The following is a 280,208-nucleotide window of genomic DNA, read 5'->3' as shown; positions in this document are numbered from 1 at the left end:
CAGAGCAAAGGCTAGGGGTGAATGCAAAAGCTCTCACAAATAATCCCCTAGAAGCAGGTCTGGGGCAGGAAGGAAGAGAGAGAAAGTGAACAAAAAGAGAGGAAGAAGAAGAGGAAATCTAGGGAAGAAAAAAGGTTGAAGAAATGTTAGGGAACCATAAGGTCTGCCCAGGGTAAACAGATATTACATCCTGAAAAATGATGGTAGAGCACTCAGCAAAGCATCTGTCAGGGCAGGGAAAATGTAGACAGAGGTGAGAAAACAGTGACATAGCTACAGCAGTTCCAAGTTATGTTGGAGGTAAAGAGCAGAGGACAAGGTGAAGAAGTGATAAAAACTGTAGAAAGGCTGTTATTCTTCTTCCCTCTTTGTTCCAGCCATTCTTTTACCACTTGAAAAGGTATGAAACTGAGGGAGTTAAAATATTTTATTTATTTTGCTCAGTAAGTTCAAGGAGCTCTCTTACCCTGAGCTACAGCCCAACATGTAAAATACCCAACAAAACTTGCATTAAATAAAAATATTGAGGCAGAGAAAGATACTTCTCATCACAAACACTAGAATGGCACTTAATCCATCTAGGAGACAAAAAGTCTTTGCTTTTTTTCTGAGGTATTTTTGGTAAAACACATCAACAAAGGACCTAGGCAGTTGAAATGTGATGCAACTGTTTTGAAAATAGCCATGGAAAAAGGCATGTCAGAAAACAGAAAGCATCAGGCACTGCCTCCAGAGAGCATCACAGCTACAGAAAGGAATTGCTTCTATTTCACAGATAATTACAAGGCTCATCTTAGATTAGCAGCAAAAATAAACACCTTTTGAAAGTATCAGCTAAAACAATAACACCGCTGACCAAGAAGAAAACACGTAAATGAGAGCACTAATCCACCAAAACCAAATCCTGGCAGATACATGGTACATGGCATCACACTAACCAGACCTGACTTATTTTTTCGGGGGTTAGGTTTGAATTCCATTTTGTTATAAGAGATTAGAGCTGAAGAATGTGAAATCTTCCATGGCATCCCAGCTATCAAACACTATCGACCTCTGCAGATCATATGTGCTCCTTTTCAGTCTGGGCTCCTTTGAAAGGCCTGGAACACTGCTCTAAATTCATGGACAGCAAGATAAACACCCCTTCTACCCAGTCTTTGTAAGAGTCAAAATGAAGGCACTGTGCTTCTGAGGTTTACAAGGTTATCCACCTAAATTGCTTCTTTGATGAGCATCCCATGCCAGTGTCCTGTTCTAGAAGCCCTGGGTGTAGAGGAGAAGTCACTGACCCAGAAATCACTTTTTAACAACAGGCATTTCCCACATGTATGTAGAAGAAACTGAGTAGGTGGGAAACTAGATCTGATGATACAAACTGAACTAAAATTTGAGCACTTGTTCTTTTATTTGCAGAGTTACATTGCAGTGGCAGCCTGCAGGAAGATAGTCCTGGGAAGCATTCCTTCTTTTTCACAAGCCAAAGGTATCCTTTGACTAAAAGAAGCTGTGGGAGCCCTGTTCTAGCACGCAAGCTGTTGGCAAAGGAAGTGCAATGCTCAAGAGTGCAGTGTGTGCGTGCCATGGAAACAGCCTGTAAATGGCCAGACTCTGACACCATCAACCCTTTTAGGATTATGGTGGATCCCCAGCAAGGTGTTGGGGTTTATTTTGCAAACTCTGTGCCAAATACTGCAGAGACTAGACACAGAGGGGCAAGAGAAAACCTTAGTGAAAAATCTTCTCTTGCTTGAGCACGAGAAAACCTTAGTGAAAAATCCATGGTAACTGAAAATTTACAAATAAAGGGTGGTGTATTTTGTTTGTTTTTAATTATATATCATTAACTGACAGGCCTTTATTTTGTAGTATAGAATACTGCTCATAGAAGAAAATAGCTTCTTGCAATAGTTTGCAAATGTTAGGAAAAATGTTCCAGTGACTAAGGCATCAAGCCACACCTGTGGCTTATGTAAAGTCTTAAGAATTTATTTGTTCTGATGGCAGTATCAAGTTAATAAAATAGACACCTTTAAAAGTGAAAAAATATTGGAGATTTATAGAAGCTATGTTTCACACTATAGAATATTAGAATATGCAGCAATAGTTTCCTAACTTGCTCCCAGTGCAGATTTCTTCAAGGAGTGTTGCACACTGTTCATCCTAGCTGCTAAACCAAAATTTTTACATTATGACTCCATGCACAGCAAGTTGCAGACAGCTCAGGTATCTGGTCCGTGTAGATGGAGCCTCCCACAGATTTGCCATCCCACCTGCAGAGCAGGAAACATTATCTCATGGGCTGTGCAGCTGTTTTGCAGCTATGGCCTGACACAGCTCCAGGCAGCTCAGGTAGCTGTAGCTACACCTGTGAGAAAGCTGCCCCTTCATAGCTCACTGCAGAATTCCTTCAGCGTGCTCCCATGCCTGGAGCTATGCAGGGGAGTTGAGGAAGGCCTGTGACACAGGGGGAAGCAAAGCAGCCCTCATGCTGCTCTGCTCATGGCAATCCTTGGAGCCTGTGCCAAAGCAAATGCAGCCTGGAGACTCTGTGCACGTGTCCCTGCTGTGGCATCTCCTCCCAGATGTGTTTTCTTTGGCTCAGGCTCCTGTGGAGCCCTGGGCACTCTCCAGTGGTAGATGGATTAACTGGATAAAAATCCCAAAGTTTTTGAGTGCTCTTGGGGAGCAAAAGTTCCTTGTTCATATGGCTATGGAATCATAGTTCTTGTAGCTATGGGCAAAGCGAGGTGCAGGGAGGCTTGAGATGATTGGTATGACACAGATTGGAATCTGCCTCTCCTGGGGTGCTGACTGCACCTGCCCTCCTTGGAAAAGCTGGGTCACGCACTCATGCAAGCACAACTCCTGGACCCTTACCTTTAAATCTAGTAAAGAAGGAATGTTTTCACTTCCATGTAATTTATAAGTGGGCAAATTAATTTTAAACAAATATAACCCCCCACATTCAGAGACTTGGCCGGATTATTTAAACTGAAAATCAAACTGACATGAAGTGGAAGCAACAGTTTTGCACTAACATTGCAGTTTTCCCTGACATGGAAATGCTTGTATATTTCACGCTGTACATCTCCTGCATAATGGTTTTGTTGCCTTATTAGTTCTGATACATTTTTTTCCATCTGATTTCCTTCTAAATAAGGCAGCTTGGACTGGGGAGTTTCATTCTGCCCTACAGAGCAACACATGTAACTCATCACAGAAATGGGCTCGATTCAGACCAGTCACCCATCTCATTGAAGTTAATCTGGCAAAACACAAGCAAAGAAAAAAAAAGAAGAAGAAGAAGAATATGACCTTCACTCCACAGCTTGTGACAGCTCACTCACTGCTTATTTATTCTGCACTCCTTGCAAAAACACTCCACACATTCAATCACATCTCAAAGAAAGGGGTCAAAAGGCAAGTGTTTTTAAACTGTCTCAGTTAAAGAGTCCCTTCCCATTAAAGCTGTGCTGGTTGTGTCAGAGATAAAAGACTGTTTTCTGTGAGGACTGACCACTCTGACAAATCAACAATAAATTACTCAGAAATAGGCTCTGGCACATTCATTGCAGGAAAATGAATCTCCAGGCACCCTCCATGATTACCAGAGAATGCTTCTTAATTCTATGGATGGCTGTGTGAAATGTACACGAAATTATCTAAATCTTTCAGTGTTTATTTCATGATTAATGGTACTGCTTCTGGCCCGATCCCTGCAGTGGATGGCCAGAGACTAAGAAGTTTAAGGCAGTGGTGTGGGACAGTTGCAGGGGAGAAAATCTATGATGAAAAAGAATTGTAAAAATCTCTTATTTTGAGCTTGTAAAGTGCTGAATTTCTGTTTTCAGTGATGAATGTGGGAGATTTCAGAGTCTGTCATGAACAGGCAGGAAGCAAACTGAGCATGTTGGGAAAGATAATTTTCCTGCCAGAAAAGGGGAAAATCCACATTCAGATGTCCATTTATTGAGGTGTTAATTGTTAGGATAAATACAGAATTTTGTCTTGAGACGGACCTTTCTCTCCAAAACAAGCAATTTACATCTGGTTTGACTTCAGGCTAAAAGAGTCCTAATCCTTGCCTGTCACTGCGTGGCTGATTTGCCACAAGGAAAAATTGTGCGTGCTTTACACCAATGAATCTGAGATACATTCTTTCCACATTTACCCTTTTGCAGGTCCTTTAGTACTACAAGCAGGCAGGGCTTGATCTCCTGCATCTTGCAAGAAGGTCACACAAAATGTCTGGCAGTGCCCAGTGATTCATGATGTGCATGTTCCAGGTGTCCTCAAGGAAATACACAGTGAGGTCTCTAAGGGCTTGGGGCACTGTGATAGCAGCGATCCAAGTTCTTGTGAAAGAAAAAATAAATCAATCAGGTCTATGAAAGTGCTTTACAATGTTCAGTGTCTCTCAGCAGCGGTCTGAAAGGACCAAAACACTGGAGAATTAAGTTACACTTTTCTTGTAACTCCACATGCTCTTTTGCAGTCAGAATACTGTATTTCAAAATTTTGTTTCTCTTTTTTTAACACATATCAAGCAATAGCTTTTTTCAGGTCTGTATTTCGGTCAAAAAAACCCAAAAACAAAAACAAAAAACCAAGACAAACAACAAAACCCAAAAAGCAAAAAAGGCATACATACAGAGAAAAAAAAGTGTCTGCGGAGTGGTATTTGTTTAGTTTGATTTCTTAAAGAGGTGAGGGAGATCTCAATACTCCATAAAATTATGTTTCTGTATTATACCTCTGGCAGCCATTACTTACCAAAGTTAGAAAATCTATTTTTCTGTCTAAAAAATAATGGCCAGAAAAAAAGAGCAAGCAAAGGAACAATAATAATAGTAACTCATTTCCACTGAACAACTGGGGAAATTAGCAATGCATACCTTGGCACTTAGCTGAACCAAGCTGCTTTTCCTAACTGACTCTTCTTTCAGGCGTCCTGTCAAAATATTTCCTTGAAATACGTTCCTAGTGTGTGCAGGAGCTATTTATAATCTACAACACTTATTTTTGGATTAAATACATGTAGGTGGCTAGTTGCCATGAGAGCAAAGGGGGGTTCAATGAATTACAAGAATGTGTACGAAATATTACCCCTGGGACAACGCCTTTCCAAGCTGAGGAGCCCGTACAAGCAATCAGACTGTCAGACATGGTGTCAGAGCAGGCACAGCTCAGAAACTGGCCGAGGGATGCATCAGCATGGCCTCACCCCACTGCTGCTTTCTGCCTCTCTTCCTGAGGCAACCCTCCAGATCCTGTCCCGGGTTTCAGGCCAGCACTAAGGAGCAGCCAAGGAGCAGCTCAGGAGGGTTCCTGTTTGTTCAGTACCTGCCCTGATTTTAGTCAGTGTGTCCATCAGCTGAGGTCAGGCCCATCACCAGCCAAGTGCCTCTGCAGAGGAGAAGAAATGTTTGAGGAGTGTCTGTCTGAAGACTCCCATGTGGCCTGGACAGGACAACCCTGGCCTCTATGCCATTCATTGCTGGCTTGCTGCCTTCTCCTCCAAGCATTTTTCCTCTCTGTCTTTCAACACACCCATCCATCCTAGAATTCCCACTCCCTCCCTGAGTTGGCGTGGGTGACTCTTTGTCCCCAGCAGCACTGGTTTGGAGCTGGGGTGACATTCCCCTGAGGTGTCAAGCTCCCACTCCAGGGACTGTGGCATCAGCCCCTCCACAGTGGGTATGATTAATGTGTAACCCTAACAGCACCTTCCCCCCTCAGTAGTTTAGTCAGAACAGAAGGGAAAACATCCGTTGGCTAATGGTTAGATACACCAGCTGTGCTGCTTGTGCTGTTCTCTAATGAAGAGTGGGTAATCATTAATAGCATAATGCACTGGCAAACTAGTTCATATGTGGTTACTCTTCAGTCACCCCTGATTTACTGCAGCCTTTACCAATTTCAGTAAAATAATTTGGCATTCAGCATGTATTGGGCAATCCAAGCTTGTGCTGAGAGAGCCCTTGGTGTATTTGACACTCAGATGCTGCCAAAGCCCTGGTGAGCCCTTCACAACTGAAATACAGAGCAGCAAATATGCTTTTCTGGATATGAAAGAAGCATGACACTGGTGATGAATTATCCTTCTGTCTGTCTGTCTATCTATATCTATCTATCTATCTATCTATCTATCTATCACTATCTACTGTCTTGGCCCAGTCACAATCACTGCTCTTAATGTCCAGATTGTCTCATACTAGGGTTTTCATGAGAATTGGGTCTCTCTTTGCTCTGTGGACAAATTTACCTGCAAATTGGCATTTAGTAAAAGGTTTGAGCTAACCTTTGGACCCAAAGGTTGTGTGGGTGTCAGAAAAATACATCATATTCTCATACAAAACAGCCATCATTAGTGCAGCAAAGCAGCAAATATTCCTAAGGATCAATAAACTAGACTTGATTCAAGCCCATTTTTTCTCCCTCTGTATTTCTGTCATCAAAGAAAATCATTGAGGGTGAATAAGGTCAAAATAAGGCAAAAAGAGCCATAAATAGGAAATGTCCAGGTGAATTTAAGGATTTTGTTGCTTTGAAAAATTAGTTCTAAGGCTGTAAGTGAGTAGGCGAAGGGAAAAGTACAAAAAGACAGCTTTTAGTATCAGCTGTCTGCTAGAGGCTCTGGGAAGCTGCCTGCTCCCATGGATGTGTGTCAGGGGCTCAGCATAACAGTGAGAGCCTAAACCCCTGGCTAGTCACAGCCAAGCCAAGAAGGCTGAAGGGAGGGCTACGACCAAAGGAGGACTTCCAAGATACCTGTTCAACTATGTAATATGGTGGAGTGTAAAAACCTGCCCTTGTGTGAGGACTGCTTTGCAAGAACAACCAGACTGACATTGCAGCAGAGTTTTCTAAGTGTTAATTTTTGAGCAAATCACAAGAATGTGTAACCCAAAGCTTTCTTATTCAAAATATTTTGGATCCATGCAAGTGTCTGGGATGTACATATTGGTTTGAGCTGCAGAGAGCAAAGCTGGAGCAGAGGAGAGAAAGGGAAATACCAGAAACCTGTGCATGATAAAATTACTGCATGAGGATGAAACATGCAGACTTAACTGGGCACAATGGCAGTGGAAAACTGCTCATTGTATTCCAGTGTTTCTGAGGACAAAAAGCCACGTAAATTAAGGGAAATATGTCTCCAAAGTGTCTTCTGTAACCCCAGCAAACAAAAATGGGAATAAACGACAAAAGCAATAAATTAGGACTGAATACAAGAAGGATATTTTCCCCCTCCACAACTCTATAAAAATATCAGTTTAACAACTGTGAATTCTTAAGCTACATTCTCTCAGCATCCTGCCCACTTCTGTGGGCTCTAAGTCTGAAAATCTCTATGGTAATACTATCCCTTCTTTTGCCCCTTCAGCCACTGGGGGTTGCAAATGAGCTGCTGGTGGTATCTGGCCTCCTCTACAGGTGGTGGCCCAAGGGAAGTGAGCATCTGCAGCTCCATGGTGAGGAAAACACCACATGGAAAACTATCTCCTCTAGAGGACCTTCAAAGCAGTTGCTTGTAACTAGGGAGGAGACACGGCCTCCTATCCCTACAGCTCATCCCACACCAGTGTATCCCAGTAGCTCAACTTTCCACCCAAACCCCTTTTCACTCCCACGCCCGTCACTATAAACACTTCAATCCTCCAAGTGCAGCGGTGGGAAGGAGAGCTCTGCTTTCAGAGTTCACAGCCCATCAGCTTCGGACAACGACCAAAACAGAACCAAAAGCTCTGCCAACTTTCTGACCCAGCTTGCTTTCTGGCTGTGAGATGTGGCTGGCCTGATTTCAGAAAGGTTCCAATGACAAAAACCACAGGGTCTTTCTCACAGGGCCTTTCTTATCCCCAGAAGCATCCCAGGTTTTGCAGAAGCTCTCCTCATCTTTTCCTCACACTCATAACTTTTTACTGACCTGCCCCATTGGTGCATTGCTAAGGAGGGCCAGTTGCCAGAAACAAACAGCTGAGAGGAAGATGATGACCTAATTTCATCGCACGTGGATTTTAACAGCATTCCAGTCTCTAAATGCAATGGGAAGGGAGAGAATGGAAAAGAGAGATGAAGACCCCATTACAGGCACTCAAGCCCCAAAGGCAGGAGTAGCTCAGATAATGTGAAAAACATGATCAAGGTAAGATGAGCCCAAATAGATGAACAAATTTTTTTCCAAAAGGGACACAGAGGTTAAACTGAGGTGAGCTTAGCTTTAGCCTAGCTGCCTGAGCAAGGACACCCTTCCTTCTTCTCCCTCTGCTGGTTCTCTGCCAAGAACAGCCAAGGGCTATGCTTGGGCCACCAACCTACTAAAACCATTACTAATAATTTGTTAATCAACTCAGGACATCACTACTGTAAGATTTAGCAAGTGCCCACAGCTTTGCTGACACTTTTGTAGTGTGTGGGCGAGAACCAAGCACACAGGATGTGGTAAGAGCCAGCAGCTGTGTGTGAATCCAGAAGAGGCTGTTGAGAACTGAGCCTTTTGAGTTGTAAGCACAAGTTTTGATGATTTTTGCTGAATGGAGATTTTGCTGCTGTCTGCAGTGACTCTCACACATCACACATCTGTTGAGTGAGGAAATGGTTTTATGCAGATGGGAGCACTAAGCCTGATTGCAGGAGAGGTTTATGTATCACCTCAGGAAAGACAGAAAATTACACCAAGGGAGTAACAACATTCACCAGTAGGAAAATGTAGAGTTCCCAACTCCATTGCATTAAATTACACTTGGGTTCAAATCCATCAATCTAAATGAGCTGCTAAATTGTGAAAAGGGCAGGCAGGTAGGTAACATCACTTTTTGTTTAGTTGAGATGAAGACTTTTAAAATAATTCCTGCTGACTCACATCTGCAATGTATACAGAAAAGCTATTTGTCCCATCTTTTGCTGTCCCTTTTGTACTGGAAAAATCCCCTTGCTCTTCCTCCTGAACTGACTGCTGTTGTACTGTACAAGTACTTTAGGATATAACAAAAAACCTAATTACCAAAACAGTTACTGCATTTGAACAGCAACACTGTTCTTGCTGGAATTGGCTCAGAGGAAGACCAACCCAAAAGCAATTTAAGATCCTGCTTTAAAGTTCATCTTAGGCCAAATGCATTAAACCCTAACTGATAGCTTCCTTTACAAACACTCAGTTTAAACTACTTCCTCTGATCTCCTGTTGGCAACTGACATTTCATACAAAATGATCAAAGTTATGTGAGATTTAACTGAACTTCCTCCCTAGTGGAATTTCGATGCTCAAGTGAAAAATTGAATTTCCCACTTGTGTGCGCGCCATCCAACACAGGGACAGAGAGCTCATTTGGGTGTAGGAGGATAAATCATTCCTAAAACAACATTGTGACCATTGGGCATGCAGGGCCTAAGCCAAAGTGACCTTGGGTGCAAATTAATTAGGACCAGGGGTGATCCTCCGTCAGGATTACCCAACTGCAAGCTTGAGGAAGCTGGAAAGAAACATGTAGGTGTAATATTGCCAGAGGCCTCCTGTCCTAGGATTTAGCCTAGGGCTCAGGCAAGCAGGCTGGTAAGAAGAGGTCATGCCTAAGAAGTTGTTTCAGCTCACTCTTTACTGGAACCCTTGCACACACTAACAAACTTCAGTCTGCGCTTCTTGTTCACTGGTCCTCTTACTGAGAAGAAAACTCTCCCTTTGACCCATAACCCTTTTTTACATGCTTTCCCCAGAGCAGAGAAGAGTTTTCTTTACTATATATAACTTCCCTGTGCATATTTCCAAAGTGACTTTTTTACTGCCAGCAGTTATTTCTTTGAAGGGTGGGCAGGGTTTTGTTTCCCTAGAGGAACAAGTCCATAGCACTGATCAGTCCTGAGTCTGTAGCATTAATCAGGGATGCAGTCTATTGAACACTGACAGTGAACTTCAAATACTTTGAGAGTTTCCCTTGTTTCATTAAAATCATTTGTACTCACAGAGGCCGTCCTGTGCACAGTTAACCTTAGCACAATGTTATCTGTTTTCTTTAAAGAAAAGGCTTTGAATAAATATGTGAACTGTTTATATCAGAGAGTTTGAATGTGAATTTAAGTTTTCAAATCTTGAGGGAATTAAGCAAGTTAATCTCATAGCTAGACCATTTACCCAGTTGGGCCATTTCAAACATGCCTATTTCTGTAACTATTGCATTTTTAGGCAGTCATACCCTTCCCATACCCTTTTACTTAAGCCTGAGATGTGAACCATAGTAGAAGAGATACACATAGTTTTTTAAGATCATCTTTAATATATGCTTTCTGGATATCAGACATGTACACAGGTCTGCCACTGACTAGATGCAGCAGGAAAGAGAAGTTATTATTCTCTTCTTCTCCTGAAGTCATCAAGGGGAAGACAAGAAGATTATAAAGCTGCAAAGTGACTGCACAGTAGGACAGTGTGCTAGACGCTTCATAGTCCACAGGGCTGCTGAGGGATTTCCAAGGAGAGGGGTTAGCATATAATCATCACTTTAAATTGATCAAGGAACAAGTCAAAAAGTGGGACCATTTCCTGGGTGGTGCAAATCTGACCAAAAAACCCCACTGCAGTAATGTTTCTGTTGCAGGGCTTCTTCTACCAAGATCTCCCTTTGTGCACGGCCAGCCACACACACACACACACACACAACAGCCCGTGTGCTCTGAGTGTGCTCCTGGGATGGCGGGGTACCAACAAGGTGCATTCAGAGCATGGCTTGAGCCAGGGACACACAGACAGGGAGAAAGAGGTCAGGGGAACTGAACACACATCCAGTGAGAGAAACAGGGTGTGTAAGTGTGTTCAAAGCATCTCCACAAAGTTCTGGATGGTGCAGAAACAGAGCCAGAGCTCTGCAGAGGCCAGGGAAGACTTCTCACTGTTAACCATTTACCATTTTCCTGATCAGCTACAGAAGTAACAATCATCTTCTTGTACATAACTCAGGCAGAACTGTGCCTCCCTTTCTGTGGGATTTCCCAGGCAGGATTGCCAGAAGACTACCTTGAACAGCAGCTGTTTTGCTGACTCTGGCCTGCAGCTCATGGCTCTTGAGGCTTTACACATGGCTAAATAACTTTTGCTGCTAATGGCAGCAAAAAGAAATCTCTTTGCTTGGTAGAAATATTTGAAGACTTGCTGGGAGCACGTATTTTTTCTGCACTTAGAAGAAATCATGGCAAAATGCTTCAGGAAGGCGGTTCTCAGCAGAGGAGGTGAGAGACATGCTGACAAACTCCCTTTTTTTCAGAATGCCACAGGCTGCATTTATTTATTCTCTTTTACCACTAAGAGAGGTCAAGCTACTGCCAAAGGAAGACTTCTCTGAAACTGGAATGCAAAATTGTTGAACTTCTCTTTTAAGAAGCACCATTAAGTTTAATGACACAGAGTCAAGAATGTTTCAAGTTATATGCCAGTAAAATACAAATATGGCCCTCTACTTACTTACTGATTCCTGTGACAGAACAGAGCAGGGATATGAAACACTGCAGCACCTCAAACAGTCAAAAATAGCCAAGTCTGCACACATTCTCTTCAGCATTGTAATTTAAATACACTTTTCCACATGGTAACTGAAAACCTTTTACCTTCTCTCTGAATCTAATAGGAGCCAAGCTTACTCTTGATTTTCTTTACTGTCAGCAAAGCCATTAGGTGGCAGTACATCCCAAATTATTCTTAGCCATGCCACGGTATTTTGGTGGTGCTACAATACATTTACCATCTGTTGATGGTGTCATTTGAACATCACAAACAGTTAGTATGATTCATAGAAACCATTTGTCCAGATAACAGCAAATAGAATGTGAATGTCAAACAACCAACAAACAAAAGCAACCAACAAAACACATGAAAAAAGAAAGAGAAAAAAGAAGAATTTGATCAGAAGCAGGTTTATGATAGGAACTGTGCCCTTCAGTCTGAAAATGGAATGTAGAAAACATCCAAGCTTAAAAAAAACCCAACAAACAAAAAACCCACAGTAAAGCCAAACTAATATAGAATAGACCACTTGTCACAGATATTTACTAGTGTTGCCAGAGTCTTTGAGAAGCAATCTTGTATCAGGACACCTATTGCATGAAGGAATTTTCTAGCACAGGATGAAGGAGCCAGAAAGCAGGAGCAGGTCCTGCCCCACAGCTAGAGCCAGTGTCTGTGCAGACAGCATCCCAGCACCGCTCCCACGGGAACCCCCAGGACCACTGCCTCGCACACATCTGTGCTTCAGGCACATTTCATCACCAGCTACACCAATGTAAATTACCAGGATGTTTATTGCATTGCAGGGAGGAAACATTTGACCGGCAGATTTATACCACAGTGTTATCATAATTCTGTGGGAGATCACCGCAAGTTAAGCAGTCTGCCTTCTTAACCTATCCTTACAAAATGTACAGTGGTGTTCATCACATTTTATGTCCATAAAAATCCCCTAAGGAGTTACTAATCATGACAAAAATGTTCCCATCCTGCCAGGCTATGAAAAGTCACTGCTAAATGTAGATTTGGTTTAGGATGTCCAGAATCCAGGAAAAAGAGACCCTTGGTCTGTTCCTGGTGCCACTGACTCTGGGGTCACTTGCAAAACTACTAATGTCAGAGAGGGAAAGGACATGGGAGACAGGACAGGGTCTTTCTCCAACTTTTCAACAGGATACACACAGACATTTCCTTGATAAGCTATTTTGTCCCTGAAAACTGTAGTTTTAATTCATCTGAAATGATTCCTAAGTTTAAGCTGTATTTTATACTTCACAGTTGAGCCAGTAAATTCATCTTTACAGAAAGAAAGAAAGAAAGAAAGAAAGAAAGAAAGAAAGAAAGAAAGAAAGAAAGAAAAAGAAAGAAAAAAAATAATACTTTAGGTATCAATATTGAAAACACAAGCTACTGAATTCTCTAAGCTGGAGAAAGAATACTTCTCAGTGGGAGATTGGAGTCCTAGTTCTTGAAAACCTCATCCCATCTTTTATTAAAAATGCCTTCCTTCTCCCATATCCTAGATTCAGACTGAGCAGCTATTCACTTTTAAATCTTCTTATAGACTACCAATTGTTTATGATATCTCTACTTATATTAATCTGAAGGGAAACTGAAAAACCTCCTTATGGAAACTGACAAAGTGGTGTCTTATCAGCACAACCAGCCACTAGCAACAGGACTTGACCCAAGTCACTGCTACTGTGTGAAGGCAAAATTTTTGGTACAAGCTGTCCCTTTTGGTTTTTCCCCAGGTGCACAGTAGACAGGTGTGCTTTCACACACATTTAGAAAAATATCAGTGTGAATACTTCATTGATATGCTAAATCACAAGGTCCATGTAGTTTATTATTGCATTACTTGGTATAAGAATGTAGGGAGTGTTTGCATTTGAGACTATATCTAAAAATGCATTAGCAAACAATGTATCACATGAATTAGGATCTCTATTACTGTAAAGATATCATACCTTTAAAATGCAGGAGGCATTTAATAATGTACTATTGTACATTAAGGAATATGCTATTACTTTGGCAAGGCTTTGGAAAGCCCATCTACTTGGTGTCATTCCAAAAATATGACATACAGACCCACATTCATCCATGTAAGTTGGGACTTTATTGCCATGCCCTTTAATTCAACATTTCCTTGCCATTTTAAAATCACGAATCTCTGAGCAAAAGCTATGTGACAAGCATCTTGAAATGCAATGCAAAGGCCAGGAAAGTCTCTATCTTGAGTTGGCTTCTAGGGGTAGATGCACTGAAAGTCAGATTTCATAGAGACAAGGCATCTGCTTATACTTTGATCTTTTCATACTTGGAACTGTGCCCCATTTTAAACTTAACCTCATTAATTAACCTTGGAAGGGGTGAAAATTCTCAGGGGCTAAGCAAGACAGCAGGGATTTGAGCAGAGACTGTGCCAGAGATGCCGGACAAGATCTAGGCATGAAACAGAATTTATAAAAAGATAAATAGATGTAAAAAACATTTTAAAGGGTGAGGTTTGGAAAGAACAGCTGATGAAAGGGGTTTTCTGAATTCTGTGAAACCCTTGAAATTCAATGCTATTTTTGTGACAATGTTTCTGGGCTGTAGAGAGCTGAGAGTTCTCCTTTGAGCTCATGCAAGGAGAGCTGCAGTGCCTAGTGCCAGACAAGGAGGGGAACAGAACCCACTGCAAGAGGCCTCCAAGGGATGCTGACAGTATCCCATCCTGCAGTTCAATGCTGAGCTTCTTCCAGCAGAAGAATTAGCTCCAGAGGAAGTTGAGAAGAATCACCCCATCCTTGACCTTATGTTACCCACCCAGCATGGCCAGTACAGAGGAGGGTTTTATGTTGCATGCCCTGCAGCTGCTGAATCACAGGGGTGATCTGCTGCCCCACGGGTGCTGTGTGCCAGGCAGGATACACAGGAGCTGCACAGTACCAGACCAGCCTGTAAAAAATTCGGTAAAGCAAACACTGACAGATCAGACTTATTTTTACATCTTAAGCCATCTCCAAACAAACAGCAATAGCAGGAAGCTAGGGGGATTTGCATTTCCCATGCTAGGTTCTCTCCTCTCCTTCTAGCACAGTATTTAACATGTAGGGATGACAGACTTTAACCCCTGTGCCAGCCCTGGGTGGAACAGCAACACGAGCACACATTTCCATAGCAGAGTCATGAAACATCCAAATCAGCTGAAATGTTACTGGCCAGAAAGCTGGGAGCCCTGTGCACAGAAATGAAAAACCACTTTTTCTTTTTCACCCAAACAGGAAAACATTTAATTCTGAGATTGCCCAGTTTGGCTGAGCAGTTTGTCACTCTGCCTGCAGCCCATGTAACTTTAAACCATTATTGTATCAATGATGAACTCACCCTACCATCACAGTCTCCTGGTAAGACCACCACCAAGAGCCATATTCATGTTTGGGCTGGTGACAACAGCTGATGAAACAGGAAAAGTGGCAAAACTGCTTATGGGAGAAATAACTGTTTTTCCTAACTGGGCACCATAGTAGGTAGATCCTGCTTGCCTACTTCTGCTTGCTACCCTACACCAATGCAGAGAGCGTGTGTAACTAACAGGAACTGGAGACCACTGAGCAGCAGGAAAGCTATGACATAGTCATGGAAATGCGATGGGATGACTCTCATGGCTGGAGAGCTGCAGTAGGTGGCAACAAGGTCTTCAGAAGGGACAGGGGAGCAAGGACAGGCAGTGGGGTTACTCTGTATTTCAGGGAGTGTTTTGGCTGTAGAGCACTCAGGGACAGTGATGATGGGTAGGAATTAAGGGAAAGACTAGCAAGGCAGATATGCTGGCGGGGGGTGCTAATGGACCATCCACCCAGTGTGAAGAGGAAGATGAACTATTCTGTAAGTGCCTGATTGATGTTTCACATTGATAGCCCTCCTTCTTGTGGGAGGCTAGGACTTGCCAGATATCTGCTGGAAACTTACAGGAGACAGGAGGGGGTCTAGGAAATTCCTGGAGAGTGTGAAAGAACTCCCTGACACAGCTGGTAAGTGAGCCTACCTGGGATGGTGACCCACTAGACCTTGAAGTTGAACATCAGGAAGAATTTCTTCACAGCAAGGGTTGTTAAATGTTGGAATGGGCTGCCCAGGGAGGTGGTGGAGTCACCATTCCTGGGGGTATTCAAGAAACCACCGGATGTGGCAGTCAGTGCCATAGTCTACTTTACAGTGTGGTGTTCAGTCAAGGGTTGGACTCAGTGATTTCAGAGGTCTGTTCTAAATGATTCTGTGATTCTGAAAACTGCCTCTTGTCACTCTTGCTCTCCAGGAACTGCACATGCCCAATAAAATCCCAGGATGTCATTCCCATTTCCCAGCCCTGTGCAAGAGATGTAGCCAGTTGGCTCATTTTCTGAGCTCCTGATGGCAGCTGCAGAGAGAAGGGAAGGCAGAGCCTATGCTGCAAAAGCAAAGACATATTTCATACACTGCTCAGCCACAGCTTTGCCCTATGGCTCATGTCCAGCCACTCACCAAGGTCCAGCTCTCTTCCAGAGAAAAGGCAGTGCTGAGACCCTCCACAGAGCCTTGACATCTTGAAAATGTTGGTACGGATAGGGAGGCCAAGGGATGCTTGAATTTGGCACATCCCCTGATCAAGTACTGCCAAGAATTCTTCTAAGGTCCTCCTGCTGGCAATTAAAGCTGTTAATTCACACAAAGGAGCTACCTGTGAAAACATGGCATAAAGCCCATCTTTTCTTGAAAGCAAATCTCCTGCCTAGCAAGGGTCTCCTTGGCAAAAGCAGATATTGTTGACACATAGGAAATTAAGCCAGGCTTGGATTTAAATGCTTTTTTTCCCCCTCCTTTTTTTATAAGTAATAGTAATAATATTGTAAGTATATGCATTCATTTGGAAAGTTTTAAGCTTAACAAGCACTACCCAGCATTCTGAGATATCTGTTTCTGGGTATTCAGGACTGAGTCAGGCCTTATTCACAGTGTTGATATGGATCCCTGCAATATAATGTACCAGGTGACTGCTTAGAGCACTGAGAAGGCAAAGGGAATGATTTGTTTTAGTTCCTGGTGGGCTTGTTCGTGAGCTTGCCTAGCGCTTTTGAAACAAGATGAATCTTGCAGACCCACTTGCATTGAAGGCAACAGTGATTATGTGTTCCCTCATTTATTGCCAGGAAGCATCTGAATAACAAACACGTAGAAAGTATGCATGAAAAAGCAAATACAGCATTAAAAGCTATCAGCTTATTACTTGAGAATGGACAATAGGATATCCAGTCGCAATAATGTCCAATAATAACATAAAGCTGAGGTCAAGATTTTTGGATGTCAGCTATGTTGGCATTTGTTCCTGCAAGGAAGAAGGGGGAAAAAAATGTTAAGTGAGGTTCCCACAGACCTTAAAAAGCAGAAACATCTGTTGCTGTTATGAGCGGCTCAGATGCTGAGTTCAGCAGGAGAAAGTCCAGCAGCTAGGCCAGGTCTCTACTTACCACCACATGCCTCTGTGCTCAATGGGAAATGATCAGAGACAGTTTCAAGGGACATATCAATAATTCAAAACAGCCCAAACTAGCATAAACAAATAAGAATTAGTGCTCTCTTCTTTCTCCTGCCAGCACGACTGGAAGATGTTACTGATGCCTTAAATGTGCGGTCTCAAGCACTGTTGTCAGAGCTGTCCCCAAGTGATGAGTCGCTCCACATTGTGCATTTATTTCATTTTTTTAACAAACAAGTTTGAGCTGAAACACTGAGTAGAAATTCCAAAGAAGTGAGTCTTGTTCTCAGGAATACAATCTTCTGTAGGGCTGATGGAAATGGCAAGTTCTTATGGACTCAGCTTTTCTGTTGGAGAAACTAACCCCCATTCCAATGATCCATTATTTGCTCTTTCTAAACAGATCTTCATATCTTGGGTTTATTATTTTCAGTTTACACAATAAACATATCTTCTAACATAAGGTGACATGCAAATGTCAGAGATGCTGTTTTGATAGTGTGCCGATGCAAACTGTGCTCTATGAAACTCCTTAATCAGAACCTCTTTTCTAAGCAAAACCTTTTGGCAAACTACTCTCAGCATTTGCCCAGCAAGTAGCATGGGTAAATATTCACAAAAACAACATTGCTTCTACTCGGAAAACATCAAACTGCATCAAGGCTGTAGAGACCATGAGTACTGAAGGAAAATGCTGATGACTTGGCATTTTGTACTGCCTAATCTCTTAAATATTGCATGTGGAAGCCTCACAGAAGTAAAGTCCTGTCAAAGGAAAGAACTTCTGTATGCTAGATTTCTATGTAAAAACAGATTTCCAAACACAGTGCCATATTTTGCTTTATGGTCTTACATAAAAAAAACTTCCAGTGCTGTGCACAGCTCAAAAGCAAAGGGAAACAAAGTCAAGACCTCTGGACTTGAAGGAGTGAATCTTGGCCCTGCTTTCTCTTCACTCATGTGCTGGCATTGACCTGGAGATCTGCCTCCTTTCAACTGCCAGCACAAAGAAACCCTTGCCCAATTTCCAGGGAGAAGGGACTTAAGAGACTGCAAGATGGGGGGTTTAAAGGAGCACAGTCTTTGGAGCATGGATTTATTCCTTAATTTAGTTATTGATGTTATGGAAATACACTAGGCTGTAAGCAGACAGATTTTTTGTTTTATTAACACATTGAAGGAATGAACTTAAAGATAAGAATACGATGACCTGCAGTTTAGATTTGTGCCATAACATTTGTCAGGACATAGGGTTAAAGACAAATATGCCAAGAAATAGAGCTAACCAGATATATAGTTTGACAGTGAGACATGTATTTCTTTTGGCAACAATGACACTGTAAAAAAAAACCAACCTTTTTCCTCCTTTGCTCCCAAACCACCACCCCTTTTTGTTGTTGTTGTTGTTTAAGAGCTCCTTGCATGAACACCAGGTCAAACACATCACCACATGCAGCACCTGGTGTGGTAAAACACAGCATATCTGAGGACATCAGATGCCAGAACTGAGGAGCCAACAGAAGGCAAAGGCTGGTTCAGCCATTGCTGCAGAAAACCCAAGTTTATAAAAATTGGTTGGGGCTTCATTTTTAAGTCTTTTCCAGAAAGTGACTTCCACATTATACCGAATCTGAGATAATTCAAAGAAAACATGTCCTATGCCTGCCTACAGACCTGGCCTCCTGACAGCATCATCTCTTGCAGTACCTTCCATCTCCACCTGGTCCAAGGATGAAGAAGACAGTATATTTTAATTTTTGCAGAGCAGCTGCAAAAAGAGCAACTCCAAGAGAGCAGCCCACATACACTCCTGTGCTCAGCACTGTTTGACAACTCTGTCTTTGCACAGCTTTGAAAGCAAGTGAAGAATCACAGGCTCTGCCAAGTGGTCTGGAGGCACTTATGTTCACACGTCTTGGGACTAGCCCTCTCAGAAGCAGATTGACATGTTGATTTCTGAGCAGTTGCTTTCCTTTGGGAAACATTTGATATTCCACTTGCTCTAAACCAACTGGCTGGGGTAGTTTGGAGTGGGAAGAGAAAGACGGATAAAAAGGAGGGTCACTTAAGCATCTGAATTTAAGCATCTGAACGCAGACTAACAAGGCTGTGTTATAGCCCACCAGTGTGCTGTTTTTACTGTAAGTTATGGTTAGATGTTGCATGCATGGCTAACAGTACTGAGCCAGCAGTGTCCTGGGGGCATCAGGCACAGCATCACCAGCTGGGCAAGGGAGGGGATTGTCCTGCTCTGCTCTGCACTGGAGCGACCTCACCTCGAGTGCTGGGGGCAGTTTTGGGTGCCACAAAAGAAAAAAGGTATTACCTTGTTAGACAGTGTCCAAAGGAAGGCCATAAGGATAGTGAAGAGCCTGGAGGGGAAGCCATGTGAGGAGTGGCTGAGGAAATTTGGTCTGTTCAGCCAGGAGGAGACTGAGGGAGACATCACTGTGGCCTTCAACACCCTCACAAGTGCAAGCAAAGGGCCAGGCACTGATCTCTGCTCTGTGGGGACAGTGACAGGACCTGAGGGAATGGTCTAAAGTTGTGTCAGGGGAGGTTTAGGTTTGATATCAGCAAAAGGTTTTTCCCCCAGAGGGTGGCTGGGCACTGGAACTGCTCCCCAGGGAAGTGGTGACAGTACCAGCCTGGCAGAGCTCAAGAAGTGTTTGGGCAATGCTCTCAGGCCCATGATGAGACTCTTGGGGTGTCCTGTGTAGGGCCAGGACAGCCCCAAAATGAACAACCTAAACATGTTCTGACACAACTTCATGTTGTAAATGTAACATTTTCTTTACACATATTTGCCAATCCCGGAATAGAATTGACTAAGAAATGGGAAGTCACTGCCTAGAGATCTCAGCTCAATATCAATGCAAGGTTCTCAGAAAACAACTCTATTCTAGGTAAAAAACTTCAATTAGAGACCAAAGGGGAAGACAAAATTCTCGCACCCTTTCCCCAGATCCCACTGCAGCAGGGAGCCTTGCCTTGTCCAAAATTAGCAACACACAGAGTCAGAAGTCCTGGGTAAGTTTAGACTCTTTACTTGATGTGATGCAGATACACTAGCCTCCTCTGAGAGGGTCTCTCAATCTGATCAATATAGTATCTTCTGTCCATTCCCTTTCCAAGGGGAATAGAGACATGAAGGAGTAGGGTACATCCACTTTGTTCTTCACTACAAGGACAGCAGAGGCACTCACCAGCTACTGTAGCCTCCTTTACAGATGCAAGTGAATTTTGCCAAACAAGAAGAAAAAACTCCATAAAACCCAAACGAAAAATAAAATAAAAACAAAACAAAACAAAACAAAACCAAAAAATCCAAAAGAAAAACAAAACACCCAAACAACTAAGAAGAAACAAACAAGGAAGAACAGCAAAAGTGACAACTGTTTATGAGTTGATCACATGAGGAACCATTGCAGTGAGACTGCTAAACTGAAGACTGCAGATTAATCAATTATAGATCTAAGGGATGAAACTTAAGGAACTTCCCAGAATGGTCTCCCTCAGTGCTTCCAACTTTCACAGTTTCTTATTCAACTTATCAGATTTAGTGTTTCTCAAGGACCCACCTCCTGAAGGCAAATGATCTGAAATGAGAAGAGCAGGATGAAATGCTCTAAGATAGTCCATCTGTTTTAATTTCAGAGAGACACAAGATATTGTGATCTGAGCACTACCAGATGGGAACTCTCTCAAATAAGTTTTTTTTTTCCTGTTAGGAAATGCTGACTTGCTAAAATTTAAACCCATCACAAAACTCTAACAGTTTTGACAAAAGTTCTCAGATCCAGATTAGAATCATTGGTCATCAGATAAAAGGGATTCCAGAAGCAAGTAATTTGGAAAAGTTGCTTTGAGGCATGCATCTGTGGGTACAAGTTTAGACAGCCTGTAAGGCCAAGATCCACCAGCACATGTCAGTTACTTGAGTTCATCAAAAAGCAAAGGAAGAACTGTAGCCCATTCATCCTTCTGGACTGGGGCTATTTTTCCATGTCAGGCTTTAGCCTGAGGCTAGCAGATAATGTTTATTTTTGAGAAAAACCTAACACACTGGGGCTGTGACTGAAAACAGAAAAATAAAGTGATCATGGGGACTTTTGCATAACTAGTTTCACTTTAAAATACTTCACTTCTCTCATTTCCCTCCTTAACTTCCTCTAAAGTTCACCCACTGCCAACATTTCTTATTTCTGGCAAGTGTCAAAGTGTTTTCCAGGAGAACTTGTTGACATACTAGTTGTGCTCCATTTTAAATTCCTCTGGTTGTTTCAATATACATGACTCCCACTTGATCTAGGCCTCTTTCTTTAGCTAATTTTTGCCCCTATGAAAATGCATATCCTGGCTTTCTCTGTTAGAACAAAGGTCACTGAAAGAGAGGGGGAAAGATTCAAAAGAAAAAAGGGGGGGAAAAAAAGCACTTCTAAGAAATCAAGCACTAAGAAATTAGCACTAAGAAATTAGTCACCTTCCAACATTTAACACATACAGCCTTGCCAAGCCAGAAAATGAACAAAATACTAGAGTAAAGGTCAGAAGACAGAAAAGGGGTATTCCTTTCTCTCTTGGTGCTATATTTTCTAAAACCATTATGATTAAGTGGTGTAATATTTGCTGGTTAACAGAATCACTCAGACTAATAGACTTGCAGGAATGTGTTGAGAAATCATTCTTAGAAGTTTTATAATTTGCCAGATACAGGGAAGAGACACGTTTCTGCAGTAGAAAGTAGTGTCGAGCATCCCATTCTTGATCGGACCGTAATAATTATTTGTGTGATGGTTGGTATCTCAGAGGTGGAAGTAGTCATTTCGGTGAAAAAAATTCCCTTTTAAGCCTCAATTTGCCAAAGAAGTACTCAACCAAAACCAACACTACATGTGAACACCACTGGAAGCACATAGACTCCCACTATGATGCCATCAGCATCAGTCAGCATTTTTATAACTCTGGTGTCCAGACCATTTGCAGACACACAAAGTCTAGCATCAATTTAAATGGCACCAGTATTATTCTCCTGTCAAGTATTGCTTAAAAAGCCCATGTAAAAAGCATGATGTATTGACTGAGACATAGACTGAAATTTGAAATTTCGGCAGGTTGTCAAAGTGGCATCAAGAAAACAAGAATTACCTTTTTGTGTGTGTGAAAGGATCAGGACAAATAAAAGGTGACTCTCAGGAGTTCATCGTCTCCTAGAGTTATGCCTTTTTGGCCAGCTGAAATAAGTAATAATGTCATATTTGGGCTGAACAGCCATGAGGAAGCCTCAGAGAATAGAAAGAGCTGGTACAAAGGAATTGGTCAGATATGATCAGGAATACTTGGGTGTAGAAAGTCTTAGGAATCTTTGTGGAAGTGGAAAGGAGGGGGCTAAAAGTAAAGTAGACATGCAGTCACAGTTTTATGAAATCAGTACAAAAAATGCTCTTCTCCCAGTGCCCCAAAAAAGGAATATTTTCTGCATACTGGCATACAGATCTCCAGAAGATCTTTATTCACTGAACAGACTTCAAGCACACAACACACATACAGCTGCAATCCCACAGTCATACTAGTATTTTAAATCCACAGCACCTAGTATAAACCAGGTTATTTAAAAATAAGCCATTACACCCCCGAGACAGTCAAAGGCACACAGCTGCCATGGGAGTGCTCTTGCAAGCAAGCAAGAGTGATCTCATTTCATTCCCATGAATTTGATTTTTACATGAAAATAGCTTTTGCACATACACATTCAGAACTCTGAAGAGTTTCATATTGATTTCTTGTTTTAAACAAATTTATTCTGTACTCATATAGTAGAACGGCTACTGTGCTTTTTAAAGTTATTGTGAAATCTTTCAGCATCAGCTATGTTAATCTGTAACATACACTATGCAGCTTGTCACTGATAAATCAGACATGAGAATCAAACATTTTGCTCACATAAATGTGGCAATTACTGCCATGGAGATGGCAGATATTGTGAAGGAGACAGATGTCACTCATTACGTCATTACATGCACTTCTTTTCATAGAACTGCATTATTGCTTTGTGTGCTGCAGACAAGTTTGGCAACATTTCTCAGTCAATGTGGTTTGCCCATGCATAAAAACTGGGGAAAGTTTCTTATTGCAGATTATCTCATTATGTGGATTTTTAACATCAGACCAAAAATAACTCCTAGGCTAGAACTGCTATTCCATATGTGAAAGATTTCTCAATACAAGTCCAGCACAATTTTCCCTTCTCACTGCCCTGGCTTTGTACTTATTTGAGGCACTAAGCTTGATCCATGCCAAGCTATGGAGCAGTCCCAAATGAAGGAATCAAAACTAATTCTGTCCCCCTGAATTTAAGAAAGGTGCAGAGATCATTTAAGATGAGCATCTACCCTAACCTTGATCTTGCTGCACCAAATCACTCCAAGAACTCTCCATCTGCAGCTGGTTGTGCTTGTAATGACCATCAAATCAACATCAAAGTGCTCATCAGTGACTGCAAATCAATCTTTGACTCTTATATCCTAACAGAAATTAACAGCAATGATATTTTAAAGAGCCCAACAATTATTAGAGGAGAGAGTAGCAAAATCTGGCTTTTGGCAGAGTAGAAATTAATCCCTCCTACAGCTGCAGGTATATAATTTATCACCATGAAAACATGATGAGGAAATGATTTTTGGTACTCTTCTTCAGAGGTGCAAATTAGAAAAAAAGGATGAAATGACCCAATCAGTGCCACACAAAGACTCTTTAGCAGATCCATGTATTGAATATCTTTTCAGCCCTTATGCAGGACTATAAAATTATTTCAGGATAAGAAGCAACATTGTAAAGACTCAAAACATCTCACTGAGTTTTTGAGAACCTTTTCATATCAGAAAAATTCTTAAGAATCCAGATTATTCTGTGTAGAGTTGGTGTGCATTTGATACTCCTGAGATCTAAGATACTACTTGTAGAACAGGTGTTGAAGAGCAGAGATATTTAACACAAAGGGAATTATCTATAGGTATGGAACAGAAAAAAGTTTTACCTTTTCACTGAAAAACCATATTGCAGAGGGCTGAAAATGTTACATCACATAACAAAAACTCCCCCCTCACTCCCCCCATTGGTTGTTTTTTGGCTCCCTTTCCTTTCCTTTCCTTTCCTTTCCTTTCCTTTCCTTTCCTTTCCTTTCCTTTCCTTTCCTTTCCTTTCCTTTCCTTTCCTTTCCTTTCCTCTTTTATTTTATTTTTTCTTTTTTTCTTTTCTTTTTTCTTTCCTTTCCTTTTCTTTTCTCTTTCCTTTCCTTTTCTTTTTCTTTTCCTGTATGATTTTCATGGTAGTTCAGGTTTAAATCAGACACCAGCCTTTTTGTTTATTTCTTAATTGGAAAACAAAAACATTACATCACAATTATACAGTCATGCTTTTTTAATTACAAAATGGTGAAAGGCCTTGTGAAAGACAAAGTGGGAACTTTGTGTCTCTGGCAGCTCCAGTTCTCCACTCAGGGGACTTATATCTTAAGTTCAGATTCCCTACTGTGAGCAAGAGTACAGGACAGGGCATGCTCAAGGAGCACCCACGATATCTTCAAGGCAAAGGTTCACTTTCAGTCACTCCTATCTACAAAAAAGCAAAAATCTGTTTGCATGTTATGCAAAATAAGCCATGGGCATCAGTGTCTGGAGATGTGAGTCTGCACACATAGTGTTGTCCCACTAAGACAGCATGCATTAAAGTTATTCAGATGAATATTTAGAATATCTGTCAGGTGGATGAGAAAACTACCAGTGTCTGTCTCTCAGTGAGAAAGTTCAAAATTTTGCAATGAAACCCTCCCTGTCTTTCTGAAGCCTGGATGATTTGTCACCAGGTCCTGACACACAGGAAGCAGCTTACATGACAGCTTCCACAGCTCTCTCTTTCACTGATGAGCAGACACATCTGTAAGCTGCTGGTTAGCTAAGAGATCAGTGCCTCTGTGTTCCAGATGTGCATTTAGAAACACAGCCCGACCTGCCAGCCCAGGCTCTGTAAGTGTCTGATACAGAGGCTTTTGGAAGCTGTTCACTGTGCTTGTGAAAGTATGAGAAGACAGTGTGGGAACTACTCAGAAACTCAGATTTATTACAACTTGATATCCCCCAGTCAGAGAGTATCCTCCAGAAAACACACATGTTCATCTCTTGCATTCACCAATGTCTCCTACATAAGTAGAAATTAAGGCAGGGCATCCCAATCTGCTTTCTAATGAAGCCACAATCTTTTTGTGTTACCACAAATGTATCCTATAATTGAATTCCCTGTCATGATTTCTTGAAAAGATTACTGTAACACCAAGAAAAAAGCATGGGTCATTAAATTCCACACATTTATTCACAAACCACAAGAACATCTTTCTCTCTTTCTGGGACACAAGCTCTGATGTAGGCTAAGTCTACCCTCTAGTAACCATATTCTTTTTTGTCCTCCCCAACAACCCTCTACAGAAGCAGAAAAAGGAATATAAGACACAAATGAAGAACACATGTTAAAAAAATAAAAATAAAGAAAGGGAGACCATAACAGTCACTCCTATCATCCATCTACTAGTTCAATGAATGACCCAAGATCAACCTCCTGAAATAGCCACACAACAGCACACAAAATGTTCCCCCCACAAAAATGTGCTTGAAATGAAAACATGCGGTGGAAGAGTCATTAAACCTGAATAAACTGACCCAGAGTTCAATAAACAAGCTTTAAGACATTGGTGATAAGAAGTGAAAACATCCAGTACAAACACGAATATCACTGCACAGCAAAACCCCTGAGCTACATGTACACAGCTCCTCAGCACACAGAAACACAGCAACTATTCTTCAAAAATATTTGCTGTTTATTCCCACTTATCTCATGTTCAGGTACAATACACTTATGTCATAGGGATAGTCTGACACATACATTGAGTATTTGACATGTTCCTGATTATACAAAGATTTTGATTACAGATCTACACTGCTGCACTCTAGTCAAGGCCTCTCATTAACTCCTCTTGGCATTAAGCAGTGCTGAACATCCTCAAGTAGAAACCAAATACAGTGCATTTCCAATTTTCATCTCCTAGGGGATATAAAAGTTTTCACAGCAGATGCTTTCTAGTAGGTCTAACAGTTGAGATCGTACAGCAGTGTGCAGAGTTCAGGCTCTGAATGGACACAGCCCCAGAGAGGCATCAAAGCACAGGAACACAAACCAGAGATTAGTAGCAGAATTAGGACAGAGCATTTCCAGGGAGACGTGGGTTCTGGAGGTCCCCATTGAGGCTTCTGGTTCTACATTTTTAACCCCTTTCTGTTTTTCCCTTGTCATCCAGTGCTCCTTACAGAGTTCTTTTCCTTTATTTTCAGATGGGAAAGAAGTCCTGAAGGATGAGCCATGCAAGGCTGCAAGAGTAAGGGATCTTTCTGCTCCAAAGCACATGCATGAGCTGAACAACACAGCAGGCACTTACACCTGCTGCTATTAATCTGCAACCACAAAAATTAGGTGTGGGTGGTGTCGTGCAGAGCTCAGCCCATTCCCAAGCAATGCTTCCCATTTATTTAACAAATTGAATTCATTCAGTAAGGCTGATAGTCACAGGGAGAGAGGAGGAACATCAGTTCAGACTCTTCCTTGCAGGTTTTTGCAGTGGGGCTGTACCTGTGGCCTAGAAGAGCAAGGGGGAAGAGGGTGGAGAATACCATGCCCTGTACCTCAGACGGTCACTGCTGCATGTTATGGCCTGAGAACAGTGGTTGTACAGTTTGGCTGTCTTGATGCTTCCTCAAATGACTTGATACAGCAACTTCCCATCAGCCAAGGCTGTGCAATTGAACTTCATCCTGCTGTACAAAGTGAACCCTGAGGGACCCCTTCAGGGCTGAATTTGAAATCTCTCATTTTTGTAAATCTCAATATCCCCACAGTTACTGGGGACAATTTCTGTCCCAAAGGACAGAATCCAGTACATATCAAGTGTCTCTTAGGCTGCACCACAACATCAAGACATTTTGAGAAGCAGACCTCTTCACTGACATGATGGTGATTGTCATGGGAGGAAAGAGTCTCACAGGGACATGACAGGGGACAACACCTTTTTCTACAGGACCACCAGTTTCCTAATCCACCTGCACAGCTCCTAGATATTGCTCCCGTGTTAGTCTAAATGTGATTTGACTGGGTTTGAGTAGCTCAATATCCCATTCAACATATGCCTTTCCAGAGACCAAGACAGAGGCAAACACCATCTTAGGAGGGTTCCTGTTACATCTGTTATAGAGCTTCCACACTAAGGGTCTCCACACTCTCCCACTGCTTTTCCCTTTACTTCTGAGGATCTTTAATGCTTCCATTTCCTGATAAATAAATCATTTCCTGATTTATGTCTAACTGGAGCAGTTGCTCTGTGGCTGCCCCCTGGCAGAGCACATGATGGGCTGTGTGCCCTGCGGAGCCCAGCCCAGGATCAGCTGCCACCCCTCTCCAGTCTTGCTGCCTATCTGATACCTCACAACGTGAAGTCTTGTGACTTCAGGCTTTTTTCTTCCTTCTCCTCCCTCCAGGTGCCTATTTTTGCGTTGTGTTTTATTGCTTTCCTGAGCTCTACCTACCAGCACCAGTTGTCCTATACATTAAGAAGGCCAGGAGTACGGTGTTTCCTGCAAAAAAAAAGGAGAGCCCTTAGCTCTCCCCCTGCTCCCTAGCTGATCAGCAACAACCTTGAAGAGATCGGGATGCACTTTTTTTCTCCTCTTTCTTGCAGTAACAGCACCACCTTTTGGTTCCCGGCGCAAAGCTGTGATTTCACGTCAGCAGCACAGCAATGCCTCTGCAGAACGCTGACGTATCCCCCCAAAAACCTTGTGTGCCTTAACTGTGCTCATATTTCATCTGTAGTAACCGTTGCCTCGGGAAGAGAAGATCCCGCAAACCACTGGAGTGAGGAGTCATCCCCTCATCCAAACACACACCACCTGAGTACTACTTCTCCTAGCTCAATGCCTTTCAGATAAGATAACTGGGTAGCAAGGAAATCAATCTCCACCCAGCTCTGATCTCAACAAAGCAGGTAGTGGCACGGCTCACAGCACACAGACCTTTTCAGCTCTGAACGTGGATTAACATACCAATCCTTAACCCTTCCAAAACTGGCCTCCAAACATGAAGTAATCAAATGGAGAGTGCTTATAAACCCAGCTCTTGGAAACAATCAAGATGTAGTTGCCTGTCTGGGGCTGGTGGTGCATTTTGGAGAGGAAAAAATACTGGGAAGTTTTGGGGGGGGCAAGGCAGTAAGAATCTGACACGATAGGAGGGAAATGACAACACATATGCATTTAAAGTAAAGGCTCAAATTCAATGTTCAATGTTCATCCTGAAACCCTGGGTGTTCACCTCCTTTAGTGGTGATATCAGTCCTACAGTTACAACACAAAAACTGCCATGGATTGAAATAACTGCTCTAACACAGTTTTCAGTCACCCACAAAATTCCCCTTTCCCTTCCAGCTCTGATAAATCAATCTGACTTTATTGAGTCCCTCCAGCTGGGCTCTGATTCTCCTGTTTGCCTTCAGGGCTAGCAACAGCAGCAGAGGTGAGGCTCTCCTAATCAGGGGTAAAGCAGAACAGATGCACCTCTTTAACGGTGTAAATTCAAACCAGTTCCAGAAAGGAAAGTGTTTTGTTCAGAATTCAGCAGAATCTGCTTTATTTCAGGGATTAACCTTTCCTCTACACTCTCTTGTAAATCCCATCCCACAGCCCCATTGCCTGTGACACCAGAACTAAACCACTTAAAGATCAATCAATAAATGCACCTGCAGCTGTCTGATGATGCAGAGCAGGTTACTGCTGTCCCTGAACTCTGAGATGAAAAACAATTATAGGTTGACTTATGTTTTCTTGGACTATGACTGTGCGCCTTGAGCTCTGCAGTGGTAAGGTAAGTAGTAGTCATATTCAAAGATAAGTAGTCAGTCATATTCAAAGATATACTCACAACTATCTACATTCTGATTTATGATGTGCTCCAGTATCTTTGAATTACATTTAGTATTTTTAAATCAAATTAATATTCATTTGCAAGACTTTTCAAAATCAAAGCATAACTATCCAGTAATTTTCCTTAGCTACTTCTCATTAGAATTCTCATCTGAATTAGAATTAATGATTCCAATATGCATTATTTTGTGTTACTTTTCTCTGATTAAGCTGAGGATCCTGATTCCACAGGAGTAACATTAAAGATAAAGCACCAGGGAATGCAGACACCATCATAAACTTGATGTGTCTATTGCCTGGGCTCAAATGCTATCAGTCTCGACAAAACTGGTAAAAATGTAGATAAAAAGTCTTGTACACTTTTATCTTTCCCAATTCATCTGTTCCAATGCATCTCTCAGTGGTTTTGCAGGGTCATGATTTGGCTAATCAACAGCCATCTCTGGAATGAAAACTTGGCTGAAATGAGTATATTAGCCTTCCTATGAGTGTACCTAATCTGAATCCAAATGAAAAATAAATATTAAAAGACCAGAACGATGTTTGTCTGTTAAACCAATCTAGATGGCCACAACATAGGAAGGAAATAGCAAAGAGTTCTGGTATACACAATAAAGTTGGCACAGCTTTTTTCATGGTCTCTCCCACCTACAAAGCTGTACCTGGACAGGAAATTTCTAAATATCCTGCACTGCTAAAACAGCAGCTCCTGAAGAAAAAAGAGAACTTTTGCAAAGGCCATTGCTAATTGTTGTCAAAAGTTTTCCTTTTGCTTCACTTACATCCTGATCCCAAACTCCTTGAGCTTATAGAAAGAGTCACATTACCTACTTTAGTCTTTCATATGGATGCAAGTCCTACTTTTCTAATGGGGCTGCTATTAAAAAAAAGGGGGAGCAAATCAATGTGTCCTTTGTTTAGCACCTAATGAAGGATTTGAGTCTTGATCATAGAATCACAGAATGGTTGAAAGGGACCTCAAAGATCATCTGGTTCCAACCACACTGCTATGAGCAGGGACAACTTTCAGCAGACCAGGTTGCTCAGAGGCCCATCCAACTTGGCTCCAGGGATGGGGCATCCACAGCTTCTCTGACAAACATAATCTATGCTGGACTTCAAACCAGCTGGTCTTGTTCTGGGGCAGGGGAAGTTCTTAGTAAGTTTTGATCTTATTACAATACAACGAAAAAGTAACCGAGAGTGTATTTTGCACACAAACCCAACAGCATTTCAAGATTTCTCTGCTGATAGCTCGTTTTTGCCAGCAACCAGCAGCCTGAAAACTTGTGCTGACTGAACTCTTGGTTGTTCCAGCTGGAGCTGGCAGAGACCATTCAGCTCCAAAGCAGTTTAATGTATTTTATTATCTTAACTTAGTGAACAGAGTTCACTTAAAGCAGCTCTGGAATACTGATTGTTCCAATTCATCCACAGCAGAAGTGAGGCTAATAAACCAACTCACTTCAAATGCCCTGGAGGTACCTTTGATAAGATACCTAGTGGCACAGAGTCATCAGTAGTTTGTTTTCAGCCTGCAGTGGGAAGTACAACGTGATCATGAGAAGGGAAAGCCATCCCTGAATGAAAACAGAAAACCAGCAAGGCTGATAAGGAAACCAGCAAGAAAATGTTAATAGGTAGGCTAACTATCCATTAGGAGCAAACAACTCTCCTAGCAATAAGAAGTGCAAATTTACATTGTTCTTTAATTTTATATCCCGCTGCTGTTTAAGCAGTGGGAAGAAAATTAAGATCTTCCCATAAGGAACTGGAAATGTCAATCTCCCGTGAAGAAACTGAGTTACTGTGAATGTTGGCAGGGGTCTCTCTGACCCCTGCCTTGCATGACTTGTGCTGGTGAAGCTGCTGGGGGCTTGGACACCACCAGCAGAAATACAGCAAATAAATAAAAGCCAGGCACATTCTGACACAATATCTCCTGTAATTTTTATTAACTGAGAGCCCCCTTTGATTTCCCTGAAAAGCCCATCCAAATCCTCCTGTCTCAGACCAGCTCACACACACAGCAGAGGGAGCCAAGCTACTAGAAAATATCTCATGGGTGAGAAATGGGGTATATACCATGGTCAGTTCACAGGCCTAAATCTCCAATTATTCACTATAGAAGTTCCAGTGTGGTGAGGTCCTCACTTCCAACCCAAACACCCCCTGGACACACAGCTGGCAGTCAGCAGTGCATACGCAGTGCTTCTGACTGCATCTCTCTGATTCTTCCCTTTTTCCAGGCATTATTTTATTTTTAGGATTTTTTATTTTTCAGATTTTCTTTTTTAAGGATTTTTTCCTTTCATCAACATGTTTTGTTCTATGGGTTGTATATAAATTCCAGTACTTTAAGGCATTGCAGCAACATTAAAAACTTTTCCTTTCTGCAGTCACTCTAACCCAGCTCCAGATTCCCTTTATCTGGCAGCAAGCCATGGAACTCTCCTGTGAATCTGTCCTCATGTGGTGCTGATCTTGACCCTATCCTAGCCCTGGTCACACCTCTCAGACACGGGAATATCATGTCATAAACCCACAATCACTGGTACTCTTGGGGCAGGATGATTTGTGGAACAGCCTTATTACCACTACACTGTGTTGCAAAAAACTTCTGGATAATCTTGCAGCACTGAAAAGCAATGACACAGCAGATTTAATTAAAAGACAGGCAACTATAAAGGAGTAGACTGGGGGAGTGGGGGGAAAGAGTCCCCTGAAAAACAATTCAGCATCTGTCTCAGATGGCCAAGCCAGTTCCCCAGACAATTATCCTCTCTTTGACCCTACACAGTACATTCTAAAAAAGCCAAGTTCCCCTAGATAGTGAATATGCTTTCAGTTTCCATCTAAGAGCCCCATGAGAACTATGAAAACACAGAAGGTATAACCCTCTTCTGTCAGCACCCCCTCTAACACCAGCAAATCCACTGCTCCTCAGTAGGTGAGCAGTTATTCCTATCTGAGCCTGTCTGAATGTCCCCACCAGGAGTCAGTTGTGAAGACCAAAAGGAGGCCTTAAACCCAACAACTTAACCTGAAGAGCCACATGTTGTATTAAAGGCAGTGGCATCTTGCACACCCTGCATAGCCCAAGTGGTGTTGGCCTTGACATAGTCACCTGTATAAGGACCTTCAGCCCAAAGGCCACCTACAGCAGGACAGCACCTTTGTTCCTTGTTAGTTTGGGCCCCAGAACCAACATCTGTCAGGGTAAAAAATTACCATTTATGTACCCTGTGTCAGATCAAGTTGCTTTTGTATCAGAATAGTTTGGGATGATGAACTTTTGCCTGTATGAAAATAGATATCTTGCCTTTTCCACCTCCACCTCTTAAATGTTAATCCACAGAATCACAGAATATTAGAAAAGTTTGTATTGAAAGGAAACTTTAAAGGTTATGAGCAGAGCCATCTCCAACTCCATCAGGTGGGACAAAACCCCATGAGCCTGACCTTGAGTGTTTCCAGGGATGGAGCATTTACCAACTCTCTCAGCAACTTGTTCTATCTAATGTTTCACCACCCTCATTATAAAACTTTTTTTCCTTTTAACTATCTGAATCTACTCGCTTTTACTTTAAAACCATTACCCCTTGTCCTATTACAACAGGTCCTGATAAAAAAATCTGTTCCTGTCTTTTTTATTAAATATTAATAATTGAAAGGCCACAATAAGTTCTACCCAGAGCCTTCTCTTTCCCAGGCTGAAAAATCCCAGCTCTCTCAGTCACAGCAGAGCTGCTCCATCCCTCTGATCACCTTGGTGCCTCCTCTGGGCTCTCTCCAGCAGGTCCCTGTCCCTCCTGTGCTGGGAGCCCAGGGCTGGATGCAGTGCTCCAGGTGGGTCTCAGCAGAGCAGAGCAGAGGGGCAGAATCCCCTCCCTGCCCTGCTGCCCACGGGGCTCTGGATGCAGCCCAGGACACGTTTGGCTCTCTGGGCTGTGAGTGCCATGGCTGGGCCATGTGCAGCCTCTCACCCACAGCACCCCCAAGCCCTTCTGGGCAGGGCTGCTCTGGGGCTGTTCATGCCCAGCCTGTGCTGGCACCAGAGCTTGTCCCAGCCCAGGGGCAGCACCAGCACTTGGCCTTCAAACTCATGATTTTTCTCATGGACCTCTCCACAAGCTTGTCTGAATCCCTCTGGATGACATCCTGTCCTTCAGGTGTGTCAAACCACCTCAGCTTGGTGTCATCTGCAAACTTGGTGAGGGTGCACTTGATCTCACTGACTTTTCATTGATGAATAGTCCTGGTCTCTGTACAGACCACTGAGGGTGACAAGTGATGAGGGACCACCTGTCACTGACCTCCATCTGGACATTAAGCCATTGACCAAAACATTCTAGATGCACTCATCCAGCCAGTTTCTTGTCCAGCAAATAATCCATCCATCAAATTCATGTCTTTCCAATTTAAAGACAAGGATGTTGTTGGGGACCATGTCAAAGGCTTCACAGAGATCCAGACAAATGAAATCTGCAACCCTTGTCCACTGATGTGGTCACTCTGTCATAGAAGGCCACTGGATTTGTCAAGCCAGACTTGCCCTTGGTGAAACCTTGCTGGTTGTTTCAAATCACCTCTTTGTCCTTCATGTGCCTTAGCAAAGCTTCTAGGAGGATGTGTTCCATGATATTCCCAGGCAGAGGGGTGAGGCTGACAGGTTGGTAGTTACCAAGTTACTCCTTTCTACCCTTTTTAAAATGCTTGCCATAAAGGTGTAATTAGAAGTTTTAAACAATAAGGAGTTTTAATAATTCTTCAGCTTTAGAACATAATTCAAGTACTAAACAATATGGTCTTGATGCAGCAGGGAAGAAACCACAGGACTTCCACTATTTATGGTCAAGGGAACTGAATCACAGAAACAGTGCAATATTTTCCTGAGAAATGTTAGCCTTGCCCTTAGATGTCCTGAGTTTGAACTCACTTTGCTATAAATACAACAATGCTCCACAACCCTATTAGAGAACAGAAGTACTTGGGCTCTCAAGTCCCCAAAATAGCACAGTCATTGCAGTAATTTGTTTTAAAAGACCTGTTTTCAGATTTGTACATCTGCTGTAGATGGTACCCAGGTGTGTCCAGTAGGTGTCATTCCTGTCTACCCTTGCTTGCTTTACTAAAGGTTAATGGCAGTCAGAGGTATCATTGCTTTCCTGTTTTGGAGAGAAAACTATGGCATGTGCAGAAATGATATGTTTGACCTCCAGGCTGAACAAGAGTGCTCAGAATCTGTTTGATGCCAAATTATTTCTGGATTGAAATAAAACCTGGACAGGCAGGTCCAGATTTTGCTTAAAGTCCAGTTCTGCAACATTTGGCATTTTGAAATAACTATGACCCTGTCCTTTCCATTTCTACAGATCCTCAGCCATGGTAAGCCACAGCAAACCCTCTTGGTACCTTTTCCTGCACTGCTGGGATATGAGATACACAGACCATCTACAAGGAATTTCTGGTGAAAAATGTCTTACCTCTTTCCCTGGCTACAAAGAAAACCATAAAGCACTGAAAGATAAACTTGTGCACAAGGAAGTTAGGCCATGGCTGCCAGGAATTGGAGTGAACCAGCCAGAAATGGTTTCCTGTCTGTCAGATATGCCATTTCTGTATTGCACAAACACCTGGAACAGGACATCAAGCACCAATCTCTATCATCACCCAGCATCAGGTCAACAGCCTTGACATGCAAAATCTGGCATGGCTCACTGAGGGAAAGCATAAGACATTTTATTAATTTCATAATTTTTTTGGTAACTTCTATTAATTGTTCCCTTTGTCTGCATTCAGGAAACTTCCATCCCACAGGACAGCAAGTTAAGGAAACACATGCTTCCCAGGGACACTTTACAGCCAAGTCTGGCACTGACTGCCATTGAAACCTAGACTGGGGGTCTCAGCACTGGCTGGAGATGCTGGAGCTCCAGGCAGAAATGAGTCTACCTTTGCCCTTTTGGCTGACCCGATGGTAACCTCTGCCAGAGGGACATAGCAGCTGTTGCTGCTCCCTGATCCCAAGGGAGAGCACACACGGACATGTGGGAATCAACACCCACGTGCAGAAGAACTCCTTGCTGCCTCCCACGAGGCTCGCAGATGGCGTGAAGCCCAGACACGAGATTAAATCTGCAGCAGCCACAGAGCTGCAGCTGTGTGGGGCCAGGAGAGCCGAACCCATCTGCTTCTCGTGGGCAGCTGGGGCCAGAGCTGGGGCTTGGCTGCCATGGGGACTGTGCCAACACACAGGTGCCAGGCATGTTCCTCCTCTCAGTCCCTGGCCTGCTTGGAACACCACAGCTGTGAAAACTTCACCCTGATGCTGTGAATTACTCAAGTGAGGGCAAATGACCCCCCAAATAGTCCATTTTGCATCCACTGTCATTTCTGGTGAAGTCAGAAAATTCGTCCCTGAGTAAGCTGCAAACTACAACCATACATCTGAAATTTCCACTCAGGCACATTCATGATGTTGAAGGAGAACTTGCAGCAGTGTTGCTTTCATGCAAAATGAAACCAGTTGTCTCCAGCTCCCCACGGCTGTCCCCAGCTTCTCTACAATGCATTGCATTAAAAGCAAGAATTTAATTTGTTATTCTCCAATAATTGAAATTATTTCTCTTACTAAAGAATATCTGACTAAAATTAATGCCCTCTTCCATGAGCCCACACTAGCCATAAGCCATCATTTTATGCTAGGCAACAGGGAAGCAGCCAGAAAATGTAATTTTGATAGACTTAACCAGTTTCTCTGGTCAAGAAGTATCCCTAAATACAAAATCCTACTCTAAAATCAGTTTTTGAAATTCAAACATTAAAAGGCCGCTGTTGCTCCTCTCTTCTCTTGCCGAGATAAAATGCAGCTGTTTGCAAACTGCTGACCGGAATTTTTCTTTGCCTGTCTAATAGGGTGTTGCGCCTTCCTCCAAACTGAAGGAATTTTTGCTACAGTGTGAATTTCGAAAATGTAATATTAAATTATTCATCAGGAAATACTTCTGTGAAGGGGTAAGCTGAATCTGAAGACCTCACACTGCAACTCAGTTTTCCAAGGTGGGATCCAGCCCCTCAAGTTATGTTGCTCAGACTCCAAGAAATGTGCTAAGCTTCTGAAGGAACCTGCTGCTTTCTCATAACTGGCTTGGAGCCCCTTCTTTCAGAGCACTTTTTTTCTCAGTAGCTGCCATTAAGTAAAAGCCTGGGTCCTGAGGCAGGCAAAACTCACCTACTCCTTGCTTTTTCAACCTGCCAGCAATGAAAAAGCAAGATAAAAGACATCTGGAGAGGTCCAGACAAAGGACAGTGTTTCTTTTCAGCAGCTCGTTCAGTCACATACACTCCTGACAGCAAAGGCCTTCGTAATCAGACTGCAGTGATCTTTGATTACAGCACACAATAACTATGGAAAGGAACTGCTCAGCCCACTGTACCCAGAGGAATCTGTTAGTGTAGCTGGTCAGAGAAAACAGATTTATCACCAGTCAGACAGGGCTGAACTACAAGGTGAAGAAAACCTCAGACATCAGCAATCACATTTAATTCAAGAAGATACCTACTATGGGAAGGCTTCAAGGTGAGGGCTGAGGTTTTTCACAAAGTTATAAATAGAAGGGATTTATGTACTAGGCTTTGGGGACCTTTCAAGATATGTATTTACAGAAGCATGATATAACCTGCCAGAGGGACACAGCAGGGTGACCCATTTCACTGTGCTTTAAAGCAGGGACTTCTCAGGATTAAGCCTTTCAACCCGCAAGTAATATCTGAAAACTCATCACATAGTCCAAGAATTTCAATATTAATTTTCACCCAGACTTGAAAGATTCTGTGCTTTTTTTTTGTTGTTGGTTTTGAGTCAGTAACTTAGGATTTGCTTTGTAAAATGAGGACAACCGGATACACAACTCAAGCAAAGCTGGAAAAAAGGTCATGAATTTTACCGGGCTGAGGGCTGCTTCAGGGGATGACTCACAGCTCTGCTGGGTGACTTCTGGCAGGCAGTGATGTGCCCACTCATGCGGAATAATAAATTAACCCCCTGCTGAAATGATGCAATACCTGTTTTCTAGGTTTTACAGATTCCCTCTAAATTGTCTACTGCAAAGCTTTCATTTTCACAGGATTTTTGTAATGCTTGGTGCAGTCTCGTCCTGCAGCCACTGGAGCTGACGGGGCCGGCTCTGGCTGACCCATATAAAATACACAATGCTATAGCTTGTGTTTTTGTTTCCATTATTTTTCCTTTCTGCAGAACAGGTCTGTGTCTCCATTCCGAGAACACAGAACAGCCCTTTCCTGGGAACTAGCCCGGGAAAATCTTTGGTAACAGCTTCCTGCTGTTGCACTGAGCTCTCTGCATCTCCTACAGATTTTGCTTTCCTAGCTGTAAGAGAGTAAGAGACCATTCAGGTTTTCATATTTCTGTTACTGCTTCCATAGGCATTGACCCCAACACATGTAAACACTTTTATCCATTACCATTTTAGCCCACACTTCTATCCTTTACCATCTCTTATACTTTTCCCTTTCACTCATTGTTTTTTCCTCCTTCACCTCGAAGCAGCTTGAAAGGCTCTGGTAACCTCAAAACTTTCAAAACTTCAAAACCACCACCCTACCCTACCTGAATCCTTCTTCATGGCGTCTTTCACTCCTAAGTGCCCAGGAAACCTACGCAGGCAGCATAACAATGGAGGTGCTACATGGCATATTCACGGGTTTCTCGGAAGAGAACTGAAAAACAACCTCAGTAAGCACCCATTCTCCATCGGTTTTGAATGGTGGAAAGGGGTTTTGAGGGACTATGCTCAAGTTAAATAGAGACCACTTGTCTCCCTTCCTTCATCTGGAACCTCTATAAAGGTGTCTAAACAAAGGCTATTCGGAAACTTGTTGCACCAACATCACTGCATCAGCATTTGTCTATGCAAAGTCTGCTCACGTTCCTCTGAAAATCAAGCTATTTTCTGCCTCTTGTTAATTTCCCTTTTTTAAAATAAATGCTTTTATGTAAGCATGACTGATAATTATTATGGTCTAGCTAGTACAAGGAAGGAAACTGATCAAATTAGTTTTACCATGCAGAGGCCAAAACACAGAATTTTAAAGCCTTTTTCAAGGCACTCCTTACTTACAGTGCTTTTGCTGCCCTGTTGAACAGGTTGTTCACAGTCATGAGGGTATCTTCCTCAAAAATGGGGTCAAATACGGACCATGAGTCATTTCAGGTCCTCTTTGAGTGAACCTGAATATCAGGCTTTTCAGGCCACCTCAGTGAGCAAATTATTGAAATTTTGCCAAAAGCTGTCATCTGCAGCTCCCCCATCCTGGGTCACACTGCAAACATTTTTTTGCAGATATCTAAGCAGTCCTACAATGCAAAATTATGAGGTTTTAAAAGGTAGTATACAAATATGTCATCTCCCAAAAGAAGAAAACAAAGAGAAAGGGGGGGGAAAAAAAAGTAAGGAAGGGAGAAAGAAGGAGGAAAAAAAATGAAGAACAGAAGAAATCAAACTGGCTGTGTAGCGAAGCCTATCGCTCATGAAACTGCAACACAGAGAGTTGCAACACCACTGAGAGTTCCTGTGATTATTTCACTTTCCTGCGGCTGGAGGCAGAAGCCACCGCAGAGGGTAATCCACTTCTCTGAGCAAGCAGCAATGTTTATCACCCCACCCCTCCGGGCATGCACACACACACACACAGGCACACACACGCAGGGTGGGATCTCTCAGTGCAGCTTCACTCCAGTGCCTGTTATCCCAGAAATTCGGATGAGGATTCGAGGGATCTGCGAGCCAGCAGCAGAGGAGGAGGAGATGTTGCAACAGGGCCAAATTACTGTGGTCATGCAGGTGGCCCACTGGAGCAGCTCTTTGAGGATATGCAGCAGTATTTTAAGTCCAGGGGAGAGCACTGGGGGAAAGGATGGTAATCAAATGATGCAAGTGTTAAACTGGGTAATTGGGTTTGTTATACTGAGGCAACAAAGGAGAAGATGATTTATCCCATTCCCTGCTCATGCATTCTTGTCACAGTGCCATGAGCCTGACTCAGTTACCAGTTCTGTGGGACAAAGATAAGAACTTAGGGAAAGGGTACAATTATTTATCTGATGATTATGTCCTTCCCTGGGGTGGCCTCTCCTTCAATTTTTGTCTTCTGCACTAATAGCTTGAAAAAAAACCCAAAACTCCCATATATATTTTGTAAAATAAATGCCAAAGGAATAAAAGAATGAGAAAATATTACCTGTTGGGGATTTCCACTGAATGGCTGTGGTTAGGCTAAAGCTCCATGACACAATGGAGAGTAGAAAGTATCAACATTAAACAAAGACTAACCTTCCAGCATGCTATCTACCAATTTAGTAATGAGGAGAGCTTCTGACCCCACACAACAAGAAGTGGCTACTCCCCTGGTGTCTGTAGGAGGAGAGAGGTAAATATAATGATTCCCATAAGGATTCCTTGGAGGCCTTTTCCTCTTTCCCTTTTTCCCCCCAGGTTTTACATTTTAAGACTCTCTGAGAACATAATTTAATGGTCTTAATTGAGTGCAGCTTTCCCCACGGTCTTGTTCATATATATGCTTCATCAACTGTAAATATGTAAAGATTGTCCTCCCTCTAAAACTTTAAATTTATTCTTTTAAAATTGTCCCTTTTCCCGGTTACTAACATTGTCTTCAGCTAGTCTACACACAGAAGTAAAAATTCCTGATAATTCAGTGCTAAACAATCAGAGAAACACTATAAAAGGGGATTGTGGAGAGGCCCTTTTCTCTCTAACAGAGATTACTGAAGTGTGGAAACATAAATTAAGGCTAAAGCAAAGAGAAATGAATATAGATTTTAATTGTGTTGGGTACTGGCTGAAACATGTTTTAAACATGTAGTTTAAAGTTGTTCCATTTCCTCTGTTTCAGTAAATATAAGATCTGTATAGTCCATAATTACATGGACAAGTTTCGATGATTGCTTTCCTCCTTTGCAAAACAGTTTTTCTCAGTTTTGTTCTTAAAGAGGCCCTCCCATCAGCTGATTTTTCATGCCAATGGGCATAAATGAAACGGACTAACCAAACATCCTCAGAGACAGAGCAGGCTTGGCCTAGGTTTATTTTTGTGAACATGTCTCATCATTCCTGGATTTCTGAAAGTTTACTATAGTTATCCAGCTCATGTGTCTTGCAAATGATGTAAATCACAAATGAGTAATACTGGCAGAGCTAGAGAAAAACAATTAGGTGATAAATCAGAGTGAGAGTAACCAGGTTGCAGGTTGCTAACTCCTGTGCAGAATTTAGCCAGACAGCCAAACAGCAGAGTCCAAGTCAAAAGTGCAAACAGATTCAGAAGAAAATTTCCTCTTCTAGGATTCAATATCATTATATTTATTTAAAAGGTAGTTCTTAAATGTATTATCTGAATAAAGGAGTCCCTACTTTTCTAAATTACAAGAAACTGGTAGAATAAAATAAAAGAAATATTTCTTCATGCCCATTTTGCTTTCAGTGGTCCAAACATCTTCTTTCTAAGATGTCCCATAGCCACCACTACCAGAATGTTTGAGCTGCACCTGCCTGGCAATGCTTAATGTGCTGTGCTGATTCTCTCTCAAGCCTACAGCATGTGCTTAAATACTTTGCAACCACAGGAAAATGTACTGACCCAACTATCCCAGAGAACACAGTGACTCTGATCCTCCACACCAGTAACATTATTGTCAAATACTCCTCGACTTACATTGAGAATTTTCTTCCATCACATTTCACAGAATGGGTCAGGTTGGAAAGGACCACACAGGCCCATGGGGTCCAACTTCACTGCTCAAGCAGGGCCATTCTAGGACACACTGCCAAGGATTGCATCCAGAGGGTTTTTCAATATCTCCAGTGAGGGAAACTCCACAGCCTCTCTGGGCATATGTTCCAAAGTGCTGTAACCTCCACAGTGGTTCTTCCTCATGTTCAGGTGGAACTTTCCATGCCTCAGTTCCTGCTCATTGTCCCTTGTCCTGTTGCTCAGCACCACTGAGCAGGGCCTGGTCCCTGCTCTGATCCCTCCCTGCAGACACTGACAGACATTATGAGGTCCCCTCAGTCACCTCTTTAGAGGCTGAACATGCCCAACCCTCTCAGCCTTTCCTCATCAGAGAGATGCTCCAGGCCCTTGATCACCTTTGTAGCTCTCTGCTGGACCCACTCCAGGAGCTCCATGGTTTTTTTACTGAGGAGCCCGGAACTGGGCACAGCTCTCCAGACGCGGCCTCACCTGGGCTGAGCACAGGGGCAGGATCTCCTCCCTTGGCCTGCTGCCAGCGCTCTTCCCAGTGCATCCCAGGACACCTTTGGCCCTCCTGGCCACAAGGGCGCTGCTGGCTCATGGACAGCTTGTTGTCCACCAGGAGCCCCAGGTCCTTGTCCTTCTGCTTTCCAGCAGGTTGGGCCCAGCCTGTACCAGTGCCAGGGGTTGTTCCTCCCCAGGTGCAGGACACTGCACTTGCCTTTGTTGAACTTCAGACAATTCCTCTCTGCCCATCTCTCCAGCCTGTCCAGGTCCCTCTGAAGGGCTGCAGAGCCTCTGTGGTGTCGGCCACTCCTCAGCTTTGTGTCATCAGTGAACATCCTGAGGGGGCCTCTGCCCCGTCCTCCAAGTCGCTGAGCAGTAAAGTAAACAGTACTAGGCCCAGTAGTGAGCCTTGGGTGACACCACTAGCGACAGGCCTCCAACTAGACCCTGTGCCACTGATCCTTTGGGATCTCCCACTCAGCCAGTTCTCAATCTGTGTCACTGCCCACTCATCCAGTCCACACTGCCTGCGTTTGCCTAGAGGATGTTGTGAGACACAGTGCTGAAGGCCTTGCCACTGGGTGTGACCATACACTGGTGGGATGGAAGAGCAGCCAGATGCATCCAGCTGGAATGACCTTAACTATTAAGGGCACCAGAAAGTCTCTCTCCATGGCTGAGAGCATAGTGTTTCAGCAGGAGGCTGCCTTGAGCACTCCCTCAAAAAAACTCTGTTCTGAAACATGCCTTAGCACCAAATCCCTGAGACTGTGGATGAGAGCTAAGTAGACAAAAATAATATGGCAGGTAGAAAATACCTTTTTGTATGATGACTGCAATGCCTAGAGGTTTTGCTTTTATGAAACTTGCCCATTTTCTTACTCTATAGACAGCACACCATGTTCTGCTCCTGGGAGAAGTCTGTAACCATCAAGGTCTTGGTATCTTGGTACATGGGAGGTCACTGAACAGACTCCATTTCCTGGCTACCAATGGCTCCATTTCTCAGTTTGCATTTTTCCCGTGCCCGAGGTTTACAATCTGTTGAATTTATAGGGTCTTATGCTGTTGGTAAAATATAAAAAATAATTGAAAAATTAAATCATAGAATGGTTTGGGTTGGAAGAGACTTTAAAGTCGTTAAAGACTTTTTTGTCTTATTCCAAATCCCCTGCCATTGGCAGGGACACCTTCTATCAGGTTGCTCAGAGCCCCATCCAGACTTGCCTTGAACACCGTCAGGGATGGGGCACCCACAGCTTCTCTGGGCAGCCTCTGCCAGTGCCTCACCACCCTCACAGAAAGAATTTCTTTCTAATGTCTACTCTAACCTATTTTCTTTCAGTTTAAAGGCATCATCCCCTGTCTTATTACTACCTGCCCTTGTAAAAAGTCCCTCTCCAGCTCTCTTGTGGCCCATTTAGGTACTAGAAGGTGCTAGAAGATCTCCCCAGAGACCTCTTTTCTCCAGGGTGAAGAACCCCAACTCTCTCAAGCTGTTTTCACAGAGTCATCTTCCTGACCTCCTGTGGACTGTTCCAACAGGTCCATGTCCTTATTGTGGTGGGGGTCCCAAAATTGGATACAGTACTCCAGGTGGGATCAGATTAGAATGAATGCAGGAAATCACAGTTGAGGATGTTTGCAATCTATCTCTAGGTATGAACCCTGTACTGATGAAAGAGAAGTAATACTGTTGCTCTGGTTTTAGGGGGAAGCTGGCCCTTAGAGGTTTTCAGCTTTCAGGTCACTTTGCCTATGCATCTATGAAAAAGTGCAATCTTCCTTTAAGCCCTTGTAAGTGTCAGGTGAAATGCATCAATTGGGTGATGTGTACCTCACATGTATACCTACATGTATACCTCACATTTCCAAACATTATGTTATAAATTATCTGTAAATTAGTAGTGCAATTTTTCACACATTAATGAACATAATAATAATAATAATAATAATAATAATAATAATAATAATAATAATAATAATAATAATAATAATGTCAATTTGGTGTTATGAACCAATAACCCTCACCTCAAATATCTTACAACCTAGGATAGCTAGACCAAAAATAACAACAAAAAAATTAGAAGATCAGTATGGTTACTGTTTACCAGAAGTGCTTAAATGCAATTTTTTGCTTTAAGTTTTGGATGCAGTTGATTTTTAGGATATCATTCAGAAGAAAGAGACAAACTACTGTTCAAAACCCAGAACTACTGCTCAAAACACATTACAAATAAAAAAAAAAAAATAGTTAAAAAAAGAAAAGAAGAACTTCTTCTGAAGTAAGAAAATCAGAAACAGACACTGTGAAGAATACCATGGATAGATGCAATGATTTTTAGAGATGCCAATTCAGTGTGTTGCTTATTGTACATGCGTCATCATTTGGGGGATAAATTCACAAAGAGGGCTTCTAGAGATTCTCTGTGCTACCCAGAACTGAAATGGGTCATTGACTGATGGCTCTTGTGGGTCTGTTTTCACGTATACATTGTGAAGACATTTTTAACTGAGGCTTTTAAAAGCCTGACAAGATATTTCACTTGTTGTTTTGAGGGATGATGTCATTTTCCAATTTTTGACAATCACTGAGTTACCACAAAAAAGGTGGTTTTCGCAGTGAGTCAGCCCTTAGCCAAAACTGAAAGTTTACCCTATTTAATTCGACTGAGCATCCAGACTTCTGTGGGTATTTCTCATCTGAGCCTCCTGGGTTTTTAGACTTGATACTATCACTGCAAATTTTTTTTGGCCAGATCTGCAGTTCTGTGAACTCCTGGGTGGAGACCCAGGTACCACAATTGCTACATATCTTGTGATTTCTGTTTCATGTGGCCTCTGCTGGGCAGCAGAAATATGCAACTCAGGGTGCAATGATACATTGCTAGTCCTGAAGCCAATTGGTCCCACACCGTGGGACTTCAGGTAGGCTTCTCCACCTCTCACCCCTTCTCCAAGGTCCTTTGTCTCCTCCTCAGCACAGAATTTCCCTCACCTCTTCCTTTCCATCACCATGCTCTGCCATAACCACAGCAGCTTCTCCCCTGCTGGACACCTGAAAACACCTGACAAGAAAATTGCCCTGTGTTAAAACCAAAACAACACACAGAATAAAGAAGGAAACAAAAAAAAAATTAAAAAAAAAAAAAAAAACAAAAAACCCACCAAAAAACAAAACAAGACAAAACAAAAAACCAAAAAGCAAAAAACACCCCCACAAAAACAAACAAAAACCCAAAACAAAAAACAAACAACCCCCCCAAAAACCCAAAAAAGCAAAAAAAAAAAACCAACCAGAAAACCTTAAAACAACCAAACAAAAAAGAAATAACAAAAGAAACTCTGACTTCCTGTGTCTTTGCAGATTGAGAGCTCCTTCCAGATTCACAGCCTGTGTGCACTTTTCTGCAGTTGCACACACCATAGCCCACCACAAGATGATGAAATAGGCAGGGTGGATGGCATCATGACCACAAAACAGGATGCAGCCCAAGATGCTGTCATGTGAGGTCAGCTCCTACACCTGTGCCTGTGGGACACAACCCCCACTCTTGGTAAGACTGTCCCCCTTCTGTTTTCTCCTTCTGGGCACCCACACTCCTCCACTCCTCACCGGCACATGTGGAAAAGTTGGGAATGGTGACAGCCCTGACAGGGCACAGGGCACACACACAACACCCAAACCCATAAGGGAGGCATGGACCAGCTGGCAAAAGTCTTTCCCATAGCACATAGGGTTCAGAGAATATAAACAGGTTGTAAAGTACAAAAAATAGTTTGTTGTTAAGTGCAACCCTCTTTTTTCTGTTTCCCCTATTTACTTCTCCTTTATTCTCTTTGGAGTCAGCCGGTGCATCTGCAGAGAGGTCTCTGGTGAGGAAGAACACGGTGTCCTTACCCTTGAAGGGAGACTTGTTATTTCTCACTTTTTTGTTTGCACTCTTAATGCCAAAGGTCATCCTCCTAGCTTTGCCTCTCACACCAGAACCAACATCCCTCAGCAGCACAACCCCAGCCAAAGTGGTCACGCTGTGAGGAGACACATTTCTCACAACACAAAGTTATGGATGCATGGCAGAAGTTGGTCCCCATGTTCAGAGCCATCATGGACATGAAAAATCAGCTCTGGGCTGGTTTTGCATTCCATGATGCCACCTGGAAAAAAACACGAAGCAGGATCTCAAATGCAGGGTTCACTTAGCAAAGAGGGGATTATGATCTGCAGCTGATGGTGCTACATGGAGCTGCTCCCCCATAGCAGGGCTCTCCCGAAACAAGATGCAGATGGATCCAATGGCTAGGTCAGCATGGTAACAGGAGCTCAGGGAGGACAGCACTCCTCTCTGCATCTGACCACCCTGTCCAACCACATCCACCATCTCCCCCTCTTCTCTGGGGGCTGCTCCCACTCACAGAGAAAGCACTGGGAGCCCAAAGGGACTCCTTTCTGACAGGAAGGGACAAGATTCCTTCCATTTCTGTGCAAGGTCATTGCCATCGACACATTTTTTCTTGCAACCCTTCATGCCCAAGGCTCCTGGAGCTTGTCTGCAGAGCAGCTGCAGGGGACTTCCCATCTCCTGAGAGGCTTTTGTCTCCCGTTCAGAAAAGGTAGCAAAAGTCAGCCTCTTCTCCTCTGTGTGTGTCTGTAAAAGTAGAAACGGAAATGAGCTCATTTCAGTGCTATCAGTCATGAAGTTTAAAAGTGAAACTACCTCACAACATGGGATGTTGTCAGCACTCTCATAACTGAATTTGTTGTTAGACTAGTGATGATTCAAGTGGTCCCTCTGCCTTCACAGTTGGTTGCCACCCTGTCAGCTTTCAGCAAGACACAGTTTCAGCCTGTGCCACTTCTCTACCAGCACAAGCCACAAAAGGACCTTTCATGTAGAGGTTTCACACTGGCACAATGCAGCATGCCGACCCTGAAATGGAAATGGTCCAGGCTCCCCCAGCAATGTTCTGGTGGCAGAGGCTTCTAGAATTCCCTGCAACCCCCTAAAATGTATCCTAAAATAGATACATAACAACAGCAGGTGTGTGTGTGTGTGTGTGTGTGTGCATGTTTGGAGTAGGGGAACAACCTGCTCCTATGGTTCTGCCAGATCATGAGGTCTGGACTGTGATGATCTACTCATAATAAAGTCTCATACTTTTCATTGTGCCTTTTTTTTTTTCCTAAGTAGACATTTTGAAGGGAAACCTAAATCGTAGTCTCTTTTTTTTTACTTTACTATAGCAAGGACATGGCCTCAGGATGCATCAAACACACCTAATTCACATAAATCACAGACAATTCAAATGGTAGAGGAGATCCTATACTTATTATATTGAACATACCACCTACCTTATTCAAATGTATAGTTCTAATCTTCAGAGTGAATGAAATACCAAAACAGTTTTTAAAGCCCTAAAAATTTCAAGGGAATTTTGCTTCACAAATAATAATATATTCCACCTTGGTTCAGTCCCTGCATTCTCTTTTTAAATCTTTTTCTCTTTTGCTCTAAGTTCACAGAATCATAGAAAGGCTTGGGTTGGAAGGGACCTTAAAGATCTTTTTCCAATCCCTCTGCCATGGACAGGAACACCTCCCACCAGAGCAGATTGCTCAGAATCCCATTCAAGTTGGTCTTGAACATTTCCTGGGACGGGGCATCCACAGCTTCTCTGGGCAGCCTGTTCCAGTTCCTCACCACCCTCACAGTAAAGAATTTCTTCCTAATATCTCATCCAAACCCACTCTCTTTCAGTCTGAAGCCATTCCCCCTTGTCCTGTTGCTACATGCCCTTATAAAAAGTCCCTTTCTGTTGTTCTTGTCAGCTCCCTTCAGCTACTGGAAGGTCAAAGTTAGGTCACTCCTAAGCCTTCTCTGCTCCACACTGAACAATGCCATCTCTCTCAGCCTTTCCTCATAGGAGAGGCGCTCCATTTAAAACCTTTTCCACTTCATGTCTGTTTTGTAGGATTTAGGCACACTAAGGAGTTCTTTATCCAAACAGAGATTGTTCAAAAGACTTCCAAAACCCAGCTCACCCAGTTCAAAGAAATCATTGCTCACAACAGTCTGAAAATCTGCCCATGCAAAATAGCACCTGTCCCATCTGGAGAGCATTGGAAAGGTACAGGGGAGACATTGCAGCACTGGGGCACTGGCGCTGTGTTACACTGGGAATCCCAGATCACCATGCTGATGTCCAGAAAAGCTTGCTTGGATTCTCTAATTCTCCTGTTAGACTTCACTTTAGATTCACAGCAAGTCAGCAAAAATGAGCCCTGTGGGGGTTACCAGGTTGCTGCCTCAGCTGCAAGGCAGTGGCATGCCAGCAAAGCAGCAACTGTCTCACAAATGAGATTTCCCTTTTTTTTCAACCCCACGCCTGCTGCATTGACTATATACAAAAATTATGACAAAATGCGGGGGAGGTGCAGGAAACAAGGGAACCAGAAGAACAAGGGAGCCAGAACCCGAAAAAGATCTGGTAGAGCAGGAAGCAATAAAGAATTTCAGAAATGGAGCACATTCACATTCTCAGCAAAGATAGCAAGACAGAAAACAGCCGCAGTCACGGTCCAAGGGAGGACCTCTGCAAAAACCCAGCAGTAATGGCACAGCTGTGCTAACACTATGCCTGGCGTTTGCACAGACACCTACACACATGGAGGAGAGCTCTTCAGCAAATACCAGCCTCATAAACAGTGATCAACGCCAATATTTACTTTACTAACTCCTACCTCTGGATAGCAGTCGAAAAGACTGGCTTTGAGGGTGTTAGCTCCACAGGTGCTAAAACCCACTTAACAAAGTACCTTGTGAATCTTTCCATCTCTTACAACCTTTTTAGAAAGCTAGAAACCTTTTTGGTGACTACTAAGAGGATGAATTGGGAATGACTTTACAAGGAGCCACCTGCAGGAGCTCTGCTTTCTGCTTTTACAGAACATTCAGTTCACCAGATAATCTGCTCCACCTAATTTAAAACTGATCTTAGCCTAAGACCAGGAAAATTATGGCAACAAAAGTTCCTTAAAAATACTTCTTGACTAAAGAGCATAAAATATAAACTTTCTTACACTCCAGCTATATCAAGGAGTCTCTCTGCTATTCAACCCCATCCTCAACCAAAAGTTACTGCTCTCAGCAGGAGTACTGGCTGGCCCATTCTGGCTTGGATGGGCACCAGATCAGACACATGTGAGTAATTCTTCAGTAGCATTTTGCAAGTAATGAATTAGTGCTGCCTGCTTTGCACAGAAGTGGTCACAGAGGACAAGGTGTGTATTTAACCCTCTGTCAGTGACAGAGCACTGTAATATATATGCAGTTCACTTTTTACTAAAAAAATTATGCATTTAAGCTTTCAAGGGAAGCAGGCAAGAGAGAACAGCATAGGAGGGAGAGTCTAAGATTAAATCGTGGGGCATTAGGTAAGATTTAAACAGCACATGAGACTTGTGCAAGTAGGGTTATATCCCAGCAGTGGATGTGCTGTTCTTCTTAGTTTCTTTTCCTGGGTGGTACGGAATCACATTGTCAAATCAAAGTCAAATTAGCTGGAGTACTTCACTTAACTACTGAAAGCTGCATTCACCTTTTCCCTCACCACAGCTGAGGTGTCAGCAGCAGTAGCTGCTGGAGGCAAAACTTAGCTGCAGTTGCCACCAGAATATTATTAACACAGAGCAAGGCCATTTCTTTGAAAAGAGAAGTTGGGATTAATGCCTAAGGCTGGAGGATTTAGGAAGCTTTACTTGTAACAGTGAGAGATCCCTGGAGGAAAGGTGCCTGAGAAGAGCAAACCAGAGAATTAGAATGATTTATGAAAAAAAACTGTGGCAAAAAAACCCCCAAAAACTAAACAACCAGCAACAACAAAAACACAACAAAAGCAAAAAAAAAAAAACAAAACAACAAAAAAAACCCAAAACAAAACAAAAAAACCCAAAAAACAAAAAATAACCAAAAAAACCCACAAAAAACCAAAAAACCAAAAAAACAACAAAAAAAAAAACCAACCCAAAAAAACCCAAAACCCAAAGCCAACCAAAACCACCACAAAAACAAACAAACAAAAACTTATCCATGGCTCTCATCACCCTCTCAGCATGGCCCATGGCCACATGCCACTGCACTTTCCTGAAATGACCTTGGTTTGTACTCCTGACAATAGAGCCAAGTTTCCTTGATCGGGTGCAGAGACACACACGGATCAACAGGAACTGTCGACTCTGCAGTCTGCAGAAACGGGAAAAGGGAGACAGAAAAACAAACAGCTTCTCAGTTAACACAAGAGCTGTCAACACCAGTCTTGAGAAGATGAGAAGATAAACTCCAATGATGAAGCAGTATCAGAGATTTATTTAAGATCTTAGAGGAAGGCGCAGAAACAGCTTGAAAATGATTCAGCACAAATAACTGAGTTCAGAGAAAAAAACACCTAGTTTCCTTTCTCCCTCACTCTTGATTTCGTTTCTGCAACATTCGATTTCCTTCCAGCAAGCCTGCCCACTGTTGTCATGTGTGGTGAGAATATGTCACATGCTGTCTTTTATGGACACGTTCCCGATAAAACCACATCACCCACACCAGTGAAGCTTGGGGCACATTATCTAAATATGACTTTCTTTTCTCAGCTGTGTAATTGCAATAATGGGACTAAGCAGAAATAAACTGAACAGCAGCTCCAGCCGGGCAGTGCTCCTTGGGCTGCTGCTTTGCTCCCTGCCATGGCTGTGCCCAGCTGGTGACCTGTGGTCCTGCTCAGTGTGGCTCCAGCAAGAAACAACTTTTGTGGCTGCTGGTAGAGCAGATTCCCAAGGGTCTGTGCTTTCCACATTTACACTTCTTTATTCAGGGGAATCAAAACAAGAAAACGTCAGAACTTGCCAGTGGCTTTTGAAACCACAATCTACTTCTTTTCTCTGAGCCCTATTGCACAATCCTATAATTAGCAGCAGCCCTAATGTGTTCTGTTCCTGCCAAAATAGACTGTGATTTACACATCAGTAACTCCCTCATACACCAGGAAAACCCTGCAAGGATGTGGGTGAGATCTGGAAATTGAGGCAATTCCCCTCTAAACAGCAGTGGGTCTCCCTGCATTACACCACTGCACTCAGATACATGGCTCTGACTGCAGCAAGAGGGAGACAAGCAAACTTGAGGGACTTGGGCTCACAGGTTGGTCCATTAACCCATTTTGCACACTGAAGTGTGCCCTTTTTTATTACCTTTTATCCTTCTGTATTACGTTGTAGCCTATATTACCTATTATCCCATTTTTATTTAACACTACTTTAAAATAAAACAAAGAAAATAAATTAATGCTCTCAACTCAACTATCCCACTGGTTTGTGCCCAGCTGCCCTGCTAGGAAAGAATCTCTCCCACATACACCCAAAAGAAGGGCCCATCTCTTTGTGTGGCTGCAGGAGTATAGAGGCCAGCTGCCCTTTAAGCTTATCTGCCTTCAGGGTGAGGAAGTGTTGCTGAGCAGGACAGGATTGAGGTTAATTTGGTTTTGGCTTCACTAGGAGAAGAGTAATTTAAATAATTTGCCCAAGGATTTCATCTGTCTCCAGATTCACAAAGGAGAACAAGCCTCAGGTCATACCTGGCTCTGTCTAAACATGCAAAATAAATGTGCAAAGTCACACACACGTGCCAGCAGCACAAGAGACCAGTATGATCTCATGGCTTGAGTCTGTGGGTGCTTTGCCTGCGCTGGTCACTGCTGAGCACTGAGTAGGGCAGGAGGGGCACGTGGGGTGCCCCTTAGTAAGGGGGCAGTCCCAATAAGGCCCCAGCCCCTTGTGCTCACATTCTGGAGAGGCTTCCATGATTTGTGGAGCAGCTGTTGGACTGTGGCTATGAGATGTAGCCCCAGGCATCGCATGCTGCAGACCACCACACCTCCTCCATGACGGATGACGCATCATGCAAACATCCTCCTGACCTGTTTACCTGCCTTGCCAGCTCCTAAAACCCAACAAACTTGTTTTGAAGACACAGTTTCTTATATAACAGAAATGATTGTCAAAGGGCAGCTCTGCCTGAACATGGCTGAGTTACTAACAGCAGTGTTCATACAGCTGAAGGGACCCCGAGCACATCGGATTAAGGAAATTAGCCCACATGCCATATAGGTTTTATACCAGCTGAGAGACAAAGGCAATACATCCTCAAAAACATTAGAAACTTCTCTGTGGCCAACCTGAGCTGCTCTGACACCAGGTCACAATCTGGCAGGGTGCACTGTGTGGTGCTGACAGAGCCAGTTTACTGTTTTGGCCTTGCAAAAGCCTCATCCAGCTATAGCTTTCATGTAGACATCTCACCCTGAGAAATGCCCTCTCCGTGAGCTCGCACCGCTGCCCCTCGCACATGCCACCCCTGCAGCAACACTGTGCCAGCTGCCTCCTGTCGGGCACCAAGGGGGCTAAGGTTTCCTACAAAGGGAGAGAAATCAGCTGTGTTTCAAGTGTGCCATCATTCTGGGAAATAGCAGGGAAAAGGCTGTCTGCACTGAGCTGATGACGATTCCCCTTTTAATGGAACTTCAAAGTCACAAGCATTTCTAGACACTTGACACAGGCTCCTATCCCAGAGAATGGAGCCTCTCAACATCCTGTTGTGGGTCTGTATAACACTGTGACATTTTAAGTTGTGTTTTGATGGGAAAGGTAGTAATTCACTGACTTTCAGCCACAAATCAGTCCTTTGTTATGTCTGACCCATCTGTGCTTTCTTTACATCAAGCAGTTTTAATTTTCCCCTAAAAGCAGAAGTCCATGGCATGTGTCACAACATGAAATATCACCTCTCTGAGAGAAGGGAGGCAGATGAGAGATCCACGTATCACTGGCAGCTCTCCCAACATTCTGCAACAATCACAAAGACTTGAGGGTGACATTTTTCCAGCTCTTGCTTCTTGCAAAAAGCAAGAGCATCTAAAATTAGCCAGCACAGGTAAGTGTGCCTGGGCATGTGTCAGCCAGAGCCATGCCATGCAGACCCTGCCCTTCCACAGGGAAGATCCAGCAGTGGCTGGGGGGGGTGGCCCCAAGCTGTTTCAAATGGTACATGAGTATGGGCTAGCTTGTTTCCCCGTGCTTGGTTTGAGGGCAAGGTCACCATCACTTTGGATTGAAAGAAGGTTTAGAGATTGGGGTTGCTCAGCCTGGTCAAAAGGAGGCTCTGGGGATTCTTTATTTCAGCCTTCCAGTACCTGGAGGAGGCCTATAAGAAAATCTGGGACAGGTATTTTAGAAGGGCCTTTTGCAATAGGACAAAGGGTAATGGTTTAAACTAGTAGTGCATTGATTAGATTAACTATAAGGAAGAAGTTTTGCATTTGTATGGTGAAGTACCAGCACAGGTTGCCCAGAGAGGTGGTGGAGGTTCCATCCTGGGAAACATCGAGGATTAGGTTGAATGGGGCTTAGAGCAACCTGATCTAGTTGAAGATCTTTCTGTCTTTGTGGCTACAAGCAGCAAAATACAATGGGGCTGATCTAGACAACCTTTAAGAAATTCCTTCCAAATCAAACTATTCTAAACTTCTGTGATAATAACACACCCTATCTGTTTCTTCTGCTTGTCCCAGCACTCTTCATCCTTCCACCTCTTCTTCCTCAGCATCATCATTGCAACCCTGTCCATCTTTCCAGAACCACCACAAGCACAGCCCACCCTCGCATCTCTCTTTGCCTAGAGCAAGGCCACCTCGCTCCTCTGCCTCTTCTTACCCAGATGATGCAAACCCCACCGTTCATCTCCCCTGACCCACCTCAAGCCCACCCCACACCTCCATCCCCTTTTCCCTTAGCACTCCCCATCCCTCCACCTCGCCAGCCCCGAGCACAGCCCATCCTCCCATCTCCTCCTGCCCCGCACGCCGCATCCCTCCAGCCCTTTCCGGGCCGGCAGCGTGGGCGGTGTCCCGGCCGTGGCCCCGCGCCGCCCGGGCACGCCACCGCCTGCCCGCCGGGCGCGGGGGGAGGGATCCCCGCGCCTTTTCGCTACGTCAGGGCCGAGGGAAATCCCCGCTGGACTCGCAGCCGCCCTTTTAGGGCCGCGCTCCGCCCCCGTGCCGGCAGAACGCTGCTGCCACCGGACCGAGAGCAGCTCGAGCGCTCCGTGCCCCGCCGAACCGGGCCGGAGCCCTCCGCGTCCCGCCGAGCCTGGGCGCTCCGTGCCCCGCCGAACCGAGCCTGGGCGCCCCGTGCCGAACCTCGCCGAGCCCCGGAGCCTCCGTGCCCCGCCGAGCCCCGTCCCGCCGCCGCGATGATGCCTGGCCGGACCCCGCGCAAAGCCGCGCCGCCTGCCGCTCCTGCAGGTACCGCAGGGTGAAGGGAAGGAGGGGGGATGGGACGGCATGGCATGGGACAGGGACGCGACAGAGCGACAGGGACAGAGCAGGGACAGGGACGCGACAGAGCAGGGACAGGGACGGGAACAGAGCAGGGACAGGGACGGAACAGAGCAGGGACAGCGGCAGGGACAGGGACGGGACAGAGCAGGGACAGAGCAGGGACAGGGACGGGACAGAGCAGGGACAGGGACGGGACAGAGCAGGGACAGGGACGGGACAGGGACGGGACAGAGCAGGGACAGGGACGGGACAGAGCAGGGACAGGGACGGGACAGGGACGGGACAGAGCAGGGACAGGGACGGGACAGAGCAGGGACAGGGACGGGACAGGGACGGGACAGAGCAGGGACGCACCGTCCTGCGCCCGGGCGCTGCTGCCCGGCTCCAGCACCGGGTGGGCGGCCAGCGCCCGGCGCGGCTGCGGGAGCCCGTGTGGAGGCGAGAGGGATCCAGCTGCTGCTCCCAGCTAGTGGGGGGCAGAAAGGGTGCGGGGTGGGGTGTGCTTCGTGATAAGGAAAGAGTAAAACATTGGGCAAAAAGGTACCGCGCTGTGGGGATCTCATGAAAGCGCTAAGCAGGCGCGTTTCCGCAGGGCGAGAGGCGGCGGCGGAGTGCGCCCTGGAGCTGACCCGCATCGGCGACAGGTGGGACCTGCGGCAGAGGCTCCTGAACCTGCTGGCCAAGCTCTTCTGCCCCGGAACGTGGGCTGCCCGCGGACACAGCGAGCGGAACGGAGGAGGACCTTGGCTTTGTGGGTTCGGAAGAAGAGGCTCCACAGACATTGGGAGATGAAGAAACCTCAAATCTCGCTGCGCTGTATTTGGGTGACTGCAGCTGCTCGAGGATGGCTATCACATGTTTTCTCTGAAGAATGTTACAGCAATTCTGGCGTATGAATGCCAGGTGGGGAAAAAAGATAATCATGGGCTGAGCCCCTAAACTGTGCAGTGTTGACTTGGGGCGAGCTGGTGACGTGGGGAGATTTGGGACAAGACTGAACTTGCCCTTCACCATGGTCTGAGAACGCTTTCAGGAACCCGGTTTCCCCAGTCACCCTCTGGTCCTCATGTCCCATAGCCATGTTTCACCAAGGAGCTCAGCCCACCTACAGGATGACGCAAAAAAAAAAAGTGTCAGTCTGTTGGAACTTGGGATGAAATACCACACAGAAGAAGAAGAAGCCAGTTGCTGACCTTTGACTGCTCCTCTTCTCTGAAGTGATCTCCAGATCCTGCTGGACAGGGATCTAGTGGTGTTTATTAAAATCCGTTAAAGACAACCGCTATCTTTATTGTTACAGGATGTTGTTTTGCAGACTAAAAGTCGTAATTCCTTTAATTAATACAGCGTTGCATAGTTCTAGTCTATAGTATAAATATATAGTATAAGTTTATATATATATATAGTATGTATACATAAAATATAAATGTGTGCACTGCTAGTGCATGTCATGAATATTTAATAGAACTATTCACCAAAAACTGTTTGTTTAATCTCAAAACACAGTATGAAAAAATGTTCAAAACATGACAAAACTAAATATAAAACGGTATTATATAAACAAAAAAAAGGATAATATTTTCTGATGATAAAGGAAATAAGTCATGCTTCAGAGAGGGAAGCATACTTTGGCATTATATAAGATATGTATCTGAATATATATTACACATACACAGATACATAGGTAATTGTGGAAGGATTCTTTCAATATTACAAAGAATTTCTTGATAACAGTACAATTCTGCTGTGTCTTTATAAGTAACAAAATAACTTCAATAGAAGTAGATCCTAAAGTTGAATCTCAAGTTTTGCTGAGAATGTTATTTATTCAAAGAAAGCAACTACCTCTCTTTGAAGAAATAATATCAATAGAATTGAGCATTTCCATTATACAAGAAAGTAGCCTTAGATTTTTGAATGTTTAATTATACTTATGGACAAAGGTTCTTACCTTGTACTTTCTTTCCATTTCATTTCATGGCCTCCTCATCTCAGTTCCAGAATGGTGGAGCTGAGGCAGCACATCCAGTGGATGGTGATGCATCATCACCACTGAGGGCTTTCATGGGAATGACCCATCTCACTGAGGGGATATTACCTTTGGCTGGCTTCAGAGGAGCTGAATTAAACATGTTCCTTGCTGTGAAGGCAAACAGTAACTTTGCTACTCCATTCATGTCAGGCTCCATCCTAAACAGTACTTTTCATGGGTCCAAGATAGCAAGAAAAAGGCTGAAGCTGTTTCATAACTACCTCTAAGGTCACTGGTGAGAGTTCCTTCTCTTAACTACCCTTGTATATAAGCACATTTGAATTTTTAAGGCTTTATAGTTACACTTTGTTATTTGTGTCTATTCAAATTACGTCTTCTCCTGTCTTGTGGTGAATTCTTGTTTGTATTTATAATTTATTTTTCTATTATATCTTCTTAATCTGCCTTTGCAAAGTTGTCATTTTGTAACTCTGGTCACTCTCACAACCAGCTGTGCAGGGGCTGTTATATTGACACTGACTTCTGTCACTGAGCAGAAGCTGACTGACTTTGCCTTCTTTCCACGTGGAAGACTTAACCCCATCCATCCCAGTGGCATTACAGGGAGATTTGCTCTTGGCTTGAGCCACATGCATGGTTCCCTTCTCCTCTAAGCTAGCCAGTACCTTTTCAGGGAGAATACAATATTTCAAAAATAGTTGTTATTTATCTCATACTGCAAAGCAGTGCATTTTACTGACATGTATATAGGTCAGTTTTTCAGGTACTAAAAAATAAAGGCAAAGAGTTTCAGACCAGCAGAACACCACCTCCCAGACTAGCACTGCATCCAGCTGGGCAAAACTTCATCAAAGACAGCTTCAGCTTCATAAGAAGGGTTGCTGTTGTGTATCCTGCGCTTGGTGGAGTCTTGGAATCTTCATCAAGGACACTGAACAATGACCATGCCTGTCTGGAACTCAGGAGAATTCAGCATTAGCATTCACATTAGTAGCTGAAAAGTATGTGAATAAAACTGTTCTGTTCAATGCATGCTACTTGCAAAGTCAACAGGAAATAAGGTGTGGAGTTGTAGAACCTACCCCGTTCTTCAGGCTGTAGCACATATAAATATTACCAAAAAAATATGCTCATAAATGCATTGTCATGGGGATATCCAAGTTTACTGTTAGCACAGTATTTGTCTGCCTGGTTATGCAAAGACTATTTGTTTTTTTTGAAATGTTTTAGGTTTTTCTATGCATTGTTAAGAATGGCAGTGTTCAACAGGAACTCAGGAAAAAGGCACAGATGCAAGAGGTCAGTGCCAGTATATGACCAAGTGCTTGCTGATGTCCACCCTAGATTTCTTTTGTTACTTCTGCAAAGGATCTGCTTTTGACTTTATCAACATGAGTTTGTTTTCCTTAAGGCCTGTTTTGGATGCGTGCCAGATGTGCTGCTGTATGCCTCACACATGTATGTCTTGAGTTCTTGCTAAGATAATAAATACAAAGTGTTTACAAGAAAAATGAGTCACAAAGGTTGCTGTCACTCGGGTTTTCTTTTGTGGATTGTGAAAGCATGGGTTTATTATGCAAATTCCTTCCATGCTTCCATGTCAGCAGGCAAAAGCAGGAGGGCAAGAGCAGAGTGCCAGCAGGTATGCTTTGGTAGATTAGGCTTTGCCTTCTGCCTTTAAGAGGGAAAAAAGAAAACCATACCCATGACCTTGAACTTCAAAATGAGACACCTATTCTAGTATTTTTTGTTAACTACTGGCTGCAGAATATTTGGGTGGCACTGGGGGCCCATTACTTCTACCAGAGTAGCTGCAGCTTTGTGAAGGAGTGTTCCTTGTAAAGGATAGACATCCAAGTTAGGGGTTTTGTCCAAGATGCAGGCAGAAAGGAATACAGCATTTTGTCAGGCAAAGCTTTACTTTCTCCACAGTTCGAAGCTGGAGTTTGGGAAGAGTGGGAAATGATGCTGCTTATCACAAGAGAATAACAGGGGGATATTGCAGAGCACATTCTTCTTCCCCAGTGCTGGGACCCAAAGATGTGTCTCTGCAGAGGAGAGCCTGAGGTCCTCTCCTGCTATGCCAAGCACATCAGCAGGCTCCCTGCTCACTCACTGTGCTGCTTTTTCCCAGCTTCACAGGCAGGGAGCACATCCCTGTAGCTCATGTTCAAGGAGGATTAAGAACTTCTGGGCCAAACGGACTTGTTTCTAAAAACCAGAAAAAAATCCCAAAGAGATGCAACTCCCTGTTCTTTCCCACTTAGTCACCAGCAGAAGCCAGGAAGGTTTTTATTTTGGAGGGCATCAGTCCGGTGAAAAGTGCTAGCGTAGGGGCTGCACAGAGGTCTGGTTTTGCAAAGTTTCACCAATCATACTTGCATGACTGATCAGACTTGTGAAAACATTCAGACACTCTCACCTGCTTCCCAATGGAATCTGGCCCCTCTCCGGCCCTCCAGAGCAGTGTCCAGTCACCCACATAGTATGATGCTTGTGACCTGCTCCTCCCTAAAGGGCAGGGGGAAAAAAAATCCTATCACTGGGGCATGGCATTGCAATCTAAATGCACTTGACTCACCCACAAGCATCTGATATCAAAAAAGCAAAACAAACCCACCTGGCGAGCAAACGGACAGAATTGCCACCCTATAACACTCTCCATTTACCAAAGCACCTGACTGGAGTGCAGCCCTGGGTGGTGTTTGCACTGTGGTTCCCCAAGTGAAAACCAGCTTGGCCCCCTCAGCCCACTCATGCCTTCACACATGAGACTGGATGCACAAGTGGTATTTACCAAACAAAGTGCCAGACAAGGAGATACTTCCTCTTCCCCTCATGAAATGTTTTTGCAAATCAGCTGAAAAACAATGTCTCATATGCTGCTCATTATTTTTAGTAGACACTGCTGGATTGGACTAAGTTGAATCACTTTCCTCCCATTAACACAAGAGGGTGTGAGGTCATGATGTGCATCCACAGAGGCGTAAGGAGGCCGGGCAGGAAGAGCTGGGGATATAATGCATTGCCTTTCAGTCTGGCAGGGTTTCCCTTGAAGCAGGTGACCGTCTGATGGTGGGGCTGTCAGTGAGCAATAGTCCCAAAATCTGTTACAGCTGTAAACAAGGGTCCTCACCCAAGTGCGTCAGGACATTGTCTGGCCCATGTAACAAACAGGCCACACCAAGGCTGCCCTGCCTTCTCACGCATGGGCTCTTTGCAATGCAATTCTCACCAGCCCACTGAAAGCGTGGAGGTTGGTGTAACTCCTTCAGCAACAGGAGATATCCCATGAAATAAATAAATAAATAAATAAATAAATCCGTTTCAGCTATTTCATCTTCAGCCATTTCATTTTTGGTGGCTTTGGTGTCATTCCCTCATCCCCATGGAAGGACGGTGGGAGCACCATGAGGTTCAGAAGCTCAGCTCCTTCATGACATGGTCATCACTTGAAGGGGCAAGGAACACTTTGAAGTGGACAGGTCAGCTTGCAAATCTGAGAAAAAAAATTACTTTCAGCAGCACCCCTGAATAAGGCCAATAATAGGATACTGGCACTACCTCTCTCAGCTCCTGGGTCCAAGCTGGGATTCCAGACCCCTACTGCATGGCAGAAATTAAGGGGAGCATTCTGCTTCCCACCTTTCCCTTTGTGCTCCTGACAGGGATGTGACAAAGCTGCAACAAAGGCAGGAGGCCACAGTCATGTCTGCCCTGCTTAGGATCAGGAATTAGGGGGAAATTCTTGACAAGAGCAGCCGGACACTGGACATTATCCAGCACCACCATAGCACATCAAGGAAATGACTTTGGTATGTAGGGAAAAATCCAAGAAACTTCAGAACCAGGTAACTTGTTTGCTCAGTGCAACGGTATCAGACTGATTCAGCTGCACAGAGGGGTGAGGCCAGCACATATGCAACTATCAGTGGAAATGCAGGAAATTCTGCATTTAATATTGACTAACTTCACAAAATACCCTGACTGACACAAAATATCCACTTAGTCACAGCTTTACACTCTGTGGGATGGAAGGGCAACTCCTTGTTTTAGGGAATGATATTCATTTGGATGAAATGTTCTTTCATATCATCATTAAAAGTGGGGGGTTTGTAAAGGAAAGGAACTTAATCATTGCAATCATTATTAATTTGTGAAGTCTTTTAGCTGGGTCAAGTGCTTTAATAAACACAGCTACGTGAAAGAGGAAGTCATGACTGGCTTTCCCTATAAACAGAGTCCAAAACGGGCTTTTACTAAAGGCTGATCGAGACAGTCTAGTATCAGCCATGCTCCTGGGAAGAAGAAACAACTCATTTAACAGAAGTGGTGGGGAATCAGTCCTAGATAATGCAGATGATTCGCTCCCCAGGCATCTATTGGTAAGAGGCTGCTTGACACAGGAAGAAGGGACTGCAAAAGCAGTTACACAACCCAGAATTGCATAGAAAGGAAAAAATCAAGCACCCAAACGCTGGACCAAAAATCTCCCAGCACCAGGCAAGAAGGCATGGGCCAGGCACTGGCAGCACAGAGGCAGCAGCGTAGACGTGTCACCTGTGCAGCTATGGCTGGCTCTGTGCTGACCCTGCATGGCCATGGGCACCACAAAATGAGGCCGGGGCCATGGTCTGGGAAGATTTTACTTCTTTTTGTCATTTTGTCAGTGACGTGCTGCCCTGTGGCATCACTTCTCTGTGTGTGTTCATGGGCGTCATACCAGCCAGCACCTGCCCTGGTCCTGGCCAGCCACAGACTCCAGGGTGGCCTGTGGGAACCTTCTCCCCAAGGGCTCTCCATTATAGCATCCCAGCCTGGGGACAGTGACCATTAGCATCTGGCCAAATGTGGTAAAGTGGCATTTTTGATACATTCCTGGAAATAGAGATGAAGGAACAGATACACCCGAATCACAGACCCTATTCAGATTGCATTCAGTGATGCCAACAGGGAGCAGGAGAGCAGCAAAGCTGTAAAAAAAAGAGAAATGAAATGCAACTTTTTAGGTAGAATCATGTTTCAAGTTCCTCATTTTCCTGTGCCCTAAGGCTTTCACATCTGAGAGAAGTAAAAATTTTCTAGTACTTCACAAGTCTTGGTGGATAAATGAAGTCACATGTACTAATCCATTTACAGGTAAGTTCATTGCGTCTTCTTGCTTTTTCATTGCGTCTTCTTGCGTATTCCTCTTTACTTAGCTACTGACTTTTGCAATTAAGATTTCAATTAAAGATAATAAAGACTAATCTGACAAGATTATTAATATTAAAGAGGCAGGATGCTTGGAGGTTTGAGCCCTGCTGACCCCATCTCATGCCATGTGTTGGAGAAGTCAGGACAGACAGGAAGATGGATAAGGGGGAATCAGTGAAAGAGAGGAGAGGAGCTGGGCTGGCCCAGCACTGGTGACAGCAGGGGGAGCGGAAAGGCAGAGGAAATCATGACTGAAAATATCTTCTTCCTTTTCACCGTGCAGCACTGGGGGAAGAAGCCAGGCTCCAGCTGGGGACAGATGTGCTGAACCAAGCTTGAGGGGACTGCACACACCATCCCACAGCTTCCCATCCATCTCCTTCCCAACCTGCTGGTTTTATGCCTTGCACACTTTCACTACACAACAGCACATCCTTCATCATCATGGCTGTGTGCAAGGGAGAGGGAGAGGGAAAAAAGGGTCCCAAGGCAAATGGAAAACTGGTATACCACAGGGCTCCTCCTCTTCCCCTCCAGCCCAGGAAAGAGTCCACGTGCCCAGAGGGCAGGCTGGGAGCCAGCCACACTGGCCTTTCCCACAGGATGAGTCAGCAGAAGCTACGGGCTTATCCCTCCTCACGAGGTTCTTGCTCGCTTGCACCCTCGCAGCGTGGCACCCAGAGAAGGAAACCGAAAGCAAACCCAGCGGCTTCTGGGGCACAAACCTGGGCACGAGGGAAATGCCCTCTGCACCACTGGCATAGGAGGGCAAATGCCTTCCTTCCCCTCGCACAAAACCGCACCTGGCCCTTCCAGGCAGCACCGTGCACATTTCCTGGTGAGGCTTGCCAGGCCTGGCACAAGGTGCAGGCGAGTGCCATGGGTACAGCAGGGAAAGGTCAGGACTGCCCTGTGCCATGTGGGAGTGCTGCTGCAAGCACCCAACCCAGCAGGCAAACACAGAGCAATGCACACAGGCCTGCAGTGCAGATAGAAACACTCCAACTCACCAGGCCCTTCCTCCAGCCCAGCCTTCCCCGCAGCAACCAGCTGACGTGTCTGTGTGCTGCCAGGCAGCCGTAACCATTTGGGGCACCTCCGGCATTCCACACATCAGGGCGGCTGAGAGGAGAACTTTCTGGGCTGGCTCATCTTTCCGTGAGGAAGGCTTGCTTCTGCCTGCCTGTGCAGTGACTGTGAAGGGACTTGTGTCCAAGAGTGGCCCACTTGATGCAAACGTCCCCAGTCTGAGGCTGTGATCTCCACCTCCCACTATGAGCTCCACTTCAGCTCCACTCCATCCAGAGAGTGTCTCCAGCCCAGCCTGTTCCACCACCAGCTCACTGTGGCTTTGAAGGGAACTTTATCCCCAGAGTAGGTGGGAAACTAGAACAAATTCCAGGTTACGCCTAGCTTTATAAAATCATTCCCTACACATAGAATCCATTCTCTTACAGCCCAGGGTCTGGGCAGGAGGTACAGTTTATAGGCAGCATGCTCCAGGGACTGCTGCTTTGATGGAAACTCCACATTTTCCTGGAACAGGGGCAGGAAAAAACAAGATACCGAAGCAGGTTTTATAAAACATCTCATACCACTTCTTAAATGCTTCAATCCTCTTCACACTGGCAGTTTTTAAGAGGGTACTATTTTCGTTCTAGCTTAGATGCACACCTGGATAGCATTTACATAGTCTTTCACTGCTCTCCCTGACATGCTTGTCCCTGTGATGCCAGTTCCAACTGTGGACCAGAAAGAGTCTGGCATAACAAATTAAATATCTAGAGGAGTACTAAGGATACAATTTATTTTCAAAATCACTAAAAAACCCAAGCAAAACAGCTAATGGCAATACAGATAGACATAGAAGGGACAGAAATCAAAAAATGTACAATCTATTTCATGTTATTGCACTGACTTTTTTGTAATATACAAGACATATTAAACAGTTTTAATTAAAAGAAGTTTTATTTATATAAATAAAAGTGTAAATATACAATATTATACAATAAGTGTATCAGACTAACACACAAAATCTACCTACAGTGGGATCCCCATTTCTCTCATGAGCTAGTCTACTCTTCATCAATATTTTCACTTGTACATTTACATAACCTAAACATAGAAACAGGTAAACATTCCCATCTGGGAATACTTCCTTCAGAATTTGACAAGAGCCACTGCAGAACATTTATCAGGGTTAATTTTAAGTGAGGGTCATTAGGAAATATGAATCACTTAACAATTTCTTAATATTTATCCGTCCTTCTATTGTTTTTTTTTTTTAGCGAGAAAATGATCAAATGTTTTTCCCTCCCTGATCTCAGAGCTTTCAGTACAGATGCAGTCCCTAGAGAAGCTGGAAAGAGCTTCCAGGTACAAAAGGTTGCAGAATATGCAATGGCAGTATCTCACTGCTCTCATATCCATGATGTGCCCCTTCAGCTGCCCCAGGCCTGGATGCACCAAAGCCCTAAACCTTCTCCATCTAGGAGCAAACTCCCCTTGTCTGGAATGCCTTCAGCTCCCTGGTGAAGAAGTGCATAATTTCATCTCGATTTTTTGGTCTTCTAGGATGTAGCTGCCAAGTCACTGCTCTCCTAGAGTTTGCCCAACACTCCAGCAGGGTGAAGGATCACCATGGGAACTGATATGCAAACAGCAAGGCCAAAAATGGTTGTGATCCTACTGAATACTGATGAACTAATGCAATGTCCTCCATCATTTTAGTGCAACCAGGCTCTCAGAAAAAGAACATTTACTTTGCTAGGTGTGTAACCAAAACTTTACTACATCTGCTTGGTCTAAACATCTTGTCTGCAATAAAGCAGACACCCACACTGCATAAATCCTGGAGCTTTTTCAGGGCATGTCACCCCAAGAGAGATGTCAGGAAATGCTACTGTAATCATACCAACATCAGTGAAGATGTTGTTCTTCCACAAGGAAAAAAAAAAGGTATTTTCAGGAACAGAAACAATCAGGGTTAAATACAATTCTTCTGCTTGCTCTAATGTTAGTAGAGAAGTGTTATCTTTCTACCCATAGTAACTATTATCAGATTTAAAACATTAAACTATCTTTTAAATTATAGCTACTACTGAATCACACACAAAAATCCCCATTTCTGTTTGCTGTTACTCAGCCAACACTTATCTACGTGCATGTAAAGTAAAATACTGAACAGTATCTGATTACTGAAAAAAAAGCCTTCTAAATCACTCACAATGAACAGTACCTGCAAATAAGCATCTGAAAATACCACCACGTATCATCTTAAGACACCTCAAAGTAACTTTAATTTACAAAATGAAGACTACCTTTGAGCTCACACTGGTTTAGGAGTGAGGGAGATATATGTCTCCCTGCGATGGAACCTTCGGAATTCTAGACTGTGGACTGAAAAAAATGCCATTGCCTAAAACACAACTGTGATTTACCACATTAAAGTAGCAAAAAGTCAGTACTGCACTGCACGTATTATACGTATACAGGTATGCATTCACTACGCTGCATTAAATTCCACATGCATTTTATGTATCTATTATACACTCTATTACAGTCGGATTTTGGTCATTCCTGAACAAGGCCTCACCATTCAGCTGTCCCTGCTGAATTATCTTCTCCCTGTTTTTCAGCAAATATGCAGGGGTAACCTCTTCTATCCCATCACAGGCCTGGAATCTGTGTGGTCCTCCAGCCCTAAGAGCTGCATCCTCCTGAAGCCTCTCCCACCACAGAGGTGACTGGAGGCATGGACCAGTCCCGACAGAGTGGCTGAGCTTTGGGTTCACAGGGGACCCAACTCCACAGTCATCTCACAGCACTGAACCTGAATTAGTTTCAGCAGAAATCCTGCAGGCAAAGTAGCTGTAGGAGTACATACAGTATTGCCTTTCCTGTAACCAAAAGCTGCATCTCTCCCTGGATTCACATGCTAATACGTCACTGAAAAAGAATTAAACCTATTTGTTCATTTTTAGGCAAACATTGCACAGCTTTTCTATTCATCTGGTCTCAGGTTGACTTGCAGAAAACTGAATTTTCTTCTGCTCATCATGAGCTGAAGTCTAATGAAGCTGTCACAGAGATGAACCCAAGCGAGTGCTCTACTAACCTGGAAGCAATTGCTTCAAGCACTGCTGAATAAATGTAAATAAACTGAACTACAGTATGATCTTGGGGAAGGGCCAAGTGACAAGCCCAGACCTTTTTCTAACAGCTATGCAGTGTCTTGGCTCACTGAAAACAGAGGCAGCACTTCAGACTTGGACTGGTTCCAGGCCGAGGACTCTTCACCTTGGGGATGTTGGCTGCAAGCAGTCTCCAGCCTAATGTGATGTACAACCTGAGCACTGTGGAACAAACAACTTGTTCTCAGCTGATAAGGACACTGGCCCATTTCCTCCTGTATGCATTTTATGTTGTTTAGCTATCCCAGATGTAGGAAGAGAAATAACAGAGTCTAATCTCTTGCACCCATACACTCTCCTCCCAGCACAGCAGACTAAGCAGCATGGCCCACTACTGATACCTCTTCTGTGAGTAGAGGTGAGAAAATCCTAACTAAGCTCCTGTGGCATTGCAACCCTTTCTCTTTTGCTGTGCCCAACACCATGGTTTCTCCCATCTACACAAACAGTTTTCAGTTTCACCACCAGAACCCTCAGTATCAGCCCAGTCCTGACGCAGTTGGGTGTACTTGCATCATCCACACACATATCCTCAACCCACTCTCACACAAGCAAAAATAAATACTGGACAGGAGAAACAAAAAAGACCAATTAAAAGCCACCACAAATATGGCCAGCTCAGATTTAATCTGTTATAATCCCCATTTTTAGATCACCACTTTTCAGCTTGGGTCTTTCAAGTTGGGCAGCCTTATACCTCTTGAAGATAAATAAAAGCAGCCCAACTTGAAGACATTCTTGGCGGTCACTGAAGTGATCTGTTAGTGGGATCTGTAAGTGCTCAGCACCTGAAATTATCCCCCTTTTAAAAATATATATATTTTAAAGGTGCCTAACATTAGAAGCCTAAATTTGAAAATTCAGACCCCAGTTTTTTATCGCCCCCATTTTAATCATAACTATCAACTCAGTATACACCTTGGTGGACAATCACCTATTATATGGACATGATTTTCTTACAGACTTCTAATGCATTAACACCAAATGCCTTCAGATACAAGTTGCACCTAGAAGTAGATTCAGTTGTGGTGGATGCTGAGTTAGTTCATTAATTTTAAGAGGATTTTTCAGCTTTGCAATAAAATGCTTGTATTTTAGGCATACAAGTTGTGCAAAATTATACTCTTTTGTCATGCACTTTTAGCAAAACTGCACTTAGAAGAATAAAGTGAGATTGTTCCAGACATTCTCTTATTACAACAAAAAAAAGGACCAGACCCTAAGGAAGTGTCCTTAAGTCTTATTACAGCTAAGTGATATAGTACAATCTAAAATCCACCCTTGTCAACAGGATGGCAACCAACAAGTTCTACTACCAACACTCTGCAAGATACTAAAAATATCAGGGACAGGCACAGTGTTATTTATCTCAGTCAAAATACTTTAAATCAAACCCAGGAGAGGTCTCGAGGTTCCAATAAAACTGCCACATAATACAAAATTGTCTCTAACTTTTGGCTTCCTTCATCCCCAATCATTAGGTGAGATCTTTGAAGCTCATCACACGCTTGCTCAGTGGTTCTCCAAGGCTCTTAGCACCTCTCTGTAAAGCATTAAGACACTTCTGTGTGGCTTTATAAACAAAGACAGCTTTTAGACAGTTATAAATGGTTTGTCTTAGCAAGTGTGATTAGACGTAGTGCTTCCATCATACTGCAGTTCTGTGTTTTCTGATTAGCAATTGAACAGGCCCCTCTGGCACAGATTTAATGATGTTCCAGGCATCGTAATGCATGAGCCCAATTAATGACTTCCCACTAACAGCAAGAATTTCATCTCCAGTTTCTATGTTTCCAGATTGCTCCGCAGCACCACCTAGAAGCAAAAGTGGGGAAAACTCAGTGTTAAAAGAAGAAGTGAGCCCACAAAAATCTGCTTTCTACTGGGATGCAATAAACCATTTTTTCCAACTTCATCCAATTTCAATACAAGTCACTAATGTTCACACCAGCTCTAGCAAGCTACTCCATGCTGCATCTCACAGAAAATGTTGTTTTAACCAAGATAAAGTCTTGTTCTCAGAACAGATGTCTGGTTTTGAAAGAAACAACATAAGTGTATGAAATATGTTGAATGTTATCTCTGTAGTTGTAAGAAAACCTGTTTGATAAAATAACCATGAAGGTTATATGTGGCATGGATGCACTTTCTCAGCTTTAACAGGGTAATAGGCAAATAATGCAGCGGACTGTAAAACTTGAGATGAACAAACCAAACCCTGATAGCAAACTTTGGCCAAACACCACTCACAGAAAGCTTCTAGAGAGAGGCATACCCTTTACCGCTGATGAAAGTATCTTCTCTTTAATGATAATTAAACTAGCATGAGCCATCACAGGGAGGGGAAAAGGACTGTTTGTAAGGATGTAAAAGAATAAGCTCAAAAACTCAACATGCCCTTTACCCTAAGAAGCACTTTCTAGAGAGGGGCAAAACACACATACACACACACACACACACACACACACACACACACACACACAAACTGATAAGTAATTTAGTAAATATGTTTGATTTTTTTATCTTGATGAGGGAGCTAATCACTGAAAAGTAATTCTGTAAAAATGCTGTGCACATGTAGTTTCATCCAGAGTTTTCAGCCACCTTCAGAAAGGGTCTTACTTTTCACTAAACTGACACGTGACATATGAAAGTCACAGCATAGTTCTGGGATTTGTTTTCTTTCTATGTGTGGTTCATGTAAGTTTAACTACCTGCTGACAAACAAAGCACTCACGACTGGCAATTTCTGACTACAGATATCCCATACTCTTAGCAAAGCCCAATAATAACACTTTAAAAGAAAACAAAAAGACAGAAATATGGTAAAATTCATAACTGGGCATAATGCAGGGTGGTGCTTCAGTACCACGTTGATTATATGCACTATGCATTTCTTAGAAAAGAGAACTGGATAATGCATGAATGTCTCAGACCACTCTATAGATGATTGCTGCTGTAGTCTAATGTCTAGAATAGTGGACAGACCCATACTTAGCAAAGCAGATTGCTCCACATTTACTAGCAGATGCAATTCCCAGCCATTCCCGGGAGTGTTTTTCTTTTAATGACCACTTTGGCCTAGTAAGTGGCAATAAATGAGAGCCACAAAGCCCACCCTTGCTTCAAAAAATGCTGAGCACAGTAATTGAAATGTCTGTACAATGCACAGACAAAAGGAAAACTGGGATAACATCCACTGCATGCATGTAGTACCTTTAAATATCCTTTTTACAAGCAAGGGCTTATCTCCAGCAATGGAAGCTTTTCCACCATCGAGACTGAATCCCAAACCAGCAGAGGTTTTCAATAATTCAACGCAGATGACATCATTCATGTCCAGGTTTGGATCTGCAATTGAACATGCACAGCATCTTGTTATGCAGATAACAGTAAATAGCAAGTTGTGTTTGGTTGGTTTTTGCTTTTGGTGCAGTGTCAAGACAATTGAGAGTTCAGTTATTCAGACTAGGAGATGACACCAAGTTTCTCAGAAGGGAAGGTATTCTATTGTAGCTGTGAATGGGAGACAGTACAAAATGCATTTACACACAGGGACATTTTCATTTTACATGTTCAACAAAAACCTGCCAAGGCATCTTTTTTTTGGCAAAATTATAGCTAGCAAATTTATCAAATACTCTAAATATCAAGGAAATAACTGAAAAATTACAAAAATTGGGAGTGGAGAGCATTTCTTTTTCTTTCATTTGCTCCCTTTGCTTATTTAATGAACTATATCTTTTTAAGTAACAGGAATAAATGAAATGTTTATTTAAGCAAACATGTTCCATTCTCTTAAGCAAAAATCTGTAATCACTTACTAGGGGGAAAAATTGTTTCTTGTCTCCTGTCTGTGTATTTAATTATAATTAACTGTAGTTGTACCATGCCTCCTACATAGCAGATATTTCTTAAGTGAAATATTGCTGTAGCTGACTTAAAACATGATTTTGCTTAGGAGGAAATAAATCTGCAGTTTTGGAAAACAGGATCCTCTTTGCCCTGAGTGAACATAATCATTATGTAGTCTGTGTTATCACAAATTACTGCTACTGTTATCTTGGACAACTTTAAACGTTATCTAAAACATCTGGTGATGTCCTTCACCTGGAAGGGTGGAAAGACTTTCTGAATAACCCAACACTATTTTGTTTATGAGATAATGTTGCCCCCTAGTGCCTGGACTCAGTAGATATTCTGAATTTGTCAGGGTGCAGGATGTAGGGAGCTTAGGGCAGAGAGGGATTCTGAAGTAATTACACAGATTATATCCATGGGAGCAATTCCAGAAAGGCTGATCCATTAATTAACAGAGTGCTTTTTTCTTTTATTTTTTTTAATAAGCTGTGTTACAAAGTCGCACCATAAAACCCAGTGTAAGCACAAAACAAAAGAAACTGCTACAGAAAAAAAATCGCCGTGAGAACAGTAATGATTACATCCAACAGATTAAAAAGAATTGAGTGGCAGCTCTGTGTCCTTGTTTTGGGGTGGACAGAGCTGAGTGCCTTGTGTTGCCCTGGAGGGGGAGGCCCCTGGTCATCCCCTGCTCTCAAGCAGCACCATCCAGAGAGGTGCTCAAGGGGTTTGGGTCTTAAAAAAAAATTTCAGAGGTCTCTTCCTAACACCCCAGGTGCAGCCTTGACACCAAATGCTGTCTTGTTCCCAAACAGGAACCTAATATTCCACTAATATATTTCCACTTAAACCATTTGTCCCTACTTTCCTATGGGATGGCTGACTTCAATAGGCTTACTTCCCTTTACTGCAACATAAAAATATTTTTTCTGTGTTTCTAGTAGAAACAGTATGAAATCTGCTTTTACAAAGAACAAGCTCAGTCCCTACACTTAATCAATGGCACGGCATGGGACTTTCTTTTTAACATTTTTAAAAATTATTTCTGGTTGTTTTCTGTCTTGCATTGACTACTGTTATTACTTAAAAGGAGTTTATCCTGGATTGGAAGAATATGTGGAACCACTTACCTAAGTAGAAATTAGATTCAGCCCTAAATTAGGTCTTCTAAGTTTGTGCCTTGTTACAATAATTAAAAAAAAGACCAACACAAACAACCAAACCCCAAACTGTATTTAGGTTCCAAAGAGAACAAATAAAATTTAAAGGTAATTTCATTTTTTCCCTTCAATCACATAAGGCACAGACGCTCTTAATCTAAAACACATTGACATTTTTCCCTTCAGTCTGCTCTGCAAAGGAATCCTTCCAACTATTCTTGGACAAAGATCATACCTGTTCCTATTTCCATGGAAACATCCTTTCCAGACCCCACACATTTTCTGCCAGTAGCTGATATCTCAAGTCTGGAGGAATTGTTTGTTTTGTCTTTTTCCTTCTGGATGACAATGACTGCATATTTGTACAGCCTTGCCTGATGAAGAGTATTCAGGACATCCCCATGGACTGAGCTTGCCAGAGATTTGCCATTGATTGACAGAACAAGATCTCCTCGATGGATAGTCCCTTCTTGAGATGCCACTCCCTTTGAAAACACTCTGTGGACCTACAAGAAAGGTAATTTTTACAAGGACGTTTTAACCTCATGACCACACACAGCGTTCTACAGGCCACACTGAACAGAGACACTCTACCAAAATTTGCAGCCAGTGTCCACTACCTGGTTACCAAGCACACAGCATTTGCACACCCTCAAAGTGACTAGACAGATCTCCATTTGGGGATGGGGGAATTCGGAGATGCTATTATTGAATGGTCATTTCTAAGACAAAGATGACCAAAACCAGCTAGGGAATGTAATACCACAAATCACTTATGATCTCACTAAACTCCTCACAGGCCTTCAGTTAACATATTTCAAGTGACACAGAGGTTAAATCCACATCCATGCCACAGCAACCACCAAGAACACTGTGGTGTGCAACACCCACTCCCCTAGCTCCCACTGGCTGGGACATGCATCCTGTGCTGTTTTCAAATGCACATTTCTAAACATCTGTGCACAGAAAGGCTCTGACTTACTGCAGCTGTACAAGTATTTAATTGTTTGCCTCAATATGGCTGATCAAATATCATGCAAATAGATGGAAAGGGATGATTTAGCAGCTTGAAATGCATTTTTCTTGAGAAAAAAATACTCTATTCAGGGTGGATTAAACTTTGAGAAAACTTCCATCAAGTTTAGATGTGTATCATTTACAAAAAGGAACAGACTAAAAGACTCAAGACCCGGTATTTAAGGACTTGCCTATTAGGCACTCTAATTTTAGCAGCCAGAATATGGTTTCCCATGGAGACAGTACTAGGTCTGCCAAGCAAATGTTCAAGGCAGCAAATCTGTGGACACATTTCTGCATTATCTTTAGGAATTTATCCTAATACCCAGACGAGCAGCAAGGCATCAGAAGCCTTTTGGCTCCTATTCCATCTCATTGCAGGGCCATGCTGAGATGGGCACCTGCTACAACCCCACAGATCCAATGAGATAAATTTCCAGCCAGTCTAAGCCAGCATTCAAAGCTGGAATAACAGCCTCAATAACAGATGAAGGCATGCAAATGCAAGTGGAATACAGGGGTCATGCCCAAAAATCTGCTGCCTTCCCTTAGTTGCTCACCTCCTCAGTACCTTGAAGCTCATTAGGCATTTCCATTTCTTCACCCAAGTGTGGATATAACAGCCCATCTAAGCAGCTCAGCACCCTTAAATCTAGCTAGGACCAAGAATCCCAGTAGGTCAAGAACATGATTAAGATCCCTTTACACCCTCTGAACAAAAAGCATCAGGAAAGAGCAGGAACTGAGACTCATTTGGTCCCATACCTAGCAGAATTCAGGAAAAGGACGTCATCAATCCCTCGGTCTGAGAGAGCTCAAGATCTTATTTTTTAGGTAAAGTCACAGTCTCTAGGTAAGGAATTCTCTAAGGAACGCTCTTGGGGGGACACTGTTGAGCCGTCCTCTTGCTCAGAGCTGCCACTGTTTGGAAACAGGGACAGGGAACAACTTCTATACTGAGAGAAGTAGAAGCCTGCACTCTAGACTTTGACCATATTCTAACTTAATGACACTTTAATATAAAATACATTTATTTATATGGGTCTTGTCTAAATGCAAAACCCAGAAGATTCCTGCAAGGGCTTCTGTAGGCCCCAAAACGGAGGACATACCCTTCTTTTAACCTTAGCATTTAATGGATCTCTCAGGGCAGAATTTAAATATTTTGTGTTAAAAAAAACATCACACAGGACATGAAGTTTTCTTGGATTTTTCTGTCTCACTGATCTGTTTTTGAACAGTCACTTTTTACATACCAGTATCTTAATAGGATGCTATCTTTGGTTCAGAATGCTCCTTAAGACTTAAAAAACCCTAACCAGACAACAACCCTCATTTACTGACCACCCACACATCTTACTAACTCAAAACAAACTTGTGACATGAAATCCATAATGTTTGCTGAGGTCTGCAACAATTAGTCTTGTGATCTGAAAAATCCTTCAAAAACTTTGCTGCACAGAGTTTCCTTTCAAGGGCTGGAAATTAAGTCTCCCCTAAAATGCTGTGTGCACTGCAGCTGCATGCAGAATTTTATTTACATGCATAGATAGGATTTAGATCTAGCCCACCCCATCCAGTAACAGATTTTTAAAGCCTGAAAGCATAATTGTTATCCATCTCCAATAATAAAAATTATACTTCCCAGACACTCTGATTTCAGTAGCAGATGGTAAACTGCTGCTTCTGAGAGACACTGTGAATGACTTGCAGTGAGTCTTGATAAATGAGCACTTGATCTAATCACCAGCCTGCTTTAAAGTGAGCTTTGTAGAAAAATGACTTGCAGCCATCACTTACTGTGACTGATTTCTGTTCCAAGTCTATTCCTCCAGCAACACTAAATCCCAGGCCAGCTCCTTCTTCTTTGTGCAAGACTACAAAGTATGTGTCCTCTTTGCTCTAGCAGAAAAATGGAGGAAGGGGAAGAAAAAAACACAAAACCAAATATTAAGACCAAGTACCCACATAAATGACAAATTCCCAGTACCCACAAATTATGGCAGGTGAAGAGAGACAACTCAAGGAATCAAAACCGAGACATTAAATGCATTTCCCTTCATGTTACAGATGAAGCAGCCATCTAGGAGAACTCAGGTGACAAGGAAGGTTTCTTCAGTCAGTCCAAGGCTAGCAAACAAAGTCAAAATTAGGTAGTGAAATGGCATTAAACCTTGGGCAACCTAATTTTTACAGGTTGTAGTCAGTTTTGCATTGTTCAACATTTTGCAGTCAAAATTCAGTATTTCCTACACCTTTCTGGACCAAGCACTGTACTCTTCAGCGTATTACTAATACTTTTGTTATCCAATTTCATCTTCTTTGAAGGAGTAACATAGATGTAGTGCAGGGCAGTTGCATCACCCTCTTCTCAGCAAGGCTGGACAATCCTGCAAGGGGGAGTGGCTACACTACTGAAGCTTGGGAAGGTCAGATAGGACAGCAGAAAAACCTGTTTCTCTTGGGAGATGAAAGTAAGGAGCCTGTTTGTGACCTAATCACAACTGAGCTGAGCTGTTGCAGAAATGGGAGCATCCTGCACAGGAAAAAGATTGGTGCAGGTTTGCATCCAACAAGTCTGACACTGTCACAGAGATTGCATTTTGTAGTGTAACGGGACCTATAGAAAGGAATTTGGTGGAGCAGGCACATAGTACTTATTTGTGGGGCAGAGCATCAGATGTGGGAAGTAGAAAGCAGGTTTCTTAGCTTTTCCCTAGGATCCAATCTAACACCAGTTATTTCCAGAAATTGTCAATACTCAAAGTAACAGCAAATCATTAGAATCCAATTTCTTAATCTATTTAGCATTAAATTATATATTTAGTTCACTAAACTCAACATATTAATTCAGCATTTGCCTTTTGTTTCAGACAGCACAGGGAGCCACAGATTATTAGATTTTATGGTGAAACAACAGTCAAATTCTTGGTCTCACGGCATGTTTCTCTGCCACATAGTGTCTGTGGAAGATTTCCTACACTAGAGGCATTCCTGCAATGTCAGAAACTGATGTCATCCTGCTCCACATCACTGATCCATCAGCACTCAAGGAGAGAGGAGCAGTGAGGGCAGAATATTTTGTCCACAGTGTTCTGTAAGACCTGGCTCACCTGTACTCAAGTGAGAACAGCTTTATGTCTGTCTAGAAATAATAAAATCAGTTAAGTAACTAGACTAGCCCCTTTCCAAGCAATGGAAACACACATATCTTTGACTGTTAAGTACTGCAGAAGCCCTTTTTCTTCAAGAGATCGGGCTCTTCCCAACCCATGATATCTCAATTTAATTTGTTTATACTGGTGAAGGAAGGAAAGTCAGAAGTTCAGATGTTAAAAGAGTTATCCAAGGATCAGATGTGTTGGGCCAGTCAACAACACAGTCTGGATACTGGCTTCCCATTCCCAAGGTGCATTCCCTTCCTCCCCAGCCCTCAAAGCTGCTCCTTGCCAGCAGACATAATATTGGGCAGAGACCTGGCTGTAGATGCTTACTGCTTTACTTGGACACACGAAGGACCCACCAGGCCTCCAGTAATCACCTCTGTTTAGACTCTTAGCCAAAGATACCAGTCATAGAGACCTAAATAAAATTACCGTTTTTAAATTAATACTAGTAGCATTTATTAAATGCTAGTAACAGTAAATTCAGCACTGTTTAATGCAAAGGATGGTGACAAACTCTTCCCAGAGAACCTCTCAGTCCAAATCAGGCAGTCCGTCTCATTTTTCAGCAACTGGATAACTATGAAGAACTGTTCTATTGTACATTCAAAATCCATCATTTGAATAGCATAAAATTTTCCAGAGAATGTGCCACACTGGGCTTAAATATGGATAAGAAACTATGCAGACAAGGAGTGCATTCCAAAAAGCATTCAGCTTTATAAATATTTGAGCTCTCAGGCTTTGAAAAGTGTCATAAATAAATAATCTCTCCAAAAACACATGCAAAATACTTTAGAGAACACTTAATTACCTCTGTCCAGTTGTGCAATCCAATCCTAATTTTATCAGTAAACCTAACTAGTCCTCTTGGCTCACCAAACTTTTGAGACTTGCATTCTTTAGCTATGCTGTCCCCTGGAAGGAGATAAAGCTGGATATTTTGGGGAGGTCCTTTTCCCCCCAGCCTGTTCTATGTTTGAAATTGCAATCTTTGTGAACAAAACTCAAGAACACTCTAGATGCAGCTCAGCCAGCAGTTATGCAGACCAGATGGCAGTTTCCCTTCCAGCACCGTCATTATTTTATCAACTTCTGTTCTGATTTAAAAAGGATGTGGATGTATCCCACAAACAGAAACACCAAAAGCAGGGAAGTAATGCTCTGGCAGGCACTTCACTTTGGAAGCCTTCTTCAAACACCTACATAATGAAGCAGGTTATCTTGATACAAAAACCAGTTTCCACAAAAGAGAACAAGAAAGGTCACAGAAGTCTCTTATAAACACTTCAGCAGCCGCATTCTGGTGTTCAAGTTCAGCACTGAACAATATAAATTCAATTTCTTGATTGCAGCTTCTAGCAAAAGGCACCAGCACAAAGAGGAGCAGATTCAGTTTCCCCTGCACATTGGGGAAACTGAGTCTGACCCAGATGGCTGGTGGAAAGCTAAATTCTGATATGCAGTTACTGGGGAGCCCAGATGGAGGAATCCTTTTCCACTTAAAATAGGTCTATTTATTGTGACTCACAAATGCTTTTGAACTTCCTTATACAAAAAGCCATTCAAAATTATCATAGATTTATAGCAGGCATTTAAAAACAGCATTGGTAAAATTAACATCAACTGCAGTTGATAGTAAAAGCCTGTCATGTGCCTACTGGAGGAGCCCTGAAACAGTTTGGAAAAGATTTTATCTGCCTTTAAGAAAACCCTCATAAATCCACCAATAACCCAGTTTTATCTTGTGGTTTTTACCTTTACTTGTGCTTTGACTTCTTGGAGCATAGCAGCAACATCACATTTTGGTACTACCACTGACAAAACAGATTGCAGTTTTTGCTGGTCCAGGCTTGAGATGAGCAGCTGATCCAAGCTAAAATAAACATAAAAAGACAGAAGAGCTCTATATTTCCCAATTTTGTAGAGATACATTTCATATATACAGTATAGGCTTTATTACGATAAATGACAAAGAAGGAGTCTCAAAAACTGGTAAGAAACGGTGTATGCTGGGAAAATAGGAAGGGGCAGAGAAGATTATTTAAGAATAACTCTGAATGTCAGTCCCTGTTCTGTTCCCCTCATCTTTCCCTAATGGTTTTAACAACAGACATTAACAGGAGACAGCTACATCTGAAGACTACTTCTGGCAGGACAACAAGCTCGCTTGTCACCACAGGCTGTGCTGGCAGGCAGTGCTGTGCAGCCTCCTCACCACCACTACTGCTGTGCTGTAACATGGCCAAAAACTGACCAAAACCAGCTAGAGGGGCCACAGAAAAGGAGCCCTGCCATTCCAGGATAAAATGTTTAATTCTGTACTGAAGCCAAGACACAGCAGCATGGCAGCTCCAAGGCATCAAGGTCATGAATGGCAGCCCCAGACTGTGAGGGGACAGCAGGCTGAAACGTGCTTTGGGACAGACCTGCAGCACAGTGGAAGCTTTGCCTTGGGCAGGGATGAAACAATAACACCAAAGCTGACACCAACCTGATAGACCAGCTGTTTCCCCCATCCAGAGATCTGCCATGGGGCACGTCATCATCTGAGGCAGAACCCGGCGTCCCTGAGCCGCTGTCCCAGGGGCTGCAGGCTCTCATTCCCATCCCACCCAGCTCCGCTGGGCTGCAGCGGGCTGCTGGAGCTGCCCCGCTCTGGGCAGGTGTGCCAAGGACTCGGCGGGGCGTGATTTCCAGCTCTGTCTTGAAGCAGGCAGGCTGTGGGGGCTCTGAGAAGCCCTCTCCACACAGCTTGTCCAGGTCGGGCATACTGAGGGCTCTCAGCTCCCGCAGCCTGGAGCGGGACAGCGGCGGCCGCCCCAGGCCCCGGCTGCGGCGCACCTGTGAGGCCGAGGTGGGGAAGGCGGCCATGTCTGCCCCAGCGCTGTCCTCCTCGCTCCTCTGGGGCTTTCCATCCCCTTTGCCACCCTCGGTCACACACACAGGCTCTGTGCCAAGGGGAGACTTGGCCATGGTGCTGGCTGGGCTGGGACTGCCACCGTAGGAGCTCAAGCTGCGCCGCAGTGCCCACGGAGACTCAGCGGAGCTGGATGTGGTGGCCAAGCCACCACACGACCTCCTGGCAAGGGGCAACCTTGCAGCCGAGCATATATCAATGGCCTTCACAAAGGGCCGGTCAAAATTTGCCAGGTTTTCAAAGGATTTGATCCTCTGTTTCACAGAGAAGGATGAAATCGGCTCATGGGGCCAGTTCAGCTCATAGTAATAGTAATTCCGCCTGAAGCTTCTCAGTTTATCAGCAGTGGGGTAGCTAACGTCACTGGCTGAGGAGGACACATCATGGACCTTCTGGGTACTTTTGGAGGTGTAAGCCTGCTCCTTTCCACTCTGGCTATTAGGCAGATTCAGGTGAACCATCTTTAACACCCCCATTGCTGCCTGTGGGTATTTCTCCTCTGCAGTTTGGCCCTGAGGGCCTTGCACAGGGTGAACCTCTGTAACATTGCAGTCCTCCCTCAAGTGACCTGCTAGCTGGGATGGCATCGAGTAGGTCCTCGTCACAGGTTTTGATAAGCCACAGAGACGTCTGTCTCCAGCAGTATGTCCTCTTGAGAAATACTGCATGGTCCCCATCTCCTCAGTCAGCCGAGGCACTTCTGCATTCACCTCTTCTGCTTTCTCCAGCAATGGCAGCCGCAAAAATGATGCTGGTGAGGACGAGGCAGAGGAGGAGGAGGAAGGGGATGATGAGGAGGAAAGCTTCACCTCAATGAAAGTGCGTTGGATCTCCTGCCCTTCCAGCTGCTCCTGCTGAACTGAGGGGGACCCTAATGAAGAAGAGCAGACTCCAGCAGCCATTCCTACGTTTTGCAGATCTAATTGCCTAAGGTCATCTGCACTATGGATGCTTTTGATTGTGTTCAGGTCTCCTCCGGGGTTATCAGTCCTCCCTTTCACATATTCAGGTTTTGGCATCCCCTGAGGAGGTGAGGTGACTATGGACTGACTATCTCTGGCTCGGAAATCATCCACCTTAGCATCCTTACCCTGACACACCACAGCCTGCATGGAAACTTGCTTCTCTTTTGGCTTTCCCCATGATAGCTCCCCACAGCCACATTTCACTTCACCACTCATGGTTGGACTGCTGCTGCCATTCAGGAGAGGCAGAAGTGAATCTTCAGAAATCACCAGAGATGATTTATTTTCTAGCTCTGATTTCAGAGTCTTTGAGGCTGCTGAAATGCTTTTTCCAGGATCTGAGTTTGTAGGTGAGTTACGGGACAATGGTGTTTTCTTTCCCAGGAGTTTGGGGGATAGTTGTGGAGAAACAGAAGCCCTTTTCTGATCAGCTCCATTGACTTTGGTAGGAGTAATGCCAGAAGAATCTGAATTTGTCTTTGCTTTGCTTTTGATGGTGAACCCTTTTAGCTTTGGTCCCGCTTTAGATTTCTGATTATTTAAAAGGGTGTCCATTATACTTTTTTGTGCCATTGCCTTAGACTCCTGACAGGATTTTTTCTGTGAGGATGGGCTGTGCGGTACTGCAGCTCCTTTGCAGTGATTTGTGCCTGAGCTTTGGACTTTTCCATTTGAAGTCCTTCCTGAAGTCACAGAGTTAATTTTCTCATTTTTTCCTGGCAATTCATGAATTGCATTAGCCTTTGGATCTTTAGATCTAGTAGGAAAGGGTGACCTGAGTGATATTCCTCTTGTTGATGATGCATTCACATGATTGCTGTCTGTTTTAGACAAGGTGGACAAACTGTTGGTTTCTTTCTTCACTGAGCAATAATCAACAGCATGATTACAGTCATCAACTGCCATTTCACTTTCAGATTTGGATCTCTGCTCATCATGACATCCTTCTTTCTCAAACAAGCTGTTCTCCAAGACATTGACATTTCTAGCAGAGCAAAAGCTTGTCTTTTTGCAGTGCAGAGATCCTTTCTCTTCAGTGGATTCACAGCATTTCTTATGTTCATTACTGTTCCCCAAATCTATCTGTTCTTCTGTACGTAAGGCACCATTGTTACAGAAAGAGTAAACTTCAGGGATACTGACTGAATTCTTTAGGATGTCTTCTTCTGGCAGGAGAACTGAGGAAGGAGAACACAAGGATGCAGAGGACACATCTGGACACTGTGAAGGACATGGAGCGGGACCACCATGATCTTCCAAATCTAGTTTGTTGATGCTTGTCTCCAGTGACCCACACATTGCACAGCCGTCACTCTGCAAAGCTTTGCCACTGTATGGGTGCAGCAGGGACAGTGAGGATGAGCTTGTTCCAGAGATGCAATGCTGCTCCTGTGCGGGCTTCTGCGGCTCGTCGTTCATGCAACAAATCTCAATTTGCTCCTCATCTGACTCTGATACAGTAGAGCCTGTGGGGGCATTAGCAGCAGCACATTGCCCAAGCAACACCTCATTAGCACTGTCAAAGGCTTCTGTGACAGACTCTGCATCCGAGTGAGAATCCTCCGCAGCCCCATACATCGACTTTGGAAATGGGTCACTTCTCTTCCTTTCCAGAGAGTTTGCTGCAGGTAACTCATCCTCATTTAAACTGCTAAAATTCCTAGAATAGTTATTTAGAGAGTTTTTATTCACAGTAAAAAGTTTGCCTGTGTTGATGGAGTCCAACACAGACAGCCCCAAAACCCCTTGTGCATTAGCTCCACAATTCACAGTTTTTTCCAGCAGCTCCTCCTTGGGTGCTCGTGGCTCAGAGCCGGGGCAGCCTTCGTCAGTGCCACAGCAGCACATGGTGGTGTACTCGTCCCGGAGGGGACTTTCTGCGCGCGATGGGGTGCGCGAGGCCCTGCCCTCGGGGGCACCCATCTGGCTGAGCAGGTCATCGATGTCAGTGACAGGGATGGCAGCGCAGTCCTCCTCATGGCTGGCCCTCGGGCTGCCTCTGTGCACGTCCTTGCTCGGGGCATCGGGCGGCAGTGTTGCTCTCTCCGCCGCGCAGCTGCCGACAGCAGTCTGCAGACCTGCTCTTTCTCGCTTCCCAGAGCTCTGTTCTTCCTCTGCTGTGAGGATGCTGTTGACATTGGCCTGATTTTGAGTGTCTATCCCTGGAGACAGGATGAGGTTTGTAAATCTGCTGACAGCTGCATCATGATTTAAAAAAAAAAAAAAGAAAAAAGAAAAAAAAGGCAAAATCCTGTCAAATATAAGAAGTGATATAGAAAACACCAGGTTTTATTACAAAAATAGACACCCACATAGACTACATGTTTTCATTTTGATCTGCACTCCTCCTCCTCTGTAATGATGTTTACAACAACTCAAATTAATCATAACCATGTGTATTTGAGTAGTGCACAGAAGGGAGCAATCCACTTATCCAAGGTGAGCAGTCATGATCTGTTTAACTCTCATCTTTGAAATTACAGCAGTCAAGCAGCCAACTACCAAAGCGTCAGCATGCAGTAAGTCACGCTGAGCAGCACTGCTTCTCATCACTTGTTTCATCTCTGAAGTCTCCCACAGAGACCCCAGGGAGCACAGAAAGCCCTGACATAGCAAAGGTGACCAGATAACACAGTGACAGTCTGTGCATAAATAACTTGGCTCTGACCCCTCAGCACTTTTGCAGGTGTTCAATGTGACATGCATGGGTGACGTTATGCACACATTAAGCACATGGGCTTTACTGCATTTCTGGCACAGACCTCTCCTGGCTTCCAGAACATGTTTAACCCACTCCTGGGCAGCACACCAAGCTCTCTGTCACTGCTGCACTCTGACATATTCCTGCTGACCCATTTCTCCACATCTTCAGCTTCCAGAACTTCACTCTATGCACCAGATTCCACCTCTCTACACTGCTTCTGAGACATGCATCCCCATTCAAGCTGCCTTCCAGAGGCCAGTTACTATGACATGGAGCCCAGAAAGTGTATGAAGAAGGAGAGGCTATTCAGTATCAATGTCCTGTCCTGCTCATTTAAAGGTGCCTGCAGATCTCTGTACTTCTCACACAAACCTGCAGGATCATCCACATCACTTAACTTAGGTATCCATGTTAAGAAGTACTGATTTCTCCTGGAGTCAACAAGGGAAAAACACCTCAGGAGGGCAATCTCAAGCAGCCAGATTAGAATTTGAAGTACTCCCCTGCTTCAGCATGGTGGATTACCACCTTTTTTGACAGTGAGATAGGACAAGGGGAAGGGTAAAGTGCCTTACAAAGTGCTACCAATGTGTCCTTGCCCCAGTGCTATTGGTTTGAAAAGCCACAGCAATCTAAGGAAACAAGAACAAGATCCTGGAATTCATTGAAGAACAACTGGAAGTCAAGCATCTGGAAGCACTTTAGGTTCCCAGGTACACAAAAGTACACAGAGAGGATCATAAGCTAGAACAAAGCAAAATATTATGTTCTTCCTGAATTTGAAAAGTATGCTTTTCTTTTTCAAACACCCATTTCCACACCACATAATTTGTACAGTCTGTGGGGATTCATATCTTGCTGTAGAAGCATAAATCAGCCCTGAGCAGAAAGCAAGAAGGTATCAAGTATTTCAACTCACACTAGATAACTTTCTGTAATGAAACATAAAAATAAACGTTTTTGTAAGATTTTAGTTTTCTGTTTAATCTTCCTGCACTTTAGAGAATTCTGACATAATAAAAGGGAAGGAAAGAAAAAAAGAAAGGAAAGAGGTTGTTAGTGTCAAAAAAAACATTACTAGAACTTCAGATTTAAGAGAGACAGATTTGATTATAAGGGGCCTATATATTTAATGAACAGGCACAGCAATAAAATGAGTTGTCAGGATAAGAGTCACTGCCATTTTAGTTCCAGGACTGCATCAAATGACTCAGGCCTCTGCAAACACTGGCAGGAGGGACCTACTCTATGTGGGAACTTTGAATACTTCACACAGGAGTAGGTTTTCTCCCCTTATCATGGTGCCAGACAGGACCTTGAAGCTTGACTTGGCGATGAAGTGCTTTGCTTGGTTCACCAATGCAGATACAATGTCCCACCGTCCTCTTCTCTGAATCCATGTGGAAAGCTAGGACAGCAGGTCAGGCCCAGCAGATCCAAGGACGTTTTGTTCACTTGTACCCAGAATAAATGGTACAAAAGCAAAACTGCTTTCTCACCTGACGCTGTCTTCTGGATCTCCAGGGTTACGGATGTGGGAAGACACTGCATAAGCAAACAGATTTCCTCGTACATCATCTTGCTGACAGGGATGCTGTTGATAGTGGTAATCTCATCTCCTACAGCCATCTTGCCCATTGATCCCTGATGCAAAGAGAGATTCAAGGAAATTATAAATACACATCAGAAGCCCTGCAGAGATTGTAGGGAAGCATTTAATAGCTTATGAGCAACATCCTCTGTTTCACGTCACTGCAGAGCACAGGTACCACTGCTGCCAGTTTGCCAGCACATAAATAAAGAACAGACTGTGTTTCTGCCAGAACGAGAATTAGAGATCAATCTAAAACAGGAAGGTCAAAAGATCTGCTGTTTTTTCCAGGAGATGAGTATCATAATGGAGGACATAGTCCTCTTAGTTAAATGAAATGGCATGGATCAGCCCTAGCTTCTTCAGGACTGGAACACTGTGTGTCATTTTTTAATTCCATGCACTTCTCAGGTGAACAGACATGATCTGAGCTCTTTAGGTAAAGGTTTGTTTCTAAATACTGCAAAAGAAATCTGAGAAAAAGGCAGGAAAAAAACCCAAATCCCCAGATCTCACAGCCCTATTCAAACTGCTATGCCATATCCCCTCTTATCCTAGTGGCCGCTAATGAGATTAAAAATGCTACAAGCCAGGTTTGTACACCAGAGTATTATTCTTCTTTCTGGACTTCTGCATCTAGCAATTCCACAACCAGCGTGAAGCACATATCCATACTGGTATGGGCATGTATGAGATGCAGAAGAGCAATGTGTTACTGGTTCTACTCCAGCTCTTGGCAAACCTGGCCAGCACCTAAAGCCTCTTGGTTCCAGATTCCTGTCATAGGGGGACATGCACATATAAAATAGTAAAGCATAATATACATTTGTTACCACCATCCTCTGCCACCAGGATTTACTTATTTTGTCTTTACCCATAGTTAGAACATAAATACAAAAATCGCATTCCCTCAAAATTGCAATTGCAAGAAGGGATGAGGCCATCTCAGTGGATCCATGTCCTGCCTCTCTTAGTTTCAAATTAGCCTGGGTGCCTCTCTGAATCAGAAACAAATTATTTAGCAGCAGCTCCAGAACAACATGGGGTGGGACATTTTGCCCAGCAAGGAAAAACACCTCAGTTGTGCTTACTCTCAACAGACCACTTGCTTAATAATAACCATGAAAATAATAACAATCAGCCCCACACTGGGAAAGCACATCACTATAAGGCACTCAAATTACAAATTACCATTTCTGCTGGTCCGCCTGGCCGCATCCCTGTGACGACAACCTTTAAGGGCATGGCTTGGATTTCCAGATCCAGGCCGAATGACTCATGCTCATTGCGAACCAGAGTGACGACTTCAACCTGGCCCTGCCCGACCACATCAGGGGCTTCACACTTCCTGCTGTGAGGGAGCATCCTGGCAACAGGCTTGTTGTAAGAGCCATGCTCCTCTGTCCTATGTCTCTGAAGGCTTCGGCACTCAGTGCTCATCATGCTTTTCACTCTGGTGACTGCTCTGTGCTCAAGTTTTGGCGATCTCTTGGATTCAAGCTGTGCTTCCCGGAGCTCCCTCAAACTCAGGCTGCCAAGACGAACTTCAGGCACGCTTGAGTAATCAAATGCTATGATGGGGAAAAAAGAAGACTCAACTTGCTCCAGCGTGCTGTCTGCAGACTCTACAGAGTTGCTGAAGACAGGGGAAGATGTCTCCATGCCACTGTATCTCGATGACTCACTGTCCTGGCTCTCATCATCGATTTCTACAGACGAGGTTGTAATGACAATGCCAGCATCCTCCTGGCTCTTGGCCCTCTGGCTTCTGTGCAAGTGGGAACTTTCATCGTCATCACTGGCGTCACCATCATAGAAAACAACCCGCCTCTGTCGGTGAAAGGGGCTGCGGGCAGATTTGGGGCTGTCGCTGAGGATGCCAGGTCGGACAGACTCCACATGCTTGTTGTGATGGCCAGATGACCTCCCACTAGCTGGAGAAGCCAAACCATTTGCTTTTGTCACTCCTGCATCTCTAGCAGCTAGGGAAAAAAAGAGTTATACTTTAACTGTACTTACAGATGATCTTTAACACCGGGCATCTCACTGCAGCAGAATACATGTGGTCTGTTTACAGAGAAAGCTTAACTCTTCCTCACAAAGCAAAAAGCAGGCTTTTCATGTCCTCCCTCTAACTAAAGTAAACATCAAGAAGACTGCAGATAACACTACAATTTATGGGTAATTCCCAAAATCAGTTCATTAACATGTCTAGTTCTGTTTTCAGTTTACTTCTAAATTATGACTATGACTCAAAGAAGAAAGGGATGCAAATTCAAATGTGTATTTTAGTTTAAACAACGGATTTTCTATCACATTTTCCCTGAATCTAAGCTCAGGACTCCTGCATTAACTCACAGAGAGTAAAAATTGCTTTCTTGAACCAAGACTGAAATGCAACAATCAAGTTCAAATTAGCAAGTAACAAACCCAAGAACCCTTCCCATGTTCTCCTTAGAAAAAACTGCATCTCACTTTGTGGGAAGTTAATTTGTTTTGCTTTTTTTGGTGGCTAGTTAGAAATGTAAAAATACATTTAAACATTAAATAATTTCCACAGAAAATAAGATGAGACAAAGAAATTACTTGAGAAACACAGGAAAGGGAGAACAAATTAATCCTTTGAATTTGTGATCAGGTGCACATCAGTAAGGACACACAAGCTTCTTTCAGTCAGTTATCATGGGGAGAAATATACACAAGCAAAATATCTGATGTAAAATTGCACATTTGTTTGTTTTTATATGTATATTGACCTTCTCAAAGTTTCTGAGAGAGCTATGAACAGTCTCCACAAATGTAATAAATAAGATGATTTGAAAAAAAACCCCAAGCTCTGCAATGCTATCAATCTAGTTTCATCCAAAACAATCAAAGTCATTTTCACACTATCAGAACAGTGTCTTGAACAAAATATCATGGAAACAGGAATTTCTGTGGATTGTTGTAAATTCCTTAATTTTTCCAGAACTTCATGCGATCAACAATGGCTTATAATACACTGCCTGGCATTTCTTCCCAGCACAGGGACCACCACAGCTCTCCTGGACAGGAACCCAGCCCTCAGTGACTCTGCCTACCAGCCCAACGACCAGACACATTTGCATCACTTACTCAGGCTGCCAGGGAGAAGAGAGCCATCGTCCAGCCAACTGTGCCTGTTCTTCTGACGGAGCTGCTCCTCATCACACGAGCCAGGGACAGCATCAGAGAAGGGGAGATGGCTCGAACCATCATGGGAGAAGTACTGGGAAAGCTCTGCCTCGGAGCTGACGGATCCCTGCTGAAGAGAAGTGACCCTGGTGACCTGCTGTCCTCGATGTATAAAGCCCCTGCCTGCATGTGAGCTCCACACAGACCAACTGCATTGCTGTATCAATAAAGTTTAAATCCTATTTTTAAAATAGAGGACTTGTCAGTATACTGAGAGCCAAACTGTTGAAATTGGATGTCTGAAACACTGCACACCAACACATTTTTAGCCAATACAATAAATAAAAAAGAATTCCAAATCCCACTGCTTTACAGGGGTGGTTCAGTGCAGAAACAAGGGATGAAACTATTCAATTTTGCAGTTCCCTTTGTTCTACACTGAGAGAAGGGAAGGCTTTGTACCTCCAGACACAGTGTCAATGGCTTCCATGGCTTTACCAGGAAAAACAGATTCTTCCCTGCAATGGCTATATAAAGGGACTTAGTCTCAGCCTTCTGCCCACAGGCTCAGATCCCTCCTGCTAACTTTGTGTCCCACAGAGCAGGGGTACCTTGGAGGTGGCAGGAGGTGGGACCCCATGTCCTTCTCTGCCATGCTCTGCACATCACTCCCAAAGGCTACAGTCACACAGAAAAAGAGAAGCTTGCTGCTGTCACAATTTAAATGTGTGTGACACAAGAAACAAACCCTTTTATGGAGCTCATGTGACGGGGAAGGAGCATGCAGGTTTGGTTTTGAACCCCTTGACCAAGTAAGAGCTTCAGTAAAAGCTGAATTTGAAGCAGGCTCTATTTTTATTGCATCTAATCCTTTTACCCGGCTTGCTGGCTCCAAGAAGCGTTTCATAGTCCAGCTGAGGGGAGATGAGGTCTCTCCTTGTTTGGCCTTCACACTAGGAGATGGACTTTTTTGCACAGCTCCTGCTAAACACAGATTAGTTAGATGCCAAAAATTAAAGTTGTAGTCCATATAATCAAACAGGCTTTTCATTCATCTTCCGAGGTGGTGGCTGCATTTAATCCCACTTATTTAGTATCTAAATTGCTTTCCTAAACTGAGATTTATTCAGCATTTCACGAACTCCCCCTCAGATCAGATGGAATGTTACCACCAGCCAGGCCCAGGGCAGTGCTATGAACAAGAGAGGAGCAGGAGATGGTCTTCCCATCTGTTGGAGCACGCTGCTGACTAGGGGCAACCTCAGAAGACAAATCAGCAGCCACTGGCAAGGTCAACTTCAAAGAAGATCTTAGCTGACACACAAAAAAGGGGATCATAACAAATCTAACATTTCTGTCTGAACATCACCTTACTGGTCACTGCCATTGCCAAAAGTTTGCTTTCATCTGCCAGACTTTGAGAAATGCTGGAGTTCAAACACATCACAGATGCCAGAGTACACATCTTGACATGACTTTAAAGATCAAAATGGTGTTAAAACATATAGTCCAGTATGCAACACCTGGACTTTTTCAAATGGTCAAAATACTTTTTGGGGTTTTTTTGCCATTAAGGTCAAGCATACATGGATGGAGTAGACCCCTCCTGCTCTTTCCCTACTGGAACATTGTGCTTCCCCTCATCTTGAAAAAAGTTCAGAACCACCACCTCTTGATAACCCTACATTCGGGTCATGGCAGGCCAGTGAACAAAAGCAAGTTACATAAGCTGCAGAGCACAAACTGGATGTTTGTGCTAAAATTTCTGCAGTGGACAGAATGATGATACTCCCTACACTGTTCTGCTGTCTTGAGGGCTCTCAAAATATTAATGCTGGGGAACTTCAGAGCATGCCCTTAAATACTCCTGCATCTGTGAGAGAACAGGCTCTAGAGAAGAGAACATGTTGCTACCTGTGACGTGAGAGGAGCTGGAGTCCTTGCTCTCTCGGTGGGTAGTACGTGCAATTGCTTCATCCATTTCCTGCTCTGAAACCTGAAGTGGGGTGGAAGACAAAGCTCAAACAGGGTACAAGAAATTACAAGAGTCTTACCACTTATCACAAGTACATGATCCATCAGATAAGCCACTATTTTTAAAGATGCAATAAAGAAGACCTAGTTGAGTGCTCCGAAGCCCTTGTCCCCCCCGACTCAGACTCTCTCGGTGCCACTTTCCTGCAAAAGCCAGGAAGCAGAAGCTTGCCAGCTGCAAGAAGACTGCATCCAAGTGACACAAAATATAAACAAGTAAAACAGTCCCAGACTTAAAGAAATCAAATGAAGCTATTAGAGCCCAGTTTAAACTCAATTAAAAGCTGTGTACTGATTTGTTGAGAAAATGTGACTTTAAAATAGACAAAGACTGCTTTATGCAAGCACACATCAGAAACTTAAGCTATTCTACACTTAACCCACCGGAAGAATACCAGACTTCCCATAATATTAGCTGTCTTTTTAATTTTCTTGTCTCCTTGCTTTTCAAAAGAAAACCTAAATCAGTAATTGGAAATTAATGTTTCTCTGGTTTAAGAATAAATACTGGTTTACCATATTTGCTAATTTAGCCCATAATTACTGCCATACGTTTAATTCTTATTACTGGAAAACATATGATTTTATACAAGAACAACTAGTCTGCAGGAATATATATTTAAGAACAGAAAGCAAATTAATTCTGTCAAAAATACTTTCTATGCACATTGATTTACATGAATTAAAATTCAGCATAAATAGAGACTACAAACTTGAGTCTTCCTGAACCATGAAGATTTGAGAGATTCTGAAGCAAACTCAGCAGTTTAAACACAGCATAAATGCCATATTCAGTCAGAATAACAAGCAGAAAGAAAATTTTGTGGTATTTCTTTTGGAAGTACATGAAAACACCAAAGCAAACATACTCAGCAGCAAAATGTACTGTGGATCTTTTGTGTTATAAAATAAGAAATTAAGTATAAAAATGTTCGAAACAACATGAACCTTTGTAAAAACACATCTCTATTTCCAGCCGGTGTCATGAACTTATATCAAACCAAAAGTCCCTCGGCTCCTGGGGCACAGGGAGTTCCTGCAGAACATGGACCAGATCCTTAGACTATGATCCATCGCCTTAACACAAACCTTTGGGTAAAACATATCCCAAGAATTAAAACAGGTCCCAGGCACACTGCAGTACATTTTTTAAGTTAACCAAAAATCCATGCTTCTGCAAACTCTGCCAGCTTTGATGTTTAGCATCCTTTATGCTCAGGCAGTTCAAAATGGAAAGGGACAAGTTAATTCTTAACTCTAATCTGCATGCTGGGGTACTATTATAAGCAAATGAAAAATAAAATAAAATAAAATACCCACACTTATTTATCAATCCCCCAGTGCTTTCAGAAAATGGGTAACAGTAACATAACAATAAATATGGGTTCCTATAGGGACACTCCTCCAGAGATCCAGCCATGAGAGATTATGGATTCAATACTGTCAGGATTATGGATTCAGTACTGGAAAAATGCTTTAGGGTCTCTCCAGCTCAACTTTTAGCTTTTCGTACATTTCTTGGCAAAGGATTTGTTGTCATCTTAAATATCACTTATGGAAAACTGTAATAGGAGCCACTTAATAGTTTCCCTCTGTTACTGAGTAATACCAAGCAATTAGCTTAACTCAGTTCATCCTTTCAGCAGACACCAGGTTAGGTCACTCATCAGCTTTCAAGACCCCACCACAGCAAGAAGAAGGACAGATGAGAAAGGGCAGGCCCTACAGCACGGCATTTTTATTTCATGCTTCTTACAGACAATCCAAAAAGTCTGTAAGCCTTAATAATGCAATCACATTGAACCATTGTTTTGGATCAGCACAGCACACAGACTCACCAGAAATACTGTTATCTTAGGCTATAACCCCAATTCTTACCCTCGCCATGCTCACCTTTAATAGAACCACAGCCTCTTTCTTTCCAGCAGCACAAGGCCTTCCAACAAAGATAATAAACTCTGGAAAGCAGGCCCCTGTTTGTTGACTGTATATTTGATTTAGCAGAAAATACACTATTAATTACAAAATAAGAAACCTGAGTTCTCCTAGATATGGCTTTCTTAAGGCCATTTGTAGTTATGAGTTCAAAAGTCAGAGCTTTCTGGACCCACTAATGCAAATATTTTTACAGCTTCATTCCTGTTTAAACAGGAAGGTTTTGTACACTCATGAAATTCTTTGAAATACTGAAATAAAAGAAGCTGTTATTCCCTATAGCTTGGCTAATAGGCTTTCATCTTCTATCATCAATTTTTAAAAAATGCTTGAGAACACTTACTTTGTAAATACAGCCTTATTTCCAAACTGACCTTGCACGGATTCAGTATCAGTGTGCTCCATATTCTCACGTTTTAATTCCTGAAGGAAAACTTTGATCTTTGGATAGATTTTACTTTATTACAGTTGATCAATTCAAGTTGTTGATACATATATTCCTAGCCCTAAATTATATTCTACTCAAAGACAAAGTAACTGCAAAATAGCTTTTAGGAGGAAGAGGTCTTGTGCTGTATTTGCGTTGCTACTTCATCCAAGTACCAAGATAGATGGGAACACTTCATTCAAGCAGTTCCAGGAAAATGCAATTGATCAGTGGGTGACTAAGTGAAAAGCACCAGGAACAGTCCAACATTGCTATGACTTACAAAACTGGGAAGCATCATTACAATCCTGACATGTTGCACAATACATGCCATAGCAAGAAAAAGCCATTTTCTTCATTTTCTGCTTTTCCGACAGCAAGACTCAAATTACAGTGCCAGATGAAAACAATCCAGATACACTTACTCATTTTCTCCTCACCTTTGGGTTAGGATGACGACTAATGATTAGGCTGACTGGTCCTGGTCCACACTCACTGAGGATTGCGTAGGCTTCGCTTAGTGCTGCATGACGCAGGCTCACAGAATCCGCCTCCAGAATCTGGTCACCCCGGCTGCACAGAGACACAGAGTCACCTAATCACAACCACCTTCCATGCAAAAAAAATTGTGCTTTCAACTGATGGCCCAGCTTTTTCAAAGACCTAAGTGTTCTGGAAAATACGTGACTTTCAAAGAAGGTGCTGCTAACAGTGATGTGAATGGTTTAAGTCCTCTTGAGTTCACAATGGAGGCTCAGAGATCCCTTCTGCACTTACTGTCAGTGCAAAAAAATCTCTATTGAATCAACCAAGAAAACTGCATTCAGATCAGGGTGAAAGCAAGCTTCAGTTCCAGTTCTGCATTCAGATATTTATTGAGCACAGAAGAGGAAAAATGGGATTCAGATGGGCTGTTCTCTTCACACCATACTGAATTACTTAGCAGAAACACTGATAAGAAATTCATTATTTAGATATGAGTTTATGAAATTACCCCAGGAAAAAATTGAGCCTGGTAAGCTTGTATTTGTTAAAAATTATCATAGAGAATGCATTAAAAAGGAAAAAGAAAAAACAAAACAAAACTCTCCTGAAAGGAAAACACACTGTGTGATTTAAAAGGGCATGTAGTGATACTACAAGGGAGTACGGCTTCAAACTGAAAGAGGGCAGGATTAGATCAGGTGTTAGGAAGAAATTCTTTACTGTCAGGGTGGAGAGGCACTGGAACAGGTTGCCAAGAGAAGCTCTGGAAGTGTTTGAGACCAGGACGGATGGAGCTTTGAGTAACCTGACCTAGTGGAAGATTCCCTGCCCATGGCAGGGGATTTGAAACAAGATGATCTTTAACATCTCTTCCAACCCAAACCATTTCATGATTCTATGATTGTTTAGCTCTGTTTTCTCAGTTTTGTAACTCTTGCTTATGGTGCTCAGGCATCTGGAACTATTCAAAAGAAAATATCATCAACTAGGAATATCATTAAAGCATTCTCCATAATTCCTGAAACATTTGCTTTGAACAGACCCTCTCAAGGAATCTACTACTGCCAGCTTGTGTTGGGCTACTTGTGACAATGACACTGTCGTGTGTGACACTATGAGCACACATACCGAAGGCAAAATAACAATTGCAGTTCAGTAACCTGCACTTCTGGTACAGGCTCAGGAAAGTAAAGAGTGACTTATCAGTTCTGCAATCATCTCACTGCTCTGCCTATTCCTTTAGACTTGCACAAATGGAGTCACTTACACAGCCACATGACTAAGAGAGGAAGCTCAGATACAGAAGAGCTGGATTTAAACCTCCCCTGGCATTGCAAAGCCAACATTTGATTAACAATGTTTTCCAAAAATCAAAACCACCCTCTAAGTCTTGGCCTATGAAGCCATAAATCGCTGATGGGACAACAGAAGCAACGTCTCAAAGAAGCAAGCTAAAAATCTGGGAAGCATGCCTGGATATAATCAATCACATAAACCTAATAAACAATGCAGCTGTTACATACAGACATAACCAGCACTGCAATGTTTTCCAAAGGGGCCTGCAAGAAAGCAAGTTACTATTAAATGCTGTCTCCTGTAGACATTTCTGTATTATAGGAACTTTCAAGGGTTTTGGCAGCAATGCCACCATAAAATTATCTTCTTCCCTTATTCCAAGAAATCAAATTTCTATTGCAGTTTTCCTGGTGAGCCAGGAAACAGAAGGCACTCTCTACCAAGGCATTTGCTCAGCCTCTCTGCACCAGTGCTCACATCACACACTCAAAGAGGATCACACAGTCCCAGCACCTCTTCAGCACAGTCTCCCCTCTGGAGCCATGCTCCCAGCACCCACCAACATTTATGGAGGAATGCAGAAAGTGGCAAGGTTTCCTCCAATGGTTTTCAAAAATGAAGCCTCCACAAGAGGAAAAGCAAGTTTCTGTCACTTAATCCAATGTAGGCACAAGGAAATCCTGGGAATGACTGCTTCCTAAACACATCCCTGCTCCATGACAGCGTGCTGCTGGTCAGCCTGCAGCAATCCCACAAGACTGAGAGTAAGGCCTAACCCATGGGCACAGGCAGCAGCAGGAACATTTATCCCAGCTCTTTTGAGGAGAGTTTCAGGTGACTGAGCTTTTAGCAGAGCTCTGCAAATTTCCTCTCAGTCTGGGGTCTCTGGCTGCAGCTCTCACAAAAAAGCATGAGGCTGCACTTCTTGCTGCTCCCCTTTTTCAAAGGGTGCTATTAAGCTCAGCTTTCTGTATAGAGAATTAAAAAAAAAAAAAAACAACCAAACAACCCAGACCTTAATGATCGTGCTGTTTCCAGAACAAAGAATAATGTTTCCAGGGCATTTAATACTACTTTGGAATGTCTTAACATAAATGTTTTCTTTTTGGTGAACTCTTAAGTATAAATTTCCTCCCTGCTACATCAACCAATTGGTGAAAACAAAATCTCAATCGATTTTATTGTAAAACCACTCCCGCATGTTTCTGCTTTAACCAACCTTAATCTGCCATCCATTTTAGCCACTGATCCTGGGGCCAGGCTGTGAATGTATATCCCGGGTGAACTGTTTTCCAGCGTGAGACAACAGGCACCAATGCCAAGCCCGACCCCTGGCTCTGTGAAAAACAAGAAGTACAAAGAAATGTGGCAGATTGTAATCGCAAAGGACACACAAGTGTTTGTGTTCCCACATCCCATCTGAGTTCAGGACTCGTGTCATTGTTTCAGGGTTGGCCTTAGGTGCAGTCAGTCAGGAAGCTAAGACCAACAAGTGGAAATCAGGACTGAAAATAGCTGATCCTGGCTGTTTTCTGAGATTGATGTATCTCAGAAAATACTCTGGGCACCGTGGGAACCTCTTGGAAAGGTCTGATCTGGTCCAAGGCACAAAGGAGGAGAGGCAGCAATCCAATCAAGATTTCATCTAAAATTACTGCAGAAAACATGAGCACAGAAGATGCTGCCAGTTGTATTGCTCTCTTTTGTTAGATATCTGTATGGCATTCCTCAGCAAAGAAGCACTAAGGAAGGTGAGGCATTATCTCTGGTTCAATGGTCACCTCTGTCCACTTTCACCTCCACTTTCCTTCAGGTAACAACATCCCTGTTTTAGGGATCTGGACATCTTACATTCTCTCTCAAAATTTTGAATCCAACATTTAAAATCACTGTATTATGAGTCTTAAAAATAGGCATATTTGTCTACCACATATAACATATGCTTTAAGTTTATAATGAGCAATTATTAATGAGAGCAACCCTCATGGAGGAGTTCAAACAGATTATCGGGGAGCTTTTCAACACTGTGCAGCTTTGCCTTCCCTGGAGACACTCTTTAAGAGAAAGGCACAGCCTCCTGGGCTGCCAGGAAGTTGCCTGCTATCTCACAGCCTCCTTCTTTCAGCAGCATGGACACTGCTACCCATAAGAGGCTTCTGATTCTGGACTCTTATGACTGCTACCCATAAGAGGCTTCTGATTCTGGAAAAGCAAAATGGAGGAAGGGGAACTGTTCAGAAGTTTTTGCATTAGAGGGTACTTTTCCCCCTTGTCCTGTGGTTCCATGTCAAATGGGCATACTTGGGTATACCAGGCATAAGAATCTCTAACCTATTCCCAAAAACTCCCTGAAGAAGCAGAGATTTGCTCTCCCGGACCGTTACGATGGACGCTCACCTTTATTGAGTGTCACATCCATGACGATCCTGTCCTTGGGGCCAGGTCCCTTGCGGCTGGAGGAGGAGCCCTCGGGCTCCTCGAGGCCGGGGACGGGCGTGGTGCCGCTGGTGCTGGGGGAGCTGGAGCGGCTCAGCAGGGTGGGGGTGACGCAGGGCGTGAGGCTGGGGCTGCGCAGCCGCGTGCGCACCGTCAGCGTCACCACGCCCTTCTTGAGTTGCTGCAGAGACAGCACAGAACCACCACCGTGAGGTGACCAACATTTGCCACTGAACCTGCACACGGCAACTCGTGGCAGTGCAGGAGTATCAAGCTGAGGGTAGCAGGTGGCAATGAGTGAAGAGGAGCACGAAGCTCTTCAGTGCTATATCCATGTTACCTTAAACCTCTGGATGGCCTCCTGATGGGTCAGTCCTTGCAGAGACTCTCCATTAACTTCCAGGATTTCATCCCCTGGTAAATAGATACAAAAAATGAGGTCAGCAATATAAAGACTAAAAAGATTTAAAACATCCTTCCTGAACATGAGGTGATCTACTACTATAAGGATTTCAGTTAACTATCCAATAAAAAGCCTTTTATTGTTCTCAATTTATTTCCACTTGTACTAATGTCTCTACAAGTTACTAGTGATGGATTACCAAAGTAAAAACTGTTCTCCAGCAGAGATTCTGAACTTGGCATTCCCATTCCCACAAACAAGCTGCAAATGCTGTGGATTTTAACTGAAGTCTGAAAATTATTATGACATGAAGTCCAAAGGTACTATAAAACTGCCTTTCTTTTGTAAGCTTTAACAGGAGAAATGAGGAACTAAGTGAAACACTACAGCACATCACTTCAAAGCCTGTCTGAGAAAAACGAACCTTGCATCCACGTGCAGAAAGCAAATGCCTTCCCTTACTAAATGCCTGCAGACAGAGAAGCATGTAGTAGCCCACACGCTGTGACAACAAATGCCTTTTTCACCTCAAGGAACATGTCCTGTCAGATTTCTACCAGCTTCCAGGCTCTAGGTCTTACTACTTACATCCAGCTGAGCTATCCACCTTCATTTTATTAAAAAGAGGGTCAGCATGATTCAGATCCACTTCCTGTAATTTTACTTGCATCTATGCAAAATGACATGGGGCAATACTGTCAGCTAAGTCTACCCCTCCTCTCCTTTCCTAGCTTCAGTCAAGAAAAAAAAAAGAAGAATTTTCAAGCTATGAATAGCCTGAAAATGATTCCTGGGTTTACGGGACAGCTGCTACTTATTGGCTTCCCACGGCAAGTGCACAACCTATGATGCAGGGATGCGAGCTTCCCTCTGGCAGCAAGTGTGAGAGTTGGCACCAAAAGCAGCCTCAAATACAACAAGTGTGATAAGACAGAAAGAGGGGAATGATGATATGAGGAGAGAAGTAACACAGGAGCAGCTTGAGAGAAGTAACACAGGAGCAGCTTTCCATAGAAGCAAAGTAACACAACCCCTGTAGAAGGGTTGTAAACCACCACTCTGAACTCATGGTCACTTTGTACTTTCAACACTAAAGAGTCTGTCTGTCAGAATGCTGTGTCACAGCACTCAGACCATGGTGCAGCACACACAGAGCAGGCTATGCATTCAGCTCAGATACTAAGATTGGAAAAGCAGTAATAAAATCTGGCTATATCTCCTTCTCTAACTAGAGCGATCTTACTGCCAATCCCATCTTTTCTTTTTTTTTTTTTTTTTTTTGTGGTTATGATTCTTGCCCTGTCAAAATCATACCAGGAAGTTTAGAGAGTACAAGGGCTCAAAAGAGCCTCTCCCAGACTCCACGTCCCTATATATAATGCCTTCTCAGTCCAGCATCTTTAAGCCAGGTGTTGTTGGCTATCTACATTTCCCTGCTGTCACTGACCCTCTCCAACTGGAGAATTACAGCTTGCTGTTTGGGCAAATAAAGTTCAAGAAAGAGAAAGGGGAAAAACAAAGCAGCCACGACTATTCTGTAGTTCTCCCTTCTCAATATGAAATACAGTCAAGTTAATTGCCATGAATGATCTTCCACAGGATGAACAAACAGGGCATTTTACATTTTCCATAGCCTATTGGTGCTGGCCAGGTGCCTAAACATAGCTGTACTTGAATTTTCCTCCTGGACTGAAATAATATCCCACTGTGGTTGTTTATGTGAGGTTGGATTCTCTCTACCATACCTTCTTTAAGCCTTCCATCAGCAGCCGCTGCTCCATTTGGGAATATAGTCTTCACAAAAATCCCCATGCGTCCACGAGCAGAATCCTGACCTCCCACAATGCTGAATCCAAGACCCTATAAAAAGAAGATATTTGAAGAGATTTTCTCTTTTCCTACAGAAAAGAGAGGAGAAGACACACAGCTGGCCCCTTACTCTGTTATCATCTGTGTGAGAAAGACTGCCAGTAATGTACAAGACAACGGAAAGATGAAAACCTAAAATCTTCTGATGAATTGCTTGGCCAACTTACTCTCTCATCCCATTTCTCATTTACTTTCACTCTATTATCAACACACTCATCAGCCCAAAATATAGCAGCAGGCACCCTAAGCTGATATAGCAAAAACTCCGAGAATATTTTGTGTTTTGTCAAAACATGGGGTCAATAGATTTCCCAGTTTAAAAACAGTAACACATTCATTCTGAATTAACAGACAGTCAATTCCTACCCCTGAGATCTATAACCAGGATTAACTATAGGTTTCTCTTATGTCACAGATCCTACATTTCCTCAGGAAGAAGAAAAGCTTCAGAACATGACATAAGGTCAGTGCTGCAATGTAAGGAATGTAGCTGAAAGGAGAATGGCATGTGGGGGCTACCACTCACATGTACATTTTTAATTATTCTGAAGACATATATCACGTTGTATTTAAATAAATCTAGATCAATAGATTCCCCAGGGCTCCATCCATTAGCTGTTACCCCTGCACTACCCCAGCAGGCTATGGGACCATCTTGCAAAGCTGACCTGAGAACTGATGAACACAGCAGAATGAACCTCTCCCCCTTCTGCTGAGTTATTTCCCAGACAAATTGATTCCTTGGTCCACAACCCTTTCCCATATTTCCCCTCTTGTCACTGCTGTTCATGAATGTTACAGAATAAAGGGAAAAGTCACTGACCAGGTGGACGAAGGATGTGGGGAACTGTTGTGCTTTAGTGATCTGAAGCCATGGACATTATTACTGCCTTGGGCAGCACTCTCCAGCTGAGGGATGCTGCCAGGGCAAGCACGGAGTTTACAATCCAACACAACAATCAGATCTTTTGTTTCACTACATGAACACAGAGCAGGCCACCACAAGTCTAGTAACTTACCAAGTTCAGTAACTTGGTACGACATTACTGATTTCTGGACAGGCAGCAACTTAGCTCCCTTGTGCAGAACAAAGTAACTCCGGTAAGTGTTCAACCCTGTGCAATTATCAACTGCAAATCAACCTACAGAAGGCAGGAGGCTCCTGGCACTCCCATGCCTGGACACAGCAGGTCTCCCTACAGCTCCATGGGAGGGTTGGGAGAAATATGTCTGCAAAGTACAGCAGTTCCTACACTAGCCCACGTTCCCAGACAAGCGTTGCCACTCCACAGCAGGAAACCACCCCTTGCAGATCTGGATGTAAACCTAAAGGCAAACCCTTGGCTCCCTGCCACCAATACTGCAACTCTGCAGAGAAATATTTCAAGTCCCAGGTCTGCACAGGGATAATAAACTGAGCACTATTGCACAAACTGTACAAGGTGCAATCCCTAACAGAGGAGATCATGAGGTGGGTGGAAGGCACATAGAATGGCAGCTGCCTTAGGTGGTTCATGATCTCTAGGGTCTGCATTCTCCCAGCTGCTTCCTAAAACCTTGGAGCTAAATGCAAAAAGGCAGGAGAGGGTGGCTTATCCCAGGGGGAGAAATAATCTAATTTAATGAGAAAAACAGAGTAAAAAAATAAGAGAAATGAAGAAATATTTGCTCATCATAAAAGACCCACAGCTCCTAAACCAAGGGAAGTTAAAGCAACTGTGAGCCAGTCTATCCATAGAAGTAACTATTTCTAACTCTTTTTCTAACATAAAGCATAACAAGGAATTAGTTTTGTATTTGAGCTTGAAAGTCAAAACAAATCTTCTTAGTCCAAAACAAATCCATCTGATGACTTTGAAGACTATTTCACAAAAGGACATGCATATTTTTAGCATATTTAAATGACAGCTCCAATACTAGTGTGGATTTGATTAGGGAAAACAATGTATACCTGGGTTAATGCTTATCTATTTGTTCTTAGCATTCAGCCAACTGGTATCTAGCAAGTGTGTAAACACATTATTGAGGGAGAGAAGATGACTCTTTGACCCATGGAATTCAGTGCTCTCTGAGAAGCAATCAGCCAGTAACCTGTCTTCAGGTTTAATGCTTAATTTGCAGTAATTTATTTTTTTTAAAAATGCATCCAGATTCCACAGAGGGAAAATATGCTTGTCCATAAATATACATGTGAACAGGTACTGTTTTGTAGCTGCACTGACTTTGCATAAACATACATATTTAGAGATCCATTATAAATATTTGATATCTCAGTAATGGCAAGATGCACCAAACCAGAATGAAAGCCACCCGGTGTCAAGTGGACAACATGAACATCACATCCCCTGAATTTTGCAGGTGTTACTTTGACATTTATGTTTGGAAATGGGATTTGTTTATCATTAGCACAATTACCAGCTACTTTGGGAGCAGCTGGAAGTGCAGGAGACACCTCTTAAATGCCAGCTCTCACTACATGTGAGAAACATGCAGAAATCCTCACCTTGCCTTGCCCTTTCATCAGGACGATGTTGGAAATAATGGATGGCTGGGTCAGTCTCCATGGAGATTCCACCTGGGCAGCACTGAAGGAACGGGTGGATTTCTTCACAATATGGTAGTCCTAACATCAACAAACAAGGATAATCGCTCTGATTGCTTGGCAAAGATACTGCAGATGTCATACCGGGAAAATTGCATGTGTCGAGGAAGAGGGATACAGTATCTTAGAGATATATTCAGAGAAATGTTCAAGGGATGAAACCCCAGCTCACTACAATCAAAGTGAATCTTGCCACAGTAATTTTCCCACATTTTGCACAGTAGAATCATTTTGAAATGTATCAGTCATGATTTAGATTAAAAGGATTAAAGATATCCTCATGATATAATCAAGTCTTTATTTGCTAAAAAAAAAAAAATGGAGAAAGGAAAGGAGAAGGAAAATGCCTACATTTTAAAGTAATTGAAATAAAAAGCATTAGGGAGTTTATAAAATTATTTCTTTTAAGTCTTCAGATCTCTAGAACCGCAACTCCTAAGACGAATAGCCTTAGGACCTTGTAGCCACAAGCAAGCAGTACTCTCCTTTGCAACACTCAAAGAAGCTCTTCACAGGTGGCAACACATCCCAGTTTGGTGTCCATGCCTGGCTTCAGTCCCATGATGTACCTGTGTGATCCTGTTTCATGACCCTTGCCCATTTCTATAAGCTTCAGGCAGATGCCACAGGACTGAGCACCATGAGGTGCTCACAGCCAGCTCTGCCCTCCTGCTCACCTGTCTGGCTCCTGCTGACTCCAGCTGCTGGGGCAGAGAGTGCTTTCTTCCACCCCGGGAATATTTCACTGCTATTTCGTAATTTGATTCACCATTTTCCACTGTCAGCTCATCGTCTTCTCCCACAGACTCCAAGCGGGATCCAGCACCTAAGAAAAACCACAGAAACACATCCTTCAACATCTGAGAGCTGCTTTAGCCTCTCCCACCAGCAGGCAATAACTACCCCCTGCAAATCCCAAATTAAAGTGCCTTAAAACAATACTACCCAGTTTCCAGACAGGCAGTTGGAAACCAGTTTTGATCACACTCAACCAAGAACTTTTCCTGCTGTCATAGGTTTTCTGCAATCTTTCATTGATACTGAACTCATGGTATTAAGGAAAAGCAGAAGATAATTGAGTCGGTAGCTCAGGGACAGGAAAGAAATTCATCTGTTCACACCCAATGGCACTTGCCAGTGCACTAAGCTCTCAGGCTTCATGTATTTAAAATTAAAAGACCCGACACTGCAGCAGTATTCATTTCTGGAGGTGTCATGTCACTTTGAAGGAATTTTTTTCTGGAATGGAAAAAGTAAAAATGTGCCAAAAAATGCTATTTTCTTTCCTTTTGGCAACAATTCTCAGTTTCTTCTGTAGATCTGTCTTAAAGAGAGGAGTGCAGAGTTCATGTAAGAAACAGAATTATTTGTCTTGAAGGACATCCTGTAATTAGCCACAGAGTACCCTACTCCTCGCAACAGGGCTCCTCCAATTCTCATTTTCTCCAAGGTCCCTGCAGAATCCCCAGTCACAGCAGTTCCCGGACATTTATCCTTGTCATTTCCACACCACACAGGGAAGGGACATTAACCCCTATTTTACAGATGAAAACCCAAGACACAAGCCAAATTTGCACAAGCTGGATTTCATGATGAGGATTTCAGATTACTTTAAACCAGACTTCTGTTGGAGCTGCCACAGAGAGCAACTGATTTCCTTTCATCCTCACTGTACCCCAGGAACAGGGAGTCATGGTCTGAGGGAGATGCACTGAAAATTTGCCCAGGAGAGCCCCAAACAAATTTTCTGCCACCTCCTTCCTGCCTGGAGGCTGTGTGAGCACTGCTGCCAGTGCTAGGGAGGGATGGAGCACAGAGCTGGGGCAGCTGCTTTTTTTCACTCAGCATGAAAGCAATTCTGCTGATGCATCCATAGGCAGAATTTGTACCCACTGCCCAGAGTGCAATTTAAACCTGCTCCCTGCTTTGGGATCTGAAATTGGAATCTCTGCTTTTCAACTCCCCTTCCCCCGGCACACAGGCTGCTGCTGCTGCTGCACACAGACAGGATAGCAATCTTGGCAGGACCAGCATCCTGGCATTCTTTCATTCCCTGGCACCTACAACTAACCCTTTCCCATCAGTTCTCCCTCTCTTCTGGAGAACAGTTGTAATTCTGTATTTTCTGCCCATCTCCCAATGCATCTTCCTTTCTCATGCTGCAGTCCAGGCTGGCAGATGCTCCAGGCTCACCCACAGCCCAAGGGCATCAGCACTCACAGCAAGAGGGTCTGGATCCCCAGTGACCACCAACTCACAGCCTCAGGAACCACAGGCAGAGGACCCCCCTGAGGTATCCTAAAAATACCTTAGTAATTGGAAATTAGGGTGAACACAGGAGGGAGGGAGCCTCAGAAAGCATTAGGGTTGAGAACATGATCAAGATCTGCACACAGGTTACTGTTAAGACTTGGGGACACAGCAACAGAAAATCTGGGGATAAGTCACTGTAATTGGCATTTTGATCAGAGCACACTGAAATATACAGACAATGCAAACAGTAAAAAAAAACAAAAAAAGGAAAGAAATGCACAAACAAACAAGACACTTCTAAAATTTGCATAATATTTCTGTTCCTACAATAGCTCAGCTCAGGAGGCTGAATGCAACTATCCTACGGATGGGATTTTTCTTCCAAAATCAACTAATATGATTTCAAAGAAATCCTATCTCACTTTTAGACAGTTAAAATAAATACACTACAATGAAAAAATCTACAGTTGCTATCTTCTATCAGTCCAGCTTTACCTTGAGATCGACTTCTGTATTTCAGTATGCCACTTGCCAGAGTTGAACTCTGATTGTTTCCTTTGGACACTTCTGCACAAGCGGGATCTTGAGACTTCTCGGTTTCCATCACCTAAAAGAAATTTAAAAAAAAAAAAAAAAAGTTCTTGTAAACCAGAGATATTGATGACATTTTTTCCATTGTCTTATGGGACAGAAAATTCCATTGCATGTCATCTTTGCTTCCAAAACATGTCATTGTATTAAGTATTTTCTGTAAGTAATTTTTTGCAACACCTTCAGACATTATGGTCACGCATCCTCTGCAAGACACCACACTTATGCCTCCAGAATGCATCCAGCACTCTGTGGCACCTCACTTACTTGCTTCCTCATGTATTTGAACAAAATTCTAGCTTTTATTTCCATTTGTGCTGCTCTGCAGGCTTCCAGAGACATCACATCTTTACAGAGAAAACTACTTTTAAAAAGCATTATTTTACTGTTAGTGTCTGCTCTGAGCACCAATGCAAAGCTTGAGGATGAAAAGCTTATTTAACAGAAAGTTATTACAGCTAAGCACTTTAAAAGCCTGGAAATGAGCAATTAAAGTTTACAGGTGGAATCGCAACCCCACAACCCTGAGAAATGCATCAGGACAGGAGGAGTCTCTTTACCGACTGTGTTTGCCCGGATGCCAAGTAACAAGGTAAGCAGCACGGCCACATGTCCTCTGCCTCCTGCTCTCCTGTGCTCAGGGACAAGCAGAGCTGCCCATGGGCAGGCTCTGCCCAGCCCCTGCATTTTGGAAGGTGCTGGTGAACTGCTGGAAGTCAGTTGTAAAAAAACCCCACCCAAGTAGCCAAACGCTTTCCTGTAAAAATAATTTCTGCTTCTGCTATTCAATCTTAAAAACGTCAGTCTTTCCCACAACCTGCCTCCCATCCCCCAGTCCCTCTTCCACCCAAGCCAACAAAGCCAAAGTTTATCTTTTGTGCAAAGTCTAGACTTCGTGATTTTAGTTTGAACAGTAGAAACTTCAGGAAAACATGAAACTGGCAGAAACAGGAAGCTGGAATGGGAACTGCTTTTTATTCCTTCCCCTTCAACAGGAACAGCTACACTTAATTTACACAGGGTTTGTACATCCTAGCTAGTAGTTGTTGATCTTTCAGGGCACTGCAGCAACTACTTTAGAGTCCACTTCCAGCACCAAATGCTTTGCAGCTCACAGCTCCGTGTAAATTTAGAACCATCCGATTCATTCATCAGTTTGAAAAAAAACCAGCACTCATGATTTGGTCAACCTGAAAAGGGCCTGATTCCAGAAGATATGTAAGACATCAGATTCAAAACCCCACCTAAAAAACCCAAACCTATTCAGCACATCTTATGCCTCTACTACACGGGGTTTGAGTTTGTTTGTTGCTGATATATTGGGGTTTTTGCTGACTTTTATTTTGACTGTGCCACAGGAGAAAAGCACCAGTGCATTCTGCAACCACATACATTTTCATCTAGCGTGGTGGGAAGAAAAACAGGACACAATTTCCACTTGTATTAAAACTATGCACCCCAAGCTACCTTCCCCTCATGGCAATCCTGGAGCCTGTGAGCCTACAGACAGCAAACCCCCAAACCCCATGTATGATCCACAGAAGGTCACATGTGTGCAAACACCAATGCTAGCGAAAGCCTCAAGACATTCTAAACAGCTTCCTGAAATTAGAGTTTATCCAAATAGGCTTCAGACTACAATTAGGAAGCAAAACCATGTAAATTATCTGTGTCATTAAAAACATTTAAATTATATGTGTTTTTTATTTTAGCAGAAGTATTTTTCTGACACTAATTATAAACACATAGGGGAAGATACTAACATTTGCAATGAAGCAGATATTGTTTAAGTTGTTGAGCTTGCCTAATAAATCATCAGGAGTTTTATCCTACTCAGAAAATACTTAGAAATCTGATCTACAAAGCTTGCAAGAACTCCCCAAAGGCATGTATCTGTAATTTTTGGCTCTCTCATAACCTAGACAAGAAGAAAAACCCAGCTCCACCTTATCCTTCTGGCCATGAACATATCACTTTACCGTCTCAAGGTGGCTGCCCAGATTTAACCATGCCATTTTAATTTTCCTCACTTTCAAGGAAATGAAGCTTATTATTTCAGTCCTGTAGGTCTCTTATTAAACTAAACCAATAAATCCCTCCCAATGCTGTCCCAGTGTTAAGGACAAGGGGAGCTTTAACACGCACAGTAGTTTAAAGGGAGATCTAAAAATAGAGCCCATTTTGCCAGTTCATTAAGTAGCTCTGGGATCAAGTGACGGTGACATCTCAATTGATTTCGAAGGAAACGGCACTATCAGGGACACTCGGTCCTGGCACTGCACCAGAGCGAACAACTGCCCTCCGAGTCCTCGCCTCGGCAAAGCTCCAGCGTGACCAGGCTCTTAATTAGGCAAGATGAGGAGCAGGATTATGACAGTCTGCACTGTTTAACCGCAAACAGCTTGGCAATCCCTTGCCGATCTACAAAAACAAGGCGGCACACAGAGGTTGATACAATTTAATAAGCAAACTGCTTTTCTGCTGCCCTTGCAGAGCTCCTCAGCTGCTGCCTTTCCCCACCCAATTCCCCACGGCACAGCCTGGCTGGCTCTGATGAGGAGCGCTAGCTAGCAGCATGCAGACCAGTTTACCCTGGTGGCTTGGGAATGAAGCAGTGAGAACCAGGCTGAGAAGTCTGCAGCATGACAAATTCTGTCCTACCTGCACTGGCGAAGCGAGTCCACCAACAAGACTAGTGCCCTTCTTCAGAACAGCCACGTGAAAGAGGAACGGCTGTGCACCTGTGCAAGCTCAATGGGAAAATTCCACATCTTCTCTGGTCCCATTCACTCTGTCCTGGTCTTTGGCCATGACAACTTTTCCTCAAGCAGCACAACCCCAAACATTCAATCATTAATTGCCTCAACACCACTGTCTGTGAGGCAGCCTTCAGGAGGAAGCCAAGAGGCCTCCACAAGGAGCCAGCACAGACTCTTGAGAGCAATGCCCCAAACACCCAATGCAAACCTTCACCTGTTCCCTGCACAAAGACTTTCTTCCTAGTCCCTCGAGACAAGCTGATGCCTTAAAGCCTTTAACCTTTCAAAAAATTTTCAAGATTTTTTTTCCACAATCTGGTATAATTCTAGCTGTTTCAGTTATTTGTGCAATTACTTATTGCTTTATGGGGCACAGCATGCTTTAAGCCTTAAATGTATCTGCTAGGCAGGGAACTCCACATGCCCCTTCGCCTTGCACAGAAAATAAAATACCTTCACTTTTAAATTAGCTCTTTTTCACTTTAATTGAATCCATCTCACAGACAAATTACAAACTGCAGCACTATAATTTACGAGAATTAACATTGCAAGTGATGCAGAGGACATGGATTTTCTAATCTTGGACAGCACTGAGTTTCCCATGCCTTACTGCTTTGTTTGAGAGCATGTACAAATCTGCACACATCCTAGAAGGAGGCTGATGAGCAGGGACACACTGCATCAGGGGCTGCAGAACCCAGGGACATTTTTCCAAAACACAGTATATCCCAAAGCCCAGGGAGCTCCCTAAACTGAGCCACGGGACTCACAAGAAGTCCAAACTAAATCCAGATGTAGCAATTTTTGGTGCAAGCTAGAGGACTAGCTTGCTCCCCTCTTCCAAAGAAAGAAGCTCCCCTCTTCCAAAGGGTGCTTGCATTGCTGCTCCTCTCTTTCATGACACAGAAGCAGAGAACCACTTGGAGACAGGGATGGAGGAAAAGAGAGGGAACATCACCTTCAGGTCAGCACTAATTCAGGGTCTTGAACTGGCACCTCTATAAAAAACAGTGCCCTGGTTGCTCCCCTGGTGCAAAGCTGACAAGGCAGACAATAGTTCTGTACTTTTACCAGAGAGGCCTCGGGAGGGCTCAGATTTGGGCTGTGTTTGGCAGCACTGGTGAAACAAAGCTTCCACAACCTTCCCCAAAAGCTCACCTGGGAAATACACATGCTGGTAACACCAGGAGCAACTCATACTTCCTCCTGCCCAGCCAAAGGGAACGAGAACCCAAGCCCTCCTTAACTTAATTTTAAAGAAAGTGTTGGAAAACTCTTGGTTCATGTGCAGCAAGAGATCAGGAAATCTGATAAACAGTCAAGAACTGGAGCTGCCCAGCTCTCTGAATAGGTGGAAATGCCAAATAAACAAAACAAAAGCTTTTAAAGTGGTGTCTAGTCTGCCACTTTACTAAATGCCTGCACTCAAAAGCAACCCTAAGCCTTCAGTACAATGCAGTAGTTGCTAGACAGGGAATTGCTATTCACTTCAGTAGGCACAAATTCCCAGCAGTTATTTTTGTGTCTTTTCTCAAAATCTACAGAGTAGATACACAAGAGTAGAGACAGAAGATATACAAGAGTAGATTCAGAGTCATACACAAACCCGCACAAGAAACAAAACCTGTCATTAACCAGCACAAAGACAGCAGCAATATCTGCCTATGCCCACTCTATAAACAGACTGGAAATGCACTGTGGCAGAGCTGAGCTACTCTCATCTTCAGTAATGTTATATTTATTTTTTACAAGACTCTCCAAAACCCTCTTGAATGTGTTTGACACCAGGAGCCACCATGTGTTGGCCACTGTTCAGAGGATGCTGGCAGGTTCTTTCTTGATGAAGCAGGGTCCCAGCTGTGCTGGCTCCAATGACTCACTGGTCAGAGCTGCAGCTAAGCAAAGCACACTCCATTTTCAGATATCCAAAGAGTCACTAAAATTATTCATAATGTTTCAAAGAGAAAAAAATTCTAAAAAATATCCTTTTAAATATGAAGAAAAGCAGGAAACGGCTAACGCAGCTACGTTTTCCAAGAAACACATATCGCAGACAACACATGCCTTGGAAACAGTAAGATGCTCCCAGCAAAACAGTTCCCAATCCTTTTTGGACAAGATTACTCTTCTTCTGCAGTATATTATGATTTTCCATTAGAAACAGCTTTTGAGCTAAAGGAAATCAAATGCACACAAACAGATCCCTGCTGTTCTCTTTTTTATGCTTTATCCTTTTCCCCCCCCAAAACATAAAAAGAAAGCAGGACACATGCTTTCCATGCAGTTTAGTCACTGCCCACGAGATGTCTCTATGTGCTGCAGAGAGATCCCAGAAGACCAGTCTCAGTAAACAGCAGAGACCTAAGGGATTCCATGAGTGTATGACAAACATGGAACTCAAGCAGTGTGAAAGCTGGTTCAGCTACTCCATTATTTTGTTTAATACATGCTCAGTTCATGGCTTACCACAAATCTGGAGCCTTTACATCATAACAAACAATAAATAGCTTATCTTTTTTTCTTTCCTTTTCTTTTTTTTTTTTTTAATGACAATCTTTTAATTCCCAGTGAAGGACAAAATATGCAATAATCACTCCTCAAAATAAATAGCTCTCCTGAGAACGAAACAAGACCTTAATATACTGATGTCAACCAACAGCTGCAGAGAGTGTTCCCATGACACCACTGGTGGGAGCTTTGGGTTTCAGCTGCAAACTGGCATTTTATACCATTCTAAGTATACAAAAAGATATGGAATATGTAAGAATTGTCTTTCATACCTGGATGACGTGTCTTTCTTACCTGCATCTTCAAGGATCTGAAATCTCATACATTATGGATGCTGCACAGCACATCTCAAATTATTTTTACGTGATTCCAACCAAGACTGGACAGTGCACACAGTCAAAAATTTGCAGATGTGGTTCTGAGACATTCACACTAACTCAAAAATTCTCGAGTGTGTATCATCCTTCTGCTAATGTATGTGAACTGCATGGCTGTGACAGCATTTCTCTTGTTCCAGTGCCATGAGGGTGTTATTTTTAGCTTGTTAAAGGCAGTTCATCTCCTTCAAAACCGGGCAGTTATCCAAACAGCCAAACGAGAGACAGGCTGTACTGTATTTGATGCTTTATGGGAAAAGCCCTCATTCACAAAAACAAAGACCATGCAGAACCTGTACCGTAGATAAACTTGTGTTTCTATTACTCTGCTGACTCGGCTTTCAAATATATCACATGGGAAGAGCAAAAATTGTAACTCTGGGCATTGTCCACACTGTTATTTATGGTCAAGTAAGAAAGGTTATGTTCCACCAGCCCAAGCAACAGGAGGTATTCATGATTTGGAGACAGCATCACATCTACAGAGAACCCTTCAAGTACTGGACCCTGGGTGAAAGAGTTTTTTCTGGTCTTTGCCTTTAAGATGGAAGCAGTAGGAAAAGGCCCAGAAAGGTTGGGAGCCAGGCAATGGGAACGATAGGAGTGCTCTGAGGAGCTCCCTCCTGACATGAAGAATGCACTCATGTTCATGTCTCCTTGACAGGTGAATTTTACAATGTGTGAAAAACAGTAATCCAGTGATGCTGCACCCCTGGAGGCCTTTCAGCACTCTTCCTGCTCCCCCAGCTCAAGTGACAGCTTCCCCCAGCCCTGACCAGTGTCACACCACCACAGCCAGCCCACTGCTGAGCAACCCCCTCTACAGCAAGTCCAACTGCAATTGCTTATTTTAATGTGATAGGGCTTCTAGAAACACTAGAAGCCCTAACACTGCGTGAACAAGATTTGGTCTCCAAACATTTTGTCATTTTCTCTTGCCCAAATTCCTAATTACATTTACTCTGAAAACTTGCTTCTGGTGTCACTGTAGGACCCAGTGTGTCTCATCAGCCACAGCATGAAGGAAGGGCACTGCATGGGAACAGAGCCCATCGATATGCTGGACACATACTGTACCTCAGAAAGGTACAGTACAGCCAGACTTTCAACAAATTCAGCATTTACAGCTGAGCAGCAGCTGTGAGCCATGCCAAGGTACAGCTGGACCCTGCCCTTGCCTGCCCCTTCCAAGAGAGATGGGGCACAGGGCAGGATCTGCAAACATTGCCAGTCATCACCACAAAGAGGAAAAGAGTTGTTGAACCCTTCCCAGTACATAAAAAAACCCCACACCAGGCTCTTCAATTTCTTCCCCTTCCCCTCACCCCTAAGTAAAGCCTCTCATTGCTAAGCAAATTTCTGCCAGGAAAATATTTTTCTTGCTTTTCTCTCAGCCATGCAGCGCGGTTTGAGGAGTGAGCTGTGTTTCTGCAGTCTGTGTTGAGACTGCAGTGCCCTAATGGGAACAAACACTCCAGTACTCCAAGTAACAAGGGCCCCTCTCCACGCCCTGAACACATTTAATTGTTGAGTTATGCTTCCTGTTCCTTCTCAATGCTAATGCTTTCTCTGAAATTCTCTCTCAGTGTTTCCAGAAGAACTTTTGACCCCAAGACTGTTTTTTAAAGTTATGGCATTGTTATCCTGTTCTTCATTATGCTTGCATGGCTACAGGTAATTATGTGTGGATTCCCTGGTAAGACAGAAAGGCTCATGGCAGAAAACAACTAGTCAGTCCTACAGCACAGAAAAAAAAAATATGAACTGAGAGGGAGCAGAGTTAAACAAACGCAATTCTTCACACTCACCAAACAGGTTTATTTGTCCCCTTTCAGCTACATGTCTTGCATGAAAACCACAAGTGGGCTTTGGCAGGGATCAGGTAACCTGGATCACAGAGGGAACCTCTAGCAGCAGCCATCCTGTTTCTGTTGCTGGTAGGAGGGTGAAGACCTTGCAGGGTCATGGACGTCTCCACGTGCAACATGCCTGGCACTGACGTGAAGGCACACATCCCACACTTGAGGTCATCTCAAAATGATTAAATATGAGTAGAAAGGCCTTGATACCCCACAGCAGAGGGTCAGGCAGCTGGGGGTACTGCCAGAGGTGGTGTCCCCAGGGGTTGCCTGCATGGTAAGCCTGGGCTCAGGGAGGCAAATTCCTTTCCCAGCACCCCCTCAAAAGGAAGAGATGAGGGTGAGCTCCTTTTCTCTTTTTACAGTTCTATTCTGCATGGAACAGACTCAGCTCAGGGTCCTGCCTCCAGCATCAGGAATAGCAGATTTAAGAATCTGGGAAGAACACAAGATTTAAGTACAGAGGAGCAGTCCTCAGTCTTCCATCCCTGCCTCCAGCAACTACGGATCCAAACCTTCTGAGGCAGACACCCTCTTGCTGTGTTTTACAAACCTCTAGAAATTTCAAGCCATTAATATAAAGCTGGTCACTGAAGCTGAACATTTAAAAAATATTCAGACCATCAGATATTGAACCACACAAAGGCAAGTAACTTTTGAAGGAACTACAAATGGCACATGCTTCTGTCTAGGGACCAAAAATCCCCAAATTCATTGGACACTTTGTAAATGCTTGGCAGATGAGCCTTCTCTTTAGAGTTCACTTCCCAGGTTCATCCACCAGCCAGCAATGCAATGTCAGGTTCAATTTCAAGCAACAGAAACATTAGTAAAAGTGAACTAAAATTAAAAATAAATCATGCAACGAAAATACTATCATATTATCCTATTTTGCACTTGGACATAAATAGTGGCATTTTAGAATAGCAGTGTCAACTGCACATGGCAAAATATGGATTGGGGTGGAAGAGTTAAAAAGCCCCAAAATGTCTCGGGACTGTTCAGGATAACACAGCTCTCTGGCCAGTGCTTCATATCTGAATTTAAGGAACATTTTGGACAAACTACTCCTGAAAGAATTGCACTTTAAGGACATTAATGTAATCCTTTTTCTGCCTGGCAGCACAAGTCTTAATGAAGTTAAAACTTAAAGGCATGTTTCATGTTAAACAGGGCTTTACATAAGACTGTAAAAGCAGGACTCCATTTAAATTGTATTATGTGATTTTTATTAATGAAACTTAACAAGTGGACTTTCAAGTAAGACTTAAAGTGATACTTCTCTTAAATGACAGTTTTCAAGTGTCACTAAACTCTTCTTCTGTGTTCTGCAGAAGCTGACTAGCTCAGACTCTATTTTCCTGTCCAAAAATGCTGGAGCAGAACTTAAAAGACTTGAAAACAAATGTTCATGGGGAATTTTTTTCACGACCAGCATCTAGAAAAGATAACTATAATTTTAACTATTTTTTTCCACAGATTTTTAAAATAAGCCAGGTTGGAAGGCATCCTGGGGGGTGTCCCATTTCGAAACAGTGACAACTTATGTCACTTTCCTTAAGAGCCTGGTCCAGCTGAGTTCTAAGTAGCTAAAAGGATGAATATTTGAATACAAACCTTCATTCCAAGTGACTGCTTTTTCTGCCTGGTTCAGCCTTTAGGTAATCAGGTGCTAAAACACAAGTCCATCAGGTCTATTAATTATGGCTCTGAACACTCAGCAGTGAATTACATTCACAGAGAAGTTAATGACATAATACCTCTGACAAACCTAGAAGCTCCTGCAAGTTTTTAGTATCTTCTAGACTTTTTTAAGAATTAGATAGACATTGTTCTAGGTCAGAAAAGGGACAGTGAAGCCTCAGCTGACAATAAAACACTCTGAATTACTCATTATGACATAAGCACCTGACAGCACCCCTTTAAGTCCCTCCAGAGCCCTACAGAGTGAATAAGAAAATCCATTAACCACTAGTCAGAGGTGAGAAAGGTTAACTCCTGGACAGGGCTGAGTTGAGAGTCAGCTTCAAATCTAAGACTGACTCTTAGACTGAGATCACAGTCTCACTTACCTGGTGCAGACCTTGAGTACCACCCATCCTGAAAGTCTAATACAATTACATGTGCACTGATTAAAAATAGCCCAGCTTAATTCCTGCTTTAATCCTCAGCCACACTGTCATCCCTTATCTACAGTACAGATATAATGGAATATATGTGAGAGAAAGAGAAGACACATGAATATCATCAAAAGCGTGAGAGCAGCACAGAGCAGTGATTTCCAGAGCAATTGTGCAATAATAAATTGGACTATACATTCATATAAATTTAAAAATAAAATCTTGCGATGCTTTGATTTCATACTGGCCTTGAAATCGTCTTCTAAGCTTTGCTATGAAAAATCCCCCCCAGTCTTGCCAGTAGGAAAAAAGCCACATGAATTTTATCTTTTCCATACATTTACCTTCCTCTATGGTATGCACTATTTGCACAGCCCAGCCCAGCTCAGGCTGCCCAGACCTGAGTGGGATGGATGAGGATAAAGGTAAAAATGAGAAGTTTACACAGTACAGACTCTGCCCACCCCAAGCTGCAGAGAGGCCTGTCTGCACTCTGAGGCTGACACAGCAATTGCAAGGGGAACACAAACATATTCTGTGCTTTGGATCAGAAAAGCAATGATTTCATCTGCAGATCAAGCAAAAACAGAAGAGGTCCTGAAAGTCACTAATAACTTATTACATTTCTTTAAATTACATCCTTTCCACAAAAGAAATTACTAGACGCAGAAAAGACAATGAAAAGAAAAAAACCCCTGCTACTACTCTTCTAAAGTATTTATTGTACCCATATTTCTGTGATTTCCCCTCAACCTTCCAGTGATGTATTCTGAAAGCCAAGAGCTATTGCCATCAGGGGTGAGAGCGCCTGACAGGCAGGCAAATCCAGCTGGCTCTGAGTTAGTGGCCACCACCACTGCCAGCTGCAGTGGCACACGATGGACATCAGGGCAGGCTCTAAACTCAAGTCCAAGCAGAAGGGCTCTGGGAGGCTCATGCAGCTGTGTCCTCATGGTCACAAGCACCTCAACCATCTTGAGCTTCCCTGAGCACTACATTAATCCGGAAAGGAAACACTTGATGAAAAAGCCATCACTGGCAACCAGGCAGAGCCTTGCTGGAATAGACATGAGCAAACCAAGTGACAGATAACTCCCAGTATGTGCTGAAAGAGTCAGTGGAATGCCAGGGAGCTCAATCCTGAAGCCACACATAATTAAATTTTGTCAAAATTGATTTTTATATTTAAGTGCTGCCAAGCCATAGCCTTTTTAGAAATTACCAGAATAGAAAGCATGGTATATAGAAGAATTCAAAGTATTTTGATAGTCGAAAGAATGCTTAGATGCCCACTCAAGTTCACACACAAACACTACACCAACATCAGCATGCTAAGCGTCCCACATTTATTTGTTTTTCCCTTCATCCCCAAAAAAGGCACCCTCGCACATAGAAGAGAAGACAGTGAAGAAATAACAAAATTTGTCAGAGTATTAAGATGTGTGAGAGTGTTATAAACATTAACTCAAAGTAAGTCAGAGATGACAGGCATGTAGGAAGTAAACACCAGCATCATGAGACTCATTCTGGGGAACAGCCTTTTTGCTCAGGTGTAAGTGTAAAAATATAAAATCAAAACAAATCACCAAACCAATATCATATCAAAAGGTTTAACTGATTTATTTTAACAGAAAAGAGTGTGAGGGGAAGACAAGAAGGGAAAATAAGAAGTAGATAAAACCTTCAAGTGAATCCACCTGCCTTCCCTTGTTGGGAAACCAGTCCACAAGCTCTTTAGATTTAGAAACATAATTTTATTTTTTGTCTGCACCATACAAAAAAGGCCCAGAAGACCTATGAAGTTTCATAGAGCTGCTGCATTACAAATAAATAACAATAACCCACTTAATCTCTTCTTAATGCAGCCCTGAAGGGAATGCAAGTGAGATTATCAACCACACCATTTATTCAGAACTTCAACTATGGTTCACCGCCAGAAATTCCTATCCCTCCTCCAAAATGTCTGTTGGCTTTGACAGAGCACATACAAACTTCAAGACTTGGATCATAAACTGTAAAAGAAGTTTTGTTACAAAAGGAGGGGAAAGAAGAGCATGTAACTGCGTAAGCATGGCAATAGACTTTGCATCAGATCCAACAAAAGCAGTAGAAGTGGGTGGAAAACAATCGAAGAGAAAAACAAAGCCATGATTGCAACATAGGCTGGAGGCCCCGAGAGCTCCTGTTCCCTGTGCTGCTGTCTTGCTGCAGCTCAGAAACACCCTGCCTGGTGTTTCTGCTCAGGCAGGGGCTGTGGTAAATGCCATCCCCTTTCCAGCTTCTCCCCCACATCCCGTGCAGAGAAGGGCTGGGTGGGATGGGATTGTCCGGTCCCAAGGATGTGCTCCTTGTCAGGCTGTAGAAGAATGTGACAGATGCAAATGGGCTTTGAGAGAGAGAGTAAAAATGTCACACCAAAACCACACTTACAGCAACCAGTTTTTCAGGAGACACATTCACTGCTTTCACATCTTCTTCTTCCGGCTCTTCATTTTCCTTATTGTCAGTGCAAGAGACAGAGTCTTGGACTGAGCAAGTGCTAAGCAAGTCTGGCAAACTGGTAGATGGATACTTCAGAAGATCCCCTTCAGAAGATTCCTACCCGAGAGACAACACAATATATTACATCACGTGCAGGAAAACACCAGTGCCACAGTAAAACTGCACCATCTCACCTGCCCAGTGTGAGCTCCCTGGTAATCCTCCCTGTGTTACACACTTCCACATACTCAAACTTTTAATGGTCTGGTTATAAAAAGCAGGCTTGGTTTTAAAGTGTATATATAATAAACATAGGCCAATACATGCTTAAAATATTTAGATTTCATAAAAAAAGAATTTAAAATAAATGCTTCTTCGGCAGCCTGTTCCTCCCCACTTTGGATTTAGTAAATGTGAACTGAGAGTTGACAGACCTCATTACTCATTCCATTGAAACCCAAATCACACCCTGTGCTCCTGTTCCCTCCCTAAGGATGTTCCCTTTACATGTTTATCTACCTAGAGACATAAGAATAATACACTGACAATGCTACTTAGGACAATACAATGAAAACTGACCCACCAATCCTCTACCAACTCATTCCCGATGCTCAAGCATCTGCTTCCAGTCTTTGCCATGTTTTCTGGCAGGCAAACATGTGCCTCTGCCAAAAGCAGTGGCCAGACAGACTCACTGCTTTCAGAACAAATTCTGTGTTACTGATCACCAGACCAAAAGACAAAGCTACATTCCTGTACTAACAAATAATGAATGCCCAGAGGGAGCTACTAGGGAACACTTCACCTATCTACACCTTTTCTGGGGCTGCCAGAAATACTGGACAGGCTGTATTCCCTACTGCTTGCCTTTCCAAGTCCCCCTTGCAGGGACATGAAAACTGTCCAAGTGCACAGAGCCCAGGACAAGCAGATTCACAGCCTGATCAGGAAAGTGAAGTTTTATGCCCTAAGTTTATGCATGATGATTATTTTGATGAGGTCACCATAGGAACAAGCACTTAATTTTAAGGAGAAATAATGCAGTCTACTGCAGTGTGCTTTGGCAGAATCCAGCTGTCTAAAGGAAACACAAAATGTACCTACTTCAGGATAAAGTGTGGTGTTTCCAGAATAAACACTTGTGGGGTTAATGCCAGACTGTGACTCTGAAGAAGGTCTGCAATGAACTTCAATGTCTAACAGAAATGTTAGAGAAGTCACAGGCTCTTCACTTTGGATATGGTGGAATAGAGACTCTTCTTGAAAAACATGTGCATGCAGCATCCAGGGAAGCCTTAAGAGCATCCAGACATTAAAGTCACAGAAACCTGCTTTGGGGTGGCTGGGGAAATCTGAAGGTGAAGCTAAGAAAAAGATTTAAAATTCTGACACAGTGGCTTGCTGACACCCTGGAAATGCAGGTATATGAGTGCTCTGTTTGGGCCAAGATGCTCCTGTCACCACCTCAAAGGCCCTGGTGACCCCCACATTGCAGTCAGGTCCTAATTTGAGATACCTGGGTGCTTTTGGGAGTTGGTTGGCCATGCACCAAACACCTGCAGCAACCCAGGTCCAGGGGCAGCAGGATATGCTCCATGGAGAAGAGCAAATGGAGGTGAGCAGGATTTTCTTAAACAAAGAAGCAAAATATTATGTAATATCCCCTCAACCTCTTCTGTGATCAAGGCAGAACGAAGAGTCCAACTGATAAATGATTTCCACTCTCATTTCCCTGAATTTTCATGTTCCTTTATCTGTAAGAGCTCCATTCCATGCTATTAACAAGGACAAAATAAGGAACTCAAACAAAGAGATAATTTTCAAGAAATCTCAGGCACACAGGACAGAGATGAGAGGTACACAGGCTGTGCAGGCAGGAAGCAGAAGAGGCTCGGAACAGCCTGCTTTTTTCAGCATGTAATTTTAAGAAAATGGTTTTGGCCAAAACTTAGGTAACGTGTGCATGAATAAATACTCATCTGCACAATGAGTGACAGTGACAGTACAAGCAAATCATTAATTTGGTCTATACTGTGCTGATTTGCCACAGATTTATGGCAGCTACTGATATATTTCCCCTCGCTGTGCATTAAATTTAGAGCAGCAAAAGTGCACACGTGATTCCCTATGGAAAATATGCCCCTTTCACACAGCACTTGCTTAAACACTCGTGGATGTACGTTAGTGAGACCACCCAGATGTCTGTACCTTGCTAGAGACCACCAGCTGCACCAGGCCAGCGGCCGAGCGGAGGAGGGCCACGGCGTCCTGGTGGGAGAGCCCCACCAGCGACTGCCCGTTGATCATGAGGAGCTCATCGCCGGCCATCAGCCTGCCATCCCTGCAGAAACACAGTGGGAACACGGAGCTGCAGGTGGTCCTACCACAGTGCCCAGCTCCGCTGGAACGTGGTGGGATGCGGAGGCACGGACAACGTATGATCTCACTGTGCTGAGCTTGCACCGGTCAGTGCAGTATTACTTTCTAGGAAAAGGGGCTCAAGAAAGGTGCCCACCTGAAATCATTGTTATAACCAGGGGAATTTCACCCTCTTTGCAGGGCTGAGACTCCACAAGTCCTCTCTTGCCCCACTGGATTAGGTAAGGGAACAGTAGCAAGCCCCATCTCCATCCCATCAGGAACACCAGGGCAGTCAGCAAGCACCCTGGGGTTGCACAACTGATCCCATGGGAAAGGCACATCTTCCAAAAATGGACTTGGGGGAAAAGCCAAACAAGCCATCAGGCTCCTAGGTTTTCCCTCCACCACCAAGGAAGTGTTTGATCTGTCTACAGTTTGGACAAAACCTTCTAGAAGAAGCTTCAGTGATCAAACACAAAAATAAATTTTTAGTCTGACAATGCCATATTCTCACCCTCACACCATGGAAGGGCAAAACCCCAAACTCCTCTCATGAACCCAGATAATAGTGATGGCTGTGGTTACCCCATCACATCCATCACCATGAAGACACCACTGTCACCTCACCTGTGTGCAGAGCCGCCTTCCTCCACGTGGGTGACGATGATGCTGTGAGGGGATCGCTTTGACCCTCTGCCTCCTGTTATCTGGATTCCCAGCCCGTCCGTCCCCTTCAGGATGTGCATCTTCCATACGCGGCAACCTTCTCGCTGAGAGAAAACGTGCAGAAAGTCCTTCAATTTGGATTTGGAACACCAGGAGAGGGCTGGGAGGGTATGGGAGGGAGCTCTTTAGCACCTTGCTGCCCATCACCACACACATGTATAGCCCAAGCTATACTGGTGTTTCTGCTGAGCTTTGCTATGTTAGCTGTGGTCCAAGCGAAGGAGGTAGAAAGGAGGAAGCAGCACAGAGCAGGGTCAGCACGTAGAAGTTTCCTTGCAGGGGTGTTTGCAGCTTTTCTGAGCCACGCAGAGGCACTGCTGTCAATGCCCTGGTCCTTCCCGGAGCAACCAGTGGCCTCAAACCCCTTTGCCAAAACTCAAGGATGAGCCATGCAGGGCTGCAGAGGACCAAGATGTGGTTCAAGGGGGACCTTGAACATCAGGTGGTGCAGCTGCTGTTGCAGAAGGGACCAGACTTGCATCACACAGCAGTGCTTCCCTCTCCAGAGGGGTTTGCAGGATTTGATACACAGGAAAAAACCACCAACTTCAAATTATCAGCTGCCAATCAAGTATTTCTTACTGGGCAGCTGTGGCACAGATTGTAAATAATAAATTTACCCACTGTGGAGAATAATTTTCAGTATAAGCAAGGTAATAAGCAATGTTCAGGACACCTTTATTGGTTTTGGTTATTTTTAATTGCTGTAAAGATTTACCCAAAAAGCAGTTTACAAACTTCAGAGCAATATGAAATGCAAACCAGAAACTAGCTCCCATGAGTCCTACTGGCAGGACTGGGCACAAGGAAACACAAGTGTGACAGTATCAGCAGAGCAAAAAAGGAAAGAGAAAAACAAGAAAGCAAGATAAGTAAGGCAGTTGCCAGGATGCTGTCAGAGAGGGGAAGAACCAGGACTACAGGATTATGAAAAACCCTTGGAAGTTTTCAAGCTTGTAAGACAGCAAAATGCACAATTCGGAGGCAATTTTTAAGCCATGTGTTGTAGTCACCAGGCACCAGGTCAGCTATTTCTGACTGGGTGTGTTATGCACACAAGTAACATTCTCGCACTACCCAAACACCCAAGTAGCAAAGATGATTAAAATTTCATAGCAAACTGTGAAGAGCATGCACAAATTGCTGCTTGTTTCTGAGAAGGAGAACTGCTAAATATATCGGCAAACCCAAGGGCTGTGGCAGCAACCTGCAGATTTTAGGCCAGTGTTGTTTGTCAGAGTATTAAGTGAAAAAAATGTGGTTTTTTTTTTCACTTGATCCCTGAAATTTTTAAAATATTACTTTTTCAGAAAAAGGAACAAAGAGGTCAGTAGCTACAACAATATCTTAAGAATAAAGTGAAAAATAACAAGAATAATTAATTATTACCAATACTAACATTACTAATGTTAACATGAGTATTAATAATAACAACATCTATGATATTAATGAATCCTAGCCCTTAGACCACAGGTAGGAGAAGCAGAAAAACCAAACCAGGTTCTCTAAGAGGTGACCCAAAAGTTTGAGCCTGAAAACATACACCTGTGGGTAATTTGTTAACTTGAAAGCCTTGCAGATGGGCAATATCCCAGCAGGCTTAACTGGGATCTTCAATGCCTTTATAAAGGGCCAGTCTCCTGCTGAATAACAGGACGTGTCAGGACAGAGGATGCTTTAAAATAAATTAAAGTGACACATGAGACACTGTGTTAAATGCAGGGGCAAGAGTCAACTATATTTATCTAGCTAAAAACCAGAACTGAACTACAGCATGAAAATGCTCCAGAGAAGTTTTATTGCTGTGAAGTACCTTGCACACATAATGAAGACAGTACAGCAGAGAAATACAATCTCTCTACCTCCCCCAGCCAAGCCCAGGCTGAAAGGATGATCATCCATTCTCCTCATAAGATGCCACTTTGAATGTGCCTTTGTTAAACCCAGTTTGGAAGCAATAAAATTTAACAATGCAGTCATAAAATTGCCTTTAATGACTTGGAAAAGCTTTTTGGAACATAAGTTACACCAAGGCCCACAATATGCCTGGATTGCACTCCTTAGCGCTCTTCTCTATCACATATTTTATTGCAAAAATTCCCAAATTTATTCTTAACTGACCAACTGTGAAATATTCATATACATAGCACTTAATAATAGCAAATGGCAAGACTACTGCTCTTGATGCAAGTACCAATCTCATTCCTTTTGAATGCCCACTAAAATCGAAAGCCATTGCAAAGTAATCAAAAGCACTTGAGAAGTAAAGCAGTGCTCAGTGCAAACATGGGCAGAAAAACACATCCACAAAGACAACAAAACCACCTGGCACATGCCCAAACATGTATTTCTTTCACTCATTTTCAAATGCCACTGCCACCAAGTCCTGTGTAAGAAAACACTGTCCCTTCAGTCCTCGGTCAGCTGCAGGGATTTCACTGGGAATAAACAACTCAGCGTCGTCAGCTGGAAATCAGAACCCCTCACTGTTCTTTCCCTTTCCTTCATAAAACATTCATAGCTCTTCACTTAACCATGCACTGAAAGCAAACGCCCCCCACCAACACACACCTACCTCTGAGGGATGTCACTCCCAGATTTTGAAAGCTATGTATGAAGAGCAGACTGCCAGCCTTTCCTTGAGGCCTCTGGAGAAAGGGGGTGCCCAGAAGAACCCCCCTTCCCTCCCCATGAAGCTGCTGTGTTCTCTGTACAGAGCAGCATGGGATACTTCTCAGCTGGCTAAAAATGGTGCTGCTTTGAACATGCATCTTAAGTGAGTCCATCACAGGAAAGCCTTAAAAGTAAAGCTCTGTGCCAATTCTAGGAATTTATAAATGCATTTAAATTTTACTTAAAGCTGGTTTTGTTGAGTTATTGGGGACTCCCAGGTTAAACTACACAAAGCTTAAATGCTTTAAAAAATAAGAAAAGAAAAAAAAAAGTAGTAATGAATGTGTTTATTTTTGAAAATTATGAAGTATCCTATTTTCAAGCTTTCCTTCATGAACAAAAAGGCTTCAAGCTCACTTAGTGTTTAAATGAAAGCTAGGATTCTGGTGCGTTCACTCCACTCCAGAGACTTGCAATACCCAAAGGAAACTTCAAGGGCAGTTAGTTTTGGCATTTTGCAGGTCTGATGTCACTGCCCTTGGAGCCTGTTTAATCCCTGCCCAGAGGATGAGTTCAAATGCTGACCGTTCTTCTTTGATCGTCTGCACGATGCCGGTTGCTGCTCAGCTGCTGTCAGTTCCAAATTTCTATTAACATCTGAATTTTCCCATCCTCTCAGAATAATTCTCACAGCTTCACTTTTAAATAACTCAGAATAACATCCCCCCAGCTTTGTTCACCAGAGACACAGGAAATCTGTACATGTGACCTCACAGCTCTTGGTGCAAAAGCACTTGAAAGCACAAAGCACAGATGCGCTGATGCCAGCTCAGTCTCAAACTCCAGAAATCCTCATCAAGGACAGAGTGCAAGGTGCTACCAGCCCCTACCACAGCCAGGGACCAGGTGATATCCACCCTTGCTTACTCCTTAGGAGACTGAACTACATTCCTTAGCCTAAGGGAGGTCACAAGCACCCTGTGCAGCACATGAGGACAGGCTCATGACATAACAGGATGCTACCATCTGCTATGCAACAGTTGGCTTTTGCTACTATGTATATGCTTTTGCAAATTATTATAAATTGTAACTACTTCTGTAGATAAAGTGCAATCGTAATGGCTTTTGTGAACAGTGTAAGTGAAACTGTGCCTAAAGCAAGGCTATCACAAGATGTAAGCGTGCTTGCAAAGGATGTATCACAAGATACAACCGCTCTTGAAAACCGTATAACCAAGACAGCACAGGCAGAGAACAAAATACCATAAAAGGAGTCTAAAGTGGCATCAGAAGACCACCCTGGACTGTCCCCCGATGGACCCTTGGAGACTGTAGCTGTTGACTTATGCAATGCTGTGGCAACCGAAGGCGGAGCTGCAGTAAACTGGCTCCGAAAACATGCAAAGTCACTTGAGAAAGTAATGCAACTGCAACAGTATAAAGGATTGCTGGCTAAAAAAATTGAGTGAGCCTCTGGCTGCTGCCATGCACTCAGAGCTGCTACTTTTGCTTTATTGATCTATCCCTTATTATCCCTTATTAAACTCTTCAAATTTTGTGGAGTGGGCTTTGTTTCTCACCATGACATAAATACTTGTATAAGACAATCCCAAGAATGCCATGCAATTCACCTGAGATTTGGCGAAGATGGACATTCAGAAAGACACACTTGCTTTGAGAGTTTCAAAGCAATAAGAAGCAAAAAATTGTCAGGGACTTGAACAAACCTTAACTCTGCCCAGATGCACCCCACGGACTTTGCCTGTAATCCCAGGCAGCAGCAGCCCTGCCTACATGGATTCCTCCCAGCAAAGGATTTCATGGACATGATGAACCAACATTTGTCAAAGTCAGTCTCAGAGGATGAGATGAGATTGGGTCATCTCTTGAAATCCCTTCCAGACTTGCATTTTTTTACTTCCCTCACACAGCAAGCAGAAACACAAATGGCCAAGTCAGGCTGCAGCTGGACTAATGGCTAATTTCTGTTCTCCACAGTTACATCACTCTTAGTGACTCAACTTTCCTCCCAACTTGGCTCTTTCAAGCAGGCAGTCCTTTGGACCACAACATCATGCCTCCTCCCGCTTGAATCTGATCAACTTCAAAGTGCCTAGGTTACAAATAATTAAAATGTTTTAAAAGACAGTATGAATATTCTACTTGGATTAACTGCGAAGTGGGGGGCCCACAGGGGAAGGGTCATCTTATGTAACAGACCACAAGTGAGAATAGAGAATACAATTGGCAGCTTCCAGTGGGTCCCCCACAGGCCGTTTTTTTCTCCACCATGAAGCCATTGTACATCAGGCAGCCTCTGCTGAGAGCGAGCCTACATCTGGAATAAACTAAGAGAGCTGCAGATCAGAAAGGGAGCGTGCTGCCAGCGCGACGTGGGGAAGCTCGCCTTCCGCCTGCTCCGAGTGCACACCATCAAACACTCCATTTCATAAGCACATCATTAATAAAACAAAAAGGAACGTTTTTCCTCCGAGTGTTGAGGAAAATAAATAAATAAATGAGCAAAAGACACTGGAGCCATTCTTTCCCCTGCTTCCCCTTCACTAGCTAATTGCAGGGGATTTAAAAGGGGTTTGACTTATTTTGACTGTGCTGTGTTCAAGAAGCTGCAAATCTGTATATACAAAAGAAAAAAAATTGCTTTGAAATCTTTCATAAAAGACAAACTTGGCAGGAGCAAGGTGTAAACAAATGGAAAACAGAAACACCGTAAGTAGTTAAAAAGCCAGACAGTAAAATGGAAAATGTAAAATAGTTGTCTATGAAAAAACACTTTCTGTCACAGCAGCAATTCAGACGAAGCTGATGCAAATACGTAACAATTTTAAAACAAAAACAGAGATAAGCCCTGATAAGAATATCAATAACCATGCAAAGTCTGTATGCACACACCGACTGACTGATATGGACCTGAATGCAGCCCATGGGATGACTCCCACCCTCAATTCAACGTGGATTTTTACTGTATGTCTGCAGGGACCAGTTCCCAGGGTCTCCCATTAGGAGCAGCAGAAGCAAGCAGTGAGATCTTCCTCACCAGCCACGAAGCTGCTCTGGAAACATGACACTGAACAGAAAGTTCCAAGTTCCATGCATTACAAAAATTTACTTCGATAAGCTTCACAGCAGCTGGCAACCAGCATGGTGATCACAAGAGCTGAAAACCAGCACAAAATGTCCCAAACAGAAACACAGTACATTAGACCTGTAGTGCAACAAACCCTCTCTACATGAACAGGGAGAACATTGGGATGGCCCCAGCCCACGCCACTGCCCAGCATCCTTCACTGATGTGAGACCAATTAAAAGCACTACTCCCAGCTCACCGCCCCACCTTGGATCACATCATGCCTCCTCCTCCCACTATTCCTCATTCCCCAGCAGGCAGGTGGGACAGACAGATGGGTAGCTGGGGAATTAACTTGCACCATCACATACCAGGTGAGCAGCTTGAACGCATCAGTCTTAAGATACAGTCAAAAGCCATCACTCTTCACATCTCAGATATTAATGTGAATGACTCAGCACCAGAAAATCATGCCAAAATCTGATTTTTGCAGATTCATAACAAAACAATTATTTCATTAATGGATAATGAGTGTATTTTTCATCTGATCTTAGCCATGTTATTTTTAAGGCTGATCTGAAAGCAGGACCCCTGTTTTCATCTACTACCCTGAGTTTTGTTTTCTTTGTTGCACAAGCAAGCTAAACAACTCCAAGATAAATCAAAAGCAGGGGAGGGAAATAATCTTAAATTTCTTTATCAATAAATTATTCCAAGACTGGAGTTCTTTGTCCATCCTTACTGCCTATGAAAGTTTCTTAACGCTGAACCACTGAAGCCTTTGGCTTCTGCCTCTGGGTGATGCAAGCCATACAGTGTGTCTCCTACACTACTTAAAAGAGGGGGGGTAATCCCCAAACCCAACATGAATCACACAGTATTGACAATATTAATTCTCCATGTCCTCAAAGCCAGAAGCACAGACACAGCTGTGATTTCATTCAAGTGTTCATTTCTGATCTCACAAGTCCCCTTGTTTGGACAAACAGCCGCCGGACATTTGGCATCTTTTTACAAAAATGTGAGTACTTTCCCCATGAAAAGAGAAGTGTCCTAGGGGATGAAGTCTGGGGAACAGTAAAAAGCAAAAACATACCCCCTCTCCCCCCCCCAAACAAAAACACATAATTAAAATACACAAAACAGGCAGCACAGCAGAGTGGATGAAAATTTCACTACTTTAAGCAAGACTGTCACCCAGGGATCCATCTCCCGAGACAGACTGCTTGTTGACATCATTTCCTTGGCAAGGGCTTTAAACATTTTATCAGCCAGTGCAAGCACCTGAACTATACCATCACCCCTCACAAAAACCTGCTGGAATCATTTGTCATCCTGAACCACCACCATCTGGATAGCACCCCTCTGAACTGTTCTGCTCTTGCCATCAGCTGAATCATTGAGAGATCAGACAAAGCATTTTCTCCTCTGTCTCTGACCCTAGGGGGTTTCTGCCTGGCAATTGCCCCTGAGGAGGCTCAGGTTTTTAAGGGCTACAGGTGTTTGCACTCAACTGGGTACTGAGCACCCAGTCTCATGCTCTTGGTGGGCTTTTGGGAATGGCTGGTTGCTTAGTCTGAAGTTTCTCAGAAAACACCCTTGCAGCCTGCAGCAGATTAAAGCCCAGCCTAGGGTAGGTCACCACACACTGATATCAGCTAAAGAGGGGTGTCTCACGGGGACTGGTATTACATCTGCCCACAGCAGGAATCTTTAGGATTTGCTCAGTGCTTTCAGCACTCTGCCTCAAAAATTAAGTGTATGTGGCTTAATAATTCCAACAAATGCCTGAAACATTGCAGCACCTAAGCAGACAACAAACCCTATTTTTAGGCATATCCACTTGGTTTCAACTACTCGCACTTAATGATTAAAACATAAAATGGTGTGAACTTGAATTTCAGCTAAAGCTAGTCATTTGCATTTCAGTTCTGGGTTTGCTGTCTTTCTAATATGGCACACAAAATATTAAGAGAAAAGGCCCAAACAGCCACTTTCTCTGTGGGTGGGAAATGCTTTCATAGGAGGGTTTTCACCTATGGTTTATGATAGCTGAGTATGGCTGAGCCCTCCTGCAACAGAATCTCAAACATTCCCGGGCTGCCTTTGGGGATAGCTCAATTCCAAGAGTGAAGACCTCGTTTCAAGGTGACAGAGTAAAACCAACACATTGTAACTTATCCATTACCAGACTATCTCTACATCCAAGCACCCTTGGAAAATTCAGTACAAAAACAAGATAAAAGGACAGGTCGCTATTCAAAATTAAAGTCTACAGCACAACAGCTGCAGCTATCACTTAAATCACAGAAAAGGCAGGCAGAATCTTAAGTCAGTTGAAAAAATTTGGCAGCAAGTGACTTAACCCCAGAAAATCGGGATGCTTGTTGTTTTATGGCAAGGTGGAACATAACTGGCAGCAAAAAATATTAACTGTAATTTCACTGCTAGTTACATCAAAGCACTTCTTAAAACCCCAAGCAAAAACAAGGCCAAGTTTTGTCAGTGCTGTACAGCTGCAATTAAAAGACAGCCCTTGTCCCTAAGAGAGTTTACAACCCAAAACAGACAACAAAGAGGAAAGACATGCTTCTCACAGTGCACATTAAAACTTCAAGACAGTAGATAGCCCCAGGATCCATGTTAATGAAAGTTGGAAGAAAACACAACAGATAAAAAGATGTTAAGAACTGAATCAGATTCTGAGGAAGGCCTTTACATGACTAAAAGTATCTACATTAACACCTAAACCCAGTTTTATTTATGTCTAAACTGTGCATCACAAGAATCCCATAAAAGCCTTGATGAAACAGTAATTACTGCTTAGGCTGCCAAAAAAAATTGATGTAAAGCAACTTAGCTTCAGTAGGTTCACTGGACTACCTTGCTCACAGCAAGCTACAAACTTTGGTACAGCAAAAGGGTGAGATTTTTTTTTTTCCCATCAAGTTTAACAAAATAGTAAAATGCTTAAAGCCATTACATTATCTCAAGCCTCATGTTTTGATTCCTGTAATGTGCTATTAGCCTTCCTCTTCTGCTTGGCAAGATAAGGAACATTTTCCACTAACCAAAAGTCAAGGTAATGCTGGCATTTACCAACACTAATTGGCAAGTACTGCTGTAGAATGGCTGTCAGCCTTCCCTAACTGCAAAGTAAAATGCAATTCAAAAGCATTCATTCCTACCCAAGATGAGCCACGTCAGTAAGAAAGCAATAATGGGCCCGAAGAATGAAAAGAGCTGCTGATAAAATGTACCGTGCAGTACAAAAGCAAGTCCTGGCTGGTTCTCTACATACAGACACGTCTGTGTGCACCTGGATATGGGCTGACACGTCTGGAGAGGGTTGTGGTCCATGCAAGCTGGGCTCAGCTGGGCTGTAAGGGCAAGGCTGGCCAGGCAGGCACACTGCTCTGGGGACTGAGACCAGAGCAATGGGGTAAACAGCATGGAGCCAAGATCCTCAACTACTGCTACAACCCAGACCTGCCCAAAAATCTCTAGGAGGCAAAGCATTAACATTTCCTTGCCTTCGCCTTTCTCTCCTTTTGTTAATAGATGGCACGCTGACTTCAGAAAAGCATCATGCACAGTTTGCAGAACCACCAGATGCTAATCTGTTTCCATTCTGGAAAGGCATCCCACCACAGCCCCACCCCACAGTGCCACCACCACCCAGGACACCCTGAACTCCTCCTGTGCCATGTATCTTTGGCACTGAAGAAATACTGAAATGCACAGCCCCAGCTCCTCTCACCTGCCTCCCTTAACTATTAGAGCATTTTCACGCTGCCTCATGTCCTTCACACAGTTTCCACTAGTCACTGATAAATTTGGATCTGGATTTCAAGACCTTAATAATTTGGATGCTTATAAAGAAGAGAATTCAAGGCCGTTCTGGGGGTGTCTTGTCTTTGCTCTTAACAGCTGGGTTTTTCAGGGCTTTCAGAGCATCCAGCTGAGGATGGAGGAAGCCAAGGTGGCTAGTCTGTTCTGGTATAACTCATCTTTGTCCAAGCTTCCTCTGGCTTCATCAGTGAAAGCCAAACCTGGCCAAACCTGAAAGCCAAACTTCTCATCATGCCAGCAAAACCTGGATCAGTTTAAGTCCCCTCTGACAACCAGATTCCAGCCCCTCACACTCCTAATCTGGTTTTTGCAAACCCCAGTCCTACTTCTAATCCCTGCCCATGTCAGCTGTATCTGGCCATCTCTGGGCACTCCTTAGGGGGCTGAAAAACAACAGAAAGCAGTCCACAGATCTTCTAAAAAGACCAGGACAGAGAAACTGAGAACAAAACTGAGGGATTCTGTCCTACCAGTCAAGACAGTGAAACCACAGGACTGGTATATTGAGTGGAAAGTTCACAGTTTCCTTTTCTTTATAATTTTTAGTGGGCCCCAGCAGCCCCTTCCCATACTTCTCTTCCATCTGTGCCTGTATAATCACCCTGCAAAACTACACCCTGTCTCAGGCCACTGAATAGAAGAGGTAAACTTTGATATCTGTGTTTAAGCTCCCAATCTTCACAGGATATGATGGGTCATTACTCCAGCGTAGAGGCTGCCTATTCTTAAATCACTGCCCTTGACTCCCACTGCTGCTAGCCTGGGTCCTCTCCAAGGTCAGGTCTGCTTTCCAGATCTTAGAGATCTTGCTGTCAGGCAGATACACAGCTTTGCTGCTTTGAATCCCCACATTTTTAAAAGTCATTTAGGTTCATCCTAAAAACATTGCAGCATAACTTAACCACCTGTAAACATTAAATGCTGCCTACTAATTGACAGGTACAATATTTACTGAGGGTTACGTACCAGCAGACAGCCTAGCAGATTTGTTTATACACAGTGATAGCAATGCCAAGTGCAAGGAGAGACAGATCAAGATCTGAGAGATGAAAGCAAGCCTGAAGAAGGGGACTGGCACATGCACACAAACCAGTAACACAGGAATCTCCTGGCAGGTTCACTCGACAAACAGTATTCATCTCGCCTGTCGCCTCATGATCCAGCATTGCTGTTATGAGCAGCATGCACAGAGAAAATGGGAGACAAAATGGCAGAACAACCCCATGCTTGTGGGAGAAGCACCCTGAAAGCAAAAGGCATTGAAATGGAGCGTAGATGCCTCAAAGGCTCTCCCAGCACAACATCCCCAACATCCCCTAGGCACTGGCCATGAGCTAGCCACTGGGATCAGCACAGCAGTGGCTGAAGACATGCAGATCAACCCAACCTCTTCTCCCCTATTTCGGTTACAACTTCATTACAACTTCATTACAACTTCCTCATTTCCTAGGGAGAGGAAAAAAAAGGAATTTTCCTGGATTCCACATTTCAGTTTCAGTAAAGCTCCAATCTGCCTCCTGGCGTGGGAAAAGAGCAGTGGAGAGGAGGACCAGGGAGGTCCTCCCACATTCATGCTGGTCCCTGAATGGCTTTTGAAAGCCTTTCCTCCCACCTGCAGCCATCTAGTCTGCCGCAGGCTGGGTCTCCTCCGACCCAAATAGCTCCCCAGGGGCACAGGGCTGACAGCTGTGGATATTCAATTAACCAACATGTGGAGGAGATGGTGAGCATGGGGCAGGCAGCAGGGATGGAGCTGCTTTCCCCACGGAAAGGGTGCCCTGCCAATGCACCCTGTCCCTGCTCGGGAGGAGATAACTCATCCTGAGGCTACGGGAGGTTTGGTTTGTGCTTTGAAGCCTGGAAGGAGGCTGCAACTTGTGACAGGACATCCTGGATGTTGTTTTCAAAAGGGTCCTGACACAACTGGATCTCACATGCCTGAGTACCAGGTCATGCTTTGAAAATGGAGCTGGAAGTGAGATCTGAGGCTCCCAAGTGTATTCCTCACCTTTTTTCTTTATTTTAACAGGAAACAAATAATTTTAAAAATTTTATTCACTGCCCCTATTCAATACTTAAGAAACTTAATTAGGCCACTCATTACTCTGATAGCAGCTACCCCACAGATGTTGTAAGTGATGGGCCTCTATAAGCCCCCCTTGTCATTAAAAAGCAAAGGATGAGCTCGGCTTGCTATTCAGACTCCAGATATTCACATTTCTCCTCATTCAAATGTCAGGAAAATGTAATTAGTACTGACACAGACGGAGGTCATATATCCAAGCAAAATATTAGGGGGGAAGGAAATAAAAAAAAAAAAAAAAAGAGAAGCAATTTTACTAAATGACACTAGACCACAACTGAACAGATTACAGCTCTTGAATTTTTCCAGTGCCTCAGCTATGTTTTTACATTTCACAAAGCCATCCTGTATGTGCTTTAAATTAAAAAATTATTTATTGCTCACATTGATTCATATATGTTCTGAATTTAACAATTTACTCCTCAGACCAAAATGATTCAAAATATCAAGGTAGCACTAGCACGAGATGGCTCTGGATCAAGAGTTTCTCTTTTTTTACACATATATTTTTGGCTTTCCACTTCAAAAAAAAGTCTGATCAATTTCATTTACAACATGTGTTTAGACATCTTCAGAACAGATCCAAGAAGCCTTTATATGGACCAGAACTTTCAAAATGCCAAATGATTCATTTATTTATTTTTAAGCTTTTAATGTTTTCTTTCAGAATGACTACAGTTATGAGGCTTGCAAGAAGACACATACAAACACCCTACCCTTTCTGTGGCACCATAGAATCCAGCATGTCTCACTGATGCAAAGAGCAAGCTTTTGCAATTACACTTCTTTTAAAACCAGAGGTTTTTTAAATTGCTTTTAGCTCCTACAAAGTACTTTAAATTAAATTACTGTAACTTTACAACCACAATCACCACTACCCTGGAGTAGTGCTGAGGAGCACTAATTCAGAGGGTACGTTTAATTCCCTGCTTTTCTCAACAGAATTTAGTGATGAGATGTCCACTCGCAGTGCTTTGTTACCAGCTTTGAAGTCTTAAAACCAAAACCAGCTGCTGCAGCCAGCCCCAAGCCCAGCAAAAGCAGCCTTCATCTGTTTATACTATCAGTGCCTCTGGAAAGATTGGCAGACAGCGCTTCTGGTGATAGATGCATACTGAAACCTGATCAAGGCTTGGGTTATTTTACTCCATCCAGCAATGCTGCAATTCCAGACAGGCAACCCAAGATCTCCATTAGGACAAAGAGAGAAGCAACGAAAGCCCCGATCCCACTGTCGTCCCAAACATTAACAAATTGTCTATCTCATCAACTCTGAGCAAAATCCACAATTACTTTCATGTGGTTCCCAGACACTGGCCAAACAAGTTTCGTATCACAAATACATGCAATGTGGTCTGGTGCATCAAAAAGGGAAGCTTCAATGCCAATGTTAACATGAATTGTAAGGTGACATTAAGTCCAGGCAGAGCTAAACATGAAGCTCCAAAGGACAAAAATTACCATCTTCTACTGACATCTCCTGCTCCAGTGTTATAGGGTCATCAGTTGTCTCAACAAAAAATCCTGAGGCCAACCCTGACAGGTCAAGAGATTAAAGGACCTACCCACCATCAGAGATGGAGTATGACAGAGGTTTCCAACAATTACTATTTAACTCTCCAATCCTCCTGCTCCCCTGTTTTAGATGCCATCCCACAGCTGGGTGCCCTGACAGCTTGTCTTGTCACCTACAGGCTCAGCCCAAGGTCAGAGCATTGAAACCAGAGAATTGCTTGAGAAATCAACCCAATTTGCTTGCACACCTGCTGCTTTCTCCTCTAGAAGAATCAAATCAAACATACCTGGGCAGCCTGGTCCCCAATGTCTGGCATGCCATCATCTGACAGCCGGCCCCGGCACGGCGCCCCGGTGCCCTGGTGCTGCTCCTCCCCATTGCTCTCTGCTTCGGAGGTCTCTGGCTGAGCAACCTCCACCTCCATCGGGGTGCAGTGCCCGTTCCCGTGCTCCGAGCCCAGCTTCTCCTTGCTGTCCTTGCTGCCCGGTGTCCTGGTGATGACCCCGAACTTCCTGGTCCTTTTCCCATTTTGAGCAGCTCTGTCTCCAGGCTCAGGGCTGGGCTTGGCTTTGGGGTCGCAGCTGTTGCTGTTGTTGCCGTTGGAGGGAGGCAGAGGCGCTTTGCGCTTGATGCGGCGCAACATGATCAGGTAGACAAAGCCGCCATTCCAGCACTGCTCGGCCAGGTAACTGCAAGGAAAGGGATGTGTGAGAACCACAGACCACTCACCCTGCAGTGCCCACATCCCACCCCAACATCCCAACTTGCTGCCCTGTGATGTTCATGCGCTGTCTCACCCAGCTGATTACCTGGTGTATGGACAGGTTAGGATAACGCAAGGAATTGGCAAATACTCTTTCCTCAGTATCAGAAGAAAATACCGGGAATAATTAACAGTCCTACCAGCCACCCAGACTGATCCCACCACAGCATAACATGACAGCTGATAAATGCCACTAGTTCACACGCCCTGACCTCCATATCTGCAACGCAGCAACATGTAAAGGTGAAGTAAGGAAAGGAGAGCAGAGAATGTTCCCAACAGAGTATTAAAATAAATATTTTCTAAAAAAAAATTGAAAATCAGGCAGAATTCATTTGTGCAGAAGCCCATAGAGCATCTGCATCTGAAATGAGCTTCCTTAATGAAACTAATCTTCTGCTTCAGCATATGTACATGCTTTGAAGGCCATTGGGAAAATAAAAAAATCAGCCACTAGGGTAAGCAGGCACAGCACCAATGGCCCCAGTACAGCAAGGCACAGCACTACAAGGCATCCCAGATGCTTTATAGAGACGTGGAAATCAGGTGGCTTTCCTTCATAAAAGCATATTCTAATCAAAACAGGGGGCAAGTCATCTCAGTTGTGCAAGGAGCAGCCCCCAGGTTCTCCTACCAGAGCAAAGCATCACTTCCCCTCCCAAAGTCTTGGGACATGCCTTGGAGGAATTAACATTTCTGCTTCAAACAAACCCTCTGTGACCTTACAGAAACTGCACCCACTGATGCAAAAGGGAATCCAACTTCATGCTTCTTTCAGAAAAGGATATACCTCAACCCAAATTCTTCAAATATTTGGGTTCTGAGCCAAGGGTGTGACCAACTGAGAGTACAAACAAGCTGGAATTTGTATGTAGCAGGTTTGTATGTGCCCTTTCACACTAATTTATGCCCCAAAACTATATTGCCTTTCTCACTAGTGAGGGTAGCATGAATTTCCCACAGCATTAAATAAGCCTGTGCTGCAGCTGCAATGAAATGAACTCTTTACTAATACAGACTAGTTGCTGAACCTACAGCTTTTAGAGGAGATGAGAAACTAGGTGTGGAGTTGAACCGCAGATCATAAGAGAAAATAAATAGCACAGCAGACAGAGGAGGAACCACTAAGGAGTCTGCCACCAGTTTTTTCCCTCCCTGCTGCTTGTAGGCTAATTTTCCGTTTCCCTTTCTTAAAAGTTGTTTGGCCATAAAATAAATCCTTCAAACTTAATCCTGCACAGAGGTGACTTAATGGCAAAACAGGAAAAGCAGCTATGATAATCCCTGAAGCAAAGGAGTGAGGAAAGCACCCTCAACTACTTCAAGTAAGCCAGACCAGCCTGGCAGTGGCTGGAAGTAATATGATGGGTGTGTATTTCTGTCAAGGGACAAGGACTGGTATTTTCACTCTACTTCTTTGCAAAGCTTCAATGTCCCCCACAGACAACATCGGCATTCAAATCACTTATATTTAATTAGGAAGACTGATGTTTAAATGAATACCACAACTAAATAACCTTAAAAGCAGCCCTGGAGCCACAGATGGAAGGACAAGTATGCTTGCTGTGCCAAAGTTCCCAATGAATACAAATTGAACTTCAACTCCCTGGACAGTCCTTTCAGTTTTCACCAGGCAATCCTTTTTTTCCTCCCTTTCCCCAGACATAAAGAATATTTAAATAAAGCCCTAAACCCATATTTTTCCAAATGGCTGAAAGCAGACAGCCAACAAGCCCTGCCAGTTGGGAAGTCTCTGCAGCAAAGGTCAGCTGTCTGGGTGGCCACAAGGTGACACTTGGCTCTGGGAGACACGTGAAGCAGGCAGGACCTGAAGGGTTAGCATAGAAAAAAAATCCTTAGCTAACATGGAATTATTTCTGATTATCAAGTTAAAAGAAGAATTCTTTTAATCAACTGAAAAGGGGCAATTCTGTTCCAGAAACAATATGGGCTGCCTGTTTTTCACATTTATCTTTCAACTCAAATTTCAAGGCAGCCAGTGAAGTTGATTAAAATTCATGACTTTTGCTTGCAGCAATACCAGTGCACTCTGATCCATCACACATAAGCCTGATAGCACTGCTTCTCTTGGCACATGGAAACAGGAAAGCAGCTCCTCTTCCCATAGTCGTGTGCCTTATGTGGGTGCTGCCCACTCTGTCTTTATGCAGTGTCAACTCTGCCTGATTTGTTTCTGTGCAGGTGCATGTATATGGGGCTTTTTGAAACACCAATCTCTGAACTAATTACTGATGTATTTTTTAATGCCAGCAACCAAGTACATGCATATCAACTACTTGATTTAGGAAGTACGACAAACAAGAGGGAACTTCACATATGTCCAAATAAAGTAATTCTAAAGAGGCAAAAATAATTTACTATTTCACCTCCACTCATGGCCCATTTATTCTGTTCATAAAGTGTAAAGATGTAAGAAAAAAGGGAGGGTTTTTTTCCTATCCACTCTTCATACACAATCATCCCTCCAGTCTGGAGCAGGGTTACAGCAAGTGGTTATAGATGCAGCTGCACTGAAGTCAGCAGAGCTGTGTTGATTTACTCCACATGTTGAGATGGCCTGCATGTTCCATGCATGCAGCCTGTAGTAACTCATGGGCTTATGTCTTGAGTACTTCTCAGCAGTTCAAAGAATACAGTAAGTCTCCACACACACACAAAAAAGTGTTCTCTGGGTCAGTGAGCAGTTACCTTTGCATGGCAGCAAGTCACTGCATACACTGGATCATGTCAGGTATTTCTGGACAGGCTAAGTCCTGCTGGGAGCAGGGACGCAGTAAGTGGCACCATTATCTCAAGAGTTTCTTTCAAACCAAACACCAGGAAAACTAGCACTGATAGAACACTAAACTCATAACACAAGATAGGAGACAGGTCGAAAATAATATCGTAAGAAATTGTGGTCATTTTATTGTATTGCCCTTCCAAGGTGGGGATGATAACCAAGGAGCCTGATCCACCTGCAATTTCTGCTAAGTACATGCCAGCTGCTTGGCTGGCTTCCTTTTCCTTCACCATTTCTTTCCTGTTTAAGTAAAAAGCAAAAAAATAAACCACAAGGGAAGCACAGCAAGCACTCAACACTGTGCAAAGAATAGGTAAGGTTGTATTAAATGAGCGAGAACCTTCATATTTTAAATTGTTTTCCATCAAACCAGGAGCATCCCATGCCAGAAGGGAGTAGTGGGACAGACTCAATAAAATGTAATTATACAGTTTCTGGACAGCAGAAAACTGCAAAAATATGGAAAGTACCTCAAATCCCCCTTCTCAAGGGGTTTGAAGTGTGCAATGCACAATGCAGAAAAGCTTTCTTTTTTTTAGATTTGGTCCCTGTAGAGCACTTGCAGAGATTTTTGCAATCAATACACCAACAGTGTCTCAGGCAGGGCAGGATCAGAGCTGATGAGCATACACAACAGCTCTCAACACAGATGTGGGGAATCAACAGCAACTTCCCAGTTGTCGCTGAGTTTGAACATAGACCTCAGCTTGGATGGAGAAGGTGCGTGGACAAAAAGCATCCCTAATTCAGCTTTGATTTATATAAATTTATTGGAAAATGAGATTCTCTGTTCTCACGTTGGTTTGCAGAGGCTTTGGTGAAAGCTTTGGATCTCAAATACCAGCTAAGAAACCTTGAGCTGCCACCAAATCACAACATATAACAAATCCTATTATCACTGATTTTAAGAAGAGATTTTACTAGCTGACCATACATCTGTCAGTATCAGTTACCAAACCAGAAGAGGAGATGCAAGAGATTTTACTAGCTGACCATACATCTGTCAGAATCAGTTACCAAACCAAAACATTTTACCAGCAGAACACCCATCCACACTTTCTGTATTTTCCACTCTTTGCAAGGTAGTGTCAAATCTCCCCGGCAGAGCTGGGAGTCCCCTCAGACACTGCAGCATCATCTCCACAAACAGGATCTAAAAAAAATCACTGAAATATTGGCTTGGAAACATTTCCCACTGGCATGCTCAGAAGGAAGGACCACCCAGCTGCTCCGGCTGCTTTGATCTCACCCCGGCACCAGCGCTGGTAAAACCCCAACCCATATAAGATGTAACCCTTAAGCAGTGGGGAAGACTAGTTCTTCTCTCTAGTAGAGAAACCATGAAAATGTTAATAATCCTTAAAACCAGAAAAAAATTGTTTTAGACTTGAAACAGAGCTGGAAAGTTACCTCTTGCAAAGCTTAACCACAGGCTGGAAAATGCAACCTGTAGCTGGTATCAAGGGACATTTAATACCCTTTTTGTATCAGAGCTATAAAGACAGAGACACACATTCACTTCCTTGGGAGACTATTTTGAGTTATTCAGGCAAATCCCATTTCTCCCCTACACAGCTGAACTGACTGCTGTGATCATAAAAACTGATAAACTCACTGAGTTTATTCCAACCTCCCTGGCACACATGTGAAGTGTCAGACTCGGAAATAGTGTCTTCGACTAAGACAGTAATTTTGTCCTTTTTTTTAATATATATATATATATTAAAATATATATATATATATATATATATATATATATATATATATTTTATAAATATATATATATTTAATATATATATATATATTAAAAAAAAAATATATATATATATTCGAGTGTATGCATGTATAAATATAAAGGTTTTCTGACTTGACAAGAGCATGCTGTGACAAGCTCTCTGTCACATCCTATCTCACTTTAACAAATACAGACAACCACACTGAGCCATGGAAAAATCAAAGCAGATCCAGCATCTGGAAAGAAAGCATCTGGATCCACTTTAGGGTCAGAAATATTGAAGTATGTTTATTTTACACTAATAATACCATTTAGCATTTCTCCAGAAACCTTCATCCTGACAGATCAGAAAGTGCTTTGGAAATGATACACACAGAGTATCACTGACATCTTGCCAGCCACCCCATCATGCAGCTCACCAAGACAGAAACTGAGGCAGAAACTGAGCAGAAACCTCAGTCAAGACGACCACTTTCAGAGCCCCTGCCTAGCCCTCCTGGGACCTATAATGTCCTTTGCAGGACAGACAGACCATTTTTATGCTCTTCTCTAAAGGACTTTGGCATGGTAAAATGTCTTGAAACTCAATCTTCTTCAGGCTGGAAAGATGAAGGGCAGTGCAGATCCTCGCAGAACTGAAACCTCCAGACCCAAGGGGGATTTTAAAAGCTAAACTTAACATTTCTCCATGATGTCTACAAAGGAGCAAACTTGCTTTTCAGGTAAGGCAAATTAATGACTAACAGATAGTGACTGATGATCCTGATGAAACCCTCACCTCCCTACTGTCACTGTGCAAGAACATCCGTCCCACTAAGGACTGATTTTGGCAAGCACCAATGGGAATTTTCCACAGATTGCCACGTCTTCAGCCAGGAGTCAGGCTTGTCTTAATGTCTGCAGGCAAAAGGGAACACCAACCTACAAAGACCAGGGCAAACCTTGCTACATATCCAAGCTTGCAAGAGGTTCCACTTCCGGAGAGCTGCAAGGATGCCTGATGACCAGCCCTCTCATGGACCTCCTTGGAGGATTAAGCTCTCCAGCCATAATTTATTTTAGCAGAAAGCAACAGTGTTGGCAAACCTGGCTGTTACTTCAACATAGTCTTGGGCACAGAACTGAAGCACACCAGGAATGAGCTTGATCCAATATCTCATCACCAGCAAGCCCTTTCCTGCCCCAGGCTCTGCAGGCAATGGCACAAACAAGGGACACAATGTTCTCTGCCTCCCTTAATAAACTTGAGGAAAGGCAGAAAGGGCAAAGGAGAAGTCAGCCATGGAGCTCAGCTACTAATCACACCCAGGGGGAGCATTCAAACAGCACAGAGAACACAGAAGGTGCTCCCATCTCCCTTTTCAGGATGAGCAACCCTCAACCCTCAGCTTGTGGCTAAGGTTAAGCAGCAACAGCCCTAAGTCTCACAGCAGCCATGGCTCTCTGTGGCACACTGTGTTTTTCTCAGGATAGCCTAATTGGCAGCTTTCTGAAAAACAAAACTGAATCCAGCGTGTCTATGGCGTGTTTTTCACAATTAAAATTATAGCACAGAATGCAACTAGATTTAGCACAATTTTGAAGAAAAAACAACTTTGGAATATAAATTTCAAGGTATATTTAATAAGGCTGGCAGAAGGCCTTAGGCACAACCTCCTTGCTCACTCTGAAATCCCGAACTCTGAGGAATGGTGGAAAGGGAGTGGAGGGAGGATTGCTGCTGTACTTCCATGGACTCCGTGTCTGTCTACAGCTTTTCCTGGAAGATGGAATTGTGACACAGAACCAAGATAAATTCTGGTGAGACACCTCACTCCACCTGGTATCAATGCAATGATGTGGCTTTGAATTTGGGAAGACTGAATTCCTTTCCTCTTCCTGTACTCTACATCCCTGACAGCAGCCCAGGCAAGTCTTTCCATGGAAAGATAGGGCCAACAACATGGCATTCCACAGAGTTACTGTAAGGTCTGAGGTGGTGAAGCCACGGGATTTAAATACTGCAGTTTCACAATCAACTTATATCTGGGATCAGCCTACACCAAATAGTACTACAGCTTTCCTCCTACCCCATATCCTGCCTGCTCAGGTGCTGGCACAGTCATGTGGGCAACAGTACAAATGAACCCAAGGAAGGAAACAATCCAGCTTGAAAATAACCCAACCACAGCAAACTTTTAAAAACTCAGTCCTCAAGATGAGGATTTTAAACACAGACGACACCCTCATCTGATCACACACCCTCATCTGGTGCCAGGGACACAGAGGCAGGGAAAGGAGAAGAATGGCAGTGGCAGAGGACCACACTTCCACTCCCACCAACAGTCCTCACCTACACAGGGCTGAGACGTGTGTGGCCGCAGCCCAGGGCAAGGGAGTTGCACACACCTTGCAGACAGGAGCAGTGTCTGGCTTTGGCTGCATGGCATTCACACCTCCCATTTCTAAAACCCAAAGGACAGCCACTCTCTCCACACACAAGGAAGCCCAGCTGAATCACATCCCCACCACAGGTGAGGGAGAGAAGACCATTTCAATTATGCTGGCACCGCACAAAACTCGCATACTTCTGGCCTGAACATTGATGAGAAGCTTCAAAAGCATATGCAGGGCTTCATGAGACCAACAAGCAGAGCAGAGACCCCCAGATTACACTGCATGTAGAAAAATTATGTGAATGGCCACACTGATCCCTCTCCCCTCCCAGAACAAACAACTGAACAGGATGACTTGAGGAGCTTTATAAATTCTCCACACCTGAGGATCCCCCAAAGCTCTGACAGACACCTCAAATCTAGCAGATTTTGCAGCTGCAGGCATCATAAAGTCCTTTGGGATTTGCTGATGTATGGCTGTGCTAGCAGAGCAGAGCAGTGATGCTGCATTCCAACTGCTGAGATTTTGGACTCAAGCGTTACAGAGATCCTGATCTTAGTGAACATGCAACTTCCACATCTGCATTTTCAAGTCACAGTAGACAGAAACACATGGTGCTTTTTGGGTTTGGGTCCTAGAGACAGACTAATGGGTGTTAAGGAGCCAAATTCTTTTTGTTTCTTGGTTAGTGGCAGAGTGTACAAACAGAAGTGGGCTAATCCAAAAACCATCCTGGCTCCAATTTGTTAGCTCATAGCTCTGCTGCCAACAGACATTCTGCTGGATATGCAGCCACATTCACAAATATAACTTCCAGTTACAATATACTAAGCAATTTAAAGCGGCTAGTTATCAATTTAAAAATTACAAAAACCTTGGCTATAACAGGCCAAAATGATACCAAGTTTCACGTGGGCATTATCTATCTCCTGTGTTTACTGAGTGACCTATGATGTGTTACTGCTGATCAGGTACAGTCTCTCCCACCACAATGACTTCCTTTAGAAAACAAGATCCTGGAAGCTCCAAACATTGTCCTGTGCAACTCCTCCCAGTTTCCAATGGCCCCCTGTACAACTGATGTTTCACTGAGCACTTAAGAGGCAGGCTGAGTTGTACACCTCTTCTACGCTTTTACCGAAGAAGGCATCAAATTCCCTTTCTCTGGAAGCCCAGAGGTGGATCTGCTCTTTCCTGCATGACATATTGTTCCTACCAAGGTATAAGACTCACTCCATACTGGAAAGCCCAAACAAGCCCATTTGCAAAACATGGAGCAGAATCATAGAACACTCTGAGCTGGAAATTTCCAACTTTTTGAGTTGGAAAGGATCCAACATGGATCCTTGAGCGCAATTCCTGGTCCCGCACAGGACACAATTCCAAGAATCACACCATGTGCCTGAGTTAAGTGCCCAAAATAAACCACCCAGCTGGAAAGCATACATGCCTCACATGAAGGAAGAAGGAAGAGGGTCAAAAGCCATCCATGTGTGACCCATGTACAAAGTACCTCCAGTGTGTGATGTTGCTGCCACTTCACCCTGAATTCTCAAATCTTGTCACTGTGTTTACACCTCGCCACCCTGTTTCCAGGGCTTCCTGCCTTTCCTCCATGCTATTTTAGGATCATCCCTCTAAAACAACCGCTTTCTAAGCATCCAGCTCACATCCTTCCCTCTTCCTCCCTGCAAATCTTTTATCTAATTCTGCCCCCAGTTTCAAATCACACCAGGAAGCAGTGACAGCCAGGAATAGATTTAACCGGAGAGAAATGGTTTGTACTCAAAACTGAATGAGTTCAGCACAGACGATATTCTTTACCATAATCCAGGAATTTTGCACAGACAGAGCTGCCAGGGAGGATGCCACAAAAATTTCCATGTGTGATTTTGACAACTCCCTGATGCCAAGCTTGCTGGTGGGAGGGCTGCAAGACCATGGGGTCTGAATCTGCCCCCAGCCAGTGCTGCTACAGCAGCACAGGGAAGTGCTAGTGGCAGGTACAGGCTGTTTATGGGAGGTGAGATCACCCCTTTGCCTACTTTTCCTCATGCAGAAATTATCACAGATGCCCAAAAGGTAAGAGAACAAACACATCTCACTGAAATACCATTGTAAAATTTTGCTGCTGGAATAAAAGGTATCTCAAATGGGAGGAGAAATAAAAAAAACATGAAATAAAACAAAATAACAATCTCTGCAACACTGTTTTGGCAAATCACATTATTTAGGTTTTAACATTAGTTGTAATTCCCAGTGTACCTCTTTCCACTAAGAAGTGAAGGTTTGGATGTCTGCAAGCAATGAAAATGAGAGCCAGAAAATTTAATCAAGTCTACTTTACAGCAGGAAGCAGTATGCTGGGTTAGAAGAGACTTATTTCCAACGCTATTGCAGGCTCACTTGAACTCCTGAGAGGAGCCCTATTAACAGAGAGAAGCCAGGCTTCAAATAACCCTGCAACTGCTGGGGGGCAGATAGGGAAGGAACAAATTCACAGCTCTCAGATTTATTTGAGGGGGCCAATTCTAGCAGCAAGGGCTACTCGCCTTCAGAAGACTACTTGGCTTTGAGCATTTTCCAGGATTCTTCCCAATACTGAAAATGGTAGCTACTTAAATCAACTGCTTCCTTTTTCCCGTTATTCAGCATCCCCAGATCTTGCAATTTGACCACAAAGCTAAGAAATATGTATTTGAGATGAGAAATACAGCTCTTCACTAACAGCAAAATGGAAAACTGAACACTCCATCAGAGCAGGGGAAAAGTTGGAAAGTATGATCTGACAATACTGCAAGAAACCTTAAGAGGTGGGAAAGAGCCTGAACTCATACAAATGTACCCATACATACATTACTTTTTGTGATTTCAAGACAGCTAGGCCCAAGGAAGAAAAGGAGTGAATTTTCCACAAGTGGAGAGACTCTCAACACGCCCAGCAATGCCGTCACCCACGGCCACAATGCTTACAGGCTGCCCAGACTCAGCCCTCCCTACCAGCCTGTCAGCATCTCCTTTCACTTGCGCCCACTCTTGCAAACAATAATTTTGCCTTTTGAGAGCCATTGCCTGCAGGGACAGGAGGTTTATTTAGCTATTTAACTTCACTGTTTTGCTCTCTGCAGTGGGGACCGGCTGTGCACACAGTAAATTCTGGGGATGAACTGCTTTCGGCTCTGACTATGGGCTTGCTGAACCGTGCTTCCCCTGCGTGCTGGGACAGGTTTCCAACCATAATAAACCCTGCACAAAGCACCATCTCTTGCTCAACAGTTTCCGTCAGTCACACCAAACCCTTTCCCTCTCCCACTGCCTAAACACATCTTTGATATTCCTGCTGTTTGGTCAGAATAAAGGACTTGCCCTCTCTAAAACAAGCAAACCATGCTGACACTCATTCAGTTTTACAATTCCCCGTGAGAACAAATATTTCCCAGCGAGCTGCCCAGTGATGGGGCTGAGGTTACTTATGCCCAGGCAAGTGCACTGCTTGCATTCAGGCACTTCACCAATGGACGCTCGGGATTCCCATCCGGAAGCAGATCACCAACAAAAGAGCAGCATCTACCAAGTTGCTGAGGTTGTCACTGACCCAGAGGTCACACCTGCTCAGGTGACAATTGCCCCCAGGATGAAACCTCCACCAACACTGCACATCCCCAAAATCAAATGCTCAAGTAAATTTTGGGAACTACAGCAGATCTCTGCAAAACAGTCTGCAAGGCAGGAATTGAACAATGCCAGATATACATGTGCCTATCTGGCTGTAGGGAGTTTGCCTCTTTCCATGGATCCTCACATAAACAAGCTTCTAATTACATCCTCACTTTCTGTTTTTACCACAGTGAGTTTGAACGAAGCCAAAAGGGACAAAAATTAAGGAACACACATGGCAGTAGCCATAAACATTTCCCAACTTTCACTTGGTTTTGCAACATGAACAAGCCAGACATGCCCTCCTCGGAGGGCCCATGGATTAGAGCCTGCAGATGACTTCAACCTCCCAACAAATGCTTTGCACACAGTGGAGTTTCTGGATTTAATACAGATCTTGCAGGCTGTTGTAACCACACTTCCAGCTACAAAACACACAAGCATCCCTCTGGCAGGCCACGATGCAAACTAAAATCACAGAAACTGCCTTGAGACAGTCCTCACCAACACCCCTGGAAGTGAAGATTATTTCAACAGTCAGGAGGGTGGATAGGACGCTGCTTTCTGCAGCTATTCACATAACTGGCTTTTCCCAGCATCAAATCAATCTTCCCCAGCTGCTTCTGCAGCCAAAACTCATCAGGATTTGCCCTAAGTTGTAGCTTCATTAGATGCTGCCAAATACAACACAGGTGCAATTCAACTTGGAACATGACAGCAGAGTTAAATGTATTTTTTAATTAAAACAAATGGGAGATAGAAAGCTCTCACACTTCATCCCATGTCAGGATACCACCCCATAGTTTTTCTGCCCAACTTTTTTCTGCCTCACACCTCTATCAAACCATGACAACAGAGAGAGTTGTTCATTGATTTGTGCTCCTCATGGACTCAAGAGGAGCTGCCTGCAGCCCCAACCTGAGCTCTGAGCAGGGGCTGATCCAAAAGGTGTCTGCAGGTGCACCAGCCCAGTGACTAAGGACAAAATCTATGACCACAGAAGCAGGTAAGGGCAGGCATCGCTGCACACCACCCCAGCTGAGCAAAGTCCCTGTCACAAGCACTGGGACACCCTCCTGCCTAAGCAGGGGGGACAGTCCCATAGGAGAGGCATCACCCAGAGCTGCAGACCCCACTGTGGTGGGGTCTGAGCACCTCCTGGCTTGTAGGAAATGCTTGGTGCTGTGGTACCAGAGGCATTAGAGTAAGAAATACTCCCGGGAGCCCAGTGAAGAGCTCTGCCAGATGGTGAGGAGGTGCAGCACCAGCCCTGCTCACCTTGCACAGTGCAGAAGGGAAGATGGCCAGGGGCATCCCTTCCCCTCCAGCTGCCAGACCCTGGGGCTATGAAGGGTCTGTTTTGCTGTTGGGGCATTGCTGGCCCATGGAAAAGTCAGAGCCAAGGGAATTAAGCATACAACATTCTGCACTGTGGCTGTACTTCCCAATGCATCACGCCATCAACTTGATCATCCAAAGTGACACAAAACAAGAATGACTGCCCTCCTTTTTTTCTTTTCCCTTTCTTTCCCTTTTTTTTTTTTTTTTTCTTTTTTTAGATTTTACAATCCACCCAGAAATCTGCAGCTCTGGCATGAGACAGACCAGCACCACGTCACAAGAAATCCCCTGTAAGCCTTTTGATGACTTTCATCTATTATTCACTTACTGCAAATCCTTGCCATTAACAAACTGCACTAAGGGAATCCGAACTTTCAAAGCCACAAATCTCCTAATAACTACGGCCGCTTTATACATGCCTAGGATTAGCCATGTCATCTGGTTAGAAACTCAAAGCTGCTCTTCATTATTGGATTCAACCTGCCTGCAAACAGGGAACAGACTGGTAATACTGCCCCTGATTTCAATGATGCAGAGGCAGTCATTACCTGACATCCCCCTCCTGGGCACATCCAGCCCAGTGGCACACATTCATGCTGTGCTACTGTGCCAAAGACCCAGAAACCTCCCTGGAGCACAGTGACACCAACCCTGGCAGACAGCGCAGGAGTAAGCCTGACTCCGAGCACACTCAGCTTCAACTGGCTCCTGGTATGCAAACTGAAGGCAGTTTTACAACTATCTGCTCTGTAAATTAAGAATGCCTTTAGTTGCTTTGAAAAATAAGAGCTTATTTAGTCAATACATCGGCTTCTTCAAAGAGCCTTCAAACTAATTAGCCATACTGAGTTACTATGAAAATACAGAGCTTGCACTCAATACTCTTGATGATAACAGAGCTGGCGCTTTGGTACTGAAGCTATAGAATTAGCACAAACTTCATCAGATGCATTTTCCTATAGGCTCCAAATTATATTTCAAACTGAATATTTTCCTTTCCTGCGGTGGATGTGGGAATTCACTTAATTCATTTGTAAGTTCAAAGCAATAATGATTTTTAGCCCATGTGCAGATCAAGAGTTTGAATATTCAACAGTGACAGCACGAGGGGATGGAAGACAGACACACAAGAGAAGACAAAGCTGCAGTAAAAAAAGTAAAGAGGGAGGGTAAAAAAAAATAGCTGCTGTGCTACAGATGAGCTGTACAGCTGTTCCAGTTCAACTTTCACAGGACAGAGAAGTGGGGATTGCTTAATTTAATGCAAAGGGCACACTAGCCAGAGGCAAACCCTCCCTCATCGATGCAGACATGCTGTCAAGCAAAACAAAGTTTACAAATCCCCACAAGATATGCAAAGGCCAGAGAAGTAGACTGCAAGGCTCACAAATTTTAATTCCAAGAGTTCTTGCCCATCCCTGCTTCTTAAAGAGCGGGTTTACTTGGCAGATAAGCCTTTGCTTCTTAAAAAAAAAAAATCAAAAAAGTAAAGCAAGTCAAAGGCAACAGCATCATAGGAAAAGAAATTTCCCTTTTTTCTGACTTCCATTTATCTGCTTTACATGCAGGTTTACTTACAGCAGAGACCAGCAGGGATGCATCCGAGGGCTCAGCACCACCGGCACTCCCTACAACCCCAATCCCCCCTCCTCTCCTGCTCCTCCTCCACTCGCGGCGCCACCCAAAGCACCCAGCGCTTCCAGCTCACTTCCCCTCCCCAAGGGAATCGACACTGCTTGCTCCAAAGGTGTGACAAATCGTAATTCTGAATTTCGGGGCAGAACCTGGCAGCAACTATGGGGAGGGGAAAAAAAGCAGCAAGTTCTGACAGGGGAAGCAAAAATTACCATTACAAATCATCACAACAACTTCATTATTAGTTTATAACATGTCATATAGCTGATTTCCTTGCCCTCCTCTTCCTACACTTTCACTGACTGTATTGATTGGACTTGTCAGCATGTTCTCACATAAGACTGAATTCAATTAAACAAAATACAACCAACAAGCCAGCAGGTATTGGATGTTTGCTTAAAAAAAACATCAAGTAGCAACACATGCAGACAGCCAGTGTCACCTGAAAAGAAGATGCTCCAAAAATGTATTTAGTAACTGCTATCTGCACAGAAAAAGCCAGAAGTGGACTTTAACCAGCAATTCTCTGCAAGTGTCCAGACAGTACCAGAGCACAACAACTACTGAATCTTATTTCACACACCAGATCAGAGTTTAATCTGAGCAGCAGCCACATAAATCCAGAGGGGCTCTATTAAAAACCAGTGCAATGACTCATCCCACAGAGAAAAGCATAAATTCAAACTCTGGGCATCTATATATTTCTTAAGAAAGCCTTTTGTTTAGCAACAAGAATTTCTTTGTTGGACAAGAAGGGGACTGGATCACATCCTTGTAGCAGGACATTTCTGCTGCTTTAGCAACACAGAAGGGCATTAAGACAGCCCAATTGCAAAGCAGAGACTGTACATGTCTATGCCAAGTAACTCTGCCATGGGCACTTCAATACAGTGGTATTTTCACTGCAACCCTACAGCAGCCCTAAGGCTGCCCTCTGTCCTCACCCACGCCCATCTCTAGCAGTAAAACCCTGGCAAACCCTTACCCTCCCCAAAAGTCAGCTGGCATTTTGCCACCTGCCCCGCACGACCAGGATTTCCTTCCGGGAGCACAGTAATGGCTCAGAGCCACGGCTGCTCCTTCACAGCCTTTCAAAAAGCTTTGGCAATACGACCACAGTGTCTTGTTTTAGAGACCCATCCCCATTCCTCAGGAGGCACAAGACTCTCCTTCCTGCCAGCCAGGACAGGAGCCCTTAGCGCCCTGACACCCAGCACAGCAACAACTGCCCCAGGGACTTCCAGCTTCCACGTTCTTCTCACTTAATACCAACTTTCTGCAGCAAGGAGGTTTTGGGTCCACCTCCTCCCTACCAGCAATTCAGTGTAACACCAGCTTCTTTGAAGATAGAAATATCCAACACTACCACCACTTCCCCAAGGCCTCTGTGATCAATGATAAAGGCGATTTGTGGGTCCCATTTGTTGGTGTTTACTCAGATGAGAAGCAACAAAACACATGATCTCCATCGGCTGTGTTCCTGGAAGTCACACACATCAGATAATTTCAGCAAATTGCCACAGAGTACAAGAGACACTTCAGCAACCACATGGTCCTAGAAACAAAAGATCCACATCCATTTTAATCGCCATTGTGCCCTGTTTCCATGACAATTATGGCACCACCCCCATTATACATAAGGAACGAGGTATTAAAAACAAAAACAGGAAAATACCAAAACCAAAGGATGGGCACCTGTTGATTATCTCCTTTTTCTTTGGTGCTGTCTTGATGCCAAGATGCTATTAACTTCATCTGTTATATGTAAAATCTTAAAATAAGGCTGCTTCAGCCTTTACTCTGAAATATTGTGGCAGTTGTTCTCCCATGAACAATTTTTCTTTGTCTGGGATATGTGCTCTCACACTGATCAAATACAGAAATACATACCCAGACAAAAATTCTGCAGTGTGCTGGGCAATCGATTTGGTTACCAGCAGCTCAAGTGCCAGCTCAAAGTCTGGGGTCTGGATGATTAACACAATACATGTTAAATCTAAAATACTACAGGACGTAAAGCTTGACATTAAATGCAGGACAATGATATAGATATTATTAAAGTTATAGGATATTTTAAAATAGAACAAAATGTTTATCCTAACCATTACAGTTATCAAAATGATTAGCAAACTCCAAAAGTTTGATTAAATCTGATGTATTCTACTGGATTTTTCACTTTTCTTGTACATACATAAAACACACATATTCCATGCAGGTAAACAGAAAGCTCTTGACTACCTTGAAGGCACTGAGCCAGAACTAGCTCTGTCTTCTCATCATGCTGTTTGCAAACTCCTGTTTCATTTGACCAGGCAGAATCACCCTGCTACAGCCAATACTGCATTTTTCATATAAGACACTACATGTTCCCAAAACCAGAGCTGGCCTAAGCTGCCTGTGACACAGAAAGCAAGAGGGGACAAGGGCCAGTACTGTACTCACAAAGCCCTTCTTGTAGTGGCTATGACTAAAGTCCCTCACTTTGGGGAAGTTTTTGGCAAGGACTCTATGGAAATGTGCTGGCTAACAGCAGAAGAAGATGCTGTCAGCTCTCCACATGCCCCTGGCCCTGAAAATCCCAGCCTACCTCCCAGTTTAGAGGTTATCCCCCCTCTCCAAATGTTTTTCTCCTCAATCTCCCCAGCATTTTCACTTTTTTCTGCAAGGGAAAAGAGGCACAAATTCTCCTTTTCCTTCCTAGCTCTAAATACATCAGTGGATGTCAGGGTTTCGAGGCAGCTCCTTGCTCAAGCAAGGAGAAGGCAAAGCCAAAGCATGAGGCCAACTATTTGATCAATACTCTTTGATTTAATTAGCTTTGGACCAGGCTTGAAGTTGATGCCTTAGAGGAGTTGCCATAGGCAAAATTCAGTTTGCAAGAGGGATTGCTTTCATAAAAGAAGATCTAAACCTTGGAGGGACTGAGGACAATTTACCACCTAGAGAGACTTGCCTTCAGCAAAGCAACAGACTTACTTAATAGTTGAAGTCCTATAAAGAAAAGAGCTATCACACTGAACTCACTTACATATTTTGTGCCATTTAACTTTCATTTTTCAACTTACTTAGTACATTCCACTTATCTTCCTTCTGTACCTTCCTAAGTCAGTTCTTTGGATAGGAGGCCAGTATTGCCCAGCAGCCGCCAGTGTAAAACTTCCAGCTCTCTCCAAAATGGGTCACAAAAGCCATTTGCTGTACATAAAAGCCTGTCACCTCCTCCAGTTTATTCAGTTTTATCTGAAAATCAAGACCTTGATGCATATATGTGAAACAGAGCTGTGAACAGAGCACACCAATAGCTGCCATATTTTAAGGTCTACTTGCACTTGCCAATATACATATATTAATCCTAATGTATTGGATCTGGACCAGAAGCTAAAAGCCAGGACATAAGGCTTGAAGTAGTAGTCTGGATTCAAGTCCAAACTTGGCAGTTTAAACTTATATATATAATCATCATTACTCAAATTCACTGAAGGGAGGGCAGACCTTAAATCCCTATTAGATTTACTGACCTATTGATTTACTCAGTTTATTAATTTCTTCTGTACCTTTACAGATCCTGTCACAAAGAATTCAAAATGGAGCTTCTTAACCTAAGGAAATTATGACTGCAGCTGAACACTTGCTTTATGTCATGACACCTCCAAGATGGGTCAAGCACCCCCGCAGACTCGAGTGCCAGATCCTGCATTTCATCCCCAGATGAGCAGTGAAGCCTGCAGTGGAAACTTAGTGGAAGTCAGGAGCTGGCAAGTGTCTCCCCACCCACCCCATCATAGCCCTTTACACACTATTCAATGTCTGCTAACACATCCTTGGCACCCACATCACAGTTTGCTCACTGCTGGTCAAAAATATGCATGACAGAGAGCAGTTAATGAGTTCAATGTGAAATAAATTAAATCAAATCACGACCTCACAGCATTGACAGTGCATTAATCTCTAACACCAAAGCTGTGCAAGGATACAGCTGCAAGACCAGAGCTCTACAGGCACTTGCTGTGAATCTCCCCCCTACAGACACTGAGGGCAAGCCCATCTTTTGGATGTGCTCCACCCTGTAGCAGCCAGGACCACACACACCCTGCATCCCTGAAACTCAGCTCCGTCTTCTGTCCATGAGAGGAGCACCAGCAGCAGACCCGCAGCTCCCAGCACCCAGGGCTGACCTTTAATCTTCTCACAGGAGGGCAGGCAAGGTGTGAGTACAGCCCTGTGAACAGCTCTGGTCTCGAACACATGCAGAGATGCACAGATGCAAAGATGGACAGAAAAAACATAGGGACATCTGCAGCTCTGCCAGAGTCCTGACTGCCAGCCCTCCTTCCAAGTGATCACGGGGAAAACTCCCAGATCCCACATGCTATGTGAAGTGTGTTACTGGAGTAGCTGCCAGTTTAAGTCCGACCAAAGTCTTCAGTGTTTGGAAAATGAGAAGCTCTTAAGCACCTGCAGCTCATCTGACCAGGGCTAGTGTAGATAGGCTGTGGGTCAGCTGGGCTATGCCCTCACCAAATCCAACAGCAGGAGAGCTCTGCCAGGCAGCCAACAAGGACCCACCATGGCCACTGCTGCCTCAACGTGCCTGTGGTACAAGAGCAGACCAGGAAAGAATGATTCACCTTCCATTTTCAGGGTCACCACATCATCTTTACTGCCAAGCAGGTGGTAAGGTCAAACTACAACTAGGGAAAAGGCAATGAAAGGAAAGCAAAAAAAGGAGACAGACCCCCCCCAGTAACTAAATAAAGGTAATAAAAACAGTAACTGATACATAAAGTGAGAAATGGGGCTACTGGAGGAGGAGTGGAAGGCCACTAATCACAGCCAAACTCAAGTCCAGAGAACGTGGGAAAACCTGACAATTTCAAACTTGCCTAGCACATAAGAATTGCTTTTGTCTGCATTAAATGCTGCACTGCTTTCACCACCAATGTGACCAGCAGTTACAAAGGAGAAATCTCAACAATAAAATGCTGAACTATGCCATGTCAAAAGGCCGCCGTCCCACGCCAGCAATATTCAGAGCTGGACCATGTTGCCCGCTCACAGCCACCGTCCGCAGGACAGAACAAAAGCTGTGTCACTACCCTGTATGCAGAAGAACTGACAATAGCTCCCATAGAAAGCTATGCAAAGCTTTTTAGTGAGATTTCTGGTCTGGGATATAATCTGATCCACCTCGTAAAGCTTTAATCAGCTGTGCAGTCAGTTGGCACACCACCCTTTTAATATTAACCCTTTTTATTATCTATTTGAGCACTCTTCCCTAACCCCAGGAAGAAGGGCACTAACCCCACACTCTGTCCTGTATTTCTACAACACATGAAGACATTTTGGTACAAGGTATCATGTCTGTATGGGAAATCAGCAGAAACTGCCTTCATCTCATGTCTTCAGGCTTTTCTGTATGCCTATTTTACCACAGATCTCTTCAGAGCCTTGCTAGCAGCCAAGAAAGCTGCTTGACCACAGCAGCTGGGCAGGATGAGTCAGGGCACATGCATGCCTTTTAACCCCCCTGCACCTGTGCACTGAGAGTATTGGCTGCTCAGCTGAACACAGCTGGGATTAGCTCTCTCCCATGGAGGAAAACTCATGTGCTCCCAGCAAGGTCAAACCTTCCTAATTCTCAATACCCTTCAGCAAGGTTTAAGAGAAAAAATTTTAAAAAAGACAGAGAGGGAGAGAGTCAGACAGACAACCCCAAACACAAGGTACACCCTCCAAATGACTGACAAGTCAAAGAAATGCAGCCATCAGAGCACAAAACATGTTGTGATAGCACAGCACATAATACGATATAAATCGAGCACACATCAGAGCCTCAGCCTGCTTTATGCTTTGCAGAGCCCACAACTTTTGAATTCAATAAAATAATAAGCACCCTGACCTTAATGCAGTCATCAATGCTAAATAAAGCCAAGCACAGTTGCGCTCCTTTGATCAGTCTTTTCATAAAGGCAGTATAAATAGTGTTGCTGCTTTTCCATATCCTAAGAGGCTTTTACATTTGGAAAGTGTTACATGGGCACACCAGGAAAATAAGTAGTGTTTTGTTTCTTTTTCCTTTTGGGCCTTTTTTTTTGTTGTTGTTACTTTTCAAACTGTAGAGAGAAAAGTTAAACAATCAACTCCCAGTGATCCAAACAATGTGTTTACATAAGGGTTTACAAAATGAAAAAGCAAGTTACTCCACATCCAGATATTCTGTGGTCCTGCCAAGTGTCTCTACAGACTAATGTCCTCTGAGACACAGACTTGTGCTATAACATTTCTGGCCAAAGCATTTGAATTTTAAAAGCCAAATACAAAGACAGAGAACCACAGCCAGCTGTACAGCAGTGATCCCTGGTGTGAAGCAAACTGAGTTTGCTTCGGTCAATGTTTCTGTTTCCTTGCCATCACTAGGAAGGCAGGGATGGACCTGACCATTTCTGTAGCCTCAAGGATTTTAGCAGCCTTCTCCATCACCTGGCCCACATTAGCTCAAGGAGCATCCTGCATATCCCTGTGGCTGTCAGCCAAGCAGGACTCCCATGCTAACCTGGCCCCTTAGCCATGTTTAGCATAGTGTCTGCATACTTTTGGCAACTCCAGCCTCTCCAGAAACACCAACCCACAGCAATGCCAGTCAGCTTAGGTCCTTGAGCCAAGCTGCTTTCTTTCCATGTAGTCTTTCCACAGGTTTTCACAATGCCCCAGTAATTCAATTAGCATTGGCAATTAGAAAGGCATTCAACTTCTAGTTTTGCATTTTAAAACCAAATGTGGATATGTGTGTTTTAGCCAAGGGTTATAGCATGGCCTTAACATGCTGTGCAGTAGTGTGACCCAGCTTTACCTCATTTAACTCATTTCTGCTAATAAGTGAAAAAAAATTATTTCTGTAACAATTAATATTACAGCCATTACCCTTCTAGTTGATGCAGACATCCTCTGGAAAGAAGCTGTTATCATGAAGGTGGTATTTTAATATACTACCATGAACAGAAAAGAAATTTAATCACAAAATGGAGATGTTTTACACTTGCCATGACTAAATACACTGGCCCTTACCAGGGAGTACTGAAGCCTGTGACACTGCTTCACGCTTTGATCCAAGTCAAACACAGGCAACTCAGAGACCCAATAGAGCATTACAGTGAAAAATCTTCAGATGCTGCAATACCACTGATCTTTAGAAAGTTAAGTAAATAATACAAGTAATCCTTGGTAAATCACACAAAAAGAGCATGGAAACAAATCTGGGTTTACACATCTTACGTACCTGAGTGGCCTGTCTACTTGGGCTAACTTGACAGCACATCAAGAGTCTGAAATGAATATTTGAATCCTTTCCTGACCTAATGGCTTAAGGCAGCACCAAGGGAATATGGAAAGAAGGAAGGTATTTCCCCTCATTCATCAAACAGATCTGTGTTTCCATATTCTCCATCTCATTTTCTCCACCCCAGGCATGACTCCCCCATGCCCAGCAACCTCCCGGAGGCAGCCCGACCTCTCCTCTATCTGCAAAAAATACCTTCAAGCCTCAACAAAGATAGAAGGAGAGATCTTTTTACAGAAAATGTGAGGGTCCAAAATGCAGTGACAGGAAAGATAACCAACAAAATATTTGAAGTCCCCAGTCACAGACTCAGATTAGAGCAGCTACATCGCTGAGAGTAACCCTGTACAACAGCAACTCAGACACCAGTTTGGTGAGAAAAATTCTCTCAGGAGCAGAATTTTGGAGATGCACAACCCTGAGAGCTGCCTGTCATACCTTTTGGGAGCTCACTTCACCCTCTACTTGTGGGGAATAATGCTTTCAAAATGCAAGTCACAAGAGGTTTTTTTCCCCTAAGAGCGATTTTTCCATTGTGAGTCCTTTAACAATGCTATTTTTTAACTTTTTTTATTTTTTTACAAAAGCTTTATAATCCTCTTCTTTTTCATCTGAGTGGAAACCACTATATGACAGCTTTAAACTTTTCTTTCTTTAAACCCAGCACTCCCTCCTCAGCTATAATCCTCCTATTGGAAAGATCAGTTTGTAAGTCCTTGCCTCCAGGCAGCCACATCACAGCAGCGATTACAGACCCAAAAATCCAATCAAAACCCCTCATCTTTTAGCTCAATGGCCATGACATTAATTGCATGACAATAACAACAAGAAAATTAAGTGACAATTTGAAGTTATAAACTGCTCGCAACCCACGCCATTCATTTTGGCTCCAGGATCCTTGAACTCCGAGCATGGCACATCTTAAAGCACCAAAATGGCTTTGACATCAGTGTCCCATTTTTATACTCTCCCAGGCACACTGGCTTCTGAGACCTTTTGGACTTTTGATCACCCTCTGGCTCAGCCTGGCTTTTCCTCCTCCTTCCAATTTTATCCCCAATGGCAAACATTTAATAACTACAGAGACACACTCAAGTTCTTACATTTTCTTTGCAGCTTGATATGAACAGTGCCTGTATAACTAAAATGGTAGAATTTAAGCTCTAAAATTAGAACTAAATTTTACCTCCAATTCTGTGAAATCAGAACTGAATTATTTTTTTGTGGGGAATAAAAAGATAGCAAGTTAGCAGTGCCTGAACTAAAGCTGGATTGGTTTTTCCTCAACAAAAATCAGGGGCATTTATTATTTGCATTTCAGGGACAATGCAGTCAACACAATTTTGCTGTGGATTTGCTTTGTTTTGGATGAAAAACACAAACCTCTCCTTTTTTAAAAACTGCAGTGAAGTCAGAGGAATTGCCACCATCCAGAACCAATCAATGACACACCCTGAAATCAGCCAGTTCCGAGAGCAGAGCTTCGGTCAGTCTGCTGCGATCACAGGGGAAAGCTGCAAAGTTCAGCTCAGGATCCCATTAGTCGCAGCTACGCTTCAGGTCTGCTTTTCTCTTGTAGAAAATACAGGGCAGAAAAAAGCCCCTGTGGAGTTCCCTGTCTACTCCCTCCTTCACGGTACATTCCAGGCCCAGAAATTTTCACTTCTGTAGCACAAATAATCCCCCATCAGTGCAGTGTCATTTCTAGAAGCACCTGGCACAGTTGTGCTGCACAACTGCAGCAGCACAAACACAGGCAAGGCTCTCCCAGGTGTGTTCTTCCCTGCATCCTTGAATATCCAGGTATCAGGGCTTCCCCTGACTGGAGGTCCATGGTAGCCCCAAGCTGTACACCCAGCCTGCAAAAGCCCTAAAATCACTTTAGGTTGGAAGCAAAAGTTAATCCCTACCATCCAAACCCTTAAAATTACAGTTTTTCAAATACTTTTTTTTTTTTAATTGAGCTACTGATTCTCACTGAGGTTTTCCTCACAGAAAACAGTAATTAAGCAAAGAGGGAAAAGAAAACATTCCTGTGAAAAAAAGGTAAAATTCTGGAAAGGAAGAGCATGAGATACCGAGGCAGTTTTTTGAAAGCTCTCTCCCAATACACATAACACAGAAGCCAACTCTTACTTTCACAGTAGTGACCATTTGGAACAACGTCCCCAAAAATGGGGAATTCTTTTGCTTTCTTATTTTTACTTCTCTCCTTGTTCTAAACTCTTATTTTTTTCCTCTCCTAGACAATAAAGTCTAAATCTGCACCGCTGACCCGACTCATTCTAACTATATGGCAGACAGCTGCCTGCCTTGTTGGATCTCTTCCAGACATCACAACACACAGCACCAGCACCACTCCCCGAACACACCCCCGCCCCGGCAATTTGTTTTGCAAATTATTAATCTGTCTTCAGAACAGACAGTAATCAATGATATGTAATCAACATACACAAACCCCATACATCACAGCCTTTTGTCAAAAAGGCACCCTGACGACACAAACAGGGGCTGGGAACATCATGATACAGACATCTTGGATGCACTTGTGTTCAGGCTGGCTTTGTACACTCCAGCCACAAGTGTATGGCCTTGCCCACAGCATCACTAATTCTGCTGCCTCAGGCCACAGCTTAGCAAGAAGTCCTATGAAATAAGTCCTATAAAATAAGCATAAAATTATGCCAACCACTCTATGCAAAGGGCCAGGTTACTGCAGCTACAGAGCCCAAGTCTTCATTTTCAAGTGTCATAAAGCAATCCAAATACTGCACTGGGTTTTCTTGCACATCATCATTTAAGTAATCTCTTGCGTACATTTTCATGTCTTTTACACAGCAAATTCAAATTTAATTGAAAATGAAGCTAGTAAATAACTATTTGAATCTAGTTCCAAAAGCAGCTTCCATGAGGAGAAGGTATGGAAGAAGGAAACAGTTCAGAAATCCTGAACAAGAACAGCATCCAAGTGGGAAGAGAGGTCTGTATTTCTTTATCCATGAAATGAAGCATTATTTGTAGTGCCTTCAAATTTTGTTTAGTACATCGAAGTCATCAAGCATCATGCATAAAGCCCCACAAGACTTCAAGTTCTTCAATTCAGCTCCTTGTCACATCATCATCCCCTACACCTACACTTAGCAACTGCAAAGCACCCTTCAGGTAAGATGCAGTGGTTGATTTAAAAGCTTTCACCATCAAACAAAGGACATGAAATGAATACAGAAGTGGGGAAGCAATTAGTATTGCTGAAGACATGTTGAAACTTCCAGCTTTTTATTTGATTGTCAAATGGGGTCTAGGCAGCTTTAGTCAAAACATCTTGGTGCTTGTACTCTAAATATCAAGTACATGTAACTAAGTCTAACACTTAAAAAAACCCTCCCTATACTTAGAGGTAAAAGTATAATCACAGTGCATCTGGCATTTAAATAAAATAACCATTAGCACAGGAAACACACAGCATAAAAGCACAGGTCAAGAAAAGACAGACGAACAGAGAGAAGCAGCATGGGATTGGATTTAATGCCATGTTTACTAGGGATCTGCTGCATTGAGAAATGTAGAGGACTTACTCTGGCAGGCAGGATTAAAAATGCTGGCTATGACTAAAAAAGGGAGATTTAATTATCTGACTTAATTGGAGAAGGAGGAAAACCAGCTCCAACTTCAAGAAAGCAGCCAACTAAGAGCAGCTAGGACACCTACAGAGCTCTCAAGGTTTGAAGGGTTTTTTTGTATTTCCCATTAAAACATGCAGGTTATCTATTTGTTAACTAAAGCAATAGAAAGGAGCACCAGGATTTAAAAGGAGAAACATGTTACTCAAGATGAATTGGATTAAACCATACCAAGACTACAGATTAGCATGAATTAGCCTCTACTGTCAGCAAGTCCTGGCAATGCTCCGACCCACCATCAACAAACAACTCCATAAAATTTCAAGTCACATTCACAATTATTAATCAAATCACATCGGCAGACACAAACCAATCACAGGAAAACTATCCTCCTCAAAGAAGACATCATGCCCAACCCCACTGACTCATGAAATGCCCTGCCCTGCAGCAGGTCGTTTGAGGGTTTTGTGCCTCAATAAAGTAAGAACAATATTTTTGTGCCTTCATACTAATTGCCACTTTAGATCTATAGATGACAACCACTATGGAAGTGACTACTAATAAATCACATCATGATATTCACAGCCCAAAATTCACTTTGCTCATCACTCAGCAGTGAATAAGAGCACTTTCCTCTCAAGTGTAATCCAATTTGTTGTGTCTATTTTCACAGCAGCTACACTTACTTTCACAGTCAGGTAGGGTTTCCATGATGTCTTCTCATCACTGCACACCATTCACACAATCCCATGTCCTGGGTCCCCTATAAGAACATAACTGATAGCCCAAGCTGTTTCAGCTTTCATCAGTCCCTGCACTGGGATGTAATGTGAATCTATGTCCCACACAGATGTGGGCTTACCCATGGCCCCAGAGCCATGAGGAGATAAGAAACAAACAAGTATTTCACCAACAAACTGGGCTCAGCTCTCTGCCCTTATTAGTCCACATGCTAAACTGGATTAACTAAAGCTGGATACATCCCTCTGCTCCACACAGGTCACTAGCATTAGACTTGTCATGGAGAAACCTGTGATGGATTACAGTCACTGCCTGAGGCCACTCAGCAAACCCAGAGCAGAAGCAAGATTATGACAAGCAGAATCAGTGCCACCATGGTGGTGTGCCTTTTGCATTCCCATCCATGTGCCACAGCCATGCAGTTGCTCCATCAGCAAGCCAGGGATATGATGCAATTTAAAAAAGCAGCCTCCCAGGGATGTGGGAGAGTCCATATTGCTGGAGGTTTCTAGGATGTGAGCATGCAGAGTGCTAGATAGAAAAGCCCATCCAGTCTCCTATTCCCGCAAAACGTTTGACCAGATGATGTCTCAAGTTCACTTCCAGACTGGGCTGATGTATGAAAAACCAACCTGGGAGTGTAAGCACAAAGAATTTGTTTTCAACAGCACTAGTCCCTTGACCTGTTTGACCATCCACCCATGCCAAGAGTGGCATCAGCACAAGGGCAGGGTGAGAAAGCATGGCAGTGATCAAGGGAAAGGGAGGAAAAACACGATATTCCTGTTTCCCTCTGAAAGAGTTCTCAGGAGGCTCCAGGAAGAACATCATGTGCTAATCCGTCCCCAAGTTTCTACAGGAAAATAGTAAGTGTGCTAAGAGGCCTGAACATTGCTTTCACCAAACAACTGCTCTCCCACTTGTTGTGCTGCTTGCAGAGATGAATCACCACCTCCCGACAGCTGTAATTTACTGGGACATCAGCCGGCTCTTTGTGGTAGGCAGGGGAAACTGATGCCTCCCCACTTAATTGCCTGTTTTTCTTCAAACTCAAACCTGGTTGACTAGTAGCATCTCACAAAGATTTCCAAACTCAAGAGACAGATTTAGTAACACCTTGCCTTGCTAAAACACTGCCCAATTAAGAACAAGGCACCACTGGAGGAGTTCCTTAAATTCAAAAGCCTTGTTTTGCTTCATTTCCTAGCTGATCTCAATGACCCGATTCCCAAGAAGTAAGATCTTCTCTTTACCAAAGGTCTGAAATTTGCGTTGAGGAAGCATGAGTCAGATCAGATGCAATGAAACATCCACAGCTAATTAATAGGATGCATCTAGCTTTCCTCTCATTAAAAAAAAATAAAATCCAACAAAAAAGCAAAATCTACACCATGAAAGAGAAAACATTTGGATTAAGGCTTTAACAAGGTCCTTCTATGCAATTGCCCATGAGCAACTGCCCCAGTCCCAGAGACCCAACCCCAACAAAGCCAGGCGTGGCCTCCTCTAACCACTTTTAAACTATTTTTTTATAATTAAAGAGCGGCCGCAAGAGCTCATCTGCACACTGTGCCTATTGTGCATACGCACATGACTGGCTGGCACACCCAGAGATCACCTCACTGATCAGACCTGAGGGGAATTAGGTCTAACTAAGAACACACAGTTCACAAGTCACTGCAGCATGTCCAGGCATGAGGATCAGCACTGAGCTTCCTGACCCAGCCACGAGGGCAGTGGCATCGAGCACGTGGTGCTGCAAAGATGCCCTGGAAAACACAGCCCGAATCCAGGCCATGTAGGTAAGTCACTGTGGAGCAGACCCAGTGCCAGGGCAGGACAGAGGTCTGTGCTGGCAGAGCACACAAGCCCTTGTTGGTGCTTACAGACATTTTAAATGTGACTCTCACTCAAACTGAGCAGTTCCCAGGGGAACGGGAGTAGGGGACACTGCGCCTTATTTCCTAGATTGTAAAGGAGATCAAAAGCACTTCCTTGGTTTAATTTCTGCATCTCATTAATCCACCGTGAATAATCGGGTGCTGCGATGTTGAGAGCCATGCAGATGGATATCTGAGCTGCTTATGGAATTGGAACTGAGAGCAAAATCCCATCCCAAAGCTTGGACTAAGTGATTATATGTTTCAAACGTCACTCAAGAAGGTCTACAGCTACTTTTTATACACAAGGTCAGACTAAATGGAAACAACTGCCCTTCAGACCTGACAATCTCTCTTTTTGCATACCCTATAATTTCTATCCCTTTCTCCTTACAATTTTCCTCTGTTTCCACTATTGGTTCAGACAGTAAAAATAATCAGGATATTTAGGACAATTCAGCTTAGATCAGCTAATTCATTGTATCCTCCAGGCTAGAGGAATCACTAAAGACTAGAAAATTCAGAGATGTCATTTGTCAAAGGCACTTCAAGCCAATTTATTGTATAGATACAATGAGCTTATCGGGTGTTTCCCAATGGAGAGGCTATGATTGGAGATTGATTTTCCCATCACAATACAATGCCATTTAATGTAAGTGTATGAAGTGTCTGTGTCACATCATCACACATTTAGCAAAAGAAATTAAGGACACAAAGGAGAGAAGAGGCATGAATTCTCCAAATGCAGTGCTGTCCAGACAGTAGGAAACACTGAAAATACTGTCTCGTGCATTTGGAGTTGAGCCTTTCTGAATAAATTAGCATTCAGCCAGTGAGGACACATGGAAAGAAACTTTGCAAAGTGCCAAAAACGACTTGTCTGAAAAGAATTCAGTAAATAAATTCCAGTGTCTGACAAGTGTAAGCTGCACGGAGTATTATCAGAGAGCAGTACCTCTTAACCACGTGGACTGATTTGCTAAATGGCAGCTCCTACCAGATGAAGTCCAGGAAAGATAATCTGAAGGGTCCCAACAAGGTGAGACAGGAATGATCACAATGACAGATGCTGCCCAAGCAGGGTACTCAGAAGTCAATGCATGAACCATACCAATGTGTTATTTATTTTCATAGACTTGTTCCAGATTGTATTTCTGGCACAAGGGGTAAGATCAAGAGCATTTCTCTCAAGAAACTAAGCTAATGAGGATAATTAACGCAACTCCTAAATATATAAACTGTGCAGATAACGAGTCTCATTTGAATTTTGCTTTTCTAGCAAAAAAGCAGATGGATTGATCTGACCTGTTTCATGAGACTTTTGCCTTGCCAAAAAAAGACACTCTCCCTTTAGCTAAAAAGCCATAACCAGGCCAAAAGTCCTCTCCAGCGCTTTGAGGACATTTCAGGCTCCACTTTAGCTTACTCCTTGACTTCTCCTTCTTCTGCCAAGCAGCTGGCAGCTGAGGGAGAAGGAGACCCCTCCACCCTGCTCTCGCTGGCAGCAGCATCCACACTGTGTGCCCAGCCCAGGTCCCACAGAAACACAGGTTTCATCCCTTGAACAAAGAAGCAATGTAATGGGACTTTGATTCAAAATTCTGGATTAAGGCCAAGTTAGCACTTCAGCTGTGAGGTCTTCAGAGTGCAGGACTTCAAAAAATCAGGAGATACTAGACAACCATGTAATGCAGGGGAAAAAATGAATAATGCAGTATTTCATTTTTCTGCATGGATGAGAAAAAGATCCAGGAAAATAATGTAGTACTTATGATCAATAATGCTTCAATTTTAACCAATTTTTCTATAGGCCCGGAACCAAATAAATGCTACATGAATAGGGGTCCTCTCACAGGGCCAATAAAGAATCATAGAATTAATTAGGTTGAAAAAGCCCTCTGAGTCCAACCATTAATGCAGGACTGCCAAGCCCAACACTCAATCATAGCCCTGAATGCTGCATCTAAATTTCTTTCAAACACCTCCATCCAGGATGGTGACTCCACCACTTCCCTGGGGAGCCAGTGCTTGACAACTCTTTTGGCAAAGAACTTTTTTCCTAATATCCAATCTAAACCTCTTCTGGAACAACTTGAGGCTGTTTCCTCTTGTCCTGTCACATGTTACTTGAGATAAGAGACCGAACCCCACCTGGCTACACCCTCCTCTCAGGTAGTTACAGAGAGGGATCAGGTTCCTCCCTGATGCCTCCCTTTCTCCAGGTTAAACAACCCCAGCTCCCTCAGTCACTTCTTATCGGGCCTTCACCAGCTCCACTGCACTTCTTCAGAAATGCTGAAGCAAGAGGGCAGAGGAGCAGCCAAACTGTCACAGCACAGATCTAATCCTTTTTGATCGCAATGATCAAAACCTCAACCAGCAACTGTTAAGCAGATCTCAGAGTCCACCCTCAGGAGATAGGCACCCAAAACTTGCCTGTCTACACAGACAAACACACACATTTTTGGACTCCTTTCTCATATGTATTTGCTAAGTGGCCCAGAATCTTCACTATTGTCATGTCTGAAAATTTTGTTCCACCCATCACCCATCAAGCTGTCCCCAGCCTCCAGTAATGGTCACCAAGCTCACACACACCAAATGCTGGCCATCCCTGCAAGTCACCCTTGCATGCAGGTCTTCCAACACCCAAAAGGAAGAAAGTGGTGATGGGGGAGACATGCCTGTGTTACTGCTCATCTCTTCCAGTCAGAGCAATCTATCGTGCTGCAAACATAAAGGATTTACAGCACCCACAGGAATATCACATCCTGCACCGAAACTGCTCTGAACCCCCTGACCGCCAAGAAAACATCCAAAAGCCTCATCTGCTAACAAATTTTGGCATCTGATGGGAGGCAGCACATGGAATAGCTCCCAAAGTCTCCTCTCTCTCTTCTCAGTGCTTTTTAAAAAGGCATCCGTACAATCAAATTAATATGGATTATATTTAAACGGTTTTTAAAATGCTTTCAGTGCACACAGAAAAAAGAATCTATCATGTGGAATCCCTGCCATTTAAAAGATATATTAAACAGAACAATATAGACTGCAACTGTCTTTATAATACAAAGAGTAATTCTATCCAGTGGTTCCAGCAAGGCAAGTGATCCCTGCCAAGTTCACACCTGGCACGCACATGGGTCTGATCTTCGCACACAAACCTGTGACTGTATTTACAAAGCAGGTACATATCCATGCATACCTGGAGCAGCACATGCTGGCAAGAAACAGAAGCCATGCCACACTAAATGCACTGCTTGTACTTCCCTGCTGCCATAGTAGATCTTTAAACACTTAGAAGAGGTCACATCTTTTTCTCAGTTTAATATTAAAATGGACAAAGATGTAACTATTTTGAATGGGGATTCCTAGAGTTGGTTGCCACAGCCTAGGTTTGGGGACACAATCTAAGATGCTCAGGCCCAAAGAGGTAAAACCCAGTCCCTCACCCACTTCTATTATCAGGGCACACAGTCACCACTTTCATCTTTTCCCCTTGCTAACAGATAAGAGGCCTGCTGTACCTGCCTAGTCTGAACTCAGTCCTGCCAGCAGAATCTGGGTTGAATGAAGGAGCAGACCGAAGCTCAGTATCGTCACCAGTCTGGGTACCAGACACCACAGGATCACAGACACTTTCTGGTGCAAAAAGCTCTCACTCAGCAGCCTTGCCTTGGAAGTCCAGACTGAGTCAGGCCTATTTAAAGTCCAAGCAGCCTTTGTTCATTTTTCTCCCATATGTCAGCCAAAGATTGCAACTGGCCTATCCTTGTGGGTTTTTTTCCATTCCCCTTTTCTCTCAAAGTATAAAATGCTTTTCGTCATTCTTCCTCCTATGCATCATTCCACCCATTTCAAGTCCTCCTCTCTGCTCATTTCTTACATGATGCCCCAAAGTTATAAATCTACAGTGCTTTCTCACAGATGACACTTTCACAAACAATGACATCCCAGTTATTTCCTCTCTGGAGTTCTCTGGTGCATCCTGTTTATTCCATATCTCTCTTGTTTGCATTGCAAACTCTTTAGAATAAGGACTTTCCATATTTTGTGTCCTATTCTGCTAGAAACATGACTAGAGCTACATAATTCAAGGCTTTCAAGGCCAGGAGAGATCATTGCAATTATTGAGACTGGCCTTTGGCCTACCACACAACAAAACTCCATCAAGTGACTTCTGCATTAAGCCCCTGATAGCCCTCATAGAGGCATGCTACTAATGGATGATGATCACCGCACCATTTTTTATTTTACATTTTCCCCAATTTTGTTACATAGTCACTGTTACTCTCCTTCATACTCAAATCTTTCCAATACTTTCAGCAATTAGCCCATGGTCAAATTTTAGGAAACATTCTAAAATACACATGTATGTTATTTCTATGATGTCTCCACTAAAACAATTGTCATTAATTACTTATCATATTTTTAATTTCCCCAGTTTATCTTTAGCGTGCTTTTGCCAAGATGAGATATATAAAGAAAATAGAACTTTATTACAAATTATAGACTTAAAATCCTCCTTGTAAGGAGGTACATCTGTAAAAGATTAAAGAACTGAAATGGTCTGAGAACAAGGTAAAGAGAGAGAATAAGCTGATGGCATTGCTGGCATGCAAGGTATTTTTATGTTAAAAATGTATGTACAAAAAACCTTTCATACACTCTGAATACCTGTATTAACTTTAATGTTCAACATGCTATAAAATGATCATCTTCTGAAGAAAAAAAAGATTAAATTCCTTTGAGCCAAGTATTAAAAGCATTCTTAAAGCAAACAGACACAAGAAGAATGCTCACAAAAATCTGGTTTTCATCTGTCTAAAATACATACTGGCTTCAGCTAAAAGTCAATCAATCAATATGCAAAGAATAAAAAAAAAGTTCTAGCCACTTACAATTTTTTTTTTCACTACAATCATCTGGCAGTGGAGCACCACTGACCTAACTTCATGCACATCTGTCAGCTGGTGATGGCCATGGTGCTGTCAGGAGAAGAAAATGGAGACATTTTGCTCATTTAACTGAGCAGACTAGAAGTGACCCACCACAAATCACAGCAAGTGGCACAGTCTGGAGGGGAAATTACCCAAAACAAATGTTCAAGGAAACCAAAGAAACCTGCCCTGCCCAGTGCACCCAGAGCTCTGGGAGATTGTGAGGCACCAAAAGGCTGCAAATACGAAGTGCAACAGCTCCATCACCACAAGGTGGTTATCCATCAGATTCTAATTTCATTATTTCTCCTAAAATTATATTATCCTACTCAGAGCTGAAGTTTCTATGAACATGGCATCACACAAGGCATTATACAAGAACGACAAAAGTTCTTCTACAGTTTTCTTTTAATTGCCATGGCAACTCTGTTTATTTGGATTTAAGCATCACCCTGGGATGTTCATAACGCCAACAGCACAACACAGTGAGGCAGAACGGGAAAGGGAGAGTCAGTGAGACACTCATGTGGCCAGCTCTTGTCCAAACCAAGTAATTCAAAACCCCACAGGCAACAGCTGTAGTGAAAAATACAAGGGGATTATGAATCAAACAGAGGCAAGCACTTTTTTGTAGAGGTGGCAGTCCTCTTGCAACTCCAGCAGCTTAGAAAACAGAGAGCTCTACCAACCTGCCCAGGTGCCTTCCTGCATTTTCACCTGCCTGCAAAAGTGGGGTTTTAGGTTGTGGAACTGTACTGCCTGCTCTGCACATGGCATCATACAGCCTGCTCTGCACATGGGCTTTTAGGCTCATAGAAGGCCCACCGGTTACCTGAAGATCCACTGCACCCACCGTAACAAATTCCACTTGGACTTTGTCCTGGGCTCATAAACAGGACAGCCTAACAGGACACCAGCACTACCTGCAGCATGCTTAAACCCCATCCCCCCACAAAATTAGGCCAAAATGATATAAGCAACACCCAAGATCCCAGTGAAACTCATGTAGCAGCACTTAACTTTAACTACCTGAACTGATTTGAGCTCAGGATGCCCTATTTGTGGGTTATGCTGAATAGACAGGAAGTTCACAGAAGTACCAGCCTGTAATATCACAAGATATCTACAAGTACGTGCAAATCCTAGCAAGCATAAGTTGAAGTAAACAAAGAATCACAGAACATTTCAATGTGGAAGGGGCCCATACAGATCACCAAGCTCCTCACAGAACTGCCTTAGTTTTAACTAAATGTAGTGGCTCCTTGGACTCTGAGAGACATGGTGCCATGACCACTTCCCTGGGGTGCCTGTTCCAGAGATCAACCACAGGGGAGGCAGAATTACCAACTTCCACCAGATTTATGACTCAACAAGGCAGGAAAAAAGAAAAGAAAAGGGGAAAAAAAAAAAAAGAAGAAGAAAAAAGCCAAACAAAACAAACAAACAAACAAAAAAAAAATCACCAACCAACCAAAAGACCCCCAACAAACCAACCCAAACAAAAAGAAAAGAAGCATGCAACCTAATTTACAGTCTTGCCATGGTTAAAATGAAGAACTGAGCAATTGTTTTCAGACACAATAGGGAATTGATGAACGAAATCAAGAGAAGATCCTGCAATCCACCTTGGAGACTGCCCAATAGCTTGGAAAATGGACTGTCACTTCATCCATCAGGAATTTCTACCACCCAACTGGCTACAACATGACCCTGGCTGGCAGGGAGCTGGACTGATGTCTCTAGGATTCTGGGAATCAAATAGTTTTACCCTTCTAAACACATACCAATTTTCCAGAATTACCAGCACAAGGAAACTCCTTTCAGTCAAATACTCTGCAAGCAAAGAAAGTTCATCCAAAGCAGTGCAGAGAATTGGCAGAGATTAGCTGATTGCCCCAAGCACAATTTTTTCTCCTGCACCAGGGGCTGGCTACTATCCTACCTTCAACCTCTCCAAGCTTTTGATGAAGGAAGGATGTTTGTTCCACCCACACTGATGACTTTTATTACCTTGGAAGAGCTGCAGAAATGTTTTGTATGCACCAGTGAGCTCACGCACCAGATGGGGAGTACGGCAGAGGTATGGTAGGGTCCAGCCCGCAATGAGCACGCTCTGAAACAGCCTCTGCACCAGGATTCATACATACAGAGTTTAGACGCCTCTGCATAAACCACACAGGTGCTATCCCCACCCACACACGAAAGAAAGTTTATTCAAGTGACCCTTATTCCCTCAGTGCAGCAGAAAGGAGTCTGGATAGTCTCCAAGCACAGCAACAAACATGGGAAGTACTGAACCTGCAATTACAGCAGCCCATGGGGACAAGAGAAGCACCACTACTCCAGGAAGATGAGAAACCACAGAGGAGTTCCAGCTCAGCCTCCCAGTGTACCCAGGGGCACAAAATCCATCATCACAACTGTAATGTCTTGCTTGCTTAACTACCCACACAGAACCAGTTCTGTTAGGAATGCATGGAGGGACGAGTCATACAGGCCAAACACAAATGTCTAAAAACAGCAGCAGGGTGGGGATTATATTTTTAATTATTTTGGAACTGAAGTACTGCAGCAGCCTTTCTGACACTAAAAAAAAAAGTTTTACTCAGCAAGCAGTATTCTTAAAAGAAGTATGCAGAAGTAACATACAACAGGTACAGGTGCATTAAAAAATACCATTAGCTTCCAAAGTGACTTTTTTGTGACTGGTCAGGCTTGGACTTAGCAGTAAATTGCAGCACTCCTTTCTAAAGAAGAAATCACCTCTGACTGCATCTGTGAAACAAACATACAGAGATTAGAAGTGCATGGAAAACCTCTCCTCTGACGAACCATCCCAAATATTTTAAACGGTGTATTCCATTTTAGCCCCATCTCTGCAGAACATGGTTAGTTATTCTCACATTTAACCCTTTGTGCCAACATTTGCACAGTTTCTGTTGCTGTGCTGGAATCTGCACATAATGTCATCTGGCTCAGTGCTCATGGTGCTCCAGGGATCAATTACCATTTTATACATCAGTGTTTCATTACTGAGCCGTGAATGTCCTCCAGCCAATCAGACCCTCAGCTCCGCGTTCCAGGACTCTAATCTTTGAAAATTAGGTATTTGGCAAGATACACTGTAAGAAAGAAAAATTGCTGCACTCATGCTGTTTTGAATACATCCAGCCTCCATTCACAAATACTGCCATTGCAGTGGCCACTCAATGTTTCCAGTGATGTGATTAAAAAGGAAGCGATGATAATTGTGGAGTGGAAATGCACTCTCATCTGTCACTTCTCTTGGAAAATAATGAGCTCTCTTCCTTGTTATGTTCACTGCAATATATCTTTGGAAAAGTCTTATAGAGATTAATGCTCAATTGCTCTAAATGAGCTTAGCTTTATTTATTCTAGGAGAGGATCTGGTCCCAAAGTCCCAATAAGCAATTACTTCACTATCCTCATTAAAGGAAAATCCTATATGGTAGCTAAGACAGGACTTTGGCCCTGTGTCTCCCCTGTAAATTCAGCAAGGGAGATTTGGCATGCTTTACATCAACAAGCCATGCCTAAGTGCGTACTTTAAATGAGGCTAAGATACACAACAGCAAACACTGTAAATCTTTGCACAATAAGGCAAACTCAATATTTCTGCTGCTCATCTTCAGCTTTGCTGCCTCCTCCCCATGTGCTGCCACAGGACCAGGAGCCTCACTGAGCTGGCAGCAGAGGAAACTCATGTGCAGCACTATAAATACTTGAAACAGTTAATTTTTGAGCAGCAGCTCTATAGTGGAGACTTTAGGGAACAGAAGCACTGCATGCCCAGACACATTGCCTGGGCCCCTGCTGGACTGGAGGTAGCAAGAAGGGAGCTTTGCCACTAGGAGGAAAACCCTGGGGAAAAAGCAAGTGTGCTCTTAAAAACCACTGCAATTCCAGTCATCTGTTTTGAAACTGCAAGTGCTGTAAAGTGACAACACACAAGCCACAACCACATGTTGGAGAGTTTGTTTTAAATCACGAGGTGAAAATAAGAATCTATTATAACTCTGTTTAACATTCCCGGGCTGGTATGCAGCTATGCAGCCCACGCAACGCCACAGCTGTGGTAGTGAGGTCTCAAAAATCTGTTCCAATAGGAGAAAGCACCAGAACCAAAAATTAGGACAATGCCAAAAGTTTCAGACAGACAGCTGCAGTCATCCCCATGCAGCCTTTCCTCTTCCATTACCTCTAACAAACCAGGTGTATCCGGGTGGTAGGACAAAAACTGGCTCATGTTTGGAAAGTACTTTTTGCACAAGTTTCACAGTTCAGCAGATCTAAGGATCAAAGCCTCTTATACTGGCCACCCAAAGTACAAACATTCCCTCAAATAACCCCTGTAGAGAACTGGGGCTTTCCACACCTTGTGGAAAGTAATTGAACTTCAAGCAGAAAATTTTTGAACTAAGTGATAAAAACCCTCTGTCATGCAACTTAAAGGGATCAGTCCCCATAAAGGCTTCAAGAACCATTAAAAAGAAAAAAAAAGGAAACCGAACACTGTACAACTGACACACAACTGACTAAACAGTAACAACCAATCATATGACATTTCTATTACTTTAACAGAGATTCTGTGAACCCAACGCTGGCATTCTGATGAGCAAATATGTGCAGAACAGCAGCAGGGAACATACTGGAACAGGAACTGAAAAAATATAAATTTTTTAACCCTACCTTTAGATAATTCTTTAAAAGAAAAAGATCTGTTTGGGATGTGATCTGTCCTCCTCCAGATACTAATACAAGGACAAAACTCTAAATTATCTCTTCAAATACACCCACAGAGAGCAAGTTGTCACATATGGATTTTTGTGGCTGGATGGCAAATGCTGTTCATTTTCAACTAGTGTAGTCCAGACTCTCACTGCATCAGCTGAACATCTCACAGATGCCACAGAGCTCCTAATCCCACTCTGGGCCCAGGAATGGCCTGCTTGCTCCTTTTATGTGCTAGAATTCTCCAGGTGTGCTTTAAAGCCACTGAACAAAGAAAACATAGCAGTTAAGAGTTGGTTTGTAGTACTTCACCTTCCTCAAACACTGATTTTAGTGAATATCATGCAAGTACAGACTTCTCTCTCTGACACATGTACTCACAAAATGTATAAAGCTAATGCCCTAGATTGTGTCCTCCATTAATAATTTAGATTGTTGGCCAATTTAGGCATATATAACATATGCTTCAAAATATAGCTTTGCTTTCCCCCCCCCCCCCCCCCCCATTCTATAATGACCCACTTGGTGCATTTGATGTTTTTAGAAACGGCTGTGCTGCTTGCTCAAAGCTCTGGGAGACCACAGTAATCCTCTCCCAACTTGAACTGGGCTTCTATGAGGCTCACAGAGATGATCTATTCTGGTCTTTTGGCACTAACCATAAAGAAAGACATAGATCAAGATTTTCAAGACCGTTTCTGCCAGAGACACACTCAAATAAGCAAGTGAGACAGTGACAATTCTATTTCAGTTACGCCTTCAATGCTTAGAGATGACACAATTGGTATTTTCAGCTCTGGTCATTCCTACAGTTAATAAGAGTATAAATTCCAAATGCCATTCCTACTATATATTAAAATCATTGCTTACATGTATCTATTATTTTTCTGAGTTTGTGTGGGGTTTTTCTGGGGTGGGTTTTTTTGTTGTTTTTTTTTTCTAAGATGAAAATAAACCTTCTCCAGGAACTGCTAAGTGTTGATAATAACAGACTAGAACACAAAGCCATTTTTCTCTGCCCAAGAGGAAATATTTACCATCACGGCCCTGACACATGTACTCTTGCTGCCAACACTCCACACGCCTGTCTGCGTGTGGATCACCCACCAGCCCAGCTCCAGAATGCATCCTGTTTACTATTTAGGACCAGAGTTAAAGCCAAACCAAGCTCCACCTCCCAAAAGGCAGAAGAAGGGCAGCTTGTGCAGATGTTGAAATTCTGGTGAGAAAGACAAACTATAAACAGATTTCCTAAAAGATCCGCCTTGGGACAGTCTTATCTAGCAATTCCACTAATTCCCTTGATAGGAAAAGTAGGGGACTGTGAATGAAATCTGCAGACAACATATAGCTGAGAAAGTCTGTCAACTCAGAGGATGGGCAGAAGTGTATTCAGAGCATTTGAGGACTAAAACAACTGACAGGAGGTACAGCTTGTAATAAAGCCAAGTGCAGTCATGCACTTCAGGATTAAAGAAATATGTTCTGCAGCTTGAAAGCTCAACAGTTGGAAGTGATATAGAAAGGAGAAGATTTGGATGGTTTAGTGGTACATGGCAAGAGTATAAAAAAGACAGATGTTGTTCGAGGTCTCACTGAGGAATGGGAAAATATGCAAAACACTAGTAAGGTCTCAGCTGGAACAATATTGCAATTTCAGGTTACAGAGTTCAAGAAAGGTTATGTGACACTGGAATAGTGCAAGGAAAGGTCAGCAGGATGACCTCTCCCATGAGACACAAAGGCAATGGCTTTGCTACTAGAGTGAACAAAGGTTCTTTTTGAGGTGGCGAAAAAGGAAAGATACAGCAGTACAAACCACCTAAGAAGAGGCTTAGGCCGGAACCTGAAAAGAGGCTTGCAAAAAAAGAAAAAAAAACTATTAGGCAGGTAGGATACTGACTGTTCAGTACCTGAAACTCTACAGGATGGTTGTTGAAGACAGCCAAAAACATGGCCAACCATGCAAGAAATGCAACGTTGGTCCTGATAATATACATCCTCACCACAGCCCAGTGTGCTCACCAAACAAGGTTCAGGAGCTGCTTTGCTACCCTAGAACCTCCCAGACCTTCCCCCACCTGCCACCAGGTCTTGTGCTGTCATCCCAGAGACACGGTGTGTAAGTGTATGGAGAGTCCACACTCATGACACAGACATGGTAGAAGCTACTTTGGCTTCCCAAATCTCTACAGAGTTGAAAAGGGGATGATTTCTTTCCAGAAAACTTGAGGTTATGCCCAAATCAAGTAAAAAAAAAAAAGTCAACAAAGGGATGCTGGTGAAAAGCACAGCAGGTCTCTCAAAAGTAGTTAGAAGAGACACACTTCTAAAGGAAAGGAGGTGGTTGGTGGCTGAGGGCTTTAGAAACCATCACTGTGATGGCAAATGATTCACCCTCATGGCTGAACTCCCTCACTATACCCCAACACTGCCCAACAAAATTAAGAGTGCAGGCAGGTTCAAATAAGGGCAGTTGACTATCTTGCTACTCCAAACTAATCTCTGTTTCAAATGAAAAACATGAAGTTAAAAAGGGGACAAGGGTGAGAGGAGGAAAACATAGAGGCTAATTAATGTCAATCAGTATAAAGACCCATGACTGATGCTTTTGACATTACCCTTCCAGACAGTGTTCCTGCAGACACTCGAGTGAGCGTGAGGCGAGTGCACGAGCACTGCATCAGAAGTGGGATTAGGGAGGAGGTGCCTGGAAAATCCACACAACACAAAAACTTCTTTCTCAAATATTTATATAAAAATACCTTCTCCATATGTTGCAGTATAGAGACCTGTGGATGTTCTCTGCAGCATCTCAAAGGCTCAAAATGCCTCTGTAGCAGGATAGAAATTAGACTCCACACCACTTCCATTACCTACTGCCTCTGCCACAGGAGATGTGCATGGAAGGAGAACTACCCCTACAAGCTAGCTTTTCTTCTGTGAATTTACCATCCCACCACCACCTTAGATTTAGAAAAGACACAAACAGAACAACTAGCTCATTTCAGACTTTTTTCCTATAGCCATATACTCTGCCCACAGAGGGGCTTCATGTATATACATATATTTGCAGTTACTGTACTCTACTCAAGCTTCAAACCTTACAATAAAACATAGGTTATTTTTAGGTCACCTAAACTCCCTATCTATGAGAATAAAATGAGTCATTAGTCAATTACACAGTTTGTACAAACAGAAATTACCAATTTCCCTCTATTATTCAGATCACAATCTGGTACTTTCACTGTCCTGCATCTTTGGGACTGGCAGATCCAACATTCTCTTCATTAGACAGAATTCTGAAAGTCATCATTGCAACACCAAAGACAACAACTTCCTACTCTTAACCGAGCACTAGCAGGAGGCTTTGCTAAGCAATGGGAACACAGAGTGGAAACTATTTGTATATCGTAGCTTTTGAGTTCCAAATTAAATGATAATCAATTATTTGAAGTGTCCTTAAAACTATTAGTATGTGTTCCCATGTTCTCTGAGCACTCTCTTGCAATTCACCTGAAACACAAATAACTGCCTTTGGCCAATTCTGCACTGTTTTCACATGGCAGCTGAGCTCCTGCAAGACAATATAAAATTATTTTCCCCTGTTCCTCCAGAAGGGCCCTGGCTGCTCAAGCCAGCTGCTGCACTTTGCAGGCACCTGCACTCTCTTAAATTTTAGTTTTAACAGCAAAACTAATTTTTCAGCCATGAAAAGTTCAGCTTTCTACATCCCCAGCAGCTGTTTCTGGAAGGCTGCTTAGGTATCATGGCTGAGTGGCAGATTCTTTAGAAGTTTCTTTGCTGGAGGATAACCTCAAAGACCATCTTGGCTGGTCTAAACTTCTGATTCATGGAAGGCACATCATGGTTTTTAAGTGAAAGCAACACTTTTAAAGGATTGCAGCAGCTGGACATGAGAAGAGATGAGACACTATCCAAAGCTTAAAACAGAGCCTACAGCTAGGAAAGAGCAGACACATTCTTACGGATTGGTGTAAATCACAAATAATTTAAGTCCAGCTGGAGAGTGAGTGCCCTATAAAGAGCTTTCCCTTTGAAGCCCCATAACTTCTGAGCTCCCTTGGAAGAGCCCAGCAATATCTCAAGCAGACAGAAAATGCTGCTGCAAGGACATACACCTGCTCTGTCAACAAGACACATCCTACCTGTCTCAGTTTCCTTGCACTGCTAGCAGGCACTTTTCAGAGCTTCTCCTTTGCTTTCTCTCACAGATGTGTCCACCACCCTAGAGGCATGTTCCATTCCCAAGCCCTTTTCCACTCTTTACTCCCTACTCTGCTATTCAGACATCAGCACTGGGAATTCAGCAGGGCAGCACAGTTTTAGGTCTTGCATCATTGTTGGGTCTTGTTAAGCAGGTGGCACCTACCAAAAGCATTTTACTTTTTACACCTACATTTCATGAACAACATGAAAAAGCTGAAGTGATTTCATGCACAAAGCATTTCTACATCCTTCACAGCCTTCTTCCCAGAAGAGATACAGGAAATAACTTCCTTTTGCTTAAGAAAGCAACTTTCCCCAATTTCTTACCAGTTGGCTCGTCATCAACCAAGCAATGGGGAATTTACACCGGAGATGTCACTCAGTCAATAAACAAATCTGTTTTGTACTCAACCACAAAAAGCCTGAGCATCAGCTCAGCATGTCACACTTCTCCCTAGGTCACTGGTCAAGACCTACAGAATCAAGACATCAATTTCAATAAATATTTTCACATTAAAGAATCTGGGAAAAAGCCAGGAACTTCAGCCAATAGGATGAATATACAGTACAAGCCAAGCAGTCCCCTATGGTTATCCTGTCTCTGGAAACTGGCATCTTAGCAAGTCGTTTACATCTCACGCTCATTCATATTTTAAAAAGGTCTTTTAAAAGCTGTTTCCTACATGTCAGTGTGTTTAAGGATCTCAATAACTTTTTGCTTTCATTGCTGTATTCCCCCCCGCTTTCAGCTTTGACCTAGAAGAGCACCAGAGCTATAACTGGATCAACCCACATCGCAAAATATCCTGTCCCAAAAGAGGAAGGTCAGTGTTCAAAGACAAAGGACAAAGGTCTTTTGCCTGGTATCATTAGTTGACTGCAAGATAATCTGTGAACAAACAGCACATAAGTCTGACCCCACCAAAGCATTCTTGACCATCCTTATGGACAAGAACTTGAAAATAAGCTTCCTTCCTGTTCAGTAGGACAAGATTCCTGTTCCTCTCTACAATTCCTGTGTCAGCAACATCAACACTGCCCTTGCTGCTTTCCCAGTTCACCAGCAGCTGCAAGGATTTGCAGATACATTCCCTGTCTATTTTGTATATACTCACAGTAGTACTTGGAAGCCACAACACGGTTTCTTGAGACAAAAGGTCAAATTCTGCAAATTACTGCAAATTTCAGCTCTTTGCAGAATTCATCTGCAGCCAAGAGCTTCTTCATGCTCTTGGGACATGTGGGACAAACCAAGATGTTGTGGGACAAGTGAACTACACCAGTGTGGATCTAAATTTTCAGAAAGCAAAGCTGGCAGCCACACTAACAGCCTTCCCTTTGCAATGCTCAACTTATGTTTCAGATTTACACTGGATTTACATAACATTAGTTTCAGTCAATCACTAATTGTCAGGAGAAGATTTGTATATGAAAAAATAAAACATGACATAGGTATGACATGCCCCAAAGCCAGCACACCTGGGCCAGCTCACTCCAGTGCAGGGCTAAGCAAACACAGCCACACTGCATCCCATGCAGGTCTAGGGGTAGCAGAGCCACCTTCTCCTAAGGCTTTAGGGATCTACTGGACCTGAGCTGAGACAACACAGAGTGCTGTGATCACCTTCCCACAACCACTAGTCCTGCAGATCTGCCTCTGAGACATTAGATGGACTGAGGTTTTGTCCTCAAGTGTTTCTATACATCCCAATTCTCTACAATTCTGAAAAACAGACCAGGATCTGTGCCAGGTTGTGGCTCATGTGACTTCAACCACTGATCACTATCAACATTCACAAAGCACTCTGCAGAAAAGACAACATTTTCCCTGAATCCTGGACTAAGCTCTTCATAATTTACTACATTTTGGCCTATAATAATAGAATTCCACTGTGTATTTTAACTGAATATATTATTCCTCATTAGCAGTCTCAGGCTGTTACAAGTCTTTAGCCTAGCAAAACACTGAGTGCAACTACTCCATGAGTGATAACATTCCCATGATGAGCAAAATGTTTCTTGCTCATCAGGTAGAGCAGAAGTACCAAATCCAGCTCCACAAGTTGTGAACCATTTCACAGGCGGTGCAGGCTCTACTGCAAACCCAGCCTCTACACTAGAGATACCACAGGGCAAGGTTGTGGGGAGGAGAAAGAGGAAGAGGGAAGAAGAAAAATTACAAGACTCTGAAGAAATCTTGGCCTACACTGAATGAAAGTGCATGTGTCTGAGTCTGTGTGTGAAGTCAGGGCATATTCAGGTAACTCAAACCTAACTAGGATGCTTGCAGCCAGTATTTTCAGCCAGCATTCCTCAGGGGCTGCTGCCTTTCTGCAGTCCCTAGCAAACACGCAGTACTCACAGCAACATCCATTTCTACCCACACATGTCAAACAGGCTACCACCTCAAGTTCCCCACAATCACAGTTCTACCAAGACTGTGGACCTTAAATTACCTTACAGAACCAGCCAGAGAGAAGAAAACTTGACTGCTGTATCCCAAGGCTAGGAGAGTGTAGAAAAAACCTAACACCCAAACCAGCCAACAACCCTGCACACCAAATGAGCAATTTTATTAAGGAAATAACATCTGAACAAGGCTTGCGGCACACACACACATTCTGCAGCTGGAATCTCTTGAGCTGATGCATCTCTTTGTGATACATAAGTCAGAAAATAATTCAGCTCAGCCTTGGAGGGCTGGTGTTAGTGGCTCTGTGATCCTATCAAGCACAAAGGTTGGTAAAAAGCTAAGCACAGACATTAAAAGATAGAGCTAATCGGCTGAGAATCATCTTTCCCCCCCCACCCAGTGCATTCTACAGACAAAAGATTATTTTAGAGAGTCACCAATGTTCAGCCTCCAGGGAAGGGTTCTGGATGACCAGAGAGAAGCTGTGAGCCACCAGAGCTCATGGGAGCTATCTATCCCCTTCCTCGAGCCCCCCTGCTGCCAGAGTGCATGTGTTAGAAGGAATGTCTCTGCATGCAGAGAGGGGACACTGCCCCACGGCAGAGAGAACTGCTGTCCATTGGTACAATTAGAAACACCTCTACTGAGAGTGCCCCACAAACAAAATAACACAGGCAGCACCCAGACCACACCATGCTGTCTTTGTAAATTCTTACTGTAAACCCACATGACTTATCATGCTTTAGGCAATAATAGCGAAGCACTACATGGCACCGACACCCTGTTTGGCACCTGCTGGAACACAGAGCTCATCTAAACAGAAACAAGAGAGATCTTCCCAATTTTCATATGGCTGGCCAGCTCTAGGAAGTTATACCTTATTGCTTTGCTATCCCCACGAGCACCTCAAACACTAAGCATCGATCAGTGACAGAACAGCCCAACACCTTCCCCTTTCAGTTCAGGGTACAGTGGGTGGATACAGAAATCTGGATGTCAAAAGCAGGACAAGCACCCTGGTTCTACAGTCTGGCTAAGGCTCTTTCCCTCCTTTCTCTGGCATTTGAAGGAAGCTGTTCTCCACCAAAGAGAGGGCACACAAAAGATGCTCCACAAAGGAAAGTTCCTGCCATCTCACTGTACTTGCAGAATAGGATTCCTTCTGCTCACACACAAAGTCAATCATAGTCATACATCTGCTAAATCACAGCAAGATCCTTCCCCAGCACCACAGGTTTTCTATTTCAAGTGGATTAATAATTTGCAGGCAAGACACTTTCCTGACCATGCAGAAAAATCATGACATAAAGGATATATCATTAACACATTTCCACTAAAAGATCACACAGAGAGATGTATCAGGAGAGATGACTAACCCTTCTGTTGAGAGCAGATCCATGAGAGGAAAGAAATTCTAAATTATGATTTTCTAAATACCATGATAATATTTAGTCACTAAGTGAAAAATCTTTCCAAGACATAAGAAGTATCATAAGAGACATGCTCTCTTTTCAGGAAATAGAAGTGAGAACCTAATTTCCAGCTTCCAATAGAGTGGAGGGACCTTGCTGTAACAGATCCCAAGGCCACGCAGTTCAAGATGAAGAAAAAGCCTTCATCAGCCTTTTCACTCACTTTTTACCAATATCACCCAGGCTTCCCATCTCTCCATACCTTCTCAATGAAGGGGGATCCTCTTTTTGAGCCAGGAGATGGAGCCAAAGGGACACTCCCTACTGTGAAGAAAGGGTGCGATGCAGGGATAAAGAAATTGGGATAGCGAGCCTCAATTTCTATTGTTGAGGGTGTTACTATCAGTCTATTGCTATCAGTCAGTATGAAACGGCAATTCACAGATGCTGTACAATACAAGGGACAGCTGCATAACTCACAAAACAGCTCTTAAAAAGTTGAGCCACCACCCACCTGAGCTTGCAAACACCAGTCATCCCTCTTAATCACAATTAAATAATATCTCAGAATTCAGAAATTAGGACATAGACAAATTTCTAAGAAACATGCTGACCAGAGGTGTCAGGCACCAAAACTACTGTCAGGAGAGAGATGAATTAACCTTTATCATCAGCACTGCTGCTGTTTCAGACACTAATGCATGATATTTCTGAACAAGCACAGGGTCCAGTTCAGATTGTGGATGCACTCACAAACCCCAGTTCTGGGAGCCAAATGCACACACAGCGCACTGTTGTGCAACACAATACTTAAGAGGCTTCCCATCTGCACTCCATTTCAAAGCATATTTTATTTGTTAGCTTCATTTAGAAGGTCCCCCAGTTCCGCTGCAAGCGAGGACCCTGCCAAAACTCAGCTGAGCAGAAGCACTGGATTTGTATCACCACAAACTATGAAATAAGAATGAAGTACAGCTCTGACCTACATGTACCAAACACACTAAACACCAACAGACTTTTGTTTGCTCGGGGATTAGGAGATATTTAAGGCACATGATGGTTGTGGCACTTGAACGCCACCAAAAGCTCTCCTAACTGAAAGCCAGGAATCATGATAGATTTAGGAAGTAATAATTCAGCTCTATTTTTTGCATCCAGTTGAAAGACTATATTTTCCTTATTAAAAGCCTTCAGTACGCTGGCTTGCCAAGAGAAGCTCCTCTGCAAGGCTTTCAGCAGCGCTTTCATTTTAAAAATCTGGTGCTCGTGTGTCTTACAGGAAAGCAGTTTGTGCCTGGGGTTGTAAAGATTTCCTACAAACGAACTGTTTAGTGGTTTTGAACCGAGTCCTGTCCCCACGGGAACGCGTACCCTCCTGCCAGATCCCAAATGAAGTTTCTGCCCAGCCCCGAGCCCGAGGCCCCTAGCACGGGGTGGGGAGAGTCCCGCAGCCCGCGGGTCACCGCGGCTCCCGCCGCCCGCTCGGACCCTCCGGACCGCGGCAGCCGCAGCCGGGTCCCCCCGGGCCGCCGCACACCCGCCCCGCTCCAGCCGCCGGCACAACTTGCGGCTCCGCGCTGCTGTCCGCCTCGCCTCCCGTCCTTCCGCCGGGCTCAGCCTCGCCGCTACCGCGGGCGACACGGCTGGTGCCCGCACCCGCCCCCCCAGCTCATCCGCTCCATCACCTGCCGGCGCCGAGCCGCGGAGCCGGTGCGCGCCGGCGGCGGTGGCGGTGCCCGTGCTGGTGCCTGTGCCCGTGCTGGTGCCTGTGCCCGTGCTGGTGCCTGCGCTGTGCCGGTGCCGGTGGCTGCTGCTGCTGCTGGCAGTGCTGCTGCCGCTCCCGCTGCCGCTGCTGCCGGCGGGGAGGCACCTTCGTCGGCAGCGCCGCCGCCTCCCGGGCGCGGGGCGCGGCTGCAGGCGGCCACGCACGGCCCGAGCCGCCGCCCCGCCCCGCCCCGCCCGCCGCGCAGGTGGGAGCGGTGACCCCCGGGCGCGGCCACCCCCCTGCCCGGTGCCTGGGGACAGAGCCGGGCCCTCGGCCCAGGCGCCCACCCCTCCCGCAGCTCCAGCCGCGCCCGCCGGGGGGATGCGCCGAGCAGCCTTGCGCTGCCTTCGGGCACCTTCACAGGTCGCTTTCCAGCGGGACCTGCTCTAGACACGGTGCTTTTCACACTTGCTCCACCCAAACCAGACTCCTGTTGAGAGGCGTCCTGGGTATCCACCCCCACCCCCCCCCCCCACCCCACCCCGCGTTGAAAATATTTCTCACTCTCGGCATCCAAATTAAAATCCCCACTGCTGCTTCCACAAACCTGCCAGGAGCTGTTTCCTTCCCCAGAGCCTGGCCTGTTGTGCCAAAGCCAAGTGTCCTTATCACAGGCTGTCATTTAACATCTCACGGCCATTTTCCAGGTGCGTGGCAGCCGATTCCCGGCAGACCTAACAGCAGCCAATATTACATTTTCTACTTCTGCCATCTAAACTATACAGCTGTGGACAAGGCCATCTCCTGATACAGAAGTTTTGGCCATATACAGGTAGAAAACACACTGCTATAACTGGGGGAGGGGAAAAAAGGTATAACTATTTTTGCCCAAGGAGTGAGCAGATCACAACTGTAATCAAGATGGACAGGGATTAAATTCTTCCGCTGAGTCCCATGCTGTACTCAAGCCATCTTTTAACAGCTTAGCTTTGCCCACAGCAGTTCTGGCTCCCTGAAGTACTACCCTGCAGAGAAATAACTGTCCCTCCTGTTTTTCAGGATTTTCAGCGTGATTTTCAGCCTTCTATGAGTTTAGAGGGAGACAGGAGCTCAGAAGGAGACAGAAGAGCCTCTAACCTGTGTTCCTTGGAGCAAAATGCATGGCCTGATGTCAGTGCCTCTGCTCCCCGGGAGCACAGGCAGTTAAATAGGTGCCAAAATGAAACACACCGATAGTTAACATACCCAGAGCTAACCCAAAGGGAAGCTTTCAATCCTTGGATTGTGCAACTTTCTGGGGCTCAACACTGCTAACCAGGAAATGCCTCCCTTCCCACCATGATTCATGGCTGACATCTCCCGAGGAAACAAAAAAAATACCAAAAAACCCCTCATAAGCCCCTTCATTTAAAAAGCAGAGACTAGATTTTGAGCACAGTGAGAGGAGGCTGTGATGGCTGCATGCATCCTCTGAGCAGCAGAGGGGCTGGGAAATTCATCCAGGATATGGACAGCAAATTCCATAGCCTCTGTTCAAGAGGAGAGAAATGCTGACCAGCATTATTTTCCTAGGAAAATAAGTAGCTCCCAGATGACTCCTGCCCAAGGCCTCCCCATCACCTCCTCTTTACATATATTCCTCTGTGCAAAACAGAATCCAAAATTCAGGATATTAATGTGGGAGGAGAGGTTGTTCTGAGTCCCCACCCAAAAACTGTTTGTGTTTTGCCCATGACCTGGTTATTATAATAATACAAAAGAGTTTTGGAGTAGGAATCAAACTCTCCTGTGTGCCTCCTTTGGTCACTACCTATTTATGCTATAGTCATAAACAGAAAAGAGACCACAGCAGTTATTCTGCACAATCTCCTATCGTACTTGGAAGTCCAAAAGGATCCAGTAAACATTTATCCTATGGGCCACAAAATATGACCCAAATTTCCTATTCAAACGCAAAGTAAAACGCAAAGTCCTCCCTGGTAAAACCCTGGCAGAAGCAGCCCAGGGAGTGAGAAGGTGGTTTCTCCTTTTGACTGGCCTGAGGAGGCACAGTGGAGAGGGAAATGGCATACAGGGTCCCCAAGGCACAAGGAGACAGATGAGCTGCTCAGGCTCAGGCAAGACTGAAGCGCCCTGGAAGAGAGCACCTGGAAGAGAAACTGCCTCTTGGGCATCAGGAAAGTCTAGAACTATTAGACATCTCCCAGCTTGGTGACAGCTGTGCAGGGCTTTTCTAGGTCTGTTTAGGAGCCAACATCCCACTAAAATTTGGGGGATTGGACCCTAAATCTTCTCAGCTTTTATTTTAAAGAATATTGATAGCATTTCCATATTTTATGCACATACACGCAGCTGTGCATTTCAAAGTAATCTGTTGTGCTATAAGCCAAAACAGGATTTGAGTCATACGGTTCTATAAAGATAAAGCATTGATTTATCTAAAGAAATCTGTCTAAAGAAAATTGGCTTCATACATATGCAAGAAGAACTACTTAGCACAGATCATTCTCTTCTGCCCCACAGAGTTGGGCATCATATTAATTTCTAGCTTGAATTTCAGGAGTACAAAAATGAAAAATTAAGAAAATTAAGGATGGTGGACTGATGAAACCATTTTCCGAGGCAGTCAAAAGAATGCTACAGAAAATGCCACTTCAGTGCTTAGCTAATAAAGGTGCAGTTGGATCCCACACCACACCACAGGGGCAATACTGCATGGCATTTCTGAGACTGCCATTATTTTTGGCTCTTTCCTTATGATTATCTCTGTACAAATAAAATTCTTGCTTCACATTCAAAAAAACAACAAATAGCACAAATCACCACAGGGCCACATTAGTACAAACTAAATGTCACTAAAATCAGTTTCACTAATGTCTGAGTATGAGAAGTTAACACTTCGAGGAAAAAACTGAGGAAAGTTCTTAAGTATTAGCTCTGTTCCGAAGTACTTTAAATGGCACAATTTTTAAGCCTTGCCTTATCTCAAGCATGATCTGCAGAAGCTGGAAGCACTGGAAACATTTGTTCTTTACAGCAGTCATAGACATTTGCATTCTTTCAATATTGCTGTGTCCTGGGCACTAGATGTCTGCCATCCCTGATACACAACACACAAAGTAAAGTTAATTATACAGCAACTTCCCAGGATCCAAGACTTTTGTGGATCTAATGGGCATCAAAATGAATGTGAATATTTAAAATAAATTCCTTTAAAAACACAATAAGCATCCACCAGGACCACATTTAAGCCAGAACAACAACATGATGTTCCATTTTTTTCCTAAAACAAAACAACAAACTTCAGGACTCAGCCAAAAACCACAAAAATGACACAAAAGAGGGTTAATACTGCATGGACATCCAGCATGCCAGGGCAGAGTCAAGGACTGCAAAAGCCACGATCTGCTCCCAGCTGTGAATACAAAAATCCCTTCCCCGATCTCTGTGTGGCTCTCCTCACAGTTCACTCGGCCAATCTGTGGCATTCAGGCCACTGAGTTTCCCCAGCCTCTGAAACCACCACCTCCAGAAAGCCCCATTTCTGCACCACATGCTCTTACACTGTGAGAGGACTGCCGCAGAGAAAACCTTTCCCTCTCCATTTCTTCTGCACACAAGCAAAACAAAAGTAGTTTGGGTTGGTTTGTGTTTTTTAAAAAATGCAAGTTTAAAAGCTCCAACACACAACTACTATAAACAGCCCTGGAGAGCTGAATACCACAGCCCACAGCCAACATGCCCCTAGAGCCACCCAGAGCTCGGCTGGGAGCTACACCCTCGTCTTTTTGTGCTGGCGGCAAGTTCATGGGGTGTGGAGAACAATTTCAGTGGCCAAAAAATTCCAAGTAGCTCCAGGTTTGGCTGAAAACAACCCAGTCCTTAATCTTTAGTGGGGTTTTATGTGCAAATTGCAGGCGGACAGGCCTTTACAAGACCTAAACTAGAATTATTTGTAAACACTCACTTATTCCTGCCGCCATACAAATAGTAGGAAATTAGATGCTTTTTCACTGATTTTTGAGAGATATTCTGATGCCCTGTCTCTGCGTGTCAGCAAGCTTTTCATCTGTGCTCCTTACTTACATGGGCTACAGTCAGAGATGTTTTCTACAACAGAACGCAGGGATTTTTAGGTAAAATCCTAAAAGGAAAGCAATCCATAGGAAACCGAGAATGGGAATCCATTGAGAGCTGTCAAGAAATTGACCCTCTCAATTTTATTTTTCTATTTACTTGTCCATAATCATTATTTTTATAGCACTCAAAATACAGTCAGTAGTTTTTAATGAAAACACAGACATAGGGTCTTTGCCCCAGAGGGCTGACACTGTGACTTCCTATGTTAAGGCTAATTGTTATTTAAAATGTTATTTAAGATCACTAGTCTCCAGTAGACTCTTTTTCTTTTCTTTTTTTGCTTTCTAGTTTCCTTGCAGTGATGTAAGGTAAGATGACTGTGTTGATAACCCCCTCCCACTGCTCCCCACAAGCCCCTTTCTGGAATATGATCTTCAAAATATGCTCCATTAGCCAGAGGTTGAGCTCTGAGGGTAGAGAGCTGTTTGTGGAAATATTTATATTTAGTAAGCAATCATATTAGAGCTGATTTTATGCATTTGCAGTTTATTTATAAGCTGGTATTTTTAAAAATCAATTATATAAATTAAAAAATACTCACTTTTAGAGAATATTCCATGAAACTCCAAGCCATGATGCAATGTATCTATACTATATAGCTCTGACCTCACTTTTGAATTATTTTCCTTATGTGCTTGTAGAATTTATTTAGAGGCTTCTATAAATTTAGATAAAGCCTTCTCGCTCAGCAGTTCTCTAATTCAGGTAAATTTGTAGTGCCAGAACAATACGATATCACAGAGTTCAAAACAGTGGTGATTTACATGGCTTTAAGTATACTGTATTTAATTTCAAAACACAAAGCAGTAGCTCAGGTTGGAGAGCAGAAAACAGATATAATGAAATGTACTGGTATTGCTGAAGTAAAACAGAGAGCAATAAGCCAGAAATCATACGGCCTTTAAGCAATTTACCTTATCTGCTACATTTAACTCCAGCTACAGTTATTAGAATGAAAAAAATCATCAAGCTGTCTGTCACATTGCAATCCCTATTTACTGTATGCATTTTTCTCAGTAATGTCCTCTGTTTTAATTTAAATTTCTGTTCATTTAATACATTTACTTCTTTACAGTGTATGGCCCAGTTCTGAGAAACATGCATTTGCTCAAAACAATCTGTTATCACTAAGAGTGGTTTTTTTTTTCCAGGGTGGAAACACGCATCTAAGCTTGTTTTAGAAATTATAACTTGCAGGCCAAATTTAGAATTACATTACCCTCTAAAATCAAATAAAAAGTGAAAAGCCAGGCTTTACCGTGCCTTGAATTCAAAGACTCACAGCAAGACGTTCATCCACTACACATAGTCAGACATTTTCTTCCAGATAAACTTTCAAGCACCAAAGGAAAAAATACTTAACAAAGATATAGTATCTTACATTACATACTCACCCTTAGATATCCATTTAAATTCCATTCTTCCCCTCCCCAAGGTGATGCACTTTTCTCTGCTCCTAAACTTTCTCCCATATTGCGCAATTAAGACAAACTCCTTTTTTTCAGCATTAAAGACTATGTTCTGATTTCTCCTTACCCTGTTATGTCCAAAGATTACCACTTCACAAAGTATACTAAGGACATTTTTACCACCAAGAAATATTTTGACAACAAGAACTATTTTTAACTCTACTAAGCTCTGCTGAGTGTAAAATGTTGCACGGGGTGCTCAGGAGCCTAGGGGAATGCAGCTATCAGGGTGGTTTATTTCCTTTGCACAAGAACAGCAATCTGAATATTCTCTGTACACACAGAACATGATGTACATCTCATTATATCCCAAAGGGTCAACAGAGAGGAGAAAAATGTACCTCAGACCTACTAACCCCAATCTGGAGGTAGCAAGGTGCTGCTTCAGACTGGAAGGGTTCTGCACACCTGGGACTGGAAATTCCCATCTCATACTGGGATTTCCAAAACTACCAGAGGAAATTGATTTGGGCAAGAGAGCAACTAGCCCATCAAGGTGTTACTGGCAATCTGGTGTAAGAATGGTGCCAGGATGGTGCCTCCAGGTGCTCACCTTGCTTTCCCCCTCACTTGCTGTGTTGGAAGTGATTTAGCCATGACACAAAATGGAACATGACCACACATCCCAGAAAAAGCATAAGGGAGATTAAGCATAAGATAAAGACAAGAGTGGGAAGGGCCATGGAGAGGAGGGCTGGTGCCAGTCTCCAGCCCCTGTCACTACCTTGACTGCAAGATAATGCTGGGCCAGGGGTAGCAAGGCCAGACCCTCTGCTAAAGAAGGCTGCCAGCAGTGCACCGACTCTCAAGCACATCTCAAGGTGAGTAACACAAGTTCTGCACTGTGTGTTTTCAGAGCAGACCAGGGAGTGTCTTACCCCCTGGGTAAGAACAGAGTGTCTTACCCCCTTCCAAATACCCAGTAGGATGCTTAGGCTCTACTTGCACTGCCAGCACCCCAGCTAGCAGGACTTGTGTAGCAGGTAGGGCTACACAAGCTCCCAGTTCAGGAATTAACTTTCCCTAGTCCCCAATCCATTGGCCATATGTGCTTGCTCACTAGGATTTCCTGTGAGAGCAATACTTTTCCCTTCTCTTTAACTACAAGAGTAATGTAGGTTACAACAGAGGCTGTCCCCTCCAGCAACCTGTGCTCCACCCTGGAGTTATTTTATATTACCCTCCCCAGTGTCCTAGACCAGGGCTGCAGAGATTGTGGCTTTCATTTTATGCTAGAATAGCCTCCATTAATGTAATATGCTGTGATCCTTATGATATTCCAAGTGGAAGCCCAGATTTTGTCTGCTTTTTAAACATTGCAAACCATCCTGCATTTCATCTGTGCATACTTTCCAGCACATATCAGAATATGCCATCCACTCACCACTTATTAATGTTTCAAAGAGTCTTCCTTAAAACACACATAAAATTTAGGGGGGGTCTTGTTCTAGGAGTCTTCTGACCATTCTGTGCAGAGAGAGTAGCTTTATTTCACAGACTGGATTTAATGTACAGAAACATACTGCATCTGTTTCCAAATATTTTCTTTCTAAAACCGTTACGAAAACTGGTGCCAAAATGTGCTCATTCCTCTTTAAGGAGGAAACCTAATTTGGGTTTCTTGATCCAGATCATCTTAACACCCAGGCTCAATTTTGCTTGCAAAAGCAATCTACAGGCTCCAACTAATACAAATTTAATCTGCAAGGCTTCCTGCTTGGGCTGAATGGGTCCAGCGTTTCTTTGTTACAAGATCCACATCACATATCAGTAGCATCTGGTACTGATTGCAGATCTCAGACACTGTGCCTATGGGCTCCATGGGCAGGATCCTTCTTGCATTTCTGATCCCTTTTGGATTTTTCCTAAGCTATCTCTTAATCTTTTTGGATTGAAGATTTATGACTTATCCTTAGCTTTTTTTTTTTTTTGACGTGTGATATTTTCTTTTGAAACAATCTGTGGTAGCTGACCATATTTCAGAATGCATCCTGCAGGTTTAATTCTCCTTTTACATGGTCATAAACCAAGAGTCACCTCTTAAGTTAATCAATCTGCCTTGCCATATTGCTTACACATATGAAAATCAGGAACTGCTCCTCTATCTCCTACACTTGGGATTCACCTCCTTCGCCCTGAATGAATATGTAACCATTTTACAAGGGATGAAAAATAGTTTGCCTTTTGATTGCACTAAGAAAGAAGGGGTATTCCAAACAACAAATGCTCTTCTTTGGCTTCAGGTTTTCATTTGGTAAGGTTCCAAGCCCTCCTCCTAAGTCAGAAGCAGATTTTGCCATCAGTTGAAAGAGAAGAAAAATAAAAATCAAGCTTTAGTAATGACACATGAACATTTTGATCAATTGGCACAATCTAAAGGTTAAAAGTTCCAAATGCAGGCAACCTGGGGAAAAATAAGAGCAATGCTAAGTTTAAAACTTATGTATTCAATCAAGCTACTTCTCCAGGACACAATTTCCAGGCTACTTTGATAAATGCTGCTGAAAGAGTGTGCAGCAAAACGTGACAAAAAAGGAAACTCACATTCAGCCCAACCTCACGTTCACTTTTTTGTCCCATTCCATGCACCAAGTTAGCCCTCAGAGAAGGAGCCTGGGGAACTCCAGACACAGTATTCCATGGACTACATAGAAACTTCCTCCCTGTGTCTGCACCTGAAACTCCCACATCACTCCTCCCCATACCTCATGGGCTCCTTGAGTGGCAAACTGAGGACCACAAAGCAAGGGGGACATGTGAAGTGACCATGAGAGAGAGGGTAAAGTTTGGGAGCTGGGGTAGCAGAATGACCCCTGCATTACCGGGCTGCTCCCAGTATGTGTCTGCCATGAATGAATTAATATGGTTATATTTAATCCTGTTCTTCTCTTTCTCACACACTTACCTTTTGGTACCGGCTCCTCCTCAGCTTCCCAATTAGCCTGCTCATACTTGCAAGGAAGTTCTCACAAAATAAGACTTGTGTTAAACAGGAAACTATTAAAAGACATTTTCCCCAATAAAACCAGAGAGTGGCCCCTTTTTCCTTAATAAAACCCCATCCAAAGTCTTCAGCCTTGTGAAACTTTTTCACTGTTTCAGCTCTAAAAGATAACACAGTAAGGTATAGTATGCAAAGTTTTATAAACTGGAGCAAGCACTCCAACCAGGTAACTGGCAGCTCCAGCAGGATTGGCTTCAGACCTTCTCAGTTCACCACAAATCTCAAATACTGTATATGGAAATCAGACTTCAGCTGTGTGTTGGCTAGATCACCATGACAAAAACAAGGCTATGGGGATTTTTTGGTTTTGTTTTTGGATTTTTTTTTTTTCCCCACATAGCAAGCAGTAGGCACAGGAAAGGACAGGGTTTTGGCTTCAAGGCCTCAGAAAAACAGAATTGAGTTTTTCCATTCTGTCATTACTCGAGGAAACTCTACATGTAAATAAATCTCTCTCTTGTACACAGACACCTCTTGGAGATAGTTGGGAAGACTGGATAATAGCTAAATTCATAACCAGGCAGGTATCTCCTAAGCTAGAGTTTACTGGTATTGCTCAAATGTACTTCTGCAGAAACAGGTATTTCAAAGAATTTTAGCCCTTGTGAAGGTACTCTGACTTTATAACCCTGCACCAGACAAGCAAGTACCTGGAAAGAAACTCTCTGCCATAAAACCCAGCATTTAATAAAGTGCTTTTCCCCCTGAGAGCTCAAGCACCTGCAGAAAGTGAGCTGCTGTCATCACCTCCCTGTCACCGAGGCCATGACTTGTTCACAGTGTGGGGAAAAGGCTTGACCAGGACCCAACACTTCTTAAGTCCACACATGCTATCCATTAGGCTGTAAGACCCTGACAGGAGGTAGATACATAGCTCTAAGTCATATACAGTTTATGAAACCATAACTTACAAGTCAATGATGTAAAATAGAAGCATGTGGAAGAGAAATGGAAGGTGAAGATGGAACCAGCACGGGCCTACTGTAGACAGCAGCATGAGCTCCAAGCAAATAGCAAATGCCAGTAAAATGTGAAGAAGTCAAAACTTTACATGAAATATAAACTAGTTCTTTACAATGGGTTCGTGCTGGATTCTTACACCAGCTTATGACTCCATATATAGCATGGTATATGACATTTTTTAATCTAGAGGAGATCTCCACTTGGCTTCGCAAAGTCACGCATGATTCCCCTGATGTAGGACATGGAGATTGAATCCCAGGTGTGCTGTTCTGCATGTTGGAGATTATATAAAAGGGAGACTATTACTTTTCATATTCTTTAATGCTATTATTGATACTATCATTAAATAAGAGAATGTCCCTGAGGCCGGGAAGACCTCAGGGAGTGTGGGAACTAACACCTGGACTCAGGATTGGTTTCCTTGGTTATTAGAGCTGGCTGAATGGTTTTAACAGATAATGATATCTAATTTAATTACATATCAGACAAAACACTTCTGATTATTATTCATACAGCCAGGATTAATGAATTTCTAAGTGCTCCTTCCATCCTAAATTTTTTCTACCTTCTTGTCATTTACCTCATTTGTTTTGAACCTCATCTGAAATCTACCTGTTTGAAGAGAGATGTTCACTTCTCTAACTTGCATGATTCTTTTCTTAGCAAGGATGCTCCCTAAATTCATTTCCACAGCTTACAATTTGCTTCTCAGGTCATCAGAGAAAACATTTAAGCCACAAAATCATTCTTATAAAGCACTGATATTCACCTTTCTCATCCGCTATATAATATAGAGTCCTTCCAAAGGCACAGCCATGTAGTAAACCCTTGTTGATTTAGAATTCCGTACACCAGCCATTAACTTCTAATCCATTTGGCATCTGTACACCTTTTTTAACTATTATTTCTTTCTCCACAGCATAACTGGTGAACTATTGAAATCCGATTTATTTTAACCACATAGTTCATCATGATAAAACTGGATTACTAAATAATTTTCTGCTCTGCTGTATACACCACTTACTTTCCAAATGCAGGCCACAACAGAATACCAGATCGGGGATTAGACTATTTAGCGTATAGCTGGGACAGATATGCAGTGGCAGGAGGAAATTTGGAAGGCAAATTGGAGTGGGAAGGCATTCCAGCAAAGCCCATGGTGTTATGGAATTGTCAGAGAGGTTGAGCACAGCAGCAAGAGAGCTGCACCGCAGAGCACTCACCAGCAAGGAAGGCAGAGGGGGCGAGGAGAAGACGAAGCTGTGAGCCTTGGTGGTGTGACAGCAGCCATGCAGGTGTGACATTCCCTGGGCTACCCATGAACGGGGATCCCAGCCCAGAGTGAACAACCTCCCCACACACCTACAGCCCCAAACATAGTTCCTTTCAGCCAGGCAAGGAATAATCCCCCTGTGATTAAGCATTAAGCTGCCAGCTAATTTAGAGAGAGTGAGATCTAAACACAAGCCCTAAATGAAGGTGGCGATGAATATAAGGTTCAAACACGAAGCTTCTCATGCAGCAGGAGAAATGAAACTAAGAATATTTACTTTCCTCTAAGGTCTCAAAAAATTTTTCCCAGGAACTTAACATTTGCAAGCTGCTTATCATACTTCTGTTAAGGCAGAGTTTAGGAAAATTCCTGCCTGGCCAGCAGCAATAATTTAAAAGCAATTTTCACCTATTTAAGCTTTTAAAACCTACGAAAGACCTCAGATTTTTCTTAGAGTTGCTATTACTCAGAAGTAGACGGCAAATCTTACTTTGGTACCTAATGCCTGCAGGCTTTGAAGCTAATGCAAATACTGCTTTTTTATTCACAGGCCATTGTTTTCAAAATAAAGCACTTTGGGGAATAAGTGTTTTACTTCAATTAATTGTGTTTCCTGTTTGGGGAAAAACAAACTAACAGGTTTATTCATTTAGAGAACCTGACAACTGCAGATTGCCTTCTTCTACTTTGGAAAAAATATTTTATCAAGAATGTCAACACACAAATTCAGTAAATGTATGGGATTTGCAAGACAATCCAGTAAAGCCATTATGGTGAATCTCCAAAGGACTAGTGGCCATCAGGAGAGGAAAGGAGACAAAACTGTAAAAGGATTTCCCAAAGGCCATTTTCATGTTGCAATTTCAAGAGCAAATTTTCCTTTTCCTAATGTCAGTGTGGGAGAAGGAAGGAAGATAATGATACAAGTGACAGAAAATAAATTTATGCCCATGGAAATATCTTTCAAATCCTACGCCTGAGCATTAAGGAAAAACAGCCTTTATCTACAGTTACCATTTTTATACTACAGTGACTAAAAATGTCCCTTAAATTAAATTACTAAGGTCCAGAGTCACCACCTTTGAGTCATACTAATTTTAGCAGCTGTTTATGTGGACAAACAATTTGGAAATTGTGCTGCTACCAGCATCCATCAAACAAGCAATATAGTTAGTAACCCAGGAATATACACATAAATTTTATGGGAATAAATAACACAATAACTTTCTGTTTCCTAGGTCTTATGAACCTAATCTTAGATTTGGTATTTAGATTTATCCTCTGCTCTGAAGTTCCAGCTACAGACATAAACTACAACAACTGATAACTTCATTCTTAGACAACTGGATTATAATCTTTTTTACAATTGTCACATAAGGGACAGTTCCTAGAAGTCCTTGAAGGTGCACAGGTATAGAAGAGAGTCAAATCTTCATCAGCAGTTCCTTCTTCACATTCCAGAATAGCCAAATCTACCCAAAATGCACAACATATTTATTGCTTCTTAAAGAGATTAGCTACTGCACTCTACAAGCCCGAGAATCAGATTACATTACGTATATACACATCTTAAAAGCATGTAAAGAAACAATTTTCACTGCTGTCTTGCAAATTCCTGGATAAGACAGGCTAAAATTCCCGGTTGACAGAACCAAGAAATTGCTTAAAATATTTATATGACATTGCCCTCTAGAGGAAACCGAGAAAAATCTGTTTTAGTAGAACTCTTCCAGAGATGAAAACACGAAATGTCATTTTCAGCAGAACAATTAGTGTTTGTTAGAAACCATTTTCACTGAGAACATCACACACTGGTTTGGCTCCATTTGTCATCCACAAGTTTTCAAGACAGAATTCCCCAACCTCTAGCCTAGGGCTCTGTATTCAGAGAGATGGTACCACAGAGTTTACTGGCTACCACATGTCTGATTTTTTCTCTTTGCTACCAGAATAAAAATAGCTCAGTCTATGAAAAATTGACAAGCACTTAGTAATTCTTTATTTATGATGGCAAAAAGAGACACTGGTCAAAGTGTAGAAGGATGGGCAGGAAGACTTCCCTGACTTCTGTTTCATCGAATTATTACCTTGCTAGCCTGAACCTATTCCAGTGGTCAAATAATGGCATAGGAAACATAGGTCAAAGTTATTACTACATTAATCAAATATTTATTTTGCAAGTTGTTTGTTTGGGGTTTTTTTTTAAGATCATCTGGTCATCTATAGTACCAACTATGGAGAAGGGTTAAAACCTGACCTTGACACCTTTTTAAACAATAGAAATGAGTCTTAGGCATCAGCATTAACAGTAACCTCTTTCAGTCATGTTTCAACAATACTGTTTTATTTTGAAAAAGCCTGAATCCATTTTCCATCTACCTCTAGTTTCTCACATTCTTGTTAGAGAGGCTTCAGTTGGATGGGATTCCTGAGTCTTGGATGCTCAAGGGTGAATTTTGCTGCTAATAGTCACCATTTGCCTTACTCTTGTCTGTTTTGGAAGGTACAAGTATTCTTGAACTGCCCCAAATCTTGTCACAGTAGCTGCCAACTTATCTTTTTCCTGTTACTGGTCTGTTAAACGTGTTTTCCTTCGGAGGCTCACATGATCTTGCTGAACATCATACATTTTACCCAGAGAAAGAAGCAAGAACAGTGAGCAGTACTGCAGAGTCTGCAGTTGATACATATCCCCTTTGCCTCTTAGCCCACATCTGATAAAAAGGAGACAGAAAAATAAGTTTCAAGGAGCATGTGATACTGCTTGGAGCTGGAGGCAAGTGTCACATGAGCTAAAAAAAGCAATGAGCTTTCCATGTTTAAAAAAATCCTATCCCAAAAGCCATCCACTGCAACAGCTGTCTCTGTGATTATATACCTGTCTCTTTGCTGATCTCACCTCTGTTTATTGTACTTATGCTCTCACTTATGTCCATAGATGGCAGGTTCATGTTGACAAACCATCTCTCTGAGGCTGATGTTGAGCCTCTGACCATAGAACTGTCTCTGAAAAATGTTCACCATTTTTCAACCCTCCCTGCTCCTGTCCTTTCCAGTCCAGGCCAGATTTCCAGTGACAGGGGATAAGTGGGTTTTAAGCTGCCATCGCTTTTAATGCTTTTAGCTCTGGAGGATCACAGTTCAGTTCTAGTCCATCTTTCAGGACAGCAAGAGTCACACCCAGAGGTTGCCATGAGGGTATGATCACATCCTGCTTTGTGGAGCAGCTGCAAAACACATCTAAGAATGAGAATGCTGCTCACTTAGACCATGCTGTAAGAAAAACTATTTGAATGAGGACTGGAGAAGCTGTGCCTTTGCAGGGCTCATGGCACATCAGCCAGTACAGGTGGAAAAGGACAACCTCCCAGGATTCTCACTGCCACTCAGTAGCCTGGCTCCAGCCACCTCCTACTTTTGCAGCAGCTCAGAGCTTCCATCTCAAGAAAATCAATCTTTAGCCCACAGCCTGCTTTGTGAAAAATTCTGGACTCCCAGAATAAGAAGTGAAAGTCACATTTACAGTTTAGCAGATGCTGTGAATGACTGCACATGGCAAACTGGTGTGTTTGGGCACAAGCATTATAGAAAGAATAGGAATAATGGGCACAGAATGTTCCTTGCCTGTGTCTTTGAACATCTGTATTTTTAATTATTGATGGCTGAAGCACTGTTCTGTGCTAGCAAATGCACTGCTGGAGAGGCTGTGAAAGTAACTGATGCTGTGGCTGAAGGCCTCACCTGTTACTTGGCTGAGCAGTGGAAAAAAGCAACTCTTATTTTGCACATTCCAGCAGTTTGCCAATTAGCTACGTTCTGCTGCGCCCTGACTGTACTTCCAGATGACCTGAGAGCATGAGATGCTTGCTGTGTGTCAGGCTGAAAATCCCACTCAGGATGTAAAAGGGATCCTGCTGGCACTTTGGTATCAAGGTAAATGACAAGGCACAAGGCTGACTCACCAAAACAGGCTGTTCCCACAGAGGATGAGCAGGGAGGGAAGAGCAGGGAGGGAAAAGCTCCCTCTCAAATACTGGGCTTGTTCTCTTGTAATTACAGCGTGGTCAGAACAGCAAATTAAATGGAGAGGCACAGCCATACATTGGGCAGCAAAGTACAGATTTCTAATCAGAACTTTCACACCTCATTAAAACAAAAACAAAGCACAGAAAAAGCCGTCTCTATAACCTCTGAAGTTTTTACACCTCCTAAGGCAACTACTGTCCAAGTCTTTTCAAGCCTGATGCAATGCTTCTGAAAAGCAAGCATGCAGAGGAAGGGCTGGGAGCAATTTTGGCAGATGACCTGAGGATGTTGTCTAGTTACACATGCATGCTCCTGGGGAATCACGATTTCTAGAGGGAGGCCAGCTCTGTTGTTCAGTGCTGACACTATGTAGGAGGCAGTGATGGGCATATCGATCCCTAAATTTTTGGAGAAACATGCAAATACATAGAGGAAGTGAGCTATTTAAATCAGTGGAAGTCTTTCCATCATTTTAAATGGGGTTTAGATAAAACTTGTCTGAGCAAGAAGATATGTAAGATGAAAATTTGAGGCAGATGAGGGGTTCAGAAAGTCTGTTAACGAGGCAGTTGTGGTAATGGGATTGTTGCTAATGGCCACTCTTACAAGGGAATGAGTTGTGCCTCCACAGATATCCCTGGCCTGGGGAAATTGAGAGGGATGGCAGGAACTGGAGGGTGAGGAGGGGAAACCGAGTGAACACACACTCAGATTAATAAAGCAAAGAGGACAAACCAGCTAAATGATCTCTGCTGAGTCTGGGGATTAGTGACCTTCTATTTAAGACTTTGGCTCTTAAGAGAGGATTTGGAATAAAGCTCATTTCTTCAGAGCAATTTATTTCTCAACACGTGTGGCTAAGTCTGCTCATACCTTCCAGGAAACATAAAAGAAAGGAAGAAAAACATCTCTTTCTTAGTTTCTTAGTCCTGCTATATTTAAAGGGAGGGGAGAGGGAGGAATTTATATCCACTATCAAGTAGGGGATTTATATCCACTATCAGTGTAAAATACAGCAGCCATGCTTCAGAGGGGACTGCATGCTCCAGACTTCAGGAGCACAGTGAGACTTGGGCTGTGCCTTGCAAATGTTTGACACCCATAGGTTTTCTCTCATTTTGTGCAGGTTCAGCACACACTTACTGTATCCCAGCTCACAGCAGCTCAACAGGATGAGAAAAAACTCAGCCAAAATCCCTTTGTGCTGCTTATTTTCCATCCTCAGGACTCATGCACCAGGCAGCTTGGAAGGCACATCAGCACAGGCTTCTCGTCCTTGCCCATGATAACAAGGCCCAGGTTTCACCTCTGTGCCCTGATCCATCACTTAACAGTATGAAGATTGGTAATATGATATAAAAAAGGAAACTAATTCAATTCCATAACAGGTTGGGGGTATCTTTTAGGTCAGTTATGAGAACTCTATTCCCTGAGAGTGCATTTGGAGGCTGCAGTCTCCAGGAGCACTGTATTTATTTTTCGCTGTGTAGTCAGTGCTGTTAATATTTTAACAAGGAATTCACACAGAAATGTTTGCCCCTTGGCCAAGGGCAAGGGGACAGGATAAATTTTCATTATTTTTCGTATTAAAACAAAAATATTTTCTTGTGGACATAACCAAGAGAAGGCCCTACTAACACCAGGAAAAGCAGCTGCTTATACGGAGCAGCACTTTGTATTGGCAGCACTTTTGCTTTAGGAAGAAGGTGAGGAAACACAGTAAAGCAGAGCAATCAATCCATGCAACCTGATGTGCCTGGGAGATGGGGGTGCTATTAGACAAAGCTTTCTGTGATGACCAGTGATGGTTTTCCTGGGGTGATTTTTCTGTTACAAAAAGGATGTATAAAGGAGATTGCACTGCTAGGAAGATAAATCCCCAAAAACTCCAGTGAAACACAATCCCATCATAGGCAGAGAGACCTGAATTACCCCCTTCCACCATAACACAGGCATTCACACACCCCAACAGCCAACCCAGCTAAGGAATGGATTTGTTACCCAAAACATGTCTTGAGGGCTGCAGCTGTTGGGCTGAGGGGTTCCCACAGTATCCCATCCCCACACATCAGCAGGGGCACATGGATGCATTTTGAACACACTGACGAGTAACAGAGTGCAACAAAATCTTGCAGATGCTCCAGAGACAACTGCAGCTGCCAGGACAGGGACAAAGTAGTCATGGCAAGGACAGCCAGACTCCTGAGGCAGTGACAGTGCCTCAACACGGCATGGCAGGAAGCAGTGCCCATGGAAAATGCAAAACTGGAGCACTTGAATATCAAAGAATGACCACATTTGGAGGGGAAGGATGTTTCTCCCAACAAGAAAATATTTCTATTGCAGGAGCAAAGCAGTTCCTTTTTTAAAAATAATCCCATTCAAACTTCTGAGGAAAGGGGATCTCAATAAAAAAGTGCCTTGAAAAGCATTTGTCTTCAGACAAAACAATTTTCAAATTACATTCAGATTTTTGAGCAGCTCTTCTCAGACACAGCAAATACTTCACTGCTCCAGCCCCACAGCACATGCACTGCTCTGCAGGTACAGGTCTGCTCCTTGTCTGCAGTGCTCACAGCACAGGAACAAAGAAGACTGCCTTCATGAAGACCCCTGTTCAGGGCAGAATCTGTCTCTAATTACAGCCAAAAACTGCATTATTTGTTTCCAGCACCAGCAAGAACCCTTATCTTGACAAAGAACATCAAGATTTCACCCAGCAGAGCCCAGGACTGTTAATGACTGCCACAGCAGGCAGCAAAAAATGCTATGCACATTTTGAGACCTGTAATTTTTTTGGACATTTTGAATTGTCCTCTGTAATCAGCTGCTAGCACTTACAGAAAGGCAGGACTGTGCTTAGAATGTCCATATATCACACACCTACTAATGGTACTGACGTGTGATGAGGAGCAGGACTTTATCTTCATAGTTCCAGCTATCCTGGAGATATGAACATAAGATGTGCAGCAGCAGCAAGCATTCAGGAAAGACCCTGGCTCTGCTGAAAACCCTCAGCTGTTGCAGTGTGATGCCATTTCCTGTTTCACCTATCCCAACCCCTCAGGTGTGCCAACCTTTCCTTTCCCCTTTTGCCCTCCTGCTAAGAGCTGTCCATCAATTTTAACATTCCAGCAAGGGCGTCGTGTGGTTGGCAGAAGTTCAAAAGATGCCCCTCAGGTCTGGGTTCATTGGCCTGTCCAAGCGTCTTTATCCCCTGAGCCTTCCCCTCCTCCCTCACACCTGGTTGGTCCTCACCTGTCCCTCCCCCTCCCCCTGTCCCCGGGGCTTAAAAGGACACGAGACCATGCGGCCGGGAATCTTCTGGGAGCTGTTTCAGAGGTCTACCACCCTGAAATAAAACTCTGGATTAAGACTCCACAATAGAATCCTCTCCTTTCTCTTCACCGTCGCCTGAACCTTTTCCACCGGAGGTAAACTGAGTTCCTACTTTGCCTGGATTTGTTCTGAGTGCCCAGCTGCAGCATCCAGCTGGCCAAAGGTGTCTCTGGGGTGAAACCCCACAGCTGCTGCCTTTGGTCCAGCAGCAAAGGTCAGGCGAGGCCAGGCACGTCCCACCTGGAAATATTGGGATTAATATTCCATACTCAGCTTCAGGTAAAGTTAAAGATTTGCCTTCAGTAGTGGCACTTGAAGCTCCCTCCCCATTGCAGACCTGATTCCTGAAGGTCTTTCTCAGCATCTCCGAAAATAAAATGAATTCCCTGAAATTTGGCATGCCATATCTTTTCTGAGGAGGAGTCTTAGCAACTCCCCCCTGGACACTGACTGAAGAGGAGAGACTAAGAAAGCACTGTGCAAAGGTATGGCTGTCAAAATATTTCTCTCTTCATTTTTTTGGAAGTAATTCCAGTTTGTGGGTTAAAAAGAAGCCAGCCACTTCTCTGACTGTATTCCCACATATGGCAATGTTTGGTAATTTTTGGCAATGAGAAAGATGATATCTTGAAGGAGAGGTTGGGTTTTCTCAGTGACAAAATTATAATAATAACTCATGTTTCTACCACACTGTCAACACTGGTAATGTATCTTACTCTGCTTTTTACAAGCATGCATTTGAAAATCTACTTAACACTGATTTTAAAGATTAAATGTATATGGTAGCTGTGTCCAAGCACTGCAGCTATGCTTGATGAAATTCATAATCAAATATTTCAAACTCCATGAATTATATTCATGGAAAAATATTTTTTTGCAGTGCTCCAAGGACTTGCTCAATGAAGCTCCATTCAGTTATGTTCAAGAAATGAAGGATTCATCTGTCATCTATAGAAATACTAACAGCCTCCCTTCAGTAAGTGAGTAATAGCCCAAAATGAGTAGAGCAGATCCAAAATACATAGGAAGTTGTTGTCTGGGGGAACATAACCCACATATTTTGGAGATAAAGTTGTACAGACAGAAGATAAAATAAAAATAGGCAGAGTTTTGACTAACCTTTGTTCAGTATTCCAATACAGCTCATTTCCCTGCAATTGTGTTTGATAGACACACAATTTGCTAACTCTAAAGAGAGCAATAATTTTCCCTCAATCACTAACATCACCAAAAATGACACCACCTACATTATTCCTCTCTAATGTAATAATACACTGTTAAGCAAAGAGCTTTGATGATTTTATTACTGCATAATGTTTCTCTAAATGAAAAGAAAGAAAAAAAAAAAAAGAAACAAGTTCAGCAATAATCAACCCATCTCTGCTGTTTACATGGAAATCAGGTGGAATTTAAATAAATAACTTTTCTTTAAAGAAGTCATATTCAGCTTTCCTAGCAAGGAGAGACAGATGAGTGGTACTCACAGCTGGCTCCTCCCGGAAGTGTTGTGCTGCTCTTACTGTGTCTGACCCCATCACCACTCTGAGATGGGAGGACCTGTAGGCACACCAGGCAGGTGCCGAAACAGCCCCGTCTGTCCAGGGCTGCCCATTCTGTTCCAGCTTCAATCATCTGCCTCTGCATCCTCTAGAGACTGACCATATCCGTAGGAGAGCCAGCAGAAGGGACTGTGTGCCCTCACCTCTTCTCTCTTGTTTTCTGGTGTATTAGTTTAGCCCCTTGGAAAGGGGAGGGTTTGGATGGCAGGCTGGAGCTAGAGCTGAGGTTACATGAAGCCCAGGGTATGTGAGAACACTTCTGCAAACCCTGCTGCAGACGTGGGAAATGGCAGAGCTGTGAGACCCCCAGGCCGAATCCTCCACTGTTAAGGGAAAAAATGAGAAGATTCCCCATAGCATCAGTGTAAAAAACTCCTTCATCAGGCAAGATGGGGGCTGCCCTGGGATGCTTGGCAGGTGTGGAATAAACACACAAGCATTTTGCTTGCCCAGTCCAACCTGGTGCTGCAGGAGCTCAGGCAGTATTTTACTTTCACTGACCACGTGCAGCCTCCACTGAGTAAATCACACCACAAATCAGAGCACCCACAGCCCCTTGTATCGACCTGGAAGTGCTTCTCACTCAGCCAAGGAATAATTAGACAGTCAGAAACTGAGTCAGAACTACTATTTAGTGCGCTGTCCTGCCCCAACAACACCGTGAAAAAACAAGGGGAAAAGGGCTCTGCTACTTCCACCATAGCAGCAATATGGAATTCCCTAGGAAAGCTTCTTCTTGGAAGCAGTCTTTCCAGAAGGCAAGCTGATGTTGTCTTTCAGCCTATTGTAAAGCTAGACAGAATTATGTCCCTTCTGAGCACCCCAGTGGGGAAAACTACTGAAAGACTATCAAAGCATCCTCAAGTACTCCAGACGCACAGTATGGGAACATGGGGCTGGAGCTGCCAGCCAGCTCCCTGATAGGAGAAAGCCAGCTCTCCAAACTGGGAGCGTCCTCAAGGTCCCAAACTGTCATCCATCAACATCACCCTTGTCAAATAGCAGTCAACAGCAAGTTAGGCAAGGATGCTTCGGATGCTGAAAATAAAACAGGAAATGTCCTAAATTTTGGCCTAAATTGGATGTTGAATATTCTAAAACAGGATTTTAAGAACAACACTAGCTCCACACTACCAAAACTCTGCCTTTGTAATGGCCAAAAAAAGTAAGGAAAATGGAGCACTTAGTTCCCATTAGCTGCAGTCACAGATTGCTGGTTTAATAACAGAGCTTTCCAAAAGGAACAAGCCCTAAATTAAGCCTTCAGAGACAGGCCAAAAAGGACAGATCTCCAAATATTTTCAACTTCATTGGCTATTATCTCTCATTTTGCATTATTAATAAGATAACATTATTGCTGCCCACTGCAAGCAATTCCCTTGCATTTAGAAACAGTGACATCTGACAAAGGGGAAACAGCAAACTAACTGCCTTTTGCCATAAACCCTCTCAAATTTGGAGGTGCCACTGATCAATAATGCTACAGTACCAATATGTACACACATTTTGAATCACAAGCTAGGAATTACAGAGGGTTGTTGTCATACCTGTGAAACCATAGAAGGTTGAGCTGCCCAGCACCCACAGACTGAGGAGTCACTGTTTTTATTCTGCCACGTGTCAGAATTGGGAGTGATGGTCAGCCCAAACTCCTGCCACATTCAAGTGAAGTGATCCTGCCTACTGGGTTTCCAAAAGTGTCCACCCCCAAAATAAATTCCCTTTTGGCAAAAGGGGGAGGATTTCATGCCCTCAGGTACATTGTAACCTCAGGTATGAATGAACATTAACATCCTCATCTACAGCAGAGAAAGGGTTTTGCCATTGCAAAAGGTAATGTGAGAAAGTCTACCAGCCCACAAAGAGCAAAACTGGGACAATAACTGATTTTACAGCATGGAATAGCTGAATTTAAAAAAAAAAAAAAAAAAACACCACAAGAATAATCTGTATCATTGCAAGAATCCTAATTTTTGATTTGAACTCCTAAAGATTTCAAGTTTTCTGGGTCAGGAGGCATCAGAAGAGAGCAAATGTATTAGAATCAAAAGGAATTTATTAAAATGAAGTTGTCCCAAACTGGAAAACACAAAAATGCCTTGCTTTGAGAAAGTCTCAGACAACATTTAGCTGTCAAAAACGCTTCCCTCAACTGAAATAATTCAACAAAAATATGAGCACCTGTAAAAATATCTTCCAGTGCTGCTGCCTCTGTGTTCATTTTTGCTTAAGAAAACAGTTTTATACAAACCCAGGAAGGCTCCTGCTTTAGTGCAGCCCCTCTGGTGATTATGACTTATAATTTTTTGACCCCGTGACCCCTAAACATTTTCCAGCAGAAGTGTGAGTAGCACATGTGGGCTAATTATCAATTTGATTTTGTTATTTATTTTTTAAAAAATCTTAAGAACGAACCCAGGGCTCTCTCAGGGCCTGGAAAGCAAAGGTCAAAACCTCTTCTGGACTTCCATCAGTATCAACTGTGCCTTGCACCATGTGGCAGCTTCTGCTGCTGGTGGCTCTGCCACCCTTACCTTGCTCCGGTGACATCCACACCGACCATCAGCTGCCCGTTCAGAGAAAGGATCTCGTCTTTCAGGCGCACTCTCCCGCACTTCCCAGCCGGGCTGTTCTTCTTCAAGTCTGTCACCCAGATGCACCCGACATCAAGGACAGGCCCCTTATGCGCCTTCCTCTTCTTTCCTCCCCGACGCTTCTCCCCATAGTCCCCCAGAGCAGGGATATTACCAAAGCTCAAGCCCAGGACTTCATTTTTCCGCATCTCTTGGGCCAGGTACATGGTGCAGATCTCCGTATCCAAAGTCCCACAGCTCCCTGGCTGCAGGTTGCTCTCATCCACGGAGAAGTTGAGCTGGATGTACTCGCTCAGCTTCTGGACGGCCGAGCGGCAGAGCTGCTGCTCGGCTCCCTCGGCCCCCTCCCGCCGGCTGTTCTGCAGCCACTGGCACAGGAGGGGGAGGAAGACCCCCGCGTTGTCCTGTGTGATGGGCATCGCTGTCCCTCCCTGGGCATCCCCTCACGGCCTCAGCCCCGGCCCCACTCGGCTCCCTTGTCGTCCGCCGCGGCGCCCCGCAGCCCCTGGGGACATGCCGGAGTGGGGCTGCAGGTCCAAAGCAAGCCCCATCTAGTCTCACGGAGATTTCTGGGGGGTTCCAGCTGACCAAAAACACAGTCAAGGAAGGATGTTTGGTGTCCAGGCACTGCACCGGCCCTGTGAACAGGCTGGTGGGTCAAGTTTGTGAGTGTCTGTGGCTGTCCAGGCCTGCCTGCCGCCGGTGTCCCCGCTCCGTCGGGAACAAAGCGTCCTTCCCACCACGATCACCAAGGCGTGTCGTCCTGCAAGGATAAAACAGCGTGGTTAGAAGTGCCCGAGCAGCTGCAGGCGCCCCGCAGCCCCGGCCCGGGGGCCCAGGGCCGGCTCGCACGGCCTGGCCGTTCTCCTCCTGCGATTTACCACTTGAGGGCACCAGCTGCTCTCCGCAGCAAGGGAATAAAAGGTCACCATTAGCTCCTGACCTTGGCGGTGAAACGCGGGCTGCAGAGCCCAGGGGATGCTCCTGCCGCAGCTCCGGGGCTCTGACCAGAGCGGGGGAGACACTCCGGCCAAGGGCCGCTGGAGGAGCACCGGCCTCACCAGCGACTGAAGCTGACAGCCCTGCCGTCCATGCCAGTGATTCTGGGCTTGGAAAGGCTTAAACCGGTCTCTTCCCGGATTTAGCTCCCCACCAAGCTGGACGAGGGATGGGCAGCAGCAAACACAAACGGTGAGGACGCCAATGGGGTCCCTCCCTTCGGGCAGCAGTGGCTCACAGCCACCTTGTGGGTAAAGCATCTAAGAGAAGTGACTGTCCAGTTTCCTGGGAAAAGAGGTGAATTCAGGTGAATTCCCCCATTTCGTGCAGTTTGGAGAGGGAGGCGCACAGACAGCCACGAGTCAGTGGGAGCCGGGGGTTAGCAGGCAACAGGGTGAGACAGGGGTTTTTTTGCCAGGGTCATTAGGATCTATGAAGCAAGAAAAACCCCTGACATGAGTGAAGTCTGGTTGACCAGATTCTTTCAGGGCTTTATTTTCTAGCAGTGGATGATGCTCAGTGAGCTGTGCACCAGGAAAACTGAAGAAAGTAGCAGCTTTGAGCTTGCAGCCTGCAGGTCTGCTCTTGCAGATCTGCATGAGAGGCTTGTGTTAGGTAGAAAATCTGTGGGAAGAGCTTATTACCCCAAAAGAATGAGTGTAGAGGAAGGCTCTTGCAAAATGCTGCTGCCTAGAAGCTGTATCCAAAGTTCTGCCACCTCCTTGGCTGTGGGGCAATACCAAGATGGACAGGACCCCAAGAAAGCTCAGGCAGGGACAACAACAGCTCAGGACCATGTGATGCTTGTACAGGAGGACACCAGCGTCTTCACCAAGAGGCTGGAGTTACACCAACGGCTCAACAGGGGTAGACATCAGCTTGGGAAAGGAGGAACTGGCCCCCTGCTTAGTGAGAGGGACTTCTGAGTTAGGCTCAGGGCAGGCAAAACAGGGAAGAAAAGGGGAAGAATAAAGACAGAAACTGCTCAGGCACATGTCTAAAACAAGAGATTTTAGACACAGACTGATCAGGAGACAAGGTTAAATCCTCTGAACATTTTAGATACTTAATGCAACACTGGTGAATATGTGGGGGTTTTACCACAGAACTTAAGTCTTATTTAAGATCTCATATTTAAGACAAAAGCAATTATTTAATTGACATAACTGGAACTTACTGTAGTAAGACTTAGATCTGTAATATTGATCTAAAAATGCATAGCTTATATATGGACCAACAAAGAAAAAGTAGAGGCAGAATCTCTTGGCATACTGAGGACGATGTGTATATTTGCTCTGATGTGTATATTTGTCCAGAACAAGGGGGAGTAAGAACTGCTAAATTATCTGGTTAATAATAAAGGCAGAGAGCACAAAACAAACACCGGGGAAGGCACAACAAACCCTAAACCAAGAACCTGATAACAGCTGACTCAATGGTAATGGGAAAGTAGAAACATAAGATATCTACTAGGAATGGAAAATAGAAAGAAATAGAAAGTCCTGGTGCCTTCAGAGCAACATTCTCACATAATGGACGGGGTCAAGGAATTAGCAGGGAATTGCCTCCAAAGAGAGATGTTGGGGGTAAGAAGGTGGAAAGAAACTCATGTAAGAATGCCTGTAAAATCAAGGGATTGAGAACAGCAAAACAGAAATTCCTGGTTTCAGTACATTAAAAAAAAACCTGCTAGGAGAGAATTCATGGAGAAGAGTTGAAAGGAAAAAGAAATCAAGGTGAGCTGTAGTTTCTCGAAGAAACAATATTTTGTGCTTAAAAGGCACAAGCACAATAGCATCTCAATGAAGAAGGATCAGAAGACTTGGCAGCATCACGAGCTTTTTATTTTCCTCAAAGACAAGAAGAAAGAACACTAAAAGGTTACTGAGCACAAGTGAAAAAAAATAGTGTGAACACATAGGCAAAAATAATAGAAATATCAGGGTATCAAAATGAAATGAAACTTGCAGAAGATAAAAAAAAGTTACCCTTTATATGCATATTAATACCAAGAAGGCAATCCTTAAAAATGTTGCTCAGAGAGAAAGTTATTGAAAAATGACACCAAAAGAGGCAACGCTGGTTTGAGGTTTTCCTTTAGTCCTTGTTAAAATTACCAACTATGCACGAGGGATTAGTACACAGTGTGACACAATATCAGTACAGAGGCATACTATCCTCTTCTCTGCCTGTAACAGAGTAAGACATTAGTTCAATTCAGGCATTTCCAGTTCAGCAGAGTGGGAAAAAACACCATTTACATTTCCTACAAAACCAGCTAAAACCATCTCAGATGGCTGGTCACTTGTCAGTACTCAGACAGTGAGGGGGTTAGTCACTTGTGAGAACTCAAACAGGTAAGGGGCCAGAATTAAGGATGACAGCAAATGCAGTGGCTGTCTTCAAGGGTAGAAAGAGAAGCAGCAGAAAAATGTGACATCAGTCAATCTAGCATCAATCATCCTTAAAACTCCCAATCAAACAGAGAAATAGTTTGCATGTATGTGGAAGAGAACAAAAATATAAGCAGTAGCAAACACAGGAGAGGCAAGAATAAAATCATGTGAAATCAAATTAATTTCTTTTCATAATGGAGAAGTTGTTGAATAACATTTATCTGGGCTTTATTATAGCTTTTGTCACTGTCTCAACTTTCTCATAAATATACTAGGGAAATATGATTAAATGAGACTTCTATAAATCCATACCCAGGGAGTAGTTATTAATGACATTCTGTGAAACAGAAGGACACTGAAAGTGGAGCTCTGCTGGATCTATATAGTCTAGTTCTGCTCAGCACATTCATTAGTGACCTGGACAATGAAAGCAAGTACACATATTAAATCTGCAGATTACATGAAGCTGGGTGTGTCTGCAGACACACTGGAGAACAGGATTAGCATCTAAAATATCTCGGCAGAAATCAGAAAAGCATAATCTAAAAATTAGGGTAAGCTTCATCAAGGACAAATGCAGAGTACTACAAAAGGAATATCTCACTTAGAAAGGATTGGCTGTGTGGCAAATCTTTGGCAAGAGATGCAGCATTTTCACAGAATCACAGAATGGATTGGGTTAGGAAGGAATGTGGTCCCAAGCCCCCCTGCCATGCGTAGGCACACCTTCCACTACAGAGCCCCACCCACCTTGGCTTTGAACATTTTCCAGGGTTTATAGGGAATCATTCTTGTCAATCTCCTGCTGTTGGAGGAAAAAAAGGGTCATTGTCCCAGGATGTGTCAATGGGGATAAAGGTAACATGGCATATTAAATATTTCTGTAGCCTCACACAGGGCTGGGAAGGTCTCAGCAGCAAAACTGCCTCTTAGGAACAGAGTTCTGACATGACTTGCCAGTCTTGGAGCTGCGAATTACTAGAAAATACTGAAAAAAATTAGGGCCTGCTAAAAAGCAAAAAGTATTGCAGGTAGGGTGTGAGAGGACAAGTTAAAGGTCTTCATGTATTTCACAATGCCCCACAGTGACCATGAGGAGAAAAGCAGTCTGTTCCTCGTGTCCATGATGGAGTAATGTATGTGAATCATGTCCAGGTAGATTTAGGATAGTGGTTAGGTAACACTCAGAAGGATGAAGAAAATCAAGACCCTGGGGAGCACCATCTCAGATTCTGGAGTCTCCAACACTCATGGTCTCTGCAGAAGGTCAGAGATCTGCTATGAACAATGATTGGAGCCAGTATCTCTTGGGTTGTGGGAGACATTAGATCTCTCCATTTCAATCCCTCTTACTTTTACTTCCTTCAACATCATTTTCTGTCCTAGTGAGAGTATAGTAAGAGGTCATTTAATGGATATCATCCCGTGAGTTATGACAATGACACCTTTGTGACAATGACACCCTTTGCTTTAACAGCAAACTTGGGTACAGCTCTCACTGACCAGACAGGGTTCAAAACCATTCAAGCTCTAGAGAAGATTGGACCAGATCATTCTTTGAGGCCCCTTTTGCCTAATAATTTAAGAAGTTTTGTTCTCAGCTGTTTATCAGTTTTGACATTGGGTAGACATGTTACGGACTGTCTTTTGCCAACTATCCCCAGATCAAAAGCACTGCCAGGGTCCCTGGAGACCTTGGGGCTCCTTGAGAGCAGCTCAGAGTTGTAGCTCAAGTCTCCAAATCTCCTCTGCATTGGCAAAGGGCACTGATGTTGACTTCAGCTTCAATCCTGCAGTTAGCCGTCTGGAGCGTTCAAAGGCATCTGCATTCCACGCAAAACTCATCCATCATTCATTTAGCAGCATTGCTGGAGGGCTCTCCCCCTCCTTGCACACACATCCCTCCAGAGATAGAGGAGGACAGCCCCCTCCACGCCGCCAGAGGCAGGCAGCCTTCAAAACCCCATTTCTTCTCCCCACAGGAAAAGCTGCGGGCATCAATACGCTGCGGGTTGCCTGTCTACGCCCCTGAGCTCACTGCAGAGCCATGGCAGACATTTAAATTAATCATGTAGATAATTATACAGTACTTTCAAGGGATTTGATATTCTCAAACAAAACCTTCTGGCTTTGGAAAAATTACTCCAGACAAGCATAAATAGGAAATACTCCTTCCAGATGTAACAGACAACACAGCACTGAGCTGAACCCCTCTTGCTGGTGAGAAGAGCAGCTCAGGTGTCCATTGCCAATGGAAGCAAAAAATAGAAAGGTGGTAAGCTGTTCATCAAGGGAAAAAATAGACCTGTCTGATAAAAATGGAAACCTCAATGCTAAGAAGAAATTTATTTTTACTCTTGACTTCCACAAAATAGACTCAAGACCCATGTGAGAAAATCTCATGGAGTCACCACCATCTTGCTTACTTCCTGTAGGTGACAGATCTGCCAGACCACCCCACCTGCCTTGCATAGAGAACAGACCTATATACAAAATACTCTAGTTTTATGCCCACATTGGAATTGTCTGGAGTAAAACAAACCAGAACTAGGAACGGGCAGCCCCCTGGGCCCAAAGTCCCCTGTCTTGTGAAAAGGAGTCCCTGTTCCTGGGGACAACTTTCCACCAAAGAGATTTTGTCCTGATTGCTCTGAATCCCTGTGAGGCTACTGATTAACACTCTCTGGTAATTAAATCTCCCATCTTACCTACATCTCAGTAGTGTGGTCTGTTGAGATTTTTCATTAGCAGTTTCAAGGATAAAGGGAACTAAGATTTTGCAGAGAGGATGTTTGCAAGCACAGAACATCTCAACTGGGAAAGTACTGGGGTGGGAAATGTCAATTAATATACTGAGTGTGATATGGAAACAATATTAATCCTGTTCAAATTGAAGGATCATGATGGTGTAGGGACAGCATGACCACTCAGTTTGAGGAAGGCTCACAAAGGGGATCATCCTTTCATGGGATTTTATCTTAAAAAGACTCTCACCATGCTAAATACTGGTTTTAGGGCTCAGGCTTACACTGCACTGCTGTGGCAGCCCATGGACTGAACCCAGAGCCAACCCACAGCACAAGACAGGTGCTCTTCTTTGCAAGAAGAGAAGGTTTTGCGCCAGATGTTCTCAGAGGATCAAAAAGATGCTGCAAAAACCTTGATAGAAGCATGGTCCCCTCTCACTAAGCAGCGCCAACAGCCAAGTCCTACTCCTTTCCATCCAATCACAAAACAACCAGCCACTTTGCATGGCTGCAGCCTGGGCACATGCCTCTTCCTGAAGGTGTGCCACCAGCACCTGGTGAGCAGAGCTGCTTGGTCCCCTTCCTTGTGCCACCGGCCACAAAGATCCTCCTGGGCATCATCAAATCCAGACCCCAGCTATCACAGCAACTTTTTCACACTCTAATCAATAAAACTCATTGAATTTCAAATAGAAGTAAAGAACACTTACATCTCTGATATTTTGCTGGAAAGCTGCCCCAACACTTCGCATAGTTGGAAATGGTCTGTTTTCTGGCTTAAATGTATTCATAATCAGTTTATACCCACAGACATGCAGCTTCTACAGCCCTCTCTGCTCTTCTTAGTGTTTATCAGCTCTTCTCACCTTCATCCCTGGAGTATTTACAGCCAGAAAAATCAGCTCTTACCTGCCCTTGTTCCACCCAGCACGTCCACATAAGATGTGCTTTCAAAGGCTGAAATACCACCCACATAAATAAACTGGCTATCTCCTTCTCCATTCCTCACTGAAAGTTTTTAGTTATGGCTCAGAAAGTAATACACTTTCTTCCTTCATCTCCAGCCTTTTAGTTCAAAATACCAAGCTAAACATACGTTATGTAGGTGAAGAGAGGCTCCTTCTTTGAGGCTTTCTTAAGGCAGCACAAAAGCTGTCTTAAATGACTGCTTATGGAAAAATAAGAATATTTTGTTTAAATAAGTTGAGACTGGAACTGTCAAAAAGCATATGTGGATATTCAGTGCATAAACAATAAGCTTTTTTCTTTTCTGACAAATTGAGCTTTTTCTTCCTATGTTGTCCTCAAAGGAATGATGTAAAGAGCTCCTATAATCACTGTCTCATTGGGGGAAACAGAAATGTAGAGGGTCATTAAAATGTCCCATTACTGATTTTTAAAAGGTGATTTGTGCAAATGGCCAAGACTCAATCCTCCAGGATAACCCCTTTGGCATTTCCAGCCTGGCCAAAACTTCCAGAAAAACATACATACAGTTATTCCAAAAATTGTTTTCATCCCCTGAGTGAGATGACTTTATAATTGCTTTAAAGGTTATGTTTGACATATACCGTAAATCTTTTTATATATATAGATGAAGGCATTGTACTTGTTTTCCTAAAGTCATCTGGGCATTTCAGCACCAGAGAAATAAATCCACTACCAGCAAAAGACATTAATGTACTAATTTCTATTCAAGTGTAACTTCTACTTATTAGTTAGAAACTAATAGGGGAAAAAAAAAGCATCAATAGGAAGAAAACCACTTTGGAACTGAATCAGGGTTTTCACTAAAAGACACACTGTTATTTAAAGATAGTTTTGCTGTGATGGTCTGAGGTCTTAAATCCTTCAGGACACCAGCAAATCTGTTTTATTCTGGATTACCCAGTGGTACAAATCAGATCCAGGCACACGGTTATGTTTCTGCTGAATTAGCCAGAGTGCACATTTACAGGTCAGCTTTATGCTAGCCATAGGAAGACTTCTGATATTTGACCTGGCAATAAAAATTTAAATCTTATGCTGGGAGGCTTTGAGAGATTTTGAACAAATTTGAATTGACAGGAAGTTTTATAGCAGTCAGCATTTTATATTTCATGGCCTCAATGCTTTTAGTACAGCTGTAGGAGCCCTAAAGCTGGATTTTCTGTGCAGTCAAACCACAGCCTCAGGTTTGACCTCCCCACAAGTAAACAACAGGAATACAGGAATATTAAAACTGGGATTTTTGTTCTTTAACATCAGCTGAATCCTCATCTGAGATTGTCACCATGGGCTCCACTTCTGGCCAAAGGAGAAGAACAGGCCCTCTAAGGAGAAAATAGTTATCTGGTCTCTTGTAGGTCTTTATTTTCAGGCTAGATGCTTGACATCTTTCAAGTGCACTTTCTGCTCCATTGCCTAAAAAATGTGTGGCCAAGTAAAATAGAGGTATCTGAATATGATCAGGTGAAACCTGCTTTAAACCAGTTAACCAGGCAAACTGAGCACAGAAAAAAATCTAATATAGCATAGCTAAATAAAAGCAGTGGTGAAACCGTATCAGTTCTTGCAGACAGGTTCCCTGCAATGCTTTCTTAACTGCTTTGATTTTCAAGTATTTATGTCCACTATATTAAAGATCAAAAGGCCCGTGCAAACATCTAGACTTACTAAATCAAACCTAGTAATTGCCCGGGCATTTACAGTATCAGCCCAAGCAAGCCCTGAGAACAAAGAACAGTTCACCAAGAGGGCACAGAAACAGCCAAGCATGGAAATGCAAAATTCTTGCAGGAAACCTTGCCCTCTAAAGGGGGGCACAACAGTTAGGTAAAAACCTAACCATATACTTGGATTTGTTTTGAAAACCTTGCCACCAAATAGCTCTCTAGAGGAGTTATTTATTTCCAGGTGCTCTCACAGTACCCATAACACTGGCAATTAGCAAAATCTTTCCTTAAGGAAATGAGATTGTGCCCATTTTTGCAAAGAGGGAGTGGAGCTACAAGAAAGTAGGCATGCCATACAGCCTCATCTGAAGCTTTCCTGTAGGCACAGGGCCACTGGAAAATTTCATTAAGGACGATATGTGCCCCCACTACTAGGCATCACGGGAAGAGAGCAAGGTTTTCCTCATTCCTTCTACCCTTGCTCCAGATTGTCTGAGTGCACTGCAGGACTGGATCACTCTCAGCCCAGGGACAGTGTGAAGTCCATAGGAGCTTTCACCACCAGTATTACCTCAAAGGCCATAGGGTATGTCCTTGTCAGCAGCGCTGCTCGGGAGGAGCTGCCTCTGTTCCCACAAAACCAACCAGTGCCTCCTGGCTTATTCCTTCTATAGCTCTGAAGCCATCCACTTCCTCCTTCCTCTTTATGTCCATACAATATAAGCAAGCTCATAAAAAGAGACACATTTCCAAAACATATCAAATGAAATTATACCAGAAATCAGGGATCATGATATCCTAGAAAGTATTTCCCACTGGTCCAGGAACATGGTGGGATTTCAATGATATTACTAAAAATAAAATGAACAGGTGAAAGCTGAAGAACACATCTGCTGTATGTCAGCAGTTAACACTGAAACTCTGAACCCTGGTGTTGACCAAAAGCTCCAGTTCCCGCCCCAGGTCAGGCAGCACAAGCTCTTCCATCACTGCATGTCCTTGCAGTCTTGCCTATGCTTAAGAGGCTGGTGTCCTCTGGGGACAGCAAATATGATGCATTTTGGGATGGTGAGTAGTCACGCAGGCAGCCCTGCTCTGAAAGCAGGGATAACCAAAGCCAGTTGGGTTGCAGATGGCAATAAAATGCTGAGCCAGGGCTGCGATGATACAGCTTCACAGTTTTAGGTCTTTTGTGTATGAAATAACTAGGTTGTTTGACCTGCTTGGTTTGGTAAGGAAATCTCCCAAGTGCACTTTTCAACATACCAAAACTGCTGTGTTGCAAGAGGAGATTCAGAGACAGACACAGTGGGCTTTTAAACTGGAGAGACAGCTGGGCTCAAACCACTGGGATGATTTTCCACCATCATTCAGATGAATTAAAAAGAGACAGCAGAGGAGGAAGCATCCATCTGGCCATCCATTATTAACGAGAGGATCAAATCTAAAACTCTTTCTGATACTGATACAGAAGCCCTTTAGCACAATCAAATTATTCTCTTTCGTCCTCACCCTCTTTATACACAAACTGTCTCTAGCAGCCTCTTCTCCAAGTCCAGGTCAGGTGGGAAAATGAAGAAGCTTTGCAATTTCTAAGTGATTTTCTAAATCTTTCCAATATTCTTATTCTCAATGTAATTTTGAGTATTGAAGTAAGACAGGCTTGCCTTTTTGCATTCATTTAAACCAGAATGAAACAACTTACTTCAGACAAGAGTGAAAATCACCTAATTCTCACATGATCTAGTGTCCCAGACTATATCAAAGCAAACTTCTTTAGCTGTCAGATCATTAAAACTACTTATCTACCTCTAAGCCCTTAAAGACTATTCAGTTTGATAGCAGAAAAAAAAGCATGTTTAAGGAACCAAGTTATTGCAAGCTTTTTCAATGATGAAAGAACTGTATTTAAAGAGTTTCTTGAAGAATGGTACCCATCCAGTTCTGCAATTATTCAGCCTCCTCTGTACATCAACATGCCTAATCATCCTTTGGATCTCTTCCACTTGCTGAAGAGTTCAGAGCTGATTCTGGGAAGCACCATTATGAATTTTCAGAGTACTCAGAATTCATTTCTGACATAATTTATAGAAGTAAAAATCTGCAGTAACATAATTAGTCAGAGATGCTTTTCTGGATTTACTCTACAATTGTGTAACCACAGAGGAAATCTAATTTTAAGTATGCAGATTCCAAGAAACATCCCTTTTCCAAGTTTGAAAATAGCACAGTTCTATCTCTCTCTCTATCTCTCTCTCTCTCTCTCTCTCTCACACACACACACACACACACATTTTCACATAGAAAACTAGTCACAACTATAGGCATAAGGATATAAGTAACAGAGTTAGACTTCAAATTTACATTTAGGCGCCTAAATAAGTCACACAGTTTTTAAAGGCCCTTGCTAATGTCACCTAATCCTGTATGACTTTGAAACAAACCCCTATTTACCTATACCTTTATAGCAAAACCCCAAATATCTCAACTGCAAGGCTTCCTGAGGGACTGGCTTTCCATGTTTTGAACACTCTATAGACATTTACAGTACACTCCAGTTCTTTCTGAAAACAATACTTATATTAAAATAGGCACAAAAGTAGATCTGTAATTATTTTTAAATGCTTCCACTCTTAAGATCTTCCTGTGGGAAAGATCTCTGCACTAATTATTCATAAAACAAGAAAATGTAAATAACATGTTAAATTTGGACTGCATTGTCTGCAGGAGTCATGCATCTAGTATTACAAACAAACCACAAACATCTCATGTTCCAATACTGTGATTCTATATTAAACAAACAAATGTACCCAACAAACTGTTTAAATTGAATGCTGATAAGCACCAAGAAAACAAATAGCTTACAACACTGCAAAATGAATGCACTTGGAAGGTGGACTGATGGGATGTCACCGTGTTACTGGAAAGGCTTAAATTTTAGATAAATAAATAAATAAATCGTTTTCCATTTTCCCATAAGTTTGAATTAAGACAAACAATATTATTATTAGTATTAGTACCAGATATAACAAGGCATATTTCCACATCGCTATTCCCAAAATCCATTAATCATCTCTAATCTGATGACCTGAGCACTGGAAATAATTAACAGCCTGCTGTGAGTGCTCCCAAGCAAGTGTGCCAAGCAGAGCTTAGGAAAGGACTTTCAGAGAAGATCCTCTCCATCTTGGCTTTGGCAGTGTCCTGGGGTGACTTCATGATGCTGAATTCACCATATCCCCATTCACCTGTTTAGCCCAGCAATAAGTTCTGCACCTTTACAACAGGTTCTGAGAGCAAAGGGGAGAGAAGAAGTGCTTGGTTTGTCTGCAGAAACTGCACTCACTCTCCTGCATTCCTGCTCACAGACTGCACTGTCTGCAGCACAGACAGACAGGGGGACAGAGCTCTCCTTTGCTTTTAGTCAGTTTTCTGCTGGCTTAGGTAGAGAAGTTCCCTGGATTGTGGCTTTTCCTTTTTTTGGAACTGATCAGCCCTGCTCAGGCCTGAATACCCAGAATGGCACCAGGAGCTCACACCGGGGCCAGGACGCTGCATTCCAGCACCTCAGGGGTGGATGAGAGACTGAGCGAGCCCAGCTACAGCCCATGACAAGCACTCTCTCTGAGTTTGCCATCTCTTCAGACAGGGAGAGGTTCTATTGTTTAATGCTCTTCATTTTTTCATGTTTGTGAGTACTTTGCCTGTTAAATAAACAGTTTTTTCCACTGTCTTGAAGAGGGGCAGGTTGAATTTGCTTTCCAGAGACCACTTCAGAAGTTTCCTCCCAAAACTTACCCTAGACAATGACAGGCAGATCCCGTAACACTCTTCACTTACTCATCATCACCAATGTTCTTTCACTTCCCACTCAGCCAGTAGGTGAAAAACCAAAGGACTTTCAGGTAACAGTTTACATTTTTACCACTAATATCTACCTGGAGGCAATACCTGCATTTCCCTTCAACACTGCATACACTTCACTCCTTCTCCATGAATGGTTGGTTCAGGTGTGAAGACATCAACAGAGCTCAGCTTTCCTTCATATAGCCCTGACAGACTGGAGCACACATGAAGCTGACTGTTCATCACATCCTCTAGGGAATGCATCTCCAGAACCAGGACATGACTTCAACCACAGCCAACAGCAGGATTTCCACAGATGGAGGCTCAGTCTCCGCAGTTTTAATTTAGTTCCCATTCCTGCTCTCAGATCAATGCAGAGGTTCTTGAGGCACGAAGGGTTCATCTGTGACCTCTGAAGGACACAGACCACTGAACCATAACACAGTCATTGCTGATCTGTTCTCTTAACCTCCAGCTGAACTCCCTACAGCAGCCTCCCAAAGCATGCATACCAGACTGAATTTTTCTTTCCCAAATTGAAGGTTAACCCTGCGGGTAGAAACTCACCGGAAACAAGAGCTATCACCTCTCAGAGAATAGATGCTGCAGATGCTGACTACAGCATCCATTTCTTTCATAGAATCATAGAATCATTTAGGTTGGAAAAGACCTCCAAGGTCATTGAGTCCAACTTCACCACGTCAGGGTCTCTCCTGCACTGCAGGACTCAAAACTGAGCAGTGCCCAGCACAGAGGGGCAGTCACTGCCCTGGTCCTGCTGGCCACACCATTGCTGATACATTCAGGATGTCCTTGGCTCTCTTGGCCACCTGGGCACACCCTGGCTCATGTTCAGCCACTGCTGACCAGCACCCCCAGGGCCTTTCCCACTGGGCAGTTTTCCAGCCACTGTCCCAGCCTGGAGCTGCAGGGGGTTGTTGTGACCCTGGGACAGGACCCAGCACTTGGCCTGGTTGAACCTCACACAATTGGCCCTGGCCCATGGATCCAGCCCGTGCAGATCCCTCTGCAGAGCCCCCCTGCCCTCCAGCAGATCAGCACTCACACCCAGCTTGGTGCCATCTGCAAACTGGCTGAGGGTGCTCTTGATTCCCCTTGTCCAGATCATTGATTAAGATATCACACAGGACCTGCCCCAGTACTGACCACAGCAGCAATGTCTTTCTGCACCCATATCTCTTGGAAGATGGATCTAGAAGCCTCCTAAGCCTCTTCTGACCTTTCTCAGGCAATGTGTGATCGTGCTTTTGGAGGTAGCTGAATTTTATGGCTGTTTCTGAAGTTCCACACAAGCAAGCCCAGGATGGTACTCTGGTTCCAGAAATAACTAGATGAGGTAATCACTGCAATCTTTGGTCTAGTGCCTTTCAACAGAGTTTTTTGCCTAAATGAAAATGATCTGTCAAAAAAAAGGAGGGGAGAGTGCAGCTAGAGATAGAGCAAGCTTCTTAGAATGGAAGGGGGATTTTACCTAGCCTTGGTAATTGAGAATTATTTGCTGACGTAAGAGTAGGACCTACCCCCAGCCAGCAGAGCCTGTGCTCTCAGGGGAAATTCAGAAGATGCTTGCCTTCCTGGAAGTCTGCACACACCATTCATCAGAGCCCAGATACTGCAGCCCAGACATGCAGAGTCTTCACGAACACTGTCACCACCATGTATTGCTCAGGACACTCATTCTCTACACATTTACACCACATACCATCTCACTAAATCTGCACAAAGTCCGGGACAAAGGTTTCACACACAGAAGTTGCTGTCGTGGTAGTTCTTTTGTATCTCTTTGCTGCTTTAGAAGACTTCAGTGCTGAATTGAGCCCCAATTAAAAATACATAAATAAATGTTATGCTCTATAAATAATGATTCAATGCTTCATCTAATCATGTGCTTTTATGCAGTCATCATCTCTACAAAGACAAGAAGCGAAGCCTGGAGAGCAAAGTCTTGCCTTCAGGCATCTTAAATATTCAAGTTTCTGAGTCAATGTTCTTACTGGCCTGAAGGAACAAAAGAGAGAGTCCATTCAGAGCAAACACACACAATAATCTTTGCTATCCCAAACAGTATTGGTGTATTAATCACACATTGGACTTAAAGACACATCATATGCACTTTCATATATTATGTTGTTCAGATGGGTGTAACTGCAGATCATATCTGAAAGAAGCTAGGCAGGCTTTCAGAGACATGCCAACAAGATGACTCCCCCACACAAGCTATCATCAGAATCATAGGATAAAACCACTAAAAGAAAAGACACAAAACAGAACTACCACACACCCCCAATTTTCCCCCAAATTTGCCATTAAGCTCAAGCTTCAAAGTGAGCCTTATTTAAACCAAACAGACTTTTTAAAACTAAATATAGTGCTACTACAATATTGTACTCATATATTATAAATTAGATACACATTTAGGGATATTTTTAAGAAAAAAGCAAGTGCAGCATAGGCAAAAGTCCAGTTATCAAAAACTAAAGTATTAATCGTTCAAACACTTAAGGAACTATGTAATATTGCTCATATCAACAGACTTACAATGTATCTGTTTTTTCATGTGCTTAGAAACATGCTTGGGATTGGGAGCTGAAATAGGTATATGTTGTCACCAGAATATTCCCAAAGACCATATTATATATATCAATGTTCAGCATATATTTCAGCATTAGAAAATTCAACCCAACTCTTTGTATTGGAAAATACTTTTCCTAAACACTTTCAGCTTCAAAGTCATCACAGCATCCCAAGCAACATATTAAGATGCTGTCAAAGAAAGTTGTTTCACAGCCATATAACTGCACTATGTATCTATGAAAAAAAAATCAGTTTTACTGGTGACTAATGTTTTACTATGAGCAACCTGCAGGCAGGGGAGATTCAGAGCCAACAAGAAAAACAACCAAGAAAAGGAAATACTCTGAAATTGCAGAAAGAACCACTCTTCCCAAGCAGGAAAGCTCACAAAGAGTTGCCAGCAAGCATTCACAACCCAGCAGCCAGGAAAGCCAGAGCATGACAAAGTGTAATTCTTTCCACCCAGTGCCAGAGAAAGCAGGTACAACCTTCCCTGCTTTGCTAGTCCCACATTCTCCTGTTCTGGCAACAAGCAAGCATGGACCTGATTAAACAGCATCTCTTTTGCAATAGCTGCTAGTGTGGTTCAATTTGGGCAGGGTGGATAAAGAGAGGAGGAGCAGGGTGTCACACCCAACTTTAAAAAGACCCCATAAAACCTGAGCAATCCCCTCCACCAAAATGAAAACGGAGGAGAGGTGACAAACCCAGAAATCACCTTCACACTGATGGCAGTGAGTGGCAGGAGAAGATTTGCTCCACTGAACCTGATCCGCCCATAGAGGTGCCAGTGAAAGGTGTAGCAGCCTCTGTCCCTCACTGGATTATTCAGTCATCTTCGAAGATCTTCCTCAGCTGGCTCCAAGCCCAGTGGAAACTGTGATATGTGGAGGCATTTCCCCAAGGAGAGAGGCAACAGCACAATGGACACCCTGCACTGTCCCTGCTCTCCCAGGCGCCCTCCAGGGCAAACCTGCAGCCCCTGGAGATCAGACTGTCCAGAGCTCCACCCAGGTGCTAAACCAGGACTGAAACACCTCAAACTCAAATGCAAACTAATGACGTGGCAGCACTGAGAAACCTTGTGGCAACAGCAGCTTTATCAGCAGCCTCAAAAGCAGCTGGGCTGACCCCTCCAACGCCAACCTCAGCAGTGCAAGGTCCTCTTCTGTCTGTCTTCACCTACTTTTCTTGCATTATTCTACTAAAACATGCAAGACTCCCTTCAGATTACTGCATTTCTTCATATTTTGGCTGACAGTTTGGATGATACCCAGAGCAGGAGCCTTCCTACAGCTGTGCTGTGTGCAGGGAGGCAGAGACACACCACAATCCAAACTTCACCCCTGAAATTATTTCATAGGAAAATGTGCTGAACTAGACTATGAAAGATAAATCAGAAATTATAATGACAAATTACATTGAGAACAGTGATCGTATTTCCTGGAAAAGAGTATTCTTCTTTAATTCCCTTTTTGATTTTACCAGAGCCATCAGAGCCCTTGTATGAACTCCTGTTTTTACAAAGCATAGAAGCTCATTCAATTATCTACACATCATCTGGAAAACAACAACACAACAGTCTTGTAACTCTGGGCTTTGTCAGGTGAGCCAATTTGGTATCATAGCATTTATTTAGCATATTATAATACAATAGTTTGTAACTTTGGTTTCACTTTCTTTGTTCTGTCCCATGATGAAACACTGAGTAAGTATGTATATGTCAGCACAGCACTTTGTTTCTAAAAGCTGATTAAAAATGCATTCTTTAAAAAGGAAATATATGGAAGTGACTTTGGAGGCCTAGATTTTAAGCTTCTTTCATTTTTTTTGACATCTGTTTGCTGAGCGCATATAATTTCTCCCTTGAATTATTTAAATGTCCCAGTGCTTTTTTCATAAAACAAAAACTGAACCCAGATGCCCAGCCTCAAGATGGAAAACCTTAAAAATACAATAAAGTAGAGTTAGTAAAAAGTTGGAATTCTCATCCACTGGGAAAACCCAGTATTTTAAAGAGACATATTCACTGGAATATCATATTTAAATTCCTGTGAAAGTTCCAGAGAACTATACTAAGAAATCCCCAAATATTTTCTTTTCTCTTGCCTTTTTCTCTACCTTCAGCCTTAAAAATCTGAAGAGTTTGGGTGTCTGATACTGTTCTTGCAGACAAGGCTGATGACCGCACATCCTCATCCTGCCGGTCCTCAGCCCAATGTAAAAAGCCCAACATGCATTGCAGGAGCCAAGCCTGAAAAGGAGATGTTTCCCCTTGAGAGGAACAATGTCCCCCAAGAATTGCCACTGCAGGCTTTCCTATAAGGAACAGCTAATTTATGGATCCTCTATTCCCCACAGACAAAACACACAGACAGAAATTTTGCCCTGCTTCTACAGAAAGCCTAAAATTGTAAACCGTAACAGGAATCCATTAAGGAAAGAAGCAGAATTAAATGGGATTTCTTAAAACCCTAATCTGCCAAGAGATATTTTGGATTATTTTGAATAGACTTGACACACCAGGTAATAGTGTTTTTCAAAGAAAAAATTAAGCCCTTGTTTAACCCATCTCAGCTACTCATCCCTGGGGTTTCCAGCCTTGCAGTTCTCCTGAGGATAGGCAGGTTGCTCACAGCTTCTCTTCTCCCATTAGAACACCATATTCTTACATTTGTATTTTGAAACTGCTAACCTTTAGTTGGAAATTAATTGTACTTAGGGAAAAAATTTTAAAAAGGGGATGAATGCAAGCTTTCTGGACCATCATATAACAGGCATAAATATAAAGCAGAGCTGTTTCCAAAGCAGAAGTACAACACTTAGAGAGGAAAAGGGAAGAAAATGCTGAAAATGCTCAGAGAAATTATGTTGCACTTCATAATTTTAAGATGAACAGAGATGTGGGAGATTTAGTTTCTGCCTCATTATCCATATGCCCACAGCTCATTAGGGCACCAGCTCACCCCACAGGCCTTAAACAGCCCCTTGGGGCAGCAGGGACTTGCAGGAGTGGAATCTCCTTCCATGAGACCTCAACCTGGGAGTGCAGGACAACAAACAAGGGACTACAGCTTGGCCACAACCCAGAACAGCTCCAGTACACTCAGGTAAAACCACTGAAATGCACCTTAACGAAGATCAAGCGAGCGGTCACCAGTCTGCTTCAGACATCTCAGGACTGTGAGCTGTGATGCCAATCTTTACATTTAAGGCAGAAAATGCTTCAGAGAGCAGAGATTTCTTTAAGGCAGAAATCCAGCTGGGCGGCCCTTTTCAACTGGCATGTAGTGATTCAAGAGCAGGACCACACCCTAAAGAGGGGTTTTGATTTCTTCCTCCAGCAAAGAAGACCCAGTCTTCCCTCTCTCTCCCTGTCTCTCTCTCTCTCTCTCTCTCTCTCTCTCTCTCTCTCACACACACGCACACACACACACACACACACACACACACACACACACACACACCAGACACTGTCTTTCCACACATCTTCTCCCTCCTCTGCCCTCTTCCACCCTCCCTTCCTACCATCATTACTTTGAGATGCTGCTATCAAAACCTATTCTGCTCCACTTTACATCACTGAACAGCCTCACCAGTCTGAACCATAGCAGTGGTTTGGGAGGCTGAAGGCAGAATTTTCAACCCCCTCAAAGGGCTTTTAGAAACCAAACTCATCATGCTAAAAGCAATGGTTTCTAAAAACCATAAGCAGCCTCAGCAAACTTCAGACTTACTTTACAAGTCACTAGAGTAGAAGCAAACCTCATCTGGCACCAAGAAGCAATTTTTTTCTGTCTTGGAAGCTACACAAAACATTTATTGTCATGAGAGTGGTGAGAAAGTAGAAATTCAAAATCTGACAATCTTTCTAGAAAAAAAGCTCAGAGCCCAAGCCAGTCATCACGGCTGAGCAAGCTCCTTGCTGCATGTTTGGGAAGGCACAGTGTCCTCATATGCTCTCTCATCCCAAGGATTCAGAGGGTAGCTGGTCTGGGGCAGGACCCCTGCCACTGCCCAGGGAATCAGCCAGGCTGGAGACCTGGCCACAGAGCCATTAGTGCTTGTGAAAGGGAAGGTGCAGCACCATGCCCTGGCAGTGAGCAGGGCAGGAGCCCCACAACAGCCTGGTTCTGACCTCTTGTTGTCTGCCAGAGGCAATCACTGAGCCCCAGTTACCACAGGTCTGCTGACCTGTATGAATTGTTACCCAGCGCAAACTCCACTGTGTGCCTGAGCCTGAGTTTTCCTCCAAACACAATGTAATGGCTCACTTTCAAGTCACCTCTAATTTTTATTGCCTGCTATGAACTAGGTTGCGTGCAGTGCTGTGAACTGTCTCTTGGGGATATTAGGTTTCAAGGTCTCATTAATCAGCTTTCCATTGAATAATGAGTTAAAAAAAAATCTTTGGTTTTACTTACATATATACCACTTGTTGGACAAGAGTGACTCAACAGTGGAAGGAAATATCTCATTTACAGTTCTGTACAAATATGTACAACCAGGTGCTGAAGAGTATGAGACCTCAAAAGTCATCTGTGTTTTGGAGATAAGAGATATCTTGGGCAGTAATAAATAGAAAAATCTTCCTGAAGCACCAAATAGCACTTTTGTTCGCCGTCTACTGAACAAAAAAGTCTTACAAAGCCAAAGAATAAATGCTGTTTTAACATCACAGAAAACAGTTACTTTTTGAAGCTTACGACCTGCTTAGGGTCAGGGCATTCCAGTGCAGCTGTAAATGTGTTATCACGATTACTACATGTCTTCTTGGACTTACATTCAGCAGAAAAATATAAAATTAATCTCAAGACCTGCCAGCTTTAGACTACCCATTTTCTGAAGAGCCCTTAGGCAGAGAACTTGCTGCTAAGAAACCCAAAGGTCTGGAAAAAAATCAAAGCGACTTTTTGCAGCCATGGGGATCTGGATCTTATTCTGCTCTGGTTGTACATAATTTTTTAATGTCAAATATTCTTTGCATTAACACGCTTTTCTGTCTTGCACAAGGACAAAGAAAGGTAAGACTTCTGCTTTCTTGATTTTACCCTGGTATAACCATCGTCAAAGGCTGACTGCCCTTTTTCTGTCACAGAAAGCACACTAACCTAGTTTGCAAAGTACCTCAGTGGGCCTCTGCTCAACCTCCCTGCTTGAAATAGTGTTGGACAGAGATGGCACATCCCTGCAAATTCCTGCACAGCAAAGTGGATTCCCCAGCCTGTCTGGCTAAGTGACCCCAACCCTTAGAGTCAGAATTTTCTTCTCTAATATCTGAATTATCCCTCCTTTTGCTGCAAGCTTATGTCCATGGGCCATTTTCCATCTGGTGTTAGAAAGGGAGGGGGTATGAAAGCTTGTGTCTTTCTCATCTTTAAAATTCTTGGAAAATCACAGGCACAGAGTAAAGGAGAGAGAGGACGAAATGATGCAGACTGAGCAGAATTTCTGTGTTAGTTTTATTCTCACATTAGACAAATTTGTCATTTTTATTTTATTCTAAATGCTAATGTGTGGCAACACCAGCTGCCAATTTAGAGAGACATACTTGGCATGCCAAGATTTATGTCAAAAAGCTTTGCATCCCTTACTTAATTCTCCTGATAGTCACCAACCCTTCCAGAAAGACAGATTTACTTGGCACTCTTTAAAAAGCACTTACTTGATGAATGATGCTACCTCAAATCATGAGACTCCCAAACTCGAAGCTCTTTGTCTAATGAAAACTATTACTGCTTTTTAATAAGTTCTTCAGCATTTAAAAATAGCACTCCTAATTTCCTGCTCCACCGAGCACCACCTTGACTTCAAGTCAAATTATTCACAACCTCTTCTCTGCCAGCCCTGGGGGATACAAGTCTTGCATTTTGGGGCTAAGTACTTCTCTCAACAGCTGTGAGAAGCTCTCTGAAGCAGGAAAGAGCAACTCACTCCTAACAGTATCAGACATCAAAGCTAAGCCACCCTTTTTTCCCTGCTATTTTAACCCAAATGTTGTAGAGTAACACAGCAACACCAGCAGGATTTCTTTGAAGCAACTTATACTCAACTAAATTATATTGTGGGAGAGCAATAGCCCATGAAAGAGATAACATTACCACGCAAGCAAGCTTTAGCAGTTTTGGCTTGCTCTAGTTCTCACCAGGCACATTTCTCTCACGAAGACACTAGAGGCATAATATTCACAACACAAACCCAAACAGAAGTGTGTTACTGTGCCACAGTGTCACAAACCTCAGCACTGATATTTAAAGCAGCTCTTTCATCCACAAAACCACAGAGCCCTCCAGAGAACAAGAGATCTCCTTGCAGGTGTCATCCCAAGATCCAGGCATGCAAGGCTCCAGAAACTCACAGAGTTCCACCCTTCACATGGGTGGAAACTTCACCCTTCACCTTGGCACGAGCAGCATCAGGACCAAGTGCACCCAGAGGGCACAAACATCACCAAAACCAATGATCTCTGCATTCCATTGTCTTGCCCTTCTTCAGAAATTGTCACTAAATACTTCTTCCACTGCTTCCTGAATTGTGTCAGACCTCCAAACCCACTAAATTTCTTTATATGTTTCTGTAAATCACTTTTTGAGTTACTTTGCTTTTTCTTGTTGACAGTTCAAGCATTTCAGATATTCTTAAAAGTCTGGTCCTTTCCCAAACTGCCAGACTTCCTGGAAAACTGACATTCCTCAAATATTTTTACAAATCTTCCTGTTAATCGCTTCATTAGAACATCCTTCTGTGATTACATTTTTGTCTGTAAGACACAAAAAGAAACAGTGCACCCTAGTGTGACCTACTTTTCTATAAAACTAGAAAAGATGTTTTTAGCAAACATGGCAGATAAATTCTGCACAATATCTGCCTTTTTAAGTTCAAACAGATTTTTTCTAAGGACTTGAAGGAAAGCGCCATTTTTCTGGAAAAAATGGAAAACATGCTGTAACTGAGGGCTTAGTCAAATGGTTAATGAGATCTTGCCAGCTTTCTCCTAACGATCACTTTATATTATTTCTGATTCTGCAGCCTGTACAATAGGAGAAAAAACCAGTAAAATACAAGCTGTCTGCATTTTCTGAGTCAGTTATCCAACAGCTCTGATAAGATTTTTTGCCCTGATGCTGTGGATCTGTGAAAAAAATACCAGGAGATTCTTTCTCTGCAATATTTTTATTAGGGCTATTGACCCATTGAGTTCATGTAAACTGCTTTTTCCTGAGTATACAAGTTGCTTATCTTGAGGGGAAAAAAAAATAAAATCCAAAGCAAACTCCTGGATTTCCACGTGGCTAAAACTCTACTGGCTCCAAGAGAACTACTTGTAAAGGTTATAATGCAAAGCTAAAGCAAAATCCAGAAGACACTGCTAGAAGAAGGCACATGAATACAGTGAGAACACGTACTCATAAAACATGAAAATATTCATTTGCAATATATAATGCTTGACCTTCAAAATACATTAAAAAGTCCATTAGAAGCTTTTAATCCAAAAGCTAAAAAACCCCTATTCCATTACATTGAACTGTAGTGTTTGTCCAAATCTCCCAGCAAGCTCAATTGCAGCTTCTTCTTAATTTTTCCCTTTGCAATGGAAACAACCTTTATTACACATGTACATGCAACTTTCATGTGCTAAGAACACAAGTTTTATAGAGACTTATTTCAAGCATGACATGAGTTTCTCTAAAAGAAACAGGGCACAAGGATGCCGTGCCTAACAGCACTTGCCTTCATTCCCTGTGTTACAAATCTTCCTGGAGGACTACTTATGCTATAAACAGTCTTGCTGGACACAGATGGATGGAAAAAACAAAATAAAAATCTGTTGATATTTTCCTTAAGATTTTTTGACACTGTGTTTAAGTGTTTATATACTTTTACATATACACAGAAAAAACCAGACACAGGACAACTTATTCTCCTATATAAAAACTATTAAAAGAGCTAACAGTTCCAAAATAAAGCTAAAATTGTGACTGCAGGGAATTTTTTTTTTTCCACTAGACCTTCTTGGGAAATGACTTGTGATAATAATAACAGGTATATGAATTCCTGAAGTAAACATCATGCTATCGTTTTGTGCTAACACTGCCTTGGCCTTATTATATATGCAGAAGGATCTGGACTTTGGCCATAGAGCATTTTTGTACTGCCTTTAACCAGAGCTTTCTGAAATCAATAGCATCCATACGCTCCAGTGCACCCAGCTCGTTTCTCCAGGGACAGGAAAGAGGCCCAGTTTAATATACACTTAATTCAATTAAGAGCTACACAGCGATAGCCTTTAGTAAATTTTAACCTCCTCTCCATGCATCGTTTACTCACCCACCATTAATTAAACACAGTTATTAAACTAGCATGTTTATAATTACTGCATTTTCAATGAATGAACAAAAGCTATTTATGGGGCCCAACCAAACGGCGCCCCTGCCTTCGCGGCGCGGGACTGAGCGCGGGTGCCCGGAGCCAGCTGGCATTTCGACAGCACAAACAGCAGGCCGCAGACACACAGAGGCAGGTCGGCACAAATGTCTTCTGCCCAGAAGGAAACACTGCACTGGAATGCTTTAAATTCCTGCTTTGAACATTTACTGCTGAAAAACACACCACTGCCAGGTGCCTGGATACCCAGAGGACCCACTAACCCCAGCTCACCAGCACAGCCCTTCTGCAGATCCAACAGGTTGTGATCCATTGTCTTCATGAGTGCCTTTCAAACAGCTTGGCACAAAGTGCCTTTAGATACTAGGAAATATTAAATACTAGTGTTACCACCACCTTCAAGCTCATGTCTCTCATCGAACAAACCTCTGGAAAGAATCTGCTCTGGGTAGAAAGGTGTGCTCATGGATGGTTGACTGACAACTACTCTGTGCAGCTGGTGGCGTGATGCCATGAAATACACAAGCCTGCAGAAGTGGACAGGGATACAGGATGTGCAGCCCACACCTTCCCACTAAATCACGTTCAGCACCTTCAGGTAAAAAGATTAAGGTTCTTCAGATGAGGCAGGGTAGCATTGACATTGTATGGGGTCTAAGGCAGCAGCAACACCCAGATTACCCACAGGCCTTTCATCGTGCATTATCAAATTCAAACAAACTAGACAAGTGACAGCAAAGGTAGAGAAACAAAGGATTTCTAACTTACACCACTAATCCAGAAATTTGTAACAAATGCATGAAAACTCAAGCACAGATTTGAACTTTTAAAAAGGGAAAGGAAAGGAGTTGTGCCTGTCTTTATAAAAATAAAATGCTAAATGTTTGTGCATGTGGCTTTTCATTCATGTGTAAATAAGTGTATGACCCAACCCTCCTACATTGTTCTATCTGGGAATGTTTTCAGCATAAGTGGAGCAATGGGAAACTTAGTTTAAACTTAGCTCACAAAATCAGCAAAAAAACTGACAGTCTTTCTCCTAGAAATATAGTGAATAGGGCATCTCGAGAGGCAATATGACACATTTGTTACACTGTTTTCAAATAGCTCACAGGCAGGGGATTATACCGTGGCCACGTGCCTTTTGGATAGTTTCCATTAACATTTTCTTTTCCATATCAGATACCTGTGATGTTTGGCAGAGATGGCTCTGCAAGGCAGGTGAGGGCAAGACCTGGGCTGCAGCTCCCTGCTGCAACGAACACTGAGCTGCAGTAGGGAAGAGAACCTTCAACACTGAAAGAACCATTACAATTCTGTCCCCTTGGGTGATGGTGTCCTCAAAGTGGGAGAGGCTTTGCATGGAAAGGAGGGAACTGGGTGAACAGTCTCACCATGTGGTCAGTGGCAAGTGCTGATGCTGAATGCAGACCCTGCACCCTGAGTGCAGGAGGGTCATTCAGCAAACTGAGAGGCAGCTCTTCCCACAAAGCCACACCTTGCAATGGATAAACAGCTCACTGTTGAAATGGAGATCAGTGATGAGTGGTGTCCCTCAGGGGGCTGTACTAGGACCAGGACTATTTAATATCATCATTGACAGCATGGACAGTGAGATCAAGTGCACCCTCAGCAAGCTTGTGGGTGACACCAAGCTGACGTGGTTTGATAGGATGCCATCCAGAGAGACCCTGACAAGCTCAAGAAGCAGGCCCATGGGAACATCATGAGGTTTAACAAGGCCAAGTGCAGGTGCTGCCCCTGGGCTGGGACAAGCCCTGGTGCCAGCACAGGCTGGGCATGAACAGCCCCAGAGCAGCCCTGCCCAGAAGGGCTTGGGGGTGCTGTGGGTGAGAGGCTGCACATGGCCCAGCCATGGCATTCACAGCCCAGAGAGCCAAACGTGTCCTGGGCTGCATCCAGAGCCCCGTGGGCAGCAGGGCAGGGAGGGGATTCTGCCCCTCTGCTCTGCTCTGCTCTGCTGAGACCCACCTGGAGCACTGCATCCAGCCCTGGGCTCCCAGCACAGGAGGGACAGGGACCTGCTGGAGAGAGCCCAGGGGAGGCCACCAAGGTGATCAGAGGGATGGAGCAGCTCTGCTGTGAGAAAAGGCTGAGGGAGATGGGACTGTTCAGCCTAGAGAAGAGAAGACTCCAGTGAGACCTCATTGTGGCTTTTCAGTAAAGGGGGGCAGACTTTTTAATTAGTTTAGTTTTTTAGTTTTCTTTTTAGTTAAAAAGATGGGGATAGACTTTATAGGAGGGCCTATTGTGACAGGACAAGTGGTAGAGATTTTAAACTAAATGAGTGTAGATTCAGACCAGATGTAAGAAATCAATTTTTTTTGTTATGACAGTGACACAGGTTGCCCAGAGAGGTGGTAGATGTCACATCCCTGGAGACATTCAAAGTCAGACTTGGGCTGTGAGCAGCCTATCTAGTGAAAGGTGACCCTTGCCCATGGCAAGTGGGTGGGAACCAGATTATCTTCAGAGAACCCAGCCTATCTTACAATTACATAATTTGCCAAAAACCAGCAGCAAGGCTACTACATAGAACAGGACCACAGGACCATGATGTCTGTAGACCTCATCCTTCAGTCTCTGCTTTAACAAATGTGCATGGTTCAGAAAATAAGTTGGATAAGAAGCACAAAAACTTTCCTCTTAGTCATTATTTTAAAATTATTATTAAATCCTTCTCTTATTTTACTTCATGGTCAAAAAGAAGCACCATTTTGCTTTGCCAGCAGCATTAAAAAGCTTTCACACCTGTTCCCAACAGCATTGCTACACAACCTCTGTTCACTGAACACATTTGCAACTCAGGAGCAATTACTCCTGAAGCATATTGCAGTTTAGCCTGCTCATTTGTCTTCTAACAATTATTCTGCTTTTCAAAGAAGAAACTCCTCCCTTCACATGAGCAGATGGGGAAATGTCATTTCTCGTTCTTATAGAAGCTTTGACCAATATTCTGACTTGGGCATTAAATAGAGCAGAAGTCTGCAGAGCTACCTATGCTTTATGGCATACATTTTTTTATGCATGAGCTCTGCTGTCAACAATGTCAGCAGGAATATGCATGATGTTACATGCCGTGTTTGTCAGCTGGTCGCTTACTATGCAGCAAGGGCCCGGGAGCAGCAGAGAGTGGAAAATCAGAGCCCTCTTCATTTAAATTTATAATCTGCAAAATCAGGACAATGAAGGAAAATACCAGAAACTGGCCCAAGCAGTAGGATTCAGACCAGGATTCAAGATGCTGAAAGTGCAGGAGCGCTCAGGAGCTGTAGTGATGACTCAGCCCATGAAAAAATGTGAGAGGCAGAGAGGCACACAACTGCATCAGCTGGAGCACACTGACAGCCAAGAGGCAGCAGGGCCTGCCCCAGACCAGAGCAGGACAAAAGCAGCTGAGTGACAAGGAGCACAGGGAAAGGAGAGGTGTCTCTGCTCAGGTAGCACCCCAGGAATGTGAGTGGCAGTGGTGGGGACTTGTTCTTGGGGACAGCTAAGAGGGGTGTGAGGGATGCACTTGGCACCATTCAGAGCATCACTGGAGACAACAGTGTGAGGAGGGCACACAACAGCACTCTGTTGTGGCCAACAGCTGGCAACGGCCACTACACTGCAAATCAGTTTGCATTATAATCTCGTGGGTGTGCATGCTCGAATCATGTCATATTTGGTTTCCAGAAAAAGATCTGTCATTGTATTTTTCAATTTTTTTTTGTGGAGGAGAAGGAGTAAAAATTAGTTTTCATTAAAAACTACTGACTTTTGTACTGCAGTGAAGATGAGTGGAAAAAGTAAGGTTGCCAAAATAAAGAAGAAATGTAAACGCATTTCACTGAACAAATTTCCTTTGAAACCTGGGATAGGCATTATTCTTCTCAGGGAAGCAAGTCAGTGGGGAAGGAGGAGGCAAGCAGCTGTGGGAGAGGTGAGCTGCACATGGCACAAAAAAATCTCCAAAGCAATATGTAACAGTGAAACATGCTTAAGATTCCTCTGTGCTCACCATCAGGAGGTACCAACACTTCCAATATTTAGCTGCTCTTTACAACTAAGCTACCAACACTGCTTAAGACTGTGTCTAACAGTAGTTGGAAAGAGAATGGAGCAGCCACATTTAGTTCCAATAAACTGCTTATCTGCAGGTTTTCATCCTGCTAACTATTTGCTAAAGATGTATTTTATAAACTCCATGTATTAGAAAGCAAGCTGTGGCATGCAGGTCACTATTGTTACCTATGAACTTTGCCATCCCATTTAGAGGCTGGAGGGGTTTATTTGATTTTTACATCAAGCATCAAGCAGCGAGGGTAAAACAAACAGCACAAAGCAGTTAGTCAGCCAAGTTTCAGTGCTGCTGATGGGACCCAAGCAGACATCTCAGTGATGTGCTTTGGCTCTCAAACCAGACTACTGGGAGCACAAAAGAATTGATAAAACAGTGAGTAATTATGCATAACAATGGCTGAAGGATGCAGTTGCAGATGCAGCTGCTAACACATCTTTAAACTGTTGTTCTGTTGGCAAAACGAGTGCTTACAAAAAGTAAAAATTACTGCAAGTACCAGGAAGATTGTGCTGCATACCCTTTCTTGTCTCCAGAGGGAACAAAGACTTAAGTGTTGGTATGGTTGAGGACCCTTCTTGCGTGTATTTTGTTTCTATTTTGAGTTGTTCTTATAGCATAATTGTTCTCCTTTGCATACCCTAAGGGTCAATGTGAGGTTGTGTTCCACTTTTCTGGAAGAGCTATCAGAATGCTGGTTGCAAACTTGCCCTCTTTCTGACCTGTTCTGAACTGAGTGTTTACATATGCAACTATTTCTCCCCTTGTTTCCAGACCTTCATTCAGGGATCTGCTTAGAGACTTCCCCTTTTAACCACACATTTCAAAAGAGCATTTATGTCCCCAGTGATGCCTGTGCTAGATTTGGACGTCTGAAATCCTGTCTTCTCTTCCAAAGTCAGGAAAGGTTTTTGGCTGTTTTCAGCAGCACACTGAGTACCTCTCCTGGTGCAAAGGAGGGGACAGATCTGTGCAGCCTGGGGACACACGAGTGTGCCACCAGCCCACAGGGCTGGGCTGCACCTGAAATGCCAACAGGATCCAGGGCATGCCACCAAAAGCTTTTGCAGCAGACAGAACAAGAGTCTGCTCACTCTCACCCCCAAAGAGTCTGGAGCATAAAATATCTTGTCTGATATTCCTCTATCAGACAAGAATAGGAGACTGTGGGGAGGTTGGTGAGACAGACACAGACTTAATTTGAGAAGTTAAGCCATTTTATTCATGGAACTGCTCTGCAACACTTACAGTATTGACATGAGCAGACTGTAATTGCCAGGATTGTTTTCTGCTGAGTTCTCACTTTCCAAAAAGTCATTACCCAATCAGTATGGAAAGTCATTAGCTAATCCCCTTAGGATCAGACTGTTAACAGAATTTGGTGGGCTGCCTGGACACTAGCTGAAAATGTTATATATCAACACAGAAACGAAGGAAACATCTTAAGGATTACTCAGCTGCACTGGACAGAGCCCCTGCTCAAAGGCTGAGTGCTTTTCTGTGCCAACTTCAATCCAGCCAATTGCCCAACTCCGTTCTGGGAGAATTCCTGACCTGTCGTAAATTGTGCCAGTCTACAGTCCCCACGGTCACTGCTGCACTTCTGACAGCATGTTTCCTGTGCCAACGAGAGGAGCTGCAGAGGTGGTTCTGCACTGGTGAAGAAGGTGACCATCAGTGGGCAACCCACTGTGTTGCAAGATAAAGCAGGCATGTGCAAAACCCAGATTAACTAACGCAAAACCACGGGCTAAAGAAGAAAAACAACCTAAGGATTAAAGATTAGAGTGTAGGGAATTGGCTGAGGCACAGGGAATATATAGCTGGCAAGGGATATCAAGGATACCTGGATTTAGCAAAATCAGGGAAACTGGGAAAAGAGAAAATTGCAGTTTGAGATGAGGATTTGCAAGGACTACTTCTTAAGAAAAATTCCAGGCAGAGCCCTGTGGTTTGGTGGGAGACTATTGCTGGCCAGGGTGAAGGCAGCTGGGTGCCAGCTTGGCTAAACAACTTTTCTAGAAGTAATGATTTAGCTAAGGCACATCTTGTCTCTAAATGCATGACAGCTCTGCTTTTTTTTTACCAGTTAATTTTCCATTAAAAATGTGTCTTCTGATGAAAGACAGCCATTCGTGCTGAGCAAAAACTGGTGGTTACCATGGGAGAGAAAATAAAATTCAATTCCCAGTCGGTCTGCAAGTTCCAAGTACTTCCCTAAATGAGCTGCATGCATGCAAAACATCCCCCATGGGATCCTGACACAGAGGAAGGTGCCCTGCTGCACAGGCAGGAATATGATGATGATTTGATGACCATCTGCACCTGGTAGCATCCATAATATGATGGTGATGGAAACATGTAGAGGTAGAAAAGAAAAAAAATCCACCCTGATTTATAAAGTAGAATTTCACATTTCTAAAGAGATGGCAATACAAAACTACGTCAAGACACCAAGTGCCCCTTGGAAAATATTGTGGGTTTTTTGGTTTTACTCTCCAGAGTTCAGCCCTTACAGAAAACAGAAGCCTTCACCCAAAACTGTGAGCACCCCAGCTGTTTTGAAGAATTCTCCCAGCATCTGTGGGCAGCAGAAGTCCTAGCATACAAAGCACTTTGTCTTGGATGCAGATATCTTGTTCTCTGCATATAAGTCATTATACCAACTGTGCTGCTGTCACAGGCACTTTTGTCAAGCCCAGGCAGAGCGCATCAACCCTCTTCAACAACATACTTATTGTCTGCAACAAAGCACTTGGAATGTTTTGCAGAAAAGTGGTTGAAAAAGGAAAAAGAAAATCCCCTGCCTTCTGCAGATGCACATCCTTAGGTTAGGCTTTGCTTTGTTATACCCAAAGCACTAAAACCTGTCTTAGCTGGAGGAGCAGCTCCAGCCTGCACACTTGTGTGATGGCCAGACCCAGAGGCTGTTCCTTGCATGGCTGCTCAGTGTTTCCAGCCTGTTGACACAGGCACCCACGAGGGACTGGCACATCCTTCCACACCAGTGCCCAGCTCTCTCCACGGGCAGCAGCAGCAGCAGCCCAGGCAGGCAGATGCTCACACCATATTGTTCATGGTAGCCCAAACTTTGGAGTGTGTAGCATGGGAAACTGCCCAAAAGGCCAGGCCAGGAGCAGGCTGCAGCCTGGCATCACACTGGCAATTAACTTTGGCTGTCTATAATCTGAGGGGAGGACACGCCATGCCACATCACATGGCACAAAAATCCCTCCCACTGATACCAACTGTGCTTTTTATAAACTAAGTACCAGTTTCTGCTGCAACACTTCTTCCAAGAAACTGAAGCAGAGTGCAAAATAATGCTTGGAACACACTGATTTTGTACATGTTGAGAATCAGGACAGCTACATCACAATATTTTGCTGAAGAGAAATATTAATTGCAGGTCTGTGGCACTACCTCCTTTCTTTGTGCAAAATATTAGTGATATAATCTGTATCCATGGTACAGAAACTGTGATCTGTTGAATAAATTTGGAACTATAATTTACTTAGTGTTTTCTTCCCCCCTGTTTTTTCATTGCTTTTAGGAGAAAACCCTCCCACACAGTCAAATATTCAGCTGCAAGAAAATACTCTGAAGTCATTCAAATCCACAAAGCAACTCAAGCTCTGGTTGTCCCCACATTTACAAAATTGCCCTGTGGTATTATGGAAGATGCACAATTTTTGCAGCAGGGTTTTGAGGTAAGAAGGAAGAATAAATGCCCATGATTCCCTAAATCTTTCTATCCTATATTTTGAAAGAAAGTAAGAAGCATTTAAATTGTTGCTGTATAAAAAGGAACTTCAGTAATATTTTGTGTTAAAGAATTTTTTTTTCTTGATTACATGTGCTCATATCTGCTAAAGTCATCTTTATAAAGAGGTTCAAAAAAACCTTAGAAATAAAGATAGCCATGACAGATTATAACCAGCATTTTTCCATGAATCATCTCCACTGCATACAGTAAGAAAAATTCCCAGACAACCTAGTAGGTGACCAAGAGAAATATTCCAGATTTTGGATATTTTACTGCAGAGGTGGTGTCCCTCTGTGGAAAGGCTCAAAGAAAGGAATATATGTATGCTCAGAAAGAGAGGTCTGAACACATTAGGTCTTCAAAGCTGTGCAAGGCTGCAAAAAGGACAGCAGTGAATTGTACTATATGTCCATTGAGAGTAAACCAAAACTTAATCAGCTTAATTGCCAACAAGGGGTTTTCTAGGGTACAAAGTAGAAAAACCTGCAAGGAGAGGGCAGTGGAGCAAACTACTAGAAGATGATTTTGCCTTAGGTTTTTTGAAGAATAGGCTAAATAAGCTAGGACTCACCCATCAGGGATGGCCTAAGCATATTGTTCTTTTCTAAGATGGGCAGCTGGATTCCACAACTCCCATTATCCCTCTGGACCTATATTTTGTTAACTTTCTGGTCCAGAAATCTCCTCAAAACAAAAATAGTCACCCATCAGAAGACAGACAAAAATCCCTAAAGGCTGAGAGCACTCCCACAGAATACTGTGCTCTCTCTAAGAACAAAGACATATTTTTTTTTCCATACTGACCCCAAAGCACATTGCAGAAAAACAGATATTCACAGAGTTGAAGTCAATACTCATCTAACAGCAGCTAGGCACGGGTACAGCAAACATCAGTGGAAGAAAAGTTTCAGCTCTGATTTCAAGATCAAAGCAGACACTTTCAATCACCAAGCAAAACAGAGATCGTGTCATTCAGCCAGAGACAATCATTCCCAAAGTACCATCAGAAAGAAAATCCATGAGTGAAACAGGACAGCCAGCTCCACCAGTGACAACGAGTGCCATTACCTTGGTTACAGACTCACAGGAAATTCAAATAATTTGCAGTAGCAGTGCACTGGAGATGATGAGTCAGAGACATGTCTGGTCACGGAGCTTCAGATCAAGACCAAAGATCACCTGGCTTCCTACTGAGCTCTGGATGTACAAGAGCACCAGTTCAGTGTCCACAGGCAGCGCAAATGTTTGGGATCCCTCTAAGTTTCTGCAGTTTGTGCAGCAGCAGATCTCACCAGAAGGGTGAGTGTTTTCAAAGATATTCCCCTGAGGCAGAGGAGAACATCTGGCACCCCCCTTACGAAGCGTTCCCTGCCACCCACACTTGGGCTGGACACCACATTGTGCTGTCAAAAACCTCAATCTGTTTTTAACAACTAAGGAAAAACATTTCCGGCAAAACGAAACTTAACCTAAATGTTTCTTTGCCAAGTGATGCCGCGTCCTTTCTGGTTACATTTAGAGGGGTGGAAATTCACGAGTTAGAAAAACAAATCAGTAAATCAGTGGACACTGTCCTCCCCCTGCCAAAAAAGAAACCAAAAAAAACCCACCAAAAAAAAAAAAAAAAAAACAAAAAACCAACCAAGCCAACCCAACCCAAACCAAACCAAACAAAAACAAAACAAACAAACCCCGCCCCAAAAAAACCCAAAAAATAACAAACAAACAAACAAACAAAAACAAGAAAAAAAAAAGAAAAAACAAAAAAACACCCAGAGAAAATTAAAAAAAAAAAAAAAAAACAACAAAAAAACACACACACCAAAAAAAAAACCAAACAAACAAAAAAAACCCCTCTCGAATGAATCTAAGTTCTACCTTGTCTTGGTTTCTAGTTGATCTAAAACTCACAAGCCTCCTATGTGAAAATGCCAGAAAGGAAGCAGGACACCGACTGCCTCCCCCTGGGATACACACACGCACAAGGAGGCAGCAGCAGAGGATTTTCAGCCAAACCCCAGGGAAACCAGCTGTGAGAGTGAGCAGCTCTTCCCCAGAGAACCATGGAGCAGAAGCCAACAACTCCCAGTCGCAGACAGATTTCAATTTTCAGGGCTGAGCTCAGTAAGCCAGTGTTTAAATCAGAGACTTACTCTTTTCTTGCATCTAATTAACAAAGAGGAAAGAAAAAGCGAATTGCCTTTGAGAAGGTGATGGTTCTGGTGTGCTGGCCAACTGATGAGGTTTGTCAGGACTCAGCAGTATTTGCTCTCTGCAGTCTTTTATTGCATCCCCATCCTGTAATGTCTAAATGCTGCATCTAATACCATATACCCAAATGCACACTATTTTGTATTCCCGGGGTATAGATGGGGTTATTTGCTGCTTGCTGCAGCTCCTTTGTGTGCCTTCTCCAGGCAGCATATTTCTGGAGTTTGAGGATGTGGAGCTGAACCATTCCAACCATCAAGTCCCACCCCCAACACCATCTCTGGCCTCAGTGCCTCTCCATTAAGCCTCCTCTTTCAGTTTCACAATTGGCTCACACTTTCCATTAATATTTAAGGAAAATTATGATTAAAAATATGCAATCTACCCCTGATATATGCCAAAACAAAGATGCAGGATTCTAGCATTCAAAATCATGCAAGCATCTTAATCCCAGTCCAGGGTTTCCAGGACCTACCCTGGTCATGGGAGATCAGACTGGTTTGAAGAGTTTCTTGACATCCTGCCTTCCTGTCCTACTTTTTCCAGCTACCCGAAAAGAGTTTAATTAAGCCCTTCTAAAGGACATAAGAAGCACTGACTTACTTAAGAAGCTTACAAATGAACAATCAAATTACTGAGTTTTGGGCTTCATACTTAGATGACAATTGAAGATACATGGACAAGCATGAAAGAGAAGGGCAGTGCACAAGCCTGCTGTTCATACAGATGCATGGTAACACCAGGCACAATATTGTCATTACCTCTAAATTCATGATTTCATGTACCTCAGACAGGGATCTCTGCATATCTGACCCCATAGATACAACCTGATATTGCATGTCCTCATTGCATTAATTCCCTTTTATTGAAAGGATCTGATGTTATTCATTTTTACATCCATTCAATTTCACATGCTTTTTCCCTGACAAATACTTCTAAGACAAAATAATTTAAAAATCACTGCAATTAAACCCTTTGTGATGGCTCCCATTTAAAAAAATAATAGCCAAAGCCATGAAAGAGAGGCAGACATTAATTAATAAATGCATTTACAAAGCAAGCTCTAAACATCTGACAAGACTTTGCCAGAAATACTCAATAGCTCCAAGTTTCTGTTCAAACCTCACTAAGTCAGGTGGTAAATCAATTCCAGCTTGTCCTCTGTAACTCAAAAAAGTCTTAGGTACTTCCAGAATGTGAAGAGGGGGACAGGCAGGCCAAGGCCATAAAGCAGAGGAGTCTCACACCAGATTTCCTTAGAGCTATTATGGTGTCTATCATGATTTAGCTTAAAAACCCTACACAACATAGGCCAGCTCAACAATGATCATCATCATGAGTCCTTTTCTAGGAAAGGTGCTTCTCAAAGCAGAAGTAAATGGACAGTAGTTTGTTCATGGCCAAAACAAGCCTTTTAAAGTCTGAAAAGGGTGAACCCAGGACCACTCTGCAAGCTGAGGTTTTCCTGTTTGTTTTTTTGTTCAGCCTGATCAGCTGGTGGTGGCCCCTCCAGACAAGTATTTTGTTTAGATAAATTGAACATTACACTTCAGGACACAACATTTCAGCCATCAAGGCCCCACACAGGAGCTGCAGATGGAGCAGAGGATGGAGCAGAGCCTGGCTGCCTCCAGCAGCCCCTTCCTGAGCATGCAGAAGCCAGGCAAGTTGTAATGACCCAAAGCCCCGCAGTGGTACCTCTCCAGTGCTGGCAAACACTGAGGAGGCACACACAGACTTCAAAGAGGGAAGGGAGTATTTCATAGGAGATATTTTTAAGTTAGAAAAGAAGATTCTCTTTTAGTTATGTTACACACAAATATTCAGTTCCCCTCTATCTTATTTTCCCTTTCTGTGTGTGTTTGCAACATTTCTGTAGATGCTGTCTCTGGTTAAACAAAACATACTTAATTGTACTGTTGCATGCTCAGTTTTTAAAGCCAACAGTTCTTTGTATCAAGGCATAAAATACAGTCCTATAGCCAGAGTTAAATAAATTACTTAAGAAATCATCCAGCTGAAATAGGTTTTCCACGATTACAATAAATTATAGATGTGATTTGTTGGCATATTAGTTACAGATGCATGTGTACCAGTCTGCTGGCCAAAACATTCTAAGATCAAAGGAGAAGCTGAAAGTGGACAAGATTATTTATTATCGTGATGAATACCATGCTCAAGAAGTCATCATCACAGCCGTGGGCTGTGCAAGTCCAGAACAAACAGACACTGTCCTCAAAAACTGCGTGCTGAAGCAGAGATCATGAAACAGATCCAGGGACAAGTCAAGGATGAATTAATGCATCAGCACCTCACTTTTTAATTTCACTGTATTAAAAAAGTGTACTTAAATCGCTTTCTCTGCCTCTGTCATCGTGTAACCATTATGTAAGACAGTATAATTAAAAATAAACTTTTCACTCCCCAGCAGCACTTATGCAATAACTTTTAATTAACTAAGATCCTTCATGTTCAAGAGAACATTTAAGGAGTTTAAGTTATAATTCATTGCCCTTCTTCATAGCTTCACATTCAAATCCTCTAACATAAAGTATCTGCACTTTTCCTCTCATCTCTCCACTACAAAGACGGTTTGTCAGATTTTATTTGGTTTTATCTGCTTGCAAGATGCTGTCTCGGGGTCCTAAAAATGCAGGGACATATTTTGTGCAATCTGTCAGCAACTGTCTTCAGATGCAAGGCTACAGGGAGTTGATGAGCTCTTTTCTTATCAGAATGAGTCACAAAAATGGATTATCCACTCTTAATCCTCCCTACACTGGCAAATTTCTTTATTTGTTTTGTACAATAAAAATAAAATAAAAGTTAAAATTGGCTTGATGAAACCATATAAGAACAGCTTTCCCTTGGAATGCTCTGGCAGAAGAGAACATCACTCTGCCATTTTAGAAAGCCACAGAGTTTCCAGCACCTGTTCCATTCTTCTCCAAAATCAAGCATTCCCCTGCTTCCAGGACCCATTCTGGCACTATGGATGGTGTCCCCCATCACTCTGGGTTTTTGTCATATCTTGTTCCCCCCCACATGATGTTCTATATTTTTGGGGATTCTTTAATGCTTTTTTTGAAAAGTCATCTTCTCTCCACAAACTTAACAAACAAGACATCATTTAACCTGTTTTTTTAACAAAACCATAAAAGTCTTTTTCACCGAAAAAGTCTTACTAATCTGCATTCGCTTGAAATGCAAATATTTTTCACAAAATTGTTCTGCTAATGTTCATGAAAGCCAGCACCTTACAGGATCACAACCCCCTCACTGAAACTCTCTTTCAGTTAAATCTCAAAAGAACAAAACCTGAGCTTGGGTAACCTTCCGTCCATTTTGAAGGGGGATTTAGGAAGAGAAGTGTGAGTTTTGCTGCTGTTTGCTAATCCAAACAGAGAGAAAAAGGAATCCAAGCTGCCTGAGAGCTCATCCCTGAAAATAATGTGATTTTCCTATAGGATTTTAAAAAATGCATCTCTTCATAGATTTGAGCTTAAAGAGGAAAAAAGTAGGAAAAAAAGAGGTCTTCATACTTCTAACATATGGTCCATGGCCAAATTTTAGTGCAAAGCTGCCCCATCAGGCAGCAAGCTGATGGACAGAATGGTTACCAGGGCTTCTTCTTTATGGTTATTTCCTTGCTTATTGGATTTGGATTTTTAGCTTCACTCTGAAATGCTGCCATGCTACACTGAGTACAGAGTAGCTGGCATCACTTTAAAGGCCCCGGCAGATCTCAGTCAGCAAACCAGATTAGTTACACCATGCAGGAAGGAGGGCTTGTGTGTTTTGGGGAGCGATGGGGAAGCAGGAAGACATCCTGTTGTGCTGGTGAAAGGGGCACTGGTGCCGGGAGAGGGAGGGGAGGGAAACAAGCCTGCTCTGAAATTCGACTTTCATCTCAGCCAGCGTGCTCCACTTAACTGCACAAGGCCATTACGCACGGACACGGCTCGCGCGTCCTGGGAGAGCCTGGCAGGCTGCACTGCACGTGAACAGCCTTGCTGCCAGAGCAGAACTCGGTGTCCTGTCATGCCACATCAAATCCAGGTTAGTGAGCGCTGCCAAGGCCGTGGAGCAGCACGGTCAGTGTCAGCACCAGCGCAGGCAGCGTCCCACGGGTGCCTGGGCAGCGCTGGGCAACGTCCCTGTGCTCCAGAAAACATCCCACACCTCAAGGGTTCATCTCCCACCCACATGAAAGAGGCTTCACCCACTGCCACTGTGCCATACCTAGTTTGCCAGTCACTTGGAAGGGGATTTGGGGCCAAGAGCTTCCTGTAAATTACTCTTTTCTCTTCTTTCCTTTCTGGAATTAATTAAATGAAGGATCTGTTTGGCCCATGGAGTAGGTGAAGTGCAGAATTAGATTTTATCTCAGTCCGTTACAGAAAGTTTCAAAATGGAGACAAATTTTCAGTCATAGGTTGATAAAAGTTATTATAAAAAATACAGTGTGAAAGTGTGAAAGGATTTTTTCCTTCTACAAACCATTTTGAAATACATGGTCTATTCAAAGCATGTACATCATTAATGAATTATAAATGACAGCTACAGATGAACTGAATAAGGAGAAAACTTTAATTATTTTAAGATTTTCTTTTCCAGTTTTTCAGATAGACAAAGAAAAATATTAAAGCAGAATCATAAATATTACTCTGCAAGGAGAAACAAAAAAGTCCCTCACATGCTACCTAAGATACCAAACAAAGTTAAACATATTTGACAATCTTCCATTCTTTAAAATATACATTTGGCTAATCCCCTTGGGCTTAAGAATTTCCAAAATTTAGCCTAATGTATCCTGGGCTGCATCCAGAGCCCCATGGGCAGCAGGGCAGGGAGGGGATTCTGCCCCTCTGCTCTGCTCTGCTGAGACCCACCTGGAGCACTGCATCCAGCCCTGGGCTCCCAGCACAGGAGGGACAGGGACCTGCTGGAGAGAGCCCAGGGGAGGCCACCAAGGTGATCAGAGGGATGGAGCAGCTCTGCTGTGAGGAAAGGCTGAGAGAATTGGGGTTTATCCGCATGGAAAGGAGAATATTTCAGGGTGACCTAATTGCAGCCTTCCAGGACCTGAAGGAAGCCAACAAGATGGAGGAGGACTATTTACAAAAGCCTGGAATGACAGGACAAATGGAAATGGTTCAAACTGAAAGACAAGATTTAATTTAAATTAGGTATTAGGAAAAAATAGTACAGTGAGAGTAGTGAGGCACCTAGCACAGGTTGCCCACAGAAGTTCTGGGTGCCCCATCCCTCCAAGTGTCCAAGGTTGGAAGGGGCCTTGAGCAACCTGCTCTTGGGAAAGGTGTCCCTGCCTATGGCAGAGGGGTTGGAATGAGATGATTTTTAAGGTCCATTCCAACTCACCAAACTATGATCTCTAACCTAAAGTTAAGGTACCATCTTTTCCCCTCTATCCTCTCACTTTTTTTAAAATATTTTGGCACTTTTTCCACTATCAAAAGAATCAAAAGAAGAGAAAGTTATTTTATTATTTGGGACCTACCCCTTGGAAATGCTGCATCCTCAGTAGCCAGATTTTGCTTAGGGCACGACTCCCTTCCCAGTCAAAGAATTGTACCCTGCAGCAGAGGAGATAAAGGAATAGCAAAACAATTGCATGAAATGTTATGTATATCTGGGAATTACACAACCTTATCAATACAGAAAAAGCATGTAAAAGGATGAAAACATATTAGGTCATGCCCTGGTCACCAACCACTAGTTCCCTTTCCACTGTGATCCTCCTATCTTTGCCTGCACCACCTCTGACAACGCTCCTGATGCCCTCACTGACCATCACTCAAGGGCTGGGTGACAATCTTTGCTGCATGCCTGTCACCTCTGGCTTGCACCTTACCTCCCCAGGAAGAGACACATGCAGTGCATAAAGATGGTCTTTCAGAACCATAAGATTATTTTAACATGACATGCACACAGAGTGCCATCTTGGGGCAACCTGCTATGAAGTTTTCCAGACATTTTCTCACTGTAGGAACTACAGACTGGATTAATTTCAGCTCAGTTCTGCTGCATGTATTATATATCTGAGTGCATGTCTGAGCTGCTTGGAAAGAAAGGTGGCTTTTTGAAGGGACAATTGATTGGATTTTTCTATTCATCAGTGTGAAGGCTACCTGAGCTGCCCAGAGCACTGCCAGATTCTATGCCCTGAATTCAGGAGCAAAAGCTCTGACAGCATTTATTTTTGGTCAGGCGATTGCACATATATACACACACCTGTATAATGATTAAATTAATAAAATCACAGAAAACACAGCCTGCAAGAAATCAAGTCTTTGCTTTTAAGAAGTCAACCATTGCACAGGGGGAAAAAAATATGAACAGCCGATTCTTGGAGAAATTACTAAAAATTAAAGCACTAGCACACTGGCAGAAGAGCTGAGCTGCTCCTACTATTCTCCTCTGCTGTGGAGGCAGTGCAAAGCAGCTGGTCTCAGGGCTTGGCTCTGCTTGAGTCCATGCAGGATCAGTCCAAAATCAGCACCATGTCTTACCTCTGATGTTCAGCCTTAGCCCCACACGACTCTCAAACCTGTGTGACAAACACACAAACCCCACTGATAATCCCTCGGGTGGAGCAATGTGGTGGCACAGGGGGGTTCCAAGACCTGTGCCTAGACCTCAGGAGAGCAATGATCCAAAAATGGCCATACAACATCAGTATCACACAGAATTGTTACACAGCAGAGAATAAATGCTCTGAGGAGATGAAGAACTGTATTGTAGTAACACTTCTATCCTTCTTACCATAATTTAACACCAACAGGAAAAAATACCAGCCCTTTCTATAAATATACTTAAAGTATTACTACCATGTGTGTGGAGAAGGGTTTTTGCACTCACTTTCATTGCAGAGCTTAAATCCTGGCACGATCTCAAGTGAAAGATGAAGCCAGGGGTCTGCTGAGAGCCTGTGTGTGTACCACAAACCACCAGGCGCCCTGGTGCAGCCCAGCCCTGCCAGCAGCTCAGCTCCTGAGGGCCAGGACCAAAATAACCCTGTGGGAAAACTTCCAGAGCCACTACCTACCCACTTTAACAAATACAACTCACACTAATATTCAGAAGTTCCCTGTTTTATTCACTGAATAACAAATATGCATGAGAAAAACAGCAATGGAATTTAGAAGAAAGAGGTCTAATTTTAAAATTAGCCACTATGAAGATGTATGAGAAGACAATGGAAAGGCAAAAAGAGAGGTTACAAAATAAGAATACATCATCTGTAGAACAGATACAAAAGCACTTTCTGCTTTAATACACAGGGATGCTATCTCCTGCACACAACTGTCCATACAGAGAGCTTGAACAGCAAAGCACTCCTATGGCAAATGCCCTAGGTTGGAACAAGCTGGTTTCTACCTGACAACCATCAGGCAGACCCAGAAGTCCATCTTTCTGTGCCATTTCCTACAGGGCTGAGTGCTTGGACCTGAATAACCATTTAGGAGAAGGAGGGATAGGCTATGAACAGTCTCTGCAGTGTGGCCACAAACCAAGCAACAGTGTGCAGAAGGGTGAGACCATGAGTGCTATCAGAAGGGCAGCTACAAGGAGTCCCCATCTGGGTGACCTCCTGCCCACATGATTGAACCTACCAGCCATGAAAAAGTATGGCAAAGTATGGTAAGTACGGCAAAGGAAACACAAAGTGGTGTCTCCTGTGCTGAAGGCTCAGGGAGGGTCAGCCAAAGGCTGCCACAGCACCAGACCAGATTTGTATTGAAGACACTCTGATACCTCAAAAAATGTCTACACAAGTAGATTCACCCAGGATGAAGTACATCTGGATGCAAGCCAAAATTACTCTTCTTGGAACATGGGATGAAATAAAATCAATTTGCAATAAAAGCTCCAAAAAGTAAACTGTCAGGGAATTCATCACGAACAGCATCTCATGAGGACAGATCCTTATTTTCCTCCTACACACCTGAGATCCTTCAGCCAGGCAGGAAACCACCAAATACCAACAAAAACCATGAAAACAAATGTTCTCATGCTTTTCCTGTAGGCCTTTGCAGTAACAAGTGGGGCCAGTGCCAAGCAGAGAGAATGGATACTGGCAGCCTTGTGGTAAATCACTCCCGACCCAGACTCCAGCTTTTGGGAGAGAAGTTTCTGCAGCCTGCAAAGACAAAGTCAGGCCCCAGGCTTGCGTCACCCCACCCCTGAGTCATCCCACCACACAGATCCTCTCCCGTACCATCACTCCTCAGCCTGGCTCATGTAATTATTACTGCAGAGCTGCAATCATCCCTGTGCAGTCGGAGCAAAGCCGGCATCCCCACCCACACACAGAGAAAAGAGCCACAAATTCAGCACCTGAACATGAAACTGAGACCCCAGGATAAAAAGGGAGGCAGGGAGGGCTCCCCTCAAGCTCCTCAAGGGATTCAGGCAGGGGATGCTCCCTGAGATACAGGATGCTCTACATAAAGGGGACAGGAGAGGGGACAGAGAAGTGGTGGGGGATGGATAATCTGCCTGGCTCATGTCTGTGACCAGGTTATGTCAGGTGCTATTAAGGCACAAAGTGTGAGCACGCGTGTCTGAAACCCCGCTGCAGACTGCACCAGCAGCCTTGAAATGAAACCTCCTTTTAAAAAATAAAAATATTTTAAAAAGAAACAAGAAAACACCAACAACCAAACAGAAAACAGCATGCCATATGCAGCAGCTAAGAGAGAAAAACACGCACCCAGAGGTGCCCAGGGGAGCAGACCAAGGAGACCCACACCTCCAAAAGCACCCTCCTCCCCTGGGCTGAGGGCTGCCGCTCCGTTCCGCCTGCTCAGCTCCGCCGCCCATCCCCGTGCCCCCAAGGCAGAGCCGCAGCCGCCGGGGAGCTCTGCCGTGCCTTCAAAGAGCCTAAACTGGGTCAGCAGAACGGAGAGAAAAAACCTGATTAAAGCATGAAGAAAGCTAGCAGACCTGCTGGCTGAGAGACAGCAGAAAGCAGGGAAAGGCACTCACAGGCTCTGCATCTCCTTGGAGGCACAGAAAGACAAGGGCTGCTGGTCCCCCATTCCACAGCTGCAGGGAGGGAAATGTGTTTCTCAAATCTGTAATGGGATGCAGGCAACAGAAACACATTTGGGGATGGGGGAGTATAAGTGGATAAGTGTGTCCCTCTGTCCTCCATGCAGCATTCTGCCTGGGGCCACCCTCACCCACATTTCCAGTCAATTTATTCTGACTTAAACCAAGTGAAACAATTTAAATCCATGCAAATCTAAAATCTTTCATGAGCCTTATGGCTACAACTTGCACAATCCTTTCTTGTGCCTGAATAAACCCAGAGATGTTGGAGGAAGAGCCCCAACAGCTGCCAAACTCAAGCAGCATCTTTTGGATGCAATTAAAAATGCTAACAGGATAAACAGGAGAGCATAAGGAGGAAGATTTGTTTCTCTGACTGAGTCTTCTGACCTTAAAATAAAACAAGCCAAAACCACTTCTGCATCTGCAGGTGAAGTGCAGCAAAAGGTTTGGGGGCTGCCAAGTTCCAGGAGGGAGGTGGATCCTTAAGAAGCACATGACTGCTGGAACTATAATTCGGGCGACATTTGGACAGAAAGTTTTGCAAACCACGGAACTCAGAGCAGCTGAGAGCTCTTGCAGTGACCAAGGCTTTACTGATGTCCAAACCAGGTGCTGGTGGATAACAGAGATGTTGTTATCCCCTGGTACTACCAAAACCTCCAGAATCACACACCCCATCTCCCTGAAACCTGGCATAAATCGAACCTCACTCTGGAAAACACCTTCCCAAGCCTCATCGCTGAAAAGACAAACAGGTTTTTCTCCACAGATCCTGGGAAACCAGCTCCAGATCCTTCTGTGGAGCTGCACACCCACCACCCCTGTGGTCTGTGGGCCCACACAAAGCCATTGCACCCTCGTCCTGACCGCTGGCTCCAGGGTGGGCTGTGTATTTGCTCAAAGTCGTCCAATGAAAATATCAGCTTAAGAAATCACAGCAGCACGGGATGGGTGGGGAGAACATTCTCTGCTAGAAAGAATCTGAGCTCTGCAATTGCACATGCCATATCTAGATGTTGTTGTAAAGACCTCTGTCTACAGAAGGAATAGGAGATTTGATCTAGTACGCAAATAAAAATCAGAAATCTCTCCTGTCAGCCATGGAAAAGGCTATCAATAATTCATTTTAACAAAAAAGGAGATCAAAGAAAAATGCTGTGTTAGTTTGACATTTTGATATGTTGGTTCAGGATTCTTCTTTAATGTAATATGTAACAAACAGCACAGTTCATCTATAAATGCCAGACACGCTTGCAAATTGTTGAATATAGCAGGTCCTATTAATATTCACTTAGACTTTTCAAATTAATTCATTTTCACTGCCTTTATATCACTTTTACTGCCTCTACCCAGCAGCTGTAGGTCAAGTGGAGCTCTCAAAAATGCTACACAGAGTTTCGAAAGATAAAGTTTCAAATTTGTAACCACATTTCCATTTATTTCTTCATGTTACCCACCACATAGCTTAATGTCCAATCCAACTTATTTGACTATTACGTACTTGCTGTGAATTGCTTCTGAAAATTGTACAGTCAGGAGCCAGAATGAGATGCTTTTGTCCTAAATTGACTGTCTGTGCAAGTTGACTCTCATATATTGTGGTTTAATTTCACTTACAATTTCCTTATGGACATTTGGTGGAGTGGATGAAGTATATTATACTCCAGAAAGCAGAGACTTGCAATCAACAGATTTCAGTGTTATGTTGCAAGAGGTATTTATTGCAGTGGAGAACTGCTGGCAAATTTAACATGTATTGCTCAAGCTCAGTCTGTATTGCCTTTGCTGTGCAGAAGACACAAGGGGACTCACATCTTCTAAATTTAAGTAGGGTAGGGCAAATTTCTTGCAAGATAAAATCCCCTCTAAAATGCAGAGAATGGTTAACTCTCTGTGACTTATCTCTTCCAGGGTCGAGTAGAAAAGTAAATACTCCTGTTGTTACATCACTTTGATTAAGGATTCTCTTTAAAGTACATTTTTAGGCAATATTGAGGCAGTTCTTTTAAAAGCTATTTCCCTAGAGTAAAGTCCTTGATGGTAACAACCTTTGTTAGAGCCTGACACAGTATTGTGCCGTCTTTGGAGGAAAAGCAGTGGTCACTCATGTCCTGAGCATGGCTGGACAGTAGAGACTCTTGGATACAAACTTGTAAATCCATGGCTTTTCTAGGTATTGTAGCTTTTAAATTACTATTTACACTGGCAGCTCTATCTAGAAAAGAGCTGTAGTTTGCTGGAGGGGGCAACAATTACTGAATGTGATGACACTCCAGATGGGAAAGCTGTTACCTGATACAGGTGATAAAGTTGTATCATCCTTGTTACTTCCAGTCCATTGAGAACAGGAAGAGCCAAAATTACAGATTTTTTTTCCCCACCAAGTGTCTGCAGAGTGCCATGATGACATTTGCATCTACTGGAATCCTATGGCACTGCCATATCTCCAGGAACAGCACTCACAAGACTGAACTGCTTTTACCCATTTGGAACCAGGTGGGTCAGCCTCCCTGCCAGGGGAAAAACTGCCAGAGGAATGCCTTTTCCTCACACACTTCAACCCAAGGACTCCCATCCCCAGAAAATCCAATCCCCAAAACTCCACCGCCACGTACAGTGTCTCTTGGATCAGTGCTGTTTGCAAGGAAGCAGAGCCAAGAACAGGATCTTAAAGCCCGGGCCACCCACATCTCTGTGTCTGCCTGACTGTCTCCTGGGCATCTCTGAGACCATGCAGGTGTTGCCCCATTCTGAGGAAAGCAAGTCCTGGCCATGCCTGCAGATGATATACCTGCAGGTGGGACCAGCTAGTCCCAAAGGTGGCCTTGGGTCTTCCCTTAATTACATGTGGAATAGGCACAGGGAGTAGAAGAAAAATGTTCAAGCTAAATACAGCTCTCAAGTCTTCCTTAGTCTTGTTTTCACACATGCCAATAAATTTGTTAAATCACTTAGATGCTTTTGAAAATTTTAGTCGCTGTTGGAATAATCCCCAAAAAAATCTCCAAAGAATCTCAAAAAAGACACTGCCACTCCCTCAGAGGGCTGCAGTGAGAACTACAAACCTCTGAAACCTGTTTAGAAAAGCCACTCTGGAGCAGGAAGTAAGGAATGGCCACAGCCAGCCAGTGACAGACTAACATGCAGCAGGGTCCCATCTGGCAGCATGAATTTTATTTCTGATTACAAAAAACACAGCCCAGAGGCACAGCAGCTGGACAAGGATCTGGCAGCTCAGACTGTGACCCCCACTAACATGACAGCTCCCAGCTCCTGGGATAGAGGTCTGAAGCAGGTACCCTGCCCTGGTCCCAGCAGCACCACAAAATGGAGAACAGAGCACTGAGCTGAATTTAGGGGGGATTAAAGCACAAGACACAACTTTACATGAGCCTGACCATTCTCAGATCTTCACTGGTATCATGAAATCAGGAGCAGGGGGGAATCCTTCCCTGACATGCAGTACGAGCACAAACAAGTTATTATTTGAAAGGCTGTACAAAGGTTAAGTCTTTAATCCCCTTAATCCAGACGACAAACAAACAAAACCCCAAGAATGGGATCCTGGAGCGCAGCTGAGGGCTGCCAGGTCTCTTGTGGGGGCTCTCTATTCACATTGCTGCAGCCAGATGAGCCTCCAGCTAAAAAGTTGCTGCAATGAAAATAGATGCAGGCATGGTTTTATTCCCAGTTCTTTAAAGCTTATCACGGGCAATTTGGCAGCCTGGGCTCATGTTTCAGTGAGCAGGGTTTAATCCTGAGGTCAGTGGTACCAGGGTTACTGGATTTCCAGGTCTGGCTGCCGTTGCCCTCCTACCGACTCTCGAGTGCAGCGACTCCTCCTGCTTGTTACTCCTGCACAGGGAAGATGCAGATTCTGCTGAATGAAATCAAGAGTGGTGAAGGCAGGGGAGGAATCACATAGTGAACAGAGCAGCGTCAGAAGATGAACTGCAGTGTGTTTGGGGGCTGAGGAGAGCTCCTCTTTTGGTGCACCTTACAGAAAAAATTCAGGTCAATGCAATGCATGCCAGCATTTGTACCACTCCCAAACCATGACACTGTGGTAAGCAGACAGCAGAGCAGGCACTCAAAGGGTTAAGCGGATTTAGGACCTGACCTGGGTTTATAGAATACTGGGAAATTCTTCCACTTATTTCAGCAGGAATTGGGTCAGCTGCAACCATGCATCCTAAATGAACCGCAGGAAGAGTGTCGCTAATTTCAGTAGTAGTATTCATGCAATTCAAAGTAGATGTGTGGTTATTTACCTTGCTGAATCAAGTCTACAGGAAAGGTCTAAGCCAGTGAAATAAGCAGCACATTTTAAATGGCACTATCCTCTCTGCCATACAGCCCATCACAAGCTGATGAGCTACCAAAGATGAGGTGCCGGAGACTGTAATTAAAAACCACATTTCCTCTTAAAGTTTTTCTCATGTTTTCTGTATCTGTCTTACCAAGTATGAGCCATTCAGTGCAGAGTCTGTCAATTTAAAGAGAAGAACTGGTGGACATGATCTAAAAGGTCACAACTTCAGCAGTACTTAGATGAGCCAGAAGAAGAGTTAACAGCACTGGTTCAGCGCAACCCTTGACAAGAATTTCTAAGTGTCTTTTTGGAAATAAAAAGTCCCCTTTCTCCTCATTTTGGAGACTCTTCAGGTTGTTGCAACAGCTCCCTAGGCCTCTCCCCACATTGCTAGAAGTTGAATTGGACCCAATCTCTCACTCTGAGGAGAGGTCAGACCAGTCACACTGGCAGAGCAGCAGAGCACGTGGAGGCTGGAGGGCTGCAAGATGTTCTCTGGTTGTTGAGCAGTTGCTCTGGTGAGTATCAAGCACACCAGATCCACATCATCCCTGCAGTCCTGCTCACTGTGTCCCCACCACAGCCACAGCTGCAGGTCACACACAGAAAAGAAAATGCAAAAGGCAATTGCACGATGCAGACAGAAATTATGGGATCCAGACTCCAAATGCCAGCACACAGGGCTAGAAAAAGAACACAAAAGCCCCTACTTGAGCTGATGGGCACTAACCAGATCCAAAGGGATGTGCAATGGCACAGTTGTTCTCCACACAACTCTCTGTCTCCGGTCTCAGCAAATTCTACTACAGCATGTTATCCATTTGAGATTATATGTGCAGTGAGAAGAAAAACTAGATGGGAGGAGGTAAAGAAAAAGATACTCAGCACAGATCCCAATTTGTAACTGGGCCCTGAATTACTGTTGGAACAAGGCTGTCTCTGCCATGAGGATGGCAAGTGTCTGATCTCATTTTGTAAAACTGCAAAGGTCACTGCGAAATTACAGTTCAGTTCTGGTTTCATTTGGAAAGAAAAAAATTCCATGGCTCATTTAGATCATTTGGGAGCAGTCAGTCTTCTCCCAGCACAGAATGCCATCTGCCCAGTCTTTCACCCCACTTTCGCAGAGCCCAACAGTTGTGTTTCAAGATGCATTACAAAATCAAAAGGAAAGGGGCAATGACTGTAGAGCCCAGAAGGGGTGAAAAGGACTATGAAGGGCAAAAAAACCCCTTATTTACATGGAGACTGCTCATGCCATCCACTATCAGGCTGCCAGGCCCCCTGCCTGCCTGAGTGCTGACAGCCTTTCCATCCCTGACAGTTCACAAGGTCGTGGTCCCTGCTGACATTTCATTCCTCTTACCAGCCTGGTTTTCCTTAGCCCCAACAATTCCAGGTCTGATCTCACAGCCAGTAGCTCAAGAATATGATAATTAAAGATTAATGTTGTAAGTGCATGGGAAGTCGAAAAAATCCGGATTCTTTTTAATGTCAGGCCAGACCTATTCGCTTTTAAACCTTACCCTTGTGCTTCAAGACACCAGGCCAGGAGTGTCACTTTTCCCCAGCAGACTGCAAATGCATTCTTCCTTTCAGCTGCCAACTAGTTTTGTGGGCTAATATATTTTTCTTTATTTAATTATTCACTGCAATACATGAAACATTAAGCAGCTTCTTTCCATGAAGAAATGAGTGCTGTTTCCCAATGACAATATGCTAAGTATCCTTAATAACAGGAATAAGGAAATGAGTTTACTAGAACAAAGGGGGAAAGGGCAGGGAAAGCTCAGAGCAACTAGAATTTACTAAAATTTAAAAAACACCAAGACTTAATTTCTAAGAAAATGGTCACAATTAGCTGATCTGGGAAATGAAAGTAAAAAGAAACAGACTTTTAAAGTGAAAAAAAAAATGTTTTCTGATATGACTTCTGGGCTACAATTCTTCTCTTTCTCAACATCGATGGCAACGGGTCAGTGAGAAAGAAGCCACAGATGCGATGTTACAATATGTAACAGTTGTGTTTTCTTAATGGCGCTAAACCCCTGATAGCTGTGAGAAATGTGTGTTCTTCCAAAGAACAGAAAGTTAAAGGCTGAAGTCATCAACAAAAGCCTATCCAAGCCACAGTTTTTCCTGTGAAAGCAGGACCGCAAACACAACTTCCAGTCTATGCCCTACTCATTTAATGTCTTTTGCAGCAGCAAGAGATGGTCTCATCAGGTTACAGAGCATCATGACCTCCTGAGAGCACCCCACACCACAGCACTGCCAGCTCACCATCGATCCAGGCTGGGACAAACCTGGTGACCTTGACACCTCTGCGGCCTCTGACAAAACTCCTCACTCTGCCCTTGAAAGCCTGGGTAGGATTGTTTGGGTGAAAGGATTTTTCCTGATTCTGGTGTTTATTTGTTGGGTCACAGAGGTAAAATTATCTCTGTTTGATTACTTAAAGCTGTTGGCTGTGGAGATAATCTGTGCATTAGCAGCTGTACGGTGGGTGGTTTGCAGTTCTGAATCTGTGGCTGGAAGCAAAGAAGTCATTTTGCACAGCACTTTAAAACCGAAAATTGAGCACACAGGACAAAAAGCCCTCCACGACACCATGCAGAAGTTGCTTTCTGCAAGGAGAAATCCTCTCATTTTCTGGAGATGAGGAGGGTGAGTGTCCAGCGTGTCCTCCTGAACTCCCCCACCTCCCATGGCAGCACCCATGGAGAAAGAACACCTCGAGCAAACACTCAGCGGAGCCTTAACTCCTGCATTGCAACATCTGTCTCTTTATGCTTTCACAAAAGCAGACTGATTACCAGCAGCATAGCTTAAAACAGTCCTTCTCAGCAACTTTGTTTAAGAGCCACAAACTTGCTATCACAAATCTAAATCCCATTACCCTTGGGAGGAAGGGGGGCTCAAACCTCCTACCTGAGCACAACTTCTCTGGAAAGGTGGAACAATGCTCTTGTGCACAGTGGATAAATATTTAGAGCGCAAACACTGCTGGAAACAATGATCTAAACTCTCCATTTGCTAATCCACCAAGCACTTGTAGACACAAGTAGAAGAACCATAGCAAGCTGCCCCTTCCCAAGGCAGCATAACTTTGCTTTGCACATTTTTCTCCGAGGATTTGCAATTTTTCTCCTCTTACCTTCATTTTGTCTGCAGCTGCTGAGCTTTAGTCCTGCCAAGAAGGAGTGGGGGCAGTTCTGGGCAGATTTCAGGCTGGAAGATTTATAAAGAACAGACATCAAAACCAAAGAGCAGAAAACTGATAGAAGATAGCAAGGGACATGAAACTTCCCAGGGACAGGAATGACAAGAAGCAGAGATGCATACTTGTTTTATTAAAAATCTGCATATGAAAGCAGAGAGGAGCATCCTCACACACAACAGCCCTGCTCCTTGCTATCTCTTCACTTTGGCATGGCCTGAGACAAAGCAGAGACACACAGCTCATGTTAAAGTTTAAAGTATCACCTACAGGGAGTTTTTGGTTATTTGGGACTTTTTTGGGTGGGAGGCGGTAGCAGTTTTGCCAGCACTCTATATGCAAGTGCCTTACTGTGGTACACAGACACATGCAACCTCCACACAGCCACAACTGCACCAAAGATCTGTAGACACAACTTATAATATCTGGAACACATTAAAAAATTAGAATATATAGTTCCCTGAGCAGCTGTACTACTTTTCTCACAGTCTACTAATTAACATACATTGAGGAGCTCCCAACAATCACAGGCCCAAGGTCGTGTTTAGCTTTCTTTCTAAACAAGGCACAGAAAAATACCTTCAGCATTGGAAACGCTGCAGTCTCACATGTCACAGAAATAAAACTTCAAAGAGTTTCTTTGCCATAAGCCCCCATTTTTTTGTTTGTTTGTTTTTAATTTTAAATCATATAAATTAATCAAATATGGCATATCCGTGGATTGGTCTACCACCTCTCTTTTTCCAACCTCACCCATTAAATCCTGCCTGACTTTGTGAGCAAAACTGGAGTAAATTCATCCCTGTGTATTTTATAATGCAAATTATCACACTGAAAAATGCACCTCAAGGAAGACAGCCAACAGACAACTCATTTTTGTGAAAAGGGTGGGAATGGAGGACAGGGAGGCAGCCAAGGCAAGAAACTGCTCAGGTTTGCAGATCCCAAAGGCAAGCATTAAAACACATTTTGAGGCACTCCCAAAATTTCCACTGCCATCCTTCCTGCACTTTAAATGCTATCTCCTCTGTGGCACCAATTTTTATATCTTTTAGCAAATAATTTAAGATAGTTTTATCTGCTCATTACCATAAAGAGTTAAAAGTGACATGGTCTGTATTGTCTCAGGATGAGAAAAGGGACAGACAAGGCAAATGTTTTATTTACGCTTTAAAATTGGATGTGAAAAGATTTATAAATGGATTAATTTTAATTAGTGTCCTCATTTTATTAAGAAAAAAAAAAAAGCATGCCTTAAAATTAATGCATTGCTACCCTGAGTAGTAACAAATATGTCAAGTCTTTGCTTCTTTTAAAGCTCCTTTGTTGCTTAGAGTTTTTTTATTATATATCAAAAGCAGCCTCTGATGAGGTTAATTTTCAAAAACCATGATGGAATACAGCATGGCACAAACATTTTCCTTGTTTTTTAACAAGGCAGGCCCAATAACCATCGTTCTTTGGGGTGAGTGTTTGCACTGTGGCTTTCGTGCCCCTCCTCCCAGCCTGGTGGAGGCAGGTCCACCCCCCAAACTCATCCCAAAGAACCTCTTTGCTGTTTGAGAAGTTAAAACTAGCTATCCACCCCAGAGCAGAGGCATTTGAACAGTGGCTTTAACATTTGTGTTTCCTTGAACTGTTTCTCTAGTGGCTGCAGGAACGGGATTCCTCGCAGATAAAGCACAAGTGTGGTACCTGGGAAGATTTTTAGAAGCCCACATGAGATGCCTTGGCATTTGTGCTGTATTTCATTAAGGCACCAAGCAAAATGGAGTCACAGCAAGGCCAGAAGTAAAGATTTCACTTCTCTGGGGTTCAATAACCCAAACCCTGCCTACCTGAGTTTCTTCTGCAGATGCCAGGACCACAGACAGCAGAGATGCCAACCATCAGCCTTCGTCCCCACCTTCTCCACACTGACTTACGACAAGCACAGGGAGGTGTCTACCTTAGGGGGTTTACTTGCAGTACAAACCACAAAAGAAAGTCTCATGCTGTTTGCTATCTCCACGATACCAAAGCTCAACCACCTCATACACAAGTTCACTTGCAATATTCGCTTGTAGTATTTTTCACGTTTTAGGACCATGTCTGAAGGCATCCCCTCTCCTAAACACAGAGTCCCATGAGTAAGCTCTCTCATCTGAGCTGCTTCTTCTTGTGAAAGTTCCATCAGATTCAGCCTTCCTCCCCACCCACACCACTTGCACCCAGCATTGAAGTTCTCTTCAATTTCCACTTGGTCACTGCAGCCTCTTCCCTCCACACAGTTAATCTGACTTGCCTCCTCTACAGCCAGCACCACAAATGACTTAATTCATTTTAAAAATTAACACCACTCTATTCCTGCTTTTTTTTTCCTTCTTCAGCTCCTTGCTCCAAGAATCTTCCAGTGCTGAACTTGAAATGTGCTTTGACTCTGCACACGAGGAGGGCTTGGCCCCCTCAGTCACAGCAGCCCTTTTCTCACTCAAGCACTGAAATTATTTCCTGTGCTGGAAGAGGCTGGAGAGGAGCTCCCATCAAACATTCCTACATCTCCAACGCCTCCATAGCCACCACGTGCTGCCTATGCCCACACCAGGTGGAGGGGACCAGCACATGACACAATGCCCACACCCACACAAACTGGGCCGTCTCTTCATTGTCTTCTTCTCTTCCACATTTCTCCTGTCAGCACCCTGCCCTCTCTGCACTGCCCAAACATGTGGATGTGACTGCTCTCTAGCTCCTGGCAGCCTGTCTTCAGACTCCTGCTCCTATTCTGGCAGTCCAAGATGGCACGAAATAAAACCCCTGGCCATTCTGGAGGGCGTGCTGCTGTTGTAACAGCCCCAACAGAACCCACCTGAGCATTTTAGGGTATCACAGCTGTGAATGACTGGCTTATGAAGGATGAAGTCTGGCACCTTCCAGATTTGTTTTGCCCAGCCAAACAAAAGGGAGGAGGAAGAGAGAGACGTGACACTTTCCACTCAATGAAAGCAAAATCTGATGGAGGCATGAGGGGGGAGAAACAGTCTGGGGCACTAAGCCCCTTATTAATTAATGCATGTTTTGAAAAAAAGAAATGCAACAGTGCACTCATTTCAGCTGGTTTCTAGGAGCTTTTGTGACCTTAATAATTCATGTTTATGCAAGCTGCTTATAATGTTAAGCAGTTGGGTTTTCTAGATTTTGTCCATTGCATTTAACTGAGATGAATATATCTAGCTGTGAAATGAGGTTGGTCATAATACTCACAGGGAAGCTTTAAAAAAAATTAGAGTGTTTTTAGAAGGGCTAACAAAATTCACAGCTTTGTCTGAAATAATTTTGCATCTATTAATAATACACATAATACAAGAAACAGAAAATAACTTTTTACCCAGACTTGTCCTTTCCCTTTGCTTTTCATGTTTTGGCAGCATTTCCAACACCATTTAATTGCTTCTCAAGCACATAATCAGCGTCTCCTGCCTGTTTTGCCTTTCTTCATAGCAACAGGAGCGTAAAAGGGGGATTACAAGTACTAAAGTGGTCAGGAAAACTAAGGGGCAGGTGGAACTCATATTTTGGATATCAGTTTGGGCTCCTGCAATGCAGAGCAATGAGCAGCAAGAGCTTTGCTAGCACAGGGAGAGGGTTTACTATTCCAGGCTTGTCACCTGTGGACACACAGCTCCTCTGGGACACCACTTCAGACAGTGGCCTGGACTGAGCAGCAGCTTACACCTGACACACCAGGGAGACAGAAAAAAGCATGCCAGCACCCAGAGTAAGCAGCTGCTTATTGTCCTGAATATCTTTATAAGCCTTTCCCAACACACCAGATATGATTATTCCTACACACTCTTCACTGAAACAAGCACGTTTCTGAAAAAAATCTGCATTCACTTTTTATCAACACAAGATAGGCCACTTTTCTCCCAATCCCTTCAAAATTTGGTGATATTTAAGGGAAATTGAGAACCTGGTCTTTCCTGAGCACCTTCGACAAGGAGACAGGGACACTGCTGTAAAGGGTCACCTCTCTGAAATGCTGGCAGGCTTGTGCACGTCCCTGCCAGGCCGTGTTTAAACTGGAAGCTCTTCCATAAAGACTCTTAGTAGGTTTTTAACCTGACTTTATTTAAACAAGTTCTTATTTAAGAGAAGCAGTGTTCATTTAAACTGAAATCACAGCTTGCTCCCCAATGCAAACTGCCAAGGGCACCTCCCAGCAAACAGAAAGTTTCCAAGTGCAGCTGAGGAAGAGCAAACTGTCCCTGCAGTGCCAACAGCATCATGAAATAAATGGAAGTGGGAGCTAAAAGAAAAAGATGACTGCAAAAGACATGGGGTTTTACTCCAGGATTCCTCTGGCTTTATTAGAAATGGGCCCCAATGGATCTTCGTTCCCCCCTGCCCCCAAATAAGGGATGTTGACTCTCAACACAACCCACACACACACTGACCCTCAGAGCCCACACAATGGCCTTGAAATACCAACCATTTTCAGCAGTCAGTGCAGGCAGGTGAACTCCAGGCAATTACAGACCAAAATGAAACCTGGTGATTTTAAGGCAAGTATTAGGTCTTCCATAGAAAACCTCAAGTTCAGTTTTAACAGACTAACTACTGTGTTAAAGATAAAAAAATAGTAATGTAATCAGTTTTAGTAGCTTACAGTAGTTCTTGGAAGAGCCACCTCCCTCCCCCCCACAAGAAAAAACAATGGATCCAGAGATCCCTATGAGTATGAGCCCATGGCAGTATCACTGCCAGTAGCTAATGTAATGTCCACTGTCTGGACTATCTAATAGTACATAAAGTTCAAAATATATTTCCTTGCATACTTACATGACTCAGACTAATAGTTTTACTCATTATAGATTAGTTACCTAAATCAGTTGGCATCTAATCCAAGCTCCATCAAATTTAAGGCCATCCCTAACCCCAAGGTAGGATTAGCCCCTATGAACACTGAAGAGAGACACTAAAGATGTCATATCATGCCTTCCAAACAGCAGGACTTCCTGCCTCCCATCAGAGAGATCACTCCTGAGCTATCCTCCCATCTATAGGAGGTATTAAAAGGCCACAGACAAAATCATTAATCTCAAAGCAGGCTCTCTCCAGTCAAGGCTTCCTACTCACAGGCTCCATTTTTCCAGTGTCTGTATGTACTGAAAAGTGATTCCATTAGAGGACCATTCCAAACAAGAAATACCAATTCTAAACAGTTTCCCCATGTTTCTCAAGCTGAGCTACCATTTTTGATGCTTGCCCACACCCACAAGAGTCATGTAGGACAAACTGCTCTTCAGACTGACAAACTTGAAAAAGCAGTTCATTTAAGAAACTTGCAGCTGTGACACGTAAACCTTTCCCTACCTCCCAACCCTAGGTGCACATGAAAAGAGGGCAGCTGCCTCCTCTTTGGCTGTGATTTCACAGTGATCACAACCAGTGATTTCACATCCATCAGACGGAGCACTCAGGCTGCCTCCATGCTGGGAGCACCACAGCCAGCCAGAAGACTCTGACAATGAATGTTCTTTCTGCAACTGTAACTACAGGCCATTACCTTTCACATGGAATGCATTTAAATGTAAATAAATGTACAAAGTACCAAATTATTTACTGGGATGCTCTGCAGAAAAACAATGCTATCTACCCTGAAGAATCAAAATTAATTGAAGGAGGAAGAATCTTTTAATTGATACAGCTCTATATTGTAAAATGGCACTTGAGTGACAGGCAATTACTCTTCAAGCAATTTCTATGATATAGTGTCTAACAGAACAGATACAGCAGGAAGTAAAAAACCAGCAAGCCTAAATACCACAAGAAATAAAATTTGTGTGCACTCTTTGTGTGATCAATGCAAACATAACCACAAACATTTGCATTACAATAGAGCAGTAAATAACAGCCTCACAGCTGAGACATTTACAGGCACATGAGTAAATCCACTTTCACATCTCACAGAGAGGACAGCAATTTATTCAACCACCCAAATAAGACACCTTGCAATCACAAGTCATGCTTTAATTAGGGAGGATCCTCCTGAAAGTAAAGCACAGGTGACCCAGCAGGTCCTTTCCACCCTACACCTCCAGGAGCTGTGAGCTCACCACATTTCAGACTACTCACTGCACAGAGGTTTAAATCCTTTGATGAGCATGTGGATGTGGCCTGAAAGCCGAGGCTGCAGGCCAAGCTGAGCCCATCACAGCCTGCTCCCCAGAGCCCACACCTCTCAGCAGCCGTGGTGCACTAACCTGAATAACTGTGCATTCTGGAATGGTGCCACCCATTTGTTTGCTGCATTCATTTATTTCCAGCTGAGCTATGGGACAGATTTCCCAGGCAGAAATGCTCGTAGCTTTATTCAGAAGATAAATAGGAGGATGTTTTCTACTCCATAATGGATTCCTGCTGGAATAGGATGTGTCACATGTCATCTTGCAGCCCAAACCCCATCATAGCAATGAAGACATTTCTCTGCTCAGCTCCTCACCCCAAGAAGTCGAGGATTGAAATACAACCCATATGGAGGAAGGTTCCTCTATGGTACAGAACAACAAAGGATGAGGAAGATGATTAAGAGAAGGGGAATATAATCTATGCTGCTGAGAGCCTGGGAAGAAAACTGAAAGCTGGCCTGAATTCAGCATATTTGTATTTCCAGATAAACATGGTGAGCATGTTCCCAGCAGAAACACCTGTGAGGAAGGCTTGAAAATTGGAAACTGACACTGCAGATCTGGGATGACCACAAGATAGGCAGTCATCACTTGTGAAACTCCTTCAAACCCAGGCACACTGGGAAAACAGGTAAGAGCATAAAAACAGGATTAATATTTTAAAGATGAATAGCTGGTTAAAGTTTAATACCTGTCCCACTTGTCATCTGAAATCCTTCATGAAGGGAACTGAGTTCAGATGAGACAGGGACTTTAGTCTTTAACACGAGGTCAGTTGCCACTGAAGCTCCTGCCAGCCTTGATTAAAGCTGATGTGCTGACAGCCAGGCACAACAACGAGCAGAGGTGGCTGCCAGGGGTCCCATCCACCCTCCTCCCCAGCACAGGGGACACAAAGGAGCTGCACCATGTGCTTCAGAGCGTTGGGGTGCCAGTAAGTAAGCAGAGCCTTTGGGGTTTGTGTTCTGCTGCAGACTCTGGACAGAAGCTTTCTCAAAATCCATGGATGCCAAGTGTCTCTTTGATCTTTGTATTGAGAAATGCACACCCCAACAGATCTCAGTCATCAGTTTTCATTGGCAACCTATCTTCCCACATCCTTCAAGTGGATGGACAGCAGGATGGAGACTGTGGGGGACCAAACTCCCTCCCACTTTAAGTAGAGATCAGGTCTGGGACCACCTGAATACATAATGTAAATAAGGCACCACCACGTGTGTAAGCCCACAGGACCCAGTGAGGTGCATCCCAGAGCCCTAAGGGAGTTGGCTGGTGTGGTTTGCAAGACACTCTCCATGATATTTGAAAAGTCATGGCAGCCAGGTGAAATCCCAGGCAGGTGGAGAAGAGGAAACATTGTACCCATCTTTTAAAGGGGAAGAAAAGAGAACTCCAGGAATCATCTGCCGCCCTCACCTCTGTGCCTGGGAAGATCATGGAACAGAATCTCCTGGAGACTGTACTGAGGCACTTGCAGAACATGGAGATGATTTGGGACAACCAGCACAGCTTCACCAAGGGTAAATCCTGCCTGACCAGCCCAGGGACCTTCTGTGATGGAATGACCACATCAGCAGACAAAGGAAGGACAAAGAAGATGTCATTTATCTGGACTTCTGTAAAGCCTTTGACATGATCCCCCACAACATCCTTCTCTTTAAATTGGAGGCAGAGGGATGTGATGGGTGGACTGTTAGATGGATAAGAAGCTGGTCAGAGGGTTGCATCCAGAGAGTATTGGTCAGTGGCTCAGAGTCCTGATGAACATCAGTGACAAGTGGAGTCCCTCAGTGGTCTGCACTGGGACCAGTGTGATTTATTATCTTTATTTATGACACAGATGAAGGGATCGGGTGCACCCTCACCAAGTTTGCAGATGACACCAAGCTGAGGTGGTCTGACACACCTGAAGGACAGGATGCCATCCAGAGGGACCAGGACAAGCTCAAGAAGCAGGCCCATGGGAACATAATGAGGTTTAACAAGGCCAAGTGCAGGTCCTGCCCCTGGGCTGGGACAAGCCCTGGTGCCAGCACAGGCTGGGCATGAACAGCCCCAGAGCAGCCCTGCCCAGAAGGGCTTGGGGGTGCTGTGGGTGAGAGGCTGCACATGGCCCAGCCATGGCACTCACAGCCCAGAGAGCCAAACGTGTCCTGGGCTGCATCCAGAGCCCAGGGGCAGCAGGGCAGGGAGGGGATTCTGCCCCTCTGCTCTGCTCTGCTGAGACCCACCTGGAGCACTGCATCCAGCCCTGGGCTCCCAGCACAGGAGGGACAGGGACCTGCTGGGGTGAGCCCAGAGGAGCCACCAAGATGATCAGAGGGATGGAGCAGCTCTGCTGTGAGGAAAGACAGAAAGACTTGGAATTGTTCAGCCTGGGAAAGAGAAGGCTTTGGGGTTCGACCTAATTGTGGCCTTCCAGGACCTGAAGGGAGCCTGCAAGAAAGATTGAAAGAGACTTTAGTGGTATCCTGTAGTAACAGGACAAGGGGGAATTCCATCAAACTGAAAGAGAGAAGATTTAGATTACTTATTAGGAAAAAATTCTTTGCTGTGAGGTTGGCAAGGCACTAGAATAGTTTGCCCAGAGAAGCTGTGTTCAGAGCCAGGTTGGATGGAATTGGGAGCAACCTGATCTAGTGAAAGATGTCCCCATTCATAGCAGGCAGGTTGGAATTCCACGACCTTTAAGGTTCCTTCCAATCTTGGCCATTCTATGATACTAAGACCAGCACATCCAGTAAAATACACAGCTCAGTATTAAAGCTAGACTTTCCCCACACCACCAGGTTTTTGCCCTGTAAGCAGAGAGAGAATCAGGAGTGTGCTTCTTCAGTCAGATCACAGTTAGTGACATACAAGTGTTGTATTTGCATACAGCTGGAGGAGCGGAAAAACCCTGCTCCAGCAGGAAACAAGCTGTCTTTCACCCACCTGGGAAGAGGAGAGCATTGCTGAACTTACAGACAACATGCAACAGGATGGTGGCAGGGGTGAGAGGACACCTAGTGAGGTCCAAAGCATTTACAGGAGACCAAGCAGCTGGGCTGCTCTCATGCAGATCTGTAATACCAGGAGGCAAAAGCAGGATGTTTTCCCTGGAAGGCAACAGTGAACACAGTGGGTTTGGCATCTGTTTCAGGAGGTCCTACCTCTGTTGTAATTCTGGACAAAGCCTGTTTGTCTGAGAATTTGCAAAGAGTGGAGGAAGCATCAAAGGTCTCCTTCGTTTTGTAGGTCAGGAAGGCTTTGGGTTTGGCAGGGTGTCAGCTCATGTGTATTCTGTAAAATGCACTTTAATTTTTCATTGTAGCAGCACCTACAGACTTTGATTGAAATAAATAATGAACCAATTTGTATCACGAATCTAGGAATCACTCTCTTCTGGTCCCCATCATGGAGAGGATTTTCTTCCCAGTGACAAGTGTTAATGCATTTATGCCCTAGTTTCCCACAGTGGGTGTCACTATTGAAGTGTCAGGAAGGAAGGTTAGAGCTGCTCTTTCAGACTGTTCCTGTCAGCCTCAGCAGTCCGTTTTGGATTAAAACATCCCGGCAGAACACAGCCTGAAAGAAAGCTGGATTTTAAACAGCACAGCAAAAGTCTTTGTGTTGTATATGATTAAAATGTAACATTGAATAGGTCTTTTTCCCAGTCTGAGTCAGGGAGGACAGCTCCACTGTGTAAAAATTACAGGGGTTTTTTTGCAGAATGACACAAGTTTCACAAATGTTTAATGTAGTTAAGAGACCATTTTCCATGGTTTTCTCATTTTTCAATGTTGTTCTTTCTGACAAGTCCCCCAGCACAAATCCTGGCAGGTACTGTTCCACTTGTGAGAGCTGACAGGGGACAGCTGGCCATCCACCATGCCGAGGCTCCAAAGCAGTGCCTACCTTCACCTCCCACACAGCAAAAATGGCCAGAACCAAAACCCAGTGAGATCCAGACACTCTGTTTGATTTGAACCATTCTGTGTGAGGTCATGATTATTTTAATAAACACAGTTTGGGGGGGGGGACGGGACGGGACGGGGATGGACTCAATTATCAAAAGCAGCCTTACTGTAATTTCAAAGTTTTACCAAATTACTTTAATACAATTCCATTTTGAGAGAAATTTAGATTACGTGCACACAGTAACTGCTGTCACCCACCTAGCTACTAACTCCCTTTGCAAATTGTCTAACACTGCAGAGAAAGTGAACAAAACGCTGGCCAAATCGAACAATAATGAAATTAAAGCTCAACAGCATGGCTTACAATGCTCCAGCAGCATCCTTGGGAGGCTGCTCTGAAGAGGAGGTGCCATTAGGCAAGTATCAGAGGAGAAGTATTAGATTGCAGTATTACAGCTGCTCCCACCTCCCTTGCAGAGCTTTACAATGTCACAGCAAGGCAGCAATATCATTGTGCTGATACTGATTAGGAGCCCTTTTTAGACAGAAAAGGATGATTGTTTTCTCCTGGAGAGGACCCGTAAATTAATTTTATTCACCCAGACCACCTCTGTCATTGCTGGAAGCTGCTGCTGAAGGACCACAGACTCTGCCCTAGATGACACCACATTGCATGCAAATCTCCAGCTCAGAGCAGTGGTAACTGCACAAGATATAATGTCTTGTGACATGGTGAAGGTCATATTAGACTATTTGACCTTCAGGCTAAATTTATCAATTCAGTGAAATATATTAATAACACAGTCTTTAATTAAGACAACATCATAGAAAGAGCAATACTGCTTGGTCCATTGCAGATCTGTATTAAAGTACAATATTCATTTAATCACTTTGGTACATGATCTAGTTAAAATTAGCCGGGAGAGCTGTTACTATAACACGTGGGTAATAGAAGCAGAAAGCTGAGGCTCACCAAAGCAAAGCCACTGCACTTCATTACAACCACAGCAGCCTCAGCAGGGCCAGGCATGCCAGTGGGGAGAGGCACAAGATGGAACGCTCAAGCCTCATACATGCTGCAACTCAGACCTTAAAGAACAAAATGCAGTTCATTACCCTGCTATTGTTTTGACAGAAACAGACCCCAAATTACTCATTTGCTGCTGCTATTCTCACCCCAGCAGCAGTCGGGTATGCCTGAGTCAGCGATGGACACGCTGCCCAGCCTGGTGTGAGGCAGTGCCAGGCTTTCCCAGGCTCTGTGCAAGACTCAGCTGTCACAGGGACAAGGGGGGCAAATCCATAAAAACACTCTTTTCTTTTCATAAAAACACTCCTTCTCTGCATACGTTAATCTACGTGCTTATTCCTGTTTACATTATGAGGTGTATGTCATGAAAGAGCTTACAGGATGTGTACCGCAGCCAAGTTAATATTGCTGCTGGAGCCTCAGCCTCTGTATTTCCTGACTTAACATGGCCCAGTTAAAATTACTTCTTTTCTTTTTTGTTTTTTAAATTCTACACTTGTCTAATGGAGTTTATGAGGGCTTGAAACTCATTTCAGGTAAGAATGCTACACAGAGCACTCACAAACACCTGCAGGAAACCCAGCAAGAGAGCAAGTTCCATACTGGAGACAATTAATAATATACAGAAATATTAGCTATTATAGAAACGTGTACAAATATAGTAAAGAAGCTACTTTTAGCAACAACATTCAGAGCAGTTTAGAAATGCGTCTGCACTATAAGACCTTTTCACATATTACTGTGGTGAAACCCAGACCTTTTAATTTAGGGCACCTCAGCTGTCCTTTCAGGACACAAAGTGTGCAGTGTACAAGAACTATAATTTTTTTTTAAAAGAGTTTTTTTCCACAGATGTAATGACTTGGATTTTAAAGGCAGGAAGCATTTCCCAATGCTTGTGCAGATGAGCTAAGGCAGATGGACCTCATATTAAAGCCTTCCCTACCTCCCAACACAAGCATGCACTCTTGCACCCAGCCAAAATCCTGCCCAGAGATGTTCCCTGTTTCACAAAGCTATTGAAAAGCTAGTAAAACACCCATGGCAATATCATGAAGATACGCAATAGCTTTTAAATTTGACCCTTACAACATTAAGGTTTGATGTCACCAGCATTGCCAAATAACCCCTGCAGCAGATACCTGCCACACAAGATAGCTGCAGCTCTCTGCATTCCTAGGAAATCCTTTGCAATACCACTTAGACTCTGACCTTCTCTCCCTACTTCAACTCATTTGAGACAATCAGTGCCTTGATTTCTACCCTGGGGAAGCCTGGGCATCCCTGGCTGGACCCAGCTCTGCTGTGCTGCTGGCAGAGCTGCTGGCAGCTGCATTTGCCAGCTCAGGAGCTGGTACACCAGACTAAACATCTACTCACACATCAAGATTTTTACACTAGCATTCCCCTGTCAACATTTCAAAGGGAACATAGAAAAGACCTCATGTCATGAAAACCAAAATACTTTAAAAAAATAAATAAAAAAAAGAAAATAAAAGAAAAATAAATCCTTCCCACTTCCGTAAAATGTTCATAAGTTTTATAAAAGTTAAAAAAAATAGGTTTCCTCCAGGCTAGGCACTGAATAATTTTAAAGAAAAAAAATACTTCAAAGACACATTTTCCATTCTATTTGCGTTCAGGCATTTTGTTTTTCAGAAAATTATTAACCCAGTAATATCGGTAATATCACAGGCTATGCTTCCACTTGGCTTGAGCTTTGGCTACCCAGATAATTCATCGAGTGCAAAGACCCATGCAAGAGAGGGAGAAGGCACTCTACAAAAGTTTGTGAGTCATCCGAAGGGCTTAGCACGGCATTTGCAAGGACATGCACCCTGCACACGAAGGTGAGAGCTGCAGAGGGTGTACAGGAGCCTGCACCAAGGCGGCTGAGCACTCTGGTAACACCTGCTCATAGCCACTCTGCCAGCAGTAAAACGAAGCCCCAGCCCAGATGTCTCCACTAAAACCATGAGGCTAGTGCAGTGAGGCTGGTGCAGGGACAGTGCTTGAACCCGCTGCCCCTGCTCTGGCCAGAGCGCACCAGCATCTTGTGTCAGTGCCCCACAAACTCCCGCAGCCCCCAGGGACGAGGGACTGAAGGCAGTTCTGGGACCATTCCTCTCCCAAGGCTTCACAGCGTTCTTTCCCAGCCAGAAGCAGAGAAGGTTTGACAGCCCGTTGAGAGAAATTCACGAGCATTGCTGTTCATTAAAAGGATACCGAGAGAAAGCACTGAGGTTAACGGGATGGGCTATATTAAGCCCATTTGCAGCTTTATGGCGCCTTCAAAGGGGCATCAGAGCTTTTTACGGCCACGTGGAATGGTCAGATAGTTACAAACTGAGACAGGTTTAATAGAGTACCCCAGGCCACCCGAAGGAGAGGCAGCACAGTTAACTTCAGAGTTTGAGGTCAGCTCTTGATGTTTTCCTGTTACATATCTCATCCACAACTGCTCCCCGGCTTACAATACTGCATATATCACAGCCTGCTTTGTGCTAACAGGAGTATTTAATGACATAGAGAACCACCTTCTGATGATTGGGGGGGAAAAAATCGGCCACATGCTTCATGCTGTCTTATTTTATTAAACTGCTCTGTACATGGAAGGGGGGTGGTTGCTGCTTTTTCTGCAACAGCAGCCCCTCTTCCTCACATCCCCGGGTCCTGTGCACTGCAAGACAGTAACAGGCACTGTCACAACATGACCTAATCCATGCCGGGAGACAGGACAAAGTGTCACAGCAGGGATGGAGTTGCCCCTCGCTCCCCAGGCAGGCATGCGGGAAATAGCAGAGCGAGGGCTGGTCAGAGACCCTACAAGCACCCCCCGATCAAGGGATATGGCCCACCGACCCCCAGAGGAATGAAACCCCACCAACCCCGGCAGGACGGACCCTGTCAACACCTGTCCCATTGACCTATAGAGCTATGGAACCCACTGGCCCCTGAGCATGGACTCCAGCAGCTCACCAGCCCCCAACATGATGGGGTACGCATTCCCGAAGGGATGCGACCCTCAGCCCCCCTGGCCATGGAGCCCCAGGGATCACGAGGGAGGCATCCCACTGACACACGGAGGAGGGGCTGCTAACCCGCACAAACAACTCTGGGTAAGATGAAGAGCCTCAGCCCTGGGGTGGGAGAGGTGCCCTGCCCTCCCGCAGGACACAGAGCCCCCAGGCAACCGGGGCAGGCACCCACGACCCCCGGCAGACGCAGCCCCGGTGGCAGTGGCGAGGAGGCTGCACCTCACCGTCCGCCGGGGCACGCAGCCCCCGGTGCCGATGCCGGGATGACCACAGCGACCGCCGGGCGATGCAGCCCCCTCGTCCCGCTGCGGCAGCGCGGGGGGAGCGCCCAGCCCAGCCCAGCCCGGCTCCGCGGGAGCGAAGCGCCGCCGGGGCAGCCCCGGCCCCGCCGCCCCCGCCGCCCCCGCCGCCCCCGCGCCGCGCTCCGCACTCACCTCGGCGGGACGGGGCCCGACACCTGCCCGGCGTGCCCGGGGCAGGCGCTCCCGGACCGGCGCCGCTGCCTCGCCCGTGGAGCGCCCGGCCCGGCCCGCGGAGCGCGGGGGCGGCCCCGGCGGGGCGGGAGCGGGGGATGCCGCGAGGGGCGGCCCGACGGGGCGGGCGGGGCTCCCTCCGCCTGCCGGGGCTCCCTCCCGCCTGCCTTCCCTGCGCGGGACACCTGGGCCGGGCACGGACCGCGCTGCGGGGGCCGGCCGGCGCTGCGGGAGCTGCCTGGCATCTGCGGCCCCCGCCGAGCTGGCGTTGCTCTCTGCCAGGGTTTTAATGTTTTAGGGCACATCGGGGTTTTTTTTTTCAAGTCTTTTAAACGTTTTCCTTGTATCGCTTTTATCTTCGTTTCTCGCTCAGCGGGCAGTGCTAGTTCCAAGGATGATTTAAATGAACAGTGAATTACACTTTTTTTTTTTTTTTTAAATCTAAGCTGATCCTTTCTAATATTTTTAATAAAATTCTTTTTCTTCCTTTAATAGAAATCTCAAGATTATCCAGATGAAAATGTATTCTAAAGTGTTTAGTTGCTTTTTCAGGTTCACGTTCCTTAAGCACTGCAAAAGGGAATGGTCAGTGTCTGCTTTCTTTCAAGCCAGAATCCTCTCCTGACTCATGGCCCTGTAAAAGGCTCAGGGAGTATGTTTCCAGCACTGCTGTTCTAAAATTAAATTTGGAAAAAAAAAAAAAAAAGAAGAATTCAGATCAACCAAAGTGTCTCTAAAGTATTGTCTTTATTAAAGACTCTGTCAGGTAATCACGTTACAATTTGGCCCAGATGCTCTACCTATCACTTCTTTGAAGATGATTGCTCGTGATGGCAATGTCTGCGCTGATAACTAAATCAAGCTCAGCGTTTAGAGCAGAGGGTTGTCTACAGGCACTTGTTGCAGTGACAGGCTCACCACAAGACACCAGGCAGTGCCTTAGGACTCCTCAGCACGGGAAGGACGCTGCGAGCTGAGCTGAATTGTTCTGTGAATGCATAATGCTTCCATGCAAACAGAACAGTACTGCAGAGCACACCCCGAGCACCCTCCGTGCGGAGCAGCGAGGTTTGCCTGGTGGCGCCGAGGCCATGGCATGCAGCGAGAGAAGAAACCCAACCCCTTTCACACGGGTGAGCTCCAGGATGAGGTGTGAAAAACCAGGTGTGTGATTCCTGTCGGTGACTTTGTTTCCACGAGGGAATCCCAGGCACACGGAGCGAGCCATTACTGCTGGGACTGGCGGCAGAGCAGCTCCCAGCGAGGGGAGGTGTTCCCACCAACACTCCCGGCAAACAGGCTGACACCTCGCCAGACCCCATTAACCCACAGCACTCAGGCGGACCTCGTCCCACCCTGGTTTTCCCCTGCGTCTTCACTCTGCAGTGTGAGCCCGTTAGGTGCTTCCCTGTGAGGCCAGGGTTAATCCCGCACACAATTCAATGAAATGTCAGTGGCAACAGATTTGGGCGTGCAACAAATTCTGCCACTGCCCAAGACCCCATGTGGCCAGTGCTGCCCTGTGCCCCTGCCAGTGCAAAGTCACAGGGTATGAAGGCCTCTCTAAAAGCACTGCAACAGGAAACTAATTCAGCCCCTATTTGTGACTTTTCCCCCCTGTTTCTAGGAACCTGCCTCTGAATGATGCTCAGTTCATTATTTATCCCCATGAGAACAGACATGCTTGCTAATCACTCCTCTGTGCTGCCAGGTAGCTCTCCGGAAATGGTGCTGGCTCACAACAGCAAGATGGATGATGAGGTGAAGCAGGGTAACTCTGAGAATTATACCTTTTGACTCTTCAGTTCAAAACTGTGATTATATCCCAGTGGGACATGAAAAATTTCCAGAGGGCCCATGGCAACCAGAGTGCTGACCCCTTATTTCAGAGCACAACTTTTCCTTGTGATCAGTTCTGCTGCAAAATAATATCCAATAGCCATGCAAATGTTATGATTAACTTTAGCTGCAGTGTATGGATCAGAATCACCAATATACACATACACTAACTACTGATGACTCATTATCTTAATTTTTTAAAGATACACAAGTCCAGCCTATTTGTACAGCTCACTAAGGCAAAAGAGCAGATTATGCCTGAATCACTTCGTATTCAAATCAGAGGAATTCTGTTCATTTCAGGGATTACACCAACAGAGAAGTGGCATGGAAAGAGACAGCTTTATCTTTCTTTCCTCCCATATAACAGTATCATTTAAATCTCTCTAAAGTCAGTGGTGTCCGTTTCCCCCATTTTCTGCATCAATTACAAGACAACAATATAAAACACTGAAGGCTGGGTGCTCCTGCTGCAGAGCATTTGGCCTCTGGCAGGATTACACACAGGAGTCAAAGCTAATGCTCATAAACAACATCTTTTACTAAGCTTTCATAGGCAGCTGTTGGCCTTTGGCTTTGTGATGTAAATCAATCACCACTTACATCTTCTGATTTCAGGCCAAAAGGTGGAAAAATATATTGTGCTATATGTGTTGGGTTTATTCTGCAGATCTCTATGGAAAGGTCAGCTTTATCGACCACCAGAACCAGTCATTCTGGAGGCTGACAGAAATATTTTACATTCTCCTGTTATACATCTGAGAAACACTGCTTTTCCTGCTGCTCTTCCTGAAGGTTACGCACCTCTTAAGCAATAAGAGCATCAAAATCCTAATTAAATGGGCTTTCAGGAGTATGGATCTCCCAATGCTGATATATAAGAATTGCAGTAATTGTATTTTGCAGCCTAGTCAGATGTTGATAGCATCAGTAGCATTCTGTGTTTTTCTCAGGCACCAGCTGAGTAGAGATTTAATATATCCCTCAATGTCTTTCATACTTCACCCCCAGAGAGTGCCCAAAGTCTCATTTTGAATTGCTTTAGATAAGGGAAGAATGCTGAAACTAAAACAGTTATCTGGAAGCCAGAGGAACCTTAAAGAGGTTCTGGAGCCCAAGGAAAAAGAGACAACCCAGAAAGCAGAGAGTAAAGTCAGATTAGGCCAATGAAATAATATTCAGCTTTTGAGATCCAAATGCTCCTGAGATCATATAAGGTTGCGTGGCTCTATCAGCAGGACTAAACTTCAGTAGCATATTTTCAGAAACATGGAGTACTTTCAGAGTGGCTACACAGCAGAATTTTGTCATCCTAACAACATTTTATCCCAATGCCATCTTCAGCAATCTGTAATTTTGTCACATTTTCCAAGAGCAAGCAGGATTTTCTGCCCCTGACCCATGCCACCCCGGCAGTGTCCATCTTCTGCTGAGCTCTGGGGATGGCTGGACAGCATCCAGCAATTCAGGCAGATAGCCTGAGCTGTGACCTGCTCTCAGCTCTTCCTGAAGTCCCCAGATGTGAGGGGTTTACATTATTCTGAAGTTTTCCTGTGGCTGACTTGATAGGTCTTTTTTAGAGGCTTGGGGACAGACTGTCTAGCAGTAGGTACAGAGTAAGGTGTAAATGAAAAAGCACAGCATCATCATATCCAGGTAGGGTGTACATAATGCTGCCACCACTGACAGCAAAAAGTGGGGCAATAAGTATCTGGGACTGATTAACCTGAATTATGACTTTCCCCCAGCAGCTTCCAAATTTCAGGCTGTGATTTAAAAACCTCAGCGTGAGTCCTGACACATTATGACCTCCATTGGCAAGACTTGTGCTTTGCTGTGTTTATGGAACAAAACTGGTACTCTTCATTTTTATTATGATATAATAGTCTTCTCTCTCATCTTATATCTGCCCTTTACACAGACTCCCCCATGGACATAGCTGGTATGAAATAGACCAAGGATGAGCCACCACTGGCTGTGCTATTGTAAATTCCATTCACAAGGAGGCTGAAATGAACTATTCTACATGGAAAATTTAACCAGCGTGATTACAGTAATAACCCAGACTTATCATGGTCCTCAGGTGGGCACACTGTTCCAATTTTATTTGGAAATAATTACTTCAAAAGAAGAGCAATTTTTCCAGGATGCTGTCTTACTTTGAAGGAATGTATCCATGCTGCTTCCTCTGCAGCAGCAGTGACAGTGATTTTCTTTGCATAAGCAAAGCCCAAGAGAGGGAACGCATTACATATGTCTCCTCCATAATGTGCTGGAGTAAATATGACACTAAAAGGGCTGAAAAAGAAATCTTGGAAGTTGGATAGAGCCTTGCACAGAAAATGAAGAGTCACACCAGGCTGGGAGTCACAGTCACAATTTGGCTCTGCACAGCCTTGTGTCACTTGAAGCAGTGACATTCCACTTTGTTCCAGCTTTGATTTGGATCATCAGCCACAAACAGGAACAGCAATAATGAAAAAACAATGATCCTGATCCAAAATTTTTTCACTCCTTTCTGAAACCCTACATCTTTACAGCAAGGGGGAAAAACAAGCAAAGAGCTGTGAATCCATCAGCAGGGATTTCTCTCCATTTATGCCTCTCCTGGATTTTCATAGACAAACCACAAGCCTAACTAGGATGTAAAATTCCGCAGATACAATGGGTTTCCCTCAGAGCACAAAAGTGGTCAACCCCTAAGAAGTATTTAGTTTTGATTAGTGTGAAACAAAAGCATAACTGCCCTGAACATACAGGGTGGAGAGGTAAAGGCAGGAAGCAAAAGGGCCATTATCAACAAGATTTAAAATTTAAAATGGGAAAATATACACTAGATACATTTGCTATATATTGTTTGTGGATATCATACATTAAATTTTCATTTTCTGTGAAGCTCTAAGATATGTACTCTATATAAATACTTTAAGGGACCAAAGTCAATATTACTACTCAAAGAGTCTCAGATTCAAACATGCAGCTACAACTCTACATAGAAATATTATTTTTCCAAGCCCCTGAGGGTAAAAGCCTTAGATTATCTTGGTATATATAAGACACAGTTCTCTAAAGACCTTCTTCCATGGAATTCCAAGATCAACACTTGTTTCAGTTTCAGAGGACAAATGCACCCACTAGATGATTTTGACTGTAGACAAGAGACCAAAGAAATAGATAAATCCTAAGGTTAAAATAAATCAGTCACTAGAGATCTTAGATCTTCTCATCAAGGTAAGACTTTTTGCTAATTCCTTCAGCAAATTAGTCATCCCCCTCTTTATATGGCGCAGTGTTTATCAAGTCTACTCTGACACCGTGTTTGTTTTTCTTTGATTTCTGTAATTAGGTAATCAATTCCTCCCTTTGCCTACAGCAATGCCTCTGTGTGTCATAGAATTCATTAGATTTCATGGTTAAATATATATAGAACCACGGTCACATATATAGAACCATTTACCATTTCAAAGGCACCTTCTTCAATTTGAACTTTATCTCTGCACAAAAATCTTTATGTGCTCATACCTGTAGGAGAAACCAGAATGTTTTATTTACAATAGTTGAGTGTGTGCTGTCTCGACAGGATGATAAGGAAAGCCCTGACTGAAGCCTTTCTGCAGAGCTCCGGCACCAAGGAGTTATCAAGTAACTGTGCAATAGATACCAAGCCTTGCTTAAACATTTCTGAAGCAATCTGTCAGCAGGGAATGTCCACAGCCTTAATGCACAAATAGCAGAGGCAGTGCCTAGTCAGTATCACATTAATCAGGGGCTGTGCAAAGAGAAGTGTTTTAAGAGATTAAGGAGTTCTGGAGAGGCACTGCCCCAAGGGTACCCAGCTGCCAGCACTTCCCTGCTCCTGGGTATTGGCACTGCTCCTGCTTTCCCCCTGCTTTATCCAACATGGGCTACAGTCCACCAGAACCAAAGGGATCATCCTGATTTCATAACACAAACAACCAGTCTGATGTCCTCTCCTTGCAGGAAGCACTTGCTGCAGACAAATCCCTTAAACAGTCTGCCCGTTGTTCAATAAAATGCTTGTCACACATGTTCATCATTATAATCCTTTGCAGTCAGATAGTACCATTCTTCTGATGAGCTCAGCCTACAAATTTAGCTTGAATCTGGTCTGACATCTGCCTCCAAGTATGCTTTGATTTGAAAAATCACATTAAAACCCAGCCTAGAGTTGTCTCTGCTCGTGCATGTGGGTCTCTGTGTGCCTGGACACATGGATAGAAATTCCTAATATTTCAGTGCTGTTTGAATGAGTGCTGAGCACTGCAGGCCATCTGCCAGTAACTATTTTTCTAAACTTGGAAAAAAATAAGAAAGGAAGAGATATTTTAAAGCTTTTGCTCATAACAGCAGTGATTTTTCTGGAAATTCAAGCAGCTCTGAAAGGGATGTACCATTTCCAAAGGCAGCTCTCACTCAACAGGTTTTTTTGAGTTCTCCATATCTATATGTCTTCATATTCTACCATGTCAAATAAGGACAAAAAATCACATCTTCATCCCCAAGGTCCATATGGCAGATGCCTGTCCAAGGCATTTGGAATCTCAGATGTAAAGTGTTGAAGAAAGGAAAAATCATCTTGTTAAATCAGGGTAGGCAGAAATTAGGTGCACTGTCAGAATGTCTGAGTGGATCAGGAAGGTCGCCGTAATACTGCATATATATGTTCAGTATTCATGAGAGACTTTTTAGTTTAATCTGTCAGTTTTTAACAGTATAGTATATGCAACATCCTTTTTTGTTTATATTTCTTGTTCCTACAGGTTTGTCCCAAAATTTCATTTGTTACAGTTAGAAATCCTCCATAAAAAACTTTTCTTGGAAAAAAACATAATAAAAAACACCCAGAAGAACAAGAATATCACTAACTGCGTGGGCTGCAGTTAGTATTTATCAGACTCCATTGCACAGGCACAGCAACCTTTCTGAATATCTTTTAATTGAGGCATTTGCACTGTAACATTTTGCTTTTGTATTTATTCTATGTCATTGTTAAAAATAAACAAACAAACAAAATCCCTAAAAATAAACATGGGGGGAAAAAAGAGAGATCCAGGGCTAGCAAAATACTAACTGGCTAGTGAAAAAAACTGCATGTTTGAATTCTGTAGTCCTCAGAGCATATGATATGGAGACCTATGAAGCAGCAAAAATCTCTCAGAGCTCCCAGATCTTCCCTCAGTGGTCATTTCTAGCAACCAATATTTGGTTTCCTTTTATGGGTCAAACATGTTGTTATTCAGCTTGAACTACCTGGGGTCTAGCATTCTGAAAAAGTTAATAAAAAATGTTTTCTACACAGTTCTATTTTTGTATCATATCCAAAGCCCTTCAAGCCAGAGCTGTTACTTCAAATAAATGTTTTTCTGTGCCGTTGGGACACAGGTGCGTTGTAACATAAGAAATCCAAAGGACCTGTGAATCAAATAAATCTGCAGAAATCCTGATAGAGAGGAAGAGACAAAAAGACAGACCTAGAAAATTAAACTGCTACACTGCTCCTGAAGGAGGGCAATTTACAGTGATGAAAAATGTCCTTGCAAATAACGTCATCAAAAAACTTCCAAGAGATGAAATGTCAAATACTAATGCAATATTGCTAAATATCCCCCATACAAATCCCATTTTAGTGACATTAAAGAGTCAGAAGGCAGAGAATTGCCATCCAGAGAAGGGAGGAGTGAAGATATGCCTGAACAGAGATGGGTCCAGCTGTGGGTCAGAATCAGCAGCACATTAGGCTCACCAGCCTGGTGAATTCCCACATGGAAATGAATCAGCACAAAAGATGTTTATATGCCTATTTCTTTCTGAGAAAGGGAAATGAACGAGCCTTCTCCTTATAATGAATCTGCCAGGTTTAATGGAAGTCTTAGACTGATTTTGAGTTAATTTGCTTGGAGTAAAGAAGCGTAAGTGCCATAAACACCATGAGTATCAAAGGGGTCTAAGTGACACTTGTGTGATCCAAGTGGCTGTTATGCAGGCAGCCAAAGGTCTTGCATCAGCTCATTTCTTTTTTTTTTTAAGACTTCCTTGCCAATGTCAATCTGAGCAAGTACCTGGTGCCAAAGGGATCCAGGGACACCCAGGTGCAAAGCCATCACTCCCCACCTGCACAGCGCAGCTCAGCGAGCAGCTGCTCCTGCTCCACTCCTTTAGGGAGCTGCTGCACCACAGATCTGCCCACAGGGGAGGAAAAGGCAGCACAGCACTGGGTTGGTAACTCCCACGTTATGCCCATGTACCCAGTTTGCAAGCTGGGAATGGGGCAGAGGCACTCCTGCCTCTCACTTGGTCCCCCAGTTGGAGGCCAGCAGAGAAATAGTCCCCATCAGGTCTTTATTTCAAGGGGCCAGGCCTGCTTGGGAACACCTACAGCTTTGGCCTCTGGGGTCTTGTGTGACAGCCTGGGCTCTGCCAAGTTTCTGTCTTACAAACCAGACAGGTTCCTGTCTGCATAAAGACCACTGGACCGTGGGCCATGTCTGGGTACAGATACAACTTTTAAAAATTATATCGATTGAAGTATTTTTGAGGTTGTAATTACAGGGCTGGTGGAACGTCATTGAGCAAATGCCATTTCTGATGGTGCCAGATTACGTACTGGTAGACCCACTTCTGACAATTTCCATCAGACACTTTTATATTCCTCCCTAGCCCAAGATGTAAAGTGCCAGAGTCCTTCACATCCCCTCCTGGCCTGGCATCCTGTCTGCTCTGGGACACCTGTGTGACTGGGGCTGCTGAGCACATGTATGAGGCCCAGCCTCATCTCATCCTTTTCCTGTGTAGTCACTCCTGCCTGTACCCATCTGGATGGTGCTAGAGAAAGCTCACACAGCCCCAGGACCATGGTTCACCAGCTTAGATCAACTCAGATACAGCAATGAGGACAGCTGGCATTCATTCACAGCACCGCAGAATCATTAGGGTTGGAAAGACCCCCAGTGTCATCAAAGACAGCCTTTGGCAAACACCACCACGCCAACCAAGAACCAAGTACCACAACCAGTCATTAAATATTGTACCTGTGAGTGTAAACTTCCAAAGTCACAGAGCTGCAAACCACATCTGTCGAGGAGATCAATAATGGTTTTGCACTCTGCATTTCTGCATGGTGCCCAGACATAGAGGATAAGGCACCAAGGCAAGGAGCCTGTTGTGGGCCACCATCCTGACTGAAATGCCAATCCAACTGTGATTCAGAACTCTTGTTCAGCTGTGATGAAAAAGTGATACTTTTGCCAAGAAAAATCTCATTGAGAGCAACACCAAAGCTATTGCTGGGGGCAGAACCCACCTGCTGTGGCAGGCACAAGGCTTCCCAACTGAAGTGGAGGAGCCCACATCTGCTTCACTTTTCTCTACAGCTGAGCTCCCTGTAATGCAAAAAGGAAAAATATGCCATGTTGCTTCTTGGACAGAGAACTTCAAGAGGAATTCACAGCTCGACAGCTGAGCTCTGCCCATCCTCTGTTTCTGCTGGCATTTCTTTGAGCTGCTGCAGCTCTGTGTAGACTAAGTGGGGACTGTGAAGCCCTGACAAAGGAGAGGGAACCAGTGGGATATTTCTATTTCTGGAATTGCCCATTAGAGAAGCTATTCTATGGTACGCAGCATGCCAGCACACTTTAAAAAAATAAATAGGAAGAAGAATATTAGCAGAGGAGAGGAAGCATATGTGGCCTCAAGACCATGACTCATCAGGTTAAATCAACCAGCTGAGGTCAGTGCTTCTATTTATCAGCTTTTAGTTGCAAGAATGGCAATGGGGACAGTGATTCTATTACTTAAATTTTACATGCTGTGAAAAATACAGCAGTGATTAATGTCTGTAACAGGCAGCTAGATGTGCTGCTTTTAGAATCTAGAAGATATTTCAAGGTCAAGAGTTTTAGTTTTCTTTCTAAAGTGGGTTTTCAACCGGTAAAGGGAACTTCCCACAGATTTCAGGGTCTGTATTTATGGGCAATTAAAGTATTTTTTGTTCTCATCATCATCCAAAACCAGCTGAACTAGAGCTTGATAAGGAAAGCCCCACTAATTGCGCTTCTGGAGTCACCCATCATTCATGAACTCTGGGACCATGAAAGCATTGACTGTAAACTGATTGACAAACATGAGGCTATCTTAACAAATACAGAAAACATTTCTGTGATGTGCTGTTGAATTTCTCTCTGATGCCCCAGAATTTGGCTACCTAGAATCCTCACTTTAGCCAGTCTGTACCCTGGTCATTTATACCATCAGTGTGGGGGGCTCTGGACTCGATGCTGCAGGGACAGAGCCCCTCACTTTGGTCTGCTCATGGGCTGCTGCATCAGGGCACACTGAAACTCAGGCTTGAATAGGTGGGGAAAAACACCTGTCTGAGGAAGGTCCACTTCTGCTGCCAGGGTACAAACAGCCTTACATTACTGCTGTCTTATATGTGAGCTGTTAACATTTTTGCTGTGAAATTATCCCATTCTGGTCCTTAGTGTCAATTTAAAAAAAAGAAATAAACCAGAGGTATTGATGATGGGAGGACAGAAGTCTGTAGACACGTCTGGGTACCATGTGATTGTGCAGGAGGAGAGATGCCCTGCTCTCTTCCCTTTAACCATGAAAGCACAGGACAATGAGAGGGCAAGCCCAGAGTTGGAGAGTAACTGCATTATCTGCAGTTATCTCCGATTCCCAGCAGAGAAGCAGAGGTAAGTTAAAACCGAGTGACTCATGGCTCTGATTCACCTCCCGCTGCCGCTGCCCTTCATCCACGCCGCTGCCGCACGGGCAAACAGGAGCTGGGCAGATCTGCCCAGTGAAACCCAAACTGATTCAGCAGGGGAGCTCACCTCGGGCTGGCGTGGCAGCCAGAGACTGAGGCTCAGTCTGGTGTCTGTGGGTAAAAACCCAGAGCAGCAGCCCAGGGGAGCCCAGCCCAGCAGCTGTGCAGAGCAGCTGGAGGCAGGCCGGGCCTGGCCCTGGGCAGCATGGCCAGGCAAACACCAAAGGAAACACACTGGGATGCAAACACACCAAAGGAAACACACTGGGCTGTGAACACACCGATGGAAACACACTGGGCTGCAAACACACCGATGGAAACACACTGGGATGCAAACACACCGATGGAAACACCCCCAGGACACACAGGCCAGAGCGGGCCCAAGGCCTGGTCCACACACGGGGGAGCTCCCCGGCTGCCAGCCCAGCAAGGAGCAGGCTGAGGGGTCTGTTGGCTTATTAGCCAGCCCCTCCAGGCATTTGTGATGGTGCTCCTGTGTCCCCCTTCCCAGTCAGGTGTTGGAATGCCAGGAGTCAGAGTCCCAGCAGGCATTCTCCTCACTGGAGCCCTGCTCCTGCAGGGCTGCTCCGGGGACAAGCCCCGTCCCTGCAGCGCTGCCCAGCCCCGCACACCCGCGGCTGTGTCTGCCCACAGCCTCCCAGGAGCCAGACACAGCCACCGGAACACAAACCTTCCACGGTAATTACAGCAAACGGTGGGGCCGGTTGGGCCTGTGCTGCAATTGCCGGCAGCAGAGATAAAACCTCGGTGCAGGCTCTCAGAGCCACTTGGATGATAACCCCACTCAGCTCAGGGCTCTCCGCAGCAACATCCCTTTTTCAGCAATGTCAGCCGGTGTCCGTGCAGGGATTTGTGCAGAGCTACCTGCTCTCTCATTCTTCAGGTGCTTTGTTTGTTGAATTTTTCTTTCTGTTTTCTCTTGAGGCTAACTTCCAAATGAGGTACTTTGGTAAGATTTTCTCCCATAAAGCTCTCACTAGGCGCCACTTCCAAGGTTCACACTCATGAATTTCATTATTTCTGATGGAAACTGCATGCATCCCAGGTCCCTAGAGCATTGGGAGGAGGTGATTTAACTACTAATGTCAGTCTGATAATTTTCTACCTGGGTTTGGAGGCATACTCTGTGGCTGGTTCTCCACTAAGTGCTTGGTGTGTTGAATTTTTCATGGGTAAGACCTCTATGACTAAGGCATCCAGAAAGATTATTCTTTTTAAATACAGGTTAGCTACTCTTTTATTTGATTTGTGTGGGTGTTATTTCACTCAGTGCTTGTGTCTTGTGACCCACTTACAGGCTGAAACAGGCTCTAGTGAACTTTCATGCCTGTATATTCCTGTTGCTCTTAACTTACCTCAAAAAACCAAAATAAAAACAACTTAAAAAAAAAATAAAAACCAAACCTAAACCAACCTCTGAGGCAGCTATCTTTGAGGTATAAATTAGAGGCTCTTCTGTATAAGTGATTGTAGAAGTGTTCAACTCGTGTGTCTCATGGGCTATGACAGTGAAGTGGGGTCCCAGCAGGTTTGGGGTGCTGGGCTTTTCTAGAAGGATAACTAGTGGCAGGGACTGTCATGAGCTTTTATCAGCCCTTGTAAAAATTCATGTCCCACATCCAAGACGATCACGGACCCAGGGCATCTCCTGATTTACGTGTGGCATTTGGGGTGAAGCCATGGCAAAGGCTCAGGTGCTCCTCACCTACCTCCAAATCTTCCCCCAGGCAGGAGAGAGCACTGGGAGAGCTTCCAAGATCCCTTTGGAAGAAGTTTAAAAGAAAAGGAAAAGAAAGCCTATTTCTACTCCAAAACAACAGTGCCCTTGTGGGGAGCTGTGTTGGTGCCTAGCACTTTATTTTACTGGTATAATTGTGCCAGGATAATGTGTGTGCTCTTCTGCACAGACATGTTCTTAAGCAGTTCAGTCTGTCTTTGAAGAAGTTCTGAATTTACTTCATTTCAATGTCAATGCATCTTCAGAGGGAAAATATCTCAATGTAATGGCTGGAAGATACAGTCAGGATACTTGCCTTGGAAATGTAGAGCCCTTGCACAGTATCAGCACCACAATAATCTCATCTAAATGAAGTTAGTGAAGCATGAAAAAGAAGTGTAAGGCTCTCAGTTTCCTGCCATCTCCTTTTCTGGTGAGACATCATGGCAGGATGTCTCACCAGAAAATCTGATGTAGCCAAAACCCATGATACACAGTGGGTAACAGATACCGGGTTTGGTGAGGAGATGGGACTTGATTTACTGACAGTCTCTCCTCACCTTCAAAGTAGCATTCTTAACAGCCATGGCACAAGCTCCTGGAGCTTCAAGGAGCGGCTTATCCATCTCAGAGCAAGCCGAGTGATGATGTAGATATGTAGTGACTCTTTACAACTTGGAATACCTGACTTGTGTGGAATACTGTGCATTTTACTTTGGTTTGGGTTGGATTTTTAGGAACCACGTGATACAGCAGATCATGAAGGAAAGCTAACAGGAAAGCAAAGTGACTCATTTGAGAAAACACAGAGCGGAGACTAAGAATTGTCCCTTCAGTCCCAGAAGTAAGAGGCACCTAAGTAAGGTGCATTTAATGTAAAAATTTGAGAAGTTCAGCTCACGCATTAGAGAACGCAGAAACTTAAATGTTGGGTGTTTACTGAAACATCCACATGGTCTGTCCTGTGATAGAAGCTGGAGACATCACGTCCACATAAACAGAGGCAACAAGGACAAGAATTGAACCAATATAACATTTTTACAATCACTTACAAATAGAGGCAACATGAACAAGAATTGTCATGGTGTAACATTTTTACAGTCACACAGAACAAACTGTCTTCCAAGGGCAACAAATGCTTTCAGAGCCACTGATTTCCCTGGGCACTGGGGTCAGCCTGTGCTTCCAGTGAGTTCAGTTCAAAGCTCTACCCCTTCCTTTCTGTTCCATCCTGTCTCTGGCACATCCCAATGTGTACCCAGGGATCCAGTTTCCAGTGGCTGCTGTAAAACACTCTTTTTGAAAACTTGGAACACCTGTTTTAAAACTTCCCCTTCCTTTTCCCAAAGATTTGGAAAAGTTGGTTCACATGCCCTCTGGCTTAAAGCAGACAGCAAGACTGAAAGTGATGGGTAGTTTCTAAAGAAATCTGGAACGCCTACATGCTTTTTAATTATATAGCTATGTGCACACTTAATTTAATTAAAAAACAATTACCACAATTTATGATGTGAGTACAACTGTTTAGCAAACCAGAATTGCAGCTGAGTTTGCTTTTTAAGTTTTCTTTTTTTGTTGTTGTTTTTGAGTGTAAGTGATCCTGGCTGATGTTTCTCCTTATGGAATAACGAAAGTTTGTTAGACAGGTGCTCTGGCTGCTAATTTCTGAAGTGGCATTAGACTTTTTCTCTTCCTGAGGCAGGTTGGACAGAGGTGGCAATTTCTTATTGGACTTCAATGATGTTGAATTGAAAAACAGGAGACTACAAGAACCTATGCTGAACATTATGCTGTAAATGAAAGAGTCTCTTACTGTGCAGAGCAGTACAGCAGGAGTGATCCCTGCAGGGAATACAAGTTCATGCTACACCACTAAATTCCTTGATATTCATTCATAGAAATGAATGTGCATTAATTAGGAAAGGCAAGTATTTCACCAGTGCAGATATGCTATCCTGTCTTTGAAGAAAGCAATACGTGAATGTATTTGCTGAAAATACCCCATAAATTCATGTTCTGAAAAATAATTTCTCACCTCCCTTTATTTAACAGAAGTATCCACAATTTTCATCATGAAGAAGCGAAAATAACTAGAAACAACACCCATGGATTTGAGGGACATTGCAAAAGCTCAAAAAACTTCTCAGCTCTGCTATTCTCACAGTAGTGGGCAGAAGTGCAGCGTTTCTGCCTCTCCCCACATACCTCATGCCAAACTACAGGCAGGTGCCTTCCTTGGGGTTTGCTGCCTGGATGAGACCTCTTGGTGCATTATCTGCCTGATACTGTCACCATCTTGCAAAAGAAGTACTAACTGTGGCAGTTTGGCTGGCAATAACTCCAGTTTATCTGTCAAATTAGACATTGAAAATCTGCATCTAAATCCAGTCCCATGAAAGAACTGAGCAAAGCTTCTGGTACATGTGAAAATTAGGGGCATTCAGAACAAAGCTGAATAATATTGTGAGGACTGAATTTCTGCTGCTCTAAGAAAATGAGCAGACCACCCTCTGTTTCCTAGCTATTTGACCAACCTTTTGAGCAGGAAGCTTGTTGGAGTATCCAACTTAGCAGCCACAGTCCAAGCAATGAAACTGATCACAGGATTACAGAAATATTAGCTGAGAAGGACCTTTGGAGGCCATCCAGCTCAACCTCCCACTTGGAGAAGGCTTTTTGCCAGCACTGGATCCGGTCAGCTGTGGCTTTGTCTAGACCAGTGCATAAGACCTCCAAGGATGGAGCTACCACAGCGCCTCTGGTTGGTCTATTTCAGGGCTATAGCACCCTCCCAGGGAAGAAATTTTCCTGAAGTTCAATCTGAAACTCTGAAAGTGCAGTTTGATGTTATTACCCACTAGTGTATTATCTGCTGCTACTGAGATGAGTTGATGCCTGCTAGTTTTTTACTTCCCCTACCAAGCAGTTGTGGACCCCTAGTCCT

The 280,208-nt window shown here is 43.6% G+C and overlaps 2 protein-coding genes across 7 annotated transcripts; one reads left to right on the top strand and one right to left on the bottom strand.

Moving 5' to 3' along the window:
• The first annotated feature begins 53,304 nt into the window (after positions 1-53,304).
• PMAIP1 (phorbol-12-myristate-13-acetate-induced protein 1) lies at positions 53,305-57,207 on the top strand. Its single transcript, XM_071425597.1, has 2 exons — positions 53,305-53,656; positions 54,285-57,207. The coding sequence occupies exons 1-2, from the start codon at positions 53,605-53,607 to the stop codon at positions 54,482-54,484; spliced, it is 252 nt and encodes an 83-aa protein (XP_071281698.1). The 5' UTR covers positions 53,305-53,604; the 3' UTR covers positions 54,485-57,207.
• A 5,623-nt stretch (positions 57,208-62,830) lies between these two features.
• On the bottom strand, positions 62,831-265,003 carry PDZD2 (PDZ domain containing 2). Of its 6 annotated transcripts, none has more exons than XM_071425591.1 (27): positions 264,858-265,003; positions 250,224-250,297; positions 239,195-239,270; positions 199,931-200,753; positions 130,571-130,973; positions 117,034-117,176; positions 116,254-116,386; positions 113,995-114,162; positions 101,846-101,957; positions 99,775-99,923; positions 98,999-99,118; positions 96,372-96,486; positions 94,564-94,637; positions 94,185-94,404; positions 93,007-93,124; positions 90,446-90,578; positions 87,524-87,605; positions 86,487-86,590; positions 85,571-85,739; positions 83,648-84,438; positions 82,365-82,509; positions 76,771-80,359; positions 76,035-76,152; positions 72,913-73,014; positions 70,331-70,601; positions 68,291-68,425; positions 62,831-66,889 (listed from the first exon to the last, which is right to left on the bottom strand). In XM_071425591.1, exons 4-27 carry the CDS (start codon positions 200,407-200,409, stop codon positions 66,723-66,725), a joined length of 8,040 nt encoding a protein of 2,679 aa, XP_071281692.1. In that variant the 5' UTR covers positions 200,410-200,753; positions 239,195-239,270; positions 250,224-250,297; positions 264,858-265,003; the 3' UTR covers positions 62,831-66,722. The 6 variants fall into 6 exon arrangements, with proteins under 6 accessions (XP_071281692.1, XP_071281696.1, XP_071281694.1 ...); XM_071425595.1 differs by having other exon boundaries at positions 85,571-85,736; XM_071425593.1 differs by lacking the exon at positions 239,195-239,270.
• Between the last annotated feature and the right edge of the window lie 15,205 nt (positions 265,004-280,208).

The sequence above is a fragment of the Agelaius tricolor genome, unplaced genomic scaffold, assembly GCF_023055355.1.
Source record: "Agelaius tricolor isolate 1412-34295 unplaced genomic scaffold, bAgeTri1.0.p SCAF_4, whole genome shotgun sequence".
NCBI lineage: Eukaryota > Metazoa > Chordata > Aves > Passeriformes > Icteridae > Agelaius > Agelaius tricolor.
The sequence above is the reverse complement of the archived record's forward strand: the minus strand, read 5'-3'. Positions and strand labels throughout refer to the sequence as shown.

What these genes read in the sequence shown, in the direction of transcription:
- PMAIP1 (XM_071425597.1), top strand. Translation starts at nt 53,605, where the DNA reads ATGATGCCTGGCCGGACCCCGCGCAAAGCCGCGCCGCCTGCCGCTCCT. An exon ending in GCCGCCTGCCGCTCCTGCAG is followed by an intron (nt 53,657 to 54,284) that starts GTACCGCAGGGT and finishes GCGTTTCCGCAG; the next exon opens with GGCGAGAGGCGGCGGCGGAG.
- PDZD2 (XM_071425591.1), bottom strand. Translation starts at nt 200,409, where the DNA reads ATGCCCATCACACAGGACAACGCGGGGGTCTTCCTCCCCCTCCTGTGC. An exon ending in TGATGGAAGGCTTAAAGAAG is followed by an intron (nt 94,638 to 96,371) that starts GTATGGTAGAGA and finishes TCTATTTACCAG; the next exon opens with GGGATGAAATCCTGGAAGTT. An exon ending in TCTTCTCCCTGGCAGCCTGA is followed by an intron (nt 84,439 to 85,570) that starts GTAAGTGATGCA and finishes TTTTTTCCCTAG; the next exon opens with CTGCTAGAGATGCAGGAGTG.